Source organism: Empidonax traillii, unplaced genomic scaffold (genome assembly GCF_003031625.1).
Source record: "Empidonax traillii isolate 1590-97213 ecotype Southwest subspecies unplaced genomic scaffold, ASM303162v1 scaffold34:size3740991, whole genome shotgun sequence".
In the NCBI taxonomy this organism is placed as follows: domain Eukaryota; kingdom Metazoa; phylum Chordata; class Aves; order Passeriformes; family Tyrannidae; genus Empidonax; species Empidonax traillii.
This window is the reverse complement of record NW_020955227.1, coordinates 1,777,325-2,048,909: the sequence shown is the minus strand read 5'-3', so window position 1 is coordinate 2,048,909 and position 271,585 is coordinate 1,777,325. Positions and strand designations below refer to the sequence as shown.

At 51.2% G+C, this 271,585-nt stretch overlaps 18 protein-coding genes, 1 long non-coding RNA gene and 1 other non-coding gene across 56 annotated transcripts in view; 10 read left to right on the top strand and 10 right to left on the bottom strand.

The window, feature by feature from the left end:
* FPGS (folylpolyglutamate synthase) overlaps window positions 1-1,528 on the bottom strand; it is a 4,849-nt gene extending 3,321 nt beyond the window's left edge. Inside the window, exons 1-5 of one of the 5 annotated variants that reach the window (XM_027877829.1) lie at window positions 1,477-1,528; window positions 420-548; window positions 263-316; window positions 81-145; window position 1 (exon numbers count right to left, since the gene is read on the bottom strand). The exon at window position 1 is cut by the window's left edge and continues 114 nt beyond it. In XM_027877829.1, coding sequence (XP_027733630.1) covers window position 1; window positions 81-145; window positions 263-316; window positions 420-536 — 237 coding nt within the window. In that variant the 5' untranslated portion in view covers window positions 537-548; window positions 1,477-1,528. Of the gene's footprint in view, window positions 2-80; window positions 146-262; window positions 317-419; window positions 549-626; window positions 892-1,053; window positions 1,201-1,406; window positions 1,430-1,476 lie in introns of those variants that run through there. The other 4 variants (XM_027877830.1, XM_027877831.1, XM_027877827.1 and 1 more) reach the window with 4 other exon arrangements.
* A 1,438-nt stretch (window positions 1,529-2,966) lies between these two features.
* Window positions 2,967-7,755, bottom strand: CDK9 (cyclin dependent kinase 9). Its single transcript, XM_027877832.1, has 7 exons — window positions 7,616-7,755; window positions 6,838-6,919; window positions 6,656-6,746; window positions 5,096-5,262; window positions 4,733-4,904; window positions 4,508-4,656; window positions 2,967-3,601 (listed from the first exon to the last, which is right to left on the bottom strand). The coding sequence occupies exons 1-7, from the start codon at window positions 7,705-7,707 to the stop codon at window positions 3,236-3,238; spliced, it is 1,119 nt and encodes a 372-aa protein (XP_027733633.1). The 5' UTR covers window positions 7,708-7,755; the 3' UTR covers window positions 2,967-3,235.
* A 4,842-nt stretch (window positions 7,756-12,597) lies between these two features.
* SH2D3C (SH2 domain containing 3C) lies at window positions 12,598-33,254 on the top strand. 3 transcript variants are annotated; one of them, XM_027877824.1, is made up of 11 exons: window positions 12,598-12,703; window positions 16,099-16,138; window positions 26,443-26,571; window positions 26,857-27,305; window positions 28,994-29,118; window positions 29,476-30,053; window positions 30,270-30,385; window positions 30,548-30,719; window positions 31,466-31,577; window positions 32,205-32,408; window positions 32,536-33,254. In XM_027877824.1, exons 1-11 carry the CDS (start codon window positions 12,660-12,662, stop codon window positions 32,709-32,711), a joined length of 2,145 nt encoding a protein of 714 aa, XP_027733625.1. In that variant the 5' UTR covers window positions 12,598-12,659; the 3' UTR covers window positions 32,712-33,254. The 3 variants fall into 3 exon arrangements, with proteins under 3 accessions (XP_027733625.1, XP_027733623.1, XP_027733624.1); XM_027877822.1 differs by having other exon boundaries at window positions 32,202-32,408; XM_027877823.1 differs by lacking the exons at window positions 12,598-12,703; window positions 16,099-16,138 and adding an exon at window positions 20,089-20,273 and having other exon boundaries at window positions 32,202-32,408.
* A 413-nt stretch (window positions 33,255-33,667) lies between these two features.
* Window positions 33,668-38,422, top strand: TOR2A (torsin family 2 member A). Its single transcript, XM_027877879.1, has 6 exons — window positions 33,668-33,774; window positions 33,915-34,144; window positions 34,379-34,644; window positions 35,744-35,919; window positions 36,221-36,348; window positions 36,894-38,422. The coding sequence occupies exons 1-6, from the start codon at window positions 33,668-33,670 to the stop codon at window positions 37,136-37,138; spliced, it is 1,152 nt and encodes a 383-aa protein (XP_027733680.1). The 3' UTR covers window positions 37,139-38,422.
* Window positions 38,423-39,913: 1,491 nt separating this feature from the next.
* On the top strand, window positions 39,914-42,230 carry PTRH1 (peptidyl-tRNA hydrolase 1 homolog). Of its 2 annotated transcripts, XM_027877821.1 has the most exons (5): window positions 39,914-39,949; window positions 40,309-40,528; window positions 40,690-40,789; window positions 41,400-41,445; window positions 41,844-42,230. In XM_027877821.1, the coding sequence occupies exons 1-5, from the start codon at window positions 39,947-39,949 to the stop codon at window positions 42,021-42,023; spliced, it is 549 nt and encodes a 182-aa protein (XP_027733622.1). In that variant the 5' UTR covers window positions 39,914-39,946; the 3' UTR covers window positions 42,024-42,230. The 2 variants fall into 2 exon arrangements, with proteins under 2 accessions (XP_027733622.1, XP_027733621.1); XM_027877820.1 differs by lacking the exon at window positions 39,914-39,949 and having other exon boundaries at window positions 40,238-40,528.
* An 841-nt stretch (window positions 42,231-43,071) lies between these two features.
* On the bottom strand, window positions 43,072-55,161 carry CERCAM (cerebral endothelial cell adhesion molecule). 2 transcript variants are annotated; one of them, XM_027877819.1, is made up of 14 exons: window positions 54,858-55,161; window positions 51,774-51,994; window positions 47,543-47,653; window positions 47,223-47,340; window positions 47,009-47,143; window positions 46,716-46,920; window positions 46,525-46,644; window positions 46,330-46,406; window positions 46,059-46,165; window positions 45,821-45,953; window positions 45,536-45,663; window positions 45,256-45,459; window positions 44,083-44,319; window positions 43,072-43,460 (listed from the first exon to the last, which is right to left on the bottom strand). In XM_027877819.1, exons 3-13 carry the CDS (start codon window positions 47,614-47,616, stop codon window positions 44,085-44,087), a joined length of 1,536 nt encoding a protein of 511 aa, XP_027733620.1. In that variant the 5' UTR covers window positions 47,617-47,653; window positions 51,774-51,994; window positions 54,858-55,161; the 3' UTR covers window positions 43,072-43,460; window positions 44,083-44,084. The 2 variants fall into 2 exon arrangements, with proteins under 2 accessions (XP_027733620.1, XP_027733619.1); XM_027877818.1 differs by lacking the exons at window positions 51,774-51,994; window positions 54,858-55,161 and adding an exon at window positions 49,099-49,271.
* Window positions 55,162-61,734: 6,573 nt separating this feature from the next.
* On the bottom strand, window positions 61,735-78,371 carry URM1 (ubiquitin related modifier 1). Its single transcript, XM_027877816.1, has 5 exons — window positions 78,300-78,371; window positions 75,688-75,758; window positions 63,796-63,877; window positions 62,717-62,765; window positions 61,735-61,989 (listed from the first exon to the last, which is right to left on the bottom strand). Exons 1-5 carry the CDS (start codon window positions 78,332-78,334, stop codon window positions 61,921-61,923), a joined length of 306 nt encoding a protein of 101 aa, XP_027733617.1. The 5' UTR covers window positions 78,335-78,371; the 3' UTR covers window positions 61,735-61,920.
* Window positions 78,372-85,076: 6,705 nt separating this feature from the next.
* On the bottom strand, window positions 85,077-95,275 carry SLC27A4 (solute carrier family 27 member 4). The gene is made up of 13 exons (XM_027877815.1): window positions 95,176-95,275; window positions 92,400-92,566; window positions 91,353-91,747; window positions 90,523-90,681; window positions 90,104-90,173; window positions 89,897-89,988; window positions 89,249-89,358; window positions 88,613-88,822; window positions 88,254-88,380; window positions 87,946-88,083; window positions 87,617-87,781; window positions 87,036-87,182; window positions 85,077-86,807 (listed from the first exon to the last, which is right to left on the bottom strand). The coding sequence occupies exons 2-13, from the start codon at window positions 92,561-92,563 to the stop codon at window positions 86,650-86,652; spliced, it is 1,935 nt and encodes a 644-aa protein (XP_027733616.1). The 5' UTR covers window positions 92,564-92,566; window positions 95,176-95,275; the 3' UTR covers window positions 85,077-86,649.
* A 143-nt stretch (window positions 95,276-95,418) lies between these two features.
* TRNAR-UCU lies at window positions 95,419-95,510 on the top strand. Its single transcript is given in 2 exon segments — window positions 95,419-95,455; window positions 95,475-95,510. It is a non-coding gene; the product is annotated as a tRNA-Arg (tRNA).
* Window positions 95,511-96,990: 1,480 nt separating this feature from the next.
* COQ4 (coenzyme Q4) lies at window positions 96,991-103,136 on the bottom strand. Of its 3 annotated transcripts, none has more exons than XM_027877812.1 (7): window positions 103,010-103,136; window positions 102,111-102,301; window positions 101,507-101,636; window positions 99,813-99,915; window positions 99,562-99,691; window positions 98,707-98,800; window positions 96,991-98,155 (listed from the first exon to the last, which is right to left on the bottom strand). In XM_027877812.1, the coding sequence occupies exons 2-7, from the start codon at window positions 102,229-102,231 to the stop codon at window positions 97,993-97,995; spliced, it is 741 nt and encodes a 246-aa protein (XP_027733613.1). In that variant the 5' UTR covers window positions 102,232-102,301; window positions 103,010-103,136; the 3' UTR covers window positions 96,991-97,992. The 3 variants fall into 3 exon arrangements, with proteins under 3 accessions (XP_027733613.1, XP_027733614.1, XP_027733615.1); XM_027877813.1 differs by having other exon boundaries at window positions 101,540-101,636; window positions 103,010-103,133; XM_027877814.1 differs by lacking the exon at window positions 103,010-103,136 and having other exon boundaries at window positions 102,111-102,413.
* TRUB2 (TruB pseudouridine synthase family member 2) lies at window positions 102,552-106,944 on the top strand. The gene is made up of 8 exons (XM_027877811.1): window positions 102,552-102,666; window positions 102,766-102,894; window positions 103,029-103,103; window positions 103,614-103,675; window positions 103,977-104,058; window positions 104,595-104,667; window positions 105,119-105,255; window positions 106,013-106,944. Exons 1-8 carry the CDS (start codon window positions 102,573-102,575, stop codon window positions 106,309-106,311), a joined length of 951 nt encoding a protein of 316 aa, XP_027733612.1. The 5' UTR covers window positions 102,552-102,572; the 3' UTR covers window positions 106,312-106,944.
* Window positions 104,101-105,125, bottom strand: LOC114054543. The gene is made up of 2 exons (XR_003570496.1): window positions 104,887-105,125; window positions 104,101-104,821 (listed from the first exon to the last, which is right to left on the bottom strand). It is a non-coding gene; the product is annotated as an uncharacterized LOC114054543 (long non-coding RNA).
* A 1,789-nt stretch (window positions 106,945-108,733) lies between the features above and the next one.
* On the bottom strand, window positions 108,734-112,132 carry SWI5 (SWI5 homologous recombination repair protein). The gene is made up of 6 exons (XM_027877878.1): window positions 112,001-112,132; window positions 111,061-111,158; window positions 110,909-110,957; window positions 110,357-110,478; window positions 109,887-109,981; window positions 108,734-109,436 (listed from the first exon to the last, which is right to left on the bottom strand). Exons 1-6 carry the CDS (start codon window positions 112,130-112,132, stop codon window positions 109,372-109,374), a joined length of 561 nt encoding a protein of 186 aa, XP_027733679.1. The 3' UTR covers window positions 108,734-109,371.
* Window positions 112,071-131,406, top strand: GOLGA2 (golgin A2). Of its 7 annotated transcripts, none has more exons than XM_027877789.1 (28): window positions 112,071-112,178; window positions 113,389-113,511; window positions 113,858-113,938; window positions 117,228-117,362; window positions 117,942-117,985; window positions 118,108-118,171; window positions 118,642-118,701; window positions 119,175-119,255; window positions 120,975-121,013; window positions 121,531-121,593; window positions 121,837-121,930; window positions 122,542-122,648; window positions 123,216-123,274; window positions 123,524-123,665; window positions 124,680-124,769; window positions 124,952-125,059; window positions 125,158-125,245; window positions 125,728-126,071; window positions 126,891-127,004; window positions 127,264-127,488; window positions 127,745-127,844; window positions 127,924-128,003; window positions 128,550-128,703; window positions 128,848-128,915; window positions 129,454-129,556; window positions 129,808-129,914; window positions 130,070-130,238; window positions 130,336-131,406. In XM_027877789.1, the coding sequence occupies exons 1-28, from the start codon at window positions 112,131-112,133 to the stop codon at window positions 130,584-130,586; spliced, it is 3,141 nt and encodes a 1,046-aa protein (XP_027733590.1). In that variant the 5' UTR covers window positions 112,071-112,130; the 3' UTR covers window positions 130,587-131,406. The 7 variants fall into 7 exon arrangements, with proteins under 7 accessions (XP_027733590.1, XP_027733591.1, XP_027733588.1 ...); XM_027877790.1 differs by having other exon boundaries at window positions 125,725-126,071; window positions 127,927-128,003; XM_027877787.1 differs by having other exon boundaries at window positions 125,725-126,071.
* A 2,103-nt stretch (window positions 131,407-133,509) lies between these two features.
* Window positions 133,510-198,540, bottom strand: DNM1 (dynamin 1). Of its 16 annotated transcripts, XR_003570493.1 has the most exons (25): window positions 198,380-198,540; window positions 175,619-175,692; window positions 174,393-174,542; window positions 173,821-174,024; window positions 173,222-173,320; window positions 172,418-172,578; window positions 171,335-171,477; window positions 171,119-171,254; window positions 169,991-170,058; window positions 168,861-168,999; window positions 160,786-160,872; window positions 160,534-160,604; window positions 160,035-160,086; window positions 158,872-158,883; window positions 157,525-157,638; window positions 147,331-147,440; window positions 146,615-146,726; window positions 145,415-145,426; window positions 143,967-144,137; window positions 143,549-143,790; window positions 142,965-143,183; window positions 142,564-142,615; window positions 141,128-141,285; window positions 139,758-139,794; window positions 133,515-135,606 (listed from the first exon to the last, which is right to left on the bottom strand). XR_003570493.1 is itself a non-coding variant. In XM_027877809.1 (23 exons), exons 1-22 carry the CDS (start codon window positions 198,538-198,540, stop codon window positions 142,600-142,602), a joined length of 2,553 nt encoding a protein of 850 aa, XP_027733610.1. In that variant the 3' UTR covers window positions 133,510-134,212; window positions 142,564-142,599. The 16 variants fall into 16 exon arrangements, 13 of the variants coding, with proteins under 13 accessions (XP_027733610.1, XP_027733607.1, XP_027733601.1 ...); XR_003570495.1 differs by lacking the exon at window positions 142,564-142,615; XR_003570494.1 differs by lacking the exon at window positions 141,128-141,285 and having other exon boundaries at window positions 135,541-135,606.
* Window positions 198,541-204,409: 5,869 nt separating this feature from the next.
* Window positions 204,410-225,171, top strand: CIZ1 (CDKN1A interacting zinc finger protein 1). Of its 3 annotated transcripts, none has more exons than XM_027877783.1 (17): window positions 204,410-204,424; window positions 206,212-206,336; window positions 208,240-208,355; window positions 210,795-210,961; window positions 211,830-211,965; window positions 212,881-212,941; window positions 215,715-215,794; window positions 216,151-216,230; window positions 217,164-217,346; window positions 217,699-217,829; window positions 218,226-218,310; window positions 218,881-218,994; window positions 219,295-219,474; window positions 220,090-220,159; window positions 221,246-221,367; window positions 224,094-224,241; window positions 224,326-225,171. In XM_027877783.1, the coding sequence occupies exons 1-17, from the start codon at window positions 204,422-204,424 to the stop codon at window positions 224,613-224,615; spliced, it is 2,091 nt and encodes a 696-aa protein (XP_027733584.1). In that variant the 5' UTR covers window positions 204,410-204,421; the 3' UTR covers window positions 224,616-225,171. The 3 variants fall into 3 exon arrangements, with proteins under 3 accessions (XP_027733584.1, XP_027733585.1, XP_027733586.1); XM_027877784.1 differs by having other exon boundaries at window positions 224,031-224,230; window positions 224,326-224,756; XM_027877785.1 differs by lacking the exon at window positions 204,410-204,424 and adding an exon at window positions 205,791-205,903 and having other exon boundaries at window positions 224,031-224,241.
* Window positions 224,696-229,325, bottom strand: CUNH9orf16 (chromosome unknown C9orf16 homolog). The gene is made up of 2 exons (XM_027877786.1): window positions 229,203-229,325; window positions 224,696-226,226 (listed from the first exon to the last, which is right to left on the bottom strand). Exons 1-2 carry the CDS (start codon window positions 229,288-229,290, stop codon window positions 226,033-226,035), a joined length of 282 nt encoding a protein of 93 aa, XP_027733587.1. The 5' UTR covers window positions 229,291-229,325; the 3' UTR covers window positions 224,696-226,032.
* A 1,588-nt stretch (window positions 229,326-230,913) lies between these two features.
* PTGES2 (prostaglandin E synthase 2) lies at window positions 230,914-235,789 on the top strand. Its single transcript, XM_027877782.1, has 7 exons — window positions 230,914-231,123; window positions 232,010-232,204; window positions 232,678-232,733; window positions 233,327-233,479; window positions 233,995-234,195; window positions 234,513-234,630; window positions 235,034-235,789. The coding sequence occupies exons 1-7, from the start codon at window positions 230,914-230,916 to the stop codon at window positions 235,160-235,162; spliced, it is 1,062 nt and encodes a 353-aa protein (XP_027733583.1). The 3' UTR covers window positions 235,163-235,789.
* A 1,044-nt stretch (window positions 235,790-236,833) lies between these two features.
* ODF2 (outer dense fiber of sperm tails 2) lies at window positions 236,834-253,741 on the top strand. 2 transcript variants are annotated; one of them, XM_027877779.1, is made up of 20 exons: window positions 237,885-237,969; window positions 238,613-238,766; window positions 239,640-239,732; window positions 240,386-240,553; window positions 241,617-241,783; window positions 242,805-242,934; window positions 243,263-243,394; window positions 244,244-244,318; window positions 244,945-245,016; window positions 245,533-245,649; window positions 246,546-246,731; window positions 247,008-247,117; window positions 247,817-247,952; window positions 248,421-248,531; window positions 248,731-248,831; window positions 249,395-249,557; window positions 250,406-250,506; window positions 251,024-251,186; window positions 251,500-251,625; window positions 252,353-253,741. In XM_027877779.1, exons 2-20 carry the CDS (start codon window positions 238,659-238,661, stop codon window positions 252,524-252,526), a joined length of 2,433 nt encoding a protein of 810 aa, XP_027733580.1. In that variant the 5' UTR covers window positions 237,885-237,969; window positions 238,613-238,658; the 3' UTR covers window positions 252,527-253,741. The 2 variants fall into 2 exon arrangements, with proteins under 2 accessions (XP_027733579.1, XP_027733580.1); XM_027877778.1 differs by lacking the exons at window positions 238,613-238,766; window positions 250,406-250,506; window positions 251,024-251,186; window positions 251,500-251,625; window positions 252,353-253,741 and adding an exon at window positions 236,834-237,027 and having other exon boundaries at window positions 239,643-239,732; window positions 249,395-249,715.
* Window positions 253,742-254,068: 327 nt separating this feature from the next.
* GLE1 (GLE1, RNA export mediator) lies at window positions 254,069-263,770 on the top strand. 3 transcript variants are annotated; one of them, XM_027877777.1, is made up of 17 exons: window positions 254,069-254,233; window positions 254,480-254,701; window positions 255,082-255,207; window positions 255,362-255,510; window positions 255,826-255,886; window positions 256,168-256,422; window positions 257,155-257,383; window positions 257,982-258,097; window positions 258,293-258,362; window positions 258,648-258,790; window positions 259,482-259,672; window positions 259,818-259,947; window positions 260,284-260,388; window positions 260,956-261,038; window positions 261,190-261,253; window positions 261,967-262,039; window positions 263,241-263,770. In XM_027877777.1, exons 1-16 carry the CDS (start codon window positions 254,138-254,140, stop codon window positions 262,033-262,035), a joined length of 2,109 nt encoding a protein of 702 aa, XP_027733578.1. In that variant the 5' UTR covers window positions 254,069-254,137; the 3' UTR covers window positions 262,036-262,039; window positions 263,241-263,770. The 3 variants fall into 3 exon arrangements, with proteins under 3 accessions (XP_027733578.1, XP_027733577.1, XP_027733576.1); XM_027877776.1 differs by having other exon boundaries at window positions 263,238-263,770; XM_027877775.1 differs by lacking the exon at window positions 263,241-263,770 and having other exon boundaries at window positions 261,967-262,154.
* The last annotated feature ends 7,815 nt before the right edge of the window (window positions 263,771-271,585 follow it).

The window sequence follows — 271,585 nt, the reverse complement described above, 5'->3', positions numbered from 1 at the left end:
GCTGGGGCAGGGCAGAGCAGGGGGAATGGTCAGGCACGGCACCACTGGTCCCCCAAAACCCTCCTGACCCCCCTCCTCACCTATAAAAGCCTGTCTTCAGCCCGTAGTTGCGCAGGATGCGCTCAGTGAAGGCGCACGCTGAGCCCTGAGGAGACGGCGGCGTTAAAGCCCCCCCGTGTCAGGGCAGGGGCGAGCAGAGCCACAGAGCCAGCGGCTCCCCCTCATCCCCCCAGTCCTCTGCAGCGCCGCCCACCCGCCTCACCTTGCCCTTCGTCCCTGTGACGTGGATGATGTTCAGTCGATCCAGGTCCTCGACCTGTAAGAGTTCAACCACCCTGTGAGACCCCCGCGGTCGCCAGTGCCGAGCACAGCGGCACTGCTGACAGGATAGGGGGACAGGGACAGGGATCCCCCTTCACCTTCAGCCCGCTCCTCTCCAAAAAACCCCGCATGGCTTCCAACTGGACCTGGGGGTCGCCACGCTCCCGCTTCACCTGCTCCAAGTAGCTGGCGTTGGTCTGCAGGGTGTTGAGCATCCGGACTGCGTCCTGGAAAGACCCCCACGGTGGTCAGGATGGTGCCCACCACCACCCAGCCTGCCTCAAGCCCACCACACCCTGACCCACCCAATCGGGCTCGGTCCCCTCGGCAGTGCATGTGGCCACCCACTCCGGCAGCATCTCCGCCATGGCACCGCGGGGCCAAGCCGGCAGCGCCAGAGCCGTCACAGGGACGGGCTACTTATGGGCAGGGGTTGCCCGCCCCTCTCCAGGCGCCCCTTGACCCCACGCAGGGCAGGCCAGCGCTCGGCACCCACTGCTGCTCAGTGGGACAAGGTCGCCGGCGGGAGCGGGCAGCGCTCCAGTACACGCCCGGTGTTTAACGAGCGGCACTAATGAAGCAGCAGAGCTAACGAAGCAGCAGGGCTGCATCTGCATGGCGCACGTGGGACAGGAGCCCACCAAACCCACGCCGGTTCGGGATGTGGGGCTGGCGCTGCACCGGGGCCCTGGCATGGGCCCAGCCCGTGTCCCCAGAGTGGGAACACCCGACCCAGGCAGCTGGACCTTGGCCCACCCGACAGCGGCAAACTGGCACCGGCGGCGCTTCCTGCTCCGGGGAGCGCGGGCAGGACCGCTCCCGCCTGCCCGGGGTGGGGGGGACACGCCGGGCGACCGCCATCGTGCCCACGACGCCTGGAGCGGCCGCGTGGCACCGGGACACACCGCAACTTGTCGGAGAGGCTCCCGCTGCAGGCCGGGGCCGCCCGCAGCTGCCACGGGGCGCGGCGATTTGCGGGGTGCCCAGAGCGGAAAGCGGGGACACGCGGCCCGGGGCTGCGGGACCCGGCAGAGGGGGCGGGCGGCGGAGGGGCGGGCGGGTCTCGGCCGCCCCGCGCGCGGTACCGGAGCCGCATCGCTGTGCGGGGCCCCGTGACCCGCCCCCCGCCCCCCGCGCGCGCTCCGGCGGCGGTACCTGGTAGTCGATGGCGGGGGCGCGTGCGGGGCGCGTGCCGAAGCGGCGCCCCGCGGCCCGCAGCGCCACGCGCAGCGCGCGCAAACCCCGCGCCACCATCCCCGCGCCCGCGCGCGCCGCCAGAGGGGAGGGTGGGGTTAGGAAGAGAGGGAGGCGGGGCCGCCCCGCACCGCCCCCCCGCCATCTTTGAGTCGGGCAGCGCGCGCCACGTCAAGAAAGGGAAGGGGCGGGGGGAGCCATCTTTGCGAAGGGCAGCGGACCCTCCGCCGCCACCTCGGGATGGGGGGCCGGGACAGGGAGGTGGCCCTGCAGCCCGCAAGGACCAGCCCGGGGCACAAGGGCAGTTCGCGGGAACAGGGACCCCTGAACTCCCGCAGCCCTCGCCCAGGGACAGCGGAGCCCCCGGGCTGCCCCTGGCAGCCTCCTGTGCCCGTGCCAGTTAATCCATCACAGCGCTGACCCCCTCCCAGCACACCAGAGACAGGGCGGGGGGCTCAGCGTGTCCGACCCCACACGTGCCCTCGGCATTAACAGGGGCTGTCGTGCAGCACTCCCGCTGCTGTCTCCAGCAGGGCAGCAGAGCAACACGAGCTTCAAACCAGCTGTTTGCGACAGGACAGAGTACCCACAACGACACAAATGAACTGGCTTATTGCTTGTAACCAACTTGTCTTTCCAAAGAAACACATTTCCCCCAAGCAGACACTGTTTCAGAGCCCCAAACCAAGACAGAGTTACCTTGTACAAGTCTTTTATCATCCACACTTTTAATCCTGAGACCTTATGCTGCCCACAAGGCTTTTGCCAGTGGTCGTTAACAGACAAGTGAGCAAGTGCCAAATGTCACTCATGGCACATCACACACATTGAGTCCAGGGATCTCTGCAGCTCACAGCCACGGGAGACACTGCAGGGAGGACTGGCTCTGGCGTACGGTGTGATCAGCATGTGCACAGGCAATTCCAGTGGGATGGCAGGTCTCACCTCAGGCCAGGCCAGGACTCACAGCTCCCTTCCCCATCCCAGCTCCTGCCCAGCTGGGGCTGCAGGGAGTCAGGGTGGGTGTGTCCCCAAGGAATCCCAGTTGTCTTTTGCAATGAAGAAAGCGTGGGTGCCATATGCTGTTACAGGGATCAGTGATTCCCACTGTAAATCCAGGCTACATGGAGTAACCAGCTCTGCAAGCCACCCCCCTGGTTTTCCAAGTGAGCCTCTTTCTAGGCTAGATCCCAGCCTGCAGTGAAAGCAAGTCATGCAGAGTGACTCTGCCTTCCCCAGGACAACTCTGATGACTCAGCAGCACCTACCTCATCCCTACATCAACGCTCCAGTGCTCAAAGGATACTCCATGCAGCAGCTACAACCAATCAAGAGAGCTGAGACATCTCCAAGCAGGGCCCAGCTTAGTCCAGGGCAACTAGTCCCAGTCCTGCTGGTCCCAGCACTGTTAAGAGCCCCAGCATGGACAGAGACACTTTTTCCATCACCAGATCCATGACAATTGATCTGCAAGTTTAATGTAACCAATACAGACAGTTGCAGGGGGCAGGGAACACAGGTTCTGAGACAAAACTGCAGGAAAACACTGTCGAGCTCACAGGTGCCACCTCCCCAGTCACACAGCTCCGTGGTGGCCGAGAGGAGACGGCTGGGCCCTGTCAACGCCATCAAGTCACTTCACCTTGAAAAAAGTCCTTTCCTAGACAAAAAGGCCTCGCTGGGACGTCCCAGAGAAGCCCAGCCAGGGCCTTGCTGGGTGTCAAAACACCCTGTCGAACTCAGTCTGGTTGGTGGCCGTCGGGTTCCTGCCTTGGTTCGCCGGCTGCTGGGGCATGTGCCCGCCCCTCCTGCGCGGCGGGGCCAGGTACTCGAACATGGACTGGTTGTGGGTGGACAGCATGTTTTTGAGGTCCGAGGGCATGGGGTCCGACCAGAAGAAGTCGTGGTTCAGCGCGTCGTCGCTGTCGATGCGCTGGGCGGGGTCCAGCACCAGCAGCTTGTCGATGAGGTCGAGGGCATAGGGGTCCTTGACGTAGGCCTTGAGCCGGTCCTTCACCTTCCGCTTCTGCCCCTTGGGCAGGTCCAGCTTCTCGTACAGCTCGTACTTATCCACGTTGGGCCACACCTGGGAAGGGGCAACAAAGGGGGTTGACAAGCAATAATTACCGAAAGCACAAGCCACTTTTGATTCAAACGCCCTCAGGTGAACCAGGGTGAGGTCTGAAATAACAACGCTATTTTATAACTTCCAAGCCGGCAGACCTTGTTCCCACAGCAACAAGGAGGCACTAAAAGGGTGCACTAATGCCTGGAGACGGGGACAAGTCAGGACAGGGTCCTTCTGGTGCGGAAGCAGCATGCAGGATGCTCCAGGATTTCTAGTTCTCCCACAAAACAACTACTAGAGAGCATGGCTACCACAGACAGAAAGATAAGGTGACAAAACTGATTGCTACATAATCACCTGGATGTGGCACCTTTTATCCCTAGAAAGCAATCACTAGCATTTATCTCAACCCTGATCTGGCAGAAACCACAGCAGGTGGCAAAGCATTCGCCTTCAATGTATGTACATAATGAATGTGACTGCAGGGTCAGGACTCTGTAGCTGCCAGCACAACATCCCGCAGATTCCAGCCTGGGCTGGGATCCCTCAGCTCGCTCCCCACAAGAGGGCAGGACGAGCTGCTGATAAAGGAGGAGCTGAGAAAGGGCAGGGCCCAGTGCTCACACCAAGGCTGAGATGACACCACAAATCACAAGCCAGAATTTTCCAAGAGGCTTTTCAAGGTGACCAATGCAAAATACCTGAGACAAACCTCTCAACAGGAAAAAAACCCCCACCCTTCTTTAGGTATAAATTGAGTGCGTTTGTCCGAGAGACAACCCCCAAACACAGAAGCCTTGAAGACTCCCCAGCCTCCCTGCCAGCTGCAGGCACGCAGCAGCCAGCACACAGGGCGAGAAAGAGCCCAGGAGTGCCTGTCCCCACACCCTGCTCTCCACACCACATCCCCGCTCCTGCCCTCACCTCTGGCGTGATGGATCCGCACAGCTGGCTGATGAGGGTGAGCTGGTGCTGCTCCGTGTTGCCCTGCATGATGGGGCTGCGGGTCCACATCTCTGCCATGATGCAGCCTGCGCCCCAGAGGTCAATGGGGGGACCGTAGTCCCGCTCCCCTAAACGGAGATGCCGAGTTAGTCTCCCAGAGGGACGAGGAGGGATGAGAAGCCAGCAGAGCCCACCACCTCCTACCTAGGAGCAGCTCTGGAGGCCGGTACCACAGGGTCACCACCCGGTTGGTGTAGCGGTTGGGCTGGCTGTTCTTGGCCAGGCTAAAGGCTCGAGCCAGCCCGAAGTCCGCCAGCTTCAGGACTCCGTCCCGCGTGATCAGGACGTTCGCGGCTTTCATGTCTCGGTGCAAGATCTGTACGAGGACAGACATTGAAGGGTTAAGGCATCAGAGTGCCCTCCTTGGGTGCCTGGTGCCAGCAGGATGCTGAGACTGAAGAGGTGAAACACACGGATTTCCCTCCAGCCTGTGCTCGGACATCTGCTCCTTGGAGAGCCACAGAGAGCGGGGTGACCCCTGAGCACAGTGGGGATCTGGCCCATTACCTTGTTCCTGTGGATGTAGTAAAGTCCATTCAGCAGCATCTGCATAACTTTCTTGATCTCTGAGAGCGTGAACTTGACATGGGCGTTGCTGAGGAGGCCGGCCAGGTCATGCTCACAGAAGTCAAACACAAGGTAGATGCTGCCCTTGCAGCGGTTGTATGGAGAGGCTGTGGGAGAGACACGGAGGCACTGTCGGTGAGGGGCATGGAATAAATCACAGAATATCCAGAGCTGGAAGGGACTCACAAGGATCCAACTCCTGGGACCCTGTCACAGCTCATCCCACCACCCCGCTGCTCACACAACACTCGCTAGACAGAACCTCAGGGCATGGGAACGCAGAGAACCGGAGAGCCTGTAGGTCCTTTGTGAAGAGGCACGAAGCAAAAACAGCAGCACAAGAACAGGAGATGAGGATTGGCACGGGCAAGGCAAGGGCAGGAAAACATTTGAAAGCTTCACTTCATGCTGTTCTGTGCACAATAACGGCTGTGGGGTTTCCTCCCTGCAAGCTGTGGCTGCCAGCCAAGCGCCATCGCCGATGGCATCGGCGATAGAGGAGGCACCCACAGACAGCCCTGAGAAACGTGCACTACCAGAGAAAACCTGCCCAGTCTCCCATTAGAAAGTGAGGCTTTCTGCAACCTCAAACAGCATCCACAAAAACAGACCACTCTGGATCAAACCAATTTAAAACTCCAACTGCAATTTGAAGTCAGTTATAGGAAACCTCAAATGAAGCAATCGATTTCAATCTCGTTCCTAGAGCACACACGCAGAATGTTATTAAAAAGAAAGGCTGATTTTCATCAGCTGTAATCAGCAAAACCTGCTGATAAGTAGGTCTAACCAGAAAAGCTCAGCCCCCACAGAAGCACAGTGCTCTTCTCTCTAGCCAGGAGATCACTTGCTACACTGGGTTTGCAGTTCCTGACATGGACACAGTCCCACATGCACCTTCCCAAGGTAAAAAAGGAAAAGCCTGAAATTTGAGACCAGTAAATGCAACCTTTCTACTTTACTGTAAACTGAGGTCAAGGTAGATTTGGGTGGAAACTGGAATTCAAACAAAACAAAACCAAAACACAAACAACTGACATGTCTACAAAAATATTTACCTTCGGTGTGCCAGACACCCAATCGTCACAGCTCATTTAATCACACAGTGAATTAAAAATTAACTTGTCATTGGTGTTTTCACTCAAACCTTTTCGGATAACAATCCACACAGTGGAGTACTGGAGTAACTTCAATTTCCCAGCCCTAGGCCAGTACAGATCCATGTAAGGGAATGCTATATAAACTCTAGCGAATGTTTTAAAGCAATTTCACTGAAAACATAGCCAGGCCAGGTGTGCTGAGCCTGCCAAGCACCCAGTAGTGGGGGAACAAGGCATCAGGTGGGAGCAAGGAGGTGGAGAAACTCTTTTCCAATATAAGTGAGCCATTACTCCCTATCACAAGCTCAGTTAGACAACCCCAGTCCCAGCAAAAGACACCAGCCTGCTCAGCAGGGCTGAAAAAAGCCACCAGCAACACAAGAGAGACCCTGCAATGCACCTTTGGTCCTGCAGATTTCTATGAGGTTCACCACGTTCTCGTGTTTGAGCAGCTGCAGGATTTTAATCTCTCGCAAGGCCGTGATGGGAAACTGGGAGAGACAAAAGAGAGGACAGGGATTAGAGATTCACCCCCCAGTCCAGGCCTTCCCTAACACAGCCCAGCCATGCTCCCACACTTACCCCCTCCTTCTCATTTTCCATCAACACCTTCTTCAATGCTACTTTCTTGCCTGTCTGGCGATGTTTGGCTTTGAAGACTTCCCTGTAAAAACAGAAAGAATTCCATGAGCGGCACAAGACAAAAAACAGGAGCCAGGTGCTCCTGACCAGGAACAAAACTAAACAGGACACACTGAAGCACCAGGCAAAGAGCTCTGTGCTGAGCCACCACCCAACCCAGTCACATCCCCCTCGGGTCAACAGCCCCCAGGACTGGCTGAGCCAAGAGACAGCCCAGAGCTCCTGGAGCATGACAAGGATTTTGGGGAAAGTAGCACATTTTGAGCCAAGCTGCACGTTTTGGATCAAGTTCTACACTCGGGGCAAAAAAGCTGCACACCTGGGGCAAAAAAAGTTGCACGTTTAGGGCAAAAGGTTGTAATTTTGAGCCAAGCTGCACGTTTTGGGTAAAAAGTTGCATATTTGGGGCAAAAAGCTGTAATTTTGAGCCAAGTTGTACATTTTGAGCCAAGTTACACATTTTGAGCCAAGTTACAGGTTCCCACCCCAGCCGTCTCCAAGATAAGCTTTGCTCCGCGTGAGTGGGGCCTCAAGGTGGGAAAAGGAGGCCTCATGAGCCAGGGTAGTTCCCTGGAGGCAGAGGAGTGACCGAGGAACGGGACACCCGAGCAGGGAGAGCCCGGGCCTGGCGCGGGCGGGCCGCGGGGCAGGGCCCAAGCTCCGTGCCTGAGGCCGGTGGGGGGGAGCCGGGGAGCACCGTGGCCGGCGGGGCACTCACCCGAAGGTGCCCTGCCCGATCTTGGCGAGCTTCTCGTACTTGGAGACCTCGTCGCAGAAGGGGCACTCGACCATGTCGTACTGCTTGGCCATGGCGGCCGCGCCGTTGCCACAGCACCGCGGCCCGCCCGTTCCGCCACGTGACCCAGCACAGTGTCCACGTGACCAGCCTCGCAGCCGCGCGGGGCACCCCGGGAGTTGTAGTCCGGAGGGGCGCCCGCCATGTTGTCCCCCTGTGTCACCAGCGCCCCTCCGCGTTGCCCGAAAGAGCGTTGTTGTGCCCCCTGCTCCTGCTTAAGCGCAGAACTTCTGCTCCTGCAGCCCGGTGCTGTGGCATGGGGATGCCGTGGCCAAGGCAGGAGGACACTAGGGCGCTGGTGGCAGGGGACCCCAGGTGGGGACAATCACTCCGGCCATGCCATGTTCAGGTGCAGGACGAACTGGAGGTTCTGTCTGGGGCTGTTCGAAACTGGTCCCCAAGGTGGAGAGTGAAGGGAGACAGGGACAGAGCACTGCAGGGATGGCTGGTGACATACCGGCCATGGAAACAACCAGCTCAGCGGGAATGGGGGTCAAGACGGACACTGGATCCCTGCCGAGGTCAGGCCACCTCGTCCCGCATGGAGACACTCCCACGGGGCACGCCAAGGTCCCCCGGCGTGAAAGCACAGCTCCTGGCAGGGCCCACTGGCAGTGATGCCATGGGGGTCTCACCCCACAGGGGATGAGCCCCAGATGTGCATGGTGGAGTGCTCTGTGCAGGGCTGGCATCTCATCCACAGGGATGGCACCCTCCTCCATAGGGCTGGAGCCTCATCCATAGGATTGGCATCCTCCTCCACAGGACTGGAGCCTCCTCCATAGGGCTGGAGCCTCATCCATAGTGCTGGAGTCTCACCCATAGGGCTGGAGCTTCATCCATAGGGCTGGCATCCTCCCCCATAGGGCTCTCACCCCCATCCATAAGGCTGGAACGCTCATCCATAGAGCTGGTGTCCTCATCCATAGGACTGTCACCTTTCCCTAAGGTTGTCACCCTCCTCCACAGTGCTGGCACCTCCTCTGAGGCTGCCATCCAGGGGTTTTGGGTGTTCACACCTGCCAGGCACCCCCAGCCCAGGGCACAGACGTGGCCCCTGAGCAGCTGGGCAGGTGCAAGCGGCCACAGGGACTTTGGGGACAGCGCGAGGGCAGGCAGGGACAGCGGCTGGGCTGGGAGCAGATGACAGCACTGGGAGGAAACGCCGAGCGAGCGATGAGTGACTGCAGGGGGGGGGCAGGAAGGGAGGAGCGGGCAGGGAAGGACTTCACAGTTACAAACTTGTCCCTCTCGGTCCCCGCGGCCTCCAACCGGCGCAGCCATGGCCGAGGGCCAGAAACGGGGGGCCTCCAAGAAGTTCAGTAAGTGGTGTGGGACGGGGTGGGCAATGGGGAGCTCACCTGGACAGCCTGGCAGGGAGGAGGGATGCACGAGTGTGAGTGTGAATCTGTGAGTGTGAGTCTGAGTTTGGGGCTGAGGCAGAGTGTGTGCTCACACGCTCCCTGGGTCATCCCACTCGGGGATGTTTGGAGCTGAGATAGGCTCTGCATTTGCTAGGAAACTTATTGGGGTGAGGGCCTTTGGGGGTTTCCATCCCCAGGACTGGGGAGAGCCTGTGTGCTGGCTCAGGAGCTGGGTGCTGGAACTGGGACCAGTCTGCTGCAGCCCAGCCCTGCACTGGGCTGGGATGAACCCAGAGGGATACACAGCAGGGTTTGGGGCTCTTCGCTCCCCAGATCACACCCTTCAGGGTGCATGGCTGGGGTACAAGCTGGTGCTGGGGGCTGGGTGCGGCCAGGACCCTCAGCCCAGGGTGCTCCTGCAGCACAGGGATGGGGGTGACACAGAGGAGCCGGGGTGGGAGCCTGGGAAGGGACTCCCGCCAGCTGCTCTGGGAGGAAGTGCTCGGTACCCACCGGGAGGGAGCTCTGCTCTTTCTCACAGACCTCGGCTTTCCCCCAGAGCCCCGGGGCAGTGGCCTTCACCCTATTCCCAGCGCTGGGCTGCACGGGAGCCGGCCTCTGCTGCGCTCTCTGCATTCCTGCCGCGATGCCGGCGCCAGAGGGGGGCCAGTCTCTCTGCTCCCCTGGGACCCCTCCACTGGCAAAACCCACAGCCACATCCCAGCTGGGATTTTCCTATGTGATGGAGAGAGAGGAGATGGGAAAAGTCCCCAGCACTGTCTTTCCCACTACCCCACAGCAGCCCCAGGAGCAGCAGGCAGCAGAGGATGCTTGGACTCCAAGGAGGTGATTAACCCAAAGCAATTTTGCCTCTAACTGAATTCTGGCCATGAGGTTTTTCCACCACGGCTGCAGGGATGCCCTGCAGGGTCCCTGGATGGCGTCAGGAGGTGGGAGTCCCAAGGCCTGAGCGACTCCCTGACACCCAGGTCCTTGCTCAGCACCTCTGCAGCTGCTTCCTGACCCAGCAAATCCGCTGTGACCAGAGGGGAAGAGGCTTTGCAGAGCCCCAGGGTGGCACCAACATTGCAAAACCCCCAGAGGCACCCGGGGTCTGACAGGGAAACACTGCTCTATGGCACCGTGGCCACAACCTGCTTCACCCCACCTTGTGCTGCCATCCCTGTGCTGGCGCCAGCACTGGCCGAGGCTGCACCACAGCTGCACCAAGAGCCGAGCTGGGCCTGAGGTGTGAAATGCAAAGCTACCAGCACGAGTTATAAATATTTTCGTTCGTGCTCAGCACTTGCAGGTGGCAGCTGGAGGTGCAGGGAGGCTGCAAGAGGCCGGGCAAGGAAGTGGGGAGGTTTTTCTCCCGCCCGCAGCCGGCAGCGCCTGTGGCCGGTTCCTGCTCCACCGTGCACATGCGAGCGGGTCACATGTGTCCGGGACCCCCATCCCCTGGGGACACGTGGTGTGTCCCATGCTTGCATCCTGCAGAGCTGCCCTGAGGCTGCAGGGACGGGCACAGCCCCGCCCAGCTTGCCTGGGAGGCAGAGGGCAGGAGGAAAAGATTTGAAATCATTTCTGGAGCTGCCTGTTCACCAGGGTTGGGTGTTTCCTCCTCCGCCCCTACAACTGTGGTGGGAAAACCTGCTAGATTTGCCAGAGCCCGGCAGAGATGCCCTGAGCAGCATCACATACACCCCAGGCCACAGGGATGCCATGCTGGGCTGGGACTGCAGTTTTGGGTATAACAGTGTGACACCAGCCTGTACAGTGCCCCACGCCCACCCCAACCCAGGACCAGGGATTCCAGGACCCCCCACCATCACGCTGTGCCGGTAGTAACCCCACACTTATCTCTCCCCTCTCCTTGCCAGAGTTTTTCAAGTTCAAAGGGTTCGGGAGCCTGAGCAGCATCCCCCGTTCTTTCACCTTCCGGCGCACGTCTGTGGTCCCCAGCTGTCCCGAGACACTGGGGCCACATCTCCCTCCTCCCCGTGGATTCCTGGAGGAGCCCTTCGACAGCATCCAGGATGACCTCAACACCATGCCCAAGAGCCCCGGCCCCTACGCCCGGTCGTCAGACATGTACAGCCACATGGGCACCATGCCCAGGCTGAACCTGGACAAGGCAGGGAAGGGCCTGGGCAAGGGCAAGAGTGGCCAGAACTGCCAGGAGAAAGGGACTCCCAGCAACAAACCCCCCCAGACAGCCCCGCTCCCCAGCCTCAAGTCTGCCAAGACATCCAGCCCCCCATGCCCAGGCACAGACTCACCTCCAGCTGCCGGACAAGCAGATCAGGAGGAGGAAAAGGCTCAGCCTGTGGACACCCTGGGGGCAGCAATAGCCAGGACGGACCAGAAGCCTCTGGGGAATGTCTCCTGCCCTGGGACAGAGACACTGAACCCCAGCCAAACCCCTCCGTCCAAACCTCGGACGGAGGCACCGAACACCAACCCAAGCCCTGACATGGCAACAGGAGCGGAGACTGCTGACAGAGATCTGCTGGAAAACAGACAAAACCGTCCTCATAAGAACTCCCCAGACAGGTACATCCCCACTGGGTTTACTCTGCCTTCTGCTGGGACCCCCTTTCTGTCCCCGCGGGGCAAGTGGAGGGGGGTGGGACACAGCAGGGTCGCTGTGACGCCCCTCCCTGCCCGCAGTGCCAGCGGGATGCACCTGGCCGGCGGGACGGCACGGCCGGAGCACTCGTACCACGGCCAGGTCAGCGGCTCCATGGGAGCGAGGTTTCCTGTGGGATTTCTGCTCCCTCCTGTTTCCGGACGGGGTGGAAACATCTCGCAGCCCCGCTCGGCCCCGGCATCCCTTTGTCCTGCGGCGGCTGCGTTCCAGCGCCGGGATGTGCTGCGGAGAGATCAGACCAAGCGGTGTCCCAGCCTTCACCGCCTCTGACTCTTCTCTTTTCCATCCCCTCTATCCCTCCTCCTCCTCCTCCCGAGCAACAGTGCCTCTCCCAGGGCACAGGGACAATTCCTGAAACCAGATGATCCGTCTCCATTTCCATCCCCTCCCAGTAAATGCCCACTCGGGGCACAATCCCACCCTCTGGGGGAATTTGGGGGCTCAGCCCTCTCAGATGAGGGTTGGATTTTTTGAAGAGTTTTGGCCTCAGAATCAGCCAAAGGGATTTTTATCCCCTTGTCTAGCAGAGTGTCTGGGACTGGGGGCACTCCAAACTTGTCCCCAAAGCAAGGTCCCACTGTAGCACCCCTTTCCTGCCCTGACTCTCCTCTTCCTGCACTCAGGTGGCCCTTGATGCCCCTGTTCCCCCTGCACCGCCCTAGGGCTGGGGGCTGCTTTTACTGGCACCGAGTGTTTGGGAGGTCTGGGTGGTCCCGAGAGCAGAGCGAGGAGGAGAAATTCGTGCCGGCAGTGGAAGCCAGGCTGTGCCGGCCACACATTCCTGCCGGTCGCGAAGGGAGGGCCGGAGGAGGGCTGGGACGGGAAGGAGGAGGGTCCGCCACCGCCTTGCTCGCCCCAAAGTCCCGACGCTCAGTGCAAGGCGGGAGAGCTCCCGGGAAGGCTTCTCCCCATCCCGGAGCAGAGGCACTCGCTGGATCGCGCAGAGCCGATGACAGCGGTGGGCAGGAGGTTTCCCACCCTGGGACAGGGCAGGTAAGGGGTCCCGGCCCTCTGGCCACCCCTCGCACCCCGGCACAGCGGAGGGGATGGGGAAGGAGAGGCTGGGAAGGGACTTTGCTTGGGGCGGGCACAAAGCTTCACCGCAAATGCCGCCGGAGTCGCTGCTTGGCCATCGAGGCCCCCGGCCCATGGCGGTGTTTGCTCATGCAAAGAGCTGCCGAAACCTCAGTGGACCCGGCACTGGGGGCTGTGCTGGTTCGGGGGGGTCAGAGGCTCGGAGGTGTGGGGCGCTGGGGGCCTTGCCACATCCTTTGGTGAGCAGAGCCCCAGCAGAGGTGGAGGGACCTCGAGGAGGGTTGCAGAAAATGCTTAGGTCCCAAGCCAGCATGGCTGGGAGCCAAACAGCAGGGGGACGTGCATGGGTCACCTGGGTGTCTTGAATCTGGGGAGTGGGGACTTGGGTCCCCAAATATTGAGGGCCAAATGCTCTTTTGCATCCTCTGGTGCTGCCCTGATGATGGGTGCAGCCTTGCTCTTCGCCAGGGAAACTGAGGCAGGAGAGTGCCCAGAGCAGCTCTTGGCATCAGGGCCCCTCCACACTCTACTTGGAGCCCCTTCCACAGCCCCCAGCTCGGGGAGCAGCCATCTGCTGGAGCAGTCCCCATGGCCAGACTCTGCTGTGGGGTGGGTGGGCGGAAGCGGGACCAGGATAGTGCCACACCCCAGCCCTTCCTCCTGCGCAGGCACATCCCTGGGGATGGGGACAGTCTGTTCCCGCCAGGCCACGGCAACAGCATGTTCCCTGATGCAGGGAGGGGGGGGGGGGGGCAGCATGGCCCTGGGGCACATTTTCACTTGTCCCCATTTAGAGCATCCCTGGTAAGGACAGACCCCATGGCAGGATGGGCTGAGGATGCCCATACACAGGAGGGTTTTGCCAAGATCAGGCCCTCGAGGGGGTAAAATTGCGCTGGTGTGGGACAGGGAGTGGCACCCAGCCTGTGGAGCTGCCCAGAGCGAGGCGGTGGCTGTAACTCCATCAGGGACACGGTGACTAACGGGAGATGACCCTCTGGCAGACCGTGGAGCGGACGTGACTCGGTTTCCCTCTGCACAGCCGTGCGTGAGGCTCGGGAAGTGCCACTTCCTGCAGGGCACAGGCACTGCCTGACGCTGCCAGCAGACCCCTCTGGCAGCACGCAGCTAAAACCTCCACCAAGGCAGCCCTAAAGGGGGGGAACTGAGGCATGAGGTGCCCAAACTTGGTTCCCCAGGAGTGCAGCCTTCACCCCATCCCAAGGCAAGCAGAGCCTGGACTCTAAACCAGAGCTGGACCCACAGGATCCCCCTGGACTGTTCCCAGCCTGGAGCTTGGCACATCTGAAAGTCATGGTGATGCCCTTCCAAGCCCAAAGGGAACAGCCACCCTACCAAAACCCCACTCCCTGGTACCACTGCTGCAGCCCCGGGTCCCAGCGGCTCAGCCACGACTGCACTCCAAAGGCAGCCCTGGAATTTCTCCCAGGCACTCGTCTGCCCCCAAAAATGCCGTTTCCTCCAGGAATGTGCAGAACCAGGGGGGCTGCGGCCCCAGCTGCTGCCCTTCCCCAGCACGGGGGCCTCTCCTGCCCGGGCCCTCACAGAGTCTCCCAGCTGCTCCCATGCTCCCGATTTCCTGCCCGGAGGCCCCCCGTCCTCCTGCCGGTTTTTCTCACGGCTCTCGCAGCACCAGGCAGCTCTTTGCTGCGTGTGAAAGGCAAACAGCCTGGAGAGGCAGTGCCGGGGCGGGCAGGCAGCCCGCAGCTGCCCAGGGGAGTCTGTGTCCATCCCCCCCTCCCAAATGCAGCTCTGTTTTTTCACCCCCAAAAATTGTGGGCTTGAATTCCAGCCCCTTCTCCCTTTCCAAGCTGGACAGCAGGGGATGTGGTTTAAGCAGCGTGTGTTCGGAGAACCATGGAATCATTAATGTGGGAAAAATAAGATCATTGAGTCCAACCGTTAACCCAGCACTGCCATGTCCACCACTGAACCATGTCCTCAAGTGCCTCATCCACATGTTTTCTGAACACTTCCAGGTGTTATAGAAGTGGGAGTTGTCTGCTGCCGGGCTGGACACTCCGAGGGGCTCATGCTGACCTTGTCAGGATCCACTGTAATGCCAGGGGGGATATCCAGTGGGATATCCAGCAATGATCACCTGTGCTATCCCTGCTTCGCTTTGGGGAAGCTACCAGGCATCATCCTCAACCTGGAGGGAGCCCACAGAGGAGTAAATTGGCTCCCTAGGGATGCCACTGGTGCAGATCCTCGGAGGGGTTTGTGTGCAGGACTCCCAGCAGCTCCCAGTATGTGTCTGGCCATGGCTACAGGCACGAGGTGGAGGAGCAAGGTGGCTCCTGGCAGGGAAAGGGCATCCCAGGTCTGTGACACCCTTGGATTTCGTTATTTCTTAGTTGCAGCTGCCTGCCCTGCTGCGGCACCCTGCCATCCCTGGGCCCTTGCTTCTGCCCCATGCTCGGGCAGGTGACCTCAACAAGCAGTGGGATGTCCACTCCGAAGTTTGGCACTGGGGAGGTGACAGGTTCTGGGTTCTGGTTAAAGACACCTGGATTTTTGTATTTTATGAAAGGCAAGATCTCAAGGTAGTGCACCCCAGCTCGGGCTGTGACAGCCACTCTCCATTTGAACTCTTTGTTGTTCCCCTTTGAAGCCTTCATACGGACACATACCCAGACCTGCAAGAGCACAAAAAGCAGTAGCAGCATTCCTAAATGCTCAGGAAATGATGGCAAAGAAGCTGCTGAATCAGCTCTGTCTCAACACTGTTGGGTTTGTTGTCAGTAGGGCTAAGAATGAACATGCCACCAAGGAGAATGGGAGTTTCTACTGGTTGTATGCTGGGAGGGCAAATCTCGCAGTCTCAGCCAGGAAGTTGCAGTTCAGCCCTGGCTTCAGTGGGAGTTTGAGTTCTGTGGGGTCACACGAGGCCACAGATAAAGTCAGAAATGCTTGTCTGGGTGGCGTCCCAACAGCCACCTACTGGGAATGCAGCTCTACCAGGGAACAGGGTCCCCCACCTTGGCATGTACCCCCCAGCACTGTGACCTGAGGGGACCCCAGCCTGGCTGCTGGGTCTCAGCTCACACAGTCCCAAGCCGATTTGGGGAGAGATCCTCTAAAAAGGCCTCATTCTCCTCTGATCGCATTAGGGAGGATAAGCCCTGGGCTGAGAGTGGGCACAGAGCAGGCAGGAACACTGCTGGGGCCCTGGGAACCTCTCCCAAAACCACAGCCATGCTCTCAGCCCCGTGGCAAGGCAAGGGGCACAGGTCCCTGCTCACCCAAGCCGTGGCACCACCACCTTTGACCTGATTGTCATGACCTACTGCTCTTTACTTAAGTATTTTTATTTTTCTGTTTCCTTCTAGCCATCACGATGGCCTGGAGCCGGGCAGTGAGTACGTGAAGGTAAGACACCAGGCATGATCTCAGCTGGGTCCCACACCCAGTGGGGTGCTCAGCTCTGCACCCCTCATCCCACCATCCCCTTTTGACTCTCTCTTTGGCTCTGGAATAAATTTCCAGCAAGGCCAGGGAAGGCAGAGGAGACACCACCCCTACGTGGTCCCCCCCAGTGCTGCTCCCGCAGGAGCTGCCTGATTTTGTGTTCCAAGTTCCTTGCGAACACCCACGGACGCAGCCTCCTCCCTCCGCCCCCACGTAGAGAAACGGAAGGGTTTGAGCCACTTTCGTGGCTGTCACATGAAAGTTGGTGTAAATCTCTCCAAATCTCTTGCTTATCCTCCAGCAAACTATTAACATTCCTGAGGACTCTTCATGTCTGGCCAGAAATTCATTAGCGAGGCGCCTGGCTCTGGAGGAGAGCGGCCCTCTTGCAGGAGGCTGCTGGCACGATGGGCACCAGGCAGGAGCAGGGGAAGGGTGGCAGGGATGCTGCGTGGTTGGGGCACAGAGCACTGAAACCTGCCCGAGTGGTCACTGCCATGCCATGGCCTTTGGGGAGTTGGTTTGTGGAGGGTTGGTCCGGTCACCCCATGGGGCAGATGTGGTTTGTTGAGAGGTGATTTGAGGTACCCAGCTTGGGTGGTCTAGTTAGTACAGAGCCCTGAACCTTCATCTTTGGACTTGGGGCTCTGGGTGGCAGCTGTAGCCAGACGTGGAAATGTGGGAACACCCTGTGGCAGCACCAACTGGCAGGATCAGGAGACCGAGCTGGACCCTGAGCTCATCTTCTCTTCCTAATGGGGGTCATCGTGATCCATAGGGCTAATGAGGACCCCACATGCTGAGTCTGGCAACTGGCAGCCTCGGGCAGCAGGGTTGGATGAGGCTTTTGATGTGTAGAGTGATCCCCTGGTGGGATGTCCTCCTCTCCACACCCTTTAGCCATGTGAGACTGGCAGAGTGGGAGCTCACAGGGCTGGAAGTGGGGTGTGTGCCAGAACAACAAGGCTCTGACTGGGTGTATTGGCTCTGGCTGCAGTGGAGTTCATTTTCACCTGAAAACCCAATACCCTGGGCTTTGCAGGGTAGGGTCTTGGTGTGAGGTGCCTCAGGATGTGCAGGAAAACTCCTGCTCGTGCAGGCAGGTCCTGCAAGGGCAAGGAGGTGGTGAGGGGAGGAACAGGGTTATTTGGGGTGTTTTCTCTGGCACTGTCAGTGTGGCACTCAGAGACAGGCACATTTTATGGCTCATGAGTTAATAGACTGAGACAACACAAGTGGGGAACAATGAGTATGGCTGTGCCTTTGAGATCAAGCTCTTTTTGATGAGCCAGGAGAATTCCTTACCATCCAGGCAGATCCCAGATCTGAGCTATCTGGCCCTTATTTCTCACCCATCCCTGTGATGTCCAGGCAGTGCCCACGGGCTGTGATTTATACGCCACTTCCCTTCGGTCAACTGACGGCTGCAGTGACAGCAGCTATTTTAGTCAAATAAGTAATTATCTGGAGTGTGAGTGACCGGGATGACAGGGACACTCCAGCTGATTGCAGGCGCTGTGCCTGGCTGGCAGCCCGTGCAGCTGCAGCGTGCTCAGCGCCCAGCAGTGTTCAGCCCCAGGTCCTGCAGGATTCAGGGTGGGAAGGCAGCTGCTGTGCCTGCCTTTGGAGCAAGGGAGGACAGGGCTGGGACCCGCCACTGGAATATGTCCTTGTGACTGGGAGGGAAACAAGTAGAGGGGAAACACCAGTGAGGGGCAAGCAGTGGAAAGACAGGAAGAAAACAGTCAGTGAAGGAGAGTGAGGAGGAGAGAGAGAACGTGCATCAAAGCCCTCATGAGCAAAGGCTGATGGGCAGGTCTGTATCCAGGCATGCACTAAGGATCTGCCAAACATCAGCCCTTGAGCTTCAGCTACAAACCGTCCAGGGCCAGCGCTCCCATCACCAAGCCTGCCCTGATTAGAGGTGCAACTGGGAGCTAGAGAGGGTCACAAAGCCAGGATCAATAAGCGCTTGGTAATTAATGTGCTTTAATAATGGCCTAAGGGGTGGTATTTCCAAGCTGCCTGGGGATCTGCACGCCGGGCTCTGTATTTCAACATCCCAGCCAGCACAGCTTTGGCTCCCGCTCAGGTGAAGGAGCTACAGAAAGGTGTTATCCTTCAGGAGAGCAGCAGCCAGTGAAGCTGCCTCGTGTCCCTGTGAGAGCTCAGTCAGGGGTTTTCAGCTTCCCTCTGAGGAGGGGCAGCATGAGCACAGCTGGAGGACACCTCCCCACAGCACCCCATGAGGCTCCTGCTAGATCATTGCTGAAAGCCTCAGAGGGAAACCATGGAGCCCGTCACCGGGAGAAGACTTGGCAGGAGGATGATTCACCGTCAGATCTTTTGGAGCAGCATCTCCCTGCATGCTGCCATCTGCTCTGTCCCTCAGCCCCAGGCAAGAGGCGAGGAGGAGAGCCCACGCTCCCTGCCCATGCCGGCAGGGATGCAGGCACCCATGGGACCCATGAGCACCTGCTGCCCCATGTTCCCTGCCTGCAGTCTGTGTGCTGTCCCTGTTCTCCCACATCTCAGCCCTGTCCTGCTGTTCTCCCCTCTTCTCCCTTCCCTGCAAAATCAGGGGCAGAGCGAGGGCCCGGCCAGCGCCTCTGAGCTCTTTGTTCTGTGCTCATGCAGGGACCTGTATCTCATCAGCCCTGGCTGCTGTCTCCTTGCCTGGGGATGAGAGGGGCTCGTTTGAATTAATTAGCAGAGAGGCTGCAGGGTTCTGCGGTCAGTGGCAGCAGGAATACCTCTCCGAGGTCACAGCATCACCCTGGAGGCACGGGGGTCCTTGGGCCAGGACATGCTTTGCAGATGGGAACCTGAAGCCTCCCGTTACCAAAGCACAGCCAAATCCAGGCCATGCAGTGCAGGACAGACCTGGAGTGAAAACAGCAGGGTGTGGGTCTGTGTCACTGCCTGAGGCTGAGGGAGCCCCTGCCCGCCCCCAGTGCAGGGCAGCCACTGGCAGTGGGTTCAGGCAGGGATTTGGGAAGCTTATTCAAGAGTCAAGGCAGGAGCAATGCTTTGAGTCATCAGTGCTGCCTCGCACATCCCATACGTGATACCGTGGCCTTAATTAAACCGAAGCGGAGCCTTAATTAAACACCAGTCGGAGACGGCCTACGCAGGAAACAGGCAGCTGGCTCCCCGCCGTGTGAGGTGGGCATGAGTGTCTCCCCCAGAAAGGCATCACCACACAGGGTGAAGGGAGACAGGGAGGGTGAGGGCAAGGCAGCCCTCGACCTATGTGCATCACTGGGAAAAGCAGGTGGATTTGGGATGGGGGAAAAAGCGGTGTCTGATCCCCTCAGAGGAGCCAGTTTCTCTCAGGACACAGAGAGTTGGGGTTCTTGGTTTCCCTCAGGGGTGCCGGTTCCCCCCCGAGGAGCTGAGTCACCTCAGAGGAGCCAGTTCCCCTCAGGGCATGGGCAGCCGGAGTGCTGGTTCCCTTCAGGGGTGCACGATTCCACCAGGGTTGCTGGTTCCCCTCAAGGCACAGGCAGCTGGGGTGCCTGATCCCCTCAGGGATGCTGGTTCCCTTTGTGACACGGGAACACTGTTTCCTCTTAGGGGAGCTGTTTCCCAGTTCCCCCCAGGGCGCAGAGGGATTGGAGGTTTTCTTCGGGGCTGCCTGATCCCCTTGGGGTGCCAGTTCCTTTCAGAGGAGCTGGTTCCCAGTTCCTCTCAGGGCATGGACAGCCGGGGTGCCGGTTCCGTGCCTGATCCCCTCAGCGATGCCGGTTCCTCTCAAAGGAGTCGGTTCCCCGCAGGGCTCAGGCAGAGCCGGGGCTCCGGTTCCCCTGGAGGTGCCGGTTCCCCGGAGCCGGGGCGGCCCCTCGGGGCGGACCGGGGCGGGCCTGGGCGGAGCTGCCGCACCGCGCCCGCCCCTCCGCCACCGACAAGGGATGAGGTAATCGGGGAAGCGGCTGAAATTGAAGCCCGGCGGCGGCGGCGGCAGCGGCGGCGGTGCAGCCCGGGTCGGGGCAGCCCCCGCCGGGCGCGCCGCGCCATGACCGAGCGGTGCAGCCTGTGGAGCGCCCTGTCCGCGGCCGCCTGCTGCTTCTACCGCGGCTCCTTCATGCAGGTGCAGGTGAGCGGGGGCGGCGGCGGGACCGCACCGGCACCGCACCGGCTGCCCCGCGCTCGGCGCGGAGCGCCCGCGGTGCCGCACGCGTGGGGAAGGCGATGGGGGGCCGTGGGAGGGGGGATCGCACGGTGGGACCCGCGGCCCTGCACCAGCCGGAGGCAGCTCTGGTCCTCCGAGGGCAGCGCTGGAGAACGGGGGTGCGGGGGAGCCTCCCCGGGGAGCCCCGCGATGCCCCCGCGCTGCCCCGCTCTCACGGAGCTGGTGCGGACACCGCGCCGGCGGCGCTCGACGAGGCGGCAGCGAGCGCGGGGTGAGCGGAGCACCGGGGTGGTGGGACAGATCTCAGCCCCCTCTGCAGCCAGGGCCACGCAGCCAGAGCCGCTGTATCCCGCCGGACCTGCGCTTTGACAGGCGGCAAAGTCTCTGGAAGGAGCCCTCGCCTGCGGCAAACCTCATGATGCTAAACCTCGTTTAGCACCCCCCAAAAGGTGGCATGTGCTCGGAGCGTCACTGAGCACAGAGCAGAGACTGAGCCCAGATGAACACGCAGCTTCTTGGCCCAGGTCTTCATCTATGCGCTGCGCTGCACAGGTCTGACTGGTGGGAGAAAGCTGGGATCCATCTGTCACCTGTCCTGTGGTGCTTCCAGCATCGCCACTGTCTTGGCACAAGTGTAGGTGTCCTATTTTTGGACGCTGGCATTCACACCAGAGGGGCATGGCACTGGGAATTGGTTCCCTCATTTACTGAGTTAGAGAGCAAAGGTGTTAAGCACTGCAGGAGCCAAGCAGGCTCAGGTCTGAAGCACGAGCTGTGGTATACTGCAAGTTAGAAGGGAACTAGCAGCCAAGAGAGCTGGCAGTCTTACTCAGTACTCCTGCTGAGCGAGGTAGGTGCTGAGCTGTAGAGATTATGCTGGGTAAGACGGAGCCCAGAAGCAGCATTTCAAGTCTTGTCATGATTGCGGCTGATCTCAGCGCAAAACCAGGGATTTTGATTGCTAGTGGGGGTGAAGAGGGAAAAGCAGAAAAGCTTTTCCCAGTTGTCCAAAGGCCACTGAGCAACACAGGGATGTGCCCTTGGGTTGCACACTGCAGGGAGTGATGGGGTGCTTTCAGCGAGCTGCTGCCAGAACAAGGGAGAGACAGGTCTGGCTCTCACAGAGAGATGTGAGAGGGGATGGAGGGCACTCCATCCCTACCTCAGAAAGAGTTAAAAGTGAAGCCTTAAGTGCTCACCTGGCTCTGCCAGATCTTTCACCATCTATTTGTGTCCAAGCGTGCCCAGCAAACACACACTGAAGTCCCCATGAATGACTGGAGCGCTTCCAGCTGACAGCCGCATCCCTGCTCACCGCCAATGGCGGTGCACCCAGCCTGGGAAGCACTGACATCATTTCTGGCCAATAGCAGCTCTGAAAAGGGATGCAGCAGCAGCCGCTGCCGCCGTCTTGGAGTGAGATAAGTAATATATAGATGGATGGAAATGTGTATATACACACTCCCCTCATCACTGCACTGGAGAGATGCTCCCCTGGGGCAGCACTAGCAGCACGCTCTGCCACCCCACCACACAACCTGGGGTTCTGGTCTCACCTCAGAGCACCCAGATGTTGCTGGCCATCAACTGCAGCTGCACCCCACCCCTGCCAGCCACAGAGAATTGCTCCAGAGCTGCCACAAAGGAGCATAGACAAGGGGAGAGGAGACCTTGAGGGTAGCCAGGGTCAGTCCTAGGAAGGACTTTGCACTCCAGGACAAAGATCTTGAGCCAAGGTCTGCCTTCAGTGGGGACTAGTGGAGATGTGACACAGCCAAGAGATGTCTTCAGTCACCCATAGGGTGTGCAGATAGGCTGGTGCCTTCTCAGAGGCCATTTAGATGCTTAGAGTCATTGCAAGAGAGGACAGAGGAACAAGTGATTTCTTTTCCATATGGATACCAAGGTCAGCCGGACATACTGGCTCGCAGCAGGGCATGAAGACTGAGAGCAAGCCCATCACAGCCTGAGGGTGGTTTGTGGGGGTATTTTCTTGTGGTCATGTGGGATGGACTAACCATTCTTGGGTAGTACCTGGCAGCGGGACCAGTGAGCACAGCAGTCCTGCACCAGGCAGGCACACAGACTGGCTCTTGGGTTTACTGTGATATTATCTGTCCCTCAGCAAGGATGTTTGCTCCAAAATACTTCATGAAGTAGCTCATTGCCAGGTATGGAGGGAGCAGAGAAGACCCCTCACACAATTCTGTGGCTTTCCCCATACACCTGTTCCCAGTGGCTTGTTACTCCATTCCCTTCCACTTCTGCTTCCCAGGCCCCACAGCTACTCCAGCAGCCAAAACAGGGGTGGAGAACTCCAGAAAGGGCTGGGATTTCCCTAGCAAGGGTCCCAGCACAGGGCAGGCAGCAGGAGAGCAGGAGGCAGAACAGATGTGCTAAGTGCCTTGGGGATATTCAGATGTTATCAGCAGAAGAGCAGGGTGGGGTGTGAGTACACCTTGCTCTCCAAGCTGACTTCATCTTCATCTGCAACTCCTCCAGATCTGGGAGGGGAGAGCAGGAAAGCAAATGGAAATCACTCTGGTTTCATAAGATTACCTCTGCAAGGAGAGAAAGCCATATGCTAGCCTTTGAAGCTCTCCTTACAGCAGGCAGAGCGACAGTCGCTGCTGTTTTACATGTACTACAGCCATCAGCAGCGTCTACCCCTACAGCTCTTGCCCTTCCACTACCAGTTCCAATCCTTGCCACTCAGTTAGGACTGGAGGCATCTCCTCCATCACAAAAGCAGCAGAGAGAGTCAGGGAAGCAGGCAGGGATGGAGAGCCTTGGGAATTGCCTCTTCATGGTGGTTGCCCCATTGCAAGGCAGCTCCAGAGGAGCCCCAGCCCTGTGAACCAGCCCATTGCGGCACTCTCCTTTCTCCAACCAAGCCAGCTTGGCTGCTGGTTGGGATTCCTCCAGCAGAGCTTGGCATCATCTCTGGCAGCTCCTGAGGTGGTTTGTCTGGTGCGGCTGGTTTGGAGAACCGCTTTAATCCCCGTTCCTTCCTGCTCAGCTGGAAGAGGCCTTGGGGGCTCTCCATGCAGGAACCCAGCACCACACACCCCAACCAGGTGCTGCTGGAACTCCAGGCTTCTCCCCACTCTGACCCAGTTGTGTGCAAGACCTCACACTGGGCCGTGAGGCATCTTTAGACATCCTCTTGGCACGGCCGGGAGCGCCAAGCGGTGCCTTTTCAGCGCGGCGCTCAGACATCCGCTTGCACGCTCCTGACAGCGCCCGGCCGGCCTGTGCTGCCTTGCCATGCCGTGCCGTGCCTTGCCAGCGCCTCGGCACCCGGCCAGCTGGCAGCCACCGGCCAGGCTCCTCCGAGACACGCTGCCCATGGAGCAGAGGGAAGCCGAGCGCTGCCGAAGGGCTCGGGGGGCTGGAGGAAGCACATCCCTCCACAGCACGTGGGCCTCGTGCGTTGAGGGCTTGTGGTGAGCCCCGCTCCTGCTCAGAAAGGGGAGCAGCCAAGTGGTTTTGGCAGCCTGTTGAAATGGAATAGTGCAAGAGACTAGCAAGGAGGAGCAGTCCCCAGGGTCACGTCACTCCAAGGAAAGGGTGCCCTGTGATCGCTCTTGTGCTGCCTCCCCAGGCATTGGAGCCTCACATTTTCTCCAAGCAATGGCTTTTTGGTGGCTGTGCAGATCAGATAGGATCTCACTGCCCAGAAGCAGAGCTGAAGGCACAAGGCACTCCACATAGCTGGAGAAGGTGACTCCCGGCACCTTCTGCTCACAACTGGGCTCCCTCCCCCGCCTGCAAGACGCAAAACCTCCCTTGCCTCTCCCAAACCTCCTGTTCTCTCCTGCTAGCTTAGCTCATGGCTCCTGGCATGGATGCCAGCCGGCTGCTGCCCAAATCTGGGCTTGGAGACGCTGGGCACTGCTCAGCTGGGCTTGTGTTTGTTATCCTGCACATTTGCATGGGGAGGATTTGGGGGAAAACCTTGGTGTACAATGCTGAGCAGCACGGGCACTAATCCCCGCTCCAGGGGTTGGTGGGAGGATAGCTGTCTCCAAACTGCTCCCAGCTCAGCTCTGATGGCTTTTGCCTGCACAGACAGGAGAGGTTACTGGGGGGGTCCCTCCCTGCCCCAGATTTTGGGGTGAGCCGTGTCATAGGGAGGGTGCTGCAGGCAAGGGTCCCCCACCACCCCTTGGCCAAGGCAGGTCTGCTCAGTGGCAATGGATTTGTTGTCATGGAAACGGCATCTGCTCGGCCTGGGCCCCCCAGGAGGCAGCCGGACCCCGGCAGCATCCGCCGGCTACCATTTATTTTTAATAGGGCTCAGCAGCACTGGGTGGCTTTGTCTCCAGGAGGGCCCAGAGCAGCAGCGATTGCTCAGCTCCCTGCAGCCCTCGGTCTGGAGGGAACAATCCACGTGTCCCTGCAGCTCCAGCCAACAGGACACTCTCATGGAGAGAGTAAACACAGTTGGACGAGCAAGTCTGAGCTCTAACCAAACTGTTTTCATAGGCTGCGTCCACTCTCCTAGCACCTTTTGATTTGACAGGAGTTGGGAAGGGAGGAATAAGGGCAGGTCCAGGCTGGCGAGGGCAAGCCCTGGAGAGCACAGTCCATCACACAGGCCCCTTGCCACTGCCTTCTTCTCTCTCCCCAGGCTGGAACAGGGTCCCCAGGACAAGATCTCTACCTAGTTTGGCTGATGAATGTAGCTATCAAGGTGGACTGAATATATTCCTTAGGGAAGGAAAGACCTGGAGTCAGGGTCCTGCTGAGGGACCCTGTGGGGTCCCAGGAGCACATCTGGAGCACTGGGTACAAGGCAGAAGAGCAGCACTGTGCTCAACACTTTCCCTTATTCACAACCACTAGAGGAGCAGAGGGAATTGATATGGGATACAGAGGATGAGGTAAAGGGGTCAGCTCTGAGTGCCTGGTGCCTTGGCACGGGGCTGCAGCCCCCAGTGCTCTCAAGAACCAGCTACCACACAATGCCAGCCATGAGTGCCAGTTTGCTCCTCTGGCAGTGCCAGAGCGGTGTCAGCAGGGCTTCAAGCCTGTGCCTGTCCTCCAAGACACCACCAGCATCCTGCCCTAACAGGCGCCAAGGAGCTGGGCCAGCCCTCGGGGCCTCCCCACGCTGGCCCTGCCACCGGAGGTGAGCCAGCTACTGAGCCACCCTCGCTCATGGGAACACTGGAGCAGGACACTCCAGTAGCCTCATCCAAGCTCCCTAATCCCTGGCAAAGGCACGTGCATCCCCACCTCAGGACAGCACGCATCTGGGATATGGAGGAAATCCAGGAGTCTTGGCTCACAGGCGTTGTTCCACCATGCAGCACTGTTGGCACCACAGCAGGACTCAGCTCAAAGCCACAGGAGAACCGGCCTCACATGTGGAGCACACGGGAACCCTGAGCCTGTGCTCACCTCCCTGAACATCCACAGCTCCACAGCTCCACGGTGCCGGCAGCCAGGCATCCTCACTGCCCTCTGGGAACACTGGCCAAGCTGCAGGCAGGGAGAGAGGCAGGTTCCAGCCAATGGAGACATGACGCCATCCCTTATCTCTCGGAGGAAGGGAGGGGGCAAATTGCATCCTCCAGGCTCAGGTGCACCAGTGCCGGGTAAAAGCTCATTTCAATGCAGAAGGTTCCCTTTACATTTGTCATTACTATTCATGCCACCATCAGGCTAAACACAGCGAGTTAACCCTTTGGGAGGGGAAACACTCTGGATGTTTCAAGGCGGAAGAATAATGCAGGTTTCCTCCTGAAAGAGGGATTCCTAGGGCAGCTCGTCCCTGGAGATGTTTAAGGGGAAGCTGGGGCAGGTTTTCTCCTGCCCAACCACACTCAGCTCTGAGCTGGGGCAGAAGGGCAGCACGCAGGGCACAGCATGGCCAGGCACCACGGGGACATGCCACCAGGAGACCATCCAAGTGCTCCTGGTGACAAGACCTGGCTGTCAGCAGGCACATTACCCATATCCTTGGCCACAAGCAGTGATCCTCACATACAGCTCTGAGTTACCTGCCCCTTGGGAACAGGTCTGCTCCTGGCAGGTGCCACAGTCCCCACATGGGGATCCTGCCAGCCCTTCCCTCCCCAGGCCCTGTAGTGCTGCACCAGCTGACACTCTCTCTTCCCTTGTACAGTTCTCCAAGGAGAAATACATCCTTGACTCATCACCAGAGAAGCTTCACAAGGAGCTGGAAGAGGAGCTGAAGCTGAGCAGCACTGACCTGCGCAGCCACGCCTGGTACCACGGCCGCATCCCCCGGGAGGTGAGAAGGGGAAGGTGGGTGGCTTTGGGCACCCTTTGCTTGGAATGTTCTGGGAGAGTTCCCCGAGACCACACAGAAGCACAGTCTGTCCCCCTGGGAAACCTCTGACCGAGGGCTTCATTAGCTCTGAGCTGCCTGGTTTTGTTGTAGAAAATGCCCTCCGATGGCTCGGAGGCCAAGGGGAACAACCAAGTCCCCCAGATAACACCTTATTGGAACACCCACCCATGTCCCCTGGCTCATCCAGTGGGGCTGTGGCTGAGCTGCTGCCCTGTCCCCTGCCAGGTGTCCGAGAGCCTCGTGCAGAGGAACGGCGACTTCCTCATCCGCGACTCCCTCACCAGCCTGGGTGACTACGTGCTGACGTGCCGCTGGCGCAACGAGCCCCTCCACTTCAAGATCAACAAGGTGACGGTCAAGTCCAGCGACGGCCACACCCGTGTCCAGTACCTCTTTGAGCAGGAGAGCTTTGACAATGTGCCCGCCCTCGTCCGCTTCTACGTGGGCAACCGCAAGGCCATCTCCGAGCAGAGCGGAGCCATCGTCTACTGCCCCATCAACCGCACCTTCCCCCTGCGCTACCTGGAGGCCAGCTATGGGCTGGCCAACGGGAAGCACGGGGGGCCCCACAGCCCCTCCAACCAGAAAGGGGGGCACATCAAGAGGAGGAGCATCACCATGACAGACGGCCTGACCGCAGACAAGATCACCAGGGCTGAGGGGTGCCCGAGCAGGTGAGCACGCAGCCTCATCTCGGCTCAGCTGAGTGGAGAGTCAACCCCAGCAAAGAGGGAGGGTGGTGCTCAGTCCTTGCTCCTTGGGTGCAGGGCAGGGGTTTGGGATCAGGGATGGAAGAGAGAGACCAGCAGAGGCATGGGAGAAAGAACCAGTACTCAGCTGGAACTGAGGTTTTCTCCCAGGCTGGCTGCCAACCACACAGCTACCACAGCAGACATGACTTTAGCATTGCAGGCCAGAAGCCAGAGAGTGTTTTACAATCACCCAGTCCAGGATTACCAGCATGTCAGGGCTTGTTAGAGCCACAGAGCCAAGCTTTCCCAGGCAAATGTGAGAGGAGAGTCAGTCCGAGCCATCAAGAGAGCATTTGTTGTTTGTTTTTGAACAGCCCTTTTAGTTTCAAAGCCCTTTCCATTCAGCATTTGCAAGGAGTTACCAAGCAAAGCTGAAAGCCTGATGGACAGGAGGAGGCCAATGCTGCACAAGGCTGAGCTGCTTACATTAACCATGGGGCAGTTGGGCTTCTCCAGAGGTGGAGAAAGAGAATTCCTCTGTATGGCTTGCTTTTGGCAGTCCTGGGATGCCCAGGGCCCTGCAGGGAAGGCAGGGCCACACACCAGCCAAGGGGGGATCCCTCTCCTCCTGCATCCCCAGCAGGACACAGCCTGTTGTTAAAGCCAAGCTGCTTTCTCACCACCCCGACCTTCTCAGCCCAAGGGCAGGGTGAGAACGCGCCAGCAGAAAACAGGCAACCAACTGTTATGGCTGGGAAAAGGAAAACACTCAGACTTCCAGGAGAGCATATGTGTTTCCAGAAGAGGAGCCCAGATCCATCAGCCTTTCCTCATCACTCACATTTTCCCCAAACCCCTTATCACCGCCACTGCTGTCCCATCCTCCTCCCAGGGCAGAGGCACACTGCTCAAAACCAAACACATCACAGCAGCCCAGCCCTCATCCACGGCAGGCAGGGCAGTGAATTACCTGCCATATCGCCTTCCAACCCTCCCTGTGCTCTGCACTCCCAGGCACTGCATCTTTTGCAGCACCATTGACACACAGTGTTGCCATCACTGCTGCCTCACCAACCCAAGACTTCCTTGTTTGTTATGCAATTCCCTGACTCCAGTTTCCAGGCACTTTCCAGCTCTTCTAGGGGTCAGACCAATAGTTCACCTAACTATCCTGACATGTAGAAATAGAGTAAGACACCCATTAGATACCACCTTGCAGCACAACCCTAGAAAACTACATGGTATGACTTCTTTGCCAGAGTCATTTGCCCATAGCACCCTGGAGCAGACTGAACCGAATTCATCCCATCCCATCCCATCCCATCCCATCCCATCCCATCCCATCCCATCCCATCCCATCCCATCCCATCCCATCCCATTCCTTGTACTTTTGCATGGTGTGCTGTTGGTTCCCTCTCCCCTCCTCTGCTCTGCTGCATAGCCCCAAGCTCCCTGCAGGCAGGGCTGTCTCTGCTTTATGTGGGTGCTGACCCCTTCTGCTCCCAGCTGCTGCAGGAACTGCCAGCTCCAGCTGAGCTTGCTAGGGGCTCAGTTTGTTATGGGTAGTCATGGAAGGAGGTGATGGGGCAGCAAACCCTCATCCCAGCCCCTCTGCTCTTGCCCAGGTCCTGTTTGCAGGGACTAACCTTCCCCATCTCCCCCCTCCCCAGCGTGTCCCTGCCCCACCACAGAGACATCATTCGCAACTGTGCCGTCAGCGTGGACCAGATCCAAGACCTGCACTCCCCGATGTCCCCCATCTCCGAGAACCCAGTGTCACCTGCCTACAGCACAGGTAGGCATTTTCCCTCCACCCCACTGGGGACAGTGGGGACGTGGGTCAGGCTGGGTGTGATGCAGGAACCTGGAAATTAGGGATGGAGCTGGCTATAAAAACAAGCCCCTGTGTCATTCTCTGCTAGTGAAACTGTCTGGCATGGCAAAAAGAGGTGTCCCCACAGAGGGCTGGAGGACAGGACCTCAGCCAGTCCTCATTCGCATTGTCACGCAGCTGCCCTGGGACCAGCTGAGTCCCTTTGGGCAGCAGGGCTTTTTCCCCATGAGCTCCTCATCCCTGGGCTGCTGCACCCATGGTCCCTATGTGTGTGCCCATCTCCAGGCTCTCTGAGTGTCTCCTCTGCTCCTTACACAGTTACGCGGCTAAAGCCTCATGCCTGCCAAGCAGCCGGGATCACCCCCACCTCTCCGGTCATAAGAAGGTCCAGCGAGCCCCAGCTGTGCCACGGGAACAACAGCAAACCTCTGCCAGACCCTGCCCACAGCTCCCACTCGACTCCCTGCCACGGGTACGCCCGTGCCTCCCCCTCTCCCTCCGTGAACAGCTACAGCGACGCGGACTCAGGGCACTACTGCCAACTGCACCCCACCTCACCCATCAGCAGAGACCGGCCAGCTCATGACATCAAGCAGATGCCAACAAAGAGCTACGTGGAGAGGCTAAAGGTGGAGGAAGGACAGAGAGGGACTGTGGAGAACAGTTCTGGTGAAGCAGAGGCAGGGCAGAGGCTGAAAGCAGAGCCGGACTTCACGGGCTTTGTGCCTCCCACCATGGAAATGACTTCCTCCTTCAACCCTGCTGCCTTCCAGTCCCTGCTCATCCCCCTGGAGAACAAGCCCCTGGAGATGACTGTGCTCAAGAAGGTCAAAGAGCTGCTGGCAGAAGTGGATGTGAAGACACTGGCCAAACACATCACCAAAGTGGACTGCCTGGTACGGCCAGGGCCAGGCGGGAGGGATGGGCACTGCTGCCCTCTGGGCTGGCAGGGAACAGAGCATCCCTGAGCATTGGAACACCCCTGCCAGGCTCTGCCATGCTGTTCCAGCCAGTTCAGGCAGAGGCTGGGCTGGGGCAAGAGACTGCCCGAGGGACGCTTCAGCCTCTTCCCAATTAACAAAGGTCTAATCAGCTCTCACCTTCCTTGCCAGGTCGCCCGGATATTGGGTGTGACAGCGGAGATGCAGCGGCTCATGGGGGTGAGCTCTGGCATGGAGCTGCTCACCCTGCCCCACGGCCACCAGCTCCGCCTCGACCTGCTGGAACGGTACGGCCACAGCGGGATGAGCCCACCGGGCTGCCCCATCCCACTGGATGGGCACGGTCCAGCCCCCTCCACGGGCTGTCCCCGGCCTGGCACGGGGCTGGGCATAGAGGAGCATCCCCAGCCAGCCTGCACTGACCCTGTTCTGTGTCTCACCCACGGCAGGTTTCACACCATGTCCATCATGATCGCTGTAGACATCCTGGGCTGCACGGGCAGCACAGAGGAGCGGGCGGCCCTGCTCCACAAAACCATCCAGCTGGCTGCTGAGCTGAAGAGCACCATGGGCAACATGTTCAGTTTTGCTGCTGTGATGAACGCCCTGGAAATGGCACAGGTATGGGAACACGTGCCTTTACTCTTCATGGCCTGGGCTCAGCCCCCTCACCCAAAGCATATCCCTCTCCCTGTGTCCTGCAGGATCCAACAGCCATTGGGGTGGGAGAAGGGGGGAAAATACCTAGGGTAGGAGGCGTGGGGCTGCATCCGCTGGGATGTAAGCAGGGAAGGGGAAGAGCCATCCCCTCCATGGAGCAGACAGCCCAGTCCCACCAGGATCCAATTGTTTTTCAGTGGTTGGGCTTTTTGTTTTGTGCTGGGCTGTGTTCCTGGGAGGAAATGAATCTGCCCTCCGGTACAATACAAATCAGTCTCAAGGCTGTGGCAGCCGCGTCTCCGGGCCACACTGCTCCCTTTGGAAGATGAAAGGAGATTAAAATTCAATTTTAAATCGAGCCCAGCTGGGAAGTCTTGCTTCCTGCTTGCACAAAGGAGGTGGAACGGCTGCCCCCTCCCTGCATCTCATCTTCAAGGCCGCTGCGACAGGGGGAAGCTGCTGTCCTGGGGCACAGGGAGGGGGGAGAAATCCTGAACTCAGCCTCTGTGCCAGGGATGTGCCACCTTTGGCAGTGAGTGCTGGTGGAGGAGGCCGTTTTGGGGAGCAGCCAGCACTGTTGTGTGCAAGGCTGGGGACCATGGCTCCAGGGCCAGGCTGTGCTCCTGGGAGCACCTTGCAAGCCCAGAGCTTGGTGCCCAGGGGCTGCACTGCCCCCAGCCCACTCCATCTGCCCTGCCTCCTTTCAGATTGCCCGGCTGGAGCAGACCTGGATGGTGCTGCGGCAGCGGCACACGGAGGGTGCAATCCTCTATGAGAAGAAGCTTAAGCCATTCCTGAAGAGCCTGAATGAAGGGAAAGGTAATGGGAGCAACTCCCCTTCTCTCGCTTGCCTGCTCCTTCCCTCTCTGTCTGGGCACAGCCTCACTGTTTGAGAGCTCTGACCCTGTCCCAGCCACTGCCAGACACTTCCCCTTTGGCTGCTGAACCACCCCAGCACCCAGCAGGGCCCATTTGGCCTTGTTTGCCTCTTCCTTCTCAAGGAAGTGTTTCATAACTAAATAAAACCAGCCAAGCCAAACCCTCGCACTCGCCTGGCAGTGAGTGCCAAACCAAGGGACAGGGTGGCCAGCCGGGGAAGATGAAAGCCATGTCCCTCCAATACCCAGTGCTCTGGGGTCTGCAAACCTGCTCCCTACTGCAGCCCTGGGAAAAGCAGGGGCAGCAGCATTCCCTTCCCAGCACAGCCAGAGAAAAGCCTGGCTGGGAGAAGCTGGTGTCTGTGAGGCGATGGCCCCGGGCACAGCGATCAAAGAGGCACAGCAGCTGCTGTGCTCCAGCTGAGCCCTAAAGCCTCCCGTGGGAGCGCAGCGGCAGCCTCGCTCCGCAGGCCTGCGTGGCCACACGAGCGCTCCACAGGGAGATGGGGAGGGGCACGCAGGGTCATGGGGCCGCGCGGGGTCCTAAGGGCTCCTCTCTCCCCAGAAGGGCCGCCGCTGACCAACACCACCTTTCCCCACATCATACCCCTCGTGACTCTCCTGGAGCGGGACGAGGCTCTCACGGACAGCCCCGAGCCCTGGGAGGCCACCGACAATGGTGTGGAGGTGGTCATGGCCCACCTGGAGGCGGCGCGGATGGTGGCCCACCACGGTGGGCTCTACCACACCAACGCTGAGGTGAAGCTGCAGGGTAAGCAGTGGGGACAGCAGAGCCCCTTTCCCTCCACCACCGTCCCAGTGTGCAGCTCCAGGATGGAGCATCCCATGGGCAGGGGATCCATATCCCATCCTGGGGAACTGACTCTCCCTCCCTGCAGGTTTCCAGGGCAGAGCGGAGCTGCTGGAGATCTTCAGCACAGAGTTCCAGCTGCGGCTGCTCTGGGGCAGCCGTGGGGCTGAGAGCAGCCAGGCCGAGCGCTACGAGAAGTTCGACAAGGTCCTTACCGCCCTGTCCCACAAGCTGGAGCCAGCAGTGCGCTTCAGCGAGCTGTGACCTCCCCCAGGCCCTGGGAGACCCCCCAGCTTCCAACCTGCACCCCTCTGGTGGCTGTGGGGCATGGGATGGGACCAGGAACCTACACCTGGAGGAGGAGGGATGGCCCAGAAAGGTGCTGGGGCACAGGGCAGCAATTTTGAGGCAAAGAGGAGGAAAAGCAGCCACCTCAAATCTATCACTCACCTCCTCAGGACACGACAGGGCAGGGGGTCCACACTGCTACCCTGAAGAATGGGGACAATGTCTGGGCACACCAGCACTGGTCTCCACCACCTAGCCCTGCTGAGGTCTGACTACATGATGCCCCTCACCTCACCCTTCGGTTCCGTTTCTTTTCCACCTCTGTCTCACCCACAGCCGCTGGATCACGCGTGTAAATACGTTTTCACAATCACTTCTCGATGTACAGACTTGTGAAGGATGAAGAAGAATTCTTGTTGTAAATAATTAGGCTCATTCATTTTGTCCTGTAAATATGTGTACATATCTCATGGGTTTGTTTCTTACATATAATAAACTTTTATGCTGATCCTCAAGGGGGTCCCCCTGTCCTGTGGGTGTCCTTTAGACAAAGCCCCCTGGGGGAGCAGAGCCCAGAAGGGCTGACTGGGGGGACCACCCTGCTAAATCCAGCCCCACCTGGCCCCAGACAGCCCTTCAGGTGTCACAGAATCACAGAATGGGAGAGGTTGGAAGGGACCACAGTGGGTCATCGAGTCTAACCTCCCTGCTCCCGTCACCCAGTCATCCTCGTTTCCCTCTACTGGACCTGTTCCAGGAGCTCCATGACTCTCTTTTCCTGAGGAGCCCAGAACTGAACACAGTACTCCAGATGCAGCCTCCAGGAATGAATAGAGGAGTAGGATCACCTTCTTGACCTGCTGGCAGTGCTCTTCCTAATGCACCCCAGGATTCCACTGGCCTTCTTGGCCACAGGGACACACTACTGGCTCATGGACAGCCAGCTGTCCACCAGGACCTTCAGGGCCTTTTCTACAGAGCTGCTTTCCAGCAGGTCAGCCCCCAACCTGTACCAGCGTTCGGGGTTGTTCCTCCGCAGGTGCAGGCCCCTACATTTGCCCCTGTTGAATTTCAGAAGGTTCTTCTCTGCCAGGGGGTCTCGGGTTCCCAAAACAAGGGGGCGGAGCAATGCGGGCCAGGCCACGCCCCGTGTCACCTAACCACGCCTCCTTCCTTTAGCACCGCCTTCCCATTTGCTCCTCCCCGGGCCCGCCCCCGCGCGGGGCACGCCGGGAGTTGTAGTTCGCGCGGGGGCGGAGGCGCGGCCGCCATGGCCCCCGGAGCGGCCCCGCTGCCGGTGCTGCTGGCCCTGCTGGCCCTGCTGGCCGCCGCCGCCGCCTGGGACCTGTGGGCGCTGCGCTGCGGCTTCTCGGCGGACTGCGAGTGCGGCTTCAGGCCCGACCTGCGCGGTCAGTGGGGGCGGCGGCCCGGGAGGGGGGTCTGGGTGACAGGGGAGGGCCGGGGGGAGGCTGGAAAGGGGCTCCCGGCGGCTCCAGGGGACCCTTCCCGGGACCGTCCCCGGAGCGGGGTCTCTCGGCCTGCCAGGGCCCGGGGGGAGCCCCCAGGGACGGCACGGGTCCGCAGGGGGAGACCAGAGCGATGTCACCCCGCCTTCTCTAAGTCTTGGCTTCGCTTCCTTTCAGGTCTGGAGTTCGACTTGGCCATCAACCTGGTGGGACAGCCCCTAGTAAGGCAGGAGGTCATGAAGGGCGTGAGGGGGTTCCTGGAGAACCAGAATCCGGTGAAACCCCTGGTGATGTCCTTCCATGGCTCGACTGGGACAGGCAAAACCTACGTGAGCTCCATGATCATCCGCTACCTCTTCCAGGGTGGTCTCCAGAGCCCCTACGTTCACCACTTCTCCCCCATCGTGCACTTCCCCCACGCTGAGCAGATAGAGCAGTACAAGGTAAGAAACACCTCTCAGCAGTGCTGCTTGACTGGGGGTTTTCAATGTCCGTCTTGATCCTCAGTACATATGCATTCAAGCTGTTTCCTGAAGTGCAGTAGGAATAAAAGCTCTTTGTTTTACCCTCTCAAACACAGCTGAGTGAGTGGCTCCACACACTGGCTGAAGATCAGCTAGTAACTGGGTTATAGTCTGACACTCAGCTATCACTCTCGTCTTCCCTACAGCAGTCCTTGCCCTGATCTTGTTCTCATTCCTTAAATATTTACACAGCCCTTTGTAAGCACAAACAAAAGTGCTTTGCTTAGATGAAAGGCACTAAAATTCTCCTTTTGCTTTCCAGACAGCCTGATGGCTGTGAAAACCTGCTGTCTCACTAGACTTGTAATCCCCTCCTCACAGAGCACACAGCTCCTGAACGGCAGCCCTGGGCTCTTCGTGGTGCCGCTCTCTCTCTTAAAGCTGAGGAAAGGAAGAAACCAAAATGCCAAACCCTCAGCAGTGCAGGGAATCAGTGCACCTGGACCTTTGCTTTCTGAGTGTTTGGAGAAGTTATTTGTAGCACTGTGTCCTTAGAGGAAATGCTATTGGGAAGGTAAATCCCATCCTGGCTGACGTGTTTCAGTGAGGAGTTACACGCGTCCCCAGGGGATGGGAGTGGTTTTGTGTGGGTTGGGAAGTACCTTCAGCCCTGCTAAAGAGCCAGAATTGTTCTGGGTCAGCACGGGCACATGTTTCTGCACCAGGACAGGAGCTGGCAAGAAGCTGGGAACTGTGTGGATACACAGTGAAAGAGAACAACGTGGGGAGGTGTAGGAGTCTGAACGCCCTGCTTTAGTGTGCTGCCTCCTTCGTTAAATCTGTAATAAAAGACCTACAATGGGCTAATAAAGCTGTAACAGCCACTGGGTGAAAGCCAGAATAAAGGAGCCTCCCTGGGACTGGCTGTTCCTGCTCCGAGTGGGTGGTGCTGTGCAAGGACACGCTGCTTCCAGCACCTTCAGCTCCGTCTGAGCTCCGGCCTCAGCCTTTGCTCTGGGGTAGCTCGAGCCACCCTCGTTATCTCACTGCCTTACAGCTTGGCCTGTGCTTTTCCTAGGAAAGCCTGAAGCGCTGGATCCAAGGAAACCTGACAAACTGTGGACGCTCAGCCTTCCTCTTTGATGAGATGGACAAGATGCACCCAGGGCTGATCGATGTGATCATACCATTCCTGGGCCCCTCGTGGGTCGTGTACGGGACCAACTACCGCAAAGCCATCTTCATCTTCATCAGGTGAGGAGGGGGGGCCTTCCAGCACTGGGCAGAGGTCACACCTACTCCAGGGCACGCACTTGTTTTGCTTTTCCTTCTCCAAGCCTTGAGCCTCTTAAAATTCCAAGAGATTCTATTTCATTGTGAACAGACAGACCTGGAGAGTGCAAAAAAGCCCTCCTATCCCTGATACTTGGCTGCCTCTACAGGAGTCATTTTGGGCCGTAGTGGGAGATCCTGGCTTGCACTCTGCAAGTGTCAGGTTGTCCTGAAACACCGTTTTCCCAGGTACACACTGAGTAAGTGTCTCCTTGTTGTGCAGCAACGCAGGAGGGGAGCAGATCAACGAGGTGACGCTGGCGCTGTGGCGCGCCCGCAGGGACCGGGAGGAGATCAGCCTGCAGGACCTGGAGCCAGCCATCTCCAAGGCCGTGTTTGAAAACCCTCAGAGTGAGTCCGTGGAGCTGAGCCCTTCCCACAGGGCCAGAGCCTGGCACAAGCAGCCGCCCACACTGCCTGCCACTTCCCTGGCAGCCAGGAAGGGACGGCAGGGTTTTCAGGGAAGGGAACTGCTATCCCCTCAAGGTTTCCTGGCGAAGGGAAGGAATAGCCTGGCCTTCTGAGCCAGCAGACCTGTTGCCATGCTTAGCAAAGTTCTTTGGAAGGTGTATTTGCAGCTGGGGGCTGGCAGACAGCAGAGCACACTCAGTGTATTGATCTCCACTGCCTGCCTGGTTCTCCTTGCTTTGCCCTTGTCACAGGGAACAGAGCTTAAATTCTGACTAGGCAAGCTAAATCCCCTCATTCCTGGAGAATAATTCTATTTGGGGCTAACAGGAGTGACAGCTGATGGGTTCAGCCCTCTCCTTGTACAAAACCAGAGCAGATCTCTCTTCAGCAGAATGTTTTGACTTCACCAAAAGCAGCTCTTTGAATTGCAGGGACTGCAGAGACTCACTGAAGGTAAAACATATCTCTTCTTTTCCCTTTTGCAGGTGGATTCTGGAAATCCGAGATCATTAATGAACATCTCATTGATTTTGTTGTGCCTTTCCTCCCCCTGAAGCACCACCACGTGAAGCAGTGCGTGGTCAGCGAACTCATCCAGCAAGGCCTCGAAGTACGTCCAGGCATTGTCCAGGAGGTGGCCAAGAGCATCCCCTACTTCCCAGAAGAGGAGAAATTATTCTCATCAACAGGCTGCAAAACAGTGGCCTCTCGGATCAGTTTTTTTCTGTAGTCACTGTTGAGGGCCTTGCTCAGATCCATAGGGGGTGTATACGGAACTGGAAAGCGCCCAGGGCTGGCGGGACGAGCAGTGGGAGCAGCATGTCCCTCCTGGCACCACAAGTGCTCTCCTGCTCAACTCTCTCCAGTGGCTGTGGGACCAAGTGCAAATGATGTGATTTAAAGCACTTTACTGATTCACCCTCGGCCAGGTGAGGGTGGATGCACCACCCGAGGCATCTGTGACGACACGGGGAAGATGCTGAAAGGGGCTGCAGCGTCAGGGAGGTTTCTCAGCCTGTCAGCAGCACCCACCCACAGCTTTCTCCCCTCTCCTGGCAGCTGTTGGTACCCAGCACATCAAGATTCTGAGCCCACAGAAGAATATTTTATTCCTTACAGCATTTTAACAGTCTTTTTAAAACCTTTTTAATCGTGGCTGTGCCTCAGCTCCTTGGTACAATGTGACAGTGCCGGTGCCGACTCCTGTGAACACCTCCAAGAAAGTTTTCTTTTCAAGGAAGTTTCAGAGCCAAGTTTTTCCCAGATTCCTTTCACTGTGAATAGGTGCTGTGAGGGACCAGCTTCACCACCAAGTGAGGGGGTAATGTGGGAGACGGCAACAACACCTGATCTCCCAAGAGCCAGGCTCCCCTGCTATCCCCTCATCCATTTTTCCCCTCAGGACCAAAGGACTTCCCTGCAGCAAACCAGGAAAACAACAAAAGACCTCTTGCTTGCTTTACCAGCCACAAAAAATTTCATCCTACCTCCAGGGGAGCCCACGGTGCCGCTAACAGTTCAGAAAATTCCTTTTACTCAGTGATGATTTCTGCAGCAGAGTTGGTGCTATGAGCTGTGGAGCCTCCTGTACGTCCTTCTGCTGGTCAGACCTTGGCAGGCTTTGGCTGGGCCAACACCCATTCAGCTTCTGGGGAGTGTCACAACAGGGGACCTAGAGACAAGTCAGAGAAGATTAGTGCTCCAGACTGCCGAGCACGGGATGCACAGCCTGGCCTTTGCCCGGGTTTTAATCTCCTCTGTGCATCACTTATGGAATAACAGGTCAGAAGAACGAGAATCATTCACTTTAGGAACAACCTGCTCAAGGGATGGGTGCAGGCACAATTCCCAGATGCTCTGCTCAGGCCCTGTGCAGAAACAAGCTGCCAGCAGTTGGGACCATTCCAGCTCCAGGCCCAGAGCTTTGGGGATTTTAGACACCACCCAAAGGCTGCCCAGGTGGACCCAAATATTCTGCCTCTTCCAAAAAAATTATGCCTTTCTAATTTTAAAATAAATCTTTTATGAGATAAATGGGTGGGGTCTTTTGCTTGAGTTCCCAATTGCAGCTGATGTGGAAGGACCTAGAAGATGTGCAGTTGCACGGGAACAGCTGCCTGATGTGATGGGACTTTGGGGATGTAGTGGCTGATGGAGCTGATGGTTTCCAGTGTAGTAACTGGGAAAAAGAGAGCAGCCTTGTCCTGGGAGGAGGAACAGCAGTAGCAGCAGCATCTTGCCTTCGTGCTCTTCACCCTCTTCAGGCACAGAGACCACCTGTGGACACCTTTCTGCCTGCTGGTCCTGCCAGCGAGGGGACAGGAATGATCCCACTCACAGCCTGGCTGTGAGTCCTGGCTGTGCAAGCCTACCTGCTCACCTCCCCCGGGGTCCTGCTGTCCCTGCCCATGCAGTGCCACTGCAACCTGGCTGTGCACACCCTGGCTCAGCTCCATCCTGCTGGTGACCTGCTGGCAGCTCCCCTGGGCAAAGGGAGACTCTGCAGCAGCAGCACCTCGGTTAAATGAAAGCAGCTGGGGGCTGGCTGCCACCCCTAGGCAACGTCTGGAGCTCTCTGTGCCAATGGGAAACACGCAGGGCACGTGTCCAGCCCACCCCAGCCACGAAGATTTCAGCATCATTAGCCAAAAGCTCTGAGCTCTGCCGAGCAGGAGACACAGCCTGGAAAAGAGCAGCTGTTCCCAGCCGTGCCCCCAGGACAGGCCATATGGAAGGCAGTCACCAGTAGTAAATCCCAGCTCCTGGTACCTCTCCCCGCTGCTGAAGTGGTCCAGGCGAGCACAGCTGGGGACTGAGACCAAGAGCAAGGGGGAACCCAAGGGAGAACCTCGGGTGAGAGGTTAACAGCATCCTGAAGCCTGATGCCCACGTGAGAGCCAGCCTTAATTATGCTGCCCAACTTCTCCAGCTCCTAGCCTAGTGAATCCCGAGCCTTCTAGGGCTGCAGATTCAGGTCAGTGGATTTTGAATAGCAGGAGATGGCTCCCTCCCGCTGGCCACGGGAGGAGAATTCCATCCCTTTCTGCCAGCCATGGAGAGAAGGGCAGCAAGTGCAGCCCAGGGCTGTGCTGCTGGGCTGGGGAAGTGCCAGTGCCCCTGGAAGGAAGCTCTGCCCTGCTGGGCAGGGCCCGAGAGCCCTCCATAGGGACCCTCCGCAGAGAACCTGCCGGCCTTCACCCCGCGGCCCCCGGTAACCACACAGATCGCCCCTAGAGTTCACTCCCATTCCACGCCCTTCCCAGACGGCTCCAGCGGCTTTATCGCAGCGCCGGCCCCGCCCCGGTCGCCACACCGCCCCCGGCCCCTCCCCTGTCGCGACACCGGCCCCGCCCCGCCGCCCTCAAGAAAGATGGCGCCGCTGCCCTTAACCAAGATGGCGGCGCAGGGCGGGGTGGGCGTCGAGCGGCGCGCGGGCCGTGACGTCACGCGGGGACGGGACGGGAGGGGAGGGGCGATGCTGGCGGCGGAGCTCGCGGGGCGCGCGCGGGCACTCGCGGGGCGGGCGGGGCCACGCGCCATGGTCGGGGCGGGACCGGGGGCTGTGAGGGGAGAGGGGTGTGAGGGGAGCGGGGGAACGGGACTGAGAGCGGAGCACCGGGGCGATCGGGGCTGCGGGCGGAACGGGGTTGAGAGGGGAGCGGGGAGGGGGGGGGGGGGGGGGGGGGGGGGGGGGGGGGGGGGGGGGGGGGGGGGGGGGGGGGGGGGGGACTGGGGGGGGAAGGAGCGGTGTTGGGGCTGTGAGAGGAGCACCGGAGGGATTCAGACTGAGAGGACCCAGCCAGCTGCGAGGAGTTGAGGGGTGGGTGGGAGCGGGGCTGAATGCTTGGATCGGGCTGCTCTTGGCAGCCCATCAGAGCCCTGTCGATGCCTGTTGGGCAGGTGGCCGGCCTGGGCAACTACGGGCTGTGGGGGACGCGGCACAGCGTGGGCATGGCGGTGCTGGACCGGCTGGCCCGGCAGCTGGCGGTGGCCGAGGGCTGGCGAGTGGACAGGCGGTGCTGCGCCGACGTGGCCCTGGCCACGGCCCACGGCCTGGAGCTGGTGCTGCTCAAGCCGCGGAGGTTCATGAACCTCAACGGGCTCAGCGTAGCGAGTGCCGGTGAGCGGGGGTCACCCCCAGAGCCTGCAGTGCCACCAGCCCCTGTCACAGCCCTGCTGCCCCCCTGCCCTGCATGGATCACTGCAGCCCTGCCCTGCAGGGTCAGGGGCTGGTGAGTCTGTCTTCTCCTCATTCCTTGGGTTGCATTTCTGTTTCTAAAGCTGAGATCTACAACCTTGGCCCGGAAGACATTTACCTGGTTCACGACGACCTGGACAAGGCCCTGAGCAAGGTGGCGATCAAGCTGGGAGGCAGCGCAAGGTATGGGGTGTCCCCAGCTCTGTATGAGATGGTTTGAGGCTTTAACATGCCCTCACAGGCACATAGGCTGTTCCTGGCCCTGTCCCATCAGCCTTGCAGTGTTTTCAGCCCCAGCCTCGATCCATTGCAGAGGCAACATCTGGCTGTTTGGGCAGCCTCCCAGTTCCTGCCCTGGCAGGGAGGGCAGGGAGCCTCCTGGAAGCGGCTGTGGGCTGGATCCAGCCCATCGGCTGTACCACATGTGCTTTTTATAGCACTGTGCTTGCCCAGTGCCAGCTCCTGGGTCAGCCTGGAGACATTTAACCCAGGAAATCTTCCACTGTAGGATGGGCAAGAATGGTACTGGGCCCCAGCACTCAGTCACACAAACACTTACCAGCTGCAGTGAGAACTGAGACGCACAGAACGTGCTGTCCCAGCCCTACTTCCCTTGTACCCCCCCAGCCAGCTGCTCTGAGCCCCCAGGTCTGGGTGTTCCTGCAGAGCCAGGGCATGGAGACTGCAGCTCCTGGCTGGGACCACAGCCCCATATCCCTGCAGCAGGAGACCCCAAGACTTGGAGGGGGGATCTCTTGCAGACTAACCATGGGTTTTCTCCTTCTTTCCCAAGGGGACACAACGGGGTCCAGTCCTGCATCAGCGCTTTGCACTCCAGCGTAAGTGGGCTTCGGTGGAACGGGATCAATCCTGCCCCCACCTCAATGCATGGCTTGTCCCCTTACTCCCATTTTTCTGACAAGCCCCTGCTCCCTCTCTCCCCTTTTCTCCTTCCCCTCCTTCCCTGAGGGCTGATGTCTGTTTGGCTGCTGTGGAGGACATGGAAACAATTAGTGTGAGCAGCTCTGCCAGGCCTGGCAGGAGCCCGGGATCTCAACACAGCCCAGCAAAAGCCTCTTCCAAAATCATGTTTCTTGGAGCAAGCACTCAAAACCACCTGGAAAACATGAGGAGCTGCTCCCTCGCTGCCCAGCCCCACTCTCAGCATTGTCCCCTTGCCCAGCTCTGTCTCAGCCCTTGAGGGGCAGCTCCCCCAGCTCTCCTCCTTCCTCTGCAGGAGATGACCCGGCTCCGGGTCGGCATCGGGCGACCAGAGGGTGCAGTGACAGTGTCCAGCTACGTCCTGGCTCCATTCAGCACTGGGGAGCAGGAGAAGCTGGAGCAGATCCTGGCCCAGGCAGTGACCTGCCTGCTGGAGCACATCCAGAGCCGAGCGCCTGCGGGGGACAGGGGCTGACAGGAACCCCTGGGGACCTGCGTGGCCAATGGACAGAGCGCTGTGGCTCTCCAGAGGGACTGTGGTGCAGAGCAGAGCTGGCCCTGCCGGGCTCTGGGACAGCCCCCTCTGTCCCAGCACAGATCTGGGCGGCCCATGTCCCACTGGCATCCCTACAGTGGTTCCACATGGCAGTTTGGCACAGAAATTAAATAAATCCTTGCCCCAGCTCTGCCCTGCTCCTGCCTCTTGTGCATGCTGCCTGCTGAGCTCAGATTGTCCCTGGCACTGCAGCTCAGATCCCTGTTCCTGTCCCTGTTCCAACAGCCCATGCTGGAGGGATGCTTCCAATGGGAAGTGGGGAGCAATGGGAGCAACTTCCATAGGGTCCAGAGTCACTTTTGTTAAGAAACCATGGCAAGCACAAGCAACCTGGACTCTCATAGCGTGCTGCTCCCACTGAGCTGCAGCAAGTTTCAGGGCTGGCCTCGCAGTGTTTTGAGTTCAGTGGTTTAAGCCAAAACCCTGGAGTTTCCAACAGTTGCACAAGTTCTGGCTTCTCCTCCCAGCCCCGTTGCAGTCTCATGGTGGAGAGGGCAGTCTGAGAGGCAGTGTGTCCCCAGCACTGCCGTGTCCAGAGCCATGGGCTCTGCTGGCACATCCTGCCCAGCTCCATTCCCCACTAGTACTGAAACCCCCAGCACAGGCAGCTCCTCGCCTGCGTCCCAGCGGTGCTGGAACGAGCACCAAGACCCTTGCTGGGTGACGTGCACTGCAGCACTGCTACCACTTCCACCCTCTGCTCCAGCTGGCACCAGACCTTCCTCTGCTCCATCCCCAGCTCCTGAGCTCCTACCAGAGCACTGATGCTACCTGCGACCAGGGGACAGGCAGGGAAGCAAAGGTGTTCCCAACCTGCCATCCCTTCCTCATCCTTTCCCGCTTATGGATTTCACTTCCAAAGCAATTCCTGGCTGAGGGAACTGCCAGACCCTCGCCCCTGCGTCTCCGAGGTGACCCCGATTGGGTAACGCCCTGGGGATATGGGGCAATGCCAGCACCCAGCACGTCAGCTCAATCACAGTCTGCTTTAATCCTCCCTGGGCTTCAGCCCAGACATGGCACGAGGGACAACCCAGTCAGTGGCAGGAGGCCACGTGTGCTGCTGCAGGAGCCAGCCCCCGTCCTGAAAAGCACTCCCCAAAGTCCAAGCTGGGGGCAGAGTTGGCATCACTTGGGGTGGTCCTGGAGTCGTGTCCTCAGCAGAGACAGTGCTTGGCTGGTCACTCCACCTGGCAGGGAAAGGCTCTCCTGGGGCAAATCCTGCCTTAGGTTGGATTTGTCACAGTCAGATTCGAAGAACCCTGTGGGGGTCTGTCCAGGGCAACTGCATCTCTTGAGTAGGAGTGGGCAGGATCAGGCCCGCGGTGCTCCCAGCTGGGTCACGATCCCTCATCCCTAGGAGGCACAACACAGACGTTAGAGGTCATGGCTGGAGCAGCCCCAACGTGTTCACGCCTGCAGCTGAGGCGGTGGGAGGGATGTTTTCCAGCCTCCCCCAGTCTTCTGGCAGCTCCTGGGGCGGCTCTGCTGCCAGGACAAGCAACCTCAGGCAGGGAAAGTCTGACCCAGCGTTAACCATGGCTGCGCTGCCCTGGGGCTGAGCCAGTTCTGGTTCTTACCTGCTTGCACAGAGATGCAGCCCCAAAGATACCTGATTTTGGGGGCAGCAAGTAGTGCCGGGGTGAAACATTCCCCTGGAGACAGCTCCAGCTCTCCCAGCTGAGGTGACTTGCAGCAGGAGGAGCAGCATTGTCCCTTCCTCACTTGAGGGGTTGGGAAGCAACAAGACCTGGTTCCCTGGTCCTGTGCAGGCCCCCATGGGACATCTGTGTCCCCATCCCTTTCCCCACGTGGAATAGACAATCCCATCTCTGTTTCCCAGTGCCTTGATGGGGAGAGCTGCTGCCACATGGCAAGAAGAAACCAGGCATGCAGGACACATCCGATCATGGGGCTCACAGGGAGATGCTCCTCAGATGCTCCATCCCCCATGCCCAGGTCCCAGAGCCCTGCTCACCATCAGAGCTCGTCGCGGCCGGTGGAGCGGAGGTGGCCGGCGCTGCCCCTTGAGTCCCGCAGGGTCTTTTGTGAGCCAGCCCAGTCCGTCTTCTTGGCATCGTCATCCCAGATGGTGGAGGTCTCAGTGTCACTCAGCCAGTTGCTGTCCCCAGCGTAGTGGGTGGGATAAACCAGGAGCGGGTGAGCCGAAAACACCAGCAAGTCCCGGGGGGTGAAGTGTCGCTTGTAATCCTCGCTAGGGAAAGTGGAACAGACCCGAAAGGAGAAACTGGCTTACAGAGCATGGCACAGAGGAGAAAAAGGACTGGGAGAACCTCATTGACCGCCCTGGGAAGGCTCCATGGAGGGCAGGAATGGGGAGGGACATGGGGAGAGACACCAGGCAATGAGGCTGGGGAAGGCATCTGAGTAGGGGGCTGCCCCGTGCCACTGCTGCCTGCAGAGCCTGGCTGGACAGGGATTGTGGAGGGACTGCAGAGGGGCCAGGACCCATCTCTCCCCACTAGTCTTCGTGGCACGGGGCCGGCTCTGGCATTGAGGGGGCCTCTGGCACAGCATCAGGCTGGCCCGGGGCCAGGGCTGTCTGGTGCTGTTATCCCTGCAAGCATGGGACTTCCAGCTGCTCCTGGTGTACATCCAGAGCACTAATCCACCCCTCCGTCCACCTCCAGCTGCCTTTGACATGCCTGATCCCCATGTTTCTCCATCCTGGCTTTCCCACTTCCCTCTCTCATGGCACACCCAGCCACCAGTGCTCGCCCACCCCTTAAAATGCCTCCCCCTCCCAAGACACAGCCTTACCAGTGACACCCATCCCAGAGAGGGGAGTGCAACTTCCTGAAACCCACAACCAGGGGCAGGGGACCACACAGCCCCCCAGTACCAGGGTACAGGGGGCTGCTCCCTGCTTGCCATGGGGCCAAGACCCCCATGCAGGGCCCACACTGAGCCTCAGCTCCAGCCCCATTCCCCCACCCAGCGCTGGCAGCGGGCCATTTTCCAGCGGCCGGTGGCCAGGCAGGGAATGAGCTCATGCTACAGATGTTTTCCTCCAGCATGAGTAACACTGAGGCAGGGGGGGTGGCTGTGAGACAGTGACAGCAGAGAAGAAACACATGCTCCCTCCCCAGCATGGCCATGCCAGCACCCTCCTGCACCCCCTACTCCTTACTTGGGGTGCTTGTCGTACATGATGGGCAGGTACTCGTCCACCGGCAGCATTTTGGAGAGGGGCTTGGTGGCCAGCAGCTTCTGTGCCCCACGGAGGGAGATGGCGTAGGCCAGTGTCCAGTATGAGTACCCGGCCACCACCAGGTTCCGCACACCCTCCACGGGCGCCTCGTCCTCGTCATTCACCTGCTTCCTCCCCAGGTAGCTGTGGGGTGGCCAGCAAGCTGTAAGAGCCAGCCCTGGGGACCCCCACCTCACATCCCTCCAGGCCCAGCACCTACATGAGGTCCCAGTCCTGCTGTGCCCGCTCCAGCTCGTCCATCAGCCGCTGCAGCCGTGCAGGGAAGGCGGCCTCAAAGCGCACATCGTCCTCGAAGACCACCGACCGCTCCAGCCCCCGGGACACGATCTGGGAGAGGGGGCAGAGGTGCAAACCCATCCCCAGCGCTGCTCTGGGACATACTGGAGCCACTTTCCCTGCAGGACACCCCTCTGCCCAAATCCTCCTGTGATGCTCACAGGGTCCCTGCCCCCTTAGGAACCTCCTGTGCCCCATGGCCCCGTACCTCCTTCCAGATATTGTAGTGGCTGAGGAAGCAGCCGACCTCCCCCTTGGTGAGCGTCCGGCCGGAGAAGGGATCGTAGTACCCTGGGAGCAGGTCCACCCCCAGCACCTTGATGTCGCTGCTGTTGAGGGTGCTGCAAGGCAAGGAGCTGCATCAGCGAGGCGTCCCCACCAGCCACCCCCCATCCCCTCCCCAGGGTGACAGTGGGGGGCTGGCCCAGTGATCCCCCCATGGTCACCTGCCATCCACAGCATCCACCACCCGTGGGAGGATCTCCAGCTCCTGCAGGGACGCCAGCATCCGCTGGCGCCGGTCCGGCCTCCGGACCAGGTTGATCAGGAAGATCTGGGAGGAAAAGGGAGGGCCCCACCAAGGGGGCATATTGTTACAGGGGGACACACAGCCTGCCCAGCTACTGCAGGATCGGGACAGGGCCTTGGGCTTTGCCATGGATGTGTGTAACCAGAGGGATGGACAGGGAAACATAAGGGGGTCTGTTGGGCACTTACTTCATCAAAGCCCATTTTTGTGAGCGGCCTGGGGAGGAGGGAAATGTGCCTGGAGCGCTGCATGGGGGGGCCATCCACTGTGGACAGAGGAGACACCCCTTCAGCAGAGCCCAGATTCCTGTGGCTGGGAGCTGGGACCGACAGCCCTGTCAGGATCTGGATGTCTCCAGGACCCCTCCATCCACGGGCACTCACCCATGGCCTCCAGCGTCAGATGCACAAAGTTGGCACGTTCGTCCTCCAGAGTCTGGTGGGCCTTCACGGGGACGTTGATGTAGCCAAAGCGGTGCTGGTTGCACACATGGACCTCGGCACCTGCCGGGCGGGTTGAGGTGAGCACCACAGCCCCACCAAGCCCCTGCAACCCCCAGGCCCATCACCCTCACCAGCCGCCTGGCAGGAGTAGGCAAAGACAATGATGTCATCGAAGGCCCAGGTGTAGTTGGGATGGGGTGGGTAGAAAGCCAACCGTGACGTCTCCTCCTTCCTCAGGTCAATCAGGAAGGTGGCGTAGACCATGGGGACAGGGAAACAGCCCACTCGCTGCCGGTTCTTGGTGGGGAAGTAGTCGGCTGTCCGGCGGTAGTAGCCCTGTGGCACACTGGTGTGACATCTCCATGGCAGGGGGATCCTCTGCCACTGGGGGTGTCTCATTCCTCAGGGATTTCCAGGGACGTACCTGGGGTGTGATGCCACACCAGAAGTTGGAGTAGAAGGTCTGTGAGTCCAGCATGGGGGCCACCACTGACTTGTTCTGCGCCATGAGAAACTTGAGGGTCTGGTTGTCGGTCAGGATGCTGTCAGTGTCCATAAACTGCAGGGATGTCACAGGTTCTGGAGGTGTGGAGATGCCCACCTCAGCCCCCACCCCACCAGAGCCCTGTGTCCCTTACCAGGATGTAGTCTGCCTGCTGCTCCCGGGCATAGGTGAGCGCTTCCTGCTTCAGCCTCATTAGATTTTCGTAGCGTTTGTCGCTCCAGTGCTTGGGCCCGAGCTCGTCGGGGTAGGAGCTGGGCAGGGGGGAGGCAGGGGTTAACCCTGCCCGCCGGGAACGCACAAACTCAGTGCAGGCCATTCCTGCCGCCAGGCTGAGTCAGCCTCGCTCTGCCTCCCTCCTCCTCCTGGCAGCATCCCCAGCTGGGGTGGGGGGTTCTGCTCCAGGAGCCTCTCGCAGCCCCCACCTGCACCCCCCCAGCACTCCCCCAGCCTCACCTGGGCTCCTCCTGCACCTTCCAGTGCACCGAATGATAGTCCTTCCCCACCGCCCCCAGCCACTCCTGCAGCATCGCCGTGGTGTTGTCCGAGTTGTGATCCGTTGCACACCTGGGGTGAGGGGACATCAGCTCCTGGGGGTCACCTCCAAGGGACATCCAGGTCCCCACCCTGCACTAGAAATGCTCCCAGGGACAAAAAGACTGAGCCAGCGACAGACTTGCTTGGGAACATAACATGTAATTTGAAGGAACAGAGGCAGCTCGAGCAGAACGGGGAAAGCCAACGGGTAATTTCTTTCCCTGTGCTGCCGCCAGCCAGGCTGTCCCATGGCTCTCACCCCCTGTCTCTGCAGCCCAGAGGCAGCCTCAGACACGCTCTCCCCATCCCAGCCCTGTGGCTGCCCACTACAAGCATCGGAGCACAGAAGCTTCATCCCCCTGCCCCTCTGCACCCCACTGCACCCCCATGCACCCCTCTGTTCCAGCAGCCTGAGCAAGGGACCCAACAGGCACCAAAACATCCCCTTCCCCAAACCTTCCCTCTACCGTGCACCATCGCCATTCCCAACTCTCCCTTTCAGCCTCACGACAATGTTCAGAGACTGGAGCACAGACAGGACTGAACCCACCTTGCACTGGGGCAACCCCCAAGTCCCCACACTCCCTTGGACTCTTGACCCCTCAAAGAGCCCTGAGCCACCCACCGGGCACTGGTGTCACAGGGATCTCCTGGGACACAGAGGACAAGCGGGATTTCTACCAGGACCCCCTCGCCAGCCCCCGCCTCAGCTCCCCGCAAAAGCAGCTGCAGAAAAGTTTCCAACAAGCTCAGGCGAGAGAGGCAGCGGCGCGACCAAGAGGAAGGACGAGGGGATTCCTCCCCCAGCCAGCCTCAGCACAGTAAAAGGGGGTTTGGGTGGTGTCCCTGGGGAAGGGGAACTGGGGGTGAGCTCTGCAGGGAGGGGGAAGGCAGGTCCCTGAGGATACAGAATCCCCCCATGCCCAGGGCTCCCCTCTCTCCTCAATCCCACAGCTTCCTCAGGGGATAGGTGGGGGTCCTGCCCCCTCGCCGAGGGGCAGCCACTGCCCCTCCCGGGTCCCTGATGGGTCCCACACCGGGGGCAGAGCCACTCCTCACCCTTTGGGGATGGAGGGGCTGCTATCACCGGGGTCCCTGTTCCTCCCGGTGTCCCTGTCCCCCCAGAGTCTCCATTCCCTCACAGGCACCCATTCCCTCTGCTCTCTCCATGTGGGCCCCCGTTACTCCACGATCACTCCGAGCTCCCAGTCCCCCTACTCTCCCCAGCTTCCCCCTCTCCACTGTCCTTTGGGTCCCTGCTATCCTCGTCTCCCCATTCCCACCATAGTCTCCCTTATCCCCCAAGACCCCCGTTCCCTCCCAGCATCCTCTTTCCCCCCGCGGTCCCTGTAACTCCAGCCCCCCGGCTCCCCGCGGGGTCCCCATTCCCGCACAGCCCCCTCCTCCCCTCGGGTCTCTACTACTTTCCCGCACCGCGGGGTCCCGGTTCCCAATGGAGGTCCCCGCTCCCTCACCACAGGGCGATGCTCCCCGCGGGATAGTCCAAGCGCTCCAGGGCTCCCAGGCAGTGCGGCAGCGAGTGCTGCGCGTTCCGGGCCAGGAGAGCGAGCACCACTCGCGGTGGGGCCGCCCCGGTGCCGGTCCCTGTCCCGGTGCCGGTGCCCAGCAGCAGGATCAGGGCGCAGAGCGGCCCCGCGGCGCCCATGGCGGCGGCGGCGGGCGGGGAAGGGGCGGGCTGGGACCCGCCGAGCTCAGCGCACCCCCCTCCCCGCCCCCGGCCCGGCCCCGCCGCCTCCTCGAGCCCCGGGGGCGGGTTTGGGTCGGGTTTCCTTAAATACAGCCTGTAATCGGTGCGGAGCCCCGCACAGCCCACGGTGGCGGGGGAGGAGTGGAGAGACCAGAGGGCACCCCGGGACCCCCGCCCCGAGAATGCTCCTGGGCATCTCCATGTGCCCCCGGCCAGCGCAGGTCCGGGTGCCCCCGGTGCCCGCACGGTGTGGGTGGGTGAACAAGCGGATGAGGGGGCTCATGGCTGAGGGGGAACATGGCCAGGGGCGCTGGTGGCCCAGGGCATCATGGCCGGGGGAATCATGGCCAGGGACATCATGGCCAGAGGAGGCTTGTGGCTGAGGGGGGTTTGTTGCCAGGGTGAGCTGTGGCTGGGTGGGCTCGCGGCTCTCCCCATCATCGGCCAAGGCAGCCCACCCCACCGAGCCGTGTCCCTCCCAGGCTGTCCTCCGTGGGTGACCATTTGCAGCCCCCCAGGCTTGCCTGTGACGTGTCCGAGCCGCGGGCAGGGGCAGGCCCGGGGCCTGTGGGACGTTTGACCAAACCCTCTTGTTTTCCACCCAGTCTATAAATACAGCTGTCAGCTCCCGGAGCAAGCGCAGGCCTGGAGGAGGTCACGTCCCGCTGAGCAATAACTGTGTGCCCCGCACCAGCAGTGCCGGGCAACCCTCGCTGCGGTGGCACCGGAGCCCTGATGAGGGGCCAGTGGATGCCACATGTGGCCAAACCTGTTCCCACTCGCAGAAGGAGGGGGGGAACCCCAGGCGGCTGCTCTCGATGCTCCCCATGTCCCCCCGCTCCCAGGAGGGGCTCCGTCAGGGTGCAGCAGAGGGATCAGGAAGTGAACAATCCAGGAACACCTAAAAGAAGCATCAGAGAGGGTGGGAAGGACACGGGGAGCCCCACAGGAGCCGGCGGTGGCTGCAGGGTGAGAAAAACGCTGTTTACAGCCCCGGCTTGGACAAGTATTTCGGGAAGGGCTCGGTGCCAGCGCAGCCGGGCTCTCCCCGGCCGTGGAGGAGCTGCGAGAAGGGGCAGGAACCCAGGACCCCAGCAGAGCGGGACCTACCCGTGTCCGGACCCCTCCCGTGCCCGGACCTCTCCCGCGTGCAGCCCCCCGAGTGGGCTGAGCGAGGGGCAGCCCCTCTCCCCTCCTCCGATGCCCCCGAGCGCGGCCCCGCGGCCCGGGAAGGAATGAAGGCAGAGGAAGAACTGCAGAGTTCGGGATGCCCGCGGAGCCCACGGCCCCCCCTTCCCGCGGGGACACCCACCCGCATCTCCCCCCGCAGCGCGGCCCCGCGGTCGGTCGCTGCTGCCATCTCCCGGCGCCGTCGCACGGCCGGAGCGGGAGCTCGGCGGGGAGCCGGAGACTTCGGGGCCCGTCCGAGACAGATCTCATCCCCCTGTGCCCACAGCCCTCCCTCCACGCCCTTCTTCATCCCGGCATCCCAGCGCCCCTGCATGCCCACATCCTCACATCCCTCCATCCCTGCATCCCTTGCTTTCTTCGTCCTGCATCCCTGCATTCCTTCCTCTTTTCATCCCTATGTCCCTTCCTTTCTTCATCCCTGCACCCCCACATCCCTCCATCCCTGCATCCTCTCCAGGGGTCACAGACGACCCTGCCCTGCCCTCAGCACCCTCCGAAGGGCAGAGAGGGATTTCACCTCTGGATACAATAGGATTTTGAGAGGTTTGGCTCCCAGAGAGGTCGAGCAGGCAAGTTCCCAGCTGGCAGACTGGGATGAAGCCCCGCAGACACTCTACACCACCCTGGGGCTGGGGTGGCTGAGCCTGGATGTGCCCTGTTCCAGGCAGGGACCAGCCCTGGGGTGCTGCTCTGTGAGCAAGAGCAACTCCTGGCTGCTGCCAGCAGCCTTTTCCCAGCAATTCCTCGTGTGCTCAGCCCCTCCATCCCCTACCCTGGGGATACAACATCCCTGTCCCCACAGGGTTCAGCCACCCAAGCAGCCACAGCCCCGCTGTCCTGGCACAGTTCTCACTGATTCCCCAGCTGTGGGCTCCAGAGGAGAGGGAGAGAGGGGGAGACTGCCCTTCCCACAGCCCCACAACCCCCCAGGCAGGCACAGGAAAGGGGGGCCTGCCAGTGCATCCTGACATGGGGAAACTGAGGCACAGGACAGTGCAATGTGCTCACAGTTGGGCCAAGACTGGCAGAGGGACAGAGCATCCTGTGCCTGTCCTTGCAAGCTCAGCTGGGGTCAGAGTTATCCCTGCCTTTGCATCCTGCCTTCCCCCCACAGCCCGGCTGCTGCAGGGCTCACGATGGACCCTCAGCACCCACTGTGAGCAAAGTGGCATTTTACAAGCAGCTTTGGGCATACAACGGAAAAAAAAATAACACAGGTAAGGTTGAGGAGAAAGGAGACATGGAGGTCACCTGCCAGGGCACCTGCTGTGTGGTCCTTGGATTGATGACTGCAGCTCAGCACCTCCATCCCTGCCACTCTAGCATAGGGCTGTGACGGCCCCTGTGCCTCAGGAGCAGCACTGGTAGGTGGGTGGCAGATCTCCACAGGACTCAGGGCATCCCCAAGAGGCCCAGAATGTCCCCACAGGGCTCAGGACATCCCCCATGGCTCAGTGGACTCATGGTGACACCTGTAACACAGAGACAACACCAGACCTTCAAGCATCCCGCCTGGAAAAGCACCTTCCCATCCTGGCAGCACTGTGCAAACAGCAGTGCTGTGCAACATTTACAGGAGTATATTTTCTTTTTTTTTTTACAGCAAAAAGTTGCTTTTGGACCCAGGGCTGAGATTTTTGGCTACCTCCCTCCCACTTCTCTCCACCACTTCCTTAAAATTTTCTGGGATTTTCAGCAAAGCCTTTGAAAACATTCAGGTTCCTCAAACATCGTATTTTTCTACTTTAAAAGGCTCAACCTTGGTTGCAAAAAGCAAATATCTGAAGAGATGTGTGCATAGATACGTTACATATGTATATACAAAGGCAGAGATTCTGTGTAAATGTTTGTGGCTGGGCGCTGGTACAAGTCCCTCAGCCACCAACAATTTTCACTTATTTTACAAGAAAAAACACCTCGGGGACCCAACTGGCTGCCCTGGTCCACGGTGCCCCCGAGGGTCCCCACTCCCACACTGCCCAAGTGATGCTGTCCCCTCCAGACTTAATCCAGCCTCAGAACTCCAGCCCTGTTCCCAAATGGGGAAACTGAGTCACAGAATCCTCCCCCAGAGCCCCACAGAAGGTGCCTGGACAGTGAGGACTGGAACCAAGGCACAGTGCCTGTGAACCCACCATGCTCTCTGCCCTGCAAGCCCCTCATCCTGAGCCATTCCAGCTGCTCCAGCTGTTTTCACCACCTTCCAGCTGTTGGGTAGCTCAGGAGGCCAGTGCTCCCCTCCCAGCTGGGTTTTCCTTCCAGGTCTCTGCTAAACCCATCACATCCATGGCGCCACTCCGCTCTCCTCCTTGCAGGCTGCTTCTGCAGCAGGCAAAAAGCACATTTCTTCCCACATAGAAAAGAATCCAGGGGGATTTAGGCCATCTTGGGTGGATTTTGGCCATCCTGGGAGGGATTTTGGCCACCCGGGGGGATTCTGGCCCACCCAAGAGATGCTCTGGCAGAGGAACTGGAAGCTAATAGAATCAGCATTCCTTCCTGGCTGATGGGGACAGGGAGATCCATGCCACTGTAAATGGGGCAGTGACACGTTGCCAGTCTCTCCCAACTCTCTGCCCATTGGGAGACACCCTGGGGTCTTCCTGGTGGGCTGCAAAATTTTGGGAGAGTGAAGGTTTCCCAGGGGTCCCTCTTCATGTCCTGCTCCACCTGCAAGGCACTGACAGGCTTGGAGCCATGGTCAAGCCCTGCAGTGGCCAAAATCCTGACCCTCCTGGGTGGCACAGCTGGTTCAGCCTCAGAATGGTCCATTTTCTCCCCAGACTGGACCACATTTGTTGCCATCAGGACCAGCAGTGCTGTGGCTCCGGGGTCAAAGGCACCTGTCAGTGGGCAGAGGGACATCTCCTGCAGCAAGGGGAAACTGAGGCAGGAGGCCAAACCCAACCTGCCCCAGCCCCACTGGGCAGGGAGAGGCCACAGCACCCCAGGGCTTCACTCTAGGAACTCTCTCTCCCCCCCCACTGGCCCCTCTCAGAGGGACAGTGACAGAGGGGTGCCCGATGGGCACCCCCCTGCGACGTGCTGACCCATGTGCTCCCATCCCCTCTGTCCCCTCCCTCCTCTCACCCCCCCCAGCAGGGCTGACGGTCGGTCCCCGTCCCAACCCGGGGCAGCTGTGACCGAAAACAAAGCTGTCCCCTCCGGCACAATACCCTTCTGTCCCCCCCAGATGCTGACCGCTGGGGTGGGCAGCGGCCGGGCTGGAGGCGTCGAGGGGCCGTGCCAGGCCCCCGCTGGCAGGGGACAATGTTGGCAGTGATGGAGAGTAGGTATTTCAAAAGGTTTTGTTTTCAGGTTGACCCGCCGAGCCGACGTGACCCCGCAGCCCCCACCCAGCCCTGCTCCTCCGTCCCAATAGAAACCGGCCACATTCCTGACCTCGGGAGGAAGGGGGGGGGAGAGTTTCAAACCTCCCCGGGAAAGAGACAATGGGGGTGTCAGGGCCGTGATTTAGGAGGGGGGGCTCTTTCCATCACAAAGGCGAGACAAAGGCGCTCGGTGCTGGGAAAGGGGCTTCGGCGGCGGCTCAGGAGCGGGGCCGTGGTATTGTGCCTGGCCAACCGGCCTCGGCAGCAGGGTAGCCAGGGCCCACCGGCTCCCACCGGCTCCCATTGGATCTCATCGTGTCCCATCGATGCCAGCAGGTGCCACTGAGTTCCATTTGGTCCCAATAGACTCTCCATCCCAGCCTCTACTGCTGCCCTGCCCCTGGCCACCCTGGCGACCAGAGTCTGCTGGCTTCGTGGGTGTCACCACGACCCATGATGGGAGGGAGCGAGTCCCCCATCCCCACGTGGGACAGCTGGAGCACACCCTGCTCCCCACAGCTCCCCGGCCAGCAGGGCTGGCCAGGAACCAGCCCATCCTGAGAGGCTGTGGGCACCCCACGGATTTGGGTTCAGCCATCCCTCACGCGGGGCACACTCAGCCCTAGAGCCCTGACGCCCCCCCTCCCACACTCCCTGTTGGCCCCCCCGGGTGGGGCCAGGGTCCCACTCTGCTCTCCCGGGGCCACTCCCGGGAGGCCGGCGAGGGATGAGCAGCTCCTCTGTGAGCCGCTCAAAGGGGCTTTGTGCACCCCGGGGCTGCCGGCGCCCAGCACCACCGGCCACCGCCGGCACGGGCACGGCGCCGGTGCCCACCCTGCCCACACCTCGCAGCCAGTGCCCCCCACAAACCCCCCTCTTTGCAACTTCCCCCTGCCCCGACCCTCCTCTTCTATCCCTGAGGGTCTCAGCCCCAAACCGTGGCAAACTCCCCCCCCCCAAAAAAAAAAAGCCAGGAAACTGCTAAAGCAGACGCCCAACTTACAGTGTCCTCTGCTGCCGAGCTGAGCCCGCGTCTCCAGCCTGTGTCCCAGTGACGAAGGGCTCGGAGCCTGCACGGAGAGGGGATTTTTTTACAGGACAAATATTTTTCTCCCGGTGCTGGACGGCTGATCCGAAGGAAAAGCTGGAAACAAGTTCATTGGTTTTGCTCTCGCTCCCTGTCCTTGCCCTAATTTTTTTTTTTCCTGGCAGCTGGCGGGAGGAAGGGAGCTGGCAAGGTGATGCTTTTTTGGGAAGAGGGGAACTGCTGGTGAAAGAGTCATTCACTGCACCGGGAGCCTGGGAAAGCCGAGGGCCGGAGGGCCGGCGGGAGGGCGGGAGCCTGATCAGCGACCACCGTGCCGGGGCTCACGGCCGTGCCCGGGCTGACCTTCGTGGTCGTGCCGAGGCTCACGGCCAAGCAGAGGCCGGCGGCAGGTGGAGGGGAGCCGGCGGGATGCACCAGAAAGCCAATGACATCATGTTGTGGGTTTGTTTCTAGTTGCTGTTTTTTGTTTTTTTTCTTTTTTTCTTTTTTTTTTTTTCCCCAGGATGAAATTTGCAGACAACTTCCCCAGGCGCCCGCGAGCCCTGGGGCTCCGCGGCGAGGAGCGGGACAGGTCTCCCCAGGACACACAGGCGCCCATCGATGGAGTGCGGGGCTTGGCTAGGGCTTTACTTTTTTACCCTTTTGGATCAGAAAAGCTACTTTTTATTTCTTAACCCACTGGCGCTGCGCGAGGGGCTCCCCGGCACACGGAGAGCGGGTCCGGCCGGCGGCTGAGCAGACCCCAGCCCGGCACAGCCGGCGCCAGCGCCCCGTCGGGGACCCCCCATCCCCACCGCGGGGCAGAATCCGTCCCCGGCCGCCCAACCCGGGATGGCTCCTTTCGCCTCTTCCCTCTTAATTTTGTTTAGAAACTTGTCAGGTTGGTAGATAAAGGAGGTGGAAAGATCAATCCCGGCTTTTCATCAGTGTGGGAAAAAGTATTTCACTAATCCATATTTATTGGTGTAAGGAGCCCGGGGCGGGGGAGGGCGAGAGACCCTAATGGTCAGAGCAAAGGACAGAAGGGACAGTTTAAGGCTGCCCTTTTCCGAGAGGTCACATGTCACCAAAATCTTTCGGTTGTCTCGGGATTGGTTACATTCTGTTCTCTTTTTTTCTATTGAGGTTGCCAAGCAACTGGCTAAGACCAGCCAAGATATTTTCTTTATTACAAGTGGAGCAGAAAGCAGCAAGGAGGAGAGAGATAAAAAAAAAAAAAAAAAAAAAAAAAGGGGAAAAAAAAAAAAAAAAAAAAAAAAAAAAAAAAAAAAAAAAAAAAAAAAAAAAAAAAAAAAAAAAAAAAAAAAAAAAAAAAAAAAAAAAAGGTGGTGGTTGGAAGCGTTAGGAATTAAAGCAAGTTAAAAGGCTGGCAGGTCCAGGGCTAAAACAATGCCAGAACACCCAGAGCAGTGCCGGGGGCTTCCCTCAGATGGTTCCTGCTTCCCAAACAGTGGCAGGTCCTGGGCGATGGCTGCAACCCAGCACAGGGGCCTTCAGCTGCTGCTCTTTTTTCTTTTTATTAAATACCGGCTTTCTTTTGATTTTCACACTCATAGGAAGTGGGTTTATTGCTACTAGTGCTGGCAGGGAGGTGTGGGGAGGCAGGGGAGCCCTTCGGAGGGAGGTGCATGGCTCTGGCAGGAGCTCAGCATCCCCCTGGCCCATGAGGTAGAGGCCATGGGGACGTGTCTGTCCCCAAGCCCTGGGATACCTTCATGCCTCTTCAGGGTGGGCAAAACCTCCCAGGGTGAGAATGAGACTCTGTGGGAGAGCAGTCTCCAGTCGAAGATCCCTGCCCCGCTGATCCCTACTCAGGGTTTGGGCCTGACACTATCTCTGACACTCTCCCTGGGCTCCAGGGGCCAGGCCTGAGGCAGGGGACATCACCGAGGGCTGGGGGCAGGGTGACTGGGGTCACCCTGCAGTTCCATGGGGCTGCACTGCTCCAAGCATCCCTGGGGACACCGGAGTTTCTCTCCCAGCACTCACGGCTCTCTCCCCGCGGGGCCAAACCCTGTGCGAGGACACGGTGGGAGGTGATGAGGAGCGGGGACCCCCCTGGTGAACCCCCCCCAGGGACCACTCCTGTTCTGCCCAAGGACCCCAGTGGCACCCAGGGTGATGACAGGCAGCAGTGGGGTGAAGGCAGGGGACACCTCTGTGCTCTTCTCCGCGGCTGCGGGGAACCCCCACAGGTCGGAGCTGGGGGTCCGCAGGCAGAGAGAGGCAGGCGATGCCTCCGCTCTCCCGGCCGGAGCCCGCAGCTGCCGGCCTGCCAACTCGGTAATATTCATCAGGGGAAAACAATGAGCATTATTTATCCCCGGCACTTTCCCTGCCGTGGGGAGCTGGGGTGGGGTGTAGGTGACCCCATACCCCACGGGGTACCCGACCACTTCCACTGCCGCGGCAGCACGACCGACGGGGGTCCCCAAGGGGGACCGAGCGGGTGGGAGGGGACCCCAGTCCCAGCTCTGCCTGGCGGCTCGGGGGGGACCCCCAGAACCCCGAATGGGGCCAACCGCGCCGTCCCCGGGGCCGGGCGCCGAGCCGCCGGGGCAGAGAGAACCCCGAGTCCCGGTCCCGGCGGTGCGGGGGTTGCGGGCCGGGCCGGGGCCAGGGTTTGGGAGCTGTGTCTTTAAGAGATGGCTGGCTCCAGGTTGCAGCTGCTGTTTCTGTGCTATAGAGACAGTGGAGATTCATTACTCCTAAAACACAATGGGCATTTATCACCCCGTGGTGTTATTCAAATCCAGTACCAATTGAAGGTCATCCCCATTCTTTTCTCGCCGGCTCTGCAACACATTTATTGTTGTGCCGTTCAACTAAAAGCCCTGCCCGGCCCCGGCGCAGCCCGCAGAGCCCCGGTGTGCGCATCCCTCCCGGGCGGATTTGGGACCCTCCCGGGTGGATACGGCGTGGAGGAAGCAGGGCAGAGCCGCGGCGGCTCGGCCGGGCTCGGGGCCGGCGGCAGGTGCCGCGGGAGCCCCGCCGCTGTGCCCCGCCGAGCCGCGGGGGCCGCCCGCTCCGCCCCCGCGGGACGCACTTTCCGCGCCCCGTGGAAACTCGGAGCCCCGCGGGCCGCCGGGGCCGAGGGCGGCTCGGGCAGCCGGGGGTCCGCCGCTCGCCAGCAGACCCCCAGCCCTCCCCCGGGGGGACCTGCCCAGCCCCGCCGCGGAGCGGCCACGGCCACCGGCGCCGGCACCGGCGAGGGAAGCGCCGGCAGCGGGCCGGGATTTTCCCTGTCTGGAGAGGGGGGATTTGTTCCCAACTTCGTGGGAGCCGGTCGGTGAGAAGGGGCTGGGGAAGAAGCCTGGATTTTTCATCTTTTTCCTTTATTTTTTTATTATAATTATTAATATCCACCCTCCCCATCCCTCCGGTTGGGCTTTTATAAATTTCGACTATTTTTTTCAAAGTACCCGAATCTTGAGGGAGATCCGTTTGGAATTGGTGAATTCTCCGAGGCAGAAGCGGCACGGCCGCAGCGCGGGGCCGAGGTCTGTGCCCGCAGCATCACCCCCGCCGAGCCCCGGGGCTGCCGGAGGCACCGAGCCCCGCCGCGGCCGCCAGCTCCGGCGCACCGAGCCCCCGCTCCACTGGGGCTGCTCCAGCGGGGATGGATCGCTGATTTTCGTTTCCTGGCTTTTTTTCTTCTTTTTTTTCTATTTTCTTTTTTTTTTTTCCCTTGATGTTGGTTTAAATTTTTTTCTTTCTCTTTTTCTTCTTGTTTTGTTTGTTTATTTGTTTAATAGGGGTCTTTTTAATTTTTTTTTTTTTTTGAGGGGTAAGGAACGAGTTGATATAATTAAACCCCTCGCGGTGCCATTAAATGGAACCCGGGATGCGAAGCGCCGCGGCTGCGCTCGAAACTTGTCGTGGCCGGAGCAGCGGCTCGGCGGGGCCGGGGAGCGGGAGCGGGGGGCGGCGGGAGCCGGCTCAGGGCCCGTGTGTCCTTCTTTTCCAGCCTCCAGCCGGATTCCCCCTGGAAGATCCCGCGAGCCCGGGATGGGAATCTCCGCTCCTGATTGTCCAAACGCAATTCTTGTGCGATGGAGCCGTACGAACCAAGAATTGTGTCTGGACATCTGTAGCAGAGGTTTCACCTCCTCCGGCGGGGCTCCAGGACGGTGCTCGGGGCGCAGGACGGAGGACGGACGTTCCCCGGGCCCGGGGCACGGCAGGTAACCGCTCCCGACTGCGGCCCGGCGGGACGGAGCCAGGATTTCAGGGAAACTGAGGAAACACCGGCGGCCGCTCCGCTCGGCTCGGCGCGGCCGGGGGGCTCGGTCCCAATGCGTCAAACCCCGGCCGGGTCCCCACCGGGACGGGCAGCCCCGGGCAGGCTCCGGGCAGGACGGAGGGGCCGAGCCGCGGGCACCGGCGCTTGCCCGTGGGCGGCGGGGCCGCAGCCCGGGCACGGCGAGCGGGCGACCCGGCCCTGCGGCTCCATCCCGGTTTATCCTGCTGGTGTTTATTTATTTATCTATTCTAACACTGCGGTTTAATTTCATTCCGCCGTGCGCCCGGCCCTGGGGTGCGGCGGGGACCGCTCTGCACCGGGACACCCTCGCCGTCCTCCTGCCGCAGCCCCGGCCGGCCCCGGGCACACGGAGGCCGCTCCGAGTCTCCGCCGAGCCGGGAACCATCCCCGCCGCTCGGGCACCGGGCGGGTTCGGCGGGGAGCGGCCCCGGGCCGCGGGCACGGCCCTCGCCGCCCCGGTGAGCCCCTCAGAGCGGAGCGGCCCCCGCGGAACGGCGGCCGGAGGAAGGCACGTTCTAACAGAGAGGCTTTATGAATCCACCAGCCAAGCGGCTCGGCCGGGGCTGCCAAGGAAACCCAGGAGGAGGAGGGAAGCATTACAAGATCCGAGCAGAATTTCACCAAGAGCCTATCTAGGACAAAGCTGGAGGCAGAGAATGTTTTAAAAGGCTTTTATTTCAGAAACTTTTTGTTGTTGGTTTTTTTACAGGATTTTGCTGTACCCCTCTTCTCCACCCTCCTGGCTTCCCTCATCTTCCCATTTCTAGCTTTTTTAAGCAGTGATTGGCAGCTTTTACTACAGCAGGAGCTTAAGCCACCTGGGTCTACCTGCACTATTGAGGGGAATAACAGCTCCTGGGGAAGGAACCCATCCTATCTGAGCAAACAGCTGGGGGGGATGAGAACAGACAAGCCCAGCCTAAGGCACAGAAGCAGCGTAGAGGCAGGGCAGGCAGCAGCGCTGAAGACAAACCTGCCTTTTCCCATCGGGTTTCAGTCTGTTTCAAGCTGCACACCACACAGGTTCCTTGTTTTTTCAGCCAGCTCCTACCATCACCTGGAATCCCCCTCCACTGCCCCGGCCCAGCAAAGCTAACGGCCAAGAACTGGGGACAGAGAAGAGCCTTTGGCCCATCCATGTCATTTACAAACGGCGTGAGCTGGACTCGAGTCGCTGTGGCTGGATTTGGAAAAGGCTGAATATCAGTTTGTCACCAGCAGTGGGTGGAAGGTGGGGTTCCTCAGATGCAGCAGCATCGTAGTCCGTGGGTGCTTTTAATTACGCAGGTTGTAGAGGGGTGAACGTGAGAGAGGAGAAGTCAGCTGAGGGAATTACTCTTCGGCACTCTCCGCATCAGACAGTGGAATTCCTCCGTCAGGCGCAGGGCGGGAGAAGCTCCTTGTACGCAGCACCCGGGGTGCTGGGCCAGGCTGCCTGAGCAGCTCCTGGAGATGGAGGGCTCTATGAGCGGTGTGTGGTGCAGATCAGCTCCAGGATGCACCAACTGAGCACCAGCGAGCGGGAGCAGCCGCTGGGGACCCCCGTGCGCTGCCGGAGCCGAGCCCAACCGCAGGTGAGCAGGGCAGGGGGGACAGGAACAACATCCCAGTTGGACACTCCTGGAAGCTCACGCAGCACGTTTCAGACCTGTGGCACCAGTGCTATCCTCCGCTCTTGCCGTGGCCTCTGGTCTGGCAGGGGCAAGTCCATCCATCCAAGGAAACTTCTGGAAAGCCAGCAGCATCCGTGCCCTAGCAGAGCCATGCACAGCCACTTCCACAGCGCTCACCGGACTTCCTCAGGGCACACAGTAAGAAGCCTCTCCCTCCCACTGGTGGAAAGGGTTAAAAGCCTGACTTTCCCAGGTCTTGGCACTTCCACTGTTCATCTCCAGCCCCAGCCCTTCCCCGGCCAGGCTGCAGCTCCCACCTGCACAGAACACAGCGCAGCGATCAATCCTGTCCATCACGGTGACAGAAAGATCATTTGCTGCCCTGATCACTCTGTGCTGTCTCAGGCTGGGTGAGGGTTTGTTTCCCCTCCAACCAAATCATTACAGATTGACGTTGTTCATGGGCCAGCACTTCACCCTCTGCTTCAGCTCCAGTATGAAAGCAGCACGAGGGATCAGAAAAACAGAACTTTTCAAAAAAGCCTATTTCTCTCCCGCTTCCCATAAATAAATACCACAAGTGGAAGTCACTACAGATGGCTCTGAAGCTGTCATGTTTGCTACCTCACAGAAAAGCTAGGCAAGCCACTTTTTGTTTCCTTGCACTTGATGGCTCACCCTTCCCGTGGCCGGTGCACAGACTGTCTAAGTATTGTGTAAAATAATCCTGGTTCCCAGAATCAAGGCAGAGGCACCCCAGCCTTGCCCCAAAACAGGCACAACTCCCCCAGAGCGCCTCACTGCTTGCAAAGACACGTCATCCTACTCAGGGTTCAGCACCCCTTTTCCTCCCATCATGGAAAAATAAAGTCCCACATCCTGCAGGTGTTCTCTGCTCGTTAGGGTACCTGGAAGTGCAGTCAGGAGAGGTGAAATGAGGACCAAAAGATGGATGTTGTTGTGGTGGACAGCAGGCCGCAGGCTGCAGGGCTTTATTTGGATGTGCAGTAACAAGAGAATATAGTAGAAAGATGCAGAGGTCAGGCACAGGCAGTTCAAGAGAGGTTTGGGTGGGTTAAGGTTTTTGTTTGGGGTTTTTGCCCAGAGATTTGGATTTACATCCTCTTGTCTTTTCAGGAGTTCACCCGCCGTGCAGTGTCGAGATGAAAACCACATTATCCTGGTCCTGGAGTTTATAATCCAGCTCACCCTGCAGGCCAAGGCAAAAAAAAAAAAAAAAATAAGAAAAATGGTTTAAATGTCATTTCCAAATACAAGCTGCAGAGAGAAAACAGCTCATAAAGAGATGGTGAGTGTTAGGGAGAGCAGAAAGGGACAGACTGATGTTTTCATCACAACAGAAGTGAAGGTGAGGGATCAGCCACAGCGCTGATGCTCATCAGCCCACAGCACCTTCTGGACCAGGGTTTTGACAGAACAGGTGGTTGCCTGAGGCAGTAAAATAGCGAGGGGCTGTTTGTTGTCTGAGCACAACAGTGGGCTGAGAAGGGAAGACATTTACCATGTGCCTGTTTGGGTAGGAATCTCCCCGTGGCCTTCACCTGCCAGGCATGCCCTGACTCCAGGGAAGGCGGCTCTGCCTGGGGCCTGGAGCTGCCAGTACCCACCACAGTCACCCCACACATGGGGGCACCCACCAGCAGCCAGAGGTGCAAAGCCCAGTGCCAGAGGCCAGGGAAAAAAAGGGTAATCTCTCTTCAGACCTTGGCTGGCTGATGAGACTCAGCTGGTTAGAGAGAGGCTCCAGGCTCCTGAAAAGCCACAGCACAGCAGAGAGATCCCAGCCTGCCCCTTCCCCCTCAAAATACAAGATGCTTTGCTTGGGGCAAGAATCAGAAACAGCTTCTCTGAGAGCAACCACAGAACAGAGAGAGCAATATTTTCAGCAAAGAAAGTCAAATTTAAGGAGTACAGACCATTAGTTCCCAGTCTGCGTCGTTGATGAGCACCAAAATTCCTGGCCTCCTGCAGAACAGAGAGAAATAATTAGGATACAGGTCTGCTAAAAAGCTCCACAAACAGTTAAGAACAAGGGAATGTCACAGCACAGATCACAAGCTGACTGCTTACAAAGCCAAAAAGGAATCCTAGCATGGAGGTGGAACAGGTACAGTCTGTGCCCTTTCTACATCAAATAAAGGGGAGGCAGGAGCGATCCCAAGGCTCATTTGAATCCAAACGCACCATTCCCGAGGCTGCTCCAGGATGATACATTTCCGTACGATGCAGAAGAGCCAGGTAATTAAAACCCACGCACGACAGTCGAGCGCAGAGAGCTCGATGCGAAGGTAGGGAAAGCTGTGCCGGTGCCCCTGCCACAGGCACCGAGCACCTGGGATCCTCTCCAAGCCCCTGATTCCGAGCAAAGGGATTCCCCTTCTTTGATCTTCGGTGTCCTGCAATTGTCCCTCCTGTTACCAGGGGACCTGGCACACGCTTCAGCTCACAAAGATCCGTGACGAATGTTAAACACCCCCAGCGCCACCCCGCAGTCAGGGATGGCTTGCACAGCTCACTCTGCTCTATTTCTCTTGCCTTCTTTTTTTTTTTTTTTTTTTTTTTCCTTCCCCCCCTCCATCCTCCACGAGGCTGGCCCCATTTTGACAATAAAAATACATTTCCCAGAAGAATTATTTGTTGGCGTTTCTCGGGAGTGACTGCTTCAGTCCCAGTGATGTCAGCAGGGAACGGACAGACCTGCTAAAACTCCTGGAATTGAGGGTACAGGCACTATTGCTGCTCCAGGTGACATCAGAGACAAGGTCTACGTGGCCCTGCTTCATGCTTAAGGCTTAAAGATTTAGGGTGAGGGCTGCAAAAGATGCTCTCTGTGGACAGTGTGGGGTGTGGGTGGGATGCCTCTCATTATCACTTCAGCAAATCCCATGTTTTGATGGGATTGACTTACTTCTTGCAACCAACAGGGGAAAAAAAATCCTAAAACCGCAGGGATCAACAAAAAAACACAAGGAGGATTCATAACAGTTGTACTTACACAGATTCCCCTTGCATAAATAATTCTGGTCGTTCTTTCAACATATTCTGTTTGATCCACTTGAGCAGGTTTCTGATATCCCCTGGAAGGAGAAAGGACAGGGTTTACAAACTGCCTGACGGCTCCTGGTGATGCCAGAGCAAAGCAGTTGTTTATCCAGAAGGAGCAGATGAGGAATGTGCAAGGATGGGTGGCGATAGCTGCAAAGAAACCAGCTAACAGGGCAGCCCCTCAGCAGCATCCCACAGGCAGTCCTGTCCTAGGGGAGCTCAGGGCTCTGCCCCAAACACCACAGCCTGGCACAAGAGGTTTCCCCAAGAAAACTCATCCCTCAAACAATGTGTGCAGCGCCCATCCAGCAGCAGACCCCCAGTGTTCAGATCTCTTTAGCACATCCCATCTCCTGTGTGTTCTATGATCGCCCAACAAATTATGTCTAATTCTCTGTGTGCTTAATTAGATTTTAAGAGTCCAAACAAGCAAGCCTAAGAACCTGAAAAGAGCAAAGACAGACGCTGTCAGCACCAAAACCAGCACGAAGTCCTGGAGGCACGAGCTCTGGGGCCCAAACTTGTCCATGATCATGCACTAAACACACATGCAGGCACTGGCCTGTCATATTTTGGACGCTTGCAGTATCCCCCCAGCATCACTCCTACTGCCTTGGTGTGTTCCCCACGCCATGCCTGCTCCCTCCTTCTACACTTGGGGCTTAGAGCTTCTTTATTAAAGCTCAGCCTTTATCTTTCCATTTCAGTAGGTGACAGGAAGAATTTGTCTTCATGTAAAAGGAGGAGGAGACACTGCTGGCGGGTTTTTATAGTATCAATTTTACTTTGTGAGGGAAAAACAATTTCTTTAGTGATAGCATCAGTTAATTTCCTATTGGAGAGGTGAGAAGAGAAGAAGGGAGGGGGGAATAATCCTTTACAGGGTTTGGAGAAGCTGACAAATTGCAATGTGGAGTTCTCCTGCATTTGCCTCTATATTTCACCGTTCCACAAACCACTTCATCATTCCGAATCCACAATCAGTTATTCTCCCGGGGCTCCTTTAAACAGCCCTTTGAAAGCCCCCAAAGAGTTTTGTTTGTTTTTGAGACGCAAGGAAGCTTTTTGAAGGCACAAATCCAGCAGTGAGGGCTGGAGCCCTGCTCCAGGATGAGCAGAGATAGCAGGATGGGTTTCCAGGTCTGTCTCACGTGCAGAAAGCTCGCCATAGCCACAAGGAACCTTTCCACGTGTGCTTCTCGGAGCTAAATTCACTCTGTGTACCATTCCCTGTGTGTTTGTTTCATGACCAGCAAAAATAAATGTGTGTGCGTAGTGGCTCGACTCAGCCCAGGCCTTACTCCAGGATTTTATGGGATCATGGATGTCACCCAGAGCAGAACTGGGGTTCTTCCAAGTAACATCACCCCCATTGCTTCTGCCACACCAAGGATGAACAGGCCTGGTGTAGGCAATGGGGGCCTCTTTTCCTGGGGAGAGGGGGATGGTCTGAGATTCCCTGTGTTCCCCCCGCTTTCCCAGGCCATCCAGCCTGTCCCCTGCACCTCAGTTCCACCACAGGGCTGCTTGGAGCACTACAGGCATTGCTGCCTCCGAGCACCGGATCGCTCTGATCAGGGCAAAAAGAGCTGCTTTGTGCCTTAAAACTGCCCGGTGAGCCGGATCACCTGCCTGGAGCCAACCCACGACTCCCCTGGAATGATATGTAGTCAAGAGCACAAAATAGACCATTTTCTGCCTCTTTTCTTAGCAATGTGCACTGGGGACAGCAAGAGCCGCTCAGAAGGTGTGTGCATATACATATATATATATCATATCATATATATATTTTATATATATATATATACACACCCCCACCACAGTGGTCCCTCAGCCACCAAAACAAGAGCTAACCATATCTGCCTTCCCCTGAAAAACGCTGCTGCAACATCAGGCCCTCAGGATCCCACACCCAAAAGGCTCCCGCTCTCCATCACCAAGAGCTGAAAGCGGGAGAGGGAGGAAGATGGAGAGGAGCCTTCAGGAGGAGGAGGAGGAGGAGGAGGGGGGTGTGCAGGGGACACCGGCCCCACCGCAGCATCGCCCGCGAGCTGTTTCATATTTATGCACTTGCAGCGGGGCACACAACAATGAGCTGTGCCATACACCATTCTCCTTGCGTGGAATAAGCAGCCCTTTCCTCTGGGACCTTTCAGGAGAGATCATTTAAACAGAAACACGCTGCACCAGCTGGATAAAAGACAGCCACCTAGAAGCAGCCTGGACGGAGGGGTGAGAGGACTGATTTATTCGAGGCTGAGTTGGAAGACTCCCTCGCCCCATCTCCTTCCATAATAAATGTTATTTTCAGCTCCACCTGAGCCTACGTTCATTTATTCCCACCCAGAGGTCATGTACACACATACTGGAGAATTTAGACAGCAGGAAAAAAAAAAGAACTGATACCCCTGTACACGCCTTCCCCACTCCAAAAGGCACAAAAATTGAGACCCTTTCTCCACAGCCAACCTTAAGACGTAATACTTTCATCTGCTTTATCAGCACTGAATTTTTTCACCCACCTTCATGTCTCTACGTTCTGTACACCAGTATTACTAGAACAAATCAATTATAAAGGATGACAAATGACCACAGCCACACCAAAACCATCTCCCACAAGTAAGATATTGAAAAGGAACAAGATTACTTGCATTGCAAGGGGTCTGGGGAGAAGCCATCTTGCAGCTCAGCGCCTCGAACAGCAGTGCTGATCAACAGCTCAGGCCTCTCCATGTTCTCATGATGGAAATAGTAAGAGGTAAATTACGGCACAACTGCTTATCTCTTACAGCTGACATACATAGGACATTTTCTTTCTGATACTATACTAGAGGTCTAACAGATTCCCAGCTCCCTGGGCCAAGGATTTGCTGTGCAAACAGCAGGTCCTCTACAGGTAACGTAAGAGGAAGGAAAAAGAATCCAGCCTGGTCAGGCATCACATGCACTGACAAGTTAAACCATCACAATGCAGTGATTTCACACTGGTGTTGGTTTGAAGCTGGTCCCCATCACAGAACAGAGATGTTTGCTATTGGCAGGAGCACAGCTGTACTACAGGTGCTGTCATTTGGCTGCAAAACCCTCCGTGCATTTTGGCTCAGGAGGGAGGTTCAGAGGAGAGCTGAGACAATACAGCATTTTGCTCCAGAGTCACCAGCTCAAGCCCAGCTCATCCCCGTAAGGATCTATTTTTATCTGCTGCGTGGTCTGTCCTCACCCTACCTTTTGGTAGCCCACTCGATTTCACTCACAGCAAACAAACATCCACACCAAAAACACCCTCTAATTCTCATTAACTGTCCTCACCCTCGGCAGCATGACCAGAGGAGCAAGACTGAACTGGCCCAGGGAGCTGAAATATTCTTAAACTGCAAAGGAAGGACTGAAGCACATGGTAGGAAATCCCTGTCTTATTTGTATACACAGACAGCTTCTGTTGCCTGTGCTAACAGTACATCAACCCCCCTCCAAATTCTCAGGAAAAAAATAATCTAAAGTTAATTAAAAAAAAAAAAAAAAAGGAAGAAAATCCGACAAACGTTTGGGAAAACTGCTTAGTTCAAGTGCACAGATGGGAGCTCAAGCCCACAATATATGCAGAAAACAAATCACCCAGTGAAACACAGCGCTCAGGAAAACGAGGTGACACAAAGTCATTGCCTTGTCACGCAGGCAGACGGGATGCAGGAACTGCAGCGAGCGCAAACACAACCCAACAGCCTCGGCTCCTTTTCAGCCCAGCTGCACCACAAACACTCCTGGTTGTGGCAGACAGAACTGCACAGCCTGCTCTGCCCTCCTGAGAATCCTCCAAGGCCTGATCTTCTGCGTTACCCCAACTGTTCCTTCATGAAGAATCCGCTTGAGCTTCCTATGCCACAGGAAAGCATCTAAGGCTCCATTTTAGCCCTGCCTGGAACAAGAGCCAGGGTTCATTTGCGCCCTCAAAGCCAGGGCTGAAATCCATAGATCTTCCCTAGCTCAATAAAACCTCCTGGGCCTGACAGATTCATCAGTGATAACTCAGCAAGGAGGGCACTTGCTGTGTGCAGGGAGAAACCAGGTGCCTTGAATAAGAAACACCAAGCTGGGAGTTGCACTAGAAGGATCTCACACCGAACTGATAAATGTGCAGACACACGGAAGGATTTTGTGCAACTGTGATACCAGTTGACACAGACACACAGCTCTTGGCTCCTTGGGAGCTGCACAGGTCACTGGCAGATTCACTCACACAGACAACCACCAGACACCTTAAAATCCACGTTCAAACCCGCACAGCGCGCACAGTGCCCCGAAGGGCACCCGGAAGGAGTAATGACACCCATATTTTCTTGCCTTGGTTGAAGAACCAGGATTATTTCAGGGATATAGGGGGACCCTATAAAGGCTGAAGCATGGAAAATTCCCTTCTGGTCTGCAGTAAATAAGATATATGCAGCACTGGTCACTAAGGGGTCAGTGCTGCCAGAGCACAGCGCTTTCCCGGGCCGCCTTGCGGATCCCTCCCTGTGGGGTACCATTTCTTTGACCCAGAATAAGATCATTTATCATACTGACCATGGCTGAGCTCCAATTTGCTGAGGTCACTAACTCTGGACGAGCTCTGCTCCACCCACATTCTCAGCCACCGGCCTGTAACCATGACAAAGCCCCTTCCCTGCCGCTCCTCTGCCATTATTCCCCCTGCCTGCATGGAAATGTATGGAAAGACAATTTGTATGCCCCTTTCCCTGCTTAAGCAGCTTGGTTTTAAAACAGACAAACCAGCTCCCAATACCTGCTGTCCCTCCAGGTGCACAACTTCTCTTTTGGATCCCAGGACTCTCTAGGAATCTGCTCCCCAAAAGAGCTCAAAACCTGACCTAAGGGATCCTTCTGAGTCCTGCAGTCTCCCATCTGATATGCAAATCATTCTCTGAAGCAGACCATGGTGTGCCATAAACTGCAGAAGACGACCTGGAATAGCTGATATGAATGGAGTCACAGGTAAATGAGTTTGGTACTACACAGAGTGAGCAGCCAGGTAAAATTCTGCAGCAAGAGCAAAATCCATTTTCTCTGACAAGTGCACAAGCCAATCCTGCCACACACTGGAATGAGCAGTGATTTAAGTACTAGGGAAGAAACTAGGGGGTAACTACAGCCAGGCATAAGAGAATCCCAATGGTTGCTCTCATCTGTTCTTGTCTGCTTCAAACTAAGGTCTTGGCTTGTCTAATTTTTAATTGCTTTATGACATCTTTTTTCTTGCTTCTCAGCTAAAAGAGCAACACTCTTCTTCATTTCCTTGTGTCCACAAATTGGGAAGGGAACACAGAGGTCTTTCACAGCCTTCCTGTTAGCAGTGAAGACTCAGATCCCAGTCATCACCCAGCAGTTCTCAGCCCAGAGATTTTAATCACAACGCTCATGAGCTGGAGAGGAGCTGCTTGGGATCTTCTGCTCCCCACAGATTGCTGGTAGGAGAACACAAGTTCAAGAGATCTCCAATCCCACCGCTAGCCAGCAGCAAGCCTCCAGATCCATCAGCTCCCATGACAAAAAAAAAGCAGCTCCGAGCTGATTCTCAGGGTAAACCTAATCCCTACTCATTTCCAAAGTCAGAGCATCTAATCCCGTAACACCCAACGCTATTGTCACTTCAGGCTCCCCAATAAATGCCAGTGCACCAAACTGTCTCTTTTAATTAGGATCACAGATCACTAGTGCTGGCCCAGGGTCTTGCCTCTCGTTCAGAATTGTCAAAGGAAGGAACTGAGAGAGCCTCAAAGACCATCGTCCCCGCAGCCAAGTACCAGCCTGGGGATCGCACACATTAAAAAACACATCTCCTTAACAGGTCCTGGGATTTTATCCCTCTGCCAGCGCAGAATTTTTCTTAACAAAAGACCATCCCGAGCCTTGCCTGCTCTGATTTTAAGAGGCTTGAGCAGTGTAGACTTGCTACCAAACCCCAAGGAGACTGTGCCATGGTCTAATAGTTTTTGCAGTCAGGAATCTTCTGCTAATGCACTCAACTCCCATTTCTTCATTCCTCCCAATCAATCTATGCTAGATGATATTGCATCACCCTGGCTATAATCTGTCCTTCCCAGTGATAAAGGAGATACCCCACCTCATCCCTTTTCTATTCATTTATCCTGTTTAACCTTGAATGTTACTGGTTAATTTTTTTTTAAGCTCTCCAGAAGACAATTCAGAGAATGCATTACTAACCACTGGCATAAAGCTCAGCCAAAACCCAGCAAACCGAAATTTCCTCTCCCTTCTATTTTCCTGATTTCTGAATTTTGTGTGTGTGCACAGGCACCGGGGGGTTAAAAAGGACAACTTTATCACTGTTACAAGATACTACAGGGAGCTGATGTGAGATCCCACACCACAGAGGAGGGTGGCTGCTCCTGTCAGTGTGCAGAGGGATTCCCTGGCAGCCTGGCACTGCCCTGCACACAGCCAGGGAATCCCCTGGGCTGGGCTATCCCTGGCACTGCCAGCTGGATCAGAAAATGCCTTGAAGTCAACTCCTTGCCCCCCTCCCAGCCTGGCTGGTGGTTGGTGTCCCCTGTGGCTGCCGGATGAGTCAGTGCCTCAGCTCGGCTCAGGAACTGCCATGATTTTATTCCTCTAAATACGGAAATCGCCTCTCGCTTTTGGGCTCAGATCTGCCTTGCTATTATTATTAGACTTTCATACAGGGCCAAGCACCATTAAACCGATTCCTGTCCACCCAAACCAGCCACCCCCACAGATACTCCAAGCCCCTCAGTCTTACTTGAAAGGGGAAAAGAAAGGGCCAGTGAGATGATCAGGGTGGAGGAGAGGGGGGGTAAGATTTACAAGTGAATGGAGGTAAGAATGGAGCAGTTTGTGGGATAAAGGGGCTGCGGAGGGAGCTTTACAGATGTGCAGAGGGACGGCGGCTCATTGTTTAATTAAGCAGAAAGTGGCTCTTTTGAAAAGCAATTTTGCACAGGAGCTCTGAGCTCAGCAAACAACTCCTGCGAGTGAGGGCAGGAGGAGAAAGGAACAGCTGGCCCGGAGCCGTGTGAACCGCATGCTAAGCGGTTTAAAGGGCCCGGATCCTCCTCCCCAGCCCTGCTCCGCTGCCACCCTCTGAACAGCGCTGTCAGCACAGCAAATCCCACCGAGAGAAAAGAGGGAGCGCAGGGGGGGCGGCACGGAGGGGTTATCCTGCTAGGTGTCCACACACTGCGATACAGCGGCTGGGAAGGAGGGTGTAACAGCCAGGCTTTGTTATCCCAGGGATTTGGTCACACACAAGAGCTGGTTTCTCAGTGCTTGGGAAGCTCCTTCCACAATGAGTTGGGATGAGCTGATCCCGTAACGCGGCTCCACGGCCTCCCGGGAGGGTGCTGGGGCTGCTCCTGCGAGGATGAGCGTTTGTTCCCCTGCTCCCTGCGAAGGGATTCGTGGTCTCCCTGGGACAGGGACCCAGAGCTGTGCCCGCAGCCAGGAGGGCAGCACACGTGGCAGGGACTGCTCCATCCTGCGGCACCACACCGCGATCCCGCCGGGCTCTGTGCTGCAAACACGCTGCTGGATCCTGCAGGAGCAGCCAGGATCCAGGATCCAGCCTCAGCTCCCACCTTATGTCCCCTTCCCTTGCCACCAGATCTATAATTTCCTGGCTAAGAGAGATGCACGAGTAGGATGCACAAGCAGGGGACTAACCCAAGTCCTTTGAGAGCTGCGAGTGCCACACACTGTGGTTAAAAAGATTTGACTGCATGAAGTTTTCCATAGAGCCACGGGGTTTTTTTTCTCATCATTCTTCTAATAAGCCTCTGCATCACCCAATATACTTTTATTTGTTCTTTGGAGTAAGTTTAAAACGTTAGGAATAATAAGCAGAGCAATAAAAGCATTCCAGAATATTAATGACTTAACTACAATGTGCTATGTAGCAATAGCACCGGGCACTTACAACCAACACCAACTGCTACTCTCGATTTTACACGTTGTTTTGGCACAGCACCCCAGTCAACTCTGAACACGTGCCATGCTGTATTTTTTAAGCCCCTCTGCCTGTATCACAGGCCTGATCTCTGGAGATCCCCAGGCTCTTTCCCCAGAAGATGAATGCTCCCAAGTCCCCAGCAGCCCTCCATGCTGTGCAGAACAAGGCCCCTGGAAAGCAAAGCTCTCGAGGAGGAGACCATGCTCCTCTCTACAAGGATTCAACTTGAACAGCACTTGGCAGATTATTTTCATTTTCCCTCAAAAAAAAAAAAAATCTGATTAGCAGTGGGCTTTTTTTCCCTGGGGTTTTGGTAAACCACAATAACCAAAACACACTGATTAATAATTTATCCTTCCAGACCTGTAAGTGCCAAAACACAGTGTGAATTCATGATTAGCCCAGAAGGTCCGAGCGAGCGCTGCTGAAACTGGTCACTGCTGCTCCAAAAACACAAGTCTCACCACTGAAGCCACAGGAGAAGCTGGAATTCAAAGGCCTGCAAGCAGCCTGCAGCACAAGTGCCAGAGACTTTACACACAGCCCCAGCCTCTGGATACAACATCCAGCAGACAGCACAGCCAGAGGGGTTTTGTAAACACTCTCCATCAGCACGATGCTGCTGAGCTAAACCTGCAATGACTACAAGGGTTAAACAATGCCAGTGACTTCCTACCCTCCCAACTGCATCCATGCAACCATGGCCAAGACAAATCCAGCACTGTGAGTCCCAGCGAGATGGAGGAAGGAGCTCCGGCATCCCTTGCAGAGCAGTCATACAATGATCTATTTGATTACTGAAGCACTTGGTTAAATTACTGTGGCTTGTTTCAGGAGGAGGTTGCCAAATACATTTTCAGTTTTTAATCTAGGGTTTCTCTCTTTTATGCTCCATTGTCTCTAATAGCCTCTTAGATGCTTGAAAATAAAGTTGATTTCCCTGCCAATTTAATCCTCTCTCTATGTGACAAATATCGTTATTCCCCCAGCTGCTTTCTCCCACACACACTGTTTTCATGCAGAAGAAGCCAACAGGGCATAATGCCTTTAGATCCTCTCACAGCACCATCAGTGAGATCATCAGAATAGCCAGCAATTTGGGGCAGGATTCTTGTCTCACTTGAGGTCTTCTTTCCGCAACAGCTCTACGAGATTACACAGGACTGCACAAAGTGTGGTTTAGGTAGATCTGCTGGTCTATGCACATACACCAAACCTTTTCAAGTTCCTTGTTGGCAGCAACTTCAACACACAGGCTGAGGCAGCTCTGGTTTGGAAATAAAGAACTGCTGCTCAACTGATATTAGGATACAAAAAGCCCCCTGGATAATAAAAATAGGTCCCACCACACGGCTCTACCCCTTGTGGCTTGCTCTTGTCCCATTTGCAGCTTCCTTCCTCCTGCCTTTCCTAATCCCTCCAGGAGTCCATCTCCAGGCATCACAGAAGGACAGGGAATCAAATCTTCTTGAAAAAAAGTTAACTGGATCTGGAACCCACCTACTTTCCACCTGGTGCCTGTTACCAGGAGAAGAGGAATGATCGCAAATGGTCAAGCAACATGATCACTCAGAGAACACTGACTGCCCCTGTCAGCTATGGAGCACAGCTTGTTTTATCATGTAAATATTTGTGGGTATTTTTTCACATCATTTTCCACCTCCCCCCACCTCTGGGATATATATAAAAATGCCTAAACAATTAAAATATAGCTGGGCCCAATGTCCCAGAGAGAAGCAGCTGCTCTGCAAAAAGGAGGACAAAGACAAAAATAACCTAGAGAGAAAGGAAGAGTAGGTAAGAGAGGCCAAAATGGCCAAAAATAAGCTTGGCAGATAATGAAATCACTTAAAATGGGGTTAGAAGTGCAGGTCTTCAAGCAGTGTTCATGCTACAGGTCTTTCCCTGGAGTACTCAGGGATGGACATTCAGGGTAAGGTGAGCAACAGGATGTGCTCAGTAGAACTGAGCTGTTTTATTTCTCTAATCATTGCAATTCTGGCTGCAACAGGGAACATGCTATATTTATATATATCTTTATTTACCCAGAGATAAGTGAATTAAACGTTCTTAGTGTGAACCAGGGAAATACACGGCATTAGGAACAACACAAAATCACACAGATTTACCAAATTTCTTATTCACAGGTTTTTGATATGATTCTATGGATTCCTCACCACTATAACATAATGGTCTTCTGGAAATATTATGAGGGGTGTCTCCAGCAGCCCCTTACTGTCAGACATTAACCCCCCATGTTCCTGCCTCATCCCTGTGCTGGAAAACACGGCAGCAGGAAAAGCTGGGAGCAATAATGCGTTAGATGAATCTGGAATGAATCACTGGAGATCATGAGTTTGAACCCTGAGACTGAGACAGACCTTCAGGGAGAGGATAAATCCAGATCCTAGTCAAGTCCACAGAAGTCTCTGCAGCAGCTTCAAGTGGGAATGGATCAGGCCACAAGCAGCTGCACTGCTGACAATCATGGGGCTAGAAGAATTATTTTTTGGTATTAATACCCTCCCTTCCCCTAGCAGAAATAAACACCTCCTGTAATAATCCCTTCTTCATGAGCATCTGATCATGGTTTGAACACCACCAAGGCAGTGGGTGTTACTGGGTATTTTAAATTTACAGAGCACTGAAAAAAATTACACTCTATCCCCCAACTTTATGAGCCAACTAAATGAATGTTTTAGCATTTCTTTACTACCTTCCATTTAAAGTGCTTTAACAGTGCTGGAATTTAATGCTGAACTCTCTTGTGATACATGAAAGTATCACTACAACCTCACTAGCAACAGGGGAAAGTTAAGCAACACGACTAAACTCACAAAGCAAATCAGCATCAGGTCATGTTTCTGGAGCCTCAGTCCCTGTCCTCACCCACAAGATCACACAATATTCCAGTCCCCCCAATTACATTTGAATTACATGTACTTATGTCCAAGCATCAAAAGCACTTCTACCAATCTCTAATTACTTCCAGGCACAGCAAGAAGATTTCAGGTCTGGAGGTTCCCAGCACATAGGTTATGGTATCGGCCATTCCCGAGATCTTAGTTAACATTCCCTGATGCTCTGTGTTATTTTGGTTTATAATCCCACTCAAATACCACAAAGCAGTGCTATCTAGCTGGAAGAACTCAGAACATACCTGTGGCAAAATTACCTTGCCACTAAAGCACGCACACACCTGAGTGTGTTAGTGAGTTAGTGCAGCACAGCTCAGTGCTGATAATCCAAATGACAAACCAGAGATTGTGACTGTTTATCCCTGGGACACTGGTTTGTATTGCAGGGAAGGCCATGGGCAGCATCTCCAGAACCACATTTGAGCATTAAATTTGCTGTTTCCAACTGCAGAGTTAATGTAAAATTATTATCTATACTTGATAGTCAAATAAGAAGATAAAATAAATTTAAGTTTCACTGCTACGCTCCCCCCACACATCTATACACTACAGACACACACACATATATATATACATGTGTGTGCCTTTTGGAAATCTCAGAACAGGCAGGGAAAAAACAAAGAGAGAAGAGGTTATTGGTGCTTTCAAGTACCAAACAAGACAGACACAGACTTGATGGAAACATCCAGAAGCTGTTGTCTATCCAGGAGGAGGGAGGCAAGACTTAAGGAAGGACTCAACTCCCAAGTGCTGAGAGCACATGAAAATTGCTCAGACTTCGAGGACCAACCCCTGTTTTCCAAGCTACCCGATCCACAGTATGTCTGAAAGAGCTTTTAAAACACTTTGATCCTCGCTGCCAACTAGAAGTGCTGTACAAACCAGCTTTGTTTCATCTGTTGTCATTCTTTCAAGTTATCCAGCAGGTTCTGATACTCACAAGGCTCTGGTTGACAGGGCAAAGTCACCTGATGCTTTTTGACACCATCGAACAAGAGTTCTGCACCACCTCTGAAATAAAAACAATGAACCACTGAGATTTTGCTTTATTGTCAGAAGGGAGACAGCACAAAAGAGGCGATTTACATAGATGGCACAGCAGAGAAAACAAATGACACAGACTATATTTAGCACAGGATTCCCTTTGTCTTTTTTTTTTTTTCCCTGCCACAAACCACAAGTTCTTGGCGGGGGAGCTGCCAGATCCCATCTCCAGCACATACAGGAGGCTCTGCTGTGGGCCAGGACCCCACGGTGCCAGGCATCATCCCAACAGAACGGGAACATGGTTCCCATCTCCGAGTGCTCCCAACCCTAAACAACATTCCAGCCACCACGCCAACATCCAGTGCTGCTCATCCCTTACATCTCTTAGCCAGAAGTCTCAAAAACTGAGCATCCCTCTGGGATAAATATTCCCCCAGTTTCCACTTGAGAACACAGGGAGAGGGAACAACTCCCACAAGGTTACAGAGCAAGTCAGGGCCAGCAGCCCCTGAGTCCTGGCAACCCTTTCTTGATCTACAAAGTGTTCCTGAGAGAGACTTGACTGGGGGAAGCGAGTGGGGAGGATGACAAGTTAGAACATTAATAAACAAATACACAATCCTCCTCCACTGAACAACCTGATGAACGTCCCTCCTCTGACACTCGGAACACACTGGGGGACCAGAGAACAAGGGGTGTCCCCTGCAAGCACAGGAGATCAGGTGTGAGCAGGACAGGCAGAGCCTGCCAAGTACAGGAGCTGGTCCTCACACTGGCATTTAAATTGGGTCCAGGCACCTAATCTTAGGCTCTTCAAAAGAATAATTAATTTTTGTAACTTCAACTCAGAAGCCTCAGCGAGCTCCTCGCCTTTCTGGAAAAGGAACAGCTGTGAAAATCTTGAGCTTTACCAACGACCATCAGTTTTCACGATGATGTGAGGCCAGAGGCCAAACTCAAGTCATAGATTATCAATCTTTATCGTGTGAGTAGGGATATGGGTAATAAACACAAAAGCTACTTTTACATATGGGACATAACAGCAGTGTGAGGTTTTGACTCTAAACTGAATTCTAGACTGGGTAAGGTTTTAACAACTAGAAAACTCTTAAAAAACTCAAGTCAAAGCTCAAGTGAGGCTGAAAAATTACCAACCCATTTTCAAAGGGCTGTGGCAAAATATCCTTCCATCTTAAATGTAGATTTACTACAGAAAAATTCCCCTATGAAGTCACTTTACTGGTGTCAACACAATAAAGAGAAATATTTAAAACCAACCAGTCCCCCACCTAAAGAACCAACAGAGATACATCCAGACGTTACTAAGCTCCTTTAAATTCAATATCTAAAAATGCCCCAGTAGGTTTCCTTGGCTCTGCAGTGGCAGAGCACAACAGAACCCTTGTTGTGCCCTCGGCAGCGCTACTTATACGCAGCAAACCCTCCTAAAGGGCACTCTGTTGGTGTCCTCCCCCCCAGCTCACAACAAATGGTTATCTCCAAATTGAAGCAGCGATTGATTAACACGAGCCCGAGATTCATGGGGGGGGGAACAAGTCACAACAATGATATGAAAAACATTTTTTCATGTAACGAAAACAAGGTCACGCTTTGTTGCAGCGGAAAATGTAGATTGCAGGATAAGGTCCTTCTGTAAAGCGGGAGCCGTGGGGGACTCAGCTGTGGTTCCTACATAGAGAGCTCATTTATGCATTTCCAAGGGAAGCAAAAATGCATCTCACTCTTCTGGGAAAATTAGGAGAGTTTGCTGCAGCTGGAAGCAGGAAAGACTGAGGAAAGGATTCTTAAGGAGAAGGGTGTTTAAAGGGTTATGGCGTTTCTGTGTTTGTGAAAGGGTGGGAAAAAGTGAATAAATAGCAGCCTTTTAGCTTTTGCTAAAAGGAGGCTTTAACGAAATAACACCAGTATTTCCACAAATATGCACAGCTTCCACTGCAAACGCTTTAGGTTCCCAGGGCCAGAGTGTGAGCAAAGCTGATACTACAGTAGAAAAGGCCTGGAAACCGAAATGCTGCCGAGTGAGAGCGGAGCTGTTTGACATCGACACAGCTGGGACACAAAGTAGAGCGAGGGCACGTGAACACACACAGACACCCACAGGTACACGTACGGAGGAGGAAAAAAAGCCGAAAAAACGAGTGGGAGGTTTTTACACATAATTTTAATAGTTAAAAAAAAATAAATAAAAAAAGAAAAATAAGAGGCTGAAATTGGAGAAAGGAAGGAGGGGCACAGGACGCTCACACAGAGATGGCAGCGAGGCCCCGGGGCAGAAGGGCAGGTCCAGCACGGTGGACACCCCCTCGGCGGTGCTCGACCACCCGGCTCCCCAGGGGCGGCCGCTCCCGCCACCTGCGGCCCGCAGCCCCCGCGGCAGAGGCGGCGGCGCTCGGGCCCAGCGGCGGGCCCACAGGCCGCGCGCCACAGCCGCGCGCGCCTCGGCGCCGCGGCCCCCTCCCCGAGGGCCCCGTGGCGGCCCTGCCCCGCCCGGCAGCGCCCTGCCCTCCGCCCGGCCCCGCTCCCGGCCCCGCCGCCCGCGCTCACCCGAACTCCACCTGCAGCGACACGGGCGCCGCCATCTTGGGCGGCGGGCGCGCGGGAGGGGCCGGCGCGCGCTCGGGCCGCGCCGGAAGCGCCTCGCGAGCGGCTTCCGGCCGCGCCGCGTTGCCACGGCAACGGCGGGGGATGGAGGGGCGGCCTGGGCCTGGGCCTGGGCCCGACTGCGGCGCTGCCTCACCCCGGGGATCCACTGGGGCCCCGGAGAGCCCCGAAAGAGCTCCCGCGGTGCCGGGCAACGCGGGCTGTGTTCCCCGCCGCTGCTGTTTTAAAATACTCGGGCGCTGGCGCCAGGCGGTGTTACTCTGAAATACCCATTTCTGCACCAAGTTCGCGCCTGGCCGCGCACAGAGCCCCTTGCACATTCTTAGGGCCGCACACGGAGCCCTCTTGGCGTGCCCGGAGCGCTTGGGCTGGGGGGAGGCGAGAGCTGCAGTGGGGGTTTCCCAGCTGAAGCTGCTGAAACACAAGAGGTTCCACCTCAGCATGAGGAAGAACTTTTTTGCGCTGAGGAAGTCAGAGCACTGGAGCAGGTGCCCAGGGAGGGTGTGGAGTCTGTGGAGTCATCCCAAACCCACCTGGACACGTTCCTGTGTCACCCGCTCCAGGTGACCCTGCCTGGGCAGGGGGGTTGGGCTGGGAGATCACCAGAGGTCCCTTCCAGCCCTGATGATTCCGTGACTCTCTGAATCCAACCCACGGCCTCGCAGCCCATCGGGACTGCGGGGAGGCAGAAATGGCTGGCTGAGACCCACAACCGCTGCTGTCACTGCCGTGAAGACACCATTCCGTGCCAGGGGTGGCATCTCACACCCCCTCCTGCTCGGGCAGCTCTTCCCAGCGAGCCCTTCCCCGAGCACCTCCAGCTCGGCGTTAAACAACGCGGCTCACATCTGTCGCCTGTTTGTTTTCCCCCCTCCCGTCCCCAGAGGAGCCCCGTGCACACAGGCGGGACGCAGCCACGGCGGTGACAGCTGGGCTGTGCTTCTCCCCCACGACACTGGTGGAAAAACCGCACTCAGCGGAGGGGTTTGGGGTTACAAAAAAAAAAAAATCCACGTACGCGTGCACGCATGCACATAGAAATGTAACAGCTATGCATATACATGATGCATTATGTGCAAGGGGCATAAATTTACACAGACAGATTGCTCTTCGTTTATGCTAACGGGGGTCAGAGCACGCCTAACCCCGGGAGCAGAAGGTGGTGGTGTTTGTAATGGCCTTTTGTTCTCCCGAGGAGATCATTCTCCGGGCTGGGCCCCAGGAAAGGCCGGTCCCTCGCAGATGAATGCTGCCTTCGCTGCCGGGGTTACGCGATGGCAGGGACGTGAAGCTGTTGACCGTGGTCTTCATCCCAAAATTCCATCTGGATTTTAAATATCTCTCAAATCCCAAGGCTTTTGAGGATCTCAGAGATATGGCCCAGGATGGAAATGTATGGAAAAGCAGCTGAGGAAAGAAGCCTTAGACAAAAATCTTCCTTCTGTACTCTTCAGAAATAACCGACGCATTCTGTGTGCAGAGGATCTGGCAATCTTAACTCCAGATCAGAGTTTGCAGTTATAGTTTTGTATGAGCTATTCTTCTTGCTTCCAGAAGTCATTTGTGAGGCCAAATAAAAAGAGAATTGGCTCCTAAAAGAATCAAGTTATAGAAATACAGCAAAATATTACAGATTTAGTGTTAGTACCTCCCTGAAAAGCAAAAATAAATTAAAAGAAAGGGAACAGTAATAAATATCAATTTGGCTCATTCAAACATTCAAAGCTTGTTACTGTTAACAATTGTCCTGGTCAAACAGTGACTATAAGAGATATGGGGGGCTGTTTTTGTGGACATGTGTGCTTAGGAGTGGGTCCTGTCTCCGTACTGGGTGCTGAAATCAGAGCACCATAAATTCTCTGGGTATGCTTGGGATGGGGAAAGCAAGCACACAATCTCCTCGAGAAAGAGTAATGCTGGCATTGTTAAAGTGCTGTAAACAGGGATGGTGTTTGATTAACAGCTACATTAAGCAAAACCAGGTACAGACAAGGCTCCTGCCTTGAATATGTACTCTGGGTTCAGCTCCCTGTAACACACCATCTCCCCCTTCAAACCCAGCGATGTGTCACTGTGCTTTACTTAAGCTGAACTTCTCTTTGGATCCCCAGTTTTCCAGATCCTGACAGATCCCTCACTTGCTCCCAGGTGTGGAATGGCACTGGGCAGGACCCAGGCAGCCGTGGTGCTCATCCCAGTTACGTGGGGCAGGAGGCCACCGACCAGGGTCTCTGGCTGCACCCACCTCTCCCTTCCCACAAAACCCACCGCGCCAGACAAAGGAACAGGTTGGAAATTGAGCCTGGCAATAAAGACAGGTAATTTCTTTTGTCTCAGTCCTGTCTTCTGTTTTTTTCCCCTGCCATTTGCATGCTTTCTCTCTCCCCTTGAGTGCAAGAAGGAACATGCCTCTGTCCCTCCGCTGAGGGTTTATTCTGGAGGAAATGGTTTAGGTCGCCATCACGTCCTTCAGGGAAATGTAGTTTATAAATACAGCAGGGCCCAGCGCCACAAGGAAACATTTTATCAGAGAGCCCTGAACTGACGATTCAATTATTTTTCAATAAAACATCAGGGGAATGCACAAACAGCTGCTCGCATCCTTCCACACAGCAAGTCAAACTTCAAGGGGAACAATAGCTGGCGAAAGGGGAGCCATCGCGGAGGCGGTGACAATGGGTTTCCTTACTCGGGGCTTTGTTTGATTTCCCCCGTCTCAGTTTTGAACTCCCTCCGCCGGAGAAAGGCGAGGGGGTAGGACGGGGAGAGGGGGAAGCAGGCAGAGGGGAAGGAGGGTCAGTGGGAGTTAAAGCCTTTTGCAGCCTTTCTCTCCCATTCATGTGGTAATTGGGTGTCAAGCAGAGATCAGTAAGATGGAGCCCGGCCTCTGTGCCCGGGTTAAACTGCAGCAGAAAGAAAGCGGGAGCTGAACCGATGGAGGCCTGAATGTCATTAGGGCGGGAGGAAGCGCCTCTCCCCCAGGAGCCCTTCTGCCGGGGTGCTGGGCTGGGGGGGCCGCTTCCCATTCAGGGCATCCCTGAAAGCGGCCAGACAAAGCGGGAGGGCGCCCGAACAATGCCGCACCCCCGGCTCTACCTTCAATAGGGAGCTCTAAACAGGCGTTTAACCTTCAGAATAGCTGAAAGTGATACTCAAAGCTGAGGAGGTGGCTCGCCCGCCGCCGTTGGCCTCTTCCTGCGGCCGAGCCGGAGGCCACTTGGATGGCCGGGGGCGAGGAGGAAAGGCTCTCGCTGCCCTCGCTTCCTCAGGTCCCTTGGCACAGCCCTGTGAAGGTCGTGGAAGGTGTCACCTCGAGGGCAGGATCAGAGCACAGCTCCTGCCTGGGCTGGCAGGATGCTGGGGGAGGGATGCTCCGCACCCTCACGGATGGGGCTGGAGGAAGGCAGGGCTGTACCGAGGAGGGGGATGAGGCATATTAGGGGGTCATATCCCACTTCACAAGCTGGGATCATTTGGCAAAGGATCAGAGAAGATCTGGGCAATGACACTCCCGCCCGCATCCTGAGCAGGAATATGCCCTGGCCTCAGACAGCATCACCACTGCCTGCAATTCCTGGTATTGCCAGCCTGTACCGCATGATCCCAACTACCCAAAGCTCTCCCAGAGCCTGGCCTGGCATCATTTGAGCCTACAGATAAGATTTTTAATTAACCAGGAGAAAAGCAGGTCAAACCTCAGGTTATTTTGGAAGGTGGGATTTGCCGCTGAAATGGGCCAGGATCAAAACCAGCAGAGCAGGACCCGTCCCTGCTCCCTGAGCCTCGCCCTGGCTGCATAGCCCAGCCCTCCCTGCTGTCCAGGAGCTCAGCAGCCCTAAGGACATTTGCTTCCCTTGTACAGCCTTTCTGCTTTGGAAAGGAAGGCTGCTGTCCCTTCCCTCTCACACAGGATGAGGAGATCTCCACAGACCATCACTTTGGTGGAATCCCCAGCCACACAGCCCCTCCAGACTGCAGGGGGAGAAGCTGCCCCTGGCCCTGCTCTTGGTTACACTGAAACCACTCAGGGGAATCGAGTATTTCCATTTCTAAAGAGTGCACCAAAGGACAGTCCCTTCTTTAGTTGAGAATATTTCTCTGTCTCTGCTTAAAGGCAAAGCCAGCTCCCAGCGTGCGGAGGAGCAGGCGGCTGTCATTGTTTGGGAAGGCTCCGGCACACCAAGAGTGGCAGGGGGAGGCTGGAGAGACGCAGCGTTAAAGATTGTCACGGATTTGGTCAGCAGCAAAAATTCATTTCACCCAGAAAGGTCCTGAGCAACTTGCAAAGCCCTCGCCTGCCTTAAAGCTAAAATACACTCCAGTTTTGCACACCGAGCGTGGCCTGGCTGAGCTGGACCTAGACCTGGAAAGAGATGCTGATCAGAAAGAAAGTTGGGGAAATTTTTTTTTTTCTTGATATTATTGTCACTGTCCAGGACACAGATTCTGGGAGAAGCAGTCATCTCCATGGGGAAAAGTACATTTGGTTTGGAAGCCTCTTTGGTTTTGCTTAAATTAATAGTCTGATAATAACTCAGGAAAGGATTTTAATGTTTTCTTAACCTCACGCAAACAGCATTTTAAGTGTTTTAATTAAAAAAGAATAATACCTCGTACTTCATATAGAGCACTTTTATCTGCTGAGCCAGACTAGCATATTGATCAAAGGGAGAGATGTCTTGCAAAGTGTCTCTAATCATAGAGGATCCAATTTGCCTCTTTCTTAAAACTGCACTAATAAATAAGAAGAAATTTTAAAAAAATCAGACTATGATTAAACACTGTCTACTTCTTTCCAAACACCTCTCTGATGGAAGTGTCTCAGCACTGATCCCAGGCTTGGTACCACACCTGCACTTGTATCCCTGGGCTGAGAGCTTCAGGGACACTTGCATCTAGGCTTCATTTTTCCAGAGGAACTTTAAAAAGGCCCTAGGATTTCAACTCAAAGCTGACAGCCAGCAGAAAACCTCTGATTGGTGTAGCTGGGTGTTGCAGGGAGTCTTGAAGCACTGCCAAGTGCAACACAACCCTCCTCAGTCAGGAATTGTCCCCAGCCATCAGATCTCCAGCAGGGACCAACCCCCCAGCACTGAAGTGCTAAATCCTGCTTCTCTCACAGGTTTCTAACCCCCTTCCACCTCTAAAACCCAGCAACACAAGCCGGTCTCCACTTGTACAGGCTCACTTGCAAACAACAGCCATAATTCCATGATCTTACAAAGCTATTTGCACCTGCACTTAACAGGGAGTGCCCTGAATGCCGAATTTCCTTGGCTTTTTAAACCTAACCTGCTCTCAAACAGACAGAAATGCAGTGCTGAGCTTTGCCCTGCAGCCCCTCTTCCTTCGGAGCAGCTTTGTGTTCAGGGCAGCACCGATATTTCCTCCAGGAAGGGAGCACAGCTCTCCCATATCCTCCTGTACCACTTCAAACCATCCATCTCCAGACAACGACCCTCAGGTCTGACTTGAGGGAGGCCAAGTTTTTCCCTATTCCCTTTAACAAGAGGGCTGGGTGAGGCCAGGTGGTTCAGGTCGCTGCCCACCACCCACCTTGGCACAGCTCAGTGCCCAAGTCTCCATCAGGCACAGTCAGGAACCCAAAAAGAGTGGATACCAGCACCTGGGATTGCCCCTGGCCTCATGCCCAACACCATCATCTTGACCCAAAATTTCCCCTCCACCTCAAACAGGGGCTGTCCAGGTCCCTGAGTGGGTAACCCCCCTCGTTCAGCACTCCACACTTCCAGGGCTCTGAACATCACACACGGGCTGTGAGACCCCCGGGGAGCGCATGAAGATGTGTATCCCCGCGGGTGAGGCGTTTGCCGAGCCCAGCCTGCCCTCCTCCGGTGGCTGCGAGAGGAACAGGATCCCAAAGCGGGACCAGAGCACCCGCAGAGGCAGCAGCCACCACTGCACACCCTGCACCAGACCCCCAGGCCCCTACAGATCACCCCCCCCGAGCAAGGAAAGCCACCTTGTTTGAGGGCTCTTCAGGGCTGTGGGGGTGAGGCCGGTTTTCCACCGAGTTTTCCCACTGCTCTGGAACAGAGACTGGCAAGTCACTGTGTTCAGAGGATTGACACTAAAGGCTTTTAGCTTAGAGATGCTGGAGAAGCCACCCATTGGAACATGTCCAAAAGTGCATCTCGTATATAATGGATACAAATTTCCAGCACTCATGGTGTGTTTCACCAGGCAACACACTTCACTCAGGCTCATGGAAGACATTTCTCCTGGCACCCATGTACCAAGAAGGAGCTGGGTTCTCCTGGAGACCCTTTGAAGGCAAAGGATCTAAAGGATGTTTCTAGAAGCAAGGGATGGGGAATGGGTATCAAAAAACTTGTCTACAAGGGCAGAAATGAGCTGGGAGGTTCACTATAGCCAAACACAGAGAGAAGCTGCAGGAAGAGGGAACAGGAGAGGGATGGACAAGCCAGATGTGCCAGGGAAAACTGGGGCAGGACAAACTGGGATGGCAATGCTGAGAACGGGACCAAAAGAAAGGGGGAGTGGGGAGGGTCTGATCAACAGGCTGTTTTCATACAGTCATTAAACCCAGCAGCAAGAGGCTTGTTCCCCCTGCTCTGAGATGAGCCAAAGTCCTCACAGGGAGGTGGTGCTCTGGAGTGGCAGTTCCCAGCTCCCAGACCGGCACAGTCTCTTGTCTCCCCCCACAGAGCAGGACTGCACAAGGAAGAGGTAGGAAACTCCAGCATAGCCCATACTCGTGTTTAATTGTGAGACCGGGACAGACTGGGGCAGGCAGGAACATTGGTGTGGAAGCACAGCTAGAAGAGCAGACACACCCTGCCCTCACAAAAGACAGACGTTGTTTTAAGGAGTAACCCTGCTAAAAGCATAAAAACAAATTATTAAAAAAAAAAAAAAAAAGAAAAGAAAAGAAAAGAAGAAGAATAAACCCCAACCCAGAGTTTTCTCTGGAATAGACATTTCTGCATGGTCTCCGAGGACTGGAATCGGACATCGCTGCTGAGGCTGTTTCACGTCGGACACAACACGGGGAATTCACGTAGCACAAGTCAGGTGTTTCACACGGACATTTCAGTTCAGGGCCCGGCTCCGGTGCTGGAGACAGGGAGGGCTCTTTTGGGAAGGGATGCAGAGCACATGAAGTCAGGCTCTAGCAGAGGCCACCCTCCAGAGGATGTTCTCTCCCCAGGCAAGTTGCCTCCCACGTCCATGGCACTGACATCACGGCAGGAAAGCCCTGAGAGCTGCTCCGTGGTGCTGAGCATGTCTAAGCAAAGGCAAACCAGGCCCTTCTTCCCACTCTTCCTTGCTTTCTGCCAGGAAGAAGGTCCACAAAACAAGGCTGCATCCACGAAAGATGGAAGTAAAAGACCCAGAGAAGTGTCCACAAGATAGTGGGATTTGCTCATGTCCTCCACCATAGAGCAAGGCCACAAGGACATATCCAGCTGCACCCACGCTGGAAGAGGAGAATCAGTCCCAGATGAGCTTCCCATCTCCCTGAGAGAGAGGAGGACTATCCAAGAGAGGACAGGTCTGGGCTATCCCTCCACCTACTGCACAAACCCGGGACACATTCAAAAGTATAGATAATAAATTAAGATTGAAAAAAAAGGTCAGCGTGTATAATATATATATATATATATATATATAATATAATATAATGTGCGTGTGATTGTGAAAAATAGAAATGTCATCCCCAGGAGAGAGAAAGGCATGGCAGAAGCACATCCCTGTCCCCCTCCTGAGCCCAACACTACCCTGCTCCCCCGATTCACAGCAGACACACGACACCAGCAGGGCCATGCAGAGGGCAGGGGCTGTGCCTGGCACCCAGCTTCCCTCTGCCAGTGGGGTCCCTGTGCCAAGGAGGAGCTGGCTGCTTGGTGGAGGAGTGGGGAAGAGCCCAGCACCGGTCCCTTCATGGCCTTCACAAGGAAGGGTTGCTGCAGGCAGGAAAAGGGAGGGAAAAGACAGGAAAAGCAAAGTGGAATGGCAGGGGCACCCCACCCCTCCTCAACTGGCCAGGGCCCTGCCCCTCTCATGGCATGGGACCACCACCACTGTACCAAGTAGAAAATAAAGCCATAATGAGTCAATGCTTTGGTATGTGACCATCCCCCTCCCCTCGGTCCCCTCTGTGTTTCCCCCAAACCCTTATCTGTAAAACTCGTCAAATAAAATCTCTAGCGTGCCTTTGTATCACTCTGTGAACCTTTCCTTCCCCAGTGCCTGCCTTGCCCCCTCTCCCCAGCAGGATCTGGGAAGTGCCTTGCTTGAGCCCCATCAGTTACAGCTTCTGGTCTCCCGACTGGATCCTGCCGAACGCTGCCTGGTCCAGTGGCAGGTATCGGCCTTGCCTGGAGTCCAGAAAATACAACCTGTCCTTCACCACTGCAGGGTCAAAGCCCTGCTTCCGCAGCTCCATCTTCTGGAACTTGTAAGTGCCTGGAACGGGGAGAGAAGAAGGAATAAGGGGTCACTTCCATCCCCACTGCACCTGTGCTGCCCCAGATCCAGCCTTGCACCCCATGCCTTGAAACCACCTGAGGAACAGGGACTCTGTGGGGTAGAGGGGCTCCATCCCCACCCTACAGGTTGATCTCTGCACCCAGGTTTCACCCCTCCCAGGCTCTCCCAGCTCCTTGTCCAAGGAGTGTGCATGCCATGGCTCACTTGTCTTGGAGACTTCGTGCAGGAACCGCAGGAAGACGGGACGCGCGTACAGTGGCAGCGCCTTTTTCAGTTTGCTGGAGAAGTCTTCCAGGTCACAGGAGTTCTCTGGGTCGGCGATGGCTGCCATTCCTGCCCTTCCTTCAATCCCTAAAAGGCAGAGGAGGGAGAGCACTCAGACACACTGTCCCTGTAGCATTATCTCCCTCTGCCCCGCATCAGCAAAGCCTCTGGCACAGACTCTGCTTTGTCCCAAAGTGCTGGCATGTCCAGCTGTGTCACCACCCTGTGGCAAAGGCTACCAGCGACACCCTGCGGTCACGGTCACCTCCTCTCAGAGGAGCCTGTCCAGAAGGGACACAGGGTCCTTCCAAACCAGCCAGAATCATACTAAAGCTTGAGAGAGGGAGGGAACCCTCTGGCTCCCACTAGGCCCATCCCCTGTGGCCTCTTCCCAGCTCGCCCACAGGGAGCCTCGGTCCACCCTCTTGCAAAAGGACACCTGGATCTGGACACGCAGGACACGCATTCAAGTGCTGGAGGCTTGTCTGCCTCCCCTGATTGCCCTCTTCCCTCTCAGCTACCTGGGACCTCCACCCCATAAACCACCACGTCTGTCAGGTTGAGGATGCGGCTCAGCGTTCCCTCCACCTCCGTGGTGGAGACGTTCTCCCCTTTCCAGCGGAACGTGTCCCCGGTGCGGTCACGGAAGTACATGTAGCCATATTTATCCATCACCAGCACATCCCCTACAGGAAAAGAAGGAATAAGCAAAAAAAATGAGGTGTCAGAAGGACTAAGAGCAATGCTGGAGCATCTCAGGGCAGTGCCACTAGCCTGGGACAGTCCCCACTCACACCCAGGTGTGCTTCTCCTCCACTCCCAGCAGACAGAGGGGCCCTGCTTGCCTCACCTGTGAGATAGGCAGCGTCCCCTTTTGCAAACACATCCCTGGCGATTTTCTTGTTGGTGGCTGACTGGTTCAGGTAGCCATCGAAGTGCTGCAGGGGGTTGCTCTTGACGATGCGACCCACCAGCTGCCCCGGCTCCCCTGAGGGGAGAAGAGGGGATGAAGAGAAGAAGCAACCACTCACATCCAAGCAAAAAGGGTGTCTACTGGGGTTTAACTGAGCAGAGACTCCAACCCAGGGAAATCATCCTGAAGTGTTTGGGAAAGACTCACACAGGGCTGAGGAGATTTATCCCAGTGGGTGCCCTCACCTGGTTTACAGCTGATACAAACACCATCCGGCCCCCGGATCAGCTCCATAGTGTCTTCATCCACCTTCACCAAGCCGATGGGGTACACACCTGGCAGGATCCTGCTGTTGAAGCCACATGATCCAACCTAGAACAGAAAGAGCTCAGAGCTGTGGGTACCAGGGACACTTGGCCTGCCCGAGCCTGCTGCCCCCACACACCCAGGATACCCCAGAGCTGGCACCACACAACACCCAAAACCCTTCTGGGTGGACGGCAATCCCTGCCAAGCCTCTTGGAGCAAACAGCCCATGTGGGTTTCCAGATGCTCCCTGCCCAGGCCAGCTGTCACCCTGTGGAACACGAGGGAGGGGCCTTACGTTGCCGTCGAAGTTTCCCAGGCTGCAGTTGCACTCGGTGGCCCCGTAGAACTCAGCCACCTGGGCGATGCCAAAGCGGGCCATGAACTCCCTCCAGATGGAGGCTCGCAGCCCATTGCCCACCGCCATCCGCACCCGGTGCTGCCGCTCCGCGTCCTGGTACGGCTGGTTCAGCAGGTAGCGGCAGATCTCCCCGATGTACTGCACAACCTGGGAGCAACGGAGAGGAAAGGCTCACTAGGACCCCTCTGCCAGGCCCTGGGGTGGCTGGGGTTTCTTCAGGGCGGGTAGGAATGGCACAACACGCCCAAAGTCCCCTAAAGAGGCCATGGCAAAACCCAGCAGTCCTGTGAGCTAATCCAGTGCCTGCCCTTCTCTGGTTAACCCACCCCTCCAGGCTGTGAAACCCATCAGATATCTCCTGGCTAATGCTGGAGCATGGGAAGGGCTTGGACACATGGAGTTACCAGCCCAGGTGGGAAGAACACAGCCCCACCACCTTGGAAGGTGGTTTGGGATGGACAGGCAGAACCAGTCCAGGCCTCTCCCTCTTCCAAGCTGGGCTCTCCCCAGCACAGCACAGATCCCCAGGCTCTGCTCCCCACTCCTGGCTGGCCTCTTGCCTCACAGCCTCACCGTGCAGTTGTATTTCACACAGTCCTCCCAGAAGTGCGAGGCCGAGAATTTCTTGCGGATGACAATCGTCGTTCCCTGCAGGAGGCACTGCCCAATCCCCACGATGTTCCCTGTGGAGAGGCAGCCAGAAAAGCCCTCAGTCCCCACACACCTCCAGTCCAGCCAGCTGAGGAGAGGCCTGGCAGGGCAAGGCAGAGGCCGTGGCTGGCTCACAGCAGTGGGGTTCACCCAGCCAAATCCCTCAGGATCATTGGCACCGGGGAGGAGACACGTGGCAGTGAGATGTGGCGCAGCACTTTGCACCTAAACATCCCAGCACGGCTCAGCCAGCCAGGCAGGCACCACTTCCCCTTCCCCTTGACTCTCCCCCTAGCTTTCCACAGGGAACAGCAACAAGGAACAGCTGTTCTGAAGCCAGGATAGGAGCTGGGATAACGTCCACCCCACACACTCCCCACTCCAAAGGTCAGCCAGATCGATTCCTGGCTCCCAGGGAAAAAGCAGAAAGCCTCAGTCGTGCACTGTGAGCAGCAGGCAGCTCCTCCTCAGCATGCAGATTGCTGCTATGCCAGCCTCCAGCCTGAGCCCTGGGCTTGGCTTAGGGAAGAGACAGTCCCAGGATGCCAGGCTCTGTGTGGCACACCTTACCGGCAGCGTGGTAGAGCGGGAGGCAGTCGTATATCACATCGTCCGACCTCATCCCAAAACCATAAAAAACTAAGCTGGACATGCGGAAGTACCTGGGGGAGGGTGAAGAGGCAGGTCAGGCACAGGGCTGGAGGTGCTGTGCTAGGACAGGGCAGAGCTCAGCCCTGTCCTCCCCTGAGCCCCCTGAGCCTCTGCCCACGGCCTTACCGGCAGTTCACCACGATGGCAGCCTTGGGCAGCCCCGTCGTGCCAGAGGTGTAGATGTAGAAGAGTTTATCTGGGGAGCAATGAGGGAACAGAGTCACATTCCCAATCTGGGAGCTGGCTGAACCAGGAGAGAGGGACGAGCAAAATTTACACACTCTGCTTGTGCCAGTTGGGCCAAAACCCTCATGTGGCAGCATCAACATTGCTGGGATCACCCCAGGCAGATCAGGTCTGTTGGACACAGGGAGGGCACGACAGGATACTGCTCCACACAGGGCTGGGCTTCGGACACTGGAGTAAGACCCATCCCAAACACCCCATGCCATCGGCATCCTAAGCAGATGACCTTGCCAGGGCTGTAACCAGCTGATCCACAAAAACCCCACTGTGAGATTGGCCCCCAAGAGCTGACCACATACCAAGAAAGCCCTTGTCAGGGGTGGGTGGCTGGTGTCGCTGGGCCATCTGCAGGAGGGGGTCCAGGTGTTTTGCACTAGGAAGCACGGATTTGGGACTTCCTTCCCCGGACCAGAAGAGCTGGATGGATTTGTCCAGGGAGGACTGTACTTCCTGCATTGCTAAGAAAGTAAAGAGGGGAGGTGGAGAAAGATTGCTGGGTGGTTACAGCACAGAGACTCTCTGCCCTTCCAGCCTTAGGGGGATGCAGCTCCAGGCAGCAGTACCCCTGCTGTGCTTGGCAGAGTCCCCAAAGGGCTCACAGCCATCCCAGGCAGATGTTCCCATCATTAAGAGGTGCTGGGGCCACAGCCCAGGCCTCTTCAGGGACCAGAAGATCCTGTTCTCCACCTTTCCCCATCCAAAACCTCTTTGGTGCCAAGAGGTCTGTTGACACCATCAACATGAGAGGTGTGGGCTGAAACACACAAGGAGCTGCAGGGATGTGGTAACAGCCACGGAGAGCAAGGAGAGGCTCCTCCTGTGCAGCAAGGGCAGGCCTAGCCCAGCCCAGGGCTCCGTGTGGAGCTGAGGGGCACAAGGAAGGATCCTCACACCCAGGCTGGCCTGCTTGGGAGGCAGACAGCACTGCACTCCACATCCTGCCCAGTGTCCAAAGGAACCAATGAGGAAAAAAAAAAAACAAAACCAGATCTAATTCCTGGATGATTCAACTGCCCACTCCCTTCCAGATCTCTGCTCTGTGGTGGGCAGGAAAGGAACACTGAACCCATAGACCAGACACATCTCCCTCCAGTCCAAAGCACCCCTAAAACATCTGCCAGCCCCTCACCTTCCATCATCTCCACCCCAAAAACCACAGCCTTGGAGTTGGAGATGGTGATGCAGTGCAGCAAGGCCTCCATTTGCAGGTGGGAGTTGACGAGGGCCGTCTCCACCCCGATCTTGGCCAAGCCGAGCCACAGCCCCACGTACTGATTGCGGGACTCCATGAAAAGGGCCACCACGTCACCAGAGCGGAAGCCTTGGCCGTAGAAGAAGTTGGCCACCTGGTTGGAGTACTCGTCCAGCTGCCGGAAGGTCCAGCTCTCCCCCGTGCTTTGGAAGATCAGCGCTGTCTTCTCTGGATACTTCCTCGCAGTATTCTGGAAGATCTTGGCAATTGTGTTCTTCTCCCTCACGTGCCTCCATACCTGCCACTTCACCCGCAACAGGACCAGCCCCGTGCTGCCAAAGGAAGGGGAGCAAGAGGGCAGCTGCTAAGTGACCCCTGCAAAACCACTTTCTCCAGCAAAGACAGCACAGTGTGAGGGCCTTCCTAGGAGCTGCAACAGCCCAGCACCACTCCAAGCCCTGCTCTAGGTCAGCAGCAGCTCTGGGTGTTCCCCTGAGCAGGCAGAGCTCATTTACAAAGACGCTCATAGCCAGGGACCAATAGAGGCCAGGGAGAGATGTGTTTTGGAAAGCTGTAGACAGGGATGTCCCTGATCAAAGGGGCATCTTTGAGCCTCAGCTGCTCTCCAAGAGGTGCCACTGCTTCCCTCCCCACAAATCCTTGCCAGGAGCTGGCACAGCCCGGTACCAGCTCAGAATGAACCCTGCACTGGTGCCACACCAGCAGCTTTGGGGACAGGGTGAAGTACAAGGGCAGTCAGTAGACTCTGAGCTCAGCTGAAATCTATCCTTCCTGTGAAAACTTTGCCCAAGAGTTTGGAGCCGCCGGGGCACGGCAGAGGGAGATCTCCTTCCAGCTGGGCCAGGTGCCAGCAGAAACCCAGGGCAGTGCAAGGAGCTGGGGCTTTGCTCCCACACATCAGGGCAGAGCAGAGGGCCAGGGGGGAAGGATGGATGGTTGGGCCATCCCAACCAGGACACCTACGTGACGTCCCTTCGTATGGTCTTGAGGAATATGAGGAAGAAGTCCCATCCGCCAGATCCCAGGTAGAAGATGAAGAGAGCGGGGATGGCCTGGGCCCAGGACAGTTCCAAAGTGACCCTGAGGAACAGCAGCACTGCTGCAAATGCAGCCAGACGCAGCATCATGGCCTGTGGGCAGAGAGAAACCATGGCCATCAACCCACGCACGCTGGACTTGAGGATTACAAACCCGTGGGTGGGGGATGCCTGAGCAGCCCCTGATTTCCTGGATGAGGTCCCTGAGTCATCATTCCTCCTGGCAGTGAGGATGTAACCCAGCAGCCCAGAGCTCTCACAGATGTAACTTTATCTGACCTTTGAAATGGCCTCCACTTGAGGCACCGCTTGGTGCCAATTGAGAACCTGGACATTCCTACCTGGGGAGCCACATCCTGCACATCACTCAGGGGCACGGCCACATCCCAGCAGCATGAAGTGCAGGATAAAGTCACTTCCATGGATGTGAGAGCACAGTCATGGCAGATCTTGTACAGATGCTTGGCAGCCTCCAGGGGAATGCCAGGCAGGGCTGTCTCAGCCCCTCACTTTCAGCCTGGCAAAGGCTAGCTCCAAATTCCTCCCTACCCCAGAGATCCTTCTGTCCCCAAACCCCAGAGCCTCCCAGGCCCCCAGCATGAGCTCTCCTGCACACCTGGCTCCAGGACAGCCAGCATGGCTGTTGGGAGAGCACAGCTTCACACACCCCCCAACACAACTCAGACAGGATCAGGGACAGGAAACTCAGCTCTTTGAACTCTGCTTGTGTTTGTAAACCCTCGTGTTGGCGGGCAGCTTCCTGGCCTGTCTCTGCTGGCAACACTGCCAGAGCACATCAGGGGTGAGGCCAGGTTGGAGTGGGCAGAACAAGGGCTGTCACTGCTGCCAGAAGTGCCCAGACCCCTGTCCCATGCTTTGGGGACAGTGACTTAGTCTGTGATACTTGTCCCCAAAAAGCAGCACCTCTGTCCCCATCTCAAACACACCCCAGATGTGGTTATGAGACTCACAGGAGACTGAACTAGCAAAGCCTCTTTTCAGGGGACAGCATTGGGAGGAGGAAAGCGACAGCGACATGACCCTCGCAGCTCAAGGGCTCCTAGATAAATCTGCCCCTTCCTGGCAGGGACGAAGAGGAAGGAAACACTCACGTCATTTCCATTTCCCTCTCGAAGGTGGAATCCCTGCTCTGGAGCTGGAAGCCCTGAGTGGGCTCTACCACAGCTGGTGGCACTAGAGCCACACTTGTGGCTTTCCCTCTGTTCCGTGCAGTGCCCCCAGGTCTGGGGAAGCCTCTGTGGATTTGGTACCAGATGCTGGCAGGGTGGGAGCCAAGGCAGTGCCACGTGGTTGCTGTGCCCTGGCATGTCACACTGGCTGTCCCCCCCATGATCCAGGTCACTGGCAGCAGGCTGGGATGCACCAGAGCACAAGATGCTGTTCACAGATGGGGACCTGGGAACATCCTCCTACCTGCAGGCCCTGTCCTGACATCCCCCCTCGTGCCAGTGGCTTTTCTCTCTGCCAAACACCTCCCTAGCCTGATGTCCACAACATAATCCCTTTGCCTTTCAGCATGGCAGGACTCTCTGTGCTTTCACCTGGTTGCCTCTCTCTCCACTTACACAGGGCAACTTTTAGCTCACCATCAAACTACTGTGGCTCAGCCAAGACCCAGGCTCTTCCTAACAGGCTCTCTCCAGACAGACAGACAGATGTGGAGAGCCAGAAGCGGGGGAGCCACGCTCTGTGTGGGCAGCAAGGTGCTTAATCTCCCACTTGAAAGCCAGACAGGCCCAGGCAGGCCCCTGTTATCCTCTGCTCACATCTCCACCTCACACCGGCATCCCAGTGCCTCCTGCAGAGATAGATTACCGAGAGATACCCGGTATGTCGCTGCCAGAGACCTCCAGCCCTGCGTTACGGATTCAGGTCTTGTCCAGCTGCATCAGCACAGAGAAAATCAAGACCTGCCTGTAGCTCACAGCCAGCAGGCACGGAGGCAAATCGTGGGGATCCACCCCGGGGGCACCGAGCCCAAGAGGGACCGGGGAGCGGGTCACAGGGGGGGACTACAGCAGACAACCAGGCTCTGAGAAGCCTCAGCGCTAATGGCATCTGGGGAGGCACCTGTCCTGTGCATGATCCCTGTCCCCACACCTGTCCTGTGCGTGATCCCTGTCCCCACACATGCCCTGGGCAGAGTCCCTGTCCCCCTATCCCCCACACCTGCCTTGGATAGAGTTCCTGTCCCTCTATCTCACCCACCTGCCCTGGGCAGTGTCCCTGTCCCCCTGCCCTCCCCACCTGCACTGGGCAGGGTCCCTGTCCCCCTGCCCTCCCCACCTGCCCTGGGGAGGGTCCCCAGCAGGGAGGGCGAGCAGCGCTGCCCCAGCCCCATCCCCCGGGGCAGCAGGGCCGGGAGGGCCTCGCCCCACGACGCAGCCGGGTCCCTCCACCCCAACCCGGCCAGGCCCCGGAACCGCGCGGGCAGAGCCGCTCTCGGCGGGCGGGGACCATCAGCGCGCCCTCGGGGACACCGCGGGGCTGAGGGGCCCCGGTGCCGCCCACGGTGCCCCACAAGGAGCCCCGGTACCTCATGCGGAGACAGCGGGGGCTGAGCGACCCCGGAACCGCCTGCAGGGCCGCGACGCCCGACGAGAAGCCCGTGGGCCGCCCGCGGGGAGCCGGCGCCGGGAGCTGACGGAGCGGGAGGGGGGCAGGCGGTGCCGCGCTCTTACCGGGCTCCGGGGCGTCCGCTGCGGCCCGGCCACCTGCGCCGGGAGCAGGAGCGGGGCCCGCCCGGCGCTGCGGCACGGGGCGGGGCGGGGCGGGCGGCAGCGCGGGCCGCCGGGAGCTGTAGTCCCGCCCGGTGCACCGGCCCGGCCCTGCGGAGACGGGCGCGGTCCCGGAGAGCAGCAGCGCGGGCGGGGCGGGCGCTGCGCCGGCTGGAAGAGGCGGTGAGGGCGGCGCGGCAGAGCGAGGGCTCTGTGGCGCAATGGATAGCGCATTGGACTTCTAGCGCTGTGTGACGGGAGTCATTCAAAGGTTGTGGGTTCGAGTCCCACCAGAGTCGCATTTTGCCGCCGGGGCGCGGCGATCGCTCCCGGGGGCTCCGCGGCCCCAACGCGCCGGGGGGACCCCGCGAACGCCCCCCGGCCCTGCCCCCGCGCGAGGATCGCCCGCCCCCGGGACACCGTGAACGGGGAGCCACGTTTTGGTACCCGGGCCGGACCCGCCCGCAAATGGGATCAATAACCAGGCGTCGCTCCCAGCTTTTCGGGAGTTATTCTTATCGCGTCACCGAACAGCCATGGTGGAGCTGCCACTTGCCCACAGCGAAGATGTCCCCTCCAAAAACAGCATTTTCACGTGGCTGGTGTCTGCCCTCCCAGAATCACACACCACCCCTCCTCCTCCCCCCCGCCGCCTTCCTTCCCGCAGGCTCCACAAGCGGCGGCTGCGGGAGCAGGAGCCGCGGAGGCCGTTACATGATCCGGGCTGAGGAGATGTCGTTTAAAATTACATGACGAGCCATTTCTGTAGCGCTGGCACCAGCCCACCGAGCCACACGTGGCTGCGCGAAGGCGGTACCACCATCACCGGCAGCCCGAGCGCTGCACGGCCGCTCTAAATAACCCAAAATGCAGCAAAACCCTCTCTCGCGGCCATCACTTCCCACGGTTTCCTTGACTGCTGCTCACAGCTTCTGGAAGCAAAGCTTTGCTGCCCTTCGGTTTATCCACCCCAAGGCTCTGACACGTTTCCTATACAGAAAAGCACGTTTCTGGGTCACTTCAGAGGCAAATGTTTCTTTCATCTCGACCACTGCACTAGGACAACTCCCACACTGTGTGTTTTGCCGGCAGCTGAAGGATGTATTTATATGTTGTCCTTTAGAATCTGCTTGAAATAACTCTGGGGATCACGGCTAGGCTTTGGACAAAACCTCAAAGTCTGGCTGGTGGGATAATGGAGGGAGAAGTTAAAAACAGAGAGTCTGGGGGGACAGAAAGGAAGCCAGTCCCTCTGTTCCCAGGTCTGCTCTTAAATGTAGCATAAACCCCAAGAGTTTTCCCCCTATTCCATTCCCCTGGGATGGAGCAACTCTGACTCCTTGTCACCCTGTCAGCCCCTGCTCCTGCCCCTCTGCTCCAGCATCCCACAGGAGACTGGGACAGGGCCAGTGAAGCTGGCAGCAGGGCAATCCCATTTGCCACCAAAAGAGCACTCTCCTTCCCTCCCCAAGGAACCAGGATCACTTTAGGAAGCCCTCAGCCTCCCCCTGCTCTGTACCCCAATCCTCCCCTGTCTGGGCCCTTCTGTAACAATCATCACAAGGAGCCAATTCACAGCCCAGCATCCCCAAATCCCAGTTGGAAAGACACAGTTCCACAGTCCATTCTGTGCCCTGATCCCCAGGGATGTGTGGCTGTGCACGTGCCCTGACATCATCTACCACCACAGCAGAACCTGCTGGAGCCAAAAAAGGGTGAACTTTCACAACAGATCTCCCCTTTAGGAGGGGGAGAATGGACAGGAGAGGGGTAACGAACCACAAGCTCCACCGTGGATTTTATTAAGCAAGAAGGAATTTCAACAGCAAACATACACGTACAAAGAGCTCCTGGCCTGGTGGCTCTCTGCCCTCACATCCAGTAACTCTGCTCCCTGGCTGCTGGCAGTCTGGAGCCCTGTTAATTAACCCAGACAGCAATCAGCTCCCAGACACAGCACAAGCAGCTGCCATTCCAGAACTCTCCGGAGCCAACTCCTTATTCCTAATTGTGTCGTACTGTTGCCCAAGGAGGGGATGATTCCTATTGAAAACCCAGCACAATCATGTGGATTTCATAATTTTTGATTGGAAGGGACTACAGGGAGACACAGCAGACCGGGATCGGCTCTCAAACAGCCAGTCCAGCAGGGATAATATCCAAAGGTATTTCCCTGCCTGGCCCCATGGGTACACAATCACACACTGCCTGGTCTCCAAGGTGTGAGTGAAGCACATCCCATATGACCCAACAGGAGACTAGTTAGGCACCAGTACAAGATGGGATGTCACCACTGCACACGCCCAACCTGCCCTTGCGCTGCTTTGGAAATCACCGGTTTAGCTCCAGTCCAGAGCAGTCCCAAGATTTTAAGCCTTGATCTTCCTGGGGAAAGTGGGAGGAAGGATTTAACTGCCCAGGCCCAGAGAGGCAGAAGGCCAAGGCACCAGTTTGCTGCAGTGTGCTCCCTCTCCACCCCAGCATTTGGGAGCATCAGTACCAGAATGCTGCTGCCAGGGGACCTGAGCAGCCAGACCCAGCTGGCAAAGGCACATCAGGGCTTGACATCCCTGAACCAAAATGACAAACAGCAAAAAAGGTCCAGTTTTTGGCACCAGCACAAAGAGGTGCCACTTGGCCTCTACCAACAGGATGGTGCCAGCTCTTGGCAGGAGAAAACTCAGCCCTCGGGTCCATGAAGCCCCGCTGTGCTGGATACAGAGCGGGGCAGGGAACAGCTGTTGCCTGCCAACCGGGATCCCCTGTGCCCTCCCTAAACTCTCACACTGGAACGGCTGGCGGGGGGAAGATGCCGATCTCCTCCCGCAAGGACTCCACTGGCTGCTCCCAGCGCTGCTCGTAGTAGACATTCAGGACACAGCTGGCGTTGAGCCCGCTCCGGATCGCCCAGGGCACCAGCTCGGTGGCCAGGACCTGCAGCTTTCTGGAACAAACAACACAGGTGGTGGCAGTTTTGATGTCCATACTTTGGTTTTGATTTCCTTCTCCAAGTTCCCATTGCAGGGAGGTGACAAACCCATGTGTCTCATGTATCCCTCTATCTTCCTGGCATCCCCTCTGCTTAACTCACAGGGAAAACTGAGGCACAGAGGATGGTGTGCCAGGAGGGTTACAGTCAGCACCAAACCCAAGACAAAAACTCAGGTTCTGCAACTGCTGGGCCACCAAAAGAGATGTGCAGGGGCAGGGGACAGCTGTCAGTGTGGTGAGGGTCCTGCTGGCCCTCAACACATGCCAAGGCCTGGAAATTACTCCTGCCTGGCACAGGGGGTTGGTGTTGAACGCAGATTAGGCATCAGGATCTGCTTTAGTGACCAGGCAAGGCTGTGCCTCCCACTGTCACTGCTTCCCTGGGGAAGAGGGACCCTGGACTGACTCCCCCCTGCAAACCAGCAGTGTCCCCTCTCATCCCCAGAGGACACAGGGAAGCACCACCCAGGCTGGCACATCCCCAGGGCAGAGCGGGGTGCCTACCGTGTGCTGAGCCGGACGGGGCCGAACGCCGCTCCCAGGACACACATGGGCAGCCCCGTCTGGACGGCTTCGAACCACTTCACCACCACCTCACCTGGGAGGGAGCAGGGAGGCCATGAGCAGGCAGAACACCCAGGTCAAGGGCTGGACAGAGCCCTGAGGGCCCACAATGCAGGCTGCACATCTGCCCTTCCCAAGGACGGCTACTGGGAATGCTTCCCAAGTCTGGCTGTGGCCTCCTTCTGTGCCAGGATGAGCCTTGTCACACACCACCCACCCCAAAGGGACAGCACTCAGTGAGCTTGGGGAACAGGCAGGAAAACTCCCTGCAGATCTTCAGCAATGCCATTGCCTGGGTGGCTCTCTTGGTCTCCCAGCACAGGACAGGCCTTTTACAAAAGCCGCTGGGGCTCAGCCAAAGCCTGTGTAGGAGACCTGTCACACCAGTTCCCACAAGTACCAATAAGACTCCACTTGTGACTTGCTGTTGAGTCAGACACAAAACGAGGGCAAAGGACACGGAGACATGCAGAGAAGGAGAAACAAAGAGCCCCCTTCTGCCTTCACACAGAGCTTGTGAAACATCCCTCTGTGCCACCCTCCCTGCCAGGCAGCAACCACCCACCCAGCAGCTGCCTGTGCCCAGGGCTTGGGCAGAGCACCTCCCAGCAGGGAAAAGGTGACATCCCATGGCCTCTTGGTCACCACGGAGCCAGTGATGCAGGACAGTGATGATGCAAACCTCCCCACACACCAAACTGGGCTGAGGATGAAGGAGCCTTCATTCCCAAGAGAGGCAGCTGAGAAGCATCAACGGTGTTTGGCAGTGCAGCCCCCTGAGCCTGTGCTGCTCACCCAGCATGTTGGTTGGCATGCCCAGGAGGGTGTGCATCAGGTCGTGGACTTCCCGGTACCTCTGGATCACGTAGGCCAGCTCTTCATCATCAACAAACTTGGGTGGCATCCGTGTGTCTGGAGAAACCTTCTGCAAAATCCAAAGAGGACCAACTCAACTCCGTGGCTCCAATCTCCATCTAAAGCACACCTGTGCTCCCAGCACAAGGATCAGCCACAGAAATCTGCACACCATGAAACCCCACACTCACATTGACCTCCAAGAACCGGACATACTCCCGGCCCAGCGAGCCATCCGGCAGCCCCCGCAGCCTGGACATGTCCAGGGTGGAGAGACGGATGCGAGGCCGTTCCCTGAAAGCAAAACACAGATCACTGAAACCCCCAGCTGGGGGTCCTGGAGAAAAGGAGCTCTTGGAAACCCCCATCCCATGCCTCTGCTTTTTCCTTGTGTGGATCCTGACTCCTCGCTGCAGGGACAGCACTGTCTGCACTCCTGTTGCTGAGGCTGGCACACAAACTGCTTAAGGGATCTACCTGGAGCCTTGGCAATAAAAGAGCTTTCATCTTGTGCCCCTGCAGCAACTCTGGTGGGAAAAACACGGGTGTCCTCTGCACTGAAACACTGCTGCTGTGTGTGCTGCCAGCCAGGCACAGCCCTCAGCAACAGCCGGCCCTGCGGAGCAGAGCTCTTTAGTGTCCCTGCAAAGCAGCCAGAGCTTCAAAGGAACAGCCCTAAAGAGGGGAGGGAATTTGCTCTAAACACAGGTTTAATTTCAATCCTGCTCAGGCTTTCACCACCAGCCACGTGGCAGCCGCACATGGAGAGGTCTCCTCTCCAGGTTGTTGGCAAACAGGTGCCTCACAGCCCTGGAAGTAAACAAAAGCTCTTTTATTTCCATGCACAGGGTAAATATGTCCCATGATAAAAGCCCTGCAGTTGATCCAGGAGCTGCTCAGCTCCTGGAGCAGAGGTGCCACGGAGATAAGCAGGACTGGCACCTGCTTCATACTGGCTGCAGACACTTCCTTGTGTATTTGATGTGAAAGGGAGCAGCTTGGAGGATAAAAAAAAAAAAAAGACTTGTGTGCACAAATGGGACCCCTGAAAATCCCTGCAACGCCATGGGGCAAGGAGGTGGGGATGTCCCTTCCCCAGCCCTCAGTGCCTCTGCTGTCCCCTCTCCCTGGGCAGTTTCTCTGGCTCTCAGCACCATTCTTGTGCTCTTAATGCTTTTCTGGGTCAACATCCAGAGCCAGGATCAGGCTGCTCTGCACAAACATATGGCAAAAGGCAGCTTTTCCCCAGCCCCCGTGTGGGGGACAACCCAAACAACACACAAGTGGCAGGTGTGACACATGACAGGGAGCAGGGAGAAGGCAAGCAGATACACAGTGAGAGCTTGGTTAATAAGAGAAATCTCTCCTGGGCCTCAGCCTTGCTGTGCTCAACAAGTCCCTGCAGACACGGAAGCAAAAGTGATCAAGTCTTAACAAGATAAAAAAGAGAAGTGGCCTCATTTCACAGCTTGGAGAGGTACTGCTGGGCACTGGGAAAGAAAATATGGGGGTGTCTAAGGAGGAGGCAGACCAATAGAGGTGAAGTCTCTAATGCAAGGAGATGCAGCAGTAGGCACAGAGAAGAATCCATGGGTGTGGTGGGTTCTTACTGCTGCTTAGCATCCACATCCATGGATTTCTCCCCTGCGCCTGTTGCTGCATCTCCTGCTGTTGGCAGCTGCCAGTTCCAGCAGTGAAGCAGAACAGACAGGCAGCAGTGCCCGCCCTTAAACGTGTCACAGGGCTCCTGGGATCATTCAAAATAAAGTGAAATAAACAGCCTGGAGGGTTAGAGCTAACGAAATGCCTGGGTTGCTTTCAAGCTCTCCCTTCACAGGGCCCAAGGAATGTGCTTGGTGTGTGTTTCCCTCCCCACAGGAACCACAGGGTGAGGGCGGGAGGGATGCGAGGGACGCACTGGAGGATGCGGTAACCTTCAGGGTGGTGCTTCATCTTGTCTCGCAGGTTGGGCAGGGCCAGGCAGCCTGTGGTCTCCCCAAGGACTGCCACCATGTCTGAAAGAGAGACCAGAGAGTGACCCAAGAGCGGTTTTCGCAACACCTAGCTGTTCCAGGTTGGCAGGTGAGGAGATAAGGCAATGAACCCATTGACCAGGAGCAAGCAGGAAGCCCGTGGCAAAGCGGGGACCCCACAAACCACAGATCTTCAGCCTCGGGGGCTACTCTGCCCATGACCCTTCCTGGGGATGGGAGGTAGGTGCAGGCACGAGACCTGAGGGACCATGGAGGAATGAGACAGGGCTGGGTGGCATCACAGACGGTCGTGAGGAGGCCACTGGGGTGTATTTGGGTTCCTCACCCTCTCTCTTTCACAGCCTCCTGCCCCGGGCCAGCTCTCAGCCCTGCACTTACCCCATAACTAAAGGTCTTACCCAAACAGAGGGAGAAATAAACTCCTGTGAACCTTTAGGAGACACGGGGCGGGATCTGCCGGACGTGTTTGGCAGGCACTGCCCTGGCCGGGCTTACCGTGTCTGTAGGGGTCATAGAGCGCCATGAACGCGGAGCCGGCTGCCAGCAGCGCCTTCTGCAGCGGGCTGGTGGGGATGTGCCCGGGGTACAGCTGGTGCCACACTTCCTCCTCCTCCATCTCCTCCTCTTCCTCCCCGCCGTGTCCCTCCCAGCCCCGCGGGTCGCTGTGGCTCAGCCGGGCTTTGCCTGTGGGAAGCACCAGGTGAGGGACCGGCCTGAGGGAGGGACAGACCCGGGTGAAGGACTGTCCCCAACGCCGCAGGGGCTGCGGTGGGGCTGGCGAAAGGCACTCGCCCTGGAAGGCGGGACTCGCCCGCAGCAGCGGGACCCCCACCCGCAGCAGCGGGACCCCCGCCCGCCCCGCTCCCGCCGCCCGCAGCAGCAGCCGCCGCATCCCGGCCCGGCCCCGGCGCTGCCCCGGAAGAGCCCGGACGGGGCGGAGCGGGCCGGGAGCGCGGCATGGCGGGGCCGGCCGGGCTCTTCGCCGTGTACAAGCCGCCGGGGGTGGCCTGGTGCCGCGTCCGGGAGGCGGTGGAGACGCGGCTGCTGCGCGGTGAGCGTGGCGGGGCCGGCGGCGGGACCTGTCCCGCCCCATCCCATCCCCGGGGGTCGCCGGCCGCCCCTGACCGCCCCCCCCCGCATCCCTTTGCAGAGCTGAACGCGGCGCCGAGACGCGCCCCGCGGCAGCAGGTCCGCTTCCTACCGACACCGGCACCGAGCGGCGGCGGGGCCCTGGAGCTGGTGCCTACCAGGGTGCCGGTGCTGGCCGAGCACCCCCTCGGTAAAGGCCTTGGCTGGGGGCAGGTGGGAGTGGTGGGAACCGGGGGACGGTGGGAGCATCGGGATGGTGGGGGCCGGGGGATGGTGGGAGCCCCGGGCGGACTCCATGAACTGACCCCGCTGTCTCCGTTGCAGTCCAAGGCCCGCGGTTCAGGCGGCTGAAGATCGGAGCGGGTCACCGGCTGGACGTGAAGTCTTCAGGAGTCTTCGGTGGGTCTCATCCTGGCCTGGCACCATGTTCTGCGAGGTGATGGGTTTCTGCGGGGGGAAGAAGTGGTGGAAGCTGAGTCGCTGTACAGCGTCAGCCATCGGGTCTCACAGCCCAGCTGCAGGATAAGTGCTGAAACACAGAAGAAATGCCCCACAAGCTGCTGCAGTGACCCCTCACCCCGAGCACACAGGGCTTTGCTCAGGGTCTCCAAGCTCCTGAACTGCCACATAACCCCCCATCTCTGCTCTACCACCCATGTCACTGCTGAGTGTTTGCCCTGAGTACCAAGGTGTAAAGTTCTGGAGAAATCCAAGAAGTCTGGTTACAGCCTTAAAGTTTTCGTGAGAGGCAATAATTTGGGGCTCTAATTGCACTGCTCAGACGTGACTCCTAAGGAGGTACAGCCCTGTCCAGGGAAAGGGGTGGTGTGAGTGTGCAGCACTCTGTAAATGCAGATCAGTGACTTGATGAGTGGGTGAATAGCAGGTTCCCCATTTTCTGTGTTTCAGTGCTTGGCATTGGCCATGGGAACAAGCTGCTCACTGACCTGTACAACTGCCACCTGACCAAGGTAGGTGCTGGCTCTGAATGGCCTCACAACATTGGAGGGTGATTATACCCTTGGTCTTATCCTAGTGCCCTGGACTTGGTGATGGTGATTCTGCTCTCCAATGCTTCTGAGAGCTTTTCAAGGTCCAGAATGTTACCCTTCCCATGAGCATCCACTCATGGCCTTTAGAGCCTCGGATGCTGCTGTCTTTTTGTGCAACACTCTTGTAGCCTGCAGTCTTCGCAGCTGAGTGGCACAACACTGCTACTCAGTTGCTGGGGGCATTTCTTTGATTAAACTGTACTCTTTGCCTTTCTTCCAGGTTTACACTGTTGGTGGGCTGTTTGGTAAAGCCACTGATGACTTCTCAGACACAGGGAAGCTAATAGAGAAGACAACATTTGGTAAGAAACTGATTTTATGTGTGGTTTGTTTTTTTTTTTTAAAAACACAGAACACCAAACAGCACACTAACTGCAAAGCATTTAGCCAGGTGAATTGCACAACAGAAGCTGCTCCTTACATGCTTTCTGTTTGTTATTGATCTAAATATAACACAATATATAAAAAGCCAGTATAAGTGCTGGCCATACTCATTGCTGCTGGGTTGGTCAAGACCCAGATCTCTGTAAATCACACTTGGTGATAGCAGTTAAAAGCTTTCATTGAATGAAACTCTGTTCAAACACCCGATAAGACAAACTGGAGCATCAACATCTGGAAATCAATTAGGCAAAGTAACCCTTCCCTTTGCAGTCCAGTGCTGTGCTGCTCCATGTACAGCCAGGGAAAGTGGCTCTGCTGAGGCCACCTCTCATCAGCCCCTTTTGATGTGGCTGCCCAAGGGGCAGCAATACCTCGGTGGCACATTTTAGGCTGCTGTCTCTTCCCAGTTTCTGGATGGATAATTGAGACTTTGTTTCTGCCTTAATATTTGCAGATCATATCACAAGGGAGAAGCTGGAAAGGATTCTTGCTGTCATTCAAGGGACAAATCACAAGGCCCTGCTGATGTGGGTATTCCAAGGGCTGTGGGTATCCACGAGCTGACCTGATCCCACTGCCATTTACTGGTCTTTAAAACAAATGAGAGGGTTTTGTTTCCCATAATCGAAGTTTTTAAAGGTTGTCATGCTTGCCAGGGGCAGAGAGGAGTTACTGGGAGTGCTCACCTGGTGAGAGGCTGCAGTTAAGTGTCCTTCTTGTATCCCAAAATCTCCAGCTGTTTTAACACCAATTTGCTACATTAGGGCTGACAAAAATATCTTGCAGACATGACCAGGTACCTCCCTCCCAAACTGTGCTACAACTACTGACAGTATTAAAATACATGCAAAAACTCAGCAGAGAGGCAGTTTCAAGAACAGAAACTGCAGCTCTGCTGTATTGGGAGTGGAGATATTTTGAATCCCATTGGAGAGAAATACTAAATGTCTGTGTTCCCCCCTTTTTTCTTTTTCCCAGGTATTCCAACATTGATATGCAAACACAAGAGGCTTATGAGCTGGCTGTCAAAGGGTTGATTCGCCCCATGGATAAAAGCCCCCCGATAATCACAGCGATCCGATGCCTCCAGTTTGCACTTCCAGAATTCCAGCTAGGTAGGACTGGCCCAGAATGTACTGAGGAACTCTGTGTTATGACAAATAAGTTGGTAAAATTCAGTTTCTTACTTGGGATTTAATGCAAAATGACTTGGTGAGTATTTCTCATCAACTCGTAACTGCTAATCCCTGCAGAACACTTTTAAGGATTTGTAGTTTTCAAAGTCACCAAAACATCTCTTTTGATGAACTCTTCAGGGTGGTTGAAAGATTCTTTGGTGTAGAAAGATCTGGAATCTTCACAGTACTGCAGCTGTTCTGGTACATCCATCCAGCTGCACACCCAGCTCGTAGGTTTTTCCCTGCCAGTTCCAGACCTAAATCTGAGGCCAGAAAATTTGCATCGTGAATACCTATGGAGCAAAATTCTTCTTATCCCAATGATTCAGTGCAATTCATTTCAGTGCTGGGTTGTTGGGGTTTTTTAAAGCGTGGTTTGCTTTCCTGCATCCATTCTCCTTCTCCTCACAAACTAATTGCCTTATTGAAAAGGCGCCTTTTATTATCGCCTTTGAAATATCTAAATTTCTACATAATTCTCTTGTATTTATGGGTTTGTTTTCCTAAAGTATTCACTCTGTGAGGGGCTAAGACACCCTGCAGTATTCCAGAAAATCATAATCCACCCGTGCTGTATCTTAGTCTTCTGCCAAACCAGTTCTTTCAGCCTGACTGCGAGTGATGTCTGGATTCACAAAGTCTGAGCTTGTGTCACAGCTTTGCTGCTTCTGAAGGAATCTCTCTGCCCTCCTAGAAATCCACTGCTTGCATGAGACCCAGCAGTACCTCCGGAAGGTAGTCCACGAGATCGGGCTGGAGCTGAAATCCTCGGCCGTGTGCACGCAGGTGCGCAGGACACGCGATGGGGTTTTCACGCTGGACGATGCCCTGCCCAGGACCCAGTGGGACCTGCGGAGTATCCGGGACGCCATTCGGAACTGCCGGCCTAAAGTGGAAACAGAGATAGAGAAGACACTGGGACACTGGGGTAACAGTCCTGTTCATCAGCTGGATGTGCAGACAGCTGAGAGTGCTGAGGGGGGACATCCATGAGCAATCCCTGCAGCAATCCCTGATGGACAGCAGAAGGAAAGAGGTTAATTGCAGTTCACTTCCACCCTTTCCTTGAAATGACTTTAATCAGAGGCGTTCTTTTTTTCCCAGTGACAGGCTGTATCAGTTTTTTGAAAGCATCACAAACAGTTCATTAAAGGGAGGTAGCTGTGCCAAAATTCCCGTTGACTTTGAGAACATTAGGTTGCTAAGGGATATAAAAACCCATTCCCAAATTGTTTAGCAGCAGGAAATAGCGTCTTAGAGAGCTGTATTCCCTTGACTGCACAGATTTGTTCCTTGCAACTGGCAGCATAACTTATCTACTATATGGATTTTATTTTCCTTCTGTTGCCCTAGAGTGTTTTCTTTCCATTAGCTCTGCTTTCAGACACAAGACTCAAGATCAGGCTAAATGAGGGATGTGCAGGAGAAAAGAGCTTACCCAAAGCAATGCAAGGAAATGGCTATATCCAGAATAGGTGTGTGTGATGAGAAGTGGCTTGTAATAGGGACTGATGTACAGAGACACAAGAAATAAAACTGAAAGTGACCTAAAGGGGAAGAAGAGGCTGGTTCTTGGCTCAGAACTCATCCATGAATACCCTGACTCATAAAAAATCCAAGTATGTGCTACTTTTTTTTTTAATTCTTTTTTTCCCTGAGGAGTCAAGGGTGTTGAGGGGTCTCTGGTACCCTGCTCTGAGGCAGCTCAGTGCAGACAGCACGTCCTGGCCTTCGGTGAAACTCAGTGAGCTGTGTGACACCACTTGGTCTCTGTCAGCTCGTTATGGCTGGGTCTGACTTAGCAGAAGCACACTTTCTAAATTTAAGTTAAAAATGTGAATTAGTTACCATTATTGCACTCAGTGTTTTTCCAGCTCTACACTTAGTTAGCGAGTTTGGAGGTTTATTTATAGAAAGCAGAAGTCTGTTCTGTTCCTTTCCTGGACTTGGACAAAAGCCAGTGTATTTCATCCTCAGGTGACAGCCGTGAAGGTACAAGAGTAGCTCTGGGAGGGTCAGTTGGAGGGGCCACGATGAAGTACCTCAGTGACAACTGAGCAGTCCTGTCCTGAACCATTCCAGGAATCATTTAGTCCCTGGAATCTCTCAGTGGGGGGTTTCCCTGGGCTGCACAGAGCAGCCAGAACAGCCATGGAACGCAGCTGCCACCGCGTGGTAGAGCCACCGTGCCAGCAGCAGGGACTCCCCAAGGACATTCTGCTCTTACCTCATGTTGTTCTGTGGGTGTTTATCCTCCACGGACAAGGGATTGGGATCAGAGCACCTTCCTCAGGCACTGTGCTCTGTGCTACCTGAAGTGTAGCCCCTGGGCAGGACACTTGCACAGCTACAGCTGCAAGCTTTAATCCCAGTGCTCCTGCACAGGGGGGGAAGAAAACATGGACTTCTCACTCCTTAAATAACCTTCAGTAACTTTCCAATGCACTGTACTTCACCCCCATAGCTCACACCTAACACAAACTGAAGAATTCCCAAGCATACTTCCCATTGCAAAATCAAATTCCAGTTGCATGTGCCATCGCCAGAGGAACATTTGGGTTGGAACACTCCAGGCTGAACCAGTTCTTCCACACACAAAATACAGCAGTGTTAATAACAAAGTTTACATTTCCCAGTTCTTGCCTTCTTGTGACTTTTTTTCCTCCCCTTAAAACTACTCCAAAACATGGGAATTTTCCACACTTGGCAGAGGAGTGTGGGATATACCTGTAACCATCCCCCTGAGAGTCCATTCTGATGTGGCCACGGTAAATACACTGCACAGCTGCACATCAACAGAGACCTGCTTGGATGAATCGTGGAATACACAGGCTGGCTGTGCCCCTGCTCGAGACCCCTCCCCACAGCTTTCGAGGCAAAACAAGATACTAATTAGTGATGTTTCTGTGCCAGGTCCAGAGCCAGGAGCACAAAACCAATTCTGTTCTCGGCAGCAGCCTTGTGACTGGCTCCTGGTTTCCAATCACAACAAAGATTAATTTGATTCAGATTTGGGAATAACGAACAGACTGGAGACTAGAGGGGAAACTCACTGGGCAAGAAGGTCTTAGACAGTTGAAATGGGCAGAAGGACATCAAGCCTGAGTGAAAAAAGGACAAGGGATCTGCAGTCAGCAGAGCACTTCATCACTTAAAACTGCCCAAGGCAGCCAAATTTAGTCTGTGCAGTCAACCTGAGCCCTAATACTGACATTGAGTGTCCAGGACAGCACTCGCTCTCAGTGAGTCTGCACGAAGAGCAGAGGAAGGTGGTTCTGCACCTGCACCTGGGCAGTGCTGCCATCCTGTCTCCACTGACAGAAAACATCCCAATAACAGAGGTCAGAGTTGTCACAGAATGGTTTTAGGATTTGTTCCCAAATTCATGTAATGTTTTAAAGGCTCTTAAAGTGAATTACTGAGAAATGTGAAGGCTACTTTATTCAGAGTGGACAATTAACACAACTTCACATTTTGCCATTTTACTACAGAAATGATACAGAACCTCCAGATACCAGAGCAGGTAACTACAAAAATGCAGAACACCCAGAGTTCTCCAGATTTGACCATACAACAAAACCCTCAAATCACCATAATTTCAGCCCTCCCTCCCTACTTCTGAGGGTTTTCCTTTCAAAGCAGATACTACATTGCACATTTGTATGTCCTCACTTCCTCTATCCATTCAGTAGCCAAACAGCCTCAGGATGTTGCAGGGAAGCAAAAGCTTCATGGGAAGAGTTTCAACATCAACCTGAGTTACAACCTTTCCAATTAAAAAAAAAAAAAAAATCTTGTTGATCAGGTAGTAGCTGAAATTATCCCAAGTCCTACATCCCTTTCCCAACAGCAGAAAATTATAGATACAACAACTTCCATGTTCCAAAGATTCTTAGGAACAAGGCTGTTAAACCACACCCTGTGGCAAAATGCTACATTTAAATTAAAAGTCCTTCTGAGGGCACCTTCTGCCAGTTCCAAGCCAGGAGGACACCAACACGTGTGCCCAGTGACAGTCACTTCTGCAGGACGTGGCAGCCTCCAGGTTCAGGACTAGTCACTGAGCTCCAGGTCGTATTCAGGGTAGAGCTGCTTTGTAGTGACCCCTCGGATAACAGCTAGGAAGAAAAATACCACTGCTGTTATTAAACATAGATCAGATCACTCAGAAAGGTTATGTTTTCCTACCCCACCAACCCCATGCAACCTTCCATGGCCAAGAAACCAACCCAAGGTTTAGCAGCTGTGCAGCCTGTCTCAACACTTTGCTTTTTCGAAACACATGAGGAAGAAAACTGACAAAAACTGGTTAAGACTCATCAGATTTTGGTAATCCATAGCAGAGACTAAAGTACATGGTAAATAACAATTATTTCCCATGTTCAGTCCTAAAAACACTCCAAGAAAACAACAACAGAAGCATTTGTGCTTGCACAATGATTGACTAATACAGGCCTAGAAGTGAAGAGCCTGTACCACAAGCTGTGCCTCTGTGGTGCAGCAGCTTCTCTCTGTGTCTGTATGAAAACACCAACTAAGGAGTTCTCCAGCAGCTTTCCCTTCCTTACCCAGCTTGCCCAGCAACATCTGCCCAGCATCTTTGATTTCATTGTATTCATGGAGCAGAGAGATGTGCTTCTCCAGTTCCTCCAGGCTGTAGCCTCTGTAAGATAACACCAAACAGGATTTTGACACAGCCTTTGTTGTTCTACCATTTCCATCCTAATGGAAAAAAACACTCCTCCACAACAAATAACGAAGGGCTGAAATTATCTGTTCCCAGTTAACATGTAATTACCTCAGGAACATACAGAGTAAAGCTAAAATCCTCTTATGCAAGGTCCCAGTAAAACATGCTTTGCTTTACCAAATAAATCGGAAAGAATTCCCTCAGGTTCCATCACTCCCAGTAACACTGGAACCAACATTGCACCATAACAATGTCATCATACAAGGTCAGCTCTCAGCTCCAATTCCTGTTTTAAAAACAAAAATAATTGAGGCAACAAAGTGAACACTGAGCTTGCCAAGGACATACTCGGACAATAATTGTGCAATTTCCTGGTCTAGAGCAAGGTCTTTCCTTTTCAGCTCTTCAATTTCACACCTCAGGGCTGCTTCTCTGGCTCCATTAGGTTGGAAGGAGCTTGGAGATGGGACCTGTAGAGCACAGAAGACATTTAAGAGCAATTTAGCCCTGGATAAGACACTACAGTGATGTGGGCGCTAATGGGAAAACAGTGTGTGTGCCACTAGATAAAACAGGAGCAGAAAGGAAAAAAAATATCCCCTGGGCAGGGAGTGGGAAGCTTAAGTAAGACAGGGACTGGTCTATGTAGCATTAGCCTGCTCCATATCACATCCTACAGCACTCTGGAGATTTACAGCGTGAAGTGAAAAGAAAAAAAATCAAAATTTGGTTTTTACAAGCTCCCAGGAGGGGAGCTAAACTGCGGGGCCGGCACTAACTCAGGGAACGAGCGATTTCTCCCTCCAGTGAAAAACACTCCCCGCTATGCGGATCCAAGCGAGCAGCTGCGGGGGGGGAGAGGACAGAGGACCCACCGCCCCCTGCCCGGTGTGGACTCACCGGTGCCCTGAACCCGGCCGTGCCGCTCCGCCGGCCGCCGCCCGAGGCCCTGGCAAAGCAGAAGGAGCCGCGTCAGGGGCCGGGCATCGCCGCCTCGGCGGGGACGCGGCGCGGGAGGGGAGGCGAGGGGGCAGCGGGGCACCGGCTCCTACCTCCTGGGCAGAGCCCGCGGCGGCGGGTGGCGGGGCGGGCTGCGGCCGGTGCTCGGCGGGACCCGCTCGGCCAGCGCTGAGGGCTCCGGAGTGAGGGGCTCCGGAGTGAGGGGCTCCGGGCTGAGGGTTCCCGGTTCGCGCCTCCCGCCTCACGGGCGCGAGTGGCTCCGCAGGGCACGCGGGGAACTGTAGTCCTGGTGCCGAGGAGCACGCCGGGAGTTGTAGTCCCCTGCCACGGCCCGGCTGTAGGTGACATTAGGTGTGGCAGGACACAGTTGTCCCCGTGGCCGGAGTTGAGGTGGTTACACTCCGTGCCATTCAAAAACCGCCTCAGAGCCACCTCTGCACCGGGGCTCAGCCGGGACAGGGACTTACAGAGTCTCGGGGTCACTCACACAGAATTACATGTTGGAAAGGACCTCTGAGATCACGGAGCCCAACCTATGACCCAGCGCCACCGTGTCAAGCAGACCATGGCACTGGGTGCTGCGTCCAGTCTTTCCTCAAACATCCCCACAATGTTGTTTTCGCGGGGTGAGCGCTGCCCACGCTCCCGTTCCCCGCTGTCCCCGAGTCCCGCTTTTCTCTGGGCCCCGCACGGTGGCTCGGGCAGCGCTGGAATCCCAGCCCGGCTGGCGCAGGGAACCGTGCCCCCTCCCGGGGCTGCCCGAGCCTCTGCTGCTGCCGCGCCTGGAAAGTCAAAGGATCTGGGCACAGGATCCCACAGAGCGGCCCCGCCGGCCGCGGGCTCTGGGACAGCACTCGGGCACCGCGGGGGCCGAACCGGCCCCGGCTCCTCCCGGCGTTCGCTCGGGGTTATGAGGGCACTACAGCAGCGGGACAGCGCTGGGTGTCTCCAGGGCGGAGGGTGTCACACCAGCGAGGTGCCACACCGGGGTGTCCCGTGCTGTCAGAGTGTCCCAGGCGGTCCGTGTGTCACCGCGGGGTGTCCCGTGTTGTCAGGGTGTCCCCGCGGGTGTCCCGGGGCGGAGCGGGGCCGGCCCGGGGGCGGAGCCGCCACCGCCCCCGCCGCTCCCGCCGGGCTGACGTGGCCCGGGCGCGGGGCGGACATGGCGGACGGCAGCAGGCAGAGCCGGTTGGCCGCGGCCAAGAAGAAGGTGAGGGGCCGGGGGGGGGACGGGACAGGACACGACATGTCCCCGCACCCCACGGCGGGGCTGGGGTGGTCGCGTTGCGCGGGCCCCGCGCGGGTCGGAGCCCCGGGCGGGCCAGGCCGGGCCGGGCCGGGCCGGGCCGGGCCGAGCGCGGCCTCCCCTGAGGGGCGCGGGCCGGGCCGCCGCCCCCTCACTCCGGGCCGGGCCGCGGAGGGGCCGCGGGAGCCCGCGGGTGTCGGGGCTGCGGCCCGGCCTTCCCGGCGTGCGGCCGGGGCGAGGCTGGGCCTGGGCGGCCGCGGTACTGTGCGGGAGTCCCGTGTCCCCTCTCCTCCCCCCCGCCTCCTTTTTTAACTATTTGTTCATGTCTTTTTCCCATATTTTTTTTCCCCTCGGGGCGGCCCGGCCTCGTCCGTCCCGGCCATGTCAAAGTCACAGGAACGGCAAAGTGTCCTGGAGCAGTCCAGGCTTCCATTTTGAAATGCTCCCAGCGGTGGGATCCTCCTCCGTCCTGCCCCGTCCCCGCTGCCCCGCCGTGCCCTGCCCTGCCCGGCCGGGGGCTCGGTATTCACATGGATAACCCCTGGAGCGGCCCATTCGGGGCTCAGGTGCACAGGAATTGCACAGAAACGCTGCCGGGACTCGAGTTACAGCTTATCAGACCGGCACTTCCTGGGCCAAGTGGCTGTGATTAAAAAATCGTTTGTAGGTTGTTTCTGCCCTTAGTTGTTACAGTGTCTGTACTAATGTGTTACCTGCCTGTGGGGATTGCAGTCTTCCTTCATAACATTTGTGTGCAGCAGAAGATCTTACTGTCAGGCAGTGCCTTTTCACTTTCCTTGCAGGATTAATTGCCCTTTATTAATTTTGCCTTATTGCTCTTAGTTATAACCCTAAAAAGCCCCAAAAATAGTGCTTTTAATCTCCTTAGAGTTGCCCTGCGGAGTATCCAATTGTTACCCAAGAACAGCAGTAGCTGTAAACAAGTTTAACAACTCTGATGCTCTTGTCATAAACCCATCACTTTAGGTCTTACTTTATCCTTCTCTAGGTTTGTTTTGATTTTTTTTCCCAGAGGGGCAAACTCATGGAAGAGCATTTCACTTGTCCTTACACTTGATCAGTGTCATCAGCCAACAGAGTTAAGTTTTGGGGTTTTATTAACATTATAGAAAGCATATTTTTTTTTTACTTCAGACTCTTATTCTGTTCACAGCTGAAGGAATATCAGCAGAAGAACAGCCCTGGAGCAACTGCAGGAACTAAGAAAAAACGCAAAACTAAAGAAGGCAGCAGACCCGCCACTCCCACCACCGATGACCAGCAGCCTCCAGAGAACGTGAGTGCCTCATTCTTCCTCCTAAATCATTTCCCACCTCCCTGCTCTTTGGCTTTCTGGGCAACCTGAGCGGAGCTGGGAAGTGGTTGTGCTGGTGTATCAGCTGAGTGGTGTATGAAGTGTCCCTCAATAGCTGTCAGCTGCCAACCTTCCAGTGGTGGAAGGTGCAGCTGGAGCTGGGGTCTGTCCAAAGCGATGGTGACCATGCCCTGGGTGTGCCCAGAGCTGCTGTTTTTGAGGTGTTTGCTCTGGACGAGGCTGGTTCTTTGGCTGCGTCTTGATTGACGTTTTCTCTCTGTCCTTCTCTGAGCCGTTTCTCTTTCCCCTTTTCTTTCGCCTCCTGTAGATTCAGAACATTCTGAAGGTGCTGGTGTCAGACCTTAACCGCTCCAATGGGGTAGCCATACCCTCATTGGACAAGAGGAAGGTGAGGCAGTGCTCGTGTCCCTCGCAGTGACTCGCTGTCCCTCCTGCATGCTTCGGGTTCCATCCACACTCACCTCCACCTTTGGGGTGGAGCCTTGTCCTCACTCATCCATCGTCAGCTGCTTCGGTTCTGTTGCTGTTTTTATTAACACGGACCTCTTTGTGTTTCCACTGTGCTTGTTTCCTCCTGGTTTGTGTCAAACTTAACACGTGGAAAAGTGAACCTTGTCTAAAAACCTTCCTTGAGACAGCTGAGCTTTGAGGAAAACAGGAATTTGGGGTGAGGCAGTAAGTTAGCAGCTGAGGAAAAGTGCACTAGGAAGAGGCAGTGCTTTCTTAGCTTGTGTTTCTCCTGCTCTGAGTGTCATTGCTTTGTCTCCTGGAGCCTGGTTTCTGAAGGGCACGTTTCTGCTCATCTCCAGGCAAGGAGCTGCCCTGTCAGGTTATTCCAGCCACCCATGTTATGACAGGCAGTGGAACTGGCACAGGTGATGTACAGTCTGGCAAGTGCTGTGGGTTTAAATGTGCTTGGGCAGGAAGTCAGATACTTCAAAGCCAAGCATGTACAGGCTTTACTGTATTCACATTCCCGAGATTCTAAAGAGGAAAGGGCAGGAAGTGTGCCAAGAAGGGATAGAAACACGTTCAGGAGCAAACAGGAACAAAAGCTTTTTAAAAATACTTTTAAAAATGCTTGTTTTCAGTCAGTTTATTTAAATGAGGCTCAAATGAGGCTTGTGATAGCAACTCAGGGAAGTCAAATTTTGTAGGCCACAATGTTCTTCCAATTTTGTTGTACCAAAGCCCTGCTTTTAATTTTCACTTGCATCTTTTTGGTAGCGTTGTTTTGATATATTTGCCGTGAAGTAACTCGTTATTATATTTACATGCATGTCCATGTGTCTCCAGCAATAAATGTAATTACGTGGAGTACCTGATAGATGCAGTGAAACCTGGAAGATGGAATGGAGTTCACTCTGAATTGCCTTTGTGTCCTTTTTCTTCTTTTTTTCGGTGTGATAACAGAGCAAACAGAGTCCCTCCAGCTGGACTGTGTCGGTTCTGTATCAGTAGAACTTGAGTGATGTGAGGATGCACTGCCAGCTTTGAGGTGCTGGGTGTGCCTGTCCAGCCTCAGAAAGCCTGTGTTGTGACTGAAGTGTCACTCTTGTCCTGGGACTAGTTTCAGTTAACACTAATAAGCTCAGTGTAATTTAAATCCCAGGGAAAGGGACTTGTTTCACATTGGAGGCTGTGATGAAGATGGGTGGTCCAGGGCTCTTGCTGAGGTGATGTTTGGCCTTGCAGTGAAGGCCTATCTGTGTCTGCAGCTTTAGGTCCTGTTCTGTAAATGGAGAATTTATTACTCTGTTCATTATTGTTTTCCCCCTTTCCCTCCCCCCCCCCCTCTTTTCTTTAGAGATCTGCTGTTATGGAATTTGTGGTTTGTTGTGCCTGGGGTTTTAGGAATAATTTGAAAACTAATTGTAATATATAATGAAAGAAAGGTTCCTCTTTCTGGTTGCTGTTTTGTAAAAGCCCTGAGTCAGGAAAATGCAGTTCAGAAGCTGGATGCTAATAGGGCAGAAAAGCTGATGGTTGGTAGGCTGAGCTGCTGCTGCCATTGGTGTCTGATGTGAGGCAGAACCCTCCCTTCTCACCCACTTCAGCCTTCTTGGCTCTGAAACACAGAAAAACCAGCAAAATAGGGGCCTTTGTGTGAAAGCAAACAGACCCTGCTATATGCTAAGCTGAGCAGAATTACTTTTTATTCTATATTATTGGAAGCTCACAATGCATAATTTCCATATAAATGTTTTGCTCCTAATGCTTTCAGTTTCCAACAAACTCAGTTTCTTCAAATAGTTTGGGGTTTTTTTTGAAAGTTTGTTACAAAACTGCTCATTGTGAAGGCAGAAGGAAGGAATTCTTGTGGTTAAGGCACGTTACTGGTTTTTGCATCTCGAACCATTGAGCTAAAAGAATGTTCTGATCGGAAGAAATTAAGGAAACATTTTTGAGATGTGCTGGGGAAGGAATTCCTCCTGTCCCTCTGATGTCTGACTGATGAAGGTGAAGTAACCTTTAGCTGGAAGAAGTGAGGGAGTTCCTCACCTTCCTATAAGCACCTAACATCTATTGCTCCTTGAGGGCACGAGTATCTGTCCTGCTAAAAAGAAATGCAGAAAATTCTGTTTCCCTCTGCAGTCTTCCAGCTTACTGTTCTCATTAAATCTGTCTTCACTGTTGCTGTATTAACCTTGCTGCTGAATTCAGGAGTGAAGTGCTGAGCAGGTAAACAGGGAATGCCAAGAGAGGGAGATTTCTTGTTTCCTGTGAATGCCAAGAAGGAAGTGACTGAAATAAGAGGGAACTTTTCCAGGTGGAATTGGCAGAGAGCTGCAGTGTATTGGTGTGGTTGAATGTTGAAATATTATCTCATCTGTTTTGTGCTGTTTTTAACTGATGACTTACTGGAGATGGATGATGAAATCAAACAAATTGCCATAAGACATGAGAGCACTGCTGGGCCTTTATGGCTCTGGGATGCTGTGCAAGAGATTAAAAGGTCCAGTTTAGTGTGGCTTGGTAGAGGGGGCATCAGATGCCATTCCTCCTCCCCCAAGGGCTGGATGTTTGCATTGCTGTCCAGAAATAGTGCTTTGGCCCTTCTCTTTTCTGTTTGGATTCTTCTAGTCATGGGATCCAGAGTTGCAGCAGGGCCACGGGCACCTGCTGCCAGCCCCCTCCCTTTGGCCTGTTCATAAATGTCCTGTTTCTAAACTGGGGTTCATGGCATGCCACAGATTTCACTGAGTTTTAGATGGAGCACTTGAGTTTGACTGGCCCAGTTCTCACGTAGTCATTAACCTGTTCTTTTCCATCTTCATTTGCATTCAGTGACCTGTGTTTTCCCCAGGCACAGCTCTCAGGGGGTATTTTTCAAAGCACAGTGACATCTGGCTTTGCCCTCACTTGCTTTTTGGTGAATCTTTTGCAGTGAATCTCATGTGTGAACTTACAGTTGGGTGACATTGTTGGCCTGAGTTAAAGAAGGGAATTGGATTGTGGGACATGAGAGGGCACAGCTCTGGAACACTGTTTGTCCATGGTTACAGTCACCTGCTTGCTCTGGGGAGAACACAGGTTCCCTTCCACATGTTCCTGAACAGTTGATTGTTCCCATCTGTCTGGTTTTCACGGGCAGGTCACAAGTTGATGTGTTTGTGTGTGTGTGTTTTTGTCCACTTTGCATGAGGGCTGTAATCCTGTGCTGTGTTTTGTGACAGGCATACTTTGACAGTGATGTTGCCACTCGTAGTGCTGAGCCGCTTGCTCCCGATGTCCCTGTGCTCTCTAACAGCAACAGCCTCCCTAGTTGTGGTTCTGTTCTGCCTGCTCCTGAGAGCATGCAGCTGACACAGGTTTGTGAATTATCATCAATATTGCCATTGAACCGTTGAACATTGGTTACTGATGCCATGTTTGTGTGGGGAAAGATGATCTTCATAAATATGAGATGAGTAGTTCAGGTTTTCTCCTGTTAAAAGTACTCTGTTCTCCATCCAGTCACAATGTGTCTGTGAGAGCAGAGAGAGGATGTGTCCCTGCAGCTTCCAAAGCTGTTTCCCTTTCCCTTCTCTCCTATTTCATTATCCAAAAGCACCCTTACTAAGACAGAAGGTCTCCAGTCAGAGCAATCTGTGATTCATCTGTAGGGTTTTCTAGCGAAGTGTTGATTATACTGATAAGTAGTAACAGCAAACATAAAGCCTGTGACACTTGAGTTTCTCTGTTCCAAGAAACCCAGGCTCACACTACTCAGAAGTGATGTGTAAGCCAGGAATGGGTTGGTGGTTTTAAGTCCATCTTCCTTTGGGAAACAGTAATTACAGGAGCTGTGGAATCTGAGCCCAGGTGTAATCAAGTGTTCGTGACACATTCATAAATGTGACTCCCATCTTCTTTTACAGCCTTGTAAGTTCTTGTGTTTCAATCCACAGATTCACGAAGCTGGGGATCATAAAAATGCTCTGGATGAGAACAGGTGAGTGTCTGTGTTGGCTTTGCAACAGGACCCCGACAAATTAAGGTTTTATTCCTGTCCCGTGCTGTGCTGATTGGACAGTTCCCTGGGACAGGTTTTCATCGTGAGGTCTTTGTTCCCAGGTCTTTCTCATCAACAGAAAGTCTCCGCCAGCTGTCTGAACAACTCAATGGCCTGGTTTCCCAGGTATGACCTCCTTTTCATCCAGTTGTTGCATTAATTCTCTTCGTGTTTGATGTGGAGCTTTAAGAGCCAGCTCAAGGAAACACCCTCCAATCTCAGAGATGTCTGCAGCCATCCTACTAAACCATATGATATTTAAGCACTGAACAGCAAAAAATCCTGTTTTAGGAATGTAGGATTTCAGCAGTAGGAAGAACAGCAGAGTGGGATGAATGAATTGCATATATTCATGGGAAGATGTACTCTTGATTTAGTGGAAAAGAATCTGAATTCAATCTGCATAATTCAAATCAGCTTGTCAACAGGGGCAGCCAGGGTCTATCCTGAGCCAGAAAAGTGTTTCCTTTGCCTGTGTGTGGTTGGTTGAAGTGACAGATGCTTAAAGGAGTGTTATTGTTATAGTAGGTTCTTACTTTTTAGTCATTTTTTGCCTTGGGGACTAAAACTGACTTACTTCACTGATTTACTTCTAGTCCACATCGTATGTGAATGGAGAAAGTGCTGTTTCTTCCACAAATATTAAGGAAATGGAAGTAAGTTGTTCTCAGTCTGTCATGGTTTTTTTTCTTATTGTTTGCTGCTGTTGATTCCTTGTTGGGACTCTGTGCTCCCAGCAGTGTTAGTGAGGCCTAACAGAATGCACAGGTCACATCCATCACTGTCTAGTGTCACCTGGTGCTTGGGTAGTTGTGATGACAGCAATCAGAGGCAGGTATTGGAGGTGTTCCCGGTTTGGGGACTGGGGATAATCTGGCTTCCATGCAACTGCAGTTCTTATTTCTGATTCACTTTCATGTCAAAAAGAAGCCTCAGCAGAAACGTATAAAATAGGTTGACATCCCAGCTGCTTTTGTTGAAACCACAGATTTTGTTTTGTTTGGAGAATCTGATTATATCAAACTGTGATAATGATTTATTTTTCTGTCCTTTTTAATTATTGCTTTTTTCCCTCCCCCTCCTCCTCTTCTGCTCCTTCCTTTTTCTCCTGTATGCATGTGCCCGTCAGACACGTTACCAGGAGCTGGCAGTAGCCCTGGATTCCAGCAATCTAACTAACAAACAGCTCGTTACAGAGATAGAGGAATTGGTAAGAAACAATCCAACCAACCAGTTTGACATTGTCTTTGCTGCTCCTCCACGCTCTCTGGGTGTCTGCAAGGCCACGGGTTCCCTCACAGTGCCACGAGGAAGGCTGCTCACACAGCCCTCTGTAAGGAACAAAATGGGCTAGATGGAAAACCTGGGAGGAGGATCAAAGCCCAAGGCCACTCGTGAGTGTGTTGGCTCATCTGAAGGAGCAGAGACAGAGTTTTGCTGTTTCCATTTAAGTGGGCTCTGTTGATCTCCTCATGCTGTCCCTGGATGATGAGCATCCTGATAAAACAGCTATTTCTGGTCCTGGTCTGAATCCTTGAAATACACAGTTCTGGTGCTGGCAGCAGTGTGAAAACCTGTTTCTGCAGGTGGTGATGCTGTTCTAAATTTATCAGCAGAGTGGGAGCAATAGGTCCGAGAGAGCCTGGGGCTGTTTTCTGATCATATCCTCAGCTTCTCTTGGCACAATGAATGAACTGCTTTGTCCTGTGGCCTGCATGGATTCCTGCTGCTGCTTTTCAGCCTTCAGCTTTAACACTGCAAGAAGTGCAGCTAAGTGGACCTGTTTCAGACTGAAAAGAGCCTTTCTTGTATGAAATACTTTTCCCCATTTTGTTCCTCCCTAAAACTACGCTTTTCCCAAAGTCCATCATTTCCCAGTGTACCCCGTGACCCCTCTTTTTGTTTTATTTTTGGTTTTGGGTTATTTTTGTTCCATTCTGTTTCTTTTTGTGTTTTAGCTGGGCTGCAGAGGTACAGTGCCTTGCCCACCCAGGATTCTCCTTGTTTGCCAGCTTTTCTATTTGTCTGGAGCTCTGTAGGGGCCTTTGCTGCATTTGTGCCCTTGCCTTTGCTTTTCCTGGTTATGTTGTGTGCTGGCATTGCTAAATCGAAACCTCTTCCCCCTCCATCTGTAGTCGTGTTTCAAAATGTGCTGAAGGAAGCAGTGGTAGAAAGAAACAGCTTGGCCAATACTCATTATTTGGAGGGGGAAAAAATACTAATGATTTAGTTACTTTGGAGGCGTCAGTGAGAAAACTGCCAGGGGGACAAGAGCAGCAAAGGGCAAACAGCTGCAGGGTTTGGTAGCTGCCACTTTTGTCTCCTTCACTCCACACCTCCAGATGCACCATGTGCAGTCACACGTGTCCAGTTCTTCACCCATAAGACTGAAATGGGCTGGGACAGAATTATCCCTTGCCTTGCATCTGGCTCCAGCTCTCCCTCACACCACCTTGGTGGGAGCCTGCCAATGTACGTGCAGCTCTGCAGGACTTGGAGGCCAGTTGTTAACTGGGATAAAGGTCTAGGGAATTATTTAAAGGAAAAGAGCATGTATTTTTTTATTTAAAGTGGTTTTGGTGATTATCCCAATACACCAGTATGACTGTGATTAATTGCACAGATGTGGGATATTGCAAGTTTAACTGAAGTTGCTGGAGGCTCAGATAGGAAATACAGGGATTTCAGCAGAGGTACTGGAGAAGAATTGTCAGAATGTACTGAGCAATGAAAAACATACCGAGTGTATTAGTGAAGCGAGCCCTGAATCTCTTCCTCTTAATAGCTGAGATCAACTTCCTGGTCTTCTACAGAAATGGAAATTCTTTTTGCATTAATTTGGCATATATCCTAATTTGTCAAAGTGAAAATGTTTCATCAGTATGAGGATATTTTCTCTTAATATTGGTGCATCAATTTTCTTCCGCAGAAACAGCAGAACCAAGAAGCGATGAATCAGCTGGAGAAGGTAAAGCGTGTCCTATTTTTGGATACACAGATACAGAAATAGGTATCTGTGTCTCTAAGGGGTATAAAGAGTCATGGACTGTGGCTCAGGAGTGTGTGATCTTGTCTCATGTCTCATGTTAGACTCAGTTTAATTTGTAGCATCAGGGTTGAGTATTTGGAGTTCATGATTTGGCCCAGCAGGCAGTGTTCTTGTTTTGACCAAAGCAAGTTGTAATATTTAAATGCTCGAGTCGGGGGAGTGCAGTGGGAGCAGGAGGTTACAGTTTAGGTTCTTGCCAGGAGCTTCCATTCCAACACTGCCACGTCTGTGGTGCAGTGATTGTGCTGTGCTGTCACTGCTGTTCTGGGATGGAAAAATGATTTAAGTAGCTCAAATAATGGAAGCTGAACTGTGTCTTTAGAAATGTCAGTATCATTTAGATGCCAGAGATGAATCCCTGCTCTTTTAGTTTGACATAAAACAGGGGTTAACTAGTTGCCTATCTGTGCTGAATAAGCGTAATTTGTTTCTACAGGAAAAGAAGGAGTTTGAACAGAAATTTTCCAAAGAGCAAGCAGCCCTGAGGGAACAGCTGCAGGTAAGGCAGAGCCTCCATTACTGTCATGTCACTTGGCTTCTGCTGTTCTCTGATGAGTGACCACTCAGTCTCTAACATGGGAAGAGGCCCTGAGTCCATCCCTTCAGGAGAACTGAGAGTGTTGGTCAGCCAGGCTGTGCTCAACTGCAGGAGCTCTTTACTGAATTACCCTTTTGTGGCAACAGTGGGCTTGCAGTGACAAGCGAAGAAGTTTTGTACTGAGCTGGTTTTCCTTTCCCGAAGGTTCACATCCAGACCATTGGAATTCTGGTTTCGGAGAAGTCGGAGCTGCAGACGGCCCTGGGACACACTCAGCAGGCTGCACGGCAGAAGTCAGGTGAGTGACTGCGAGCACTGCAGCCCAGGCTGGGGGTTACACGGTGGATTTCAAGTCACAGACGTGACAGTTGCTGGCAGCCAGCTCACAGCACTGCCTGACTCCTCAGTGAGCAGGATTTGGCACTGGCACTGCTGCTGTCATCATCCACATGGGAGCATGTTGGTCCCGTGGCAGCTGAGGTTCTTTTGTGCATCATTGAAGCCCTGTCAGCTCTGTTGGTCCTGGTGACTACCCCAGACTGTTCTTTTCTGATTCTTTTAAAACTTTGTTCCTGTTCTCCGCCCTCCCTCCCACACAGCTGTCATGTTAATGTAGGTTTTACCCAAGCCTTTTATTCTGAACTAAATTTGAGCAATTTATTCTAATAGGGAAAAAAATCCCCAAACAAATATTGTCTATTGTTATGCAGAGGAAGTTTCATCATCTCCCTCTAAAAATGAGGCAAGTAGTTACAGTGAATCACCTGTAGAGCCAGGAACCAGTTCTGGTGATCCCCAAAGCTCTGTGCTGCCTGAAGAGCTTGTTGACAAAGTAGAAAGTGCTGTTCAGCCAGTTCCAAAAAGCTCTTAGTGGTGTAGCTGTGACTGCCTGTGCTCTGACTCGTGCAGGGGAAGCTGAAAGCCTCGCTGCCCGTTTACACTCATCCCGCCAGCGGGTGTCGGAGCTGGAACGCACCCTGTCCTCCATCTCCATGCAGCAGAAACAGTCGGAGAAGGTAAGAGGCACCTCCGTTTGTGCTAAACCAGCAGCTCTGCCTTTGGCTGCTTGCTTGTTACAACACTACTGCAAAGCCTGTAGTCTCTGCTTAGAGAAGAGGCAGAAATTAACCCTTTTAATTGTTAATTAACCTTGTAAAGCCCTGTATTCTCCACGATCAAGGCACACTTCACTCAGGTTTCTGTGACCACGAATCATATGGTCCAGTTGCTGTGTTCAGATATGGCTCCTCACTTTGTTAGTCTGGCAGCTTCACACAACAGAGAGACCTTGTCCCAGAATTCTCCATCCAACTTTAGTATTTATATCCAAACACACTTTAGCATCGATATTAATGCAGAAGTTTGCAGAAATAACCTCGTTCCATTAGTAGCATCACATTTGAAGAGACTGAGCTCACTTATTCCTGGCAAATTCAGGTGGTTCTAAGCAAACCTGTCCTGAGGTTTTTTCTAAAGTTATGACCTTTTCTGCTTTAGCTGATCCGTTAAAAGTGAAATATTTTTTAACTTCTTTTATTTTCCTAAAGTCCGTAGATGCATTAATAGTTTCTTTTTTTCTCCAGCATAATAAAGAGCTAGTGAAGGAGCGAGACAACCTGAAAATGGAACTGTACAAACGAAGGTAAGTCCCTTCTGCTCATTTCTGCAGTAACACTTTCCAGCAAAGCCCCAAAACATAACAAGGGGCACAGACCACAGGTGGTGACTTGGGAGGTTGGATATTCAATTACAAAAAAAAAAAAAAGTCGCTAGATGTGACATTTCTGTGATTCTAGCTGCCAAGAAGCACTAGATTGTAGATCTATGACCTGGACATCAGCAGACCCAGAGTACATGCAGTGGTGCCACTTTAATTTTTTGTTTTTTTCAGCAAAAGTAGTGAGGAAATAAAGCAGCAGAATTCGGAGCTGTCAGAGAAAGTTCATTCCCTGGTGTCCAAGAACTCAGCTATGAAGTTGGATGTGGAGGATTTGCAGAAGAAACTGGAAATGGCTGAACTGATGATTCAGCAGGTGAGGGGAGATCACACTGATCACTGTCAGGCTTCCTTCTGAGAGAGGGGGCAAGACTTTTGGCTTTAAAGGGAGGCACAAAAATCTCATCAAGACATCCTTTCAGTGAGGCCTTGGAGGAACAGAAAGTTTGTATTCTAAAGAACAGTAGAATTAAAAACACTGTGACATTGGTCTGCTAAAAGAGTGTTGCACGGTGTGAGGGGATGACTGAATGTACCAAGTGTGGAAATGTGGTGGCTTTTCAGCTTGTATCTGCTCAGCACTCTGGTTACTCAGCTGTGCAGTCTCACCCAGTAACCAGCTCAGCAGGGGTGGTGTTTATACCCACCCAAGCAGAAGAAGCTGGATTGGACAGTGGCAGCTTGGAAGTCAGCTGGGCCAAGTTAGGAGAAGCAGCCAGTTTGAAAGGGAGTGCATGGAGCAAGCTGTGAGCAGGTCAGAGAGCAAGCCTGGTGTTACCCTGGGCCTGGGAGGGAAGAAAATGCTCTCTTTTTTTTGATTCCTAGACAGTGGCTTAAGTTACCCTTGAAAGAAAGCCAACTGCTGCTCTTCTGGGAAAAGTACTGTGCCTCAGCTGAAACAGCCTTGCTGCTTAGTCCACTGACATGTTCCAGACATTGGCTTTAAATTCCTGACATGTCTGACAACTTTTAAGGTCACAGACTTTTATACCATCTGATCTGGCTGTGTAATGCAGAGTCTGGAAATGCAGAGTTTCTGAGCCAAAGTTTGATTAAGTCCTATTTTCTCAATTAAAAACCCCGAACAGTAAGTGTAAAATTGGTAGGGAGGCACTGCCCAGTTCTGCCTGTTTTACAGGATTAATATCTTAAGCTTTAAAAATTTTAATCCTCTTTTTTTTCTTCACATTGAACTTCACTGTGAGTTGGAGCACTTTAGAGAACTGTAGGAGGTTACAGCACGGATCGTGGGGCAGGTTACTGTCAGGGGAAAGGCTGTGCAGGAACTGAGTATTAACATTTGCCTCAAATTCCTGATTTTCATTGACAGTTCTCAAACCAGGCAGGGAGTCTGGATGCAAACCAGCAGCTGCAGATGGCTCTGGAGGAGAAGGCGAGCCTGGAAGCCCAGGTTGCTCAGGTAAGAGGTTGTATGAAATACAATCCAGATCTTGATGTCTGTAAAGGAATTTGTGTGGCAGAAAAAAAGCAGCCTCAGCTTTGCACTGACCCTGCTTTCTTCAAGCTTTATCCCTTAAGCAGTCACTGCCAAATTTATTTGGCCAATGGAGTTTTCTTTGTGTTTGATTTTGCCTTGACCAGCTCTCAGAGTCACTTCAGCAGCTCCAGGCAGAGAGGGATCAGTACGTGGAGAAGCTGAAGGAGGAGGGGAGCATTTGGCAGCAGCGGGTGCAGCAGCTCTCTGAGCAGGTAACCCCAGGGACAGGGTCACACTGCTCTGGACAAACACAGGCTGCAGGAAATGCACCCTGAACATTGTTCTGACTTTGACTCGTGTGGCCTTGCAGGTCCACACGATGGCAGAGGAGAAGGAGAAACATATGGCCCAAATTCGGGAGCTGGAAGCCAACATTACAGAGCTGATGAGCACATCAGGTAGGGCTTCCAAAGTGGGGCTTCCCACTGCAGAGTGCCAGCTGGATAACTCTGTCCTGCTGTGCAGGTGCTTCCACACACACGTGGGGGGGAAGCTGTGAAAGCAGCTGGAGGCCAGCTGACCCTTAGAACCCTCTTCTGCTGGCAAACAGCAAAGGAATTCCTGCAGTGAATGGCCCAGCATCCTGATTATGTCTGTAGTACCTGCCTGACTGTGCTGTTGGCCTCTCTAGCCCAGGAGTTTGGGAAGGCAGGATGCTCTTGCTAGGGGTGTGGGGGATTCAACAGCAGACAGCAGGATGCTGTGCCTGGTTTTGGGGTAGGTTTGCTCCTTTGTTTCACTCTCAGCACTGAGGACTGGACACTGCAGCTGGGTCACAGAGCCCTAGAGGCTGGGGTGTGCCTTGTGTACCCAGCAGGGATGTGTGTCACCCAGGATTTACCCTGTGACTGAGCTGCTTGTGATTCCATCTCCTCAGCAGTGAAGCCCATGGATGTGGAGCCTTCCTCCCCTCCAGGGCCCACGGCAGCAGAGCTCAGCCTGCAGGAGGAGATCCAGAGGCTGCAGCAGGAGAAGGAGGAGCTGCAGGGGCAGTACCAGGCCCAGGTCCGGGACAACGAGCAGCTGAGCCACCTGAACCGGGAGCAGGAGGAGCGGCTGCTGGAGCTGGAGAAGGCTGTGCAGCGCTACAATGAGGAGTCTGTGGACAGGCAGCAGATCCTGGAGGACATGCAGAGTGACAAGGCCACCATCAGCAGGGCATTGAGCCAGAACCGGGATCTGAAGGAGCAGCTGGCTGAGCTGCAGAATGGGTTTGTCAAACTGGTACGTTCCTGTTGTGCATCTTTTCCCACTGCTTCCCTCACTGGTGAAATCCTTTAGTAGTGCAGTTGTAAAAAACTGGCAGAAGCATTCTCTCTCTCTTGTCCTGTGACACTATGGATTCTCTGTTTTCTGAGATGTAACACCATGCCAGGAGGTTCCCTGTAATTCCTTACTCCCTCAGGTGCTCTGGGCAGGAGAAACCAATGTCTTTGTCCAGAGCAATTTCCTTTTCCCTCTCCTCCCCTGGCAGTCAGGCTGTTTCTGTCCCTGAGTATTCCTCCTGCCCTTTTAACTGGATACCCATTTCCTGTTCCCTGTACTTGCCCTTGAGGAATTTCTCAGCAGTCCTTCTTGCTGCTGTCATTCTTACCCATCCTGGAGCTGAATCCTTACTCTTGCTTCGCTTCTTTCAATGTAACACCTTCCCCTCTGGGGCCCTGGCAGACTGACACATGGTCTGGCTGCTGCTTTTTTTCTTTTAGTCCTTTCTTAACTTGTTTTTGAATGTCTGTGGCTCTGTTTGGGATATTCATACCACCCATCTGCTTTGGAGCTGACAGGCTGCATGATGTGCCAGGCCTCTTCTTGGCACTGTCCCAACACTGATTCCCCTGGCTCTTCCCTTGCTCTTCTCCCATCTTCTGAACCTTCCTGCAAGTCATTTACTGTCCTGAACAGTCAATAGATGGCCTTTAATCACAGCCTAGAGTAACACAAGGGAGGGCACCCCAGTGTGTTGGGAATGCACGTGGTGTATTGAGAGCCTGTGTTTTGTGGGGGCTGGGGCAGTTTCCTCACGCAGTGGTGTTTGTCTTGCAGACAAATGAAAACATGGAGGTTACAAGTGCCCTACAGTCAGAGCAGCACGTGAAGAAGGAGCTGGCCAAGAAGCTTGGGCAGCTGCAGGAGAAGCTGGGGGAGCTCAAAGAGACGGTGAGCACCAGCAGGGGGATGGCAGGGCCGGTGCAAGCTGCTGGCACCTTCCCAAACGTTGATGGAAGGATGGAAACGGGCATTGTGATGATCAAGCTGGGAGCCTTCCCCTGTCGTCTGCTGCCTGATGTGGGCAGCCAGCATGTGGGGGCAGATGGTGGCTGCCTGCCTGGCTGGTGGCTTTGGGGCAATGCTGACAGCTTGGATCATGTTTCTGGCAGGAAGAGTTTGATGTGGTGGTTTGATCTTGTTCTCTCAGCTGGAGCTGAAGACACAGGAGGCCCGGGGCCTGCAGGAGCAGCGGGACCAGTGCTACAGCCACCTGCAGCAGTACACCCTGGCCTTCCAGCAGCTGGCAGCTGAGAAGGAGGAGCTGCACAAGCAGTACCTGCTCCAGACACAGCTCATGGACCGGCTACAGCACGAGGAGGTCCAGGGCAAGGTCACGGTGGAAATGCACCTGAAAGAGCTGCAGCAGACCAAGGTAACAGTAAAAGGGGGCAAGTGGAAAGATGGGAGGAAAAGTGAAATACTCAGTGAAAGGTTGGGTTGAGCTTTTGCAGTCCCTTCCACCCTGGGCTGTTCTGTGATTACACCCTGTGCCATACAGGTGAATGATGCTTGTTTGGAGCAGAAGCACTTTTTTTGTGTTGTCTATGTGTGTGATGCTGCTGTCTGAAGAATAGTGGCTGTTTGCAGTCTGGCTTAAGTTCCAGTGATCCTCTGCTTCTCCCCTGCAGGAAAGTCTGGAAGCTGTAGCCAAGGAAAACAAAGAGCTGCAGGCCCAGATCAGTCAACTGGCAGCAGAAATGGATGGCAGGATTTTGCACCAACTAGAGGGTGAGTAGCTGCATCAGGGAGGAGGCAGAGCTGGGCTCTCAGGGGTATTGCCTCCTTGTTCACCTTCCTCCTTTTACAGAAGACGATGAAGCAATGGCTGAAGAAATCCAAAAACCTTCATTTGTGATCCCAGAGAAGTTTGAAAGCCATGAAGAAATGGTGAGTCTTAATGGGTAGAAAAGCCTTTGGTTTTAGTTCTAAAGAAATGTCTGGTAAAGGACGTTTATCAGCTGTGATCCTGCCAGCTGAGTGCAGTCACGAGGGGAGTTCCTTGTGCACAGCAGCAAGAAGCCAAGGCTTCTGCAGCATCCTTGCAAAACAGGCTGGAAGTCTGGCAGTGGCTTGCCTTATGAAGGCAGCTCACCTGGCACAGCAGCTCCTTAATGGGGCTTTGATGATGATGTTCTCTTTAGTCTGAAAGCAATTTGGAAATAGTGTCAAATATCTGCTAGATTTTTCTGTAGATACAGTCACAACGCTGCAGTCAAACAGGTATCATGGGAGCCAGTATTTAACCTATGTGTTTGTACTGCTTGCAAATTTGAGAAGATACAGTAGCTGCTGCCTGGTTCAGTTCCAGGGCAGTCACGCAGTACTTTGGTTTCATACCCGTAAATAAAATGAGGCAAAGTGTCCTGAGCTGCACCACTGACCCCTCTGAACGCAGGGGAAGCGCTAATGTGCACACTCTGGAATTCTTCTTAGGTCTCTTTCGTGACCTCTGCCATGTCCCAAGTGGAGCAGGAGCGACAAGGCCTGAGGCAGCAGCTGGCTGCCCAGAAGCAGCAGTGCAGAACCCTCCTGCAGCAGATCACAGCTCTCAGGCAGGAGCAGCAACATCACAGCGCGCTGGACGGAGGTAAAACTTGGGCACAGTGTGGGGACAGTGTGACCATGAGCTGTGCCTGGGCCAGCTGGCTGTGGCTGCTCTGAGAGAGACTCACTGTGCCTGTGAGGGCACCCTGCCCCAGCAGGAACTGTAAATTGCACACTTCCCCTCCAGGTTCCATTATGGATACTGTTCCAGTGGAGGTTCACGAGGCTTTGAAAACTGCCATGGACAAGCTGCAGGTAAAGCAAAGGATCTCGTGTTGTTTCAGCTCTGCTGCTCTGCTCAGCCAGGCTTGGATCCAGTATCAGACAAGCACAGCACACACAGATTGTAGGGGAATAAGTGGCAGGTGTTCCATAATAAGCAGCTCTTTCCTAAAAAGCTCATCACAGCCTGTCTCAGCACAGGAAGGCTTGCAGTAGTAACTGCCCTCCCACCCGTAGAGGCTGTGGAGTGACCACACTGACCTGTGGTCTTTTCCTAAAGAAAGAGCTGAAAACAGACTCTTCGCCCTGCTGGGGTGCAGCAGGTGGTCTGCAGTCCTGGAGCTGAGTATGACCAGAGCTGTGCTGCCCCAACAGTGAGAAGGTAAAAGACACTTTGTTTCATGCACGGATGCTTTTTCACACCTTCTCTCTCTGTTCCTTCTTAGCATGAGATTGGAGACAAGCTGTAAAGGAGCAGGGTTTGTTCCCCAGGCTCAGACCAGTGTCAGGGGGGTGTTGTCTTTAGCAGAGGTGTTGTCTGTACGTGACTGACCCCAGTTTCCGTGTCCAGTTGCGTTTCACAGAGCTGATGCACGAGAAGGCTGATCTGAAGGAACGTCTAGAGGAGCTGGAGCACCGCTGCATCCAACTGTCTGGGGAAACAGACACCATTGGTATGTTCAGGCAGCACCAGCACAGGCTTGTTCAGTGTGTTGTTACATGTGGAGCAGAAGGTACCCAACAGCTTTAAGAGCTGGAGCCCTCCAGCTACCAAGCAGTTCCTGTCTCCTACTGCTGCCTAACTGGGCTTGGTCTCCAATCCAGGGCTGGGTTTCCTGCATCCTCGTGCCACATAGCTCTGTGCTCACCCTAAGGCTTGTACCTCAGTCTTGCTGACACTCCTGACTCTTCTCTTGTCTTCCAGGGGAGTACATTGCTCTGTACCAGAGTCAAAGGGCTATCCTCAAACAGAGGCACCAGGAGAAGGAGGAGTATATCAGCAGGTTGGCTCAGGATAAGGAAGAGATGAAGGCAAGGAATCTTTCCAAGCAGGGTGGGCCCAGGGAGCACTTGCACAGTCCAAACCTTCACACGCCGTTCATTCGTGACAGGGGTGGGACTGCAAACAGCAGGGCTGTGTTTGGCTTGGGTGCACATTTCATGGGCTTTCCTTTCCTTCGCTGCAGATGAAACTACTGGAGCTGCAGGATTTAGTGATGCGCCTGGTCAGGGAGAGAAACGAGTGGTACAGCAAGTACGTGGCGGCTGCTCAAAGCCCGGAGCTGCTGGGCGGCCCCACGGGAGGTGTCCTGACCGCGGAGAGACGCATCGAGCTCAACGCCACCGACGGAGAAGGTGAGCTACAGGAGCTCTGAGCACGGAACAGCCCTCAGAGTCAGTGTTGTGTGAGATGGGAGGAGTTACCTGCCTGCCTTGTCTGTGCTCCTTGCAGGGTTACGAGAGGTGAATCTGTCAGAGGCGGCGGAACAAGAGGCTGCTGTTCTTCATCAATCCGGTTTCCCCCCTGTTGACAGTAAAGCTGCTCAGCCAAACCAAGAGGACCCCACGGCAAAGCAGATAATGCAGCTTCTCAGAGAAATCCAGAACCCTCAGGAGAGGCTGGGCTCCCTGCCGGAAAACCCCTGCATTCCCTTCTTCTACCGTGCTGATGAGAACGATGAGGTCAAAATCATGGTAGTTTAAGTGGTGCTAAATCTGACTGACAGCAATTTTCCATGGGCCTGAAAGGACTTAAAACTGACTTGTACGTGCCCATACCTCTGCTCAGTGCCCTTGGTCAGAACAGATTCCTACAGACATCAGTAAAGAGAGATTGCATCAGATGGAACTCGAGCATGAGACCTCATCTTCTCTTTCTCTTTTCTCTGTTACTTGGTGTGCTTGGAGTACAGGCAGACTCTAACTCATCCTGGGAGGCAGCTGGTGCTGGCACATCACCTGGGCCAGGTCCAGGCTGAGGGGAAAGGGAGTCCATGACTTTGGACAAAAGGACGTAATCCCTTGTCCCAGACTCTGCTGCCACAGCCGCGACCGAGCCGCGGTTCTGATCCATCACTAACGACTGTCATCAGCCTCGCTCTTTCCCGGGCTCTTAGAGTAACTAACTTGTTCTGGTTATGGACTCTTTGGACTCTTAACAGGTTGGGTTTGTTTCATACTCCGTATCTTAAACCCCCCCCTTCCTGCTGCAGCCTCTCTCTTGCACCTGTATTTGGGAACAGGCTCGTTGGTCTCTGAGCCCCCAGCGAGCGGCTCGGGGGCAGCACCCCCAGCCCTGGGTGTTCTCATTGCCAGGGGAAGGGACCCAGGGGGGCCTTGGGGGACTTTTGGTTACTTGACAAAGCTTTATGTGATTCTTGGGAGTGGGGTGGAAATGTAACTGCACTTTGAAGGATGATGTGTTTCACTTGTATGTGTCTGAAGGTTTTATTTATTTTAAGAAATGGGAGAAATAAGTAAAAGGAAACCACTTAATAAACATGCTTCGTTTTGAATTTCTGGACTCTTAGGGGTTCTAGTTCTCCAGCCCTGAGCTTCCCTCTTCTCCCATTTTCGTAAGCAGTGCAGTAGAGGGGAGGAAACCAAGATTCTGTGGCCCAAGTGCAAGTTCCTGGGACACATCAGCAAGTGCTGCTGCACCTGGCACTGCCTTGGAGCCACAGCCCTGATTCTGAGGAGAAAAACCATGGAGGGAGGAGAGAGCTCCCTGCAGCAGCAGCAAAACAAAGCTGGGTGTGGAAATGGTGAACTGCACGTGGAGATCCTGCAACTGAATTTGCCTTCAGGCAAGAACTGCCTGTTCTGAGCAGGGCTGGTTCAGCAATGGAGTTCTGAGGGAGGCACAGGTGAGGCTGAAGGGACCTGATCATCCCAGCTGTGGGATCAAACACGAGCATGGGCCGGTGCCTGCAGCAGCACCCACCACCTTCCTGCTACCTGTGCAGATGCAGAGGCAAGCACAGGAACACACAATCAATTTTTGTGTTTGTTCAACAGGCGAGACCTTTCATTTCTTCATGCCCAAGCTGCTGAAGCTTTACACCAGCCTAACAGAGAGCTTTTCTTCTGCTGCCAGAGGCAGATTAAGTGGGGGTTGTTTTTTTTTTTTTTTCAAATGGTCCATCTCAGTATTTCCATATACAACTGAAAAAAGAGCACACAGCACACTTAGTGCTTTCCTGTGAGCCCCCAGGGGAAGATGGAAGCTGGTTTTTGAACTCCTTTCACTTGAGTGGCAGGCGTGGTGTCAGTCTGTTGTAACACAAGTGGTTGGGCTCCCCAGCTCCCAGCAGTGGGGGTGTGTACATCCTGTACCTGTGTAAAATGCTGTATATTCCTTGCAGAGAGACTAAGCCTGTTGCAATGTTCATGCCTGCTCAGGCTCTTCATAAATCTGTATCATAACTAAGAGGGGAAGGGCTGTGATTTAATACAGAGCATTATTGTAAATGGAATTAATCTTTATTGGGTGTATAGCGCTGTGAAGGAGACGAGCAGTGGAGAAGGTTTGTGGTCTGTGGCAGAGGTGACTAAATCCTGTTACAAATTTGCTTTCTGAATAAACTTATTCAGAGGGGCACTGAGTAGATGTATTTTTTCTGCACAGATCACCTTGAAATTAGGCCAGAAAAAGGGAAGTGAAGAATGAATTCTTTATTGAAAGCACCTGCCCTGCCAGTGATGAGCTTTAATGAATGTTTTCTGTAGCCAGGCTGCTGAGAGGTTTCTCTTGGCTAACATTTCACATCCAGACCCCACCTTCAGATTCATTTTTTACCTTTTTCCCTTCAGGAGCATTTTCCTGACCTCACCTTTGCCTGGAGTGACCCCAGAGCAGCAATGACTGTTCAGCTGCCACCCAACAGCTTTAAACTGGAGAAACTGCTCTGGCTCTGCACCTCTGATTGGAGGAGAAACATCAAAATGTTTGGTGCTTGTGGCTTTTAGGAAGCAACAGGAAAGGGCTGCTGCACTGGAGAAAGGACACTTTGGACAAGGCTGGAGAGCAGGGGAGAGGTTTTATTCTGCCTGGGCAGGGTAGCTGGAATTCTTAGCAGGACAGACTTGACCCCTGACAATCAGATTAGAGGTTTCTAGTTTTGCAAAATAAGGCTCTAATACTGACTTGAATAAATAAAAAATATTTTGGAAGGCATAACTCTGTAACAGCCCTGTGTGTAACACCAGGGATAGACAGACCAGGCCCAGTGAGGGGGACAAAAAAGGACAGGGGAGGGCAAGCAATAGTTGTGTAAAAGCTGAAGTTACAACCCATAAAAAGGCAAGATGGAGATAGGTGGGACAGTCAGGAAGGAATCACTAGAGATGGAGTCTCTTCACTCAACTCCCATCAGTGGCTACTATGAATAAAATCTTTGAGGAGCTTTTCAAGAAGCAATCTGTGTGCACGTCCCACCCTAAAGCACCTCCACAAATCTCCTACAAAGGATTTACCTTTGCACCTGACAAGTGTTTCACTCTACTGCAGCTCCTGCAGATCTTCTCCACCTTCCCTATTAGTGACAGCACCTGCTTGCATGTACAGCTCGTTAAACTCTATGGGATGAAAAGATCAGGTTATAATCAAACACAGCTTGGAAATCACCCAGAGAAAGAGAGATGGTTTTATTCTAGTCGTGGAGACCTTCATTATACAGAAATGAGAGTTTATTTCATCCAATAAACAAGAGTGACAGGTAGATCACAAACTGCATCACAGCTACTACCAGCACTGAGACAGTTCACCCACAAGTCTGGGGTAATACAATAACCCAACTGCACACAGCAGAGAATTTAACAATCAGCTCAAAAACTCAACATTGGGATTTGGTTAACTTTTTGGATGTGTGTGTGTGTATATATATATGTATATAGATATTCTTTTCCTACTTAAGTATTTCCTAAAATTCACATGGAAGCACAAATGGCTTTAAACACCTGGACAGATATAGATTTTTCATCTTATATATATATTTATAGATATTTATAACAGTAAAGATATGTTTTTCATTACTACAATATACTTGTTTAACTCCTTTAAGCAGCTGGGAACAAAAAAGAAAAAAAAAACCAAACCAAAACAAAAACCCGAACAAAAAAAAAACCCCAAAAAACAGTTTCACTACAATCACATCTGATATGTGTGTGTCACAAATTACAAAGAAAACAAGCCATGTGTGAGATTGGAGTCAGACCATTCCAGGACAGAACAGCTAAGAGCAGGCAAAGAGTCTCAGAGGGAGCAGCACTACATGTCAAATGGTGGTTTTGGGCTCTCCGGGCGGGCGGGACTGGCCTTACCCGGCCGGCTGGAGGTTCAAGACAAGAAAAACAAAGAAAAAGGAAAAAGGGAAAGGGAAGGAAAAAGGAGGAGAAGTAGTAAAACAACAGTTAAAATACAGAAAGGAACTGGCATCAGAACAATAGAGGATCCACAACAGAAATTAAGAGCAATAGCACTGAAACGAGAGAACTTCAATGTGAATCAGGCCCGGAGGAAAGCCTGGAACACAGGTGGCTCATTCAGCTCTGGTAGAGACATGACATCTGAGATGTACAGGGTTGATTTATTTTTTAATTCTCAAGTATTTTTTTTTTATTTTTTTAATACATGTAGCATGAAAAGTAAAAACCAAACCTTAAGATGAGTCGTGATCAACAACGGTTACAAGTTTCCCCAAACACGTACCATCCACATGCAAGAAAAAGGCTATGGAAGAAAGTCACCACAGTACCCCAAAAACACTGAGAGATGTGCTTATTCAAAGCAGAAATATTCTCAACAAAACATCACACAGCGAACTCCCTGAAACATTTGGCTGTCCGTGTGCAAGGGGGAGGGGGAGAGCAGCGTGTCTATTCCCCTCGCCCTGCTGGGGTGTCAGGAAAGTCAGCCAAAAATGGTGATGCAAGACAACAGCTGGCAGGAGCCAGTGTGTCCCCAGCAGGAATCCCCCCGCCCCGGGGAGCCTCCTGCACGCTGAGGTGTGTGCGCTATCTCAGACTTCACTCGAGCAGGACCAGATCCATTCGTTCCCCCCTTCCTCCATCTCCCTGCCTCAACTTCGATAAAAAGGTTGATTGCACTGTTCCCAACATGAAATTTTGCACCTTAGAAGTCAAACTAATACACAGGACATCTAATCTGCTCCTAGCGGTGTCACGTGTGTCGACAGCACGTTTGTGTGTGGTTCCCCCCCCCTCCCCCCCCAAGTCACGCTTTTTGTCTTAACTACAAGAAAAGAAAAGAGCTACAGATCAGTCCCGGGTGCTACAACTAAGTGGTGCAGGCAGGACACTTATCCAGGCTAGGCCAGGCAGATGGAATTACTGGATGAACAGCCACCACTTGGACTCAAAGGGTGTCCCTGTGGCTGATCTGTCCCAGGAGCCTGGGTACTTCAGGGATCCATGCCACGGAATGAAGGCTACTCTACGCTCACAAAGCAATACAGGACGCACGAGCGAAGACGAAGAGCTCGATCACGAGTGTTTTACAGCACACTGGGGAGGGGGTGGCGGGAGGCAGAGGTGTGGGATGGATGAGAGGAGTGACTGTGGCTGAGGAAGGGAGGGTGTGGGATGGGGAAGCGGCCGGCACGGCTCTCGTCGCCAGCTGTCTACGGCCTCGAGTTATAAATCTAAGAGGGACGGTTCAGCCGGTCGGATTATGGTGGGTCGAGTAGGTGAGGCGGGGCCCCTTCTGCTGTGGAAAAGCAGGAAACAAAAACAAGAGAACACACACTGTGGTTAGCACAGCAGTCGCAGTCACGGTCACACGTGGTGCTTCTCCACCTCGCCGGAGCCAGCGAGAGAATCCAACAGGACGCACCCAGCCCTGCACTGGCCTCTCTGCACAGCACAGATCACCTGCAAAGCAACCCCCTGCACAGCACAGATCACCTGCAAAGCAACCCCCTGCACAGCCAGGTTTGCTTCCCCTCAGAAATTTGGGAGTGCAGAGATTCACTGCCAGTGAGTGCGCTGGCTCCGGGCTGAGTGTGGAGAAGCACGGACAACAGTGAGCTCCTGGATCAAGCACATGACGTCACACAGCATGGATGGGGCCCTCAGACGTGCTGCTGGCAGAGGTTCGTGGCTGGTTTGGAGGAGCACCTTCTTCCCCTGCCCTCCAGGCTACTGCAAGCCTGAGATGGCCTGTTCTGGCACAGGAGACTGATGCTGGATGTCAGGGCCAAGCTCACCGTTTCAGTTCTCCAGTTCTGGCACTCAGCAAATGCAGCCTCTACTCCAATAAAAGGAACTTTGGCTACTGCTACTCCCTGCTGTTCCAGCCCTTTTGCTGGTACTTCAGCTACATAAATGGGCAGCAATTAAAGTGTTTGCCCTCTGTATGGATTAAGTGTTCTAGACTCTCCTTCCTGTAAGGGACTGGAGGAGGGGGGGAACCCACAACAACAAACACAAGACAACACTCCTGCCATGTCTCTCAGCTCATTACTTCAAATTACTTATTTACTTCAGGCTCACACTGCAGGCTTTAAGAAGTCTATAAATAAACATGTGTTTTGTAAGACAGTGAGTCCAATCTGTGGTTTTCCTTTAAAGTGTTCTCCCTGCAGTGTCTGCAGCCTTGAGGGTGTTTCATTAAGAACTAAATTGTTCAGCACCAAGCCAGAAGAGTTTTAAGGTCCAAACTGTCTGAAATGCAAAGAGCAAAGCCTACAGCATACAGACCAAACAGAAGGGAGCCCTGATTATACAGGACCAGGTGTCACAGAATTAAAGCCTCAATTCTGCACTGACAAGCTTTAATTTAGATTACAGAGAGTCAATCGACTGCTGGAAATGAAGGCCCTCCCCTGACAGTGGGGCTGAGGGGAGGGAGGGAAGAGGGGCAGAGGAGGGTATTTGCACCAGTAGGCAAGTCTTGTTTTGCACTGACTGCAAATCTGTAATCACATTGGTACCAGAGGAGTTATACCCCTATAAACTGGGGCAAGTTCCATCACCTTAGCAAATAAGCCAGAACAATTCTCCAGTCCTGTTTATTAAACCTCAGCAGAACTTATTGCTCCAGATCTATTAAGCCCCAGATCTCAAAACAATTACAAGCACTTGTCCCTTGCCTCGGGAAATGATACATAAAAATAAAAAAGCTTCAGACAGTAAAGCCACTTTCACATGTTATTATTTCCTTGACTGAAAATGTCAATGGGGACTGCAAGACCCCACTGTCAGCATGGCAATCAAGTTACTGCTCCTGTACAGCAAATAACAATGGGACTGATCTAACCCAGAAATTACAATCGCCTTGGAAGGATCCTGAAATAATACTATTGCCCAGAAGCGAAAATTGCAATGGGATGTTACAGCTGGGGAATCTGGGACCCTGAGCTCAGTGATGGGTGGGATCTGTGTGTTATCTCTAAGGGTGCTCACAGTGTAAGTGCAGCCACACCAACCATCTGATGGCTTCTACTCTCAGTGCAACAGCACCAGCACTCGAATTAAAACCTTACAGAACTTCAGCTCAAGCCTTAGTGAGATGCTGCTGCAGCCTCACATGTGTTAGTAGGTACTTCTTGAGAAGGTTGAAGGACCTGTTTGCATTTCAGGAGTTTGGACAGGCTGTGCTAAAAGCCTCTGGGGGGTTCCATGAAAAGGATGCTTGAAGTCACCAGGTTATGTCATGTGTTCTGCCAAGAGTGGCCACTTGAAGCACAAGTAATTTGCAGGTGGATGGGCTGCTTTTTCATAATGTCCTATGATTGATTTTTGCAGACACTTATTCCTCTCAGCTCTCAAAGCATTTTAGAGGGAGGGGCTGTCACTTTTTAAATTTACAGGTTTTGTTTCTCCTGAGCTTTTCTGGAGATGTTTGCAGAATCTGCCTGGTAAGGTTAGAAAAGGCTGAAAACTGTTTCCCAGCACTAAAAGGGACAGGGAAGTCTCTCAGGCAACATCTACCCCTGAAATGCTCCTTCAGTCTGACTTCATTGCTAGCCAAGCCTTTCTCTACCATTGAAAAGTCACTTTCCTGTGTCAGGACAAGGAACAAAAGTTTTGCTCACAAGGAAGTCTGTGACTGTCTCCAGTATATGAAAAGAAAGATCTGAGTCCTGGCAGGAGCCCAAGGAGATGAGTTGCGGTGACTGTCACATTCTATGAAGTCAGAATTTCAGGCCATACCCAGAGAGAGCACTGAGCTAATCACATCAGGGACCACTGGTCTAAGAGGAAGTTCTGCTGATAAGGATCTAACAGAGGTGGTAAAACACTACATTTATTCCTTTGGATTGCAAAGGTTTTAGGTGTAATTTTTTATGTTGCTTGGGGGGTTTCTTTTTGGTGTTGTTTTGGTTTTTTTTTTTTTCATTTTTATTTCCTTGGTGCTCTTTATGCCAGATCAAGAACAGAACACCCCATAAGAGCAAGTCCCAGAACGAGGCACAGACAACAGCAAGGCTCCTTCCTGAGGCTGCTCACCAGGATGCACATTTCCAGGGCTGTCAGGGATGCCTGCAGTAGGCAGAGTAGGGGAGGAAACTGCTGATTGCTCCAGCACCTCTGCAGTGTGTCATCAGTGAGGAGGGCTGAGGGATGACGTCCTCAAAGATGCCAATCATGAGCAATCACTGCATTGGTTCAATGAGATGTGGCAGCTCTCAGCTCTAACTGCAGTTATCTGCAGCAGTGACAGACACCATCTACTGCAGGATAGGGGCTGGCTCTGACCCCTGCCCTGCAACAGAGGCTGGAACTTCTGCTTGTCCTATTAAGGCAGGATTTCAGCACATGCCCCTCATCCCCAGCTGCCACAACCAGCAGCAAAGGGAGTCTGCAGGAGCTGCTGCTGCTCCACTCCTGTCACAAACAGCCACAGAGAGAGGGAGAAGGAGCCCAAAAAAACCCCACACCTGCCCTGTTCTACCCTCTGTCAATAAGGACTGAAGGTTCCAAGGAAAAGACTTGGGAGAATTTGTTGATGTCCCTCTTCACCTCCCCACTCAGCATTAACAGGGAGAGTTGTACACAGCACGGACACACACCTGCCCCAGCACCCTGCACTGAACCACTACAACCAGCAAAAGGCAGGGACAGAGAGGGAAGGAAAACAGGCAGGAGCTCAGGGCAGAGTGTCTGGGAGGGACACAGATCATGAAACCCTTCCTGGTGCAGGGGCAGGAGGCAGGGGAGAGAAGGCAGTTTGAACAGAAGCAGAAGAGTAACCCAGAAGGTAAAGGGTCAAGGGGAGAACAAGCAAAGGGAGTTCACTTCTAACTGATGGTGGGACACAAGGAGAACAGGGAACATTCAATGTCAGAGTCACCCTGCACTCAGACATGGAAGTCCTGATATTAATGACCCAAACCCCTCCACTTCCACGAGCACCAGGGACACAGGGAGGATGGGAGCACTTCTCCAGCCAGACATTAGAATGTAAGTAGAGGAGTCTGAACTAACAGCTCCCCAAGCCTCTGTCTTGATCCTAACACAGCTGACAGACCAAATCATAGCAGAGTTTATTCAGCTGATCTCCCAGTCAGTGTGGATATCAGCCAAATGAAAGACACAGAGTTTGGATGATGCCAGAGCTCATTTTCCCCATCCCACATCATCATCTACGTAGAAGCAGAGAAAGGGCCCTCTGGTGACCTTAAATCAGGTACCGAGGCTTTCCCAGCTCCTGCAGCTCAAACAGCTGCTCTGTCTCTGATCAGCCAGTTTTTCTGTTCAAGACTCCTCCCTTCATGAGATCCTGGCAGAGGTGGTTCATTGGACAAGGGACTCTGGTACTAACACAAGAACTGGGCAGCAGAGCTGAGCTGCAGAGTGATGGAGGGGGGGGACACAACGGCTCATGCATGGCAGGGGGAGTGCAGAACGTACCGTGGCTGCCAGTCCTCAGGGGTCACTGATAGTGATTCTGAAAGACAACACGAAATCAACAGGGCAGTTCAGACAGGTCAAGGCAGAGGCCACACAGACTGTCAGGAAGGTGGGACAGACACATGTGCCGGCACAGACACACATCCCCCTCCAGAACACAGCACGAGTGTGCACTGCTGGGTGGGACTGCACACACACTCACACACTCACACACAGCCTCATCTCCACACACAGCCAGACCCAGTGGTGCACAGGGGTGTGTCAAAACCCATCTATCTGTTCACACACTCACCCACCAGGTCCCTCACACACCCAGGCTGATGTTCATACCAGTGTTACACCTATGACTCAGCACCCACCAGCTGGGCACGGGGAGCTGGGCTTGTCTCCCCCTGAGCATTCCTATTTTCTGCCCACATTAAATGCTAGAGTTGAAACGAACAGCTCAGGAAAGAGAGAGAACCTGCAGTCCAGAGCACTACCCAAAAAGACATGAAGGTAAAAGCTTACATTTTGAAGGTCATGAGATCAGCTACTCCAACCTCTTGAATAATTTGAGTCATACATCTGTGTGAAGTTATTGCTCAGAGTGATGCTGACCCCTCACATCCTTTTCCTTAGATGTACCAAAAAACAGAGAACCCATTAATGCCTTCAACACTTTTTTTTTTCAACGGTTAAGTCATTCTCACTTAAACTTTCTTATTTCTCCTTCAAGCTTGCCTAAGCTCCCTCATCTGCAGTTTTTACCAAACTGTTCTAAACCTGAAGAGCCCAAATATCTGGAAGAATAATTTCACAGATTTCTTCCCCAGGTCAAATCCTGAACTCAGTCCTTCATTGCACACAGATAGGACCTTGGACGGTTTGTAGGTCTCAACTCCCAAAATTCCATATTTGGCAATAAGGACTTCCACAGCAGACTGAGTAAATGCTAAGTACAGAGGCAGGATGGCAAGCCTTGCTTAAAGTGTCCTTAACTATATGCAGGGAAACCTTTCTGTGCAAAAAAAAATAAAATAAAAAAATGGACCATGTGGTGTTCATATGTGAGGACATGTGTCTATGCACTCATGTTTATGAGAAAGGAGCAGAGTGGCACTTGTGTGAGTTGATCATTCACAAAATCAGACGCTCAAACCAGAGGCACAAAACTGCCAAACTTCCACGCAGGCATCAGTGTGCACACAAAGTACACCCAGCCACCACCAGGCACCTGAGGTCACTCCACAACACCAGCTCCCACAGCAAAGCCCACTCATACCACACATGAGCTTTGTTCTCTCTCACACACACACCCACTACACAGCCTGGTTAGCAAGGGAAAGATGGGTATTAAAAAAGCGACAATGGAGATGGCATTCGTTCACCCATGGCAGAAGGACCCGAGTCCAAGTGCTAGCAGGGAACATTCTTATTCTATATACAGGAGAGGAAGAGAAAGAGTCCCTTGTCATTGGAAATTCTCCATTCATCAGTGAACTCAAATGACAAGCTGGTATCAGGATCCGGAGGAGTCTATGAACAACTGGAAGAATCAGAGAGGGGGATCAGAGAATGAGCATCACACTTCAACAGCTTCTGGAATTACATTCTCAACTCCAGATCAGGGCAGGCAGCAGCATGCAATCCATCCTACCATCTCTCCTCCTAAACCAAGGGGTTGCTCGGTTAAGCAGGAAACCCTTCCCTCCTCTTCTCTAGTGCTGCTCCCTACACCTTCCCCTAAACCCTTCCACCTTCATGCAAAAGGCAGAAAAGCCATTAAAATAAGCTGTGACAGGTTTCTTCAAAAAAAAAAAAAAAAAAAGCCAATCAGTTTGAGCCCATTTGGGGAATCCTATCACAATGGTCAGGTATATAGAATATTTTTCATGAGTGAAGAAATGAAACTGGGTGAAAGGAAGAAGATGGAGACAGAAAGAAGCAGAAGTATATTGAAAACAAAGCCACAAAGAAATAGCACATGGAAAAGCAGGGTCACGAGGAGTAAGAGCCAAAATCCACAGCAGAAGCATGCTGACATCCAAAGGTGCCACCACAGTCCCTGGGGCAGCACTGAGGGATGTGGGGACACGTTACTGTGGGAGCTGCATCAAGGTGCATAGGAAGGACTGGGGCAGAGGCACCAAGAAAGGAAAACCATTTGCACCCACCAGAGTCAGAAACTGGTCTATAAACCTGTCTGAACTCATCCTCCTCTAGGCCAACTGCAGCCTGGCAGGGAACATCTCCCTCCAAACAGGCACCAAGTGTGAGCTGGGGCACTGCTGCAGGAGGCAAATCAAACCCCCTCTGCCACACACCATCTCCACCCATTGACAGGCTGGGTGTTTCCACAGAAAATGGCCAGGTTTCACACCTGTGCCACCAGCACTCCCTGCAGAGGTGTTTTCCACAGGGGAAGTTTTCCCTCTGGTATGTCACTGGGGAGTTTCTGGCTATGTCTGTGCTTTACATTACAATTACCTTCTCTTCCTCAAGGGAGACTAAGTACCCAACATAAAAGCATTCCTGGTTCCAGACTGCTTCCTAAGTCCTGGTCAGGAACACGTGCTCAGCTGCACAGGGGATAATCCCTTATTACTATGTTGAAATGTGTCTGAAGTAACTGAACAGGAAAGGAAATGAGTTTTCTAATGGGAAAGCAAAGCTGTGTGATTTGAACCCTCTAGACTGGAAAATGTTCCAGCTGATTACAGAAGCAACACAATTGCCTAAGAATTCATTTCCCTGCCAGTGATACTGTGACAGTGTCGTAGCCAAAATGCAACTCAAGAGCTTTGATGAAGGTCTTCCAACTCACCTTGAAGAACTCTGGGCCAGGAGAAAAGGGGCAACTTCAGACTTTGGGAGCCCTACACAGAGGGGAATGTCACTTCAGTCCTGTGATTTATCTGGTGACCAGAGGCATTGGTACAATTGCTTTAAAGCCCTCAGGTATAAGATTCTCTCCCCCATTTTTACAGAGAGAAGCAGCTGCCCCTCTGTTTCTGAAAGCTGCCTTGGCATTGCCTCATCTGTACCATGAAATCTCAGTGGAAAACCATGCTCCTGCCTCTGGACACAATGCAGATATCCAAAGGCTGTTCCCACACCATGCACTCCATTCTCCTCCCATGGCCCAGGCAGGCCAAGCGCTGCCAAGGCTCCTACTCAAAACCAGAACACGTCCCACCTGCAGAGGAGCAGCGTGCCAGGACTTACCTGGGAACACCAGGAGGAGCACGATTAGGCCGAGAAGGAACCTGAGGTGGGGGCCCGAAGGGATCAGGAGAGGCACCCGGCCTGGAGGGCACAGGGGGGGCACCACCCAGCGTGGACCCACCAGCAGGAGGTGGCCCAGGAGCTGGTCCGCGAGACCCAGGCCTGGCGGGCGGCACTGCCGGAGCTCTCCTCTGCGGGGTGGGGCTGGACGTGGGAGACCTGCAGAACAAACAGAGGCAGCCAACTGCAACAACAGGCCTGGGATCCCTCTGCCCTGTCAGGTCCCCACGTGCTGCCTTCAGTGTCCCCTCTTGAGCTTCACATCACTTTACAACCCCTGCTTTGTCTCTCAAGGGCCGCTCCAGGCTGCCTTCAGAGCTACGTCAACCCCCTCCAACCTAAGGGTTAGGAACGTCCCAACACCTCTGGGAAGACAGAGCGGCCCTAGGAGCCTCCCAGCAGCAATCCCCAGGGCTCTTCATCCACAGGGAGAAGAGGGGGAGAGGAGGACTCCCTGTCTCGGCAGGAGGCTCTGAAGAGGCGTCAGGCAGGGCTGCGGGGCTCTCCCCCTGAGCCTCAGGTACCTGCGTCCGGACGGTACGCTCTGCACCTGCAGCCAGGAGTCGTCCACCGGTGGGGGCATGGGGGTGCTGATGGTGCTGGTGTTGATGTCCCCGATGATGTTGAGGGCCTCCTTCAGGGCGTGGTACATGCGCAGCATCTCGTCGCGCCGCTGGGCCTGCTCCGCCGACTCCTCCATCAGCGTGTTTTGGTCACCGCACGAGTACAGGTTCGCCAGCAGCTCCGAGTGGATGAAGTCCTTGGTCTGTAAACGGGCACAGAGAGGGAATCAGTTTCCACCATTTCCCCCCAAACACTCCTAACTAACTAATTCTGTCCCCATCTCTTTCTCTTTCCCGTTTTTCTTTATTCTTTCTCTCCCTCACTATTTTCCCCCTTCCTTTTCCCCTGTCTCTCCACTGACCACAATGTGATAAGTACATTGTTTATCATGAGGTGCATGATTGTCTTCGGCATGAGGTCTCTGATGGTTTTGTTGACAATTGCCATGTAGGAATCCACCAGGTTCCTGATCGTCTCCACTTGTCTCTCCAGCTGAGGGTCCATGGAGTGCATGAAACTGTCTCCTCCATTCTCCTCTGCCTCACTGGCCTGCAGAGAAAAAGAGAAACAGATTGGTTCTTCAAATGCAACAAAAGAATTAGCTTTTCATGAGAGCTGAGAGAAGAATAGAAGGGAACAGGCAGGAAAGCACATGCAATAAATAAAGCTTATTTAAGCTTACATTTTGAGCTGTGATTTTCAATTCACAGCTCAGTTTGTACAGATTTCTTCAGCTAAGATCTGAGGAGCTTTAGCAATAAAGCTGCTCTTTTAGTAGAAAGTTATCAAACAAAGGTGAAAGGCAACAGGGACCCCTGACCAGCATCCACAGGTTATGCTCTAGTGCATACTCAAAGCTGTGTTATTACTTTTAATGCTTACAGCTTCCTGAAAGGCTCTTCATCTGACCTGGGTTTTCCATGCCCAGGTTAAGACCCAAGAATCACTCACCATAAATTAAGCCTCACAGGCTCTCTGACAACGCTGCATCTTTATCCTCATTACACAAATGAGAAAACAGATACAGAGAGGTGAAGTAACCACCCATCTCAGCTGACCACGACAACCCACAAAACTTTCCTGATCACTTCAGCTCTAAACCCTGCACTGCAAATTACAATTAGCTTTTCTTTCACGCCAAGCAGATGAATCTCTCCCTGTCTGCCTGAAACACACTGTTTATTCTGTAAGGCAAAACCTGGACTGTGCTGTTTGACAGTGAGCAATCCCCAAGGCTCATTCATTGGGGATCCATTTCAAAGCATCCAAGCATGAGGGACTGCTGCCCTCCTCGGTGCTAATTTAAAATCCCCTTGATTGTAGAATGAAACACCTTTGTTTTAAACTGCCCTAGTCTGAACAATCTGCAGCCACACAGGAAATGGCTTCTCTTTTGTTTTGGGGACCAAAATCTAGGAGAAAGGGCAAGTTCTTTTTTCGTTTGAGCTTTTCCTGAGAAGATCTTACATAACGAAGGAATGCAAGGTCTCAGTGGGAAACAAAGTAAAGGAAGTGGATGTCAAGCAGGACAACTCAAAAAAAAAAAAACAACAAAAAAACCCACAACAACAAAAGAGGGTAAAAAACCCCCCAAAAATAAGCTCGCACCAAGATTCAGAAGTCATACAAAAAGGGAGGGATAAAAAGAAAAAAGGAAAACTCAAATCAAGAACTGAAACAGACAGCAGGAATCCAGCACAGGGGACAAAGAGGGAGAAGAAGCAAATGCCTCTCAGGAAATGGTGACAAAAGGAATTAAAAAAAAGTGAGAGAACTATCTGGTGAGAGCCCCAGGTGGCAACACAGGCAGAGAGGATCAGACTTACTTTGTCCTTGTCCTGGCAGGCCAGTTTGAGCATACGTGGAAAAAATTAAAACAAAAAGGGACAAAAAATGAAAGATGACTTTTAGTTGGTCTCAGAATCTGGAGAAGATCCCGTATTAGCACTGACAAGCAAAAGACCAATCCCACTAAAGGTACATCAATACCTCTATTACCCTGGAAGAGGAGCTAGCGAACTGTTTAGCTAAACTGAAAATCAAAATGGGATGTTCTGAAAAGGAAACCATATTGTTATCAACAAAGGGCAATTTACTTACCTGCAGTGTCTACCTGACATTCCTTAATTGGGGTTTTGGGATAGGGATCAGTGTTCCCATGTCACCCCCCACCCCTCCACTTGCACACCAATAGGTGGCACGTGGCCACTGTGGTTAAGAGGCTCAGGCTGGTTCAAAGTCAATCTGAAGTCATGTCACTCTTTTTTTGATATCATATCAGTTTGTTAGGAAGTGCTTTAAGGCAAACCCCACAATATTCAAGTGTAAAAGGAAAGATGAATGCAAGAAATCTATTAGAAGCAGCAAATACAAACAGAAAAACAATTATCACTTTTCTAATGGGAAAACTATTTATAGCAGCTTCCTCTCATGCAGGAACAGGAAAGGCTTTGAACAGAAACAAATACCACAGTTGTGTAGGATATACTTTTAAAGCAGAGCAAAATGCTGACAGGGAGTGCTGTGGGACAAGGGGAAGACAAGAGATAAGAGTTCTTGCCAAAGTAGCATAATTAGGGTATCTACCAAGCAAAAGAAAAATTACAGAAACATCCCTTCCTAATTGGTTGGAGGAAGGAATGGGAGAACAACTGCTAAGCCTGGAAGTTCCTACCAAGGCTGTAGAGTAAGTGTTATCAAAAGGGAATGGTGCTTTGCTCAGTGGATACACATCACTTAGTGCTCAGGTAGTTAAATGTCACCTTTATATTGGGAATTTAATGCCCACAAAACAAGACAGCTAGAGGGGTTTATCAGTGCAGACTTCTACTTCATCTTCCCTCAGAAGCTGCCAGCCACTTGATGCCAAACTTCCTTAAAGAAAGCACCAGGAACACACCAAAAAATTTTTGTTTGTTCTAAAAGATTCTCAGCTCAGGGAAAAAAAAAAAACAAAACAATGCAACCATCCTTCTTCAGATACATATTGGGCTCCTCCCCATCCCATTACTGTGGCTGGAACTCACCCCGACACGCTCTGGGTACACTCCTGCACGGAGGAAGGAGGCCTTCCAGCTGTCCACCTCCTCCTGGGTCTCACAGGCCAGCTCCAGCTGCCGGTAGTCCTTGTAAACATTCCTGAAAGACACACCTTTCATTATTCCCCAGTGCAACTCAAGAGGTTTGCCCCTATTTGATAAAGAGAGCAGGGAATCCTCCTGTCATTTTAAGACAGTCCCTTGTTAGGATCCTCCTGAGGGCCCTGCAAAAGGGAAAGGGAATTAATTTTTTTTGAGCTAGTTTGACTGTCCTCAAAATCAGTTGTGTGTTTCAAAAGGGCCTGAAAGAGTTTCCTTTTCAATTCTGTTCACTGCTGGACTTCTCCAGCCAGCCTGGGGCTCCCCTGTCTCCTGTGCCTTTCCCTAGTTACTCACCAAGAACATTGTGATCATAAATATACATCCCAGGCCCAGGTAACCACATCAAAGAGCTGAAGGGTATGGTCACAACACAAGCCATGCACTGGCAAAGAAAATGGTTCATATTTGTAAGACCAGAAGGAATGAAGTCAAGACCCTTGAGGAAGTCCCCCCATCTCCTTCAAAAATTACTGTCTTGAAAGGATACACACACATTTCCTGGACAGCTACCCAAACACACTCATCTCTACTCTCTCCTATCTAATATTTTATAAATCCTGTCCCTGCTTTCAGCAGGGGATGTGTCAGGATGGGAGCAATACCTCTGTTCAGTGTTGAAGAGAGCAAAGATGTGCTTGCTAGACATGAAGCCCTTCTCCACGTCTCGCAGTTTCAGGTTATCCACGGGTAACATGTACTTCTTCTCCTTCTCCTGGAAAGGGAATTGGTAACACAGTCACTCTCTGCTCCAGGAAAGCCTCTACTCTGCCAAGAGCATCAGCCACACAGCCCCCATATCACCAGGGAGGTATCTTCAAAGCCAGGCCCTCTGTGCCCTGCAGTCTGTGGGAGGAGAGGACCTCATACTCTGAATGATTGGAAGCTCAAGAAATGGGCAGTCTACCATTGGTGAATGGTAAAAAACTGAAATTCAGTGCCCAGGCTCAGACAGCTTTAAGCATCCTGTGTTCCAGAGTAAATGCACCCAACAACCCTCCAGCCATCTCTAGCTAAACTGAGAACGAGGCCAACCTTCAACAACAATCCAAACACCAACCTCTATTTTTGACCCTAATTATCATCTTCATTTAAAAAACCACCAAAAACCAAACAAAACCCACAAAACCCCACAACAACAAACAAAAACCACAAACCAACCACCCCCACACACTCAAAACCAACCAACAAACAAAAAAAACCCAAAAAAAACCCACCTCCAAAAAAACCCCAACCAAAACTCGATTTAAATTTTTACATTTGCAAGCAAGTCAGAAATCATTCTCCCTTCTTAGTCTCAAATCTGGCTCTACAGCAAATTAATGGGAGTTTGATTTAAAGCCCACATTTGGAGCATCCTGTTCTAGCTGGGAATTATACCCCAACACAACAAGAGAGGGAGCCCTCACACTGGTCTCCTCAAGGCAGAATGCAGCTACCCAAGACTAGAACAAAACCAGAGCACACTTCTGTGTGCAAGCAAGCACGTGTGACTGTCCCCTTGTGAGGTCTGGTGTGTTTGTAGACCTTTCTTGGCAGGAAAAAACAAAACATGATCGCTCTCAGGGGAAACAGAACGGAAAACAAAGCTGGTCAGGGAATAGAGATCCTGAAGAGCTGGCCAGGAATGACAGGCAGGGCAGAGCAGCAAGTAAAGGTGACAGAGCTGCTGAGCTCAAACACCCAGAGGATGGCAAATCCAGCCTAACATCCTCTTAAGCTTTAGTTAAACTGACTTGAGATGGTTCAGGATACCAGCACTTCACAGTTCAGAGATACCCCAGAAATCAAACCGTACAAAGATCAATCCATTACAAAATGTGTGCAACGAGAATATCCCAAAAACCAGCAGCTAGAAAACAGAAGAGATCACTTGGGCAGCTGCCAGACTCTCAGACATACCAGGCCACGAAAGCAGGAGAGCTTTTCCAAGCACATTTCCCTGGGCTTTTTAATACTGCTGATGAGTTTTGATTAGATGTGGGCACAGGTTTCTGATGGGCACATACACTCCTCTCAGCCAGGTCTCTGAGCCACACAGACCACTTCAGGTTCTGCAAGCCACAAACAGCTTCCAGCTTTCTATTACTCTGGGTTATTACTGTGCTGTTTCAGGCTGAACCAGTGACCTAGAAGTGAAGGAAACCAACTGCTGAGTCCCTGGGCAAGCCAGACCACCCCTACTGCAGTCTCACTTAACTGGACCTCCCTGCCCAGTCTCTGGGCTAGTAAAAAAAAAAGAAGAGAAAAAAACTGATGTTAAAACTGACTGAGAAAAATCTTCTGCATTAGAACCACAGAATTCCACAGAAATTTCGCAGTGGTGTCATTCCTCAGGAAAAGAAGTCAAAAGTTAAGGGAATTCCGTGTCCCAGATATGGAAACAACACGCTCCTTGCCAGAGTTTCAACTTTCACCCCTTCCAAGCTCTCGCATAAACGCTGCCACGTGACCAAGACAACGCTATCTCCACATGCTGATCTTTCCATCCAGCACAGGAAAGGCACAAATATCTGTCTGCCAGCACAAAAATATCAGTGCTGGACTCAGAGGCAGCAAGAGCAATCAAATGGAGGACACTGGTACAAGAAGCCCCAAAGCCAGACATGCTGCAAGGAGCCTCTGCAGCTCCCCATCTCCCCACACCTCCCCCTTCCCAGTCCCCCTCCTCAGCCTTTGCAGCTTCTCAGTTTTCAACCCAGCCTGTTTTATATCAACACTCTGACTTCATTTCCTGAATGTAGAGACAGGAAAGTGTGGAATGAGCTGCCAAGGGCTGAGCCTCTCCAAACTTTGGCTGAGACCTCTGCCCATATGTTAGCAATCTGGCAGTATGTGCTATGGCTGAGCAGCATCCTGGCCAAGAGGGGAAAAGGGTTTCTCTCTCTCTCTCTCTCTCCGCTTTCCAGGCTTGGAATGGAGGCAGGGAGGAGAGGGAAGAGCCAGCACATGGCGAAATGGGAAAGTAGCTTGTGAAATACCATATTCAAATGCCTGATCTCTGAAGCTGTCTGATCCCAAGAGGCTTATGTTGCTCATATCTCCCCTCATTGATAAGAAAAGTGGGGGGAAAAACTCAGGTAAAACTCTCCCTCAGCAGCAGAGTGTGTGTTATGTAAAATGTGCTTGCTGGCTGTGAGTTAATCTGTAGAGCCACGAGGCCAAGGAGAGGAGGGGGAGTGGCAGAAGCCCCCAGAGTGTACAAAGCAGAAGATGGTGCTCAGTGTTGGCTGGGGAATGTTGTAGGCACAGGGTCAACTCCCCCTCCTCAGGGCTGCTCCCAACAGGAGTCCCACTGTCTGCATGGAGACCTGCAGGAGGAGATGGCTGCGAGCTCCTTGCACAGGCAGGATAAGTGCCAGAGGATTATTCCCCCGCCCCCAGCACAGTGCAGATCCAGCCATATGGCTCTGTGCTTTGCATCCACCACAGAAAAAAAATACACTTCTCTTCCAGGAAGCCAACCAGGATCCATCAGCCATTCCAACCGTGGGGTGGAAAGCACGATAACTGGAGGAAAAACGGGGATGCTGCAGTTGCAGCCTGATATTCCAACATCCTTACTGGTGCTGCACATCTCCTTCTGGTGGCTCAGTCCCAGAGATGGGTTTGGGCCACATGCAGCAATGGTTCGCACTATCACCTGAATTATTTGTTGCTACCCTGTAGGCAATAACCCACAAGAAGATGACAGAATCCAGCAGGCAGCAAGCCAGCCTGACTCCAAGCATTCCCTCCCTTCGCCTGGACTGCCTCAGCAGCAAGGTAAATTTCCCTGCTCTTGGATACATGTGAAGCGAAGCCAACAGATGCTTGTGTGGGCTCCCCTAAGGTTGGAAATTGGCACTCGCAGCACAAGAAAGTAATTGGCAGAATTATTAGGTCTCAGTTTGCATTTGGAGCACAAATAAACTAATTAAAGGTTTCCCTGTAGCTGTTATGACAAACACCTTCTTCTGCACAGAGACGAGGGTCTGTGGATATGGGAGAAGGCATTGCCATTGTTTTAACTGGGGGCTGTGTGAAATTAGGAGAAGTTCATCTTGCTTAAACCTCTTAATCTCCTTTCCTTCCTGTAAGATGTAAAGCACTACTGGTAAACAAACCTGCCCCAGGGATGACTGGAGTTTCAGTCAAGTCATTTGTGTTAAACACACGCATAGCATTTTGGGAATTTCGGTAATAAACCTCTACTCAAATGGACAAACATTAACATCATAATTTATATAAGACATTAACATAATAATTTAGAACAGACACACTGCATGAATACATGCACACTGAAAGATTATAAGGAAGGAGCCTCCAAAAAACAGTCTGGAATATCTGAGAGCAAGTTCACTGAGCATTCCAAGCTAAACCACCGCTTCACCCCCCTAAACAAGATGCTACCAACCACATTCTACCTCTTGCCTTGGCAAAGCAGAAGAGCTGAATTTCTGAGCTGTGATTCTTCCAGGAAGCCCTGGTCATCCCACCACATACACACATCTTGAGACCAGCTTTCCCAGACACAGCCCACCTGCAGCACTTTTACCCTCAGAGCATAATTTACAGGACACTGATCACTCCTCCAAACTGCAGAGCAGCTGTAATGGCTTGTTTACATCAGAACGCTGCCTTGGGTTAACTTAAACAACACATCCTAAGATTCTAAGCTGATTTAGTTCAAAAGCTCTGTTAGACACTGGATCTGGACTCATGTGATTAACCATGGCCGTTACTTGGCTTAATAAGCGCAGCAATAGTAATTAACTCACCTGCACAGGAGTAAAGACTTTGATGTACGTCAGCTGAAATAACGTGCAGATTGAAACCTGCAGCCAAGTGCAACCCTAGGAAGCCGTCAGAGGGTTCAGGAGAAAGCACAGGCAGAAACTGAGTAGCTTAAGAGAGACCACAGTGCCCAAAACTGGAGACTGCTGTGACCTCTGTAAGGTCAGGGCAGTGAACTCCCACTCTGGCTCCAACCCTGCACTGGGGAAGGGTGAACTGCACGTTATTTCAGCTGACCCACATAAAAGCCTTTCCTTCTGTGCAGGTGAGCGTTCATATTTTCAGCCACTAATCCAAACCTTCCACACACAAGAGCAGGGATCCTGGAAGGGAGACACGGGGTGTGCATAAAGCCCTCTTTATCCCCGCAGCACAACGAGAGGGAGCAAACCAGCCGGGCTGGGCCTAACATCTGGAATCGTTAGGTGGGAGCCAAGAGGCACAGAAAGCGACAGCATTCCTCAAGTTTCCATGAGGGGCAGGGAACCTTCCTTTCCCCCGCGCAACCCCATCCGTCAGCCGCTGCTTCCTGCCAAACTCCGGCCTTCCCAGCAGCCAGCAAGCTCCTCCCTCGAGTCTAGTTAGCTTTCCACTGCCACGTCAAGTGAGGCAGAAGGACAGAAGGGAAGCAAGAAGGGAGGGAGCAAAAACCAGAAGAGGGAGGGAGGCTCAGCAATGCCAGGGCGGAGTGGGGGGAGAAAGAGGGGATGTGGATTGCTCCTGCAGCAGCCAGAGGTGAGCTGCAAAGGCAACTGGCCAAGGTTGCCTCCTGAAACCCTGTCAAAGGACCTTTTGGAGGACTTGGAAGCAAAGGGCTGGTCCTGCTTGAGCTTTGCTCTGGACCCGCTGGTCTACAGGACAGAAGGAGATGAGGGGCCTGAGGATCCTCCCACACAGCTCCGTGGGGAAGAAAAGGAGTTGAATGAAGCAACAAGTTCTGCACACCTGGGTGACAGCCAAGACTTTACAGCATTTCCTTCTCAAACTGCAGTAATTGACCTTTATTTTTTTCTTCCTCTTCCCAAAAAAGGTGCAGCATACCCCAGGTGGAAGCCAGGTACGAGCCCGACACCAGCACTGCAAGACGAAGATGCTTGGAAGCTTGCTCCAAATTGGGAACATGCAGAGAGCAACACTTCTTCTCCCCAGCTGCCAGAGGAGGATGTTTTTCCAATCAGGACTTGGACTTTCTTTCACCCCCATCTCTGCCCCGCACAACCCCATCCCCAAAGCAGGGAGGGGAAAGGACTAACGAGCTGCTGATAGCCGGAGAGCAGATCCAGAGGCTCCACTCCGTCTGCCCAGTGTTCAGACTACCTGTTCAGGACTACGAGATTGTACAGTAGTCTGCACATTGGTTAGGCTGTGCTGGGATACACCACACACTGCCAGTGCTGCACGGGGACGGCAACACCTGCACGGCAGAGGGACACGCTTGGAGAGGGTGGGCTGCGGGGTTGCTGCATGCAGAGGTCACTCAGCCCTCAGCCTGGGAGGGAATAACCCTTTGGAGCCCTGCCTGATCATCACTTCTACCTGCCTGTTCACCAGCCTACTCACAAACCTCTTATTTCTCTCCATCTCTCTCCTCCCGCTCCTGTTTCTTTCAGCTTCACGTGCTGGGCCCAGGGGTAGCTCTGTTCAGGATGGCTCGTGTTTCACACGCTGAACTCTGCCATCAACTGCAGAAAGAGACACACAGGCCTGGCAGAATTACAACCAACGCCGGGCTTTGCTACCTGAGAAGGCAGGAGCAGGCACAGAAAGGTGACTGGAGAAAGGGGATTTCGCAGTGTAAAGAATTTTTGTTGTTAATACAAAGAAAAACCCACAAAGGATTCGAAGTTGAAGGTTGGATGCTCTGGAAGTTGTGTTTACCTTGATGTTTGTCTGCCAGAGGTAGAAGAGACACAGGGAGTGAAAGGACTGATTAAAACTAAGATAGCCATGAGAAAACATGCACTTGTGGGAAAAAAAAAAAAAAAGTATGAATGAAAGAGCTCCATAGAGGACAAAGAGAAGGAACATGTTCCAGAGAGCACCTGAGAGCAGTATGAAAGCAGGAGAGGAACCACCTCAGAGCAGACCTGCTCCTGTGGTCTTTAAAGCCAGCTGGATGCAAAAACCTGGCTGCAGCTAAACTCATCACAGCACGTTTCTAATGACTGGTGGGCATCAGGGAAAAGACAAAAGGATTTCTACCAGCTGAGCTGGGCCTCAAGGACATAGACTGGGGGGTAGGGAGGGCAGAGAGGAGGGGAGTGCATGTGTGTGCAGCGGGGGAACAATCCCAGTATTGATCAGTGTGTTTATTTTTAAACTAGAATGGGGTAAGAGACACTGACAGGTACAGAATAAGCAGCTATCTAGTGACATAAGGTCATATCTTCCCCAGGGCAGGAGAGGAGAGAACATACTTCAAGCCAAAGAAAAGGCATGAAGACAAAGTGCTCAAGCACAACTGATGATCAGGAATCAACATGACCTGTAAGGAATATGAAGCACTCGTCGTGCACCTGAAGTACCTAAAACTCTGCATCCACCCCTCCTGCACACAGAAGATTCAAATGCAGCGGCACTGCATGCAACATGTGAATACTTTCACACAAGCAATTAAGGTCATATTCTTCTCATGACTACACATCACCTATTCGTACAGCGCCCAAAACTCTAGTACATGATTTACCTGAGTAAGGACAGAAGGTCCCATCTGTATTGTACATTCATACAAATTCCCAAAGGAAGCAGCAGATACATCCATCTACCCAGCTGTGCAAACACTCCAGCCCACAGGGGCACACAGGGACTCCAGAAGGAACAGTCACCCCTGCAGAGCACAGGGTGCCGAGTCCCCCCCAGCAGCCAGTGAGCTTCACTAACAGGAACCCCAGGGCAAGGTTCTCATCACCAGCAGCTCTATCCCAGCTCACAGACCCTCTTTTCCAGCAGGCAGGAAAGCCCTGCAGAGTCACAGGCACTGTGCACTTTGTGAGGGATTCAGGCAAAAGGACCATTTGAATCAAATTCTTGTCTCGTGTCCATCATGGTGCTTGCTGAGCAGTCAGCACGCTCTGGTGCTGTGCTGCTGCTCCACTGGGACACTGTGGCCTCCCTGAGCAAGGAAAGCTCATTCTACACTGCCAGCAGTCAGAGCAGGCTCCTCCCCACCTCTCCTTCCCACCACTGGCCTGCAGCATAATCTCAGAGGGTTCAGGAGACGCAGGTACCTCAGGAGGGTCGCCAGGTCTTGGGAGGCCAACTCTCTGTGGGGCCGCTCTCCAAGGGGCCAGTGTTGGACTCATTGAGAGGAGACAGGAAGAAAAACAGAGAGCCCAGGAGCACACACACATGCTCTTGGCAGTGAGGCAGAGTGGGGAGCCAACTTTCCACCCCCGCCTGGCCTGCTCTTTCCTTCCCCTCCCATTCCCCACCACACTCCTTCAGGCCTCTCCAGAGCATCAACAGCCATATATCCCTGCTAACATGTGATGCTGGGCCCTTTAAGACATTTCAAGTTTCAGTTCCTTTCTTCAGAGGCAGAGGGAAAACAAGCCAGCGCTGCGGAAAGACTGGTATTTCACTAATGGGGTCCAGATGTCTTCATTCCGCAGACTCTGGGTCCTGGCTTGGGGAACAGGGCAGGGAGAGGCTGTGCCCCCAACCCTCCTGGCTCCAGAGGTGCTAGCCTAGCCTTCACCCTCACCCCACCACGCACCACCTCCCCCTGCTCTTCCCCCATCACCACCCACAGCTCTGCCACCAGCACTTCCATCCACACCAGGCGGATTCAGCTCCCTCCTGGTTCCCTCTGGAAAGCAGCCAGAGCACAGGGGAACTGGGACAAGAGAGCCCACAGAAGTGCAGGGTGGAGCAGACAAAGCCTCCCCCTTCCTCCCAGAGCTTAAGCAAAGAATAACTACGGAGTAGAACCTCTAAAAACGCAGGAGAACATTTCAGGAGCAGCAGAGGACACAAGTTCTCCTCAACCGGTGGAGGAGAAGAGCTCTGGGACAGACATGCAAAGATAACCCTGCCTGAGAGGGGACCATGTACTGTGAGCAACCCTTGGGGATGGAGCCAGCTCCATGCAGGACTGAGGTTTGGGATGGGAATCCCCTTCCTCAGGGCTCTCCAAGCTGCCCCTCAAATGCACCAACTCTTAACCCGATTCAACTGCGAACTCCGGGCGGATGTTGCTTTCTTTGTCCCTCACAACAGCCAGTGATCAAGGAGTTGAACTTGGGGAGGAAGCAAATAAAACACACACTTCCCTTTCCCCCCTGCTCCCCCTCAGTTGCAAACAAAGGCTCCTTTCTCAGAGGCAGCTCAGACCTCATCAGTGCTGGTTCTCTGTGTTTAAGGGACCGAGGCTGGCAGGGAACTGTTTTCATTAGGCAGCTCTACCTCTTGCTATGCAGAAGGGAAATGGTACAGACCTCCAGTTGCTATTGACCCCCAAGGCTGCCCTCCCTCAGGAGGGGAGGGAGGTCCAATCCCCATCTCAGGCAACTGGAATCTATCAACAGTTTATACATCCCCACTGCAGCCCGCCCTCCCTCCCACTCCCCGGGGGAAGAGCAGGGAATTTTGATCATCTCTGTAATACAGATGGAGCAGCTGGCTTTGATTAAACCACTTGATGTTTATAACCACTCGACCTGCACAGGCAGCCTAGAGGAGAGGGACACCTCCCCAAGCAACTCTGAACACAAAGGGCAGGGGGGTCTTTTAGCAGAGACACACGGATTTGGGGACAGACATTTCAGTGCCTGGTTCTTTAATTAGGAAATTGCCGCCTGCTCATCCGTAGCAGCACAGCAGCCATCTCCACGCAGAAAGCAGTATTTAGAGGCTGAATCATCACTGTATTTGTCATCTTTTCTACCTGCCGAGATAGAAACAGGCCCACTGATAGGAGCCAGACAAGGAGCCAGGCCTGGCTGCAGCTCCCAGGCATGACACTGGAACAGTGGCTTGGAACACCTGAGGGACTCAAACAACAATAAGAGGCAGCAGTTTCTTTATTTGCAATCTGAAGCCCTGCTCAACTACGAACATATTACTACATCATACCAGACATTTTTCATCCCCCAGCACATTGAGGGGACTAAACCTTTCAATCATGTTCTTACCAGAACCATCCAGCTATTCTTTCTCTTTTCAAAGTAATCAAAAAAGACAATTATCTACCTTTGTTTTGCACTCGAAGCAACACACTGTTGACAGTGATTTCAGCTGGGACAATTCTGTCTGCTTATATCAATTCCCACTGAAGCAGAAAGACACCACAGCACAATGCCAGAATTGCTAATATTCAGGATTTTCAGGCAACTCTACAGAGTAGGTCCATGTTGTCACCAGTGATACTCCATGTTCCTGTCAGTGATATTCCACCCATCAATGTACTTTTGATCAGCAGAACTCTAAACATTCCTGAACCATTTTACAAATAATGCATTAACTGCCATATTCGATACAGAAACATTAAAAATACATTCCTGCTTTGCATGTTTAACAGCTGAACTCTCTAGAGAGTAATTTACTCAAAGTCAGAAGGAGCCATGCTGCAGCTTCAGGCCCACAGCTCCTGTTGCTGCGCTCAGAAAGGAGAGAGGCCAGGAGATGCACAAAATCTTCTGCCATCTGCCTGCAGAAAACTCAGTGCTGCCCCACAAATACCAGAAAGTCCACAACTTGGAACTAACCCATCACACCCTTAATGATCACAGCTGCCACAGCAAAACAAAGAAAGGTCAAATTCATTCCAAATGTCTCTCAACTTTCTGCTGAGCCAGAACTTCCAGGCATAAATATCACTCCTTGTGCGTCAAAAAAGCCACACTCACATCAATTCAGAAATGCTCAGCAGTGCTGAGGCCACGGGGAGCCTGGCCCAGGGATAGTTTCAGCCTGTGTCACAACTGCAGGCAGCACCCAGAAGATGCATCTGTAATGCCCAGGGATCTGAGGGGCTGATCCTCATCAGATGCCCGAGACTCAAGGGGCAGAGTTGAGCTACTCACCTCATCATCCTTGTACCAGGAGAGGTTCTCTGCTGTCAGCACAAACCAGTACTCCTTGGAGCCACCCTTCATGATCCCAATGTTGTTGATGGTGAGCCAGCCCTTCCTGATCACCTGAGGGGGTGGAAGCAGTTGAGCATTAACAAGGATAACAATTCCTGGCTTCAGGCAACAGAGGAGAGATCAGAGGGTATCCCAACACAGAACAGCATGGAAAGACAAGGAACACCGTGCTCTCTGCTGCTGCCAGGAGAGCCCCCCATCCAACTGGCCAGTGAAGGGCCTTGCCTCCAAAGGGCCAGGAACAGCATAAAAAGGAAGCAGGAAGGAACCTGGCAGTGCTGTGCATTTTACCCCCTGCCAAGAGGAAAGAGATGCAGGAAGAACTGCATCAAGAGTGCCTTGGACACTGACACAACCTACAAGCACCAAATCACAGCAAAACACCCAGAAAAGGCCATGCCTAAAGGAAACCAGGACACCAGCACACCTTTCAGCACACTGCAGGTGTGGAGGGCTTCAACCCAGAGGTTGGGGGGAACCACTTCAGGACATGGGCAAGCAACCCAGAAAGAATTGAGTTTAGTGAAAGGAGACACTAAGGATAACAGAACAAAATGGTGCATCTGGAATTAGTACTCTGGACTTCAGCATACCCATGTTAATCTAGGGTAAATCAAGCTCCTTGAAGTTTAGTCCGTAAAGAAGCCAGGCTATTATTCTCTAATAACTCCTATCTACCAAGTGCTGGTTTAGAACCTCACACATGCAGTAATCAAATGCAGGTATGCCCAGCTTAAATGAATCAGCTTTTATGTGTGTTACTGCCCTGTTCACACCCCAAAATATCTGCATGCACTATGTGGATACCTTGTTGCATGGACACTCTTGATGAAAACGACCTGGCACTGAAAAACCACGGGACTGCACTGAATATGATCAGGTTGCAGTGTGTGAGCAGCCTGATGCAGAGGGACAGGATCCTTTTAATTGGCAATGTACCCTATAAAGGCAAATGCAGGAGCCTCGAATCTTCATCTTACGCCTTTCTAAGCTCGAGCTACTCCTACTCTCCCTGTGGACAGGAGGGGGCAGTGGAACAGAACTACACATCCTTGGATTGCTGCTTTTCTTCTCCACCCACTCAGAGATGTACCAGCAGTTCTGAGCTTCTCCTCAACATACCACCTTGTCACCTCATCTCTGCTTTGTCTGGGTCTAATGCCAGCTGCCCTCCTCTGCCCACTGGGCAGCAGAGGGAATAATCTGTTTATGCCCTGTTCTTGCCTTCCCAGATGCAACATTAAATGTTCATTAGCACACCCTGCTGAGTGGCCTTCTACTCACCAGGATCTCATCCTGCAAAGGGGAACCATAGCAACAGCAGCAGAGCAGAGAGCAGGAGAGGAGCAAAGAGAGGAGAGATTGTTACTAGGAAAGCTGGAGCAGGAGAAGAGAGGCTCAAAAATAAAATAAATTGGAGGGTGGTACCAAATCTTTTACCCCAGGTGTTAACAAAAGCAACCCCCATCCCAAAATAAAGCCTGCTAACAGAAAGCCAAAGTGCTTTACAGGTAGATCCAGAATTTGCCCTTTGCTCTCTTTTACACTCGGCTCTTCTGGCAGGTGCACTGCAGAGGATGGAATTCCCTACAGCTGCTCCAAAATGGATGGTTGGCCAGCCCCACCTGCCTGCCAACAGTACTGCAACTGTCTGCATGTTCCTGTGCAGGGAAAGGGGGTCAAACAATTTGTTATAAAGAGGGTGGATGTCAGGAGTGAATGTCTTTAAAAACCCAAAGCAAAAGCATTTGCTTCCATTCTCTATGAAGCTGCTTGTAAGGTTTTGTTTCTACAAGATCTTTTAGCCTAGATAGCCTTGCCATGTCCCCAGCAAATCTGGGACAAAGTGTCATTAGCCTCTCTTTAACTGTCTGTACACTCCTTACAGTTCCTGCTGTCTTCTCCCACGGGTGTGTTCAACACCCTTCATCTCCCTGGACAGAGATTTACACATTTCCAGTGAAATTTTCTGGAAAAGACTCTGTGAACTTGTCTTGAAATCCCTTTTCACGAAGTAGATACCACTGATGGGAAAGACAACTAAAAAGGACAATTGTGTACTGTAACAGTCCAGACCTGGTGCTCTGTACCCCTCACCTTGGCAGAAGGGTTAGCACAGTTAGTGAAGGAATAAACAGGAATTTCCATAACGTTAATAGGAATTTCTATCAGAAAAGCAAGACCAGATGTGGATTACCAAGGCACCATTTCCCTCCACTGCTGCTAGATGCTCAGTTCCTCCTGACTGCAGGGAGCCTAAAACACTGTCCTCCAGTTATAAACAGAGTTTGATGCATTTAAAACAAAAATAAAGAGGCAACATTAAAAAGAAAATTAAATCCAACTTGGAGCACTGCTGCATCCAGCCTAGCACTTGTCCACCTGGTAGCTCCCAGGTAGCAAACACGTCCTCCTGGCAGCAGTGAAGGAGATGGAACTTGGCCTACCTGATTGCCAGCTGCCTTCTTCTTGCTCATCTGGCTGCTCCTCTGCTGAGCACTGCAAACAACAGCAGAGACATTCACAACTTCTCAGGCTCTTCCTGATCACCTGAATCCTGCTCCCCTGGGGTAGCTGCTACAGTGAGTTCCTGCCCCCCACCCCTGGCTTCCAAGCCTTGATAACCCAGTCTGTTGCCATCTGCAATCTGAGCCTGGCCTACTCATCTTCTCACTCCCACATGAACCACAACTGCATCACTCACCCTCCACAGCTGCTGCTTTTTTTCCCTTCACACAACCCTAATACTTTAACTGACCCTTCCATGCATCCCTGTTCTCCTCCCCAGCCTTGCAATCCAGAGCCACTAAAACCAAGCAATACTGAGAGCTGCACCATTCTTGGGAGCACAGCATCTCCACCAGGGCCTGTGCCACCCACTCAACTGCAACAGCTCCAGGACAAACACCTGCAGGGAAGAGGAAGCCACGGGAGGTGGGTGCTTACTTGGCAAAGCCAATGAAATCCTCGTGGTTCGTGTTCATGTAAGCCAGCTCGATGTCGATGAGAAGCATGACCTGCCAAACGGAGGCACAGACAGAGCAAGGTGTTGGTGACTGACCCTGCTCACCTGCACACTGTTCATCTGATCCGCTCTGCAGCCACACACCCCCAGCCCAGCCCCTCTAACCCAGACTGCCCCTTCCAAAGGTGTCCCCCACCCAACCTCCCCCTGCTCCACACACTCCTGATCCCCACCTGATCCTTGGTCCTGCCTTCTCGCTCCCGGATGTGGGTGGTGACAATCCTCTCCATCTCCTCACGCAGATGAGGGTACTGGCTGAGCTGCAGGAGAGACAAAACACGTGCACATGGGAAAGGGAGGCACAAAGGGGGCAGCAGCCCCCCCACAGGTACACATGCACACATACACCCTGATGCCAGATACTCTTGAGGGGAGTTCTAGACAGCTGGACTTGCAGACAGATTTTTCCAAGTTCCTGGAGGTCTGTTGGAATCAAAGTTCATTTCTGCTTGTCTTGGGCTTCAGAGAGAAGCCCTTTTCACTCTTGCAGCAACCTTTCTGCCTCACCACAAACCCCAGCACACTGTTCGTGGCACGAGGCTCTGGGCAAACCCCAGGTGTAAATGCCTGGCTTGTTGCTTGTTGGGTTTTTCGTGTCAAAGTGAATCGTTTCTCCAGACGCTCAACAACTCACTACAGGAGGCTCAGTAGGTGAATGGCCTGTTGGTACAACCTGCTAAATTCCATGGGAAGTCTACCTGGCAAGTGAAGTGGACTTCAATCCCTATTTGCTGAGGCACTAAGTGAAAGTATCTGGCCCACTCCAACACCTGCAAGCACAGCCAGAGGATCGGAGCAGCTCAAGGGTCTGTCTTCCGCTGCTTCTCCCTGTTCTCCACCCCTCCTGGAGCAGGATTACTCAGCTCTGAGCTCACACTGCACCTGTACCACATTTGTTGCCACATTACTGAGGAGGGAATCCTTTCCTGCCCAGAGAGAGGAGCAGAAGGACTTTACTAGCTGTGCTTCAAAAGAATATCATCTACAGAGATAATAAATGAGCAACCCCTCTAGAATCAGTCCCTTTAAAGCCCTCTGGGTTTCACACAGCACCTCCCTTCTGCTGATTTCCACAGCAGTGTTTGCCTCTCAGCTCAGGCCCAGCACAAGTCAAATGAAATTAATTCTCCAGATCCAGGATCCAGCCCTTTCTTCCTTACTTCACCTATCCCCTATGAAATAACTTCCCCCCCTTTTTTTTTATTATTACCTTCAATTTGATTATGATATCAAACAATATCAGTCTCTTATATCCCCCAAAGGGGTGCATAAAAAAAATTATTTAATTTGCCTATGACCTGTACTGCATTTGTTTTGTTCCTCCAATTTATGAGACCTTCTCCAACTGATTTGCCCTTTTGTTTTGTACACATAAGTAATTATAACATGCTAGAAGGAACGGCCTCAAAATGTGCAGCATCACTACTGGAATCCAGATCCCACACTAACCACCACCAATATTCCTAACATCTGACTAAAAATACTCCCAAACCCTTTCAGCTCCCTTGCAGTCAAGCAAGTTGCAATAGCCCAGAACTGAAATCTGGACAAGATTTGACACTGTCTATTTTTAAATGCGTGGTTTGTTTTGAACGCCACGGAGGCAGGAAAAAACAATTAATGTTCCCCCCACCACCACCTCATCTTAAAAGCACAAACTGGGTGTTCTCCATGATCTTTATGGTTCAGGCAGCTGGTTGCTTCAGAGACAGACAGGGAAATCTTCCTGTTTCCTTTGAGGGGTTGGCAAAGGATAGATGGGCAAGTTATGTCAAACAGAAAAACAGGAAGTTGGAAAACCTTTGAGCAAGTCTCAGCTTCTTTGCTTCAAATTAAAAAAAAAAAAACAAAACACCACCAAAGTCAAACAAAAAACACATCAAACCTCTCCCCCACCATCCCAGTCCCAACCAGTACAAATGCACACAAAGTGCCAAAACAAGTTGTGGTTTGTTCAGGTCATCCAGCAACACTCATGTGCAAAAATAAATTGCCAGCATCAATGCCCATGCAGGAGCTTCCAACCCCAAGCATGCACAGGAGCAGCGAGGGTGGGCAAGGAAAGAGGGTAAACAAGCCACAGGATGTGACACCACCAGGGAACATGCGGCAGGGGACAGAGTGGCAGGGAGTTATCACCAGCGGGACAAACAGCACCCAGAAATGCCATGACTCTGAAAGACAGGAGAGCAGGAGACCCCTCGAGGGGTACGGTCTGGCAGCCCGGGATCGTGTCCCAGCTCACAGGGGGTTCGATCCTGGTTTAGCTGCATTTGCCTGTTCAATCAAAATACAAGCTTCCAGCCCTCTCTGAAAACCAAATTTGTCCCAGTGTTTCTTAGTTCCCCTCTCTGCAGATTCGAGGAGTCCTTGCCAGCACACCAGAGATCAACCTTCAGCTGAAGGGCTGCTGACTTGCAAGACCTTCCTGCACTTGGGAGATGCTGCAGTGCAGTTCCTGCTTTTGGAAAAACACTGGCTAAAACATTATCCTCCCGAAATGTAAGGGCTGTCATGCTTACACCAGCTTTTGGAGCTACTCTCCACTTAAACAATGGGAAGAAGCTCAGGATCAGGCCAGTCAGAGAACAGCTGTTAATGGCCATCTTCTTCAGCCCTCAACTTTGTCTAAAAGTCAAGAAATAGTCAACTTTTCATAAAGGAAAACTGGAGTTCTGTGAACACAGATGGGTTCTGTGCTCTTTATTGACAGTCTCACGTTGTTCCATCTACACAGCTTTATCAACTGCACATACAATGATTTCTTCACCATCTGGGGTGAAATGAAATAATTGTGAGAGAACAAACAATAACACACGACAGTTCAGGACAGCAACAAACCAAGGCTACAGGACTGTTAAGCTAATTCAAGAGGTGTTAGCCCAAGCAGCCTTCCTTTCCAAGAAGCCTTGCAGGACTTCTGGTGAGTTTAAAGGTTTTTGTCATTTGAAAGGCAGCATCAGTCCACAACACAGCAGGCTGGGTATTACCTTACAATTAGCATCAGTCCTAAAGTAGCCTTTTCCAGATGCTCCCCCTAATAGCACATGCTCTTGTCCATGTCAAGCAGTTAGAGCTATAACATGCAAAATAAATACTGCAAATTAACTGATGTCCCTGGGCTGTTACCACCTTATGCCACCAGAACCCATCTGGGTGCAGCTGTTCTCCTAACGTGGCCTATGGCAGTCCCTTTCTACTCTTTCAGAGGAAGGTACAGGCAAGATTAACCTTCTCACTACATGCAGACATTGGACTTTACGCATCACTAAAAGCCTTCCTTTTATGTTCCAGTGCTATTGCTACATGTTTTCATTCAGGTAGATATTTTACATCTCTAACATCTGCCTCCCTGGCCTCTGCAGCTTTTATTACAGCATTTTATTACAGTCTCCTACTATGTCACTGCTACTATCACCTTGGAAAATCCTCCCAGGATCCTCCATCACATCATGGATTAAAATCCACAGAGCAAGTGGGTATCCAGCCACTCTATGACATGGTCCAATAGAGAAAATGGAATTCAACACCCTTGGGGTTCTCATCATCCTTCTCTCTCCCCACCCAGAGCAGACATCACCAGCCAGATACAGAACAAAGTGCAAGCAATCAAACCCATCAAAATAAAAAAAACCCACAGGAGAAACAGGCTGGAAAGGGGTTACTCTGCCTTACCACAGGAGCCCCCACAATCAGCAGGACTCCTCAACAAACAGACTGGGCAGAGCTCAGGACATGTCAAAGATGTCTCCCTACAGAGCTGGGGATGAGCTCTCCATTTCTAAGTGAGCCAGACCTCATTAGCTCAGCTCTTGCCTTCCCTCTAAACCCATATCAATTCTTAACTTCCTTCCCAGTTTAGGGTTGTATGTTGGTGAGTCTGGCTGTAACCCTGGAAGAAGGAAATTGTCATTTTCAAGTCCTAAAATAACCCATGGAACAGGCCTTTCCAACTCAGTTTCCAGAACATACTCCTGCTGTGCCACAGACACGTTCCTGGCCCCTCACTGGTCACTTTAACACCAATTGCCACATCTGCCTTTTTTTTTTAAGGAGGGATGTGGTGCCCTCTCCTGGAGGGAACCAGCCTGGGAAGCAAAGCCACTCCTGCCCCAGCCTCCAAGTAGCACTTGACACCTTCCCTGTCACTCTCCACCTGCTGCTGCCCTCGGGCTTCACCTCCCGTGGTTCACAGCACACAAGGAAAAGCATCACACTATTTCCCACTGAGCACAGTCCATGGAGTGAGAGATCAGCAGGAGAATGATGCAAGGGGGTGTAATGCCTGGAAAAGCTTTTCTCAAAGCCTTTTGGGATTCTGAATGCCTCTTGCAGAACATCTTGCACCTCGAACTTTTAATCAGCTGTTGTTTTGTAGATGCTACTGCTCGATGCTGCTGTGCAGACCACTCATGCTGGGGGGATGGGAGGTCTTTTTCTGGCTTTTTATCTTTTTTCTAGGGTACTTGGATTTAAGGGGGTCCCAGAAATAACAAATAAGAAGTTCCAAATGTGCAGGCAGTGGCACAACAAACAGATCCTGCTAAGGGTTTGATCCACACTGAGGTGAATGTCACTGAGCCAGACAGAGGTCCAGGGGATGCTGGGATATTCCACTGGATCCCAGCTCACTTCTCGGCTAAAGAGCACATCAGTTGTCACCCACTTCTCTTGGCCTGCCTTTAAACTGCTCTTGTACCTGCAGGTTGCTGCTCTCCTTTAGATGCCAAGTTTATATCCATTTTTCCTCTCTAGGTTTGCTGGAGTTCCTGGTGGGTGTCTGTGTGTGTGGACAAACAGCGTGGAAGTGTGTGGGAAGCAGAGGTGGGGGGGAGGGGGGGGCATTAACCTTTCTGTGATTTTTTTTTGTTGTTGTTTCTTTACCTTTTCGCTACACTTTCTGATGGTGGATGTGAGCTCACTCACTACCATATCCACACACTTCAGACTTGGCTCCTTCAACTTCTGCACCTGCTTTTTCACTATGGCTTCAAAAGCGAGGTCAGGCGTGAAGAGACCCGTTCTGCATGGCAGGGGAAGGGTGGGAGGAAGCAACGAGGAAGAAGAAAGCAAAGCAGAGAAAGAGCAGGAAGGAGGAAGAAAGAAGGAAGGAGAAGGGAAAAGAGAGAAAACACAAGGCAAAATGAGAAGTGAGATTTTGGTTCATTCCATTAGTTCACTGAACCAGGTGAGCATTGCTATGGGGCCTGTGCACTGCCAAGTATCAGGAGAGTCTACAGGCAAATGGAGGTGGCAAAGGGGAATGGGGTAGGAGCAGCTGGGCCAGTGAAATGGTGAGCTGTCAAGAGCAAGATGAATGGATGGAACTCCCCCAGGGATCAAGTGATCTCTTCTTGAAGAAAAGCTTCTTTGGATTTTAAGGCAAAGCCGCTTGCCATGGTGAGCCACTGCCTCTCTGCCTAGAGGTTCACCATGTCTCATTTCCCTTTATCCCTGTATCTCATTTCCCTTTCCCTCCCACCACAGTTATCTCTCTGTCAAGTTTTCCTTATTCCAAGTGCAGGAAGCCTGAACAGGAGTCAGACTAAGACCTGCAAAAGTCTGTCACTTGTACCTTGTTTTGGCAGAATTGAGCTGATGCCTCTCAGTTTCAGGGATCTGGGTAAACTGCCCCACTGAGGGAGCAGATTTCATCTCACTCACCTTCCCTGCGGCATCAGCTTCCTCAGTAAGAACACGTGTACCCAGTATTTAGGGAAAGGCAAACCTGCTCCAGGAATGGCTATACAAAGCATCCTGTAGCCCCAGCAGAATGTATAATAACCTGTAGCATCAGACTCAACCCAGGCCTGAGGAGCTTTATCAGGAACTATTAATTTCCACTGATATTAAGTGGCCTGTGGTCTCAATGGCTCCATTAAGGAAGAGCAGAAAGTCCACAGAAACTGAAGTTAATAAAATATGGCCAAGATCAATCAAATTCAGGACTACAGCACCCAAAAAAAAAAAAAAATATTTTCAGCACTTGACACTTCAGAGCTTCTACCAGGATGCTCTTTGTTACACAATCTGAGTTACTTGTTTTACCACGGGCCATTATTTGCTTTGCCAGTGCCCTCAAGGAACAACATCCCCTTGGCATGGGAAGGGGATGCTGCCTTTTCCAAAGAAACAGTTATAGTCACACCTGGGGTGCCTGCAGCTAATCCTGGGGTAGCTATAAATAACCCCTACCTCACGTACATCAAGTATTTACCCCTCCACCTCATCTTTCACACCTCTGTGGGTAACACCTGCAAGTCCTCAAGAAACATCAGGATTAAAACACCCTTCAAAACGTATTATGGGATGTGCAAGCACTCTGCCTTTTAAGCAGTAAAGAATTGGAACGTTACAGGATTTGGCTTCACCCAAAGGTCTCTCTCAAGGTGCCAACAACACCCGCTGTGAGCAAAGCAAGGGCATGTCTGGAGCTCAGTTCACATCCTCTGGCTCACCAGTGGTTTCCTCCTAATCCAGCTGCCCTGCTAAGCTCAAGGTACAGTTCCCCCCACCAGGCTTCTGGGGGGGACCCTGCACAGAAGAAATATATAAAATTAGTCTCTTCCAGTACCTGAGGATCACCTGAATGACAGTATTTTGTTTTTTCAGATGCAAAATTGTAACCATGGCTACTAAACACCACACAGAGCAAGTCAACCATCAACACCTCAGCAATGGGATCCAAACAAAAAAGGAATCCTTTATTCCTGAATCTGTGACATTTCCCCTCCATCCCTGTGGTCTGTTCTCACCCCTCGTTTCCCACCCTGCTGTACCCACCACCTGATCACTTGAGAAACCTGCTGCTGTCAGAACAGATGGTTTATTCTAAAACTGTCAGTAAAAGGGGAAAAGAAAAAGAAACAATGACAAACTAATTAGGAAATGGAAGAAAAGGTGCAAAGTGAAAGAACGAATGGGAGGTTTTAAATAGCAACTGATGGATGGAGGACAAATCAAGAGAAGCTTCAGAGGGCATGAAAAAGAAGGGCCCTTCTGATCCAGTTAGCAGGTGACTCTGGATACTTGGCAGCCCGAGGGCCTGTGCTTACCTGTCGACAGGCTCTAATGGCAACTTTCTGGGTGCTCCCCACAGTCACACACCCCAAGAGAGGACAGCAGGACAGAAAAAGGAAACTCCTCCAGCACTCTAGAAACCTGAGCAACCTCTCACTGCGTCCACTTTGCTCCCCCAGTCTGGCCTGGGGGGCAAAGCAGGAGCCTGCACACCTGAGCCCTTCTGCAGAGGCTCTCGGCCCTAAGGACCAGGCATTTCTCTCACCCCTTGGGCACCTGTCCCCACCCTCGCAGAGGGTGTCAGACTCTCCAGACACCTCCTGCAGTGCCCTTTTACCTGCACCTGAAAAGCCAGTGGCGATTCCAGTCTCCAGTGCCCACACCACCATCCTAACTGAGGTGCCTTTTCACCAGCACCCAGCCCTGCCTGAAGGAGCAAGCCATGGCTGAGAAGAATGGCTCTAGTCATCTTTATCTTGCTGCCTTTCAGCCTCAGGAACAAGAGCTGACACATCCAAAGGGCAGAATCAAGGCAGGTTCCCTCCCTCAACCCCACCAAACACCAGTATGGATGCCAAAGGGCACAGCCTGAAGCACTGACTCTCTCAAAGAGAGCAGGAGGAGCCCAGAAGTTGATGAACGTTTCTAACTTGCCTCTTCTCAGCCACGTGCTGCTTTCCCAGAACAGGATATGGACCAGACCAGCCAGAAACCAAGCCAAACACCACAGGAACATTTCCTTGAGATACAGCCCACAGCTCTAAGGGCTGCAGCCTCTAAATTTCAGCCCCATACACCCTCTGAACAGTGCCCAAGTCTGGGATTAACCCTCTCACTTCCACATGAACAGAGGGGACAAAATTTATATCCCATAAATAAACCCAGATAATAAATTTAAAGTCGAATGCAGCCATACAGAAACACTCTTGGTTTTTGAAGGAACCAGGATGTCAATGCTACAGACAAAGGGGTGGCCAGGACATCTCCAGCACCCCTCAGACCTAAAAGATTCAGGGAGCAGGGCCACAGCCCGAGTCCCATATCATTTCCCTTGCTGTTTGGCTCGTTGGCTGGTTCGCTCCAGGCTGGTGCTGCTCAGGTCTAGTCATGCTGAGGAGGTGGTTAAAACACCAAGTGTGGCTGCAGGCAAGGCCCTGGCCGGGTCACGATGCTGCGCCGCAGCCAGCGAGCGGGTGGAAGGTGCCAACTCCATGCTGCCTCTGGTTACCTTCTTGGTGCACTGTCTAACAGTATTGATTAACTCCGAAATGACCATGTCCACGCATTTCAGGCAAGGCTCTTTAATCTTCTTCACCTGCTTTTTCACAATGGTCTCAAAGGCCATGTCGGGTGTGAAGAGACCGGTTCTAAACACCCAGGGTGGGGACGAGACAAGGCAGGAGGGGGAGAAGGGGCAAGGAGAACGTCACAGCGTTACACACACGTCTTGGAGCAGGCACAGCCACCACCAAAACCCGGGACACGGGGCTGGGGAGTGTCATGTGTGTCCCCCGGGGCCGAGTCCTGACTGCAGTCCATGGAAAGTGAGGAATGCCTGACGCTTCCCAGGAAGGAGATGTTGAGGGCACAATGGGCCTTAGCTGGACAGCCATGGCCAGGTCACTGTTTCACCTCAGCCACCAAGCTTAGGGGTGGCAGGGACTGGCCCCTCTACAGTGTGTTTGACTTCAGGGTTGTGCAGCAGATGGGAGGCCTTCTCTGGGAGATTTTCTCAGTGGTTAGGACATTAACATGTTTGATTCCCTTTATCAAACTCAGCTGGTGACTGAGCAAGACCCTCCTCACCTTCCCAGGAGCTGCACAACTCAGGGACACTCAGGGCTGTGCTTTCTGACAAATCACCACCACCAAGGGGAACACAGACCTGTTTGCTAACTATGCCCTGGGGCCAGTGGCATCCTGGTGAGGGGCACCCCCATGTTCCCTCAGATCTCTCGGGGAGGAGGTGCTCAGCAGCAACACTCATTTTGAACAATTAACTGTTGGCTAGCTCGAGAATCAATGTTTTAGTTTTAACCAAATAAAGGACTAGTATGGGCTTGCATCCCTCTTTCTGCCCTTTAGTATGTCGAGGCCCAAGAAGGATGGAAAAAATGTCAGGTCACCCAGGCTTTTACCTTTTAGGCTTCTGTGACTCTCACATGGGAAGACAAAGCAAACTGACTTGGATGATTGTCCCTATTCCCAGATTTCAAGCCACTGGAGTAGTCCAGGAAGGTCATCCCTGCCCTTTGGCTGACCTACCGTACCTCTGAAGTCTTCAACTCCACGTGGAAGGTCTAGAGGTATTTACAAGGCTTTGCAAGCCAAAGGTCCTGCCTAGTGTGTGATACGTGCCTGATGCCGTGGATGTTCTTGATGGCGTAGCTGATCTCCCGCCTCAGCTCCTTCTCATCGAACTCCATCTGCGCCCAGAGAGAGTTTTATCACAATTTTTTTTTTTTTGACACTTATTTGCACAACGCCAGGACACAGCAGGATGATTTACAGAGGAGAGGTCCCCATGCCAGCACTGTCATGTGACAGATAAGGTATCAGCCCAAGTGCTGCACACAGAGCCCAGCCATAAAGCCTCTGTTGCCAGTGCAGGACATCTTGGACACAGGAACAGCTAAGGGCCTCCATTTACAGATGCCAAGCCCCAGCTGCTCTCAAGGAGCTTCTTTGAGATAAAGCAACAGGACTGAAGTGCTAGATGGCTTTCTAAAACAAACTGTTTTGCCTCCCAAGATCTTGGCAGCTGTTTTTTCAGCGAACACCACAAATGGATAATACATTTTTGTGTGTGAATTGTAAGTCTAATACAAGGCAGGCTCTTGTATTTCATTAAAATGTTCTCATCTTATTCAAATGCAAAGAAAAGGAAGTAGAATGCAGAAAATGCCAAAGTAGAAAGATCTGGCTTACAAATTTTTTACAACTGACATTAAAATAAAAGATTTTCAGAACTCCTTCTGATCAGGTTGGTGTACTTTGCCATCCAAAAAAACCATCATTCAATAAAAATCCTCTTCCACTGCTGAGACAGGAGAACAGTTTCTACCCTGTCCCCACCTCTAGGCCATTGACAGGGGATTGACAGAAGTAATCCCAGATACACCAACACTCTTTTTCCTACTTCTTGGTTATCTGTTAGAGCAACTTTAGATCTAGTCTGATGCTCAGATTTTTGGTTGTTTTAAAGTGATTTTGCACACTTCATTTAGCATTTAGGAATTAAGCCAAAGAAATACTGTCACTTAGAGAAAGTTAAGTTCTGTCACAAGAACAGGGACAGAGGGAAAGGCTGTACTATGGGAAGGTCCCAATAACGCAGACAAATAATTTAAAAAGGTGATAAAAGGAAAAACCAGGAAACAAAGTAGTTGAAGGGAAATTCAGATGATGAAAGACAACAAGAGGACAGACAGATAGAAGAGGTAACAGGCAAGAAAAAGTAGATCTCAGCAGCACAGGGAGCAGTACCTTGACCAGCTCAAAGGGGAAGCGCTCGTGGAAGATGCGGTTGATCCTTGCTCCTCCTGACAGCTCATAGGTGTCAATCTGGTCTCCAGAGCCCTCAATGCGTTTCTCAAAGTCCACAGCGAACTGCTGGACCATCCTGAAAGGAAACCAACACATGAAGCAGAGCCATGGCTGAGCAGGGCTCTCCAGGAGGGACAGGCAGCCGAGGCCACTCACTGAAGCAGAGCTTTGGTCTTGCGGGCAGGGTCGTCGGGACGGAAGTTCTTGTACTCCTCCACCTCCTTCTCGATGGAAAGCAGCTGGCTCTGCAGCTTGTTCCGCAGCCCTGGCAGGGTGTCCCGGATGTGGTTGGTCAATTGCTGCACAAGGAGAAGGTTTAAGATGATGATAAACCTCTAGGTAGTTACTGGGAAGAGTTTTCTACCGCTGCAGTACAAAATAAAGAGGAATGCTCCTCTCTGTGCTCAGTTCTTCTGAGTGGTCCTAACAAAGTCTGTCCCAGGACAGATATCCTCAGCTCATAACTGGTGTCCCACCTCACAGCTCCTGCCTACTGCACACCTCTCTTCTTGACCTTCAGTTTACCTTCTACTCTGGTACAAGACTCCAAATCACACAAGTCTCCTGACTCAAACCAAAGGATAAACTTCAATAAAAGTATCAGCATTTGCAATTCACACAAGGGCCATTGTATCTTCAGATGAACCACTGACACCAGAGGTGGTGGTAAAGCCCCTTTTCAGCAGGTTGATAAGGCAAGCTGGAAGGAGCCAAAACCACTGATGAGGTTCTAATACAAGAATTCCACAGAGCACAGTTGTGGAAAACTCCAGTTTAAAGATGAATATTCCAATAAGGAGGAAAAAAGGACAAAGTAATTCTTCACTTAAGAGAGTATTTCAAGAGATCAGAGAGGGAAGTAACAGTAAGTTGCTACTGTCCAAGACAGAAGATAAGGCAGCCTCAGGAGATGGGAAAATCACTACCAGTATCACATTTAAATCAGCCTTTGCAGCTCACTGTTAGGTACAGAGACCTGTTGAAATTTAGAAGGTATCTTTTAACTTAACCAGAAAGACCTTGCATTCTGATAGTGTAAATACCATGAGGTATTTCCATGAGGAAGAGTTCACCAATTTTCACAAGTCTCACCGTAGCAAAGCAATCTGAACTATTATCAGTTTGCTGATAATATCACAAGTTTCAGGCCTCTCCTGTATTCTCCCCATCTAGGAAGGGCCCTGCTGGCCAGCACAGCCACTGACACCGTGGGCAGCAGCTCTGAACCGTGGACAGTACCTGGTTGAGCACTTTCTGCAGGAAGGGGGTTCCCATGCGGTCAGCCATGTGTCTGTAGGCTGGGTGGGAGAGAAAAAACTTCCTCTCTGCAGCCAGAGCTGCCTGAATGTCCTTCTTGCCATCTATGTCCTTCTGACTTCTGTTGACTACACCGATGTAACCTGCAAGAGGGGGGTCAGAGGTCAGGTGGTTGCAAGGATGAAGATATAAATCAGATTCAGACTGAGAGGGAAGTTACCCAGCTGGCAGCACTGCAAAAGGGGGGTTCTGGTGGTAACACATTATTAGGGACAGTTGGAAGAGTCTAAAACTAGAACTTCCTTCTGATATTTTGGTATGCATGGAACAGAGAATTAGTTATTTCTTACTGCTCCCCAAACACAAAGCACACCCTAATCTCATTCATTCCAGACTCTTCTGAGAGAGCCCTTAGGACAGGTCCTTTGCCATGGCTATAACACAGCAGCTACTACAGCCCAGAATCATTTCATCTATTCACTATGACAGGGAGGGGAGTCTTTTAGTCAGGAGATCCCTTTTTGCTGCTTGCCTTATTAAAAGAAGAAAACAGAAAGTAAAGGTCTACATATCAAGGTCTAAATACCCAAAATATTCCCTGTCAACAACGTGACTGATCCCTGTTCCCCAACTTTTCTCAGTTCCAGCTTGGAACAGAGGTGGCTTAACCACAGGTTGTAGCAGATGCTCTAGGAAAGGGATGCACTGGAGGAAGAGGAGGAGGCCAGGACACCTCACACAAGGAAAAAGGAGGAAGGAGATGATGGACAAAGCCTGAGGAAGTACCTCTACGGAGAGGAAGCAATTTGTTTTCTAGTACATCTCTTGCATCAGTTCCTTCATCCATGAGATCCAGCTTCGTGATGACCCCGATGGTGCGTTGGCCTGTGGAGAAACACCAAATACACTTGTTCAAGCAAACAACTCATGGAATATTTCCCTCTCCTCACAGAGCTTACAGATTGCCCAACCTGGCTACTCAAGGGCTCTTAAACATTACAGTTCCCACCACATTCAAGAGGCCACAAGAGCAAAACAGACAAAAATTGAGCTGAGTTCTCAGTTATATCCTGCTGAATGCTATGACACAGCAGAGAGGGATTTTAGTGCACATTTTCCTACTTTTCTCCAGGCCAAAAGCAGACAACTAAAGCAAAGGAAATCCTTCAACTCTTCAGAAATGGGGCTTGGACAAAGGAAGAAAAGGGGAGTAACAAAAGTTCTAGTACAGCAACTGTTAACACTCACTGACACCTCTCAGAAGAATGTTTTTTGGTGAAGATACATCCCAAGACAAGAGAAGGGAGCTCACAGCTACTGGGCTCATCACAACCAAAAACCAGGCCACTGTCCAGCAATGTCAGGCTAAATTAAGAGATATCTACCTTGAGGATCCACCTCCTTTGCAATCTTCAGGGCATCAGAATTGGCCAAATCAGAGTTGGCTGGGGACACCGCCAGGATGAGGCAGTTCTCTTTGGTGACAAACTGCATGAGCATGTCTCGGATCTGGAACTCGATGTCAGGGGGCTGATCCCCCACGGGGACTTTGGTCATACCCGGTAGATCCACCAGAGTCAGGTTCAGGACTGGACACAGGAAAGAGGAGAGAGGATAATGGAGTGTTAACATAGGAATGTTCTGGTCTTTAAGTGCCACCCAGAGCTTTGGTGTCTCTGATATGTAATGGGGATAAGAGATGCACACACACACAGGCACACAGGGCTTTCCTGTTCCTTTTTGTTACTGCTCAATAAGAACTAGTTGCTACTTGTTACGAGTGTGATTGTCAGTGATCTCATCACCCTTCCCTTTACATCACTTGTTTTCACACTGATCAGGGAAACTGTGCCCTCAAAGTGCTTCCATGTGTGCTGCACTGAAAGGGAAGGGATAAAAGTGCATTTTTTTTCAGTTCATAACAGACTGGAGAGCCAGAAGAGTTGGTTCCACTCACCATGGGGAGAGTAGACTCTGAGATTGATGGGCACAGGGGAAATGCCTTTGTTGGAGCCAGTGACACGATCCGTTTCAGCCTCAATCTCCAAACGGACCTCCTCAAAGTCAGTGAATTTCTTTCCTTTGCAGTGAAGGAACTCGCCATATTCTATTCAAAAAGAAGCAGAGAGTCAGAAATAGTCACTGAAACCAGAGAAACGCTCAAAAGTGTAACGAAAGCATCACATCCCGAAGCAAAACACAGCTGAAGGGATGGAATCTGAGATAATTCATTTGAGCCCAACATCTTCACAATCCAGCTTCTGTTTCAGCAGAGGTGCCCTCCTCACTTGCTTTCACTGCAGTAACGATCCAGGGGTGATACCAACCAAACTGCTCGTGCCCCTGCCTGCAGCAGCTTCCCAGCTACACTGGGAGGTCCCCTGGTACTCAGGAGAACTTGGACTAGCTCTGAGAGTGCTGAGGGGGTAAATAAAAGTCTCACTACGTATTGAGAACAGACTCAAAGTCTTGAGAGAAAAAAAAAAAAGTTAAATCTTCTCTTGACATGATTTTGAATTGGTTTGTTGTTGGGTTTCTTGTGTCAGCCCTTGAAAAGGTTAACCAAGCCAAGAACCCTCTGTTCCAATTTAAAACCTCCTGAAAGTCAAATTGTCTCCCTGATGTAGATAAGATTCTTGTCAGGGGAACTTGATCTATCAAGGAGAAGATGAGTACCTTGAAACATTCCCTTGCCATCTCCGGGATGAGATCTTGCCATAACTTAAGGGGAATATTAAACTTAAAGGGGATACTAAAACATCCTTCAAGTAAGCAGCAAAACCAGTGAACTGCTCAAAAGATCAAGCACAGAACTCTGTGGCCTTTCTTCTATGGATTCCAGAGTTCTCACAGTGGGTTTTCAGCACATTATCTCACCCCCTTACTGCACTACATTATCAGCAGGGTCATCTGGCTCTTAGATCTTACCCTCTCATTAGTCACAGCTGCACAGGCAAAGGAAAATTGTGATATGTGTACGAATGGAGCCTTGACTAATAAATTAAAACAACAAAAAAACCACAACTACGAAGCATTTTGCTCCTGAACACTTAATGACTCGTTAATGTTAAACAGGAAAAACAGCTGCAGGTCATTTTTACCAGGGAAAATTCTTATTTCTTTTCTCCACACCAAGCAGTTTCAGCAATCCAGCTGGACACAGAGGGAAGGGAGCTCCCATACCTGTGCTGGCGTTCACAAGCTGCAGGACCAGCGGGCGCCTAGTTACGATGCCAGATCCACGTGGCAGAAAGTCCCTGAAATGGAACAGGAAGTTTTGGATGAGTGAGTGATTGTTTCCTTCCCTTTTCGCAGCTTTTCTGCTTCTGTAAGCGTATGTGGATTCTAAGAGGGAGTCTCAGCCACGAGCACAAGGAAGTTTAAGGCAGTAAAACCCAAGTTTTCTGTGAAGAAGTTTAAACTCCCAGCACAGCCCCTCTAATCCTGGCTGTGACACCACAGCTCAAGTTCCAAGGTACCTAAAAGTCTCATTTAATACAGCTGTCTGTACTTCAGAAAAAAATTATCTTCATCAGAAAAAAGCAAAGAGAAGCTGAAGCAGTGCTTAAAAACTAGCCTGCCTCCTTCTGACCAAGAACTATTACCCAAACTACAACAACAAAATCACTCACATCCTGCACTTTGGGGCTTGAGATGACACCACACTGTCCCAGTGAGCAAACACCACGTTGACACAAGTGAGGAATAACCAGCAGCCAAGGCAATAGGAATAAACAAATGCCAACAACCAAGGCAAAAGCATCAGTTTCCCTCTGTATTCCCAAGAATCCTGAAGTTTTGTGCACTTCAAATCGTTTCAAAGGAAAGCAGCCTTTCACTCTCCTTCTCCAAATGCTGACTCAGCAGCCACAGCCCACCAGTTCTCCTTTGCTTTTCCTTTTCCCCAATCCCCTCAAAACACGTTTCCTACACCATGAATAAAGTTTGCTCTGTTAAAAGAAGCCCTGCCCACACTGCTGGGATTGTGGCACGGAATAATTTTGCTAATTCAGGAGTAACTGTTGACTCTGCTGAATGAGAAATCCCGGCCTCTCCAACCTGAGCTCTTCCTCTCAGTCCTGCATGAACGTAACAAGTTCATCGTCCCTGAAGATGAGAAATGAGCTTTTGTTTGAACACACCAATCAAGGACTCGAGCAGTTCTGTCTCAGCTCCTGGTTTGGCCACTGATTTCCTGTGTGATCCTATGCAAGTTGTTCTACTTCTCCATATTTCCCCCTCCTCAGCTATAAATGGAATTCTCCATGTGTGGGAATGTCAGAATAACTTGGTAATATTAAAAACTAGAGAGTAGCTTCAAGTGAAGGGAGTGTAAGGAGGCACTCTACAACTTCTAACACCTCCAATAAAAACATCTATAAATTATTAAGGCTGGAGTAATGGAACCTCTGGTACAACTCTCCCAGTTAAAACAAGCCTGTAACCCACCCTCATTATTTTAGATTTTATAGAAGTATAAAGGGTTAACTGGGGATTGTCTTTCATTTGTTTTTCAAATAATACAGCTCTAGTTTTCCCATTCCAGTGGGATTAACCCTGGAATCTCTGAGGCACTGCATCATTCTATCAGCTTTCTGCTGTCTCAGCTCCATTCCTATAGATGCCTGTGGTCAATACGTGGAAAAGTCCTACCCTGGCATCAGTTTTTAGCATAACAAATCTATCTGAGCTGCACTGACTTATTTTGAACTTGTACCTGAGGAAAAGGAACCCTATGACTACAGATTCCCTTTCCACTTGCATTTACAAGCATGAGGTCACTAGGAAGCAGGATTCCATTCATGTTGTACTCCATCTTTTCCAGAGTCTTTCTGCTTCAGCCAAAGTCTCAATTTTTCTGCTCTCCTTCTCAAAGCTACTAAGGGAAGAAATCTCAGCATAAAGGTAGATGGGAAACCCATGTGACATCTGAGTTCCAGCATTATAAAAAAGATTCAGTTTATTGTGTTAATTGAAGTAGCTCCCACACTATTCCAAGGGAAAAAAAAAAAAAGAGTCCTCATATAAGACAAGACAACAAAGCCATAAGCCAAATTTAACAGCCTAAATCAACAATCTTAGTGCTGCTTTAGTTATGAGTGAAAATGTGCAGTCTGACCTCTGTCATCAGAAAATTTATGTGTTCTTACCCACAAACTCCTGGGAGGTAGATGGAGTTCAACTTTCAGGCCTTCTCCACGCTTGGCTCCTGTCAGGAGTTTCGGCCAAAAAGCTTTATTAAAACAACCTACAACTGATGCAGTGTCACCCCACTGTAATCAAGCTATTTCCTATTCCTCTTCTTCACTTCCTTTTTCCTCACAACCTCTTGGAAAATCTCCTTCCTCCTTCTGCTTCCAGCTAAGCCTTTCAACTCACAGAAACTAAAAGCGTGGATTGGTAAATTCCACGAGGAGCTGGCAGAGTGCAGAGTCCTGCCTGCCCTCCTGCAGGGGCCACAAACTGCTGCTGCAAATAAACTGCAACCACAGAGTAGGGGTGGCACAAACAACATGCCCAGTACAGCCTGAGGTCACCTCAGAGCCTGGGGGAAGATCTACACACACACAGAGATTGCTCCAGACAGCCCCAAGCGATGACATCAGGTCACAACCAGGGAACAACGCACCAGATAAAACCCACCGTGTGCCAGTGACTCGGGCAGGCAAGAGCTGGAGGGTTAAACTGGTTTATTGGATTCCAGCAAGGCACACATGCAGTAGCAGGGCTGGAGGAAGAAGGAGGAAGATGGAATAAGCCTTCAGAGATAAGGTGTGCTGAGATAGGGCAGCCTCCAGCGTGACATCAGAGCAGCCTCGTTACATCCAGCCCTCTACATCCCTCTGAAATGTGTTACTCACACTGAGGGTACCAACCCCCTCTTTTCCTCCTTCACTTTGGATCATAATAATTGGAAATTCCTTTTTGTTGTTGTTGCTTTGTAACATGCAGAAGTGCATGACAGCATTTGATTTCTATGCTTTTAAGCAGGAATATCACACTGTGTCACTTCTTCTGGGCAGGCTTCAGCCAGAAAACACACAAAGCAGCAGCTAAAACAGACAGAGAAGCTGTACTTGGGGAATATAAATACTTCATTTGCTTCTACCTTCCTTAGCTCAAAATTCACTATCAAGATATGGATGTATTGGTTCTGGTAATGTAATTCCAAGAATTGCATAAGAGTTGGAAAACCAGGCTCAGATAAACAACAATTTCCCAAAACATCAATTACTGGAAGATTCATTTACACGTATTTCACTCTCATCTTTTATTAATAACTGTCAGGGAGAGGCAAACTCTTGGCCTGATCAGTGGTAGGTGTCCTCTTCTAAACCACAACGAGAAAAGGAACCAAGCCTGAGCCTCAGGCTGAAAGAGTTCAGGCAGGGGAGTGACCTGAATTGTGCATTGCTCACTTCTCAAGTGCTTGAGCAGCTACCCCAGGGTCAGCCCAAATCACATCATCCCTTCCAGTCTTATTTCTATTTTCATATGCAGAGCTGCATTAAAGGGCAGATTTGGGCTGAAAGCTGCATTAGTAACCCAGTAATAAAAAAGCACTGAAGGGCTGGGAAACAATCTAGCAGTCACTGCAGACTGAAACAAAATCCAAACCTGCTGGAAACATATTAAGGCAATCTTGATGTCATGCAATAATACATTTATAAACAGGGCACTGGGAATTGAGGTTTCCCTAATAGTGCTGTTGGTTGGTTTGTTTGTTTGTTTTAATTAAAGCCAAATGTTATATTCAAAAAGCCTCCATGCACTGGGTAATATGGAATCCTACAGAGCAACAAGGTGTTAGTAGTGACAGAAAAAGCACATTTGCTCTGTGAAGGAGTTTCAGAGTTCATTTAATGACTTGCACAATACAAAGGATTAGAAGTTAAAGGTAACGTCAAGCAAAGGCACTTCTCCCAGATTATTCATGAAACAAAGGGGATTGACAAACTGCTGGTGGAATTCAACATATATGTTATGGAAAGGGAAGCAAAGATAAGTGCAATCAAAAAAGTATACCCATAAGGAAAGTTTGGGATTATCCAAACTTTCAGACAATTCTTGTGTTTATTCTTTGCTACAGCTGAAGAAAACATGACTGTGTCCTTTAAAAGAAGCTCCTTAGATGAGCTGCTTTGCTGCAGCAGGGACACATTTGGTGCTAAGGAACACACACACAATAGGCTGGACCAAAGAATATTTGTTTACTGCTCTGGTCAAACACCTGATCTGATGTTTCCTCGTTGAACAAGGAATACTGAGATGCCTGGAGGCAGAACGAGTCCTAAAGCACCTCAGTGATCCTCATGGGCACATTGTGCCCAGTCCACCAGCTTTGCTGGAATAAACGTTCTCAAACCTGACAAACACAAGAGCAGCGACTGCATGAGCCAGTCTGTCCCTCTGTGCTTTGCCTCAAGTGGCAGCTCACTGCTGTAGCTTCGTGCTCCAAGCCTTAGAGATTCCTGCAACTGTTACAATGGCATTTAATTCCAGCAACCTGAATGCAGGTAACCTGTCTGATCCTGCAGCCACGATTCCAGCAGTGACAGCCGTGACTTCCCAACAGTGAAAGGCAGCATAACATAGTAATGAGATCCCCACACATCAGCTCAGACTGCAGCTCCTCCACAGATACTCTTGCACTGCAAATATGAGCATCGTGAGCTCCCTCCTTCCACCAAATTCCCATGGAAAGCACCTCTGCTGTCCATCTCCCCGGCACTGCACAGAGCCACTGTCTGCTTTCTGGCAGCTCATCGCTTTTACAGGAGGCCACCTGAGGTCTGTCAAAAGATCACTAAGGGGCACTGGCCAAGAAATTTAATTTTGGCCATAAACACACTCGTGAGAGGAGACTGCATTCATGCAGGTCTTGAGAGAGACCCAGACACACTTTCCTTTTGCTGTTATCTTCTAAAATGTTCAATGTGGCCAGACAAGAAGACTTACTGAAATCTTGGCACTACAACTGCATTTTTACAAGCCCCTGTAAAAAACAGCTCTGAACCCAGCAAGAACTCAATTTTCCAACAGAGAAAAGATACACAGATGATACACAGGGAAACCCAAGAACAGGTGTCAGTGGACTATAAATTTAATTTTGCCCCTGGTTTATTGAGCCCTGCAAACAAGCTACTCTTTGTACCACATAATTAAAACATTTTCGTATCTTCCTGGTACCTGGAACTGAAAGGACTTTGAGCCAAAGTTTTCTTCATATGCAATTTTAGTCTTCACTGAAGTTGCAACAGAACTCACCAGGAGTCAAAACCAGCCCATCTTGTTCTCCATGGAACTCAGACCAAATGTTTCTATCTCCACTACTTTCCCTGCCTGCAGAAAAGCTCTTTGGAAAGCTGTGTGTAAGGGGTTCTGAAATACAAATCTAGGCCTAGTCTAGATATCCCAGCACAGCATCCTTGCAGTCAGTGGTTTGCCAATCCTTTGAGATTCTTGAATTAGAAGGCACAAGAGAAGGTAAAGCCTCAATTGGAGAGCCAAAACAGCAGCTTATGAAGACATAAAAGTAGTTCCAAAGAACAGAAGTGAACACCAGTATCTGATCATTTAATTTCAATTTGATTTCTTATTAAATGCCTATAGACAAAGAGGGTATTAAGGGATGTGATTAATCCCCAGTTTGGATTATATTAGTTTCAGAAAATGAAAATTCACACATCCTCCATAATTTCACATGGCTGTTTGTATTTTAATTCCAGTATTTGTAATTTCCTGTGTTCTGGTGGTGCCCAGGGACAGCAATTCAATCAGAGCTGCGCTGCACAAAGCACTGTGGCAATAAACTGCGAGAAACACAATCCTGCCCCTATGGATTTTACTGGCTGGTTACACAGTTCAGACCTGCTCCTGCTCAAGCTTTGAAAACTGTCTTCATCTGTCAAGTCTTGCAGTTGATCATTCATCACTCACACACATCCAGATCTAGAGTTCTTCATCAGCTGCTGATAACACAACGCATTACAAGAATCCCCAGCCAATCTCGGGGTGTTGGTACCTTTGACAAACAACGCCTGCAATCATTGCACCAACTGATAAAATCCACATCTTCATGCAGGTTGTGAACAGCTCATACATTTCCCTGAACAGCACTTCATCTCACAGCACACCACTTAGGTTTTCAAACATATTCTTACTTCAGCACATCAGAATGAACCCTCAGAGCACAGGCTGACAGCTACGTGACACATTATCCACACACTGAAAATATTTAATCATGTTGACTCCTAAATAAACACCTCAGAAACAGTAGCAGTTTTCCACTTCTTGGACAATAACTCCTGGTGCTCCTTCATATCAGACATCATCCAGTTCCACCAGCAGGAAGAAGCCTGATGCAGGACCTGCCCTTGGAGCACCTTCCTGGTCCGATACTTCAAGTGACACACAAATGCATTTGTAAGCAATTCCACAACTCAGATGTGGGGCAAGAACAAGGACAAATTTGTTCTTTCCCCTGCCACAAGAGCACTGCATTGCAGATTTAGACCTTCCTGTTAACTCTGTGGCCTCTACGAGCTCTGCTCTTCTCTAAGTGCTTCTCAACTGAAAAAAGCCAGACAGGCCAAGAGGAACAGCAAACATTAAAAGCAGGTGCATTATGAACAAAAACACCCATCAACCTGTTAATCAAAATGCTTTTCTCTGCCCTTTGCTTTCATATTTTTCCATGTTGCACCACATGAACTTGGACACAGGTCATACAGACTCAATCACGTGGTAAGTCTCGTTCCTAGTTAAGCCATGGGGTTTTTTTTTTTCCCTTTAAAGTCAGTACTCTTAGCTAAGTTTAAGCCAGGGAATGTGTGTTAGTTATCTGCACAAGCATGCCTAGTCCTGACCCACAGTGAAAGAGAGCAATTCCATAAGTATTTGGTATAGCACTGTTTAGGGTGTAATTGGTACTGGCCAGACAATGGATACAAATAGAAATAAAGATCTATTGTAAGCACACCATTTTCCAGTATACTGGCAATATTATTGTGCACAGAGATTCATTATTCGAGAAAACAATTGTGAAAAATAAAGACAGGCAATAGTTCATGAGTGTCATCATAATATACATGTTAGCAGAAACAAAAAAAATTAAAGAGAAGGCTTCCCACTGCCTTGTACCTTGAGATCCTACTTACAATAGCGCAGAGGGAGGTTAACACTATTGTGCTGGCTTGGAACACTTACAATTGCTTTGTTAAGTGGTTCTGGCCCTCAAACAGTCTCTCTAACACCTGGCCACTTTCCCCCAGAGCCAGTAACCAAAAGAGCCAAGCAGATAAGGGTGGGAGTTTGCTGTGCATAAAGTGAGCTCCCAAAAACCTACAGGTGCCAACCAAGCAGGGAAAACACAACTGGTGGTATAAGATGGACCCATTTATAGCATCCTAATGGATAATTTGAAAACAAGAATCAGAAAGGTTAGAGAACAAACCAGAAAGTAACTTCTCCCTGTCTGCCTTGAGTTTTTATTCCCCTGCACAGCGTTGCAGTCGATACCAGCACAGGGCCCAGCAAGTGAGGGGTCTTCAAACATGAGAGGACAGAGTTAACACATGAGCTAAATACAGCCACATCAGGAACCTACACTTATTGCAAACCACAACACTTCAAAAACCACAATGACCCCACACCACAGGCTTTGCTGAAAAGACAAGAAACCTTTCAGGAGACTGCCCCCTCCAAGAGAAGCCACCTCCCTAGAAAGCTGCATGCCTGGCTGTTTGAAAGCCTACACAGTAGATCTGACCAGTCAGATCCAGTTCCTCGTGAACAGGCATAATGGTGAGGCTTGTTTCACTGACATTTGGGGCTAAATGATGTGCCATGGAGAGACAGCAGCTAAATGAGCTCCCATCTCAGCCACAGGGCTCGTCCTCTCATCCTGGGACACATCACAGTTACTGACCACTGATCTAGATATACAGGTGACAGTCTCTAGCACTGCTGCCTTGGTAATTTTTGGTAAGCAGAGATCTTTCCTACAGAAGAGGGCAAAGACTTGTTACTCAAAGGCACTGTCATGTTCACGTGCTCTTGTGGGTCTCTGGGAAGATCCACATGCCTTGAACATCCAAGGAGTTAATCAAAAATGGGTTTTCCCCACTCAGAACACATTTGTGTGTGGTGAGGGGGCTCAGACAACTGGAGAGATGACACCCTGGGCAATGTTCTCTCACTTCAGCTGCAATGGCCATGTCCAGGCTTCAGCCTGCAGCACCTTCCCAGACCCTGCAAAGCCAAAAGGAAAGCACACAGCAATTTTTACATGAACACTTGCTTAGAAACAGCTCTCTCCGCCACCCCTCCCAGAGTGCACTAAATCTCTTCCAGAGTGCACTAAATTCTGCCTTTCTGCCTTATCTCTGACTGCACAGACTGGTTCCCAGGAACCACGGCAGTCACTGCCCCTCTCATTCCCTCTTTGCACATCTCCTTTCTCTGCATCCCAGCCCCTCTCCTGCACGTGCCTCTATGCAGCTCTCTGGAAGCAGTGGGATTAGATAAGAACTTTTTCTATTGTTTGTTTTGATTTGAATCCTTTGGGCTGTCTTTTTTTCCTGTTTCACACTCCACTAGCTGCAGGCTCCATCAGAATCTGGAAGACAGCTGTGTGCATTATGCCAAGTCATGGCTGCTCCGGAGCCCCTGTGCACAACTTCATCAGACGCACAACTAAAGAGCTTCATGGCTGTGCTGCTTCCACAGAGCCAGAGACATCCAAGGAGGTCACAAGCGTTCTTACACTTTTAGTCAAAGGCCTGGGGGCCTGCTGAGTGAGCTGGCATAGCCAGGAGTTTGCCCCAGGCGTTTCTGCTGCTGTAATGTCTGCAGCAATCCCAAGGGAGCCAGCACACCCTGAGCTTTATGCTTGGGAGACTTTACAGCAGGATCTGGCCTGACTTTCTAAGTCTACTATATATATATATTTTTAGATGACCTGAAAGTAAGGCAGGGATATTGCTATATTCTTCTGATGCTCCCCTGCAAATCCATAACCAGGATTATCCCATCCAATCAACTCACTGGCTGCACTACAAAGCATAAAGCAAGAATTTCTGCTAGAGCTGCCCTCCATCCCTAACTCAGTTTACATAACACATATGGAAGTCCCTATATACAGACATCAAACACAGACATTACCCTTTTTGTCAGTTTTCCATGGGATGCTTTCCTTTTATCTAGAAATGACTCCCTCTCAGTCACTGCTGGAGCCTGGATAGGCAAGTGCCTTTAGGACCTGAGAGTCTGAAATACAGAGATGTTGGTCAGTCCCTTCAGAGGGACCAGCACTGGGATCTTGCACGAGAGCACTGGGCCCATTTTACACAAACTTGGTGCTACAGACCACTAGGAAAACATGGGGTTTAGTAACTACTGCTCTTATTTGAACCTGTTCAAGATTTATATCCATGCTTTGATTCCTTCTCTGGTTTCACAAGGTTCATTTTCATTTTAGAAAAAAAGGTTTCAAAATCATCACCCTCAGTCGTAGGACTTCAAGCACTGGGACCTTCTGAAAGCAAGACACCAAGTAGGACATATTTGGTGTACAAGAATTTCATAATTTCATCAGCAAGCAACACTTCAAGCCTGTCTGACAGATCTCTGCTTCATCCTTGCAGACACCACAAACTGCCTGTGAGCAGCCAAGGTTAAACTCTCTGGTTTTAAGTGCCATGGAGGGTTGTGACCCTGGGAATCCTGGCACATGCTGACCATGTCCCGTGTGGAGGAAGCTGCAATGGGAGCAGATTGGATCCACGTGCTCCTCTCCCTAATTGTGATCAGTGACTGGATAGATCATCCCTTCATGGGCTGCTGCTCTACAATTGCTGTGCAGCAGCCAATCCAATCCGAGCGCCAGAACCAGGCCCAGAGGGATAATTCCCCTCCTACTTCCCTAAAACATGGTGAAATCTACTGTTTCCATAGCAACAAATCAGTTTGATGCCCACACAGCTCCTGCATCCCTCACTGCTGGGCAGCAGCCCCGAGCTGCTGCAGCTGAGAGGTTTTAAGCAAGTGAGAACAGCTACAGGTCAAGAGTTTGCAGGAAGAACAAGAGGTACCCCCAGCACACAAACCCGACCGTCTCATCCAAAACGTCATTTGTTTCAGTTCATCTCTGCTGGGAGAGAATTAATCAGGAATATTCTTCCCCTCCTCCATTTTGAGGGCTGAGCTCCCTCCCTGCTGTCTTCACGCAGATGGGTCGGCCCAGAAATACGTGAGGACGTAGAACACCGATGGGAAATCAAATCGCTCCAGCACCTCACGTGCACTCCTGAGCCCAATTCACTCTCTGTGGTTTTACAGGTAAAAAAAACACAAACTGTAAAGGGATTTTCTTGTCTGGAGCTCTGCATTTTACTGTGGAGGATTATTCAGAGAGTGGTACAGCCGACAGTGGCTGATCTCAAAAAGTCACTGCCCGTTATAGCAAATGCCGCATTGACTCCAGGCTGCAGAGCCGAGGAAGGAGAGCCTGGAGAGGGCAGAAAATTGCAGCACTGCTGCTCTGCAGCTTCCTCTGGGATCCTCTGAGTAATAGAAAATGAAGTCCTGCATCTCACTTGCTGCCTTGGGATACTGGGGGTAAAGAATAACACAGCGCTGATTCTGCATGACAATCTCAGGAACTCGAGGGAATGAGCAGCCTGGTGTATCCTGAATGGATGTGGCAGTAAGGATTACACATTTGTGGAAAATGCAGTTTTGATTTCAAGAATTTACAATCCCAGGAGGAAGGAAACAAGGCTGGTTTTACTCATGTGAAACAAAAACCCAACCCATAACACTAGAAATATTGCACTGCATGATGTATTCTCCACCCCAGAAGCTGTAAAGCAGACCTTTCTGTCTGCCTTGCTGAATTTTCACCATCAGAAAAAGTTTTCCTCTATATACACCCTGGCAAAAAAAAAAAAAAAAAGTAAATTTTATCTCCAGAATCTCCCTGCAATTTCCAGTCTCAAAGACGACAATACCAGGCATCAGCAACATCCCAGAGCATCAAATTAGTCCAGTCCTGAAGGCAGAAGCAAAGAAAGACAGGTTTCTTTAAGGCCATAAAGGTAAACCCGTGACCAAGCATCTTTGCTTGTCTCCTTCTCAAGCTGCACTGATCTGTCATAACACTGCAGCAACACTGCTCTGCTTTGGCACAAACAAATCCACTGACAAACCCTGGCTTTGCCACAACAACAGCACTGCAGCCTTGAAAAACATGACCTGCTCAGCACCTGCAACTTGAGCTGGGAGAAAACAAAAGGACAAGTTGTACACTAAAACTCTGGGACAGGAATGGCTGATGGGAAAGCACAGCCCCAGTAACACCCCAGGATTAAGGGATGCTAAGACCGATAAGCAGCAGGCTGACCTTGCTATTTCCCACCACCAGTGTCTTAATCTGCCCGAGCTCCCTGGAGCCAAGCTGCAGCTGAGTCCACACTAGAGGCTGACCAGCAGGAAAGGTTCCCCTGTGCTCAGGGACACCACCAGACTGTGCAGCAGTAACTCATATTTGTGCTGCTCATCACATGGAGACTCTGGATGAAAAGGGGTTTATGTCTCTTTTCGTCCTTCTCTCCTGCAGAGGAGGAAACCAGGAGACTCAAAGATACCAAATACTTGTGCTAAGCATCATCTTGGATTTCATTTCAGAACTCCACCACCTCTGGAGTCCTGGTATTTGCTGCAAGACCCACGAGAAGAACAAATGTAGCTCAAGGCACATTTCATCACTGCAGGATGACACTTCCTCCACTCCCAGGCAGCACTGTGTACTCAAAAAGGAGACAGCCTGCCCAGAGCCTGAAAGCCATCAAGGGTACAGACAGCTGAAAGAGTTCCTTGGAGAAGGCAAAGTCACTCTGATGAGCCCACAAATACAAACCCAAGCGGAAGCTGCAAGAGGAAGGAAGGTGCCTCAAACCATGATGTGCTTATTATTATGGCCACGCAGGGGTGGTGGATTTATAAAGCTGAATGCATTCCCCTGGTGGGTTATCTCAGGTAGTGGTAAGAGGCAGAGTGTGTTGTGGATGAGGAGGAAGGCTGCTTCCTTTCCAACAGGTCAGGCAGGAAGGACAGAATTCCACGGGGTAACAGAGTTATGCCAAGCTTGGGCGCCCTGACCAAACTGTCCACAGTGCTCAGTTGTCTCGCAGAGGGAATTCAAGATGCCAATTTACATCTCCGCTCTGCCTGGAGAAGTATGCAGGAACAGTGCCAGGCTCCTTGCTGTGCACTGCACCTCTGCAGTTCCAGATACAATCAGGATCACCCTGGCTGGAAAGGTGGTGCAGAGGCTCTGCCTCCTAAGCCCTTGAAGAAGAGCCAGCAGACTGACTGCCAGCACCTCCAGCACAGAGCAAAGTCACAGGCATTAAACTTCCTTCAAAAACCACACAAGACACTTCCCTTTCAGGCTATACCAGAATGGATCAATAGTCCCAGAAGAGATGAGTTTTTCACCTCCTGGCTGGTTCCAATGTGGCTGCCCAAGTCCTTTTGAGCAACTGGTGGAGCAGCACTTCTTATGTCCCAAGGAACATTTTTCTCTGGTCAAGTTTGAACAGTGACCATAGGAGATGACAGAAAGGCTGAGATTAAATTAAAACAAAAATAGGAAGGTCAAAACTGGTGTTGCCTAATCAATGGGCATTCTGAAGACACCAAAACATCAAGTGCCAATGCAATGCCTCACTTGTTCTTTCGCACTTAAATATTTCTTTTAATATCATTCTTTCAATCATCTACACAAATTCATTCAGGAAATGGACCCTTTCTCTGAGGTGAGTCTGGGGTCCCTAGTAGTTTGCAGGTCCCAGATAACAAACACAACTTGGATGAACAAGCATAACCAGAGCAATGCTTAGGAACAGGAACAAATCAAAGTAGCACAGCCCAGAGGGAAGAAGTGAATTGCTGGGATCTCTGCTGAGAGCTGCGTGCTGTAGAGGAGGTGACCAGAGTTTCAGTGCTGGAGCTGCAGCATCAGCTCTGCAGTGACACATGTCATGCACCAATCCCTGAGGGGATCTCCTGCATTTCGGGATGTACCAACCTCCTCCTCAGCCCCAGCTATAACCCCACTGCGACAGAGCTCCTCTCAAGGCCACCACCACGCTCAGGCAACTCCCAGCTATTCATAGAGGAGCTTCTATTAAAAGTAAAAGCACAAGCAGCTTAAGAAATAGCCAGAGATTACACAAGAGATCACAGCAGCCAGAGAGAGAGAAAACCGACCCTGTGCATTGGAATCAAGGGGTCCCATCCTGACCCAGAGCAGTGTAAGCTCAGAGTAAATCATAAAGAAGTCAGTGAGGCTAAATATCACCATAAATCTGTGAGGGCTAGAGCTTTGTTGTTTATTGGTTTAATTCTGAACTAGCAGGCCATCAGGTATACTCCCCTGCTGGCAGAGAATTGTTCCTGAGCTGGAAGGCAGGTGGCAAATGGACAGTTATTTTCATTATAAGCCCCTCTTTGTAGAAGTCTGTAACTACTTGGATGAGGAAGAGCTCTTGGAGCTGAAAGAGCCTGTCAATTTGTCAGAGCCCTGAGTCAGATCCTACATAACTTACTCTGTCTTTACACATGCAAGAGTGGCAGGACAGCCAAGAGGAGGAACTGAACAAAAAGACTTGGGATTTTTGCTTTTAGATACGTCTTTCCTTGTTTTAAGAAATTCAGTACAGCCTCCCCCATCCCTGGATCTCCATTCTCAAGAAGAAGGGGGAAAAAAAAGAAAAGGCAAAAATAATAGTTTTTCCTAGTGCTCTCCAGGGTAAGTTAGCTCTGCTGTGAAAACATTTGCAGATGTCCAGAACCAACTGCTCAGCATCTCTGTAGACTTCTGCCTATTGATACTATGAGAAAAGCTCTAAATGCAGCTGAAAAACTACTCTGAGATACAGCTGCAGTTTGTGCTCAGCTTTTACCCAGCATTACAGCAACACTGCCTGGCTCTGCAGCCAAAACCCACAGCAGTATCAGTTTAATATTGGCTGTGTCCTCTCTCACACATCCCAGACACTACACTGGCCACTCTTGCAGCAGGAGTGTTTCCCAGCCACAAAATGAGGGTCAGAGCACAGCAGTTCCCATGTCTGTTGTGTTAACTTTCCACCCTTCCACACCACTGCAACAACGCAACCTACAGCCATAAGAAACAGGAAGGGGAGAGTTAAAGGGGACTGGTGAGGCAATACATTATTAAAATATTATTTTCAGCCCCAGAGACTCGAGTTCAATTCCCATTTCCGTCACAAGTGAGGCACTGGGTTTATTCCAAACCTCGTTTTGCATAATTTATTGTTCATTGCGACTGCAACACAAGTATTTTAGCGGAGCTTATATAGTTTTGGGACTAAGCCCTGATTTTTAGGAAGGGAAGAGATGACAATGCAGGTCTTAGAAGTTCTGGGATTCCTGATATTTGTCTCCAGGAGCACTTAGGGAAACAGCATCTTTTAAAGAAAAAAAAAAAAGGACCCTCAAACCACCACGTTCGAAATTGCTGTTTTCAATACAAAAGCTACACTGCTCTTCTGTTTGCTCAGTTGCTGTGGCCAGGGCTCTAAGAAAAGCCACACGAGTCACAAGACTTGCAGAAAAATGGCAGGAGCTGGCAAGTTTGCTTCCAGTCAGAGAGACACAGCTTGAGGAGCTTGCATAACGCCTGCTTCCAAGAGGCTCCCAAGAGCACGTCCTGCTGAATCGCAAGAAGCTGCTAACCAGGGACCATCTCACTTCCATTTGGTCATGGCTGGGGCTGCCAAAACTTGCTATGTCAGATGTTCTGGAGCAAACAGAGAGGCTGTTAAGATTTCAGACTCGGGGCTCGTTCTTCCTGCGCTGTGTGTTGAAGGAAAGAAAGGAGTTATCTACCGTAGTCAGCACCAGGTTGGGAGATGTGACAAGCCTGAAGGTCACGAAGGAAGCAAACATCAGCAATTTAATTGTCCTGTCTGCCCATCTGTATGAAACAGCTTAAGAAAACTACTGAGCCACTTTATATTCAGCTGTTATTAAAATATTCACTAATAGGACTCTGAGAACAAAGCTGGACCTAAGGGCAAAGTATCAGTGAGTCACCTGGAATAATTGTTTAAATATCTAATGTTATATAGTGCCCCCCTGTTGCAGTGTTTTGAACAGTCTTGCCTGTTCCTCAGTGAACACTGAGATGTTCTCAGCCCTCTCTCTTCACAGCCACCCCAGTATTTATAGTAGATAGTCCTGAGCAAGACACCCAGTTCTCATGACTAAACTCCATCAAGTTACCCCAAAATAAGCAGGATGTATGCTTCAAAAGGATCACAGATAAATCTAAATAGAGAGAAATAGCTTTTTGGAGCTTTTCAGAACCAGTTCTGCTTGCAGTCTGACCAGACCATCCAAGTGCTGAAAGTCAGCAGGGACAAAACCCTGGGCTCATTCCTCTACAGGGCTGTGCCACCCAACTCCGCTCTGAAAGGCCATGTTCAATAATTCAAGGACAGCCTCTCATCTCCCAGTGCTTTCCAAGAATGCCCTGGCTCCTCAAATGCAGTGCCTGACCTATGGCAGCAGCCAAAAGTGGCTGCACCAGACCCAAGTAACCAGCAACACTGAGCAAACCACGACAACGGCTAAAGCACAACACTTCTGGAGAGAAGGGCTCAGACTGAGGGAGTTTTCCTCTTTTGCAAAGAAAACCAGTTTGGTACTCTGTGGTTAATTTTTTCTAGTCTTATTTCAAGTGTCCATTAATAACATACACCTACATAACATACACGACAGACACCACCAGCCTCTCCTTTAAGGATGGAGAAAAAGGTGTAAGAATTAGTCACTAAGAATTTACCTTCACTCAAAAAGCTGAACATGTCCATCTGCCCGTAATCAGAGACAATATTCCTTTACCTTGAGCTTCCACTCTCTATCAGGATGTACTAAACCAGGTCTGAGACTAGGAAAGGAAATTTTCATGTAGAATGAGAAACTGTCCCACTAGTGAGCTATTTTCCCACCATGCATGACTAGATTTCTCTTTTTTTTTTTTTTTGGACCAGATTTAGTTTTAGCTCTCCTCCCAACTAGCAGTACTCTGACTCATATGGTTACAGATCTGCAAGTCCAAGAAGGAAAGAAGTATTACACCCAAAGCTTTCTGGGTGGGTTTTTTTTTTAGTGGCTATTAAGGAAGTAGGTTTAGCCTGCATATTTATCAGTAAATTTCCTTTCACAGACGCCACCTCAAAACCAATTTTACACTGGGCACATAGGCTGAGCACCATATGCTTCTAAATGACTGCCTGCCACCCCTTCAGGAAGTTTTCTGGTTTTGCCACTCAAATGCACTGCCTGAAACAAAAATCTGAGTCCTGGCTCGCATGGGTGGAGCACACATGGGTTTGTTCTTGTCTAAGAAATTCGCTGCTCAAGGCATCATCATAAGTTTCACCCCAGTAGATGGAACACAGCAAGAACTGTTTTCTTGATTAACGCAGGCTGAGTTGTCAACTCCTTCCATTTCTCCTCAAAAAGGTCCATCTTAAAGATGTCAAGAAATCCTTCCTCAGGAGGACTTTCACTCACACTTGTACAGACTCAGACTCAAAGCACAAAGTCAGGACATTCGGGAATTCACCAGAGCAGGAAGGGGATCAGCTTCCTGCCTTACAACAAGGTTTTCAGAAGCCGCCTCAGACAGGAGGAGTTGCAGACTCCCACTTCTATTTAAGTCTAGCTGGGTTCTACCTGCTGGGAGCATCTGCAGAAGTCAGGTTCAAGGACTTGGCTTGGCATTCCCACTCAGACATTGAATGGCTTCTGAAAACAATCAGTACCCTTTAAAAACAGAAGCTCAACTCTGCTTTGCCTGGGTTTATTTAAGTTTTTTTTTGACTGTGTGATAAGCATGTCAAGTTTTGAAAAGCAGTAACAGCTGACAGTTTAGCACAGAGGAATGCTTGTAGGAACTTCTGATTTCTCTCCCCACTGGTTCTGCACACTCTTTACAGCCCAGTATCACAGCACACCATTTACTGAGCAAACACACAACAAATTCCACAACACTTTACTTTATCTCAAAGTAAAGGGAGGACTAATCAGCGCTCCGGATGCTCTAAGACTCTCAACTTGAGGATTATCGTGGCAACCAGGAAGAGTTTACACGAGCAAAGGCGGCATCCCTGATCCGTCAGCTCTCAGGTGACGAGTTCCAGCAGTGACAAGGCCACCTGTCATTTTCACACACCAGTAGGTTCAGGCAAACACCAAACTGCACAGCACTGAGCATCAGCTTCCCCACTGGAGACACAGCTGCTTTCCTTTCCCTGGGTAAATTCTGATAGCATCTGAGACGTGCCAGAAGGATCTCTTTTCCTAGAGAATACAAGGCTGGTGAGCAGTTACCAGAAGCATGAGATCATCACTAAAGAGTTAAACTGAAGAACACAGACAACAAGATCTGCAGAGAACGTGTAACTGCTGTAGGAAGTAGAAAAAAAAAATATTAGACTTGCATTTATCTGAGCCAACCCCTATAGCATTAAACCAAGTCAACAGAGAACAAACACGGGCAGACACTGCAGCTGCATCTGCAAACACTCAGATTCACGGGTTTTTCCCTTACAGCCATCCATGTTATGTTGTATTTTAACTTAATATGTATCTCCTTCTAGTGTTCCTCCTCCCACAAGTGTTTGTACAGAGCTGTACAGATTTCTCCTAAGTGAAATTATTTTATCTTGGGGTCTGCAGTAACACATCACCCATTTCCCCCCAGCGCTGCATATTTTCTTCCTTCCCCATTTAATCTAAGATGAAAATAAGTATTTCCTTCACTGGACACCAAAGGCTTGCTGCCCTTTGAAGGACTTATTTGACCATGATTTATTTCTCTATATAGCAGAATCCTACTCCTGGCTCTTGCACCATCCACTGCAATCTTAAATAAATCAGTTCCCAAGCAGTGCCTATGTCTTTAACCTGCAAATACACCACAGGATTTAGTTGGCTCACAGATGTATTTATCATACAGCAATTAAGAGTCCATGACTTGCAATTAATCTCTCTGCCAGCACCCTGGGCATGTAAACACATCTCAAAGCAGAGCACAAAAAAAAAAAAATAGCAGAATCATATTTAAGGACTCCTTTCATGTCCAGAGCAGAGCAACACAGTGAGTGTATCTTCTCATTTAAATTTAAATCTGCTGCTGAAGCAGTGCAGTGATGCTCAGCATTACCAGCACAGCAGACATCCATCCACACTCTATACATGACACAGCTATGATTTTTACAAGTTTTAAGCACTCTGTTCTCAGCACTCAAGTTCACAAACCACATACTGCAGAAGCAGCAGGAGCAACCTGAAAGCACAAAGATCATTGACAAAACAGTTTTCCTGCAGGAACACGCCAAGTATCTGCATCTCTCAATGCATCCCTTTAAGATCTTTCACCTCTAGGTAGTTGCTAAATGAGAAATCTGCTGGCCTCTGGAGGTATTTTGCTGGAGAAACCTCCCATAACAAAGCAAAGTATGTGTTATCAAAGGAAGGCATTTCCTCATCATATCTTGGGGCTGTGTCTCTAAGTGGCTGGGGAAGGCTGAGATATGAAGAGATTAAGTTGCTCCTCAAAGTTGCACCCGAAGCCAAACTAAATCCCGTGGCCTCAGGATCTCGCTTTGCATCCTCAGTGTGGGGCATCACTGCTGGCCCCTGCCTGATTTTGTCAAGGCAATTACTGCAGCACAAGTGCTGTGCTTAATTGGTATTTAGCCTTCCCACTGCCACAGGCATTGCAGTGTTGCATATTCCCCGCTCTTTTATCCACCTGGAAATTCCAGTGTTCTAGGAAAGGCAAGGTTAGCCCAACACAGTTGAGTTTAGGTCCATGCCTGCCTCCGGTTGCTTCCAGACAACATACAAGCATCAGCTAATTCAGCACAGACCATCTGAGCAGACTCCTGAGTGCCCCAGTCTGGGGTGTAAAAGCTCCCAGCTCAGGTCTGGGGTCAAGTAAACACCGATTCCCACAACTTTTTACTTGGGTTCCTTGATCATAAACAAGATGGTTTCATCCCCACTCAAGTCCTTCCACCTACTGTTCCCAGCCCTTAGTCACTGCCTCCTCAGCAGCCCCCTTAAACCATCTGTTCTGGAGAAGTCAGAGGTGCCTTGTTTTCTCCAGGAAGAGCAAGGCAGCTCTCCCAGCACCCTGCCTTGAATCAGACACCCCCACCACAGGGCACAGACACTCAGGGAGCCATCTGAACACAGCCCAGTGTTTTCAGTGTTCCTGTTCGTAAAGCACAGATAACAGTAATACTCCCCCAAATTCGAAGATTTGTGTAACAGTGCTCCGAGACCACAGGATTTCAAGGAAACACATTTGTTATTTTCACATGGCAAAAGGAGAGTGGCACAAACATGGATGATTCCACAAACAGCTCCATGGGCTGTCTTGTACATCCCACTTATTGGTCCTTTGGGCTCTCAAGTCAAATTAGCACATACCACATGCTTTGTTCTTTTTATCAGACCAATTTTGCTGGTACTGGTGCCTGCTCCAAGAGCTTCTTATTTAAAAAAGGTGGCAGCAGAGAAGTAACAACACCTCAAGCACAGACTAAATGATCCCTGAGGTCCCTTCCAACCTGAATTATCCTACAAGCCTCTAACCACACCAACAGGAAATGCCTGGAGCTGACCTGGTTAACCTTCCTTCCAGTTCTGGGGCCCAGGATAAACCAGTCTGTGAAGAGATGTGTCACCTTTCTACGTGGCTTCTCTCGTCTCTTCAGTGATTTTAAGACCATCATCCTGTGTCCTGGTCACCATGCTGAGCCTCCAGCAGCAAGAGCACACGTAGCAGCCACACTGACATCTGGTATTATAAATACAAGCTCTGCACTGTTGGATAATCTGTTAACAGCAGAGTAAAGTGTCACTGAAAGAGCAATTAGCAGCAGCTAGGAAGCCACCACATCCAGAAGGGAAAAAATGTTTGTTTGGTAAGATGTGCAGCCAAATGTTGACTGCAGTGAGTATCACTCCTCTCTGAGGTTTCCAGCAAGCATGGGACTCTGTGCAAGGTGCCCACAGCAGCCCCAGACTGAAGCCCTGCACAGCCACAGCACAGCTCTGGCAGGGGGCAAGTGTCCCCCGTTAGGGGAACATGGCTTGATGACAATTTGAAAGGAATCCCACAGGTCACAAGCAGGGAAACCAGCCCTGGCAGGGCCTCCAGCCCCTCTGCTCAAGTGTCCACATCAGACACATCAGCCAGCACCAACCACATCAGCGTTTGTTCTTGCAGAGATTTCCATCCACTCCGAGAGAAACTCATCAGCACTCACATTCACTGTGCAGCAGCTGCTGCTGAGCAATAGCTGCAGCACCACCCTGGTATCAAGCTGGAGCACTGACATATGTCATGTCCACACCACAGCAATGATTGTATTTGCACACAGTAGGTCTACACACGATTCCTTCTGATGCCTATTCAGACAAAAGACAGCCCCTATCACAATTACACTGAAGAGCCCTGCTTATTCTGGGTACTGTTTCCACAGCGTCTTATCGTGGTTTCCAATACCCACACAAAAAGAAAAGACTCCACATCACAGCAGGGCCCCAACACTATTTTAACAGGACTGGGGTTTGCAGCATATACACACACATTCTGTGGGAAGAGGTCTCAAGTTACCAGTCTCTAAACTAGCCAGCACTCAAGGGTATCGAATGGAGAAAGACCTCTTCACTCTGACATATTTTCCATTTCCCCTCCAATTATTTCCTCTAAATGCTTTTCTGCAGACAGGTCTCAGCTTCTGCTCAGGGGACCTTCCATTATTTCATTTTCTAAAAGCCACAGCGCTATAACTTGCTGCTAGAGAAGCAGCTGATGGGACACAGGGAGGTCACAAGTTCTCCTGGGACAGGAATCATCAGAATGAGACAGAAAACACTTTGATTCGTTTATTTTCCACCAAGCAGACGAAATCCCCCGTTCTAAATTGGTGCCAGTAGAGACACACCAAGGATTAATATACCCCCTTGTGTGCTCAGGCTAAAGGAGACGGGCAGAGTACCCCAAAACACCGACTGTCCTTCCACAAACCCTCCTCTGGCCCTACAGTCACACGTTATCTATGACACCACTGCAGCGCTGCCTGCACAGATCCTCTAAAAATGATTTACAGCATTAGGCTGCCAGTACTTAGAAAGCATGAAAACAGCAGAGCCAACAGGTGAACCCGTTCTGCTCACAGATTTCAGGAGATCCATTTTCCCCTTCTTCTTAGAAAGCTACAGCCCAGCAAGCTTTTCATTTGGGTGACAGGAATTGTTATTTTCTTCCTGTGTCTGTGGACAAACAAGGGGATCCTGGACTATGACCTGAGGCTCAGCAAAATGTGTTTCTGCCATGTCCTTCCCTTGGCACGATCCCAGCATCCCTGGGGAATACACTGCATGGACTCTTGAAAGTTAGCTAGAAAGGATCCCAAACTCTTTGAATTTTACAGAAAAAACTCTTTTAGTCCATAACTAAGAAAAAAACCCCCTTGTTTTGACTATGCTTTCATTGTACTAGATACAATCCCTGTGCCTTCTTCCCAGTACACACAGCACACCCTGCACTTCACTGCTCAAGGATACCCTTGCACAGGTCCAGAATTTGGGGTTATTTGCAGCTAAAGCAGCAATTAACCCATACCACAGACCCTTCTGACAGTCGAAAAGCTTTATAAGCCATCCGGCAGCAAACAGCTTCAAAGAAAAAGTGGGGGTGGGGGAACAAGATCCAATAGATGTTGTCACAAATGCTGAAAGAGAAAAGCCCACGCAAGCATCTGACCAGGTACCACAGCAGTCGCTGCTTTTAAGGCAAGTCACCAGCAACCCGCAAGCTCCTTATAGCATAAAAAAACCTGACCTTGATAACTAAAACCTGTGTATCACTTAATACAATTAATTACCAAGCCAGGAACAGGCTGAGGACATCCTCACCCCCCACCTCCCCCCTCCATCCCCCCCAAGGTGTTGTGTGTCTGCGCTGGAGCAGATAACCAGCCGGCCCGGTCTGCAATTTACTCAAGTTGCAGATGATGAATGCGAAGGTCACATGAAGGGAAAGCATCAGTATATTGCCTGCCACAAAATGGTAGCACCCAGGGATTTGAGCGTACAGGAGAGCTCTAACCCCGTCCTTCCTATAGCCTCCCCGCAGCTCCCGACATGGCATCCGCTATGGAGGACAGCGAGCCTGGGCTGGGGGAGGGGGACGGAGCAGATTAAACTTAAACACCCTCCGCATCATCATCACCCCCCCCCCCCCCCCCCCCCCCCCCCCCCCCCCCCCCCCCCCCCCCCCCCCCCCCCCCAGCAGCGACAGCATCCATTCCTGAGCCCCGCGGCCCCGCATGGAGCAGGGGATGGATGCGGCTGGTCCCCCACGGGCACTTCGGCCCCTCCGTTATGTAACAGCCGGGGGCACGGGGGGGCCCGCACCGACCGCCAAGGTGCGGAATCCCCCCGGGCGGCGAGCCCTCCCTCCCTCCCTTCCCCGCCTCTGCGAGCCCCTGCACCGCAGCGCCCGGGCATCCTGCGGCGCTGCCCGCGCACCGCACACGCACCGGCCGGGCAGCTCCGAGCGGAGGGAGCGCTGTCCCCGCACCGCGCTCGGAGCCGCCGAGCCGCGCCGTGCCCGCACCGCGCCGTGCCCGCGGACCCCGCGCTGTCCCCGCAGCGCGCTGCCCGTGCGGCGGCTCTGCCCGTGCGGCGGCTCTGCCCGTGCGGCGGCTCTGCCCGCGGACCCCGCACCGCGCCGTGCCCGCACCGCGCTGCCCGTGCCGCAGCTCTGCCCGCGCCCCCTCAGGGGACCACCACCACCACCACCACCCCCATCCCCGCACTCACCTCCCGACAAAATTCTCCAGCACGGAGCTCTTGCCCGCGCTCTGCCCCCCCACCACGGCGATCTGCGGCAGGTCGAGGTTGGCGTTCTGCCCGATGGCGGCGAACGCGTCCTGCAGCCGGTTGACCAGCGGGATGAGATCCTCCATCCCGCGGTTCCCCATGGCTGCGGCGCTGCTCCTCGCTCGAGGCGAGCTCGCGTTGCCCCTTCCCGCGGCGCTCCCCGGCTGTGGGGCGGGCGGGCAGCGGCTCCAGCCCGCGCCCCTCGCCCCGCTCGACGCCGCCCGGGCTCCGCTCGCCTCAGCCCGCCCGCCGCGCCTGCAGAGCGCCCCGCGCCGCCGCCAGGGGGCGTTAAGGGCGCCGGCGCCGCGGTGCACGCTGGGAGTTGTAGTCCGGCGGCCGCGAGGGGGCTGAGGGGGCCCGGGCGGCGCTGGGGGCTGAGCCCACAGACACGGGACTCGCTCCCCAGAAGCAGAACAGCCCAGGCTGCCCCTGGGGCTGTGTCTGTGTGGGACAGGTTGACATACCTGTGTGGCCCAGCCGGTGTGGGTGCAAGTCCCCATCAGCCTGCTCCACAGTCAGTCATAGTGCACCTGCCCGTAAGCCCACGCAGCCCTGTGGAATTGTGTCACCAAATTATCTATTCTCTACTATATCTATATGATCCATGCAGCGAACATGTATGATTTGGTTGGTGTACCCACATGGTTTGGTTACTAAACCCGCAAGGTTTGGTCTTCACAGCCACACAGGTAAGTCAGTACAGGTAAGTCCGGTCTCAGTAACTGAGAATTGAGCTGACCCATCTGTATGGGAGTGTTTTGTGTGAGAACAGCATTTGTAAACTACCAGAATACAAGAAATTACTGATACAGTTAAACTGGATGTTTGCAAAGACACTGTCACGCTCCGAGCAATCTGGTCTAGTGGAAGGTGCCCCTGCCCATGGCAGGGGGGTGGAACGAGATGGTATTTCAGGTTCCTTCCAACCCAAACCATTTTATGATTCTGCTGCTTCATCTTCACTCAAACACAGATGAAAAATGCGTCAATTTCTGTTTAAAGCAGCCAAACAGTAGATGTTGTTGCTGTTGTTGCTAGGTTTGTTTTACAGAAACACAAACAGGTGCTTCATTTTATGTACCCAGATTTTGGGGTTTTTTAATTGCTTGCCTACAATAAAGAGGGAAGAGGTTGATTTTGGGTTTTTTAAAGGGATTGGTTTTTAAAGAGAATATAACATGAGGCCATATTTGATTTGAAAATATAGCAGTGAAAACAAGTGCTCAGAAAAGCAGCCGGTGGCTAAGGGTGACTCAGGAGGATGGAGAGTGCTGCATTTCAAACACCTCTCAGTTCGTGCTACCCAGTACTCCTGTTCACAGCTCAGAGCGAGCTGGGGGTGGTGGGGGAAAGGAATAACAAAACACTGCAACAGATTTTGAGCTGTCTGTTTTCCTTCAAACAGCAACGTTTCAGTTATAGTGATTATAAGGAGAGTTTCACAGATGTCCATCAAAGGGAATCCATGCAAAAATACCTACCTGGACATACACAGAAACTGGAACCACCATGTTGAGGGGTGAATTTGCCTCACTGTGCCAGTGAAGATGCCCAAGGAAATGCTCTGAACACATCACAAGTGTGCAGGTAAGAACATTGAAGGAAGGGAAATAAACTGCTCCATCTGTGTGGGTAACACCATTGCAGGGCATACGTGGGCTGTCAATGCTATTTTTTTCCTCTCAGCAAATTTCCCAGTAAATCTCGAAAAACAAGCTGAAGAAACTCAGTGTAGACTGTGGACAAAAGTCTTTGAGCATCTGTGCAGCCATTCTGATTATTTATGTTGAAGAAATCTGGAGAAAAAACACTGTAGCTTGTTGCTCCTTGTTAGAGGTCACCACAAAAAGAAGAATGAAGAGTATCAAAAGCTCAAATAACGATGTCACCTTCCTTCCTAGATCAGAGCTGATGCTCAGCGAACTTCAGACCATCAGGATCTTTGTAACATTATCTGAGGAACCTTAAGAAGAAAATTGTTCTTTTCCTAGAGGTTGCTGTAACCTGAAGTTCACCAACTGCAATACAGAGCAAGATTGCCCAGTCACATCACTGCAATCACCTCACACAATTTACCAGCTGTAGTAATAACCCTTAAAGGCCATGACCAGCCTCACCTGGGGCTTCTCCCCACATCTGTGGGCCCAGGACCATCATTCCTTGCTGAATAAGAGAGAAGTGCTTGCCTCTAACCTGCTCGAGTCCTTCATGCCTGGGGAGTCTTTGGGTCTGATCTTCACTCATAGGTTGACTCCGAAGCTTTGTCATAATGCACTCTGGGCAGGTATTTTGTTCTGAGTGAGCCAACTCCAGAAGTAATCATTTATATTATGCCCTTCTTCTGGAAAGCTAAAATCAAACTAATATTTTGCTTTGAAAAGTGTTTGTGAAAGATCACTGAAAATACAATATGTCAACAGCTGTTACTGAAGAGTGAGGGGGAAAAATAGGGTTTATATTGCCAGTTAAGGCTGAACAGTTCAGCACTAAGGCTCATGAATGACTCCTTTGCAGGTATTTCTTTCTATGTTATCTGGTTTTACTTTTCTGTGACATTCATACTTAGTTCTTGGGAAATGTGGTCCTTGAGGGGACAGAAGGGGGTCCTTGGTCTAACTGACTGTGATCTTAAAGGGCAAAACTGGACAGGAGGGATGGGGGGGAGGTAACAGGATGCTCTCTAGGTAGCCAAAAAAAAAAAAAAAAAAACATGCAGAAACATTTGCAAATTTTACATGATCGATATTAGCGTGAAACTGGAAGATGCCCAGAATGTGCTTCTGTTTCCCTGCCCTGCGGAGATGTTTGTAAGCAAATGAGATCAGTGTCTGACTGCAGCGTCACCCCCCAACAGCTCATTAATCCCGGGAAGCCTGAACGCTTCTGCAGCAATTGCAGTAGCTCAGCCCAGACGCTGAACGCGACTGTTGAGATAGCGAGGTTTGGATTGTCTGAAGCTTTAGAAACCTGCACCTCCCGCTGATGAAAAAGCGAACTGCAGGCACTCGGAATCACTCCCAGAGCCTTCCATTTTCTCTCCTGCCACAAACTGAGTTGCAAGGATGTTAGCAGTAAATGTGCCTTTTGATTCTGTGATACCTCCTACCTCTGACTTATGCAGCAGATAGAAGAGGAAAAACAACTATGTGATCGTTCCTCATGGGACATACTGGAAAACTGCAGTGTCTGTGGAATTAAAAGGAATTTTATGAACTGGAATGAATAGGAAAAAATCTATTTCTTTCTACCTTGGTAGAAAGACTGATGATATGAGCAAATAAAAACAAGGAGGATGAAAGATTCTTCCCCTACCCAAGGTGCTATAATTATTTCTGAATGTACTTTAAAAATGCATGTGGGCAAGCATATGTGTGTTTCTATGTATGGCTATCAACATAAGGACAGTTGTGTATGCTGATTTTGTCACCTCATGCAAATAGAACTCCCAGTTTAGTTAGCACAATTGGAAATAGACAGTTGAGTGCTGGATTCTGTCCTTCATTCCTTGCCCTTGCAAAAATAACACATTTAGTTCTCAGAGAAAAAAAAATAGGCAGAAACATGGAATACAATTATCTTATGATTCTTTAACTTACCTGCAAACTGTTCCTGTTGACTCCAGGTAGAGCTGTGAATGTTCAGAACAACGTGCAGGAGTGGACACTTCTGGCCCTTTGGGTTCCTAAAAAATGTTTATAAACACAGGTAAGAATTTAAATGGAATGTTTACAAGGCGAGGTTGGAAGCTCCACACAGACTCAGGTTTAAGGATTGACATTGTCTGTATTAATATCAAATACATGATACAGCTGATCAAAACTTAAAAATCTTAATTAAAATTAGCCACTTGAATTTCCATGACTATGTAAAGTTGCCTATAGAGGTAGAAACCATTTAAGTATGGATTTTATAATTTCTTAATTGCTCCTATACCAGCAATTGTACCCTAGTAACATCATTGATCTCATGGTATCGGTTGCTCAGAGAGGAGACGTTAATTTCTAATGTTTTTATTTATTGCAAAAGCTATTTGAAAGAAAAGCAGCCTGTAATTTTTGATTTTCAAAGCTTTCCTTTGTAGAATAGCATAGTAAAATGCTTTCTTCTGTTCTGAAACAGGAAATTTGCTGAACTAGTCTGTAAATCCCCCAAAAAGAGGTGAAAAAAGGCAAAATCACTGTATGAGACACTGGGACAGTTTTATCATTAGTGTGACTCCACAGGAGCCAGAATATACACAAGGAAAGAAACGAGCTGAATGTTATAGTCCATTAGAAATGGGATCTGAAAATGGATGTGAGTTGAAATTAATATTTTAAGAGCAGCAAGGCTGAGTTCTCTGTGCTTTCCACATCCAGTAAGATGCCACAAAATAGCTCCTGGCAGATATTTTACCTTGTGAAACTGAAAAATCCCTGATAGAAGCTGATTGACCATGTGGCAAAAATGGATATAAAAAGCTGTATCTTCATCTCCTGTGGCCTGTCCTGCCTATCAAGAAATACCAGGGACAGGTTTCTAGAACAACACTACAAAGAGTGGGTGCAAACATCCCTTAGTGCACAGATCATTTTGGTTTGAAATGTTGTGTGTGAATCCAGCCTACCTCCAGATAAAACAGACAGTGATTCCAGTAACTAATATCAGCTGTTGGGAGCAACTCTGGTGAAACTTGGCCTACTCTTTAAATAGACAGGCCCCAGAACCCGGAGAAAAAAAAAGTACTTTAAAGCTTTTTTTTTTTTTTATGCTTTTTTTTTGAGAAGTTTGGGAGGCTTAAATATATTATGGTGAGAAGTAGTTATATCCTGGTGAAATGGATGAGTAATAACTCCATCCTTGCAGATTGCAGAGGAAATTGTGGGCACTGCAGTATGTTGGTGCTGTCAGAGGCACTGAGAAACACTTGGATTTTCAAAAGCAACGTGGCTTCACCAAGGGTTGCAAAAGCCAACATTAAAACACCCAACTGCACAGCGCAGTCATGTGCTGGAAATTAGAAGTCTCTGGTTATCTGCATGCCTCATCTGGTCCTGGAACAAATTTATACGGCCCAGCAAAAACTTGGCTATATAATACAACCCAGCTCCTGAATTAAAAGCATTCATGTGGTCTGTCCTCTTATCTGCCAAGGCATTTCATAACCCTGATCCAATCAGACAGAGGTGTAGTGCGGGTTGCCTTGTAGTTATGATCTACAGCTCCGCTGATGAGTCTCTGTATTGCAGGACACTTCCTGGATCATCCTCTAACCTTGAACTTCCAATTCTTCTCCTGTTTCATTCATTCCCACAGTCAATAAGGCACAGTGTTTGTGTAGCCACCCCCAAGCCTCAAGGATAGCGGGGTTGTTACTGAGTGATAGTGTCTGGTCTGCACTGTGGCTCTGTGTTTTTAAGGTTCTGTGTATTCTCATATTATGACCTGTATTTACCACTGCACAGTGAGTTGCTTAATAATTGAAAGGGAGATGTTTCATGAAGGCAAAAAAACCAAAAGGGAGATGGGAGGTCAAGGTGTGTGTACTCATGCTCAGTGGGCACTGACAGTAAGTACCCTTTGGCTGTCAACTCATGACATGCTGGTTTGCTGCTTGTAGTGAAAGAAGGGATCCTAACCAGATTTTCTGCAGTTATCCTACATCTCTGTGACTTTCAAACTGAACAGTGTGATTAGCTGAATCTGGAACCTTCTCTCCTGGATTCTGGTAGGTGTGATGTTCATGTCTGGCACATAAAGGCATCTCTGAAGATCAATCTTTGGGTTGTAGGTTGATGAGACAGGACATCTGTGCTTCCCACAGCCTTAATCCTGACTTGGGTTGTGCAGGCACAGAACTAAATTCATGTCCAGATTTGTGTTCAGTGCAGTAGATCTCTGCATTGTTCATAAATTGAAAAAGGTTGTTTATTTAATGATTTGTATGCAGGAAAGCCCAGACTGTGAGGGGAGCCTCTAGACTATGTCAGAACATAACATCTAATGGTAAAAAACCCACACACTTAATTACCTGCATGTTTCATTAATGTGATGCTTTGTAGATTTCCAAATGTCACACATATATAGAACACAAGAACTTCAGTTGTAGAATTAAAAACATAAGACACCAATTGCAGATTAACATTTATCTATGTGAGAATTCTGTCTTTCCCAGGTCTGGCTCATGTTATATGGACAGGGATCATAGGATTAACCCTCTCCCCCACTGCTACAAAGCAGCCAGGCCGGTGGCTGCTCTAACAGCACCATTACAGGGGCAGAGGATCAACTATGCAAAATGATTTGAAAGAGACTCCATGCATGTTTTCTGCTCCGTGTGTGTGTTCCCTGGGATGACATTTAGGCTTTCATGCTTAACAGGAGAGCATTTTCTCTCTGTGTGCAGACAGCTGTGACCTGGTAAAGGACTCTGGGCACGAACAGGGCCCGTCATTGATTAATATGGATGGTCATCTCCAAATTGATTATTGTAAAATCAGGATGGTATAAAAAGGCCCAAAGGAAAAATCAACATATGCTGCTGCACTGAAAATTATTAATGCTAACTGTATATCACCAGTAACTGTCTGTGTTCAGCTTACAATGCTTTCAGCTAAAAATCAATTCCAAGGCCTTTCATGAATCAAGTAGTCTTTATTGGCATGAATAATTAGACTATAAAGTAAATTATTTCAGGATGGATTCTCTGGAATAGCAGAGAGCAGAAACACATCTTTACCCTTGTGGGTTTAGTATAAGAAGAAATGACAGTCACAGTACATTTTCATACATACATACACACAGAGGCTGTGTGTACTGAACATCCTTAAAATTCATTTTCTTATGGAAAACAGGTGCTGCAGGAAAGATTTTGCTGCAACACCCTCCCACCCCCCCCAAAAAAAAAAACAAAAGACCGGTTACAAAAGTCATCTCAGCCTCCAGCACAAACCAATACTGCAAAAGTAAGTCCCCGTTTGTTTTCTTCCAGGTTCTCATGGCAGGTTTGCCAAGACGTGACCACAGCGAATGGCCAGAGGCTGCGTTAGGTTTTTTCCATCTCCTTGGCGAGATGATTACCAAAGATTCCCCTGGACTATTTTAAAAAGCACAAAGAGGAGAAAGCCCACGCTGTTGGATGCCATCTGCTCCCCCCCTGCAGCCGTTTATTCCACTCCCTGCCCAGCCCCGGGCAGATGGTGTCCATCCCCTCCCAGCCCTCCCGAGGGACAGAGGACCTCACTCCCGCCCCTGTGCGGGGAATGAGGAATGGAGGTGCTGCGGGCAGGGGCCACCTGAGCGGGGGCTGCGGGGGCTCCGGGGGCGATCCCCAGCCCCTCGGGGGCGGCCGGGTCCTGCAGCCCTGCCGAAGGCGCTGCCTCCCGCCTGGGCTGGGCCGGGGAGCGGGGCCGGGCAGGTGCTTCTCGTTCCCGGCGGGAAGATGGAGGCGGCGGGCGGGGAGCGCTGATCGCCGCGGGCTGCGCCGTGAGTGCGGGGCGGGGAGGCGAAGGGAACGGGCTGCGGGTCCCGGCACGGCCCCGCCGCGGGGAGCGGGCGCCGCGGGCAGGGGAGGGTGGGAGCAGGTTTTGGGAGGTGGGGTTTGGAAACCTCCTCCACAGGCTGCCGCTTGCGATGACCCCGGGGGGAAGGAGGAGGAGGCGGCAGGGGGGGCTCGGCTCAGTGAATGAATGGGCGGCAGCGGCGGCGGCGGCTCCCCTGCTCAATGGCTGCTGGGCTGATACGCGCCAGCCCCGCAGCCGGTGCCTCCCTCGCCCTCCCGTGTTTTGTCTCAGGCTCGCCCCGCTCGGGGCTCCCCAGACATGTTCAACCAGCAGCAGTTCCAGCAGCAGCTGCTGCAGCTCCAGCACCTCCTCCAGCAGCAGCAGCACCACCACCCCCCGGCGCAGCAGGGAGGCCGGTAAGCGCCGCTACGCGAGGCCGGGGATCCGCGGCCTGTCCCGGGGGACCGCTCTCCTCCGCCTCCCTGCCTCGGCGGGGCGGGTGCGGGGCTGCCCTCCCCCGGCGGGGAAGGCGACAAAGGGAGGCGGGCGGGGAGCGGGCCTGACCGGGGCAGAGCCGAGGGGCTGGAGGCAGCGAGGGGTCGCGGTGTGGGAGCGATGGAGGGAGGGAGGGCGGGCGGCGGCCCGTGTGGGGTCCCGCCGTGTCCCCTCAGCGCTCCGGGGATCCCTGCCCGCTGTCCGGGGCGGCCCCGCCGAGGAGTCCCCGAGACCCGCGGGGTGACCCGGGCAGAGCCGCTGGGTGGGTGGGTGGGTGGGTGGATGCTCCGGGCCGAGCGTCGCCCCTCGGGGCGGGCAGGGCAGGGCAGCCGGGGCTCGGGGAAAACGCCTTCTCCTGCAGAAACCCGGCAGAGCCACCCTCGGTAGACGCGAGCACTTTATTATTTTATTGTTGAACTTAAGCTGTTTATTTGTTTTCGTTCTGTGCTGGCCTGGGTGAGGTGATGGAACTTATTTCTGCAGTGGCACCGGCGCTGAGGCTGTGGCTGAGCGCGGTGGGGCAGGGAGGGGATGGAGAAAATCGTGTTTTGTTTGTGAAGAGAAATGACATCTGCCAGAAAATAACCACGGTTCTCCAGAAAAAAAAAAAAAAGGCAAAATGTAAAACAACTCAGAGAGGAGCAGATGTCCCTGATGAGCTGAGATCTGTAGAACCAACACAAATTCTCTGAAATAACACATTTATTTGCACTTACTGTTACCTTTAAAGCCTTGTGCTCTGCAAATTTAAAGCAATGGGGTGTGAATTTAATAATATAGTTAATTTGTTATTTAAGAAATTATTATATTACTTTATCCTTATAAGGCATTTGTCTCTGAGGTCAATGTGGGAATTTTTCTGTTTTACCAGAAATATGAACCTCCAAATCTTTTTACCATTTTCATATGTCTTATACAATAAACAAAGCTGCTCTTAAAATGCCAGTAAGGGGCCGACTGCTAGAGAGCACGGCTGCATCTTGCACCTTTAAAAGTACGATTTTTGTGGTATAAATATCTCAGCTCCGAGACTGGAACAATCTAGAGCAGCAAATGTGAAGATGAGCTGCTGTGAATTCTTTGAAGAGGGTTGGGGTTTTTTTGTCAGGGTGGATATTTCGATCGTGTTTGTGCCTCTTTTCAGCCCTGACAGATTTAGCTGTGTCAGCAGTCGTGCTTAGAGGTGGGCCTGACCTTGCAATCGCTTAAATAAGTGCCTGCCAGTTTCTTCAGACTTTTCTCTCACGTCTGCTCCACCCTCCTTAGAACCGGAGAGTTCTTCTCCGCTCGCTTCTTCCTCCTCGTGTTTTAAATATGAAGGCCTTGCTTTATTTTTCCATCTGGTTCTTGCAGTTAGGGGGCACCATTGACAGTTCTGACCTGTCTGGCTCCGTGTGGGAGGTGTTGATTTTGGGAAAATGTGCTTTAAGCTACTGAGAAAACTCCCTGTTTTTTAGGGCTTCTTTTTTGTTGTCCTGTTAAATGTAGCTGCTGATCTAGATCACTCATTTCTCCTGACGAGTGCTGCATAATTCTGTAGAACTGCAGTCAGCTCCTGGGCTTTTTTTATGCTGCTTTGGAGGCTTCATGTGGGCTTGGTGCTAAGGAGTTGTCCCTGACCTAAAATTCTTTGATAGACAATCTGTCAGCTTGGAAATTCCAGGAGAGTGGAAGAAAGAGGATACAGTGCTGCTGCACAGCGTCTCTTCACGCACATATATCGGCATTTCAGCTGTTTCCTCCTCTCTTTTATGGTTGTTTGGTGCCTGGAATCAGAGGGGGCAGTTTTTATTGGGCTCTCACGATTTATGCCTTCTTTTCCAGGGGTTTGCCGCCGCCGCAACAGCAACAGATGCTGAGCTTACGGGCAACAAATCAGCCCTCGCTGCTCAATGCCAATCCTATGCTTCAGCGGGCCTTACTCATGCAGCAGATGCAAGGTACTGTCGTTATGGGAAACGCTTACTGGAGTTATTTAATCATCCTCGTGGACTCAGACCACAGCAGGGCTATTTCCTGCTGAACCAGGGCACTTCTTGCACTTGGCAGTTCCGTTTGTTGCCTTTTTCCCCCACCTTTAAATTTGTCCCTAGTCCACATCACGGAGGTTCTTCAGTGGCCAAACTATTTGCAGCTGGGAATAGCATTAGAAGGTATCAGGTTAGATACTAAACACGTACCTTCCCTCTTAAGACGTGATGGAGCAAGTATTTTGTCATCAATATATTTAGATAAAACGCTGAAGTTTTTATTATTTGTTTGTCTTTCTTGGTTAGAAGGTTAAAGCAGTTTATTTCATTATCTTTTCCATGTGCACTAACCTTGTTTGCAGTAGATAGTTGTCTTGGTCCAAACTTGGTGGAGTACAAACAAATAAAATATATTGTGTTGAAAAACAGTTTGGGCTTCAATTGTCTTGTGAAATTTTGATTCACTGAAACGACTGTCATTTCTCTGGTGAATAATATCACTATTCTCCCATCACTGTGTTTCCACAAGTGGATTTTTCTTTGGTTTTTGCCATATGTTTTTTCAAAACACATCTATGAAGGTGCCTTTATAATAGCATTGCTAATGTAAAAATAATAGGAATAAAGCTATGTTATTATTTTTTGCTCATGTCTTAACCTGTCAGCTCTTTTCAGTGCAGCAAATCAGTACCTGGGACAGTTTTCAGGTGCCTGGTCTAGATTAATGCCTGCAATTTCTATCTTGCCTGTGAATCATGCCCAGATGTGAAGACAAAAGATTTATTCTGCATGTCGCTAACTCTCCTTTTGTTCTCTCTTGCCCATTTAAAGAGAGGGCTCTCTAGTGACTCCAGTGGCTCTCCACAGATCTCTCTCAGGTTGTAGGGAAAGTGAAGTGAGAAAGGACAAGCCACACGCTGAAGATTGGAGTGTATCTATTGTTGGTTGGGGAAAGTCTGACTCCAGTCAGCCTCACTCCTTGCAGATATGTTTGATATCAACATGGGCTGGCCTTTTCCATGAAGCAAAACCTTTTCTTGAGAAATTGTATTTAAATAGTGTGCTGAGAACCTGAGGCTAATTAGATAGAGCAGGATAAGGTATGTTAATGAACACTTCTAAGTGCGCTTTGTCTTAGTGCTTGTCTCCTTTTCTTTTCACCTCTGCATGCCAGAGTTGAAATGACTTCTCTTTCACTGACCTACACCAGGTAGCCACAGGTAACATGCAGTATGGTTGCCAATGTCTTAATGTGGCCCTTCTTAGGGATCTGAATATTTTTGGTCATTCAGGTTTTGGTTACATGTAAGAATATCTGATGCTGTAGCATTTCTGTCCCTGGGAAACATCAGCATAAATAATTCAGTGGCTGCGTGTGGCTTCAGCAGTGGGAATAGGAAAAGATAAATACTTCAAGTTGAAATGGATATGTGGTTCTTTAAAGGTACCAAAGCGAGAGCAGAAGATGATTTCTTGGCTTATAGATTTTTTTTTTTTTAATATAGCTATGTCCTTTCACAGTAAGGGATTATTTATGGGAAGTAATAATAGATTAGATTACTTTCAGAGACAAACATGGGGACTGCTTCCTATTGTGTTGCAGGGTTTTAAGAAAAAGCTTGGGGTTTTTTTGGGTGCCTGTCTCCAGACTTTGCTTCCCCTTTTCGAGAGCTGCTAAAAAGCTGGAGTATTCACTAATTCAAGTGAGAGAGAAAAACCAGCAATTGAAGTCCGGGTTCCCACAATGATGGACAGCTCCTGAGGGTGTAGCTGAGGCATCTGGGCCTTTCCACTCCCTCACTCCTGAAATGGGGATGGCAAGGACTGTCTTTGTAAGAAATTGTTGAGACTTAGTTAATAGCCTGTGGATGCTGAAAAGAGCTGTTCAGAAAGCAGAGCATTATAATTGGAAATGGCAGAGTCTCGGGTGTCAGAGGCGAGGTTGACACGTTGAGCGTGCATGACAGCCAGGTGGCAGGGAGGGCTGTGGGATCTTTCATTTGAGAAGTCCAGTGTTGTTTTAAATGAAACACCGTTCCTTGCTTCTGCTAAACAGCATCCCTGCTACAGTGTGAGCTGTCAGCTGCAGAAATGGGGGGTGAATTTTCCTTTTTTTTTTACAGAGAGTTTTTGCCAAATGAGCCCTTGTTTGTTGCAAGTGTTAGCGTGCTCAGATCAGATAATTGCTGTAATGATCTTAGCCTGCAGTGACAATTATAATTAAATAGCCTGATCCATAGTAATGGTTGCTATCACATCAAATCATTGTGTGTGCTGAAAAGGGTAGAGCATAGAGCACCCATACAGGGCAGAGGAGCCCTTTCCCTCTCTGCCTGCTGCCTGTACAGGTGGAATATTTTCCCTTTGCCCAGCTCAGGGTGGTGACACGCTCTGTGTTTGCCTCCGTAGGAAACCTGCGTGGATTTAACATGACAGCGCCAGCACTGCAGCAGTTCTTCCCTCAGGCTACCAGACATTCCCTCCTGGGACCACCACCTGTTGGGGTCTCCTTAAAGCCAACCCGCCTGGGCTTCCCCAGCCTTCCCTTCCAGCGGCAGAACCGGACCTTCCGCAAGGTGGGCTTGAGGTTTCCAACCGCTGGAGAGATCCGTGCTCCTTTTGTACTCGAGCTGTTGACATTGTTGTGGGCGGAGTACAAAGGAGAGGGGAGAGAGCCTTACAAAGAAAATGATGTTTTGCACCGTGCTGCTGACACAGGAACGCAGAAATAATTCCATCCCGAAGGCTTTCGTGGTCCATATTTACATTTATGATGCAAAGGGTTCGTGTCACCGCTTGCCCAAGAGAGAGAATTCCTCGTAGCAGAACTGTTTAAACCTGAGATATAAAAGGAGCCTTTAGAAGTACCAGCTTCAAAGTGATTACAACAGAAGAAATCCTGGCTGAGTGCTTTGCTCTTCTAAAGCAGTTTGTTGTTCCCAAATGACCTGCTCCTACCAAGGGCATTCTGCCTCTTTGGGCTGTTTTCCTTCTTTTTAAGATCAGGCTCATATTTGTTCTTGTGGATTTTGTAAAATCTGCAATTTTTTTGTTTTGTTTTGTAAAAACCTTTTTCACTTTCCACCATTAAGACCTCTTTTGTATCCTGAAAATCGTTCTTGGGTTAATTAGCTGCTACTTTCCTCCTCTTAGATTAGCTTTTGCATATTTCATCCCCTTCTGTCAAAAAGATGTGGTGGATAAGGTGCACTTTCATTCTTGGACTGTCCTTTCTCCAGGGTCAAAAAAAGAGAGATTATTTTAGGTTATTCACTCTGTCTGACCATGTAAACTTGCCTAGAGCAGGGCAGTCTTTGTAAACCATCTATTCCTTTCCATTTCCACGTATTGGTATTCCTGTTCCTGCTCCACAGGGAAGCTCTGGTGCCTTGGGCAGGGTGTGTTGAGGACCAAGAGCTGGCAGTGACTCTCTGTCCATTGCAGGACTTCCAGAGGGTCCCTGACAGGAAGCGGGAACTGGATCCTGGTTCTTCGTCTCAGACACAAGGTGATGAGAAAATGGAAATCCCAGAGGGAATGCAAGCAGGGTCAGAGCAGAACAATTCCTCACCATCCACAGGTAAGGAGGAGCCTATAAGAAAATAAGTGCTTGTAGATACTATGAACTTCTCTTGACTAGTCCTGCAGCAAAGGCTGGAGATGATTTTAGGCTTGGTCAGCTACGTTTCTTTCTAATTGTAAATACTTAAACTGCCTGTGATAGCCCTCTGCTATGTGCTTCATGTACCACTCTTACCTGGATATTTTTGATTTTTTTATGAGCCTGCTTCATCTCTCTTGCATGGAAGTCTCTCAGAAGTCATTTTGGCAGCAAAGCCCGTTTAAGATGGGGATGAAAAAGAAAACTGGTTTGAAATTAGAGCTTTTGCTCATTGCCTTACCCGTGTTGAACTCAACATCTCGTGCAGCCAAACACATAAAGCAGAACCAGTTGCAACGAGCACGCTGAGGAAAAGATGAGTTGAAAGAGTCCTTGTGCTCCAGTTGTCAGAACAGAAAGTGCTGGCACTGAATGTCTCAGATGTCGGATACAACCCAGATGTGGGAATGTCATTTCTGACTGGAGAGTGCCCAATCTAAAACTGCAGGCATATGATGAGGTGGTGACCAGTGTATATGCAGGGGTGAAAACTACCTGATTAAGTGGTTGCTGTCAGGTAGATGTGCCACCTTGGCTTGTATTAATGTTCCCATAATCAGGGCTCTTGTCACTTATATACAGGACTGAGAGCCACTTAGTGGACATAAACATAGATTTCTTTTGTTTTGACAACACCTCACACTGTGCCATTGCAATTAAAAACATCTGAGGTCATTATCTAACCTTGTCAGTGCAGTTCTCAAATTCAGAATAAGCGAGTGTTGAGAATTATTTGCTCTAACAAGCCTTATGGCATTTGCCATTGAGTTATGGAACGTGCTCAAGGTGGCATGGTCTGCTTTGCTAAGGACATTTCCTTCTGTGTTCCTGCAGAGCCAAGAACTCCAACAGAGTCTGTGTTGAACACTGAGCCTGCAGCAAAAAGACTGAAGAGGTATTTATTGAATGGGGTATTAAGATAGTTCCTGAGCTTAGAATTATTGTCTGATTTTATTTTCTGATAATTAGGGCTGGACTGGACTGGACTGATGTGTAGCATATGAGAGGTATTTCAGATGCTTATGAACAATTCAGAAAATGTCATGATGCTTGCTGAGTCTTGTCAGGTCTCTGCAAGGGGTGACCCAGCTCTGGGAATGAAAAATCAGAGATGCAGCTCATCTAAATGTGCAACAAAGCAGAGTTTGCTCGTGTGTTCTCCTGCCAGGATCCTTGTAAGAAGCAGAGATGTTCTTTTCTATTCTGGTATATTTCTTTAATTTTCTTCCCTAAATGTCAAAAATCAAAATGAGCAGAGAGGGAAAGCTTTGGAACATGTTAGGTTACAGTAAGTGTAGGAGAGGGTAGTTTATTTTGAGGGATGATAAAGGGAATCAATACTCCCAAGTACCCAAGCCTGTCTCCATGGGTGCTGAGTTCTGTATCCCTTCTGCAAAGATTGTCTTCCCAGTACCTCTGTCTGCTGGGTAAAAATAGCCCGAGGCAATCCTATTATCCGCAGGGATGTGCCTCAGGCAGGCACGCCGGCCATGGCAGGCCCGGCCCGGCACTCCCCACATCCCGAGGGTGCAGGAGGGACAGGCAGGGCTGCATTGCCATCTAGTGGGATGTGCCATCTGCACCGGGGCTGCTCCTCTCCCAGAGCTGTCACCCTTAGCTGGTGCGGAGGGAGAAGAGGAGGGAGTGAATACAGATTTCTGGAGGCATTGATTTGAGAATTCTCCAACATATGTTAACGACGATGAGTCAGGACTCCTGGGTCCTCTTATCTTCCCTGTTAGCGATTCACCGCCTGCTCTTGGACAAGTTTCTTCACCTTGCTGTTTCCCATCTGTAGATTAGAGATTAATGGATAGCTTTGGGGAGAATATTCCAGGATTGCATGAGCAATGTAATATCCAAACATCAAAGTAAAACATTAAAGAGTGATAAATATTGTGTGTGCAGGGACCACCGTGAATTATGGACTCTGATTAGCAAGAAAGTGAATAAATTCAATTAAAGCTAGGTCGAATACATTTGAGTGTGTGCTTTGTTAATCTGTTTGCCAAAGCTAATTTAATTTTAATTACATTAATATTTAGCAGGGTATTAATCAAAGTCCTGTTACATGCACTGAAAAAAAGAATCAAGTGTGAGGAATGACAGCTCTCACTGCAGCAAGCCTGCTATTAGGAAAATCCTTTCCTAAGCAGCAGTTAGGGACTGCCAGATTTGATGCATATATTATGGCTGGTATTTACCTAGAATAGATCATTCCTTAGCTTTTTTTTTTTTTTTTTTTAAGTGTTTCTTTTAACTTCCAATGAAAGATGATGGATATCTTAAAAAAAAATAGTTTACTGTTCTCATACTGCCCTTCACAGATGACAAGGACATTCTCCCCATCCGTGTCATCAACTTGTTTCACGCTGCATTGTTCCATTTCCCTTTAGCCAGGCATACCAGCCTCCTTCTTCGTTTCAGGTTTTTCCCGCTTCTGCCTTTGCTCCTTTGTACCATCTGTATACCTGGAACAACATCCTCATTCCAAGTCATCTTCCAGCCCTCCTTGCACACCCACTTCTAGCATGGGGTGACAAGTATCCACAGAACACCATTCCCTCCTTCGATCGTGCTCGTGGTGGCTTCTGCTCCCTTAGATCGCTCCTTGCATTTGCAGTTCAGGCTGCAAACCCCTCGCCCCGAGTGCTGGCACCATCTGTGTGTGTGGTACAGTTAGTGTTGAGCCTGCTGGCAGCACTTGACAAATAATGTTAATGCCAGCCACTCCTGTTGGATTCGTGTTTGCGCTGCCCAAACCCTGCTGCGTATTTATAGCCGTGTAACCCAGTTACATTAGCACGGATCAATCTGATAATTTACGCGGGGGCGGGGGGTGGTGTTTGGGTAACGGGATGCGGTACCTGCCTCTTGCTTGTGCAGAAGGTGCTGCTCCCTGTTGGCAGAAGGACACCAGCAGGTGGGAATTCGAGCCGCCCTCAGAGCAGATAGTCAAGCCACGGTGAAAAGTGTTAGTCCTCCTGGAAAAATGGGGGAAGGAGAAAGAGGCTGCAGAGTACACTTTGTGCCCTCTGGAAGTCAAACATCCGTTGTCAGCAGTCCCCTCGGGAGCTTTTGCTCTCCTCAGCAGATCACCAATACCAAATGAAACAAAGCAAGGTCCTTTTGATTTGCATCTTGTACAGTTTTTGCTTCCCCCACAAGCAGAACTGTAGGGGCTCTGGAATGAAACATGAGTGGTATGATTAGAGCAGGCAGTTATGGTGAAATCCCTGTAAGGCACCACGGAGAACTCCTTCAGTTCCGTTCCTTCGTGCACAGAGCAGCCAGGAGCACGGTCCAGGTCACCAGTCATGACAGGACTGAGCTCTCAGAGCTCTCATTAAAAATATTTCTTGGATGAACCTATTTCCTTGCAGGCTTCTTGCAGGAGAGGGCTGTTAACCAAAAAAACCAGTCGTAACCTTCTTGTCCAGATTATTTGGCAGCTGTTTCTGAATCTGTTCTAGAACACCCACTCTTCATTGGTTTTATTTATTTATTTCTGCCAAGTTCTTGCCTGAAATACCACTTCCAGTAGCTTATTGATTTGGGGGCTTAGGGGAGAGTGTGGTAGCTTAGACCCAGCCCATGCCTTGGTGGTGCCTCCTGAATCTCTTGTCTGTAACATGGCAAATAAGGTTATTTTCTTGATATCCTTGAAGTGTGACTGAGGACTCTGCGTTAGAGGATGCCACAGACAGCAGGAAAGCAGGAGTCTCGAGCGCCCACGTGCAAGCTGATGGTGAGTTGCTGAACCCTGTCCTTTGTACTTTTAGGGCACTCCTTGCTGGAACTGCCTCTGTAGATCCCATGGGTCTCATCAGAAATGTCCCTCCTCCGGTCATACAGGATGGGGAAAGGAGGATAAAATCTAGGAACCAAATCCAAATCTAGCCCCTCAAAATATGTTACCTGCCAAATGCAAATGATGGGAAATTTCCCTCTCTAAGAAGGGATTTCTTTGGAGAAAGGTTTGTGAGCTGGCTGATGGCCAACGGCACTGTGAGGAAAGCTCCCTGACTTCACTCACCTGCTGCTTTGTTTTTTCTACTGTTGCTACTCTGACTTAAGGCAGCTAAAAGGACTCTCCCTTCTTAGGTGCAGACAGTGCAAAGGAATACACAGCCGAAGATCCCTCTAGAGAGAGGAAATTCTGCGAGGAACCGAAGGCTCCTGAGGTGAGCAGACACCGCTCCATGCAGGGGTGGTGCAGAACATACAACCTCCCCCTCCATCCTGGAGAAGCCCGTTGCCACTGGGAACCAGCTGGCACCCACGTCTGGAGCTCTGTCTCCTGCTGTAAGCTGTTGTCCCTGGCAATAAGGCATAATATGTCTGCAATTAGTGCGCAGTCTGCTCTGACTTGCTGCTTTTGTACCTCTGCTGGCCCATTCCTCACCTGCTGCTGGCTGTGGATGGGGGGATGTGGATGTTAAGATTTCAGTATTCATCTGGAAAAATGGCAAGTTGAAAGAGTTACTTAAAAATATATGTGTGGAGGGCCATGGCTGAATACATCTTTCATGTTGCTGAAGAGCAGGTGTAAAAAAATTCTGGTGATGGTGTTAAAGATGCAACCTGAGAGTCTTCTGCGTGAAGTACGTGGCCCACGTGCTGGATGTTAAACCAGGACCTTATCCTGTGAGCAGACAAAAGATTTAACCTCAGATGTGAATCAGACTTCCATAATTAGGGATGTTTGTTGATGTGATCAAATGTATCATCCTGCCCATGCCTGAGTTCCTGACTCCATCAGGTCTTGTCCTGAGTTACCTTTAGTTTTGCAGTGGAGAAACATGAGCTGATTATGTCCCTTACCAAGAATTGTTTGTAGCTCCAGTCCCCAGAGACTGGGTCAAACAGTGACTGCAGAGGCTGCAGAAACATCCATCTGTGCTAATAATCCTGGTGCTGTGACACAGCAATCACTGATCTAACAGCTTTGGGAGGAGGAGTGTTATGAGAGTAATTCTGATCAGCACCATGTGGGTTCAAGCTTAAACGCATTTTCCTAAAGGGTAGAGAGCTTAGGTGACGTACAAAAAGCAGGTGTAACTTTTCGTGTCTTCTACTGAGAGATTGGACTTAATCTTGACTCCTTCTTTTGGCAGGTGTTGAGCTCTGGAGGTTCACTGAAGGTGACCATTCAGCAGAGCAGTGAGAGCAGAGCTATCAGTACAACAGCTCTGAAACCAGGGCACTGGGCCTGTGAGGTGGGCACAGCTGATCCCAACCCCGAATCAGTCCTTAAATTCTACTGTTACATCTGCAAGACCAACTGCTGCAGTCAGCAGGTAAAAGTGCACAGGTCTGACAGGGATGCTGGTGGTCAGGAGATGGGAATGAGGTGGCTGGCTGCCATGGGGAGGTGCAGCGGGAGACTTGTTAGCAAGGGCTCATGCTTCAGGAACAAGCAACATAAAAAATGATGACAAGCATGCAGATAAAATAAACCTCTCCTGAGAGCTGGCAAGCATCCTGCTAGAAGAGAGAATGTGGGTGGATCCACAGGCAGCCATGCTCTTAAGCTTTTATACCATTTCATTGTTAAACAGCAGTCAAAAGAAAGGAAAGAATAGCTCATACCCATTATTTTCTGTATACTGAATACATTTAAATGGATTTTTCTCCTCACCTCTCTTTCAGAATTTCCAGTCCCACATGGCTGGGATTCAGCACCAGCAGCGACTTGGGGAGATTCAGCACATGAGCAATGTTTGTTTTGTTTCACTACTGCCCATGGTGAAGCAGCAGAAGGTGCTAGCAGAAAAAGATGGGTAAGTGTTGATCTGCACTAGAAAACTATCTGAACGTGGCCCTACATGGGTTCTAAAATCCCTCACTGCACGAGGGTGCCCCTGAGTTCTAGGTGAGGTATGAAATCCCTCTGGTTTCAGGGCTAACTCCTTCAGGCAACTATCCTGCTGAAGGATACCAGAGGTGACTTTGACCTGTGTAGTTTTTAATACAGTAGATCAGATTGAAGACTTGTTTTATCTGGTGTATTTCTGTCAGCACAAGCTAAAGCAATGGTGGGAAGGGGAGAAGGTAAATCCGAGGCCATAAAGACAGGAACAGTGGGGAGAACAATGCCAAGGACAGATTGCAAACTGCAGTATTCCGTGGAGAATGTGAAAAGATGTGACTTAGAGCTCTGTCTGTTGTCACTTCAGAGAGAGCCAGCAGCGTTGGTGTAACACGTGCCAGGTGCACTTCACGGGGGATCTCATCAAACATCGCAGGACCCAGGAACACAAGGTAACAGCCACAGCCCGGGTTTCATCTCTGCACTGACCTTTTGTGGGGATTGAGTGGAAGTGTCTGGCAGCTCCTGCTTCCCCAGCAGCAAAGGAAAAGTGATTGGAGCTTAGGGATGCACATAAAGTTCTGCCAGTAACATCCTGCCTAAAGGCACTGCTGTGTTACCTCCTACCTCTGGTCACTGGCATTGCTGGAGCTTCTAGTTGTCATGACGTGTCAGTGTGGCCTGAAGCACCTCTAGTGTGTAATTGACTTTTGTCAATAAATATGGTTTATCATACTCACCTAATCGGTTGAATAGTGGGCAGCCTTTTCAACCTAAGATTGAGGCATGTTGGCATATTTATTGGCTTCTAGGGGAGGAATTGTAAGACACGCTTAGTTTTGCTCTGCGTGCTTTCCATCTTTTTGGTGGATAAGACTTAGGGAGTCCTTTCTGCTGAAAACACTATTGTCTTTGTGATCTCCCTGGTTTAGATGCAGGGCTGACTTCATTTCACTCAAGATTCACCTGCATTCCTCCCAAGCAGTGCCTCTTGACTCATGGAACTGTGCCTCTTTCCTCAGCTGGCCAAACGCTCGCTTCGTCCTTTCTGCACTGTCTGCAGCCGCCACTTCAAGACCCCTCGCAAGTTCGTGGAGCACATGAAGTCCCCTGAGCACAAACAGAAAGCCAAAGAGGTAACACTGCCTGGGTGGAGAGCTGTGCAGGTCTGGGGGCTGCTACCCTCGCTATTGCAGGGCTGAAAGGAATATGTGCAGTTCTTCCAGCCCTGATTTAATTTTCACCTTTTGCTGGACTTCAGTTGTTAGAGCTTAAAAGCAACTGAGGGAAAAAGGGACGAGGAGTTGGGTGTGTCGTGAAGGGAGATCGCTTTGTGCCCCTCTTGCAGTCCCTTCTGCTCCTCAAATGCAGTCTGTCCAGGGCTTGGGCTCTTCCACGGTTGAGTCGATCCAGTCTTTCTTTTCTGTACCTGACAGGTGAGGCTGGGAGAGAAGGAGTTGGGCAGCCCAGAAGATTCAGAGGAGTTGATCACTGTGGATGCTGTTGGCTGTTTTGAAGATGATGATGAGGAAGAGGAGGAGGAGGAGGGGGGAGCTGGTGAGGAGGAAGACCCTGATGTAGTGCCGATGGAGAACGAGGATTCTGCTGCCAAGCAGGTAAGCCACGCAAAAGGAGAAAGAATGACCTCTCTGGGAATCTGCTATGGGATTCTTGAGACTTAGTTGGTCTTGGCTGGTTGAGCTTAGGCTTTCAAGAGTCTGGTGGACTTTGCACTCTACAGCAGGAAGGTGAGGGCTCTGGGGTTCTTCCAGAGCACAGAATGATGCAAAACAGAATCAGGCACTATGTGTGGGATGCAGGAGGGGGTTCTGCTGTGCTGTGCAGCTCCTGCTGCTGTCTTCAAACATTACCTTGTTGTTGAGGAGCACAAGCAGACATTGGCATAGTCTCTTTGAATGGCCCAGCAGCACCTGGGGCTCACAGCAAACATGTGTGGAGGTTTATCTCAATAAATATTTTCCCAGTTACCAAGAAGGAGGGACGTGGCTAAGCTACTTCAGGCTTGGAGTGCAAATGGTAATTTTTAACCCTTGTAGTGAAGTGGCCTGCTGACATTGGGGTTCGCATCTGGCCCTGACCAGATGCTGTGCAGCTCTGTCTCTGGTATGTTAATCCTCTGGTTTTGCTCCTGAGCTTATCAGAAAAACGCAAGAGCCCAGGGAGGGAATTGCCATAGATACAGGAGGCACTAATGTTCTTTTGGTTTCCAGACTGGGCTGAAGGAAGTGTCTTTGGAGGATTACGAAGGAAGTGAGAAGTATTGTCCAGACACAGCCTATGGTAAGCAAGCAGAGTTAAGCACAAAGGCCCACAGAGCCTTCTCTGGCCACATGCTATTTCTGTAAGAGAGGCTGGTCTCTACCTACTGATATAATGACTTCTTGGGCCATGGTGCTCCAGCAGCTGCACTGGAGTGGTGCAGGTCACTGCTGCCTGGAGAAGAGACCAAACGTTGCTTTATTATTGTGTGATAAAACATAAGGCTGTGATTGATGTTTGTCAGCTGCCTTTTGCTTTGAAGAAGAAAGGATGAGAGCCAGATACTTTTCTAAGGTAGGACATGGAACAAGTAGGGCAGGAGTACTGAAGAAAGTAGGTAGCAAATGAGGGATGCTCTGGAAAGATGGAGTCGGAAAGCATATTGATTGGAATGCTTTCCAACAGAAATGCAGCTTGCACAGAGATACTGAGCAGCACTGACAGTATCAAACTCTCTGCTAGAGCCCAAACTGCGCATGTTTCCTGTGCTTCAGACACCCCACGCTGCACCCAGCAGTTCCTCAGCTGTGCTGCTGCCCTGGTGGGCAGTGGTGCCTCCAGATGGCTGTGTCTGGTCCCCACCCCGTAAGTGACTGACTTCAAACCTCCAGCCTCACCGGTGTTGTGAGGAGGGCAGCTCTGCAGAGGCTGGTTTGTGCCCAAGGAGAGCTCTGTTTACACCAATCTCCCATATCGCTGTAACCTTCCACTATCGTGTGGCAGATGGAATAATGATTCATGCTGTGAATGTTCTCTGCGTGTTCCTCTTGCGTGCCTGCTGTCTTCTGCTTGGTTTGATCCCATTACATTGGATCACATGTTCTCTGTAGTTTTCCATTGTATTCTTTTCTCCCTTTTTCCCCCCTTTAACGCTCTGTGTAGTTTCTTTGCTCTGGCAGCCAGATTTCTCTCTGAATATCAACCCCAGCCATTCCATGGTAAGACGAGATATTCAGCAAGTCATCTTGCAAATCCCCTGATTAACAGAAGCAAAGCTTTCCACTTTTCCTTTTCTCCCCCCACTCCCCTTCCCCCTTTTAACATGCTTTCATTATTTGAGTTCCATTCAATGTGATCTGTGATTTCCCTTCCCCTCCCGTTTCGCAGGCCTGGATTTTCTGGTCCCCGTCGCAGGTTACCTCTGCAGGCTGTGTCACAAATTCTACCATAGCGACTCCGCTGCCCGGCTCGCACACTGCAAGTCCCTGATGCATTTTGAGAACTTTCAGGTCAGACCCTTTGGCGATTGCATGGCCTGGCATTTGTTCCCCCCCGTGCGTGTCTCTCCAGCGAATCCGCCCCGTTAGCTGTCCTGTCTCCAGCTCATTCCCATCATCCTCGGTGTCCACTGTGCCATAGTTCTCTCCTGCTGTGCTCTGTGTTTGTCTCCCATCACCCCTGTAGACCTAAACCAGTCCAGTCCTGCTTCCCAGCTACTGCTGCTGTCATCTTGTTGCCCGTTTCTGGCTGGGAATCTTCCTCAGAGTGTCTGCTCTGTTTGCTGAACCTGTGGAGTCTGTTGTTCAGTCTAGGCCTCTTCTGTTAGACCAGAGACAGATGGGTCAAGGTGGGTAAGAACAAGGGACAGAGGCTGTTCTTGTAAAGAAAGCTGGTGCATCTTCTCCTGTGATCCTGCAGGAACAGCTCCTTTAGCCAAAACTGTGGGTGTAATTCATCCATGAAGAGGCCTGGTAAAATGAGATACTCAGCCTTACAAGTCTGGAAATGTAACATTACAGACCATGTGATGGAATCTACAAGCTGTGGGAGTCCGTTTGTCCCCAGGGTCAGCCTGCAAGAGGAAGTCTGTCTGTCTGTCTGCTACCCTTTCCTAGAAACTCCTTAGCACAAAGCTCTGCCAACTGATGCTGTTCCTTTGCTTTTCTGGCTCCACCTAAAGAAGCCCTATTGCCCCTTGCTGCTTTTGTATCTAAAGCTTTTCCTACTGGGCTGGCCTGGAATCTGCCTCCATCGTTCTGTCCTTGTTGACTTGCCAGGGGGTGAGGGGCCTGGATTAGTACCTTGTGGAGGGTACACAGGGCTTGCACAGTCTCTGACCTCTCCTGTGACCACTGCCTGGGCCCTGCCTGTGTGGGAGAGCAGTATTTGCTGACCTTGGCAAGGAGAGAGGCTCCCACACCGCCTTTGTCCTCTGCCTGTACCCACACTGCTCCCAAAAGCTGCTGGTTTTCCCTACAAGCTTTATTAAAAGTGTCTGAGAAAACCCCAAACACACACACACCCATCCCTGAACCCCCCAAACTTCATGTTTTTCTTCTGGTCTTCAGATAGAAGAAACTATTCTTAGTCAGCCCTCACTGCCTCCAGCAAGAGGTGGGGTGCTGCAGAAGCCAGCACTTAGAGCAGTGAATTTGGGATGGCAGGAGACCACAGCTGTTCCTTCATGGTTGCTCATCCTCTCCCACTCCTGCAGTAGTCATTTCAGGAGTGAAGGAATCAGCCTTGAAGTTTTCCTGGCTTGATTTAGATCAGCTTCGAGTGAAACTGCAGCAGCAGTCACTTATGTCACTCTTTTGGCCCACTTAGAGCTGAAATCAGATGCTCTTCAAATGGATGCCAGAGTGACCTGGAGGAATTTTTTTATGAGAAGAGTTGAACCTTAAATATCTGCAGCCAGATATCTATTACTCTTGGCTACCTGGGTTGCCTCAGAGTTGTCGCAGTCTGAGTTAAATCTTTGTCACTGTTGTTGTATATTGGGGTATTCTCAGTAGAGTAGCTTAGCAGAGGGTTTCAAAGCAAAGAATTGTCTGCTGTTGGGGCAGTTCACAGCATCACTGAACATGAATTTGTGTGCTTGTACCTGCTTTAGGTTGGGTACAACGTTGACCCAACTGATCCAGTTCCAGTGCAATGTGATATTGTGCATTTCCCACCATTTGAGGGCAGAGAAAGAACAAGCCTGCAGTGATAACCTGAATTACAGTGTAGAGCTGCCTGTCTGATGGGCTATAATTCCACACTGCAGACTGGTGAAAGCCACTGGGCTCAGAATTGTTTCCTTGAACTGTCAGGTGTAATGGCCTGTGCCAGTTCAAGGAGCCCTTCAGGAGGCACCTGAAAGGGAGTGGATTGTGGAGGGAACGGCTGTGGAAAAGGGTGAGCTTTGGTTTGTTCCTTTAGCTCAAGCTCTGGGTGTTGAAGACCAGGTTCCTGCTGTGTGTTAGCCACAGAGAGTTGCTGTTTTCCTGAAATCTGGTCTAGAACATGGCTAGTAGCCATTTTAATCTCTTTACAGACCTCTACTGGTTCATCATGATAGTGAGTGCAAATAAGTAATTTTACTGATGATGTTACCTTTTATTCTGTGGAAAACCTCAGTGCCTTGTAACAAGATATTCTTGATATCTCAGTCTTCTTGTCAACAGTTCCACTGACTGTGCAGATTGTATCAACAGAATGAAGAAATATTAAGCTTTTAACTTAAGTCTTGCTTTGGCTGATAAACATTAAATCTCACCTGTAGCTGAGGGTGGTGCAGAGCCTCACGTGCCCAGGGTAGGTGTCCTGGCAGTAGCTGAAGCAGGAGCTGTCACTTGCACTGTTACATCTACAAAGTCCTGAGTCTGACCGAGATTAACAGTTGCCAGAACATGATTTTTGTCTGGGGAGCCGCAGGCTGCCATGCACTCGCTCAGCATTAAGTAATGTGAGAAGGACTTCAGTTTTTAATATCACCACTTTTCCTCACAGGAGCTGACCTTTCTGTGTTGAAAGCCTCAGCAGCCAGGCCAGGAGCTGCCGAGACGGGTCGTGCCCCTGCCACTCACCACTGTTTTTGTACAGGTGTTCCTGGAGCAGCTGCTGCTTTGCTGCAGTGACAGGAGCTGAGCTGGCCTCCCCTCTCACCGTGGTTTGTTTGTGTTTGCAGAGATACAAGGCAGCGAGGCATCGTGCCACAACTGCCTACCCCGAGGCTCCTTTGCATTCCCAGGGCTCCAGCTCCCAATTGCTGGATGATCCAAAACAGCCTCTTGCTACAACAGCACGTACCAGCGAGAAGGTGAATGACGATCGTGGGACAGACAAGGAGGGTACGGAGCTGTCAGCCCTGCAGGAACAAACTCCAAGGTCTCTGGAGGGTAAGGGTGAGCTGGCCACCTCTGGGGCAGAGGGCCAGAGCCTGGCCAGCGTGACTGACCACGTGTGTGGTGTCGTGGTTGTAGAAGAAGAAAATCTACAGGAAGAGAGCAAGTCCACTGCCACTAGTGCCGCCCGCGCGTTCTCCCGGGAGAGCCACGCCACAGGGGAGCTGCTGGGACACCAGGAGGAAGCCAACACAGCCAGGGAAAGGGAAGGCACAGCTGACCACCAGGATCCAGGGAGTGGAGGAGGGTTGGGACAGAACGAGGCAGCAGATGCAGGCCAGGAGGCAGAGCCTTCCTCCCTCGCCAAAGGTGAGACAGCCGGTCTCGCCTCTGGGTGCAGACGCTCTTCTAGGCGCAAACCCAGATAGAGTGGCCTTAAAGGAGAGCCCTTTACATATGATATTTGCTGGAAATGTTTATTTTCTGAGTCTTTTAATAGAGCAAAACCTTCAACTTTACTGCTGTTTTTATTTTAAGAATAAATAAGCCTGGCTTTAGCGTGTCTAATACAGGATGGTGTCGGTTATTACTCGTACAGTTGGGATACAGCAATTAATTCTGTGGAAGGACTGAGGCTTGGACTGTTGAACCTGAAGGGAGATGGTAATGTGATTTCCAGAGGAGGAAAAGTTCATGGAGTAGATGGATACAGACTTACGAATTCTTTGTAGTCCCTATCATTTCCTTTCCAGGCAGAGAAGTTTCTCTCTTGGGAGGCTGTTATGTTCAGTTTTGTTTCTCAGCACCCTTTCCTTTCAAAGACACACTCTTGGACAAGCACTGCGTCCTAAGCTAGGCAGGAATGTGCACCTTGGTCCTTTCTAGGTACTACAAGGCCTAATCTAGTCTGTTCTCGTAGTGGAGACTCTCAGGAACAAATTTTGTTTCAAACTGATTTTAATAAAACAGATTTCTTATAAATAACCTCTTTAACTTTCCAAAAACAACTCCTTTAACATTACAGAAGTAGAACAGTAAGACTTGCTTCAACTGCTTCAAAGTGCTGGCCCCAGGCCATCCTGACAAGATCACAGATGACTCATGCCTTGTGAGAATGTCCAGGGAGGGCTCTGCTCACATCCCAGGGCAGGCAGGCCCCTGTCTCTGCTCTCTGGAGCTGCTGCTGTGGTGGGGACTAACCAGGCTGCTCTCCACACTGGAGTCTGGAACAACAGCTGGAGAAGCTGGGCAGCTCCCACTTATAACAGCAAAATCATCCCCCTGGTAGGTGGGCTTATCTGCTTGGCAGGGAATGGAAGCATCCAGTGGTTTGGGACCACGTGCCAATATTTGGTACATCAGAGTTAATGTGACTGAGGGACAAGTTGTAGGTTCAAGGCAGGAGCTGGCCTAGGGTCTCCCTCCCCATGGCTGTCACCAGAGTTACACTTGGGACAAGCCTGGAGTCAGGACAGCCCCTGCCTACTGTGCTTTCCCTGAGGGAAGAGGCAAAAGCCATAACACTCCTTGTGGGGATTTAACAGCACAAGAGAGCAAAGATCACTTCTCTTTGTGAAGAGGGCCTGCTTGCAAACTACCTGCATGGCAACCAGCTTTAACCACCTGTGAGTGCCAGGGAGTAGAAAGAACCAGCTCTACAGCCACCCACGTGCTTTGCTCCTCTCACAGCTAAAGGAAAACAGAACATGGAGGTGAATGGCAGGACACAATCACGGGAAGGAACAAGTAACAGGCACGAGGCACCTCTTCTATTCAAGTTTTACATTAAACTGGTGAGCAGTAAAAGTCCCTCAGCAACCCCAGCTGAGAGTCTGTGGTCACACACTAGGCAGAAGGCTGGGGGCCCTGTCCATCAGCTCCCATGTTCAGCTGCTCGTTCTGCTGCTGGAACTCCAGCCGGGCCTGGCGGTTGGACTCCAGCAGCTCCTTCAGGCAGGTGTGCAGATAATCGTTCTTCTCCTCCAGGTGATCCAAGCAGGAGTTGATCTGGTCCAGCATAGAGTTTATTGCTGCATATTCTGAAAGGAAGGGAAATGAGAGGCTGAACAGGGTAAGTGTTGTCACTGCAGGCAGTGAGAGCTCTGGCACGACACGCCCACAGCGTTCGGGCTGTGCCTTATCTGGCCCTGGGTGGGTGAAGTAAAATACAACTGAATCCTGCATGGGTTGTGCTCCCTGATCCAACACGGCCAGTGGGAGCACTGGCACTGCTAACAAGGTCTAAGGTGAGGTACCTGGGCACTCCAAAGCCACTGTGGGCACACCTGCCAGCCCTGGATCTCACACACCAACAGCTGGCCACGGGCTCACTGCTGACAGCACCACAGAAATCCCAAGGACAAGTCAGCCTTTTTACCTGCCTTTGGCATCATCTTTCCTGATGGTGCAGGGTTTTGGGGAGCATGTCACAGTGTTTACTTTCTGTGAGTTATCTGTGACAGGCTCCCAGGCTGGGATGTGTTTCACCGAGGGCCTGGCTGGGGTCAGGCTGACAGAACCTGACTGTGGCAGGAGCAGGGATGACCCAAAGGTGCTGGTAGTGGCACTGTGACTTCCACAGGGAGGTAAGTGTGGGGCACCAAGTTCAGCCTCAGGATTTTCACGCACCATTAAGGCTCTGGGTACTTCAGATTAAACCCAGATCACTGACAGTCGGTTCCCCAGGTACAGTTCCTTGTTCACAGCATTAGTTTCAAGTGCAGCAGTTTGCCTTTACAAGGGCATTTCACAGTGTTAACACTGTTAATCAGCTGAAGAGTGCTGTGCTGCTGCATGAAACACCTGCTTTTGCATCACTCCAAGCAACATTCACACAATCCTAAAGAATAACAAACAAACTGAAAAAAACAGACAAGACAAAACCTCTGCTGGGGTTACTCAGGAACCCCAGGGGGTTCCAGGGACCCCACCTGGAGCCATCCCAACTTCCTTCCTGAAGCCACAGGGGCTGGGTGAGTAGGGAGGCGGTTGTGGAGCTGTGACCCCTGGGCACGGAATGTTTCTTTGAAATGAGTGCTTGTGTTTCAGAAAAATTCTGGATCAGTGCTGGAAATCAGCTGCCAACTCTCATTAGCTGATTATAAATAATAAACCAGCAGGCACTTGGAACAGTACAACCCAACAGAAATTAATCTGTTGATTTCTGCCCTTCATTTTTCATGTGTCATGTTAGGCTGGTACCTTTTATATTTGTATTTATTGCATCAGGTATTGATGGGCATTTTCAAAAGCAGTTTTGATGGAGTAATTTTTTTTTTTTTTTTGTGCATTCTATTGGGTACTCAATTCAGCTGAAGTTATAGAGGATGATTATTACTTCTATTTTTACCTACTGATTAAAAGTTCCCTGGTGCACCAGCACACCGGGCCCAGGCCTTGCCATTCCCAGCAGCTCTAAAAGAACTGTGAATATTTAAACATTGCAGTCATTTGCAATATTAATAGCTAAGGAAAAGTGTAATTATAAAAAAAAAATTGTCCTCCTTTTCTTACACCACCTTGAAGCTGTTCACAGAGCGTTACAGGTTTAATTCTTTGGATAACTGTGTGTGTTGCAGTTGAGCTTGTTTATAAAAGTTTGGCCTCACATTTCCAAACCAATCCCACAAACACAGGCTTTCTAAAAAGGTGCCAGTTAGCAGTATTTTCCAAACCCTGCTTCAAGGTGTGTGAGAATGTCCATGAGTCAGAGCTCTCCTTCAGTGTGATGCACCACGTTCCAGTGAAATGGTGAGCACATCCCAAGCAGACACAGTAGCTACTTGAGACAAGGGATATTCCTCAGCTTGGCAAGAAGTCTGCCATCACAGCAGGAGCCCAATTTTCTCAGTGCCTAAAGCCCAAGCAAAGGCCATATAATTTGTGCAGCTTTGGGAAATGAAAAAAATGTAACCATTTAAAAATAAGCTGTAAAAATATTGCCTTCCATTAGTTGCAAGCTTGGTGGATTTTTGTGGAAACAACCACATTCCCTAATGAAAACATTGACCAGGGGTGTGGCAATTGCATTAACCCCTCTGTGTTCTTACAAGGACAGCTGACAAAAATAAGGTTTCTATTTGAGCTCAAGGAAGTGTTCTACAACTGCAGCCCTCTCTGACCAGCTACTGCACAGAAATCAGCTGATCACAAGCTGAACAACCTAATTAGACTTGATGTAAATCTAATTTAGTGACTTTATCACAGCCAATGTGTCTCTGAGCTCTTCAGAAAGTGTGAAACGTAAATCATTGTGATGATGCAAAGCAGTGACGACTCTTGGGGTGTTTCAGGGCAGAAGTGATCCTTCTGTCACTGCAGGTATATCCCAGAGAGCTCTGAAATCCACCTGTGTGAGCCAGTTTCCACATCTGGAAACTGAACGATATTTTGGGAAACAGCAGAACCCAACTCTTCACCTCCTTCAACAGAAGCGTAGCAAAGTGCTTACTGTGACAGAGTTCCAGTTTTAAGTGACCTTTATGTCTGCATTACAGTTCCGCTCTGCTCTTACTTCCTCCATCAGCTGGTTCTAACTGGACAGGACAGCATCAGAAATTTCAGACCCAGGCACTGTAGAAACACTCCAAAGTGGAATTTACCAAGCTATCTGCATTAAATTCCCTTTTTCCACGCATGCCTACTTCTCCCTCATCTGCCCACGCGACCTGCCCAGTGGTCTCACAACCTTGACATCCTCTTTCTCCTTGAACATCCGCGCAGCCACAGAATCACCTCTGCACAAGAAAAAAAAACCCAACCACCTCAGGGGCAGCACGGCAGAGCTCGGGGCTCCCCGGCTGGGCACGAATCCAACCCTGCAGCCCCTCAGTGCTGTGCAGGGGGCACACCCCGGGCACGGGGCACACCCAAGGCGCGGGGCACCGCTCCCAGCAGGACATCTGAGCGCACCCGCGCTCTGCCACCCGCAACCCACGGGGCCGGGCCAGGCCAGACCGTGGCCCCGCTGGGTCTCCCCAGCGTGGCGGCGGCCCCGCTCGGCCCCGCGCACGCACCTTCCTCCCCGAAGGTGTCCCCGCCGTCCCCGTCCTCATCGTCGGGGCCGCCGCCCGCCACGTGCGGGTCCCCGTTGGGCCCCGCCATCCCGCCGCGCCCGCGCCTCGGCGCCGCCCGCACGGCGCGCCCCGTGCGCGCGCAGGGCCCGCGGCCAATGGGAGGGTGCGGCGCCACGCGCGTGACGCCGGCCGGCGGCGCGGTAAAGCCCGTGGTTAGCGGCGCGGGGCGCGGGCAGGAAGCTGCGCGGGCGGGCGCGGAGAGCAGCGCCGGGCAGCGGGGTGGCCCGAGGGGGCCAGCGCCGCGCACCACTTTCCTCGGGGATTTTCCCCAAAAATCCCAGTGCTAGGCTGTCTCTTTGTCCCTTCCCCACACGTCCTCAGCCCCCCGCAGGTTTCCCCGCTTAGAGGTCGCCGTCAGCACCCAGCGTTTCTTTTGCAGGACAAGGGATGCTCCATGGATAGACCTGCATCCTGCCCATGCGGGACCATCCCGCGGGTGCTGGGGCAGTTCCAGCTGCTTAGCCCGCTGAGCAGCTTGAACCACCCCCAGGTCACCTTCAGGATGCTCTTCCCTGAAGGAACAAGCACAGTTCGCCTTGCCCTTGCCTGTCTTTGGCCCAGAATCAGCAGCACCTCAGTCAGCTTGATAAGGTCTCATGGCTGCGTAGTGTTTTCATCCCCGGGAGAGATGTCACCGGGATGAAAATAACCTGCAATTAGAGGATTGGTTCAAGCAGCGCTTCTGAGATCAAGGACTCCATTATTAAGTAGGTATTTGGGACAAAAATGAAATAAAAGGTTATGTTCTCATTTAACATCACAGGCTCCTCTCCTTTCTGTGAGACAGCCCCAGTGCGCTGCTGAGTTGGGCCTGTGTTGCATCCCAAGTAGGGGAATTGAATATTAGTGAAGTTAATGGATGTAACTGCTGTTAATAAAACAGATGATGACTTTCCACATGGGTATAGGCTCACACTGTGTATGTGCCAGTCAGAAGCTGCAGCCCCAGGCTCAGGACATGCTCCCAGAGAATCACAGCCTGGCTCAGGTGGGAAGGGACCACAGTGGGTCACCTGGTCCCACCTCCCTGCCCAAGCAGGGTCATCCCAGAGCACACAGCACAGGATTGCATCCAGACAGCTCTGGAATATACCAGTGACAGAGACTCCACACCCTCTCTCATCTCTGTTCCAGTGCCCTGTCAATGCAGTGAAATTTTTCCTCGTATTGAGGTGGAACTTTCTGTGCATCAGTTTCTGCTTCTTGCCTTGTCCTTGTGGTTGACACCGAGCAGAACCCTGTCCACCTTCTCCATGCCCCTCTTCAGATATTTATACACATTAATGTGGTCTCTTCTTAAGGCTGAAGAGACACAACTCCCTCAGCCTCTGCACTAATTATTTTATTTTCACTTTAGGCTTTGGTGCGTTGTCAGCCATGGTAACTGCGGGAGCATGGGGCCGTGGGGGGTGTCCTGTGAGGGGTTGTGCCCCTGTGGGCTGACCTATGTGCGGTGTGTCCCTGTGTGGGGTGTCCCCTATGAGGTGTCCCTGTGTGGGGTGTTCCCTGTATGGAGTGTCCTGTATGTGGTGTCCTGAGTGTGGTGTCCCCTCAGCGGTGCCACCGTGCCCGTGCCCGTGTCCCCCCCCCCGCGGGCGGGGCCGCCATGGCCGGGGCGGGGCGGGCGCTCTCTGCCCGCCCTCAGCCCAAGATGGCGGCTGCCGGCCGTGCCTGGCGGGCCGGAGCGCTGCTGCTGCCGCCGGCCTGGCGGCTGCGGGCCCCGGGACGAGCCTTCGGCGCCGCGGCGGGACGGGCAGGCGGCGGCGGGCGGCTGGTGCTGGGCGCTGCCTTCGCGCTGGGCGGCGGCGCCGGGCTGTGCCTGGCGGCGCGGCAGCGCCTGCGGGAACACTCGGCCGCTGAGGTAACGCCGGAGCCGGCTCCGCTTAACCTTCCCCGAGCCCTGCGAGATCCTCTGGGGACTGCGGTTCGGAGAGGGCCGTAGCGGTTCATCCCGCTTTGAGTGAGGAAAGAGCTTAAAATTGTGTAAGGGAGGCCCTGGCGGCGCATTCCTTGAGCTGTAGGAGAGGCTATCAGGGCCTGCTGGGGATGTGCAGCAGCTTTGTCTCTTATTGCCTTTTCGCAGCGCTGAGGGTTGTGTAACCTGATAAACTGTAGGTGAGAAGCGAAGTGGGGTGGCCGCAGTTGTTTTATAATGTGTGAGGAATGACTGGCACGGCCTGGCAGGTTGCTGAGGTGCAGCAGCGTTGGGAAACATCCCAGAGGTGATGTCCCGCTGTCCTGGGCTCTCCCACCTTGTCCCAGTTGCTGGTTAATCCTGGGAATCCGATCTTGGGCAGGCACGTGTTTAAATTCAACAGCAAACTCTGCCCTCCCCACCATGTGACCTCAACAAAGGGTGTTGGGGGGAAGGATTGGCTTGTAAGGGCTTTCTTTGTATCTGTTTAAATACTGTTACAAATGGTTGGGCTTTTTTCCATAGAATTTTTTTCTACAGATGAGAAACCATAGAGATAAACTGTCTGGATTTAACTTCTGTATTTTCTGGCCGTGAGTAGGAGTTTGCAGCAGGTTAAATGGATGTTTAGAGAAACAGTTATTTGCTCCTGATGGGCAGTGATTATTTGTGATGCCACTTAAAGAAAGCATCTCATAGCCAAGATACTCTGATGATCATATCTTCAAACTGAATGTTAGTGGCTGTGACTTCATGACAAAAATAAGGGTGGAAGGAAGGTAATATATATTTTTGGTAGAAAATGGAACCTTCTTGTCCCTTTCTTCCCCAGCTGCCTTCAGAGAGCCTGCAACTCACTCTCTACCAGTACAAAACATGTCCTTTCTGCAGCAAAGTCCGAGCTTTTCTTGATTATCATGGCCTGCCCTATGAAATTGTGGAAGTGAACCCAATAATGAGGAAGGAGATCAAATTCTCTTCCTACAGAAAGGTGCCCATCCTGCTGGCCAACGCTGGGAGCCCTCTGGTAAGTCTTCTGTCTTGCAAGCTTCATTTTCCCCCAAGCAGTAGTTTGAAGGCTGTTATGTCTCTGTGGTTTATCACATGCAGTGTGATCTTTAGATCATCCTTTATGCTCTCAAGAGCCAAAATGAGATCTGAAGAATACTGAAGAATCAATTTAGGTTTTTTTTTTTAGTGTTAGTGTTGCTTTTCTTCCTTCCTGCCAAGAGCCTAAATCCAAACTCCACTAGTACTACATGTGTGCCTGGCCCTGAGGTCCTCTGTGGTCAGAATTAAAGCCAGATTTGAAGTGATATTCTGAAACAGTCACAGAACAGATGTCTTGAGATGTGCAGGGACTCCTGTGGAAATACTTGGGGGGAAAAGGCCCTGCAGGACTAACTTGGAGCCTCAGCATATAAGGGAAAAGACTGTGAAGAATTCCCTTTTCTATTTCGCCAGCTTCTTTTAAAAAGTTGTTTTCATTTTGTTTTTCAGCAACTGAACGACTCCTCGGTTATCATCAGTGCAATAAAGACCTATCTTATTTCCAGGTAGGAAAACAGGGTGATGAGAGATGAGTTCAGCCTGAAGGGCCTTGGTGAACTAGAGATTTAGAAAACTAAAGCCTTAAATCTCTTACTGACCTCGGGCTCTGAAGCTCTGGGTGTTTGGCCTGGCTGTGACAAAGTGGATGGTGCCTGTATATATGCTGTGTTGTGAGGACTGTAAAGCAAAGCCTTTCAGAAATACTTTTTCACCCGTGGGATTCTGTTTGCACAAAACCTGCTTAAATATGGACTAGTGTTAGTTCTGGAAGTGAGCTTACAATTAGCCAGTTATTATATCTAAAATGAAGTGGAACTGCTGTGCCTGTGGCCTGTCCTTTAGGTCCACTTGAGAATTGTAGGAAGCTCTATGCCTGCAAAAATTTCTGTTCTGACTGAAAGGTATATTCACTAATAATAGTTATTTGCAAGTAGCTGTTCCAGCCTCTTTTCAAAACTGTTTTCAAGTAGAATCTGGAACCTTGTGCACTTATTTTTAGAATAATACATTTTACACTGTGTATCTTTGAATCTGTCCTTTGCTCTCGCCCCTTTTTTTGTAGCAGCCAGATCAGTGCTAACTGTGTTTCTGTCCACAGAAGGAATAGCTTGGAAGAGATTGTGTCCTTTTATCCTCCTGTTAAAACCATAACTGAGAAAGGCAAGGAGGTGACGGAGTATGAGAATAAATACTGGCTCATGCTGGATGAGAAGGAGACAAAGCGAGTTTATCCTGTCAAAGAAGTGAGAGTGTAAGTGCTCTTAAGTTTCTGGGCTCTCTAAGTGGGGTCACAGCCCCCTCCACATGTCCTCAGGGATGGTGTAGATGTAAAATCAATCCCACTGGGGCTGACAAGATCTGTCCCCCCCCCATTAAAGCCTCAGTAGCTGGGGTGGGTTTGTGTGTTTGTTAGATAATTCAAAACAATGCTGTTAGATGGCCTAGTTACCACCACCGTGATCACACTGGCCTTGAGCTGCTTACAGTTTTCTTCTTGGCCTTCCCTTTATGGCACAGGTGAATGCTACAGATAGATAGTTTCCCTTTCTGCTTTACTTCTCATATTGGGAGGAGAATCTAATGCTCTATCTTAGTCTTAAATTTAGTTTGAGACTGCAGGAGCCTTGCCAAAGGTAACGGTGCTGAGTGCATTTCAGAGAGGTCACCAGAGCACCAGGCTGGCCAGGAGTGGCTGATGCCACTGTGATCCTGCCTCCTGTAGCCCTGCAATCTGTACCTCACTCGCTCTCTTTTGGCTGCTTACAGGGAAGAGATGAAGTGGAGGAAATGGGCAGATGATTGGCTTGTTCACCTCATCTCCCCCAACGTTTACCGAACCCCCAAAGAAGCCCTGGCATCTTTTGATTACATTGTCCGGGAGGGGAAGTTTGGCACCTTGGAAGGTCTCTTTGCCAAGTACGTGGGGGCTGTTGCCATGTTCTTCGTGAGCAAGATGCTGAAGAAAAGGTTGGTATCACTGAGCACCAGTTACACAAAAGAAGAAATAGCTCCTTAACCTCCTTAGCTGTGAACCCTGGCTGTCAGAAGGGTAGAACCTCAGGGTTTTAAGCTGAACCATTTAATACCATTTGAGTAACAGCTGTACTTCTTTAACTGGAGGTACTGGACCCCTCTACTCATCTGCTGTTTAGTTACTGACTGTCCCCTTCACTCTGAAGTACCTCCCTAATTGCCAAGCAAAGACCAGCCCGTAAGGTGAGAGATGATAAAAGCTTAAAGGAAGAAACCAACATGTCTTCAAACTGGTTCTTGTCCTTGTCCAGACACAACCTTCGAGACGATGTCCGAGAAGATTTGTACGAAGCAGTAAATGAGTGGGTAAAAGCTGTTGGCAAAAACCGACTGTTCATGGGTGGGAACCAGCCCAACCTCGCTGACCTGGTAAGGGGCTCATCCCTGCAGTTACACTGTCACAAATCATCCTGCTGCCCAGCTGTGGGAAAGGGTTAATACAAACACAGGCAGGGAAGTTGAGCTGCATGATGTACACTGTCCATGTCCTTTGCGCAGTAATACAGTTCCCATATGGAATTTTTGCCTATTGCTTTACATAGGACTGGATTTGTTGTTTTCCTCCAGAGAAATCTTTCTAAATACAGAACCTGCAGTTCCCACGTGCAGGTGGATGTTACTGATCAGGTGGAAACACAACAAAAGCAGGTCCGGCCAGGACACTGCTCTGGCTCGTGGGTGCTGGTGATTAAACCTCACAGGTGTTACTTGTATTCTGAGCCATCTTCCACTGCTCTTTCAGTGTTGCTCTAACATTTCTGCTCTGTCCCAGGCTGTGTACGGGGTCCTCCGGGTCATGGAAGGGCTGGAAGCCTTTGATGACATGATGGCTCACACCAAGATCCAGCCTTGGTACCAGCGCATGGAAGAAGTCATTGAAAAATCTGGAGTTGCAATCTGATGCAGCTGCAGCTGCCTCCCTGAACTACTTGCATGGTGAAAACTTCAGAAGAAGTGGCTTTTATTTTTAGAGTTGAAAGGACTGGTCACACCTAAAGACTGACACGAGGGCAGAGAGACCACCCCGTTCAGAAAATCAAGTCGTAGCGAGAGAAGGGTCCAGCTGGATCTCTGTAGGATGGGGACAGGTGAAAGGAAGGGATCTTGGATGCTGCTGGAAAGGAGAAGGTCTAAATTGAAGAATGCAGCAAATAGGCTTCTTTTAGGCACAAGCCATCCTTGGAGCAGTTTACTGTAAAAGCAAGATGCTCTGGGCTGGTGTTACAGCCATGTCAGATGTGGTAGGTCTGAGCAGCTTGTCTTCCACTACTCATCCATGTCACGTGAAGCGTTTTCCTGACTGACATACTGGATTCTAGTTTTGAAGTGACAATTTTTCCTGCAATAGAATCATGTAAGCCCAGTGCTGAGGGAACTGGAGGAATCCAGGGCACTGGGAAGGCCCCCTTCCCCTGACAGCAGCGATGCTGCACTCGCAGGGTGTGTGCGCTCACTCTTCCATGTAAACGGTTCTCTCAGGACTTGACTCTGTATGGTCTGCAAGGATAAAGGTTGGCTTTATTCTGTGCCCTTTGTAGAGCTGAGTTCTTACCTCACCCCTTACACCTGAAGAGCACACCCTACACTGAAATCACTAATGCAGAGCAGGTATTGGAAAGAACTGTCATGAGTGAGATCTCTCTGGAGTACCACTGAAAATCAGTTTGTTCTTGTTTTAGGAGAAGAAGGTTTAGGAGCCATCTGCATGGCCAAGGGATCTCCAAATGTTTCTGCCATGCAAGAGTAATAAAGGATTTGCTGTTGTAGCAATTGAATTAGGAACTGTCCCTGTGCGATATGAAGTCTGCTGAGCTGTGTTGGGGAGAGTCAGAGAATGGTTTGGGTTGGAAGGGACCTTAAACACCATCTCGTTTCAATCCCCCGCCATGGGCAGTGACACCTTCCACTAGCCCAGGTTGCTCCAAGCCTCGTCCAACCCTGCCATGGGCAGGGACATCTACTCGACCAGGTTACTCACGGCCTTACCAACCTGGCTTTGAACACTGTTAGGGGTGGGGCATCCACAGCCTCCCTCAGCAATCTGTTCTAGTGTCTCACCACCCTCCCAGCAAAGAATTTCTTCCTAATATCTAACATAATTTTCCCTCTTTCCATTTGTGCCCATTACTCCCTGTCCTATCAGTTCCTGGTGAAAAGTCCCTCTCCTACTTCCTTGTAGCCCCTTCAGATACTGGGAAGTTGCTCTGAGGTCTCCACACAACCTTCTCTTCTCCAGGCTGAGCAGCCCCAGCTCCATTCTTCCTCTTAACTCCGTGGTCCCCTCCGGACTTGCTCCAAGAATTCCATATTGGGGACACACCCACACCAGAACTGTACCTTTAAGTCAGTAAAACTCATCTCGAAGGCAACACGAAGAAAATCCCCTCATTAACCCAGCGTTTCATCCCGTTTTCAGTGCTCCGCAGGGCCGCGGGGACGAGCAGCCGTTCCTCAGAACGCCGTGGCGGGGCCAGGTGGTGTTCCCGGGGCTGGGGCGGCCGCTGGGGCCGCTCGTGCGGCGCCCCCGGGGCCCGGGCGGTTACCGGGAGGGGCGGTTACCGCCGCTCAGGCCCGTTCGAATCGCCCAATGGTGGAGCCGCGGGCGGCGCGGCGGCGGCGGCGGCCCGGGCCGTGCGGCCGCGCCTCCTGCCCCTGGTGCGGGCACCCGCCCCAGACCTCGCTCCATGGCCGCGCCGGCGCCTCCCGCCGCTCCCCCGCCGCCGACGGCGACCTGAGGTGGCTGCGGACCCCGCGCGGGGCCACCTGGTGAGCGCCGGGGGCGGGTGTCCCCTCTCCCCGGGGGTGTCCCCCCTCCCCGTGGGTGTCCTCTCTCCCCGTGGGTGTTCCCTCAGGGAGCCCCGGGAATCATCCCTTCCCTCCTGCCTCGCGGGGGTCGCTCTCGCCCGGGAGGGGCTGCGGGAGCCATCGGGCTCCCCGTAACGGCGGGCGGGGCGGGCGGGCGTTGGGAGCTGCCCCTGAGGCCTGTCCTGCCCTCAGAGCGCCGAGCGCTGCCCGCACCGCGCCCCTGCCAGCCCGGGGGAGCCGCAGGTCCCTCGGAAAGCCGGCAGGGCCGGCAGGAGGAATTAAACTCCGGAGTGAGCCTGGTTGCCAGGCGGGCGCGGTGACAGCGTCTGGGTTTCGCTCGCGGTGATTCAAAAGCTCTATCAGCGCTGGGCCTGCCGAGAGTTCAGCCCTTGCCTGGACAAAAAGAAAAGATGATTCAAACACCCGGCGGTGTTTGGAGTTGTTCATGGCTGGAGGCTGGGGAATCCTGTTCCTTCTGAAAGCTGCCGCTTCCTGTTCCTGAGTTAAGGGAAGTACCGCTGTGTCCCTTACAAATTGCAGTTCGAATTTGGGGGTTTGTAACTGAGTAACGCCATCGTGTAATGGTACAAAACATTTTCATCGTTTAAACCAATTTTCATCATCAGTGCATGAGGAGTTAGAGCCTCGGTCCTTCCCTCATCCCATGTTTGTCAGAGCAAGCCAGGACACACCAGCTTTTGCTGATTGGGCTCATCCATTTGATGTGTTTAAGCCTGTGTGTTGCCTTAAACAAAAGGAAGAGGATGTTCAGAAATTGGTATCTCTTCCTCTTAGTAATTTTATTGTTTCTGTATCAGGTGTGTCTCATCCCTCAATGAGGAATCGACTACAACCTCTGGACCAAACACAGTGTCCAAAAAACTCAAAAGCTTGAGAGTGACTGTAAGTAACTTCACCTGGGCTGACAAAATCCTTTCTGCCACAATCAGATTAGTGCTGCTGGGGGGTTTGTGTAAGATTTGCAATTGCATTATACCATTACATATGGAGGCATCAGGCTCCGAGGTGATGACTTGAACCTTGTGTCTCTAGGCTTTTCTGTGTTGTGTCAGGTGTTGGTTAAGGTGTTTTTCTGGAGATTAAAGAAATGCTGTGACCCAAAGGCATGTAAGGATTTTTTTTGCTTCACAAAGACGCTTAAGCACGTATGAAGGAGTTTACAGGTTCAGAGTTCTAGGATGGAGTGGTCTGATGGTTTCCTGTTGATTTTTTCCTAATTGTTAAATTTATTCTCCTCCCCCCTTTGAATTTCTCTGTGTAATGAGGTTTTGTTGGTTGTGGGAACCCTTGATTTGCTTGCTTGCTTTAAGACTTTGAATTCCAATGAAGACTTGCTATTAATCCAGCTGTGTTTGCTTTTCAATAACCAGGTTAAAATGCTTGAAGCAGAGGAATTGTTTGTGTTATTCCTAGCTTTGCAGAAAAATGGTGTGCAGTTCAAAAGCTCAAATGTTAACCAAGGCTGGCTGTTGTTCCTCCCTGGCACAGAGGGAAATGTTGTTATTTCCAGTTTCCTTATTCACAGGTGTCCCTTCATTGTATTTCCCCTTCCCGTTTGTGGGAGAAGAGCCATGAAGAATCGTTCCTCATCTCCCCCTTTGCACGTCCATGTGGATGAAAACACCCCTGTCCATGTCCATATTAAAAAGGGGCAGAAAACCACACCTGCAAAATGCCAGGTAGGAGTGTGTACCTGGTTGGTTGTGAGGGCTGCAAAGAGGAAGGTGAATGGCCCTAGAAGCACCACAAAGTGTGCCAGGTCTGTTTTGCTGTTATGTTAGAACTGTAAGACTTGAATTCATGTCCAGTGGTGAATTTGCTGTGACACTTTTTCTGTGTTTGAGATGATTTCAGTGTGATAGAGAAGGTATTGTTACTTTCCATGTTGTTGTGAGGAGTTTTGTTTCCAATGTGATGTAGTTTGGAGGATGTTTGTTTTTCCTTTTATTTCCTGGATCTGTGTCCTGATGATGTTATTTCTTTGGCTGTGTTCCTATTTTTTGTAGGAGAGGTAATATTTAGGCATTTCAAATAGCATCTTGATTGTATTCAAATAACTGTGCTTGGAAAAAGAGTCTGGATTCAAACCATCTTCTAGCATTAAGCACCTTCTCTGTCCACTGAGCTCTGCAGCAAAGAGAATTTTTTCCCATCCTTATCCACAGGAGGCAGAAGGCAGTACTGAAGTTGAGGTTCCAGCTATCCCATGTCCTCCTTTGTAGCTGGGTATTTATGGAAAGTTGTTCTAACAAGGTGCTGGAAGTTGCTATCTCATTCTTCCTTATCTGCAGACATCCTGCTCTAAGTCCTCTGTTTATTTTGTGTTGGTTGCTAGCGGCAAATTTCAGAATGGGTTGAAGTGACAGTGAAATCTGTGACTCCTGGTAATTAATTGCCTGTAGGGAATGTTTCCTCCTGTGGCTGCTGCCTCATCTTACCTGAAACACTATTGATATTTTTATGTGAATGCTCTTTCATTTGGTTTTGCAGCACTAAAGACTGTGAGTTGTTCTTTAAAAGCCTGTAATTTATTTTATTTTCTCCTTCTTTAGCAAAAACAGAAACCAAGGAAAGGGGTGAAAACCAAGGCCCCGTGGATGCCCCCAGGCAAAGCACGTGCCCGTGATACCACCTTGAAATGGGAGGTACAGCTGGTTTTGCTCTTTAAAACAAACTTTCAGGTTCACCTGAGGTTGAAGAGAGCAGTTGTGTAGCGAGAGATCTGGGCAGATCTGAAAGAAGGCTGTTGTCAGCCACCAGCTCTTTGAAGTGTCATCTATATATTTTTTTCACTTTTTAATATAGAAAAACTGGGAATTCATTACCAGCCTGTGGCCATATCACACCAGCTTTTCTGGCTCTAGAAGCCAGACACATTTATTTCTTTGTTGTAATTTTCTCAGTGCCCTTCAGATCTGATGTGGAGCCTCAGTGAGGGCCTGCTGGTCTCAGTCTCCTCAAGAGCACAGAGCATTTGTGTAGCACTGTGTAATATTTTCTGTCTCCTGGCTTGGTGGTTTTGCCTGTTGTATTCCTGGCACGTCCTAGATGAGGATTTGAGCTTTGATTAGTTTTTCTTCTTTCTCTGTTGTACTCTTTCTACATTCTTGACCTTTCCCACATGGAAATGGAAGAGCTGTTTACCAATTTTTTTTTTTTTCTTTACTACCCTCACTGCAGTGATGCCACCTGCTCTTTGGTTTTGGCAAAGTTAGGTTTAGAGTACTATTTAAAATACCATCTTCACTACTATTTATAACGTTGGACTAAAGAAATGATGCCCTTTACTTTGTGCCAGGAGTCCAGTCAGCGCCTGGAGGTGACACCGGATTCCGAGAGGATGCAGTCGGTGCTGCGCCTCAGCGACCTCTCCACGGATGACGACGATGCCGGATGCTGCAAAATGAACAAGTACGAAAAGAAGATAGACAGCCTGATGAACATGGTGGGAACGCTGAAGAAGGAGGTGAGGAGACGGGAAAGACCTGCTGACTTGGCTGTGCAGCTGATCCTTTGACAGGAGGAGGCTGGAGTCGAGTCTGGGTTCAGTGCAAGGCTCCCCAGGCTGTTGGTAGATTGCTTTAAAACCAGAAATCCATCGGAATCGTTTAGAAGAGCTGAGCTGTCCTAGTGAGAAATGCCCCAAGCTGCACAATGAAACATTTTAAAACATTATTCATGTAATAATAACTGTGCTTTAGTTTCCAAATAATCTCTCTTTTGCCCGAGCCCAAAATCTGCAAACTGGTCACTCCAGAAAGTGAAAAATATGATGTGTTGATGTTTTATTGTCAAAGAGTCCCTTTATTCAATAAGATTGTTTCTTATGATCCCATTTCAAAATGTGCAACCCAGTGATGTGTTTCCAGATAAATAGGCTCTTATGTGCTTATGCCACTTAAAAAATGGGTAGGAGATGTTCCCAGCTCTCATGAGATGTGTCATGGTGGGGGCAAACTGCATTTTTAGCTTCAAGTTAACCCTGAAGGCAGCAAATCTTGGGTTATTATTTTACTCAAAACTGTGTGAAGTTCAAATCAGTGAACAAGAAATCCTAAGAATAGGATTTGAGTCAAGTAGATTCTTACATCAAGCATTTTCCATTTTATTTATGCTACAGAATTTAATGGAATTACGTGCATGATTGTAAACCAAAAATCAATAGAACCATTAAGGTTGGAAAAGACCCCCAAGATCACTGAGGTCCAACCTTTGACTGATCACACCTTGTCAACCAGACCAGAGCACTCAGTGCCACATCCAGTTGCTCCTTGAACACCTGCAGGGATGGTGACTCCACCACCTCCCTGGACAGCCTCTTCCAATGCCTGACAGCTCTTTCAGTGAAGAAATTCCTCCTAATGTCCAACCTGAACCTCCCCTGGTACAGCTTGAGGCCATTTCCTCTTTTTTTTATTCTTTTATGCTTCCCCTAAGGGAATTGAATCTCAAAGGTTCGTTATTTGGGCTGTGGATTCTGGGTATCGCTTCAAAAGCACCTGCTTTGTGTTTTATTTCAACACCTTCAGGTCAAGCTGCAGAAAATGGAGGAACAGGAGCAGATGACGAAGCGTCTCCTGGAGGAGCAGAAGGAAGAACTGAACGAGGTCACCCAGGAACTGGTGGAGACGGAGCACGAGAACACCCGGCTCAGGCGCAACATCGAGCGCATAAAGGAGGAGAAGGACCTGACTCTGTAAGAAAACTCCTTCTCTCCCTGTTCCTGCCCTTGTGGCACTCACAGGGCACCTCCCTTCATTGACCCCCATGATCTGAGGCTGTAGCTGCTGATGAAGAACTGATGCACAGGGAGTTTTTGGGAAGGGGAACTGCAGATTGCAGTAGCTGCAGAGAAGGGCTCTAGCATGAATTTTGGAATGGAAAAATCCGCTCTGAGAGGAACCTGGGAGCAGTTGGCTGGTATGGCCTGTTGGAGGGTCGTCCTAGCTCTGCAGTTTGTATTTTGAAGGTTGAGAGATTCTGTTTGAACCACTAGTAGAACAATCAGTTTATAAACGTGGACCTGGAAACTAGAGGAGAATTTCTGACCTTTATGAAAATCTTACAGAGACAGGAGTGACAGACCCTGAGAGGACTGAACCATGGGGGTTTTTCTTGGTGACCTTGAAGGTTTGAAAGTGTGACATTTTTGCACCTGCTTTGTATTTAAAGAATTAGGGAAGTTTGTGTCTCCAGGGGGACACTGGGTTTTAAGAGAGTTAGTTTTATTTTTTCCTTAAGAAAGATCGCTTGGAAGTTAATGCTGTGTGTTCCTTTCTCAGAAAACTCTGTGAATGCTTCTGAGATTACAAGCCCTGGCTAAAAACTTTGAGCTGCACATCTTGGTGTGCTTTTCTGTTTCATGTTCGGCCCTTTGGAATCTGATTTCTCATGTGGCCCAGGTGCCCAGGAAAAGCACAGTGTTGTGTTTTGGGTTTGGCAGAGTGTGCAGGCTTTGGTTTAAGCCTGATTTGTCCCCTCTAAGTTCCTGTTTCATGGCTGTGATGCTAGGAAGATCCTGGTGTCTGCTTCCTGCCTTCTTTCAGAGCAGCTTCCACAATGAAAGGGGGTAGATCTTAAATAGTTCGTGTTTAGAGCTTTTTTCCCCTGATTTGGGGGGTTTTATGAGCTTTAACCCAATCAACTGTGTATCAACAGTGGCTGCTACAGCTGCCAAAGCTTCTTGTTCCTCTCTGATGGCTGAATTCTCCTTGCAGGCTGCAGAAAGAGTGCTTGCAGCAGGAGAAGGAGTGTTTGATGTCCAAGCTGAGCGATGCAGAAAGGGACGGAGCAGCCGCTGCCAGGCAGATCCACGCCCTGAAAAATACCATTGGGAGACTCAACATTGTAGGTGTCGTCCTTTTTCTTGCCTTTACTGCCTTGTGCTGTTATACAGTTGTCTTAAAAATGTAATGATGAAGCAAAATATAAAGAAAAGTGGAGGGCTTTAACATCCTCGAGGTGTTTGCTGGTTTGGTTGGGAAGTGGGGTGTGTACCTGCAGCACCCTAATTGTTGCACTGCTCATGCTGGTATTGGCTTAATACATTTATTCCATCTAAACACTTATTTCCCTTTGTTTTCGTGGGGTTGGTTTGTTTTGGGAGGTTTTAGGTTTTGACTGTTTGTTTTGTTTGTTTATTTGGGGTGGGTTTTTTTGTTGGTTTTTCCCCCAGGAGAAGCACATGAGCAGCACAGACATCAGTGCTCTGACGAGACAAAAGGAGCTGCTGCTCCAGAAATTGAGCACCTTCGAAGAAACCAACCGGACACTGCGAGAGCTGCTGGCAGAGCAGCAGAACCGGGAGGTGAGCACCTGGCTCCTCACAGGAGGCTCTGCTGTCTCTGGCTGAAAGGGAATTTGGAGTTTGAAAGCTTTTTAACTTTTTTTTTTTTTTTTTTTCCCCAGCCCTGCTGTTGACCCTGTCAACCTATAAATGTCGAGTAGGGGTTTTTTTTGTTTGCTTTGTTCTTTATCATACTTGGTCTCCTGTGAGGATGTTAGAGCCTCTGAGTTTTTGTGTTAAAAGGTTCAGGTACTGCTTTGTTGCCAGCTCCGTCTCCTCTGGATCCAGCTGTATCTGCTGATCCTGCTGGTCTCAAAGTGGTTCTGCTGCACTTGCATTGCCTGGAGCATGAGGGTTTGATGTGGCCTCAGCTAATAGGAGCCTGAGGATATTCAGAACTTCATTTTGGTAGGCTCTGAGAGCAATAACAGAGAAATTGTAAACAGTTCTGTGCTGCTTGTACAGAACTTCTCTATATTGCTTGTAAGGGCAATGCAGAAAGGAAATTGCTGTTCCTTCTGTGGTTTATGTTCCATTTCAGCAAAAGCAGGCTGATGGTAACAGTTCTCTCAGCCACCAGTGAGGCTGGAAAAAAGGTCTGAATTCTTCCACATGACTTTCCCTGAGTAGTGGGAGAGTTCAGAAAAATCTCACATTGCCATCATGCTTTGTATTTTAACCTTTGATGAAGAGGAAAAGCTTTCTGACTTGGATAATGGTACATGAAATATATAACATATTTGATGCTTCTGGATATCTTCTAAGAATTACTGCTGCAACTGGGAGGAAATGGTTGATTTGCCCAATTCCATTTAAATAATTGCATATTTCTTTTTCATTAACCATTTTTCTCACGTGTTTATTTTGTAGAAAGATCACCAGAAGATCCTGGATCGGCAAGCAGTGCTGCTGAAAAGGCTGGCTGAGTCAGATGCAGAGAACATGGTAAGCAAACCACACTCTTTTTTTTCTTTTCTAATTATAAAGCAGAGAGATCTAAAATGACAAGCCATTCTTTCTCTTCTGTCAAATCTTACAGTAGTGCCATTTAGACCGATAAAAAAATTGTTTTAGCTTTGGTGATCATCAGAGCCACTACATTTCTCCTCTGATTAACAATCTGCATTTCAAAGTGGACAGATTTTCACTGCCTTTGAAATATGGAGCTTAGAGTGGGGATGGCTCTTTGTATCAGCTTCTGTCACTGAATGAGTGACCCTGTGCCGGTTTTTGTTCATTTCTTTATCTCTGAACTAAGAGTTTGTTTATCTATTGCCAGAAGTTATAAAACCTGTGAGCCATTTGCAATCTGTGGAATGTACATCCTGTCAGATCCTTTCTTCCCAGGGTATCCTCTGCCCTGTTACACACACATTTGTGTATCCCTTTTGCTTCCTGCCTGAGGAGAATGCAGCCAGTTGTTCTGGGGATGAGGATGCTGTTGTTGTGGATACCAGACAGTGCCATGGATCACAGGGGCTTGGGAAGGAGGCACTCACACCTCTTGCCTTCCACCTGCCATCCTAAATGTGTTTGTTACTGAATATCTGAACGGTGTTTTGTTTTTCCAGCAACTTCAAATGAAGCTTCAGGAGAAAGAAAAAGAAGTGGAAAGCCTCACCCGTCAGATACAGGTGGAAAAGGTACTTTCCTTTTTCTGTTTCTTCCTCTCTTCTCCACCTTCCAGTTCTGTAGAACCACAGACAATCCAAAATATGGCACTGTGTTTGCAGACTTAGTTTTTAAGAGATCAGATGACTAGCTTGCTTATAAAACTAGACAGGCAGATGCCAACTCCCACACAGTTGTGGGCTCCATACTCTGCTAATAAGACACCTGTCACAAGGATGGATATGTAGAATTCCCTTTGGGCTTGCCATTCTTTTTAAAGTCCAGTTGATTCCCAGTGACAAAATCCAGTAAAAGGGGAGTACAATGGAAGAGATCAAATATGAAGAATATTTTGCCCTAGAACGTATCTGTCAAGCCAGTCATTCCCATCTGGTGCAGAATAAATGGCTGCTCATTTGCTCCCCATTCTGTTGGACTAGGAGAGCTGGGAGGGTCCCTTGAGGAAAGTGCAGGTGGCTGGAGATCATTCAGTGGAGAAATCTGAGCATTCCTTCTCTTAGCTGTGTGTCTTGTTCCCTCTTCCCTAGGAGCAGGCAAGGAAAGTAGCTGAGCTCTCCAAAACTTTGGAGACTGTCAAAGCCCATTTTCAAGCCCAGCTGAGGAGCAAAGAAGCTGAGAACAACCGTCTGACCACACAGCTCCGGGTACGTCCCCCCTGCTCCCGAGGACTGGCAATTCATTTACACTCCTGGGCTGAATTCACTCACCAGGGAAGGAGCACCGACATCTCACCCAGTCTGATTGACTGAAGTATTTACTGCCTGGTGATGTTTGTGCCACTGACACACGGCATCATTTTCAAATGACATAATAAAGGGGAAATCTTCTCATCTTCGAGGCATAAGGCAAAATCTTAGCCTTAAGGTCTATGTGCATTAATTAGATTTTCGTTGTCCTGAGTTAATTGCTACGTGGGTATTTAAAAGATGGTTTTGGTTTAGTCAAGCGTCAAGACAAATTGATAACTATTTAATTTGCTTTCTGGGAGAAATACTGTGCCATAAGTTCCAGTTTGATCACACTCATGCATGTTTTCTACAGCATTAATGAGGAGGAGAAAGTTCCTCTGGTTTATTTTGTTCAGAGTTTTATATTTAACATATCTGTTGGCGTTGGGATGATGTTACAAGGAGCATAAATGTGTTAATGGTTTAGAGGAGCTTGAATCTGTTTTAAGTAATAGCTGCATAAAGCAACATTATTATATGCAAACATTTCAGTTAATAAAAAGAGTATTCTCAGGTAGATCTAAAGACTGTTAGACCAGTATTTATTCTGGTCAGGAGAGGAAATCAGTATTTTAGGGAACAGCTTATGAAAGAAGGGCAGAGGAAGACATCATACTGCCATCTCTCAGCATTGGGACAGGATTGTGTAGGTGAAACCTGACTGCAGACACCTCCAGGCTGAAGGCTGGGGGTTTGTGCCTTGCTCTCACCACCATTCCTAGGAAATCAGTGCTGCTTTGGCTTTGTAGGTGCAATCTGCAGGCGCAATCTGCAGACACAATTCCACGTGGTGTGTTCTGTTCCCCTCACAGAATCTGGAGCGCAACGAAGCTCAGCTTAAGGCAGATTTGGAACTTGCCATGGACCAGCTGAAAGAGCTGAGGCAGAAGGGAGATGGTGACAAGGAGGCCCTGAAGAAAGCTGTGCGTGCCCAGAAGGAGAGGGCGGAGCGCAGTGAGGAGTATGTGCAGAGACTCACTGCCCAGCTGACAGAAAAGGTACCTCTAAATCAGGGACAGAGGCCTCCTTTCAGCTCATGCTTCTAAATCCTTGACTTCTGATAGCAGCCCTGGGGAGATTCTCTGCTTCCAGCTAATGAGATTTATTTCTGTCTTGACACCTTGGCCCATTTATGCCAAGTTTAGAACAAATCCAGCGTGCTCAGCTGTGCCTGCATGTCCCAAGTTGAGGACGTCTCTGTGTGTTGCCTGCATATCCCACACCCAGGGAGGGGTTTTGTGCTCTTTTCCTCATGTGTTTCCCATGTCTGACAGGACAATGCTCTCGCTGAGGCCCGGTCCAACCTGGAGTCCTGGAGGAATCACTGCAACAAAGCAATAAAGGACAAGGGTGACCTCGAAATGGAAATTGTTGGACTGAAAAGGTTAGAATTAAATCAGGGTGGGGAAAGAAGCGTGAGGGGGCATGAGCTCAAAGTTCAGGGATCATTTCATTGCATTCAATTGAGCAATAGCATTGAAATGAATAATTTAATTGGATGGCTTGTAAATAACCAAGCAAAACCAGCACTGCCTGAGGGCTAGAGCAGAGTTTGGAGAGGTGGAGAGAGAGATGTGATTTATGCTGCTGACTTGCCACAACCAAGGCAGACTCATTAAGGGTTTGCTGACCCTTAAAACTCTGTTCCTTTGCTGTTTTGTAATTCTTTGAAAGAATTAAGGTTATTTTTCTTCTGAGATCCGTTTGAGAAACTTGAATGGAAGATAGTAAAAGAGATCAGCAGTATAGCTGATGCAAATTTTGCTGGGAAGGTAAATAAATGTGTCAGTGTCACTACAGTGCAGTTGTTGCTACAGGAAAAAGTAGGTAGATGTGAGATGAGAGAGGCACCTCTTTTTCCTGTGTGTCTTTGAGACAATTCTTTGAGCTCCAGGGGGACAACTCCAGTTAATTTCTAGGAAATATAAAAAGATTGAGGTAGTAGAACAGTGTAATAGGAAATGTGCATACATGACTGGAGGAGGAAGACGAAAGGGTAGGGAGAAGCCATGTTTCTGAAGTTTTCAAGGGTTAAGAGTCTTATTCTTGCCACTTAAGGATTGATTTTCTCTCTGTGTGGCAGCCGTGTTGCAGACTTGATGGAACAACTGGCAAAGATGGAGGAAAAAATGCGGGACGACAGACAAGCTTTGATGGATAAACTGCATCAACAGGCTGGAGAGGCCAATTCTTTGAGGAAGGATAATGAAAGACTAAAGGTCAGTGACTCTGAGGGTTTGAAGATCGAATGCTGGGAAGAAAAGGGGGAGAAATTGTAACAGCTTGCTTGGCTGCTGAGGACAGAGTTGAATTGCACCCATTGTCCCTATTCGGTTTCCAAGCAGTTTCACATAACCTGAGTACAGGGCAGGTGTGCTGGGAGGAGCCAAGGGAAGTGCCCAGTGTGGGAGATGTGGGTTTCTTCCACATTCTACATAATTTTCTTCTTGTATAGCTTGGAATTTATGCCAATAATTTGTCCCTAATCCAAGTTGCACTGGAAATGGAAAGGTTGCACATCACATCCATCTCAAACCCCTGCGCTCTGCTGATGCAATCCACTGAAGTCTGGAAAGTTTCGGCAATTTGCGTGGACAAAAGTCTATTTTCTTAGTCTAGACAACATTAGACAGCTCATGTGGCAGGAACTTCCAAGCATTCAGTGGAAAATGTTTGCTTTTTTTCAGGCTACTATTGGCCCAATGGAGGACAAGATGACCCAAGCAGAGATGGAAGTGGAGCAGCTCCAGAGCTCTATCAAGAATTACGAGGGGATGATTGAATCCTACAAAGCACAGGTGGGCACGGCCTCAGAACCTGCAGCCCCTGCACAAAGGGGGTTTCTCCCTCCACTGGGGCTTATTCTGCAATGCCTTAACCATCCAAATCCAGCAGTTTTAGTTACTCAAGGCATTTATAGATAACATATAACTGTATGTATAATTTTATATAACCATATGTGACAGATAAAATCTGTGGGGTTTTTTGAATGTGCAGGCACTGAAGGCCCGAGAGGAAGTGAATGAACTGGCAGCAAGACTGGAGAGGGCTGAGAAAGAGAAAAGGGCAATAAGGGACGAAATGAACCAGGAGCTTGAAATGGTAACTATTCCTCTAAAGTCATGTTACAGACATTCATGGATCTTGGGGTTCTGAATGTAGTGAAAAACAGCTGTGAATAGGAAATAAAAGGCTTATTTGGAGTTTGCCTTTTCCATTAGTTTTTCCTCAGGATTTCTTCAATAACTTTTGCAAAATGAACATTTAGCAGCTTCTTTTTCACTATGTGGCATTCTTCAGACATGTTTAAATTATTCAGTATGTCCTTTGCTGCAGAAATAGTGGTTTAAAACAGTGGACTGGGTAGGTTACACCACAGTCTGATGTGACGCAGCTGGCTTCAAAAAAAGACCTTGTGCTTCCAGTAAAATTGAAGCCCAGGATCTAAAATTCTCATTCTTACAGCATCCATAGGGAATGCCAAATCCTAAATGAAAGCCTTTTGGAGTAGGAGAAGACCTTAGGTTTGAACTGCATCACTGGCCAAATATCCACAGTGTCATCATGGCTATGGACTAACAAAGCTTCACTGACGTTGGGAAATTTCCTGGTCTTGACCTTAGGAAGGTTGGAAAGTTCCTCATGTTTTCTTCTGTGCTTTACAGACACGGAAGAAGTTCCAGGAGCAGCTTGCTGAACTGGAGAAGCTGCCTGAGCTCCTGAAGTACACGGAGACGCAGCTGGCCCAGTGTCACGAGCAGCTCCAGAGTTACGAGAAGAAGAACACGGACCTGTGTGCCATGATTGCAGATCTCCGGCAGATGGTAAGGGACTGGCAGAAAGTGCCCATACCAGTGCAATCCTCAACTCTGAAACCAAGATGAATTTCTAATCACAGCAAGGTTCAGACTTCGGCTCTGTTCTCGTCTCTCTCTTTGAAAAGATTAAACGTGCACTGCAAAATAAAGGTGTGTGCCCTGTCTCTGTGCAACAAGTTAAGTGTCTTTGCTGGGAGCATTCCTTAAGATTTGAAAGGGTTCTCGTGCCCTGCTGCAGCATCTTATCTTACTGGGGCGTGAATAGCAGCAAGTGACAGCACTTGCTTCTGTTACTTCTATCATCTTGTCAGCTTCTCCTCCCGTAGTTTGCTGCTGATGGTGCTGTCCCAACCTTGTTTTCTCACTTTGGTTTCACGTGGTTTTCCCAGTCCCTGTTTGTTGTCCTCAGGAAGACTTGGAGGTATTGCAGGACAGTTTCAGCCAGGGATGATTTCTGCAGCTGTGCCTCAAGACACAGCCCGTGATCTCTGTCTGACCACTTGAGTCTGCTCGGTTTGGAATTAGAAACCTTCCTGGTGTTTCTGGCTCTGATGCCTTTGTGGGCTGCTGGCATGTTTATGGCTGCTGTTCATCTGTGTGTGCTTGGCTGTGCTTGCAGGAATTTACAGGCCTGGCTTTTCTTTTGGAAGAATTTTCCCATACCTTTCCAGACTTTAACTGGAAGCACCAGCAAAATGGATGTTTAGTGCTTTTCTGTTCGGTGTTCCTCTTCTGCAGCCCTCCAGAAATCATGAACTGAGCATGTTTCCTTCTGAGGGCTCACATGTTTTAGGTGGTTGGTCATGTGTGTGTAGTGACTACTCTGTGAAGTAATTAATTCCTGTAATTTTTAGATTGAACTCCAGGGGGACAAAATGGAGATGACAAGAGAGAGATATCAGTCTGCCCAGGAGGAGAAAAAGCAACTCACCTTGAAGGTGGAGGAGCTAGAAAGGTTAGAAATATTAGGCTCTCTTGCATTTTTAACCTTTCATTTCCATTGTTTTTACAGGGGATTGAAACACCTTCAGTCTTGTTCTGGTTCCTCACATGCCTCCAGGATTCTGTGCATTTGCTTATCCCACAAGGATCTCTAATCAGTAGCTGTGTTTTTGCAGCAGCATGTGTTGTGAATGTTGTTAGACGGGATGATGGCTTAGAGAAGAGAAAGCAGCTCCTTGCCCAATCTAGCCTGGCAATTTTGAGGTTACTACATATCACAGTATTTTGACCCATGTTTATAAATTTCTTTTAGTGACAGTGTCTGAGAAAGTGCAGGTATGTGGGTACTCTGCAGGTCCTTCAGTCTTAGAAATTTCCATTTGAGGACTGAAGAAGCATTTCTTGAGGCTCTCACCTCTGTGTGGGGAATGGAATCTGTGACCAGAGGAGTCAGGACCTGACAAAAAGGCAGACTGAAACACACTCCATTTAAAATGAATAGGTTTCCTTCCCTTATTGTCTTAAACTAGAAAACTAGAGACCACGAGTGCCCAGAACATAGAATTCCTTCAGGTCATAGCCAAGCGGGAGGAGTCGATCCACCAGTGCCAGCTGCGCTTGGAGGAGAAGACCCGGGAGTGCAGCTCCTTGGCACGGCAGCTGGAGATGGCCATTGATGATGCCAAAAAACAAGTGAGTAGCTCCTCCTGTTTGGGAATTCACCAGGCTGCGAAAGGGGAGCAGTGAGAATGCTGAAATTATCTCCTCAGCTCATGACCAAAGCCATTAGAATCCTCGTGTTCAGTGAGGTACAAATAATGTGCTGGCGCTGTTTGTCAGCACTTCAAATGTAGAAAGACCAAACTCAGTTTGCAACAGGAGAGAGGAAAGCACAAAGCTGAGGTGCTGCTTGTGTCAGTTAAACTTTATAGGGCTTTTGTGGGCAATGGGGTAGGAAAAAACATTCTTCCATAGCCAACCCTTTAACAGCTATTGTTGCATGTAGGTGGAACAAACTCGAGAACGAGCGATCTCGAGAGAGAGAGCAGCCCAGTGCAAGCTGTTGGATCTGGAGACCCAGCTGAGCAGGACTAAAACAGAGCTGAACCAGTTGCGTCGGAGCAAAGAGGACGTGAGTGACCTTGGGGGGATACTCTTGGTGTGCTGATGGTGTCCTGGCAGCCACTGGAGTCCATAAACCAATCCTCTGGATGTGCTGCAGAGGTCACAGAGAGCTGTGCCTGAGTGTGACGTGCTGGTGTGCATGTCCATGACAGATGTGTGACGGATTCAGGAGTGTGCAATAAGTGATGGGCAAATGAGAGTACAATGATCTGGATGAACCTGATGTGAAGTTATGTGTGTGCAAGAGAAGAATCAGACCTCCCTTATGTTCAGAGCAGATTTGCACCAGGTATCGTGGACAGATTTCAACTTCATTTTGGTTATCTGAGAGAGAATGCCATTTCTCTTCTAGAGGAAAGGATTTCCTCTAGAAGAAAGCCTGGGAATCTTTTGTGATTCCTATTTACCCTCCTTGCTTGCTTGAGTTTTACTTGGAATTGTGTTGGCTCATGGATCGGATCATGTTGCTTTTTAATTCCCCATAACTACAGCTAACGAGTTTTAAAAGCCTGACTGATTAGCCACGTTTTCTCCTGGTTTTTATCAGCACGTTGCTGAATGGAGTTGGAAATGAACAGAACGAATTATAAATATCACAGCTCCATCTACGGCAAGGCCATCTCCTGCTGTGCTAATTCTGGCTCTGCTCAGCACTCTGGGGGAGCAGTTTGAGGTGAGCAGGGTGGATGTGTGGCTGTGTCTCAGGCTGTGTTGCTCTGTGCTCCCCTGTGCAGGCCCAGCGCCGCTACGAAAGCCGCCTGCAGGACCTGAGGGATCGGCTGGAGCAGTCGGAGAGCACCAACCGGAGCATGCAGAACTACGTGCACTTCCTCAAGTCTTCCTATGACAACGTTTTCAGGGAAGGGGCCGTGCTGAGCTTCCCCGGCCGCTCTCACTCTCCCCTCTGAGGGCAGCGCCCCCCTTGCACCTCTTCCGAGCGCAGGAGGAACGTTGTTTCAAAGCCATAATGAGGCAGAAATCAGGATGGGATTCCAGGGTCACTGTCAGAGGACTTTTTCCAAGCAGCACGAGATAATAAAATGGTGGTGGCACCTGCTCGAAACGGGGGGTATCAGCAGTACTGGTTTGGCGTTGGAGGTTGGTGTTATGCCATAAACTGAGCCCCAAAACCAGCTGGTTTTGTATAAGATGGAAAAGATCGTTTTCATCCTGTAAGGAACTGATGCTTTCAGCTCTTGAAACCTGTCAGAGATTTGTTGAGCGTGTTAGTTTTTATAAGAGCTCTTTTTGTGCTTCACTTTTTATTGGGTTTCTCTGTTGGGAAGATCATGTGGGGACGATGTGGGGAATTTTGTTTGTGGGTTTTTTTTAATGAGTTTTTTAAACTATTGAACACTGTATTGATACGTCGGATGATGGGCTGGTGGGAGAGGTTCCACCCACCAGAGGTGTGAAGCTGAAAATAACTGAGGTGCCTGGGCTCCACACACACAAGACATTATCTCCTGCACACCCACAGTGTTTGTAACAGTTTTATACCAGAAATAATGATTTTGGTTTGGTTTTTTAAACTTGATTCTTATATACTCCCTGATACTTACCTTTGTTTCTGAGTGTGATGCTAATGTTGCTTTGCTCCTCTCACTCTGACTTTCTGATCCTGATTATCACAGAATCCCCCAGGATAGAGCCAAAACAATCTGAATTTGAAGGGGAGATTGGGGTTTAACCTCAGTGTCTCTTCAATTGGGGTCTTGGTGGAAATGCCACTTACGTTCAGGATGTGCATGAAACCCTGACTTGGTTTTAAGCCAATTAAGGAGCAGCTGCAGATACTCAATTTCATCAGATTCTCCTGAACCTTCTCCTGGAAAATCAGGTCTTTGTTGTGTCAAATCTCTAAAATCCATATGCTCTCTAGTGCCCTGTTGTTTCCACTAAACGGTTCTTACAGGGGCAAAAATAAACCTTGTTTTTTTTTTTTCTCTCTTCCGTATCCTATTTATGTGCGATGTGATGTGGTCATTTGGCACTGGTTTGTCATAAGACTTTTCTAAATGAATATTTTTTTGGCGAGATCTGTAATTGTGTGTTTAACACTTTAAAAAATCCCAAAGGTGCTATGGTAAAACAATAAAGTAGATTTTAACTGGTTTAATAGATTTTCACGGCAGGGGTTTGCTCTCTGTGCGATGCGTCCGGGCTCTGATTTTGGAAAAGCAAACGCATCCCTGGGTGCAGGCAAGTGAATTCCTAAGTGTCTCTGTGGTTCGCGGGTGGAGCCCTCTCCCTGCTCATAGGATAAACAAAATAAGTGGAAAATCGGTGAATCTGGGGGTGTTTCCCGGTTGGCTCCCTGGGCTCGTCCCTCACGGGAGGCGGCGGGAGCGGGACTCGAACCCGCGTCTCTAGGGCCGGCCGGGGCCCCGCCTGTCCGCCAGGGGGCGCCCGCCGCTCCTTCCCGCCCAGCACAAGGCCCGGAAGGGGCGGGGCGGGCCCGGCCGGGCCGTGAGGGGACCCGGGGCCGTGAGGGACCCCCGGGCCGGCCCACACACATCATGGAGTCGTGGCAGCTCCGCTTCGACACTCTGGAGGCTCTGCGCCTCTCCAGCAAGGGCCAGCTGAGCTACTGCCGCCACTGGCAGGAGGATGAGGTGAGGGCTTGAAACATCCATGGGGAGCGCGGTCGGGGAGCGGGGCTGACCCGAGGGGGTTCAGGCGTCCTGGATAGTAGAGGAGCTCGGGAAAAGTGTGGGGAAAACACCGTGAGAAAGGGGTAAGTGGGGTACTGAGGTGCGGTGATAAAGCGCCTGGTGACGGTGCAAGTGTGCTCGTGGTGTGGTAAAGTTTTACTGCTGTCTCGGTGTGCTTCGCGCTCACGGGGGTTGTTTTCTCTCCAGGCTGCCTTGGAAGGGTGTGTGGCTCCCGTTGAACTCTCCCCGTACTGCGGCTGGGTCCTGGACAGCATCAGTGGGCAGTCAGCCCCAGAAATCACACCCTCTGGGACCTCCACGCCCAAACAATCCACGCCCCTCTCAAAACGGGCATCCGCGGACAGGGTCCCGCCTGGCAGCCACCGGAGCTCTTCATCACCATCATCCGTGGAGCCGAGTGAGACCAAGGTACCTCTCTGAGTATAATCCATATGGTATAAACCCGTCTTGACTTCTTCCAATGTAACATTTTTCCTGGGTGTTAGGAGAACATGGAGGGTTTGTCCAGGCTTTCCAGGTGAATGTCCTGGAGTCTCTTGGCATCTCTGCTTCCAATCTTAGTAATTGGAAGAGTAATCATCCCAGCCTTATAAACGTGCTGGAGGATACTCAAAATGGTGTGGCTGCACTACTGGGATACATAACTTCTCTAAAAATCATGCATTCCTCGACCCCTTTGTCTGTTTCTCATCAAATGATAGTTATGGGGACTTGATTTACCTGCTTTCCTCTGTGAGTTGTTGATCCTGTGCTTGATCACTGACTTTGCTTTCACTATGACCACACAGGGAAATGATCATCTCAGTTCCCTGGAAGTGGATCAGGAAGTCTCTCCGGCACTTCTCTCATCCAAAGTTGCAAAAGTGGAAGGCTGCATTCGGATGTATGAGGAGATACACAGGTTGAAAGCAAAGGTAAGTCAAAAAAGGCTGAGGGGGTGTGTGTGAATCCCAGCAGAGCCAGGTGTAACAGTGCAGTAAGTTACCCTAAATGTTTGTCCACTCAGGGCAATTTAGTTTGTATTTTCCTGTCTTCAAATTCTGTAATTCTGGCCCCTCTGGAATGCAGGAGAGGCTGAGGCAGAGGCAGGAGGAGCAGGAGCAGATGGTGAGGGCAGCCTATGCCCAGGCCAGCGAGCAGCTGAAACGCTTCGATGAACTGCGGGAGCTGAAGCGGCATCAGGAGTTCCAGGAGTTGCAAGAAGTAATGGAGAAGAGGTGAGATTAGCTTGGCATCTTTAAAATTGTCTAGCTTTTAATCAAAGTGAGGATTAGTTCTTGTGCCTGACAGTTCTGTGCTGGTCCCCTGTAGATGAAAATTTCACCTGCTGCTTTTCTTGCATTAGCTGTCCTGTTACAGTTTGTCGGAATAGATCTCTGGTTACCACTGAGGTTTCAGTGGTTAGAAAAAGGCAGTATTCATGACAGTTAAAGTTCTTTAGTTTATTTTAAGAGTAAATTGTTGTGTGTTTGTTTGCATTTTGTCTGGTGCATATCTTGATTACAGTTTTTCTGTCTTCATGTGTCTCGTAGCTCAAAGGAAGCTCAGGGGCAGCAAGAGAAGCTGAAGGAAGAACACCGGCACAGAGCAAAGGTCTGAGGCTTTTAAGCATTGTCTTTCATGTAATACCATGACCACAGGGGCTGGGAACTGGAAAGACCAATCGATTTATCTGTATTTCCATGGCACCCTGGTGTGAGGATGGATTTCCTGGTGCTGACCTGGGCACCTGCTGCGGTGTGGAAACGCAGTAAAAAGCACGGGTGTTGTAGGAGCAGGGAGACCCTGCAAGGCTGGAGTCAGGAAACCAGGAAAGAGCTGTAAATCCGGGGTTCCTGAAATATTTTGTGACTCTTGCGTCTCTTTCTCCCCAGATACTGAACCTCAAACTGCGTGAGGCGGAGCAGCAGAGGCAGCGCCAGGAAGAGCTGGAGCGGTTGCGCAAGGAAGAGGGGCAGGAAAGATTGCGCCGCCTTTACTCCATCCAGGAGGAGCTGCTGCAGCTCAACCAGCAGATTGATCCCAACTACAGGCACAAAGACTTGCCCAGAATCGACCTGTCTGCCTACAGCAACCGTGGCAACCAGATCTGTGGGCTGGTGTCGGGGCTCATCCGCACCACGAGCGAGGTACAGGCTCTGCAGTCGGGCTTGACTTCGGTTGTTCCTTCGTGAACTTTCCTGCAGTTGTCTTCAAAAGCAGCTTGTCAGGAGGCCGTTGAATAAGATGTCACAGCAGTGTTTTTAGATTCACCCTATAAAGCATCTAATTTCAAAGGGGAGTTCTTTTCTGTGGCACTTCAGCTGTTCTCTTGAAAGTGGCTTATAAAAATGCATGAGGACTTCTGCAGGAGAAAGAGTCAATTAAATGACTCTAAAGTCTCGGTGCTGTAACATTCCTTTTTGAGACAATGAAATCTTCAGTATTTAACAATTCATGAACCATCTTATGATTCTCCTGTGCTCAAAAGCCTTTTGCAGTAACTGGGTTTCCTTGGCATTTTTTCTCTCTGGGGTGGGTTACAAACCTTAACAAATAAAACACTAATAAGGCCAATCCTTTGTTCCAGTTTGTCACAGCTGGCTTTCTGCAGAGGAAGCTGTCAAGGCTTTTCACTGGAGTTCACCTGCACTTGTCCAAGTGTGTTAATAATTCTTGTTGTCCAAGATCTTATGAGATCTAGTCACGGACTGACATTATTTACAAATATGGCCAAAATTTTGTACCAATAAAGGAGATGGGGATGAAATGTGTAGTTGGCTCCCAGGTTATGTGAAGGCTGATGCTTCAAGGGCTCCTTGCTCTTGCAGTTGTTCCACAGACAGTGGTTAATGCTGTGTCACCTCCTCTGGTTTTGCCAGAGAGGTTTCCCTACCCAAGCAGACGTGGCCAGCACGGAGCGAGCCCTGCAGGAGATGCGGGGGTTGATCTCCAGCATGCAGCAGGAAATCACTGCAGCCCTGGAGGAAAAAAGGAGGAAAGATGAAGAGGAGGAGAGACAAAAGCAGAAGGAATTAGAGAAGAAAGAGCAGATGAAGAGTCAGGCTCCTGCCCCTGCACAGCAGTCAGGGGGAAAGCAGCAGAAGGAAGGTTGGTGAGGCTTTTTTTTTTAATCTTTATTTTTTTATCTCCTTTCCCTCTTTTCCATCTTTTACCATTGGGTTAAATAACTGCTTTGGAATGTTTGTGTTGTGGCGACACACCTTCCCATAGCCTTTACTTTTAGCACAACTGTCAGAGTGGGTGTAGGACTGCTGGCAGAAAACTTCTGAAATTCAACTGCTGCAGCATCAAATGACTGTGTAAGCTGGAGCAAAACCTCTTCTTTCTGGACAGTGTGGCATGTACTGGAAAATTAGAGAGGAACATCATGTCTTGTTGTGAGTGTAGGTGGCTCATGCATGACTGACAGAACATACAAGGCCAGGCCAATGAAATGACTCTTCTGGGCAGTAAGTTAAGTCCAGGTATCCTAAGCTACTGAGCTGGAGAACTCCTCTATGGTTTGCAGACTTTTAGTTCATTTATAAACATAACTTTCTAAAATAAGTTCTAGGGAAAAAAAGCACTCATGCAGGTTTGTTCCCTGCACTGTTCTAAAAAAAGTTTTCTTACTAGAGGTTTAGGTCTTTCTTAGTCATTGTCTTTTTTTTTTATTGTTTTTTGTTTTGTTTTGTTTTAATTGCAGGACTTCAAGTTAAAACAGAAGAAAGTATCATGCAGTGGTACCAGCAGCTTCAAGATGCTGCTGAGCAGTGTGTTGCTTCTTTCAGTGAAATTGGAAACTGCAAAGGCAACACTGAGGTAGGAACAAATTAAAAAATTAGTAATACTGTCAAAGAGAGATTATCTTAGTTTCAAGGGGATATAGGACAGCTTTCATTTAAAAAAAAAAAAAAATTCTGATGTAGCGGCCTCTGTTACCAGTCTGCTCATCGAAACTGTCATAGCAATGTACTTGTCTGGAAAGGATTTTAAAGTTGTTTGTTCGTTCTGCAGGTGAAGAAGATAAAAACAAACCTGCAGAAAGCTGCTACAATCCCTGTGAGCCAGATCTCCAGCATATCAGGTCAGGAAAACGCCGAGAGCTCAATCCCCCTGAAATTCCTTTTGCTGTAAAGATTTTAGCAAGACACAACATAGCTGGTGTTCCTGTAAGCAGAGAGCTGGCCTGTGTACAGTGCCAGTCTGTGCAGCAGCATTTGCCTGTGTTTTGGAGGTCTCTTGCTTCCCTCAGAGGCATCTTGCTCCAGCAGGATTAAGTTTGGTTAGTCAGGAACTCGACATGGTCTGGGTAAGACTCATCTGCTGTTTCCTAATCTTCTGTCTCCATCCTTTCCTTCTGTGTCTGCAGGCTCCAAGCTGAGAGAGGTGTTTGACAAGATCAATAATCTGCTGTCTGGGAAGGCCGTTCAGACCGAGGGGCAGGCGGTGTCGGTGGCTCAGCATCCGCAGGGGCTGGAGTTTGTTTATTACAAACTGGCAGAGAAATTTGTGGTGAGGAGATCTCTTGGTGGGGGTGGCCCAGGCAGGCAGTGCTTTGGGAGATGCTTTTAGACACTGAACCCTGTCAGCTGTGAAGAACAAAATCACTAGGTGTTTAGTTTGTGTGTAGTGAAAAAAATGAAAGAACTCAGTTTCTTCCCCATCCCTTATTTTATCTCAGGCTCAAACCCTTGTGTCTTGACAGAATTTTGGGGACAAAAGAACATTAAGGCTCGAGACAAACTTCAGTCCCTGCTGTGTTCTGCACCTCCCAAGAAATGAAGTGTCATAGTTTAAGTGAAGTTAGCAGTATTTTTCTCTTGTCTTTATTTCCTAAATTTGAGCTGTTTGAAGCTTTTATCCCTGCAGGGAAAATATATGTCAGAATCAGCCCATGGAGTAAAACTGGTACTGATTTGTTAACATTTGAGAAATGATTGTTTGGAGTGAGGATATCTGTGCAGGCTGCACTTTGGGCCTGTGTTTGCTAAGCCCTGTTTTCTCTCCTGAGCTGGAGTTTATTGTCACCCTCTGTGGGAGCTGAGGACGTGGGGCTTCATCAGCTTTTCCATCCTTGGCTTCATAGCCATGGAAACATCGGGATCCTTTAGCAGAGATGAATTACAAAACTGAAAGGAGTTTTTTTTGCCTGAGAAATGACTTGAAAGGGTAGGGACTGACTTTCCCTTTTCCCCCCCTCCAGAAACACGGAGAAGGAGAAGTGTCTTTTCACCGGGATTCAGCCTTCCCAATTGCTGTGGTGCTCTCGGGAATCTGGGAATTGCACCCTCGAGTCGGAGACATCTTTTTAGCTCATCTGCACAAGAAGTGCCCGTATGCTGTGCCATTTTACCCTGCCAGGAAAGAGGGGACTTCCATGGAGGAGTATCAGAGGTAAATTTATCCCTGGCCTTTGCAATAATTCCTGAGTGGTTTTAGAGAATCCCTGCTCTCAGTACTTGAAGGAAGCTGACAGCTGCAGGCACTCCAGTGAGTGTGTTTTGCTGTACTAATATTGGAATGTCTTCTCATACTTTAGGGTGCTTGGCTACGAAGTTCACGATTCTAAGGTGGAAGAACAAGATCATTTTCTCAAAAGGATGTCAGGAATGATTCGTCTCTACGCTGCCATCATTCAGCTCCGCTGGCCTTACGGAAACAAGCAGGGGGTATGTGGGTGGCATTATAATTAGAAGCCTGTTCCTATCCCAAGAGTCCATGAAAGTGTTTTGTGGTGAAGGTTTTGTAGTGAAGGTGTGCTGAACTTGAACCAGCCCAGGATGTGTTTGAAGGGAGGTGGTCAGAATGAGCAAAGCAATGCCAAGTAACTCGTCGTGTGGACTTCAACTTCCTTTCTTTGTATTTTCACAACAATCAAATTTTATGTCAGGCTATTGTAAAATAACTTCATAAGGAAAAAATTAAATCAGGAAACTGCCTGTTTTGATAATAGTGTTTTGCAAGAGGTAAAACAAGTGCTGAGTAGCTTCTTTGTTGCTTTCTAGGCGCATCCTCATGGTCTGAGCTATGGGTGGCGTTGGCTTGCACAGATGCTGAATCTGGAGCCTCTGGCAGATGTGACAGCGATGCTGCTCTTGGATTTTCTGGAGGTCAGTGGTGTGGATTGCTACTGGTAGTTAAAGAGATCTAAATTGGTGACATTTTAGGGATTGCTGAGGTCACTGAGATTCAATATTTCCATGTTCTTTCAAATGCAGCTTTGGAGCTGAATGATTTAAAAACTGGTGGTTTTATACACACAACTTCTCTTGTTGTATTTGATTCCATTTAGGGTTCCTGATAAATTAGAAAGAATTGCATGGTCCTGTAAAAATCAGTTCTGCTAAGCACCTGGCATCAGTTTGTTCATTGTAATGAGGTCCTGTGGCCCTTCCAGCCGAATTAGTTCATAAAACAGGATGGGTTTTTCAGGCTGAAAAGGTCAGAGCCTGATGGATGTTAATCTTATATCCTTCAATATAGACTCTGCTAAATAAGAGCCAAAATTAAAGGTAATTGTGGTAGCAGTAACTGCATTGAGAAGATTTGCTTTTTTGATTGTGGGTCTATTTCTTTATATGTCTGGATAAAATATTAAGTGGTTGATATGGAAGAGCTTCACTGCAGTTCTGAACCCCAATTCTGTGAGCTGCTCTCTGTTCCTCTCTGCCCCCCAGGTGTGTGGCAGCGCTCTGGTGAAGCAGTACGGCATTCAATTCTGGAAAACCATGTTCTTCCTCCAGAAATCCTATATCCCAAGGTATGACAGCTGGGGTTAGGAATGCCAGTGCTTGCTCATTTAAATGACTCACCCATCTTTTCCAATCTCTGCCATCCACGCCCTCACCCACCTGTGAATCAAACCCATCTTTCCCAGGGGAATCCAAACGTGCTGTTTGTTGTTTGTGCAGAATTGAAGCCGTGACCAGCGCTGGCCAGATGGGCTGTTTGTCACGTCTGAAGAGTTTTGTGCAGGTAAAGCACTTTGGGGTTGGGTTCCTTTGTTTGTTTAGTTATCAGATGTTTTGGTTTGGGGTTTTTAATTCCCTGCACTGGGCATGTGCATGGTTTGGATAGCAGGGCTGGCAGCACAGCTGATAGTCCAGCCCTGTCACTGTGATCTGACCCATCCTTTGCAACCTTTAAATTACTGAATTACCTTAATGACAGTCGTGATGTCAGACATCTTGCTACTTTCTTACCTCCCGTCTGATTTTTCTCTGTGAAAATGTATTTTGGTTGTAAAGCAGCTTCAGTGAGAGGAGATGTACAGGTTGAGGAGGATTGTGCTGAGTCATTTCTGTCACAGCTATTCCTTACCAGTGGTTGCTTGCTTTTAGCAGTTGTCCTGATTAGATACACATGGAAGTGATTCTTTGAACCTCTCTCTGTAGTGTTTGTTCAGCATTGTGTTCTGCATATTTTTTAAATAAAGTTTGCAGAACTGTAAAATACTTGATTGTTTAAATTGCTTTGTGAATTTGTTTAAATTGCTTTGTGAATGTTGGCTTAGATTATGATATTAAAGCCTGACAGCTTTGGACTTGGTACTTCCATCTCAAAATTAATTCTAGTAGATTTTATTAGCAGTGCTTTGGATGTGTGCAGTCAGAGCCATCAGAACTCCTGAGAAGAGATGCCAAATTAAGATACACATTTATCCTTTATTATTTGCCTTTCTCCTCTAGAAATGTCTACAGGAGAAGGAAATCCCACTCCCAAAGGGCATTCTGACACCTTCCTTTTGGAGAACGTAAATGGGTCTGTATTTGCTGTCCCCTGGATGTCAATGTTCTCAGACCTGGCTTCCTGTTCACACAAAATGTATTTTGGACACAGAATCCTGGAATGGTTTGGTTTGGAAGGGACATTAAAGCTCATCTTCTTTCACCCCCTGCGTGAGAAGAAGATATTTTTATCAACCTCTTAATTTTTAATTCCTGAGGATTTATGTTGTTAAAGATTGTTTTGCATTAGATTTTTATAAGTTCTTGTATAATAAATTATTAGCAATGAATTACTTTCCCTTCATATGTTTAAACACATGGAAGATGCTTTAAATACACTGTCCTGATGGCTCCTGGACTTAAAAATTGCACAGTGCCGTTCTGTTCATGGAAGTGAAAATACCTCACAGCTCTGTGAACTCTGGCAATGTACTGTTTCAAGTTAAAAATGTTATTTTTACCAGATTGGGGGTTGTTTTTTCTAGAGGCACTGCTGTTTGAAGCTGTAGAAAACAGAGTTGAGGCCATAATGAGAAGCTGAATGTGATTTTTGTACAGCTCTTGAAATTTCTGATAGAAGGTTGTAATACTTGCTTTGGAATTCAGGCCTTTAAAACTGTAACCTTGGCTTTAAAATGGACTGATAAATAAGTTAAATTTGTGTTTGGTTCATGTATTTTGTAAACTGACTCCTGAATTCTTGAGATGATCGTTACCTGTGATTGTTCTGGGAAACTGGAAATACCCTTCTGGTGTCCTTTTTCCCAGATAACAGAAGCAATGCAGCTTTTATTAATGTACTTGAAAATGCACAAGGTTTTTTTTAAACTGAGTGGGGATGTTTTAATTATACATTGCATATCCACAATCATGGTGGGGACTCACTTTGCCAAGACATTAATTGGTCCTGTCAGAAACAATTGTCTGCCTGTGCCAAACCCAAGGAGGGATTTGATGATTTATATGTGAAATACAACCCTTTTCTTCTTTTTTGCTGACAGCTACTCGGGGTTTTTATCATTTGTGGCACTAATAAAAGTATATATTTTTCTAAACAACCGTGGTATCCTTTTCCTGCCTCTGGATGCTCTTTACTTGTTTCAGAAATACTGACAAGAACTTCTAATTGAATAATGTGTGTGCTCCCAAAGAATCAATATTTATTTTTAGATGTATCTCAGGGTTGCATCTGCTGCTTGAGCTGAATGTTTGCCTTGTTTTTGTCATTTTAGCAGGTTTGGATGGTGGCCAGCTGGTGTAATGAAGATGCAGTGCAAACGAGGTCACATGCATATATTCAGGGTATTTTTCCCATGCATATTTATATCAAATATGACAAAGGGGAGCATCTCAGATGTGGAAATGCTGTGCCTTGGGGCCGAGATGCATCAAAGTTGCTGTGAGTCAGCCTCCTGCTTGGAGACAGGAGTTCCCATGGATGCAGTGGGATGTCACCACGAGTGCCTGTGCTTCTCCAGTGAAGTGCTTCACTCCAAGAAAGTGTTATTAACTCACCCAGCCATCAAACCCACTCACCACTTCCAGCCTCCAACGTTCTTGCTGCTTCACCAGCCCTCTCAGGTCTAATTATTTAATTATTTTGGGGCAGAACTTTGACGTGTCTATTTTAAACATCAATTTAATGCTAAAGGCTCATTTTCCATTGAATTTATGCATCAGGTTTTCAGAAATAGCTTTCCCTTGACAAGTCTTTTGCTGCTGTGTCCTTGCCAGGCTGCTGGGCGGCACTGCACCCTGCTTCAAGCAGCCATTAAAAATATGTTCTTATCTATAGCTCTGTAGATAGATATAAATATAGAAAAATATATTTTTAAAATAATGTCAAAGAGGTTGCTGCTGTTTTAGTCTGTGCCGAAAGGTGGTGCACAGGTGACCTGCCTCCATCACTGGGCTGTAGAGCCTCGAAACCTCTGAGCCCCAAACCGACCCTGGCTGCGGAGAAGGGGGCGGGGACCGCTCCGCCACCACCCTGCGGGGGCATTTGAACCGATTTCCGGTGTAATTGTGTATTTTTGCGGTGCCCGACAGGGACAGACGCCCTCGGCACCCTGCCCGCCGCTCGGCTCTTTCCGGCCCTGATCGGCTCTTCCCGGAGCGATTCCTTCGGCTCTCTGCGAACACCTCGTGTTTTCCCGGACCCCTTCGGCTCCCTCCGACTCTCCCCGCCTGGGCGCGGCCTCGCCCCGCCCCCTTTCCGACTCTTTCCGAAACCCTTCGGTTTTTTCCGCCGGCCGGGCAGGGCCGCTCTGCGGCGCTGACGTCACCTCCGGCCGCGCTATAAAAAGGCAGGCGCGGGCGGCGCGCGCGGTCCGTGGCGGAGGGCGCGGAGCTGACGGGACGTCCCTGCGCACCCACCGAGCCGGTGAGGGGCTGAGGGGAGGGCCGGGCGGGGGGACAGCGAGCGCAGCTCGTTCGGGGTCACCGAGCTCCGCACGCACCGACCGGCACAGGTGTACGGGCGTGGCGGGCGAGGCTGAGGCCGCTCTCGGCCGCGGCTGCTGCCGGGCGGTGTTTTATGGCAGAGCCGGGCCGGGGCTCTGCCTGAAGGGGAGCGGAGCGCAGGGAAGGGCGGGGGTGGGCAGGGAGCCTTTCGCTTCCAGGGAACCCTTTCCTTTCCAGGGAGCGGCCGCAGCCGCCCTGGGCAGCGCGACCCGCGGCTGGAATCCCATTCAGCGCCCCGGGCAGGGCTAAAGAGGTGGAAAATGCCGTCCCTGGCCGTGGCTCGCAGCCCCCGCCCGGCCCCCCGCGGGCACAGCCCAGCCTGCCCCGGGCAGCGAGCCTGGGGATGGAGCCCCCGGCCCGGGAACCCTTGCACTGCAATGGCTTCCTGGGCAGCCCAGCCCTGTCCAAGGTCAGGGGATGGGCGAGGAGGAGGGAAGAGCGATGGAAGGGCCGGGGATGGTGCAGAGCCCGTTCCGCGGGGACCGGGGGGGGCTCCGGGCGGGGACGGACCCGGGGGTGGCTCAACAGAATCCCCCCAACCTCTGTTCCTTCCATTTGTGTGTCACTGTGATATATAGGGCAAGGTCTACGGCTTCCTTCGGGAAAGAATCAGGATTTGTCCCTGCCCTGATAAATTATTTTTTTATACATGATTTAAAAATAAATCCAAGTCAATTCTTTCTCATTTTGTTGCCCCTATACACCCTACCTGCTTATAATGATACAAATCTGCATTGCTGGGTCATAAATATATGCCAATAGGGCAATCGTTTGTCCTGGTATTGAAGGAAAAACAGGCATTTATCACTGTATATTTTTTCATCAGGCTCAAAGTGGCTGTTCAGGATTTTTTATATCATAAACCAGCTTCGTGCTCCAGTGGAAAATGTACGTGACTCTTGAGCAGTCTTTCATACATATTTAAGTAGGATTTGAAGAGCAGTTGTCTGGAGATGGCAAATGAACACATCAGGGAAGGGAAAAAAAAAAGAAAAAACCAACCCCAAAAAAAGCCAGCTCAGCCTGAAATGGTTCTGTATCTTTCTGGAAAACAAATAATCCATTTTCTTTTGGCATTTTGTTTCCAGTGAAGTGCCAGAAGATTCCGATGACTGTGTTCGCTGAAAGGCCTTGGTCAGGGATCCGGATTCGTTCAAAACAAATATTAAATCCCACTGTGGGATTTTTATGCATTTTAATGCAGCTTGTAATGAGTTCTTCCATGAAATCTTCATTTCTCCTTATTTATAGATTGTGCAGAGAAAATAAGGAACTAAAGGTTGGAAATGGGGTGTTTTTGGCTGCATTGTGTGCAGGATCTGCAACTGTAATAATGGAATTGTTAAGCTTTGCAGAATACTTGAACCAAGATAACAGGTTACATTGTTCACAAGTAGTAATTTATTTCCATTCTTGTTGGGAAAAAAAAACCCCACAACGTCCATATTGGCTGGATTGAAATAGAAATTTTATTTTAAAAATCAGGTTTACATGTAATGCTACTATGAGACCTGTAGTTGATGAAGTTAGCGAACCTATTTCTGGTTTATCCTTTTAATAACAGAAGCAGCAACAATAGCAAAAATGGGGAATATCAAAGACTGTCTTTTATATATTTTAAGCGTTCTGTGCCCATTTTTCTCCTGCACAGCAGTGAGGTAGGAGAAGCATTAAACCTCTTGAGACACGGTTGTATCTCACAGTGAGAAATTCCTATTTCTCAACTATGACATTAATCACTGACCTCAGTCATTTAATGCAAATAACTCCATATCTCTGCTGCCTGGTTTTTTTGTGTGTGTGTGGGTCTATTTAATGTATTTATGAGGTTGTAGTTGTTTTATTCATAAATACATCGCTTTTTGGAGGCAACTAATCACTCTGCCTGTATGGGAGGAAAGAATAGGAATTCCTCCCTTTTCCCTGCTGCACGTTTGTGTAGTGGGGGGGTTTATTTTTTCCATTTGTCCCTGGAGTGAGTGCAGGCAGCAGAAAAATGGGGTGGAGCAGACTGCAGATGCCGTGGATGGCCGGAGACTGGGCTGTGCTCCCGGGGCTGCCCCTGGATCAGATGGAATGGGAAGCTGCTGGATCCCTGCTGCAGAGCCAGGTGAAGCTGGAGACGTGCCCAGCTCCAGCAGCACGAAGGCACACACATTTGTGTGCTGCAGTTTTCCAGGGAGGGATTGCAGCGTGGCCGTGGGGATGTCTTAGGGTTAGGGGAGGCCAGGAATTCTCAGCGGAAAATCCACTGGTTGGACACACGGAACAGCTACAACTCAAAAAACAGCTTTGTCACAACTGCTGCTTGGCCTTTTTCTTTACTGTGGTAATTGGAAGTAAACATCTTAGTGGGTATTTATATTCCAAACCTCCTGATTGAATTTGTGTCTTTAAATTAAGCCATCACATTTAATTACGCTGTAGCAAGACCCGTCATTTGCCAAGTCCAGAGAACTTGCTTTACTTTCTGTTTTGACCTTCAGGTTGGGGTAGTTTTCTGTTTTGTCTACAGCTAATTGGAAAGGTTAATATATAGCAAATTAATGAAGTTTTCCTGTTGCTACTGTAACCTTTTTCTGCGTGGGGAGGTCTGTCCTCAGTGGCTTGGGTGACATTAACACCGAATTGGTTTATGTGACAAGGAAGCAGAAGGGAAGTAATAAACAGGTACTGTGACAGAAAATGCATCTGGGGGGAAAAAAAACCGAGCCATATCCTTCTGCTGGTCATTGGCTGAACGTTATCTCCATTTCCCCCTCCCTTTTAGACTCTGCATTCCTCCATCATGTTGTCATCCTTTCGTAAACTCAAAGTCCAGGTATTTCACATGATGCATGAAGTGCCCTCCACACTTGCCTGCCTTTATTGCAGTGACCTGTTTGTAACAAAACACTGGTTTGAGAGTTTGTCCTACACAGCAGGTGCTTTATCTGCACTTAGTGTGAGTCTGATCTGCCTTTCCTTTAATACTTTGAGTTGCCTAATTTCTGTCTGTGGTGCATGATGTGTGAACATTGTAGAGGTGTTACAGTTCAATGCAATCAGGTCTTGATGTGGGTTCATTTTCTAAAGAGATTTTTGTTTTAAAAGGTACTTCTGAGCAGAATCTTTTCCTTTATAGCATCTGCCAGTCAACTGTGAGGAGATTTTACAGTGTAGAACATGGTGCATTCGAGGTTGGCTTTGGTTCCTGTTCATCCACTTGCCCAAATTCCTACTCCTTGAATTGTTGTGGTGTAACTGTTTATACATTGGGATGTTTCCTTTTCAGGGCTGCTAAAATAAATAGGATGCACGGCCCAGATTTCAGCTGGGGAACACAAGCAACTATGTTTTATTTGGAAGTGGTAGCGATGGAAGTGTTTATACTGCAATTGAGAGGACAATGAGAAGATAACAAATGGGGGTGGAAAAGGCTGGGGTTAATTATATAATCTTGTATTACCTGTAAACTCTGCATTTCTGCAATGCAGTCAAGGTAATTTGCTTTCTCAGGAGTCTCAGCAGAGTGCAGTCCTTGCCAACCCTGCATAGTTTTATCAAAGGTCTGTGGTGATACCAAAACAAAACAGAGCCAAAAAAAACCCCCACTGTACATAAAGACACCAAATTCAGACAGGCGATTATTTGAATAGTGGGATTAAGATTTTAAGATTAAATGCCTAAAATTGAACAGGTCTTTAATTGTCTCTGTACTTCAAAGGTGCAAAATTGAGGCTGTGCTCAAACCTTCTAATCAGCCAAAATTGTTGTCTTTGGTTGAAACAATTTACATTTTTCATTTCTTTAAATGCGACGGTTTCTTGTGTCCCTGCAATACCTACTTCAATTTTGGGGCATATTTGAATTTTACCTGTGCTGTGATGAGTCTGCAGGAATTTACCACATTAAGCAGCAACTTCAGCACATCTTGGGTTTTTTTTATTTATTTATTTTTGTTTTCTGTACTGCAGCACTTGACTGATTTTTCTGGCTTGGAATCTGGGGAGGTTTGGGGCTCTTCGTGACCTTGCTTAGCAGGATTCTCTTTGATTTACCTGCAGTACAAGGTGGACTTGCCCTAAACCAGGCAGTTGTGCTGGTTTTGTGTTTGAGACACACATAGTGGCTTCTTCCCTTGTGTTTCCTGAGTGGGAGAAATGAAAGCTGAGAAAAATGTTGGGGTTTTTTTTCCCCTCTGTCCTTTTGAAGGTTATTTCCACATCCGTTTCACATTCATTTTTTTTGCTGGAAGAAGAAAGATCAGCAATCTGTTCTTGATCTCCAGGGGGGGAGGAGCTGATAGCAGTTAAATCTTCCTTGGACAGGATTGAGGGGGTGTGATATCGATGAACATGGAAAAAATGCATCGAGCTGCTCATGTGTTTGGACTCGGGAAACTGGGATTGTTTTGATAGGGAAAATACTCCTGTTACAGCTACTACTGAGCTCATAGGAACTGAACACAGGTAACAGCTCAGCTGAAATAAATATATGTAACATCAGGACTTAAGAGAAATTATTATTTTACTATTCCTTAAGACAGTGATTTTTAGACATTGATCTTGCAGTGTTTTTCAAGCAAACGAGTTGAAATTTTTAAGCTTCGTGTCGTTGCTTTTAAAAACACGCCCAAATCTTCTGCCCCAGCGCTGAGTGCACTTTCCATTTGTGTTTTTAAATCCCTGAAAACGTGTTTGGGTAAGGGAAATGCTGACAGCTCTGCTGTGTTTCTGCCCCGTAATTCCCGTTGAACCCACCTCGGGATGTGTCCCCGGACGTGAATGGTGTTGCTGACATCAGCACTGTTGCACTGCAGTGCCTGTAAATACCTGCAGTTGTGTGTGTTCCCATGCAAGTTCTACTGTATTGACTGGGGAAGGCAACTCATTTTAGATGGAAGGATGAGAGTAATGAGTTTTTTAAAGAAAACCACCACACCAGTAGAGTGAGAAGAAACATTTCTGATTATTTTAGTTAGACATAAGGTGACCTGAAGTCAGTCTTAGAAGTGAGAGATTCAAATGCCGTGAGGCCGGGGAGTTCAGAGCCGCTCCTTGGGGCTGTGGGGAAGGCCAAGGTGCTTCTGGAAGGTTCTCTCTGCCCGACCTTATCATGAGGCACAGGCAGCGCTGGGAGGGGCTGCAGTGACGCTCCTTATCTGGGCTCAGCCCGGGCACTGTCACATCCTCCTGGTTTGACGTTGCAAACACAAAGCTCCGTTCTGTGGGTGGGATTCCTGCGAGGGGCCATCGGAGATGGGCCAAGGAAACATCTCAGAGGGGTGTTTGGTGTTCCAGGGGTGCTGCAGTCGGAGCCTGCGTCGTTCTGCAGCATCCCTGGCTTTGGAATTGCCAGCCCCTGGTGACTGCTGCTGGCTCTGGCAGCACAGACTCTGCTGACGTCGCTGGTGCTGCAGGAAGAACAGTCCATTATTGCTACCCCAAAGCACTTCTTGTACAATTGACTTGCTGGACTTACTGGAGTCACAAAAGGAGCCTTTCTTTTAACCAATTCCAGCAAAAAGAGGAGCCAGATTGCCTGGCTGGCGTGGTGAGAGGCAAACCGGCTCCCAGGCGAATTACAGGTCCCCTATTTGGTTTTTAATGACATAAGAGTATTTTAAATGATAATTTAAATAATTCAAATAGTTGCCTAAATTAATAATTTAAAGTGATTTCAAATCACTTTGTCTGGGGAGGTTATTTCTAATACTGAAATACAAGTTGAATGGCATTGTCCAGGCCATGACTGTGCAGTTGGAGACTAACTAGGATTTAATTTTCTCCCAGCACTGCCCAAAACCGGGATCAGCAGAGACGGGTTCCAACCGTGCAGTAAATTGGACCAACTGGCACCGTGTTATCCCTGAACACAGTGCACTTTAAAACAAGGGTTGTTGGGATTCAAACACAGCAGGACAGGGCAGGAAAGGAAGGTTTTAGCAATAACTTCCTTTCCTGGAGGAAAAAGGTTGTTGAAAGAATTCTGGAACAAACAGCTGCTTTCCCAGGGAACCAGATCTGTGCTTGAGCCCGCGTTGTGTTCGGGGGTTTGAGCTTTTAATACTCAGTAATCAGGTGGAGATTTTGGTGCTGCTGCCAGAGGAAACCTGGTCCTCATTTACGTAACACAGCCTGTAGACACTGGGGTGGCTTTTTCTTTTTCCTTGCCCTCCTTTGACAATAATGAGGGGAAGAAAAACCAAACTGAGTTTTCTTCCCTTCCCTTCCCGAAAGTGCCGCAGTGCAGTCAGGGTTCCCAGAGCTGAGGCCACGGCTGTCCCCTGGCAGGGTGGGGACCTCGGGAGGGAGCTCAGGAATGTGAGCACTGGCCCCCATGTGTTCCTTTCCAGCAGTTGTTCCCTTTCCAAGTGCTTGGGAACCAAAGAGGAAACGTGGCTTGTAGATCACTTCCCAACCTGGGGAGTTCTCCGGGCAGTTGTGCGAGACATTTGTCTGATTAAAGCATGCACTAACTCATGAGTAAATAACATTTCATGGTGTGTTTAACAGATTGCCCAGGTCTTTTAGTCTGCAGTTCTAGTCTGAGTTTCTTCCCTGTGTGTGATAGGATTGATGAGAAGTGTCCTTAACTTGATAAGTACAGAACTGATGATAAAAGCATCGAGTTGTGCGTGTAAATACTTGTACATTGAGACATTAATTGCAAGATTGTTCAAGCTCAGAATTGTTGCAGCAACTTCTTGATTTGCAGAGTTAGTTGTCAAATAAGTGGGTAAAGAGCCAATTCCAATGACAGCGATAGTTCTACTTTTTAAATTTGCAGTACAGTTCTATTCCAGTGCCCAGATCTCTTGTTGGAAATCAAATTACTCTTTTGAAAGTTTAGGAACTGAAAATGAAAGATTATCCCAATGTTAATAGAAAGGAGCTAAAGCAGAGCAATAGTCAGGTCTTTGCTGCCTGTGGTAAGAATATTAGATTTTAGTATATAAAGCAGCATAGAAGAATTTTCCCATGGAGGGAGATCAGTAGTTAAACAAATGGCCTTTGACTTGTCTAAAGTCAGATCTATGAAGCCTCTTACTGGCTTTTGAGAGGTTATGTGGAGAGTGGCAGGATGGGTTTGTAACTTTTTTTGAGAGAACAAAGAGGAGATTCATCAGAGATGT

Excerpts from the sequence above, each read along its gene's own strand:
- DNM1 (XM_027877796.1), bottom strand. The coding sequence starts at position 198,540 with ATGGGGAACCGCGGGATGGAGGATCTCATCCCGCTGGTCAACCGGCTG. Across the intron at positions 175,693-198,379 it reads CTGGAGAATTTTGTCGGGAG|GGACTTTCTGCCACGTGGAT; the intron begins GTGAGTGCGGGG and ends GTTCCATTTCAG. Across the intron at positions 160,873-168,860 it reads TTAGACAGTGCACCAAGAAG|CTCAGCCAGTACCCTCATCT; the intron begins GTAACCAGAGGC and ends TCTCTCCTGCAG.
- PTRH1 (XM_027877820.1), top strand. The coding sequence starts at position 40,249 with ATGCTTGGATCGGGCTGCTCTTGGCAGCCCATCAGAGCCCTGTCGATG. Across the intron at positions 40,529-40,689 it reads GCTCAGCGTAGCGAGTGCCG|CTGAGATCTACAACCTTGGC; the intron begins GTGAGCGGGGGT and ends CTGTTTCTAAAG. Across the intron at positions 40,790-41,399 it reads AAGCTGGGAGGCAGCGCAAG|GGGACACAACGGGGTCCAGT; the intron begins GTATGGGGTGTC and ends TTCTTTCCCAAG.
- CUNH9orf16 (XM_027877786.1), bottom strand. The coding sequence starts at position 229,290 with ATGGCGGGGCCCAACGGGGACCCGCACGTGGCGGGCGGCGGCCCCGAC. Across the intron at positions 226,227-229,202 it reads GGACACCTTCGGGGAGGAAG|AATATGCAGCAATAAACTCT; the intron begins GTGCGTGCGCGG and ends CCTTCCTTTCAG.
- PTGES2 (XM_027877782.1), top strand. The coding sequence starts at position 230,914 with ATGGCGGCTGCCGGCCGTGCCTGGCGGGCCGGAGCGCTGCTGCTGCCG. Across the intron at positions 231,124-232,009 it reads GGGAACACTCGGCCGCTGAG|CTGCCTTCAGAGAGCCTGCA; the intron begins GTAACGCCGGAG and ends TTTCTTCCCCAG. Across the intron at positions 233,480-233,994 it reads CCTGTCAAAGAAGTGAGAGT|GGAAGAGATGAAGTGGAGGA; the intron begins GTAAGTGCTCTT and ends GGCTGCTTACAG.
- CIZ1 (XM_027877785.1), top strand. The coding sequence starts at position 206,239 with ATGTTCAACCAGCAGCAGTTCCAGCAGCAGCTGCTGCAGCTCCAGCAC. Across the intron at positions 212,942-215,714 it reads GCAGCAAAAAGACTGAAGAG|TGTGACTGAGGACTCTGCGT; the intron begins GTATTTATTGAA and ends ATATCCTTGAAG. Across the intron at positions 217,347-217,698 it reads CCAACTGCTGCAGTCAGCAG|AATTTCCAGTCCCACATGGC; the intron begins GTAAAAGTGCAC and ends CCTCTCTTTCAG.
- GOLGA2 (XM_027877787.1), top strand. The coding sequence starts at position 112,131 with ATGGCGGACGGCAGCAGGCAGAGCCGGTTGGCCGCGGCCAAGAAGAAG. Across the intron at positions 117,363-117,941 it reads AGAGCATGCAGCTGACACAG|ATTCACGAAGCTGGGGATCA; the intron begins GTTTGTGAATTA and ends TTCAATCCACAG. Across the intron at positions 121,594-121,836 it reads CCCTGAGGGAACAGCTGCAG|GTTCACATCCAGACCATTGG; the intron begins GTAAGGCAGAGC and ends CCTTTCCCGAAG.
- SWI5 (XM_027877878.1), bottom strand. The coding sequence starts at position 112,132 with ATGTCCGCCCCGCGCCCGGGCCACGTCAGCCCGGCGGGAGCGGCGGGG. Across the intron at positions 111,159-112,000 it reads ACAACACGGGACACCCCGCG|CCCCTCACTCCGGAGCCCTC; the intron begins GTGACACACGGA and ends CTCACTCCGGAG. Across the intron at positions 109,437-109,886 it reads GATGTTGCTGGGCAAGCTGG|CTGTTATCCGAGGGGTCACT; the intron begins GTAAGGAAGGGA and ends TTTTCTTCCTAG.
- URM1 (XM_027877816.1), bottom strand. The coding sequence starts at position 78,334 with ATGGCGGCGCCCGTGTCGCTGCAGGTGGAGTTCGG. Across the intron at positions 75,759-78,299 it reads TCGCTGCAGGTGGAGTTCGG|AGGTGGTGCAGAACTCTTGT; the intron begins GTGAGCGCGGGC and ends TTTTTATTTCAG. Across the intron at positions 62,766-63,795 it reads TTTATGCAAGGGGAATCTGT|GAGGCCAGGAATTTTGGTGC; the intron begins GTAAGTACAACT and ends TCTGTTCTGCAG.
- SLC27A4 (XM_027877815.1), bottom strand. The coding sequence starts at position 92,563 with ATGATGCTGCGTCTGGCTGCATTTGCAGCAGTGCTGCTGTTCCTCAGG. Across the intron at positions 90,682-91,352 it reads TGGGGTGGAGATGATGGAAG|CAATGCAGGAAGTACAGTCC; the intron begins GTGAGGGGCTGG and ends TTACTTTCTTAG. Across the intron at positions 90,174-90,522 it reads CCCTGACAAGGGCTTTCTTG|ATAAACTCTTCTACATCTAC; the intron begins GTATGTGGTCAG and ends ATTGCTCCCCAG.
- CDK9 (XM_027877832.1), bottom strand. The coding sequence starts at position 7,707 with ATGGCCAAGCAGTACGACATGGTCGAGTGCCCCTTCTGCGACGAGGTC. Across the intron at positions 5,263-6,655 it reads AGAAATCTGCAGGACCAAAG|CCTCTCCATACAACCGCTGC; the intron begins GTGCATTGCAGG and ends TCTCTCCCACAG. Across the intron at positions 4,657-4,732 it reads GCCTCCAGAGCTGCTCCTAG|GGGAGCGGGACTACGGTCCC; the intron begins GTAGGAGGTGGT and ends ATCTCCGTTTAG.
- ODF2 (XM_027877779.1), top strand. The coding sequence starts at position 238,659 with ATGAAGAATCGTTCCTCATCTCCCCCTTTGCACGTCCATGTGGATGAA. Across the intron at positions 242,935-243,262 it reads CCATTGGGAGACTCAACATT|GAGAAGCACATGAGCAGCAC; the intron begins GTAGGTGTCGTC and ends TTTTTCCCCCAG. Across the intron at positions 243,395-244,243 it reads CAGAGCAGCAGAACCGGGAG|AAAGATCACCAGAAGATCCT; the intron begins GTGAGCACCTGG and ends TTTATTTTGTAG.
- TRUB2 (XM_027877811.1), top strand. The coding sequence starts at position 102,573 with ATGGCGGGGCCGGCCGGGCTCTTCGCCGTGTACAAGCCGCCGGGGGTG. Across the intron at positions 103,104-103,613 it reads GAAGTCTTCAGGAGTCTTCG|TGCTTGGCATTGGCCATGGG; the intron begins GTGGGTCTCATC and ends TCTGTGTTTCAG. Across the intron at positions 104,668-105,118 it reads AATCACAAGGCCCTGCTGAT|GTATTCCAACATTGATATGC; the intron begins GTGGGTATTCCA and ends TCTTTTTCCCAG.
- COQ4 (XM_027877812.1), bottom strand. The coding sequence starts at position 102,231 with ATGGAGGAGGAGGAAGTGTGGCACCAGCTGTACCCCGGGCACATCCCC. Across the intron at positions 101,637-102,110 it reads CTATGACCCCTACAGACACG|ACATGGTGGCAGTCCTTGGG; the intron begins GTAAGCCCGGCC and ends TCTCTCTTTCAG. Across the intron at positions 98,801-99,561 it reads CATGCCAACCAACATGCTGG|GTGAGGTGGTGGTGAAGTGG; the intron begins GTGAGCAGCACA and ends GCTCCCTCCCAG.
- TOR2A (XM_027877879.1), top strand. The coding sequence starts at position 33,668 with ATGGACAGCCAGCTGTCCACCAGGACCTTCAGGGCCTTTTCTACAGAG. Across the intron at positions 35,920-36,220 it reads GCCATCTTCATCTTCATCAG|CAACGCAGGAGGGGAGCAGA; the intron begins GTGAGGAGGGGG and ends CTTGTTGTGCAG. Across the intron at positions 36,349-36,893 it reads CGTGTTTGAAAACCCTCAGA|GTGGATTCTGGAAATCCGAG; the intron begins GTGAGTCCGTGG and ends TCCCTTTTGCAG.
- GLE1 (XM_027877777.1), top strand. The coding sequence starts at position 254,138 with ATGGAGTCGTGGCAGCTCCGCTTCGACACTCTGGAGGCTCTGCGCCTC. Across the intron at positions 254,702-255,081 it reads TGGAGCCGAGTGAGACCAAG|GGAAATGATCATCTCAGTTC; the intron begins GTACCTCTCTGA and ends ATGACCACACAG. Across the intron at positions 256,423-257,154 it reads TCATCCGCACCACGAGCGAG|AGAGGTTTCCCTACCCAAGC; the intron begins GTACAGGCTCTG and ends TGGTTTTGCCAG.
- CERCAM (XM_027877819.1), bottom strand. The coding sequence starts at position 47,616 with ATGCTGCAGGAGTGGCTGGGGGCGGTGGGGAAGGACTATCATTCGGTG. Across the intron at positions 46,921-47,008 it reads GGTGTGGCATCACACCCCAG|GGCTACTACCGCCGGACAGC; the intron begins GTACGTCCCTGG and ends AGTGTGCCACAG. Across the intron at positions 45,664-45,820 it reads ACTACAATATCTGGAAGGAG|ATCGTGTCCCGGGGGCTGGA; the intron begins GTACGGGGCCAT and ends CCCCTCTCCCAG.
- SH2D3C (XM_027877822.1), top strand. The coding sequence starts at position 12,660 with ATGACAGCGGTGGGCAGGAGGTTTCCCACCCTGGGACAGGGCAG. Across the intron at positions 29,119-29,475 it reads GTCACCTGCCTACAGCACAG|TTACGCGGCTAAAGCCTCAT; the intron begins GTAGGCATTTTC and ends CTCCTTACACAG. Across the intron at positions 31,578-32,201 it reads GAGCCTGAATGAAGGGAAAG|AAGGGCCGCCGCTGACCAAC; the intron begins GTAATGGGAGCA and ends CTCTCTCCCCAG.